The sequence below is a fragment of the Bufo gargarizans genome, chromosome 2, assembly GCF_014858855.1.
Source record: "Bufo gargarizans isolate SCDJY-AF-19 chromosome 2, ASM1485885v1, whole genome shotgun sequence".
NCBI classification, from domain to species: domain Eukaryota; kingdom Metazoa; phylum Chordata; class Amphibia; order Anura; family Bufonidae; genus Bufo; species Bufo gargarizans.
In genome coordinates this window covers 371,464,153-371,745,804 of record NC_058081.1, presented here as the reverse complement: position 1 = coordinate 371,745,804, position 281,652 = coordinate 371,464,153, and the positions used below count along the sequence as shown (strand labels likewise).

At 42.3% G+C, this 281,652-nt stretch overlaps 2 protein-coding genes and 1 pseudogene across 4 annotated transcripts; 1 reads left to right on the top strand and 2 right to left on the bottom strand.

Annotated features, from left to right (window-relative positions):
- Positions 1-3,637: 3,637 nt before the first annotated feature.
- GRXCR2 (glutaredoxin and cysteine rich domain containing 2) lies at positions 3,638-20,279 on the bottom strand. Its single transcript, XM_044277572.1, has 3 exons — positions 19,950-20,279; positions 11,241-11,438; positions 3,638-3,851 (listed from the first exon to the last, which is right to left on the bottom strand). The coding sequence occupies exons 1-3, from the start codon at positions 20,277-20,279 to the stop codon at positions 3,657-3,659; spliced, it is 723 nt and encodes a 240-aa protein (XP_044133507.1). The 3' UTR covers positions 3,638-3,656.
- A 111,573-nt stretch (positions 20,280-131,852) lies between these two features.
- SH3RF2 (SH3 domain containing ring finger 2) lies at positions 131,853-264,346 on the top strand. 3 transcript variants are annotated; one of them, XM_044280751.1, is made up of 10 exons: positions 131,853-131,924; positions 142,421-142,855; positions 212,919-213,188; positions 217,551-217,646; positions 219,491-219,811; positions 241,115-241,212; positions 242,060-242,230; positions 256,213-256,439; positions 262,395-262,738; positions 263,703-264,346. In XM_044280751.1, exons 2-10 carry the CDS (start codon positions 142,475-142,477, stop codon positions 264,021-264,023), a joined length of 2,229 nt encoding a protein of 742 aa, XP_044136686.1. In that variant the 5' UTR covers positions 131,853-131,924; positions 142,421-142,474; the 3' UTR covers positions 264,024-264,346. The 3 variants fall into 3 exon arrangements, with proteins under 3 accessions (XP_044136686.1, XP_044136684.1, XP_044136685.1); XM_044280749.1 differs by having other exon boundaries at positions 263,700-264,346; XM_044280750.1 differs by lacking the exon at positions 131,853-131,924 and adding an exon at positions 142,300-142,338 and having other exon boundaries at positions 263,700-264,346.
- On the bottom strand, positions 218,554-218,677 carry LOC122929920 (annotated as a pseudogene).
- Positions 264,347-281,652: the final 17,306 nt, after the last annotated feature.

Genomic DNA, 281,652 nt, shown 5'->3' with positions numbered 1-281,652 from the left:
TTTTTAATATGAAATTACTGTATACTGTATTTGCCATACGGAAAAACGGAACGGAACAACGGAACGGAAACGGAACCACAACGGAAGCAAAAAACGGAACAACGGATCCGTGAAAAACGGAACGCAAAACACTGAATGCAACATACTGTAGTGTGAAAGAGGCCTTACCCTGTATGTTTTGTAGCTCTGTATGTAATGTTTTCCAAGTAGTGCAGCACCGCCCCGCATCCTCAAATTCACCTCCTTGCTCCCCGACGTCAGAAGGCCAGGGTGCCGTAATCTCGCGATGCGCACTGTCGTCATAGTGTTCCTTTCCTGTGCTGGTATCAACCTCAGGGAAGGAACTGCGCATGCGCTAGCTCACGCATCACGAGATTATGGCGCTCTGGCTTTCTGACGTCGGGGAGCAAGGAGGAGATTCTAAGGATGCGGGGTGGTGCTGGGCTCATTCACGCTGGACTCATCTCAGGGACAGGACTCATCTCAGGTTAATTTGCATATGGATCATATCGTCTTTTTTACACAATAAAAGCACACATAGCTATGAGGACTGGGTATTGCAGATGTGCTAGCGGCCATCTAGCAACCCATATCCTCAGCTCTATACACAAAATCCCGGTGACGGGTTCTCTTTAACAGTAGGGCTGGAGGAAAGGGTTAGGTTAAAAAATTGGCATTGGGGCTGTTGAGGCGCCGTTTTAGTTTTCACTTCAGGCGGCATAAAGGCTAGGTGCACCCCTGTTTAATATATGCAAATGAGCCTCTAGGAGCAATGGGGGCATTGCCATTACACCTAGATATTTCTGCAACTTTCACACCCTTTGCAGTTTGACAGGCCTAGGTGTGATCAGGTTTTCACTGGGGCTGTCAAAGTACAGCGGATGCGGCAGTTGCAGAGAAGGCAGAGGCTCTAGGTGTAAAGGCAACGCCCCCGTTGCTCCTAGAAGTTCATTTGCATATATTAAACTATTATTTTCTCAGTAATGTGGCCACATATGAACATGGGACCAACACAGATGCCTTCAGCTTCCAAGCGCACATGGAACAGGTCAGCCAGTTTCATAGGTTCACTTATTTTTTATTCCATGCTGCATTTCTTTAAAACCATGAGTAGTAAAAAACTGCGGTGTGTAAATTAACAAGCGGTTTCCCCACTGAAACCAATGGAGATGATTTACAAGTGTTGTCAGTGCTGGATTTTCTGTGATTATCCCGTGTCGCACTGACACCGTCATTAGATGCAGTGTTGTGCCACACTTCGTCATGTAGCCCCAGCATGAGGGCACATTTACTAACAGACTTGCGACTAAATACCATAAAAACCAAATTTATGACGATCCAATGCCTCTTGTCATGCAAAAAGTAAGCCATCATATGGCTATGTGAACGGAAAAAATAAAAAAGTTATGGCTATTAGAATGTGGGGAGGAAAAATAAAAAAATTAAAATAGATCCGGTCTTTAAGGGGTTAAGCATCCATTAATGCTCAGTTATGCACATTTTGCATTTGTTTTTACCTTTTCTGCCTGAGATCCAATACTTTGTATAGGAATATTTTTTCTGTGTAAAACAACGGATCTCAGATGGAAATTGCTAAGACGAATGCAAAATGTGCAAAAGGGCTCATGTACACAAAAGTGTGCCGGTCGTGCCCATATTGCAGCCCGCAAACAGTGGGTCTGCAATATACGGTTTCTGGCCGCGTGAGCTTCGTATGATGGATGCGGACCCATTTACTTCAGTCCGGAATATACGAAGTGGAAGGCCATGGAAGCGCTCCATTTCGGTCCCTGCCTATGTACCAGAAAAAAATAATACATGCTCTATTATTATTATTTTTTGGGTGTGGACGGATCATGGACCCATTCAAGTTGAATGGGTCTTCATCCGCCAGCGTAGTCTATACGGACGGTGCCCGTGCATTGGGTACCGCAATTTGCAGTCCCCAGTGCACGGCATGCACATGTTCATATGCATGAGCCCTAACTGAGCATAACGGGTGTTTAAAATACGGGATCAGAAGAGCGGAAAACTAAAGGGTGATGTGAAATGGGCCATAACAGGGTGGTTGCCCTGTTGCATTATATGGCCATGTGCATGAGGCCTCAGATTGTTAGCTTTGTAACCAGTTCATTACATTGACTGGATAACTTTTGGGCCATGTAGAATATATAGAATATTTAATATTAAAGGGGTTCTGACGTTTTTTTAAACTGATGATCTATCCTCTGGATAAATCATCAGCATCTAATCAGCGGGGGTCCGACACCCGGGACCCCGCCGATCAGCTGTTTGAGAAGGCAGCAGTGCTCCAGTAGTGGCCTTCTCCCTATTTACCGCCAGCCCAGTGACACCACGACTAGTATCAACTTGCCAGGGCGCGGCTAAGCTCTGTTCACTTAAATGGAGCTTAGCCGCGCCCAGGCCAGTGATACTAGTCGTGACGTCACTGGGCCAGCGGTAAACAGCCAGAAGGCCGCGGCCCTGCTAGAGCGCCGCTGCCTTCTCAAACAGATGCAGACCCCCTTAAATGATCGGGCAGGCTTTACCAATCTCCTCCTTGGTTAGGAACAATCATTTTTCAGAGGAGTTTTTTGCTATAATAGCAAATGCCACTATAGGCAAGCTGCCATTCTCGGGAAAATCTCATTTTTGCCTCTGACCAGTTTGAAGTTTGAGTTGGTATATTACCACAAATCACCCTAATTGCCCATGGGAACCAATGAAGGCAGAAAATCTGCCATAGAAAGATTTAAAGGGGTTGTCCAATATCTTTCAGAACATTGCCCTTGGGAGGATCATCTGATTGTCCAGGCCGTCTTCCTATTCCTGCCAGCCATGCGTTTCCCCTGAATGGCCACCCCTGTTACACCAGGATGGTAGAAGCTCTCTGTTCTGGCTCATGAGGGTGGTCCTGAGCTGGGAGCTCCCATCTACAACAGGGGTTACCTCTAAAATGTAGGTCTCCAAATGAGGTGTTTATTCTGCATCTAGACAGCCTTAGGCCTCATGCACACGACCGTTGTTGTGTTCCGTGTCCGTTGTTCCGTTTTCTGTGATTTTCTGCGGACCCATTGACTTTCAATGGGTCCGTTGAAAACTCGGCTAATGCACCGTTTGTCATCCGCGTCCGTGATCCGTGTTTCCAGTCCGTCAAAAAAATATGACCTGTCCTATTTTTTTCACGGACAGCGGATCGCGGACCCATTCAAGTCAATGGGTCCGTGAAAAAACACGGAGGCACACAAGATTGTCATCCGCGTCCGTGCATCCGTGTCCGTTTTTTTTCTATCATTTGCAAGGCAAACTTGACTTTGATTTTTTTTTTCACTTTCCTTCATGTCTGGTGATCCTCCAAAAATCAAGGAAGACACACGGAAACAAAAACGGAAACGGATCACAGAACAACGGAACCCCGTTTTGCGGACCGTGAAAAAATACTGTTGTGTGCATGAGGCCAAACACATGGCAGCGAAACATCTCTGTGCCCATTAAACACCTCAGAATGAGCACTTCTTCCATTTCATTTCCATGCACTATAATAGTCAGTAATTATACAAAAGCCATTCAGATGCAGACACATTTCTTTTTTACTGCCAATGCTTTTACTCCTCTAGGAACACATTCAAGGGTTTTTATGAATGAGGAGATAATGGTCATCCAAATTCTTCTGTCTCATCGGTGCACATCTGGCAGGGCTGCAATCCTTTCTCGTCACAAGCAGGACAGCGAAGAGCGCGGTAAGACTCTTTAAAGCGGTTGGCTAACATGGAGAACTTGCTCCCATGACACAGAGAACAAGGGGCACAACCAGAGCCCTTGCACTGAGAGCACTCCGGGGCCTCTTCTTCCTGAAATACAGATAAGGACATCATGAATGCCAATATTCTTCAGCTCTCTTGGACTACAATTATTATTTTTGTACAGAGAAGCTGCTACAAAATCCATGAGTTACACGCAGGTTTTGCTGAAGATTTCACCCTTTTTATTGCAATGGGTGAAATCTATAGTATAAATTGGCATGCTGTGGATATAGAATCTCCACTGCAAGTCACTTAGGCCTCTTTCACACGGCCGTTGCGGAAACGTGAGCGTTGCGGGAACACCCGCGATTTTTCCGCACGAGTGCAAAACATTGTCATGCGTTTTGCACTTGCGTGAGAAAAGTCGCGCATGTTTGGTACCCAAACCCGAACTTCTTCACAGAAGTTCGGGTCTGGGATCTGTGTTCTGTAGATTGTATTATTTTCCCTTATAACATGGTTATAAGGGAAAATAATAGCATTCTGAATACAGAATGCATAGTAAAATAGCGCTGGAGGGGTTAAAAAAATAATAATAATAATTGAACTCACCTTAATCCACTTGCTCGCGTAGCCCGGCATCTCCTTCTGTCTTCATCTTAGCTCTGTGTAGCAACAGGACCTGTGGTGACGTCACTCCGGTCATCACATGATCCATCACCATGGTAAAAGATCATGTGATGACTGTGACGTCACCAAAGGTCCTTGTTGCTACACAGAGCTAAGATCAAGACAGAAGGAGATGCCGGGCTGCGCGAGCAAGTGGATTAAGGTGAGTTATTTATTTTTTTAACCCCTCCAGCGCTATTGTACTATGCATTCTGTATTCAGAATGCTATTATTCCCTTATAACCATGTTATAGGGGAAAATAATAATGATCGGGTCTCCATCCTGATAGTCTCCTAGCAACCGTGCGTGAAAATCGTGGAAGTGCGGATGCTTGCAATTTTTCACGCAACCCTATTCACTTCTATGGGGCCTGCGTTACGTGAAAAACGCAGAATATAGAGCATGCTGCGATTTTCACGCATCGCTCAAGTGATGCGTGAAAATCACCGCTCATGTGAACAGCCCCATAGAAATGAATGGGTCGGTATTCAGTGTGGGTGCAATGCGTTCAACTTGCGCATCGCATCCGTGCGGAATACTCGCCCGTGTGAAAGGGGCCTTAGGGCACTTTCACACTAGCGTTTTTCTTTTCCGGCATAGAGTTCCGGCAGTTTTCCGGCAGTTTTCCCTATAGGAATGTATTAGTGTCGGATCTGGCATTCAAAATACCGTAATGCCGGATCCGTCTTTCCGGCCTGCGCATACGCAGACCAGTAACATTTTTAAAAAGGATGCAAAACGAATCCATCTGTCTGCATGACAAACAGAGAGACGGATCCGTTCTCGCAATGTATTTGTGAGATGGACCGCATCCGGATGCGTCTCACACATGCTTTCAGTCACACCCAGATCAGCGGATCCGGCGGGCAGTTCCAACGATGGAACTGCTTGCAGGATCACACTGCCGCAAGTGTGAAAATAGCCTTAGGGTACTTTCACACTTGTGTTGTTTGATTCCGGCAGGCATTTCCGTTGCCCAAACTGTTTGCAAACCCATGTCATTTTTTCTGACTGATCAGGCATTTTTCAGACTGATCAGGATCCTGATCAGTCTGAAAAAAGCCTGATCAGTCAGAAAAATGCATTGCAATACCGGATCCGTTTTTCCGGTGTCATCAGGCAAAACAGATCCGGTATTTTTATTTTACATTTTTAAAGGTCTGCACATGCGCAGACCGGAATACCGGATCCGTCAATGCGGCAATTTGAATGCCGGATCCGGCACTAATACATTCCTATGGAAAAAAATGCCGTATCCGGCATTCAGGCAAGTGTTCAGTTTTTTGGGCCGGAGATAAAACCGTAGCATGCTGAAGTATTATCTCCATCTTGAACAGTCAAAAAGACTGAACTGAAGACATCCTGATGCATCCTGAACGGATTACTCTCCATTCAGCAGAATGCATTAGGATAAGGCCCCATGCACACGGCCGTGGAACCGCGGCCTGGATCCCTCCTGAGAGCAGGAGCGCACGGCGTCACTGGTTGCTATGACGCCGTGCGCTCCCTGCTGCCGCCGCAATACAGTAATACACTGGTATGATCTATACCAGTGTATTACTGTACTGTGTCGGCAGCAGGGAGCGCACGGCGTCATAGCAACCAGTGACGCCGTGCGCTCCTGCTCTCAGGAGGGATCCAGGCCGCGGTTCCACGGCCCGCACACGGCCGTGTGCATGGGGCCTTAAACTGATCAGTTCTTTTCTGGTATTGAGCCCCTATGACGGAACTCTATGCCGGAAAAGAAAAACGCTAGTGTGAAAGTACTCTAAGGCCTCATGCACACGACCGTTGTGTGCATCCATGGCCGTTGTGCCGTTTTCCATTTTTTTTAACTGACCCATTGACTTTCAATGGGTCAGTGGAAAAATCGGAAAATGCACCGTTTGGCAGCCGCATCCGTGATCCGTGTTTCCTGGCCGTGAAAAAACTATGACCTGTCCTATTTTTTTCACGGCCAACAGTTCATGGATGCACACATGAAAAATCCCGGATGCACACAAGATTGTCATCCGTGTCCGTGATCCATGTCCGTTTTTTCCTATCAATGGCAAACTTGACTTAGATGTCTGTGGATCCTACAAAAAACAAGGAAGACCCACGGACGAAAAAACGGTCACGGATCACGGACCTACGGACCCCTTTTTGTGGACCTTAAAAAAAAACGGTCGTGTGCATGAGGCCTAACACTGTCTTTTTTCAGCAGTGTGTGGAAGAGATTTGCTGTGGATTTACCGCATGTAAATCCACCATGACGTTCCACAATGTATCCATCCAGTGTGGACATATTTTAAAAGGGTATTTCCTTTTCAACCATTTGTCAGATTGGAATACCCATCGTATGCAGCTATCGGTAGTGGGTGGAGGTTACGGAAACAGCCGACAACCCTGTACAAAATGGTTTAGCTTTCCATCGTGGCCAGCGGTCAATGAATTCACTATAATCTTTGCATGTCATGATACAACAGCATTTCCCTTTCAGTTGGAGAGATGCTGGCTCAGCCTGCTTCTGGATTAGGCTACACACGACATTTAGGGCTCATTCACACGACTGCACCGCACGCAAATTGCGGATCCACAAACCACGGATGCTGCCCGTGTGTTCTGCAATTTGTGGAACAGAACAGACGGCCCATTATAGAAATGCCTCTTCTTGTCTGCAAAACGGACAAGAATAGGACATGCTCTGTTTTGCGGGGACACGGAATGGAGACAGCATACGGTGTGCTGTCCACATCTTTTGCAGCCCTATTGAAATGAATGGGTCTGCACCTGTTTTGCAAAATTGCAGAACAAATGCAGACCCATTAATACGGTCGTGTGAATGAGCCCTCATTGTATTGAGGGTCTATGGTGTCACACTACGACAAGCTGCAACACGACAGTCGCAAAAAATCCATCCAAGTTGGATTTTTGTGCAACTGTCGCATCGCATCTGTCTATTTTGTATTCAGTAAAATATATAACACAAATAATTTTCTGGGCATTTAGAATATTTTTGAATAAACTTGTGTAAACGGCTAGTTACCCTTTAAATATCCCTTTCTCTATCATGCACACCTGTCCCTTTCCTCTGAGCCTCCTTTAGCAGCTGCTAAACTTTCTGCATAACTACCAGGAGGTAGTTATTCCCATGATAATAGGAAAGGGCATTATGGCGGTTTCATTTCTTACAGCTGGAACAGTTTTATCAGTTGAGCAATATCTTACAAATTGAGCTGTACTTGACCACCTGTCATTTCCCTCCTCTCATCTTCATACAGCATTTATGTAGCTTAGTAACCTTTTTCATGGGCTGGTGTCACACAGTCATTTTTTGGGGGCGTTATTTAGGCATTTCTGGGGGGGTTTGGTGCATTTTTAACTGGTGTTTTTGCTGCGTTTTATGAGCAATGATCATCAACTTCATATGTTACATGGAAGTCTTTGGGAAACATTAAAGGCAGCACAAATATTTTTTTTCTTTTTAATTGCATGCCTTTTTTCCTTAGTTTTTTATTTTATTTGCAGCATTCTCTGGGTTTTTCTTTTGCTTTCCCCCCCTCTTTTGTCTAGCATTTTTTCCTCCTATACAGCCATTGTTTTTTATTTTTTAACTTTTTAACTTTTTTTTTTTTTTATTGCACCATTTCGAAAAATACAAGTGCCAGTGTCGCACACCAAAAAAAACTGTGTGTGGCAGCACCCTAAGGCCTCTTTCACACGAGCAAGAATTCCACGCGGGTGCAATGCGTGATGCAAACACATTGCCCCTGCATGGAATCCGGACCCATTCATTTAAATGGGTCTGTGTACATGAGCATTGGTTTCCACGCATCACTTTTGCGTTGTGTGAAAATCGCTGAATGTTCTATAGTCTACCATTTTCACACAACGCAGGCCCCATATAAGTTAGTGTGGCTGTGTGAAAATCGCATCGCATCCGCAAGCAAGTGTGGATGCGATGCGATTTTCATGGATGGTTGCCAAGAGATGTTGTTTGTAAACATTCTGTTTTTTATCACCTGCGTGCAAAATGCAGTAAATCGCATTGCACCCGCACGATAAAAACTGAACAACTGAACGCAATCGCAAACAAAACTGAATGGCTTTGTTTGCGAAATCGCACAGTTTTCATTGAACGCATCTGCAACGCATCCGGACATAATCCGGACACGCTCATCTGCAAGAGGCCTAAAGTAGATATTTTATAAAATACTTGTAATGTTCATGATAAAATACATAGCAAACAAGTGCAAACATCTACAACCCATATTGTCCTCTTATTGCACAATTTAATATTTTTGCCATGTTTCCAGTTCAGGAATGAAAATTCACATCAAGGCTGAGTTCACATCACCATTTAGCTTTCAGTTCTTCTGATCCATTAGGCCCCTTTCACACGGGCGTCATTTTTTTTGCCCGGATAAGAGCCGGGTGCGTTGCGGGAAAATGCGCGATTTTTTCTGCGCAAGTGCAAAACATTGTCATGCGTTGCACTCGCGTGAGAAAAATCGCGCATGTTTGGTACCCAAACCCGAACTTCTTCATAGAAGTTCGGGCTTGGGATTGATGTTCTGAAGATTGTATTATTTTCCCTTATAACATGGTTATAAGCGAAAATAATAGCATTCTGAATACAGAATGCATAGTAAACCAGCGCTAGAGGGGTTAAAAAAAAATTAAAAAAATAATTTAACTCACCTTAGTCCACTTGCTCGCGAAGCCGGCATCTCCTTCTGTCTCCGCTGCTGATGAACAGGACCTGGGGTGAGCTGCTCCATTAAATACAGGTTAAGGACCTTCGATGACGTCACTCCGGTCATCACATGGTATGTCACATGATCTTTTACCATGGTGATTCACCATGGTAAAAGATCATGTGATGACCGGAGTGACGTCATCGAAGGTCCTTAAGCTCTATTTAATGGAGTAGCTCACCCCAGGTCCTGTTCATCAGCAGCGGAGACACAAGGAGATGCCGGCTTCGCGAGCAAGTGGACTAAGGTGAGTTAAATTTTTTTTTTATTTTTTTTTAACCCCTCTAGCGCTGGTTTACTATGCATTCTGTATTCAGAATGCTATTATTTTCCCTTATAACCATGTTATAAGGGAAAATAATAATGATCGGGTCTCCATCCCGATGGTCTCCTAGCAACCATGCGTGCAAATCGCACGGCATCCGTACTTGCTTGCGGATGCCATCCGATTTTCACACACCCCATTCATTTCTATGGGGCCTGCGTCACGTTGAAATCGGACAATATAGAGCATGCTGCGATTTCAACTGAACGCACAAGTGATGCGTTAAAAACATCGCTCATGTGCACAGCCCCATAGAAATGAATGGGTCAGGATTTTGTGCGGGTGCCATACGTTCGCCGCACGGATCGCACCCGCACGGAAAACTCGCCCGTGTGAAAGGGGCCTTAGAAGAACAGAAAAAAAAACTGATCTGTTAGGCTACTTTCAAATCTGCGTTTTTCTTTCCGGTTTTGAGATCCGTCATAGAGGCTCAATACCGGAAGAAAACGCTTCAGTTTTGTCCCCATTCATTGTCATTGGGGACAAAACTGAATGGAATGGAGTGCACCAGAATGCATTCCTTTTCGTTGCTTTCCCATGACGCACACAAAAGCACTGCAAGCAGCGTTTTTGAGTGCGTCATGGGATACGGAGCAAGACAGATCCGGCATGAAACACAATGTAAATCAACTATCTGTTTTCCCGGACACAAAAGAAAATGGATCTGTCCCCCATTGACTTACAATGGTTTTAATGCTGGATCCACCATGGCTGTTCTAGAGATAATACAATCGGATCTGTTCAGAACGGATGCAGACGGTTGTATTATCATGGCGGAAGCGTTTTTGATGATCCACGATGGATACAGCAAAAACGCAGATGTGAAAGTAACCTTATCCGTTAGGCCGAATGCACACGGCCATGTTTCACGGCCATGAGCTGTCCGTGGAACCACGGGCTGGATTCCTGCTGAGAGCAGGAGCGCGCGGCGTCATTGGTTTCTATGACGCCGTGCGCTCCCTGCTGCCGCCGCAGTACAGTATTACACTGGTATGATCTATACCAGTGTATTACTGTACTGTGGCGGCAGCAGGGAGCGCACGGCGTCCTAGCAACCAATGACGCCGCGCGCTCCTGCTCTCAGCAGGAATCCAGGCCGCGGTTCCACGGACCGCTCACGGCCGTGAACAACGGCTGTGTGCATTCGGCCTTATTTTGAGCATCAATTATGATCAGTTTGTGTCACTTCCCTCAGAGTTCAGTTATTTTTGACGGGAGAAAAAGTACTGCATGCAGGACTTTTTCTGTTGTCAAAAATAACTGATCTCTGACGGAAGTGACACAAACTGATGCTAAAGCTGCATTCACATCTCCATTTAGGAGATCTGGCTGCCTGATTCGTTGCAAATGCCGACTGCCCGCCGGACAAAAACCCTGCGGATTCCACGCATGGCATCCGCTCGTGTGAAAGAGCCCTAAGGTGAACTCAGGGGTGTGGACTAAACTTACAAGGTGTCCTCCTGTTCCTCTTTTCAGCTAGGGATCAAGCTCTGCCCTCACTTGTGCAGTGGTGGCCTATCTGGGGACAGCAGGAAGTATCTTGGACTATCAAGTGGCAACAGGTAGCCCGAGAAGAGGGTATACAAATCTCAGAAGTGGTTCTTAGATGACAGGACAGGAGACCAGGCATTGGCACCAAGATGAAAGTGGAGGGCACCAGGTAAGTGTCCTGTTCACTCCACACTTACTGTGAATTTTTGTTCTTGAACATCGGCAGTTTCTACGTGGTGTGAAGAGAGCCTTAGGTGTTCCATATTTTTCACCTGGGTGTGCTGTTGGACCAGACTGTTCTCATAGCTGTTATTAGCTGTAGGACATAAATCTCTCTGGCCCGCTCGCCGTCTTCTTCCTGGTGACCATTTTGTATTTTCTGACTCTTCTGTGTTGATAACAGGGGTTTTTATAATCTTCAAATTACTAGTATAAATTATGATTTTGCCAAAGTCTATTACATCGGAATCCTATAAAATAATAATGGTAAAGTAATTATAGTACATAACTGGTAGTCTGGGTCCTTACATGCATGGATTTTGTACTGTCATTTTTTTCTCAGTAAAAAATTACAATCTACATATTTTAGGTCCTGTGTATTATTTGTTGCAGTTTTTGTGGCCTTTTTTAGTGGTGTTTTTTTGGCTGTGTAAACAGTTTATTTGTTATGGCTTTCCCCCCCCCTTATAGTGAAAGAGATGTAATAATAACATCACAACTACAGCATGCTGTATAGCAAAAAACACCACCTAACTAGCAAATACACCAGTGGAGAAAAATGGTTGTGTGACATATTCCCCATACACTTTCTTCTAGCTGGTGTTTTTACCTTTAAAAAAATGCAGAAGTCCAGAAAACACCACTAGAAACCTATGTGTGAAAACACCCTAAGGCCTCATGCACATGACCGTTGGCTGTTTTGCCAAATCGCGGATCCGCAGAACACGGATGGCGTCCGTGTGCGTTCCGCAATTTGTGGAGCGGCACTGACAGCCTTTAATATAACTGCCTATTTTTGTTTGCAAAGTGCGGACAAGAATAGGACATGTCCGCATCTTTTACGGCCCGGATGCGGACCAAAACCACAGCTGTGTGCATGAGGCCTACGGCCTCGTTCACAATTCTGTATTTCACTGACGTGTGCTGTCAGTATTTTCCACAGACAGCACACGTACCCATTGATTTGAATCTGTCCGTTCACACATCAGCATTTATTTACTGACCATGGGTCATTAAAAAATTCACGGAGACATGCACTACCGTGATGCGGACCAAACACGCCCATTGAAGCCTGTGGGTCTGTGAAAATAACAGACACAACAAGAATGGCATCCGTGTTGCGTCCATGGTGCATCCGTTTTTCACTGAAGACTGGTAGGAGATGCTCTGGAAATTAATTTTCAGCTGAGCAGCGTCCGTGGATTACTGATGACACACGGATAGTAAAAATGGAGAAATGGACCAAACACGGATCCTTCAAGGACATCTTCACAGATGAAACACAGTGTACATCCATATTCCCTCTCCCCTTGTTTAGATAATTTGTTGTTCTAGCATCTGCTCTTCTGGAAGTGTTGTATCTGCACAAACACACACAAAAAACTTTGCACACCAATTTGCCACAAAAAAACCCATGTAAGGCCACTTTCACACTCGCATTTTGTGCGGATCCGTCTTGTATCTGCACAGGCGGATCCGCACCAATAATGCAAACGCTTGTGTCCGTTAATAACGGATTCGTTTGCATTATTCATAAAAAAAAAGTGTAAGTCAAAACGGATCCATCTTGACTTACATTGAAAGTCAATGGGGGATGGATATGTTTTCAATTGCACCATATTGTGTCAGTGAAAAACGGATCTGTCCCCATTGACTTACATTGTAAGTCTAGACAGCTCTGCATAGTCAGACGGTCACCAAAACGCTGCAAGCTGCGTTTTAGTGATTACCTAATAAATGCAACGGAGACCAAACGCAGCCAAATTGATGCATTCTGAGCGGATCCTTATCCATTCAGAATGCATTGGGGCTGAACTGATCCGTTTTGGCCGCTTGTGAAAGCCCTGAAACGGATCTCACAAGAGGACCCAGAATCGCCAGTGTGAAAGTACCCTAAAATGTTTGAGGTTTATTCCACGTTCATTTGTTATTTTCATTTTTGTCTTTTTTCATGCCCCTTATTCCTGTAGAAAAGAACATGGAAAAAATGTCCAAAAAAATCCACCATTGCTTCAGCTGCGGTTAAAAAAATAATTAAATACACCAGAGACACAAAAAAAAGTGTGTATGTCTTGCATTTTCATACTTTCAACTAATATATGGAACTGGCATATTTGAGCAAAAAATACCTTAAAAGATGTAAAAATGCTGAAAAAGGCCACTAAAAACCTATATGCAACTACATTTTAAAGGGAACCTGTCACCGCCAACAAACATCCCAAGCCGGCAGCAGTACCTGAGAGTAGCCAGCAGCGTGTTTCCGACGATCGTTTTCTTCCTGCAGGCAGATGAAGCAAAAGCTGTAAAAGCGTTCTTCAATCCCCTGCTATAACCACAGTCAGGCCTCTTGCACACGACCGTATGGCTATTTGCGGGCAATAAGTTCTATCCTTCAGCGGAATGGAAATACGGAAACGAAATGCATACGGAGTACATTACGTTTTTTTGGGCGGAATCATTGAAATGAATGGTTCCGCATACGGACCGCAAACGGAATCCGCAAAAACGGAACGGAAGCGGATAAATAAAGTTTGTGTGCAAGAGGCCTCACTGTGATATAATTTTCTTTTTTAACACATGTGCCGCTTCAGCCAATGAGTGGCTTCATTGGTGACGTGTCTCTAAACAGTATGTCACTGCTAGGCCTTGTGCCACTTGGGGAAGCATCGCGCGTGTGATGCTGTACTTTCTGGAAGTTTGCATGCAGGGAACGTAGTGCAGCGATGTAAGATGGTTACCCATGGTGCCAGAACCGAGCATCATGGAGTAGGTAAATAATACATTTCTTTCCACAGGTCCAGCAAGGAGAGAGTGGTATTTAAAATGCATGTTAATCCTGGACAACCACTTTAGGCTGGCCATGCAGTTAGAAAGCTATTGGCAGGACTGCCATGAAGGTGGTACTGCAGTCAGGGACCCAGTGGAGTAGGAGCCCACCATTGTCAACCGTATTAGTATTCACTGCAGAGCAGTGTATACTAATGAATCCTCAGTTCCGTGTGGGTTGGAGGGGGCCTCTCCAGCACATAGAGCTTTTATAAATAAACTATTGTCTCTGGTTGGAATTGAACCTACTAAATGGCAGGCAGAAAGTTTACCACTACATTATAGACCTGAATTACTGTAAGGCTGAAGGCACGCGGCCGTTTTTTACGGCCGTGAGCGGTCCGTGGAACCACGGGCTGGATTCCTGCTGAGAGCAGGAGCGCACAGAGTCATTGGTTGCTAGGACGCCGTGCGCTCCCTGCTGCCGCCGCAATACAGTAATACACTGGTGTGATCTATACCAGTGTATTACTGTACTGCGGCGGCAGCAGGGAGCGCACGGCGTCATAGCAATGCGCTCCTGCTCTCAGCAGGAATCCAGCCCGTGCTTCCACGGACCGCTCACGGCCATGAAAAACGGCTGTGTGCATTCGGCCTAAGGGTAGGGTTCTCTATGCCTACAAAGCTACTAACAATATTACAATTTTTCTCACAGGTATAATATTAAATCAATGGTATTAATGTTTAGTAGCTCTCTAGGCACTTTGAATTTCCCCATTGGAAATTGAACCCTAAACTTGATACTCACCATTTAGAAGTCCTGGAGTTCAATTCCTAACAAAGATCTGTAGATTTTTTTTTTTTTGTAAAGGTTATAGCAGAAACATGGAAAGTCCACTTTTCAGCTTTTACAGTAAAAGAAAATCTGGAAAGTAAAAGCCACTTTTTTCTGCAAAGTGATGGCTTGTTCAAGTCTGCATTGGAAGCTCCATTCAGCTTCTGGACAGAAAGCCCCTACATGCAGAACTTCTTTGTGTGGTAAAAACGGAGTCATGTTTTGTTCCCTTCATGTCATTTATGTGCTTAATCTGGCACTTCCATTATTTATGTTGTTCTCCTCTTCTAATGGACCAGAAGAGTGGAAATATATAGCAGTGGTGTGAACCCTTAATGCTACTAAAGAAATAGAGTGAAAACCATTACAATAAATGTGTTTTGTAGCATAGATACTGTTACATCTCACAGAGCAGTATTTGGTATCTCTGTAATCATAATAACTGGGTTTGAGCAAATGGAGCTTTGGATCATAGATCTGAAGTTGATTCCTTCAAAAACTTTGTTGGTAATGATGTTTCCGTACAGCAAATGTATTGGCTCCATGGAGCAAAAATTTGTCTCGCCCGAAGTTGCGCAATATTTCAGTGAATGACTTCGGTATTCCTATCTGCTTATTTTACAACATTTTCAAATAGGAATCTGAATTCACGCTTGGTACTGGCAGGTACCTCGGTACCAAAGCCCACTTCAGATCCGATTTTAAAATGCTTTTAAATATGCAGATAGGAATACCGAAGTCTTGCGCAACCTTTGGCGATACAAAGTTTTCCTCCACGGAGCACATCCATTTTAATGCTGTACGGAGCATTACAAACTTTGAATTTTTAATCTGAAGCTCGATTCGCTGAAGCCTAATAATAACCCATACAATAACACATTATTTATGCCGATCTGTAAACAGCGCAAACAAAAATAGCGCAATTGTTTTTTTTTTCTTTCCTATAACCATTATTAAAAGCTGACGGAAATTAAAATCTTAGTAATGTATATGACAAAATGGCTTGACACAAAAAGTTATGGCTGTGAATGTGAGAAGGGCTGGTGGGGGGAGCATATGGTTGGCCTGTACTTGGCACTGATGGCAGCCTTGGCTGTTGAAACAACTCTAAGCGCTTACTACCAGGTGGCAGAGCAACAGGGGAGCAGGCCGCTGCCCTGCTGTTTAAATAGCTGCCATTGCAGTTAGGGAAACAGATTACCTTGCTGTACTCTGCTGTTACTATAACTCCTATGCACTGCAATGGGAGCTACTGAAACAGCGGAACGCTGGCCTGCCCCCGTTTCCCATCCACATGGTGATCAGTGCTTAGTCCTATCTCGCATTTGTAATGACTAAATGGGACAACCCATTTAAAAAAAAAATCACATGCTTTATTCTGGCTTTTGTTGATGGCAGCTGGGTGCACACACACACCTGCACAAACTACATAAAAAGCACACTGCTATTCAACCTCGTCCCACCGCTCTACATAGATTAACATGCAATTGTCCACGATTGAAAGACTAATCAGTTGATGGAGCTGTGCACTCCTGCATGTAGAGCAATCTTCAGGCTAGGACTACTCGGCTGCATTTCTTGCGACTGCCGCGGCCATCCAATTCATTTCTATGGGATCACCGCTGCTCAGCGATCCTGGCCGCAACAGGTGTCGCCGTGTAGCCCTAGCCTCAGGATCCAGCTCTTACATGTACAGCCTGATCCTGTACTACTGTAACCTTCAGTAATATGCCTTCCTCTTCCCTGATGGGAGATGTTTGGTACTTTTACCCACAGCATCTTTGTAAGTCCTACAGTAAAACCAGGGTCCTTTAAGTAGCTCTCAGAAGTGGAAATTGACTGCTGAGCACCACTTCCAGCTATCTCAAGACAGGCTGTGACCTGAACGACAAGCTTTTCCCAAATTTCACAGGCACTGACATGGCTATTCAGCCAGTGTCCAACTCCTTATATAGATTGGGCCACAGATTCTATGTGAGAAACGTGTCACACTTGTGCTCCCCATACATTATGGTACCCAGGGCTGAACCTCCCCAGCAATGACTTTACGCACTAAAGAACCACTATCCTCTCCCATAAAGTATCATAATCCAAGCATGCATCCAGCAATGGGTCCCAATTTAAAGGATATATACAGCAGCTACACTAATAAAAGAGACATGCTCAGGGGTAGATTGGGAACTCAAAGTGTCCCTTGGAAAAAGGTAGAAGTGGCCCCATGTTTTAGGTGAAGCCAAAATGGTCAAACCAAGTAGGCAGGATTTTTTGCAGGGCAATCTGTAGCTTTTATTGAAACCATTTTGGAATGTATATGCCTTTTTGTGGAGATGAAATGATAAAAAAGCGGCAAATCCACAGCTTTGATATGTTTTCCATTACAGCATTCACTGCAACAACAATGACAATGATCTTTATTGTTTATTTATCACACACTTAATGCATCCTACATTGCCATCCTGCGGACAAGAGGGCACGTCGCCAGCTTGCACTGTGACAGGTAACTCAAATAATGCAGTCCCTTATACGGAGTGCTGTGTTAGGCTTATTGCACATCAACGTGTGCGCCCCGTGATGTATTGCAAACTGCATTTGTGGATCCGCAATACAACCGTTCCATGTGCATTATGCATCACGGATGCGGACCTATTCACTTTAATGGGTCCGCAAATCTGGAGATGCAGAATGGTGCAGAACGGAAGCACAGAACGGAACCTTATGGAAGCACTACGGAGTGCTTCCGTGGGGTTTCGTTCCGTACTTCCATTCCACAAAAAGATAGAACATGTCCTATCTTTTTGCGGAAAGGCCGGATCGCGGACCCATTAAAGTGAATGGGTCCACGATCCACTGCGGCTGCCCCACGGTGGGTGTTCGTGCATTGCGGGCCGCAGCACGGCCACGGGGCACACACGCAAGAGGCCTTACCAAACACAGAAACACTGCTTTTGCATTCTGGCAGCTGCAGGAAAACCCTGTTCATCAATAATGATGTTCCAGGGATTCCCTGCACTGTAAAGTCTTGGAGTCATTCAGAGAAGGCGTGATCTACATCTTCTCTGCATGTCTGTCTATACAGATAATGAGCAATTACCATTGGTTGATCGCTGTTATCAGTGGGGGCAGGAAACAGATAATTCCCTGCCAACCCATAGTAAAAAATAATAATAATAAATATCATACAATGTCATCAATTCCAGATCGGTGATGTCCGACACCCGGGACCCCTACCGATCAGCTGTTTTAAAAGAAAGCAGCTCACTGCTACAATTGCTGCGGCAAGCAGGTATACAGAGTGCTGCATTCTCTTCAAACAGCTGATTGGCGGGGTGCCGAGTGTAGGACCCCTACAATTTGATATTGATGTCCTACACTAAGGATAGCAGTAATAAATAGTTTAGATCAGCACCAATGTACCTTGTATGACTCCCTCAGAATGCAACAGCTTGTCTAAACCACCGATCCTCAATGGTCAACAGATCAGCTGTTCTATTTTTACGCTATTCTAAGGATAGGTCATCAGTAGTAAAAAGTGGACAAACCCTTTAATGACCAGGTGATATTTTTCATTTTCATTTTTCAGAGCTAGTTATAGCTTTTTTAATTTTAATCTATGTAGCCATATGAGGACTTGTGTTTTGCAGGACAAGTTGTAGTTTTTAATGGCACCATTTTGGGATACACATAACTTATTGATTAACTTTTACTAACTCTTTTTGGGAGGGAGATGGGAAAAAACCTACAATGCTGCCACCGAGTTTATACATTAGAACAAGCCACCATAAAAAGGTGATCCAGCCTAAGGCGTGAAAAATAAATGAAAAAAAACTCCCCATGCGAAATGTACATGAATCAATTTTAGACATTCAGCCTGACACTAATGTGTTTTCCATGGGTGTCAAGTACTCAGGCATTACTATGTTCCTGTAACGCAAAAAATAATTACACCGCCATCTGTTTTAGCTTGTTCTACCAAGAATTTATCTACTTTTGTGAATTTTTCAGAAAAACATCTCTACTTGGATGAATAGCACCCATGTACAGAGGCTACTTCAAACGCTAAAGATGGGAGATCTGCAGTGACCCAGTGGTTCACTTCTAGAGAGGGTAATGTGTCTATTATGTACTTTAGATCCAGTTGCTGCATGTGGGCTGCTCCCATCCCTTTAGGTAGGAACTGTGGCCATGTAGTGTGTGAGTTGTTGAGAGGAGAAGAAGCCAGAGAATGTAGAAAGCAGCAGACAGGAATACATGAGTCCTATGAAAAGTCACAGCCCTGAGGGAGAGCAGAATTGAGCCTAACAGAAGGTTTAGCAGCCATAAAAACTAAACCCAGTGAAGGTAACACAACTACAAATGACTACACTCTACAGCTGGGTATTGTACAAATACTGACTGAACTAGAGGAGATAAATATATATATATATATGAGAGAGAGATAAATTGCACCCCTTGGTCAAATTGAGAAGATTACTCAGAGTAATTGAAAAGAGAATCATATGTACAGTCCCATGGAATGAATGGTGCTTTAGTAATGAGTAATCATAATAACCACCTCATTGCCTATTCTCCCCTACACGCAGACTTGGGAAAACTGAGGTATGCAACTTGTAAAGACTGTGCCTACCCCTGTAAGTGCCTGTGTGTACCGACTGCTGAATTGCTTCACTAAAGTGCAATTAACTTGTTCCACTAAAAGCGGCCTCATCATTTCACGGCCTTGTCGCTCACGTTACCACAACACTGCATTATGTTGCTTCCAGGGAACCATGCCTTGCACTCCAAGGTCTAGTGTCTGACCTTTTAGATTATAGAATTCCACAAAGTAAAAATTTGCTTTGATCATGATGACCTAAACACTTGTGGTCATAATTGGGCAACTGAATGTCAGATCACTGGTAAAATCCACCATTAAAACCACACATTATTCAAATACTGATGTTGAACTTATTGTTTGTATAAATCTAGTCGACAAATTAGTCTGTATTCACACATTGCGGTTATATTGCGGGTTTGGGGGAAATGCCTGGAAATCAAATGAAAACCTGCTATAAGACTGCAATGTCAATAGAGGCGTCAACTGTTATGTATGAATTATCATCTACAGCTCAAGATGATGTGGAAAAGGCACCAATATAAAGACAAAAACAGCTTGAGTACTTACACTCTTGCCCATTCCATGACATCCAGAAAACTTGGGGTCTCCAGCTAATCTGTAAGAGGTGCCATCTCTGAAAACACTTATTCTCTGAGCTGTCAGACGAGCTGTTGGATAGAACTGAGGATGTGTTTCTCCAGGGTTGTAATAATGTTCAGAGGACTCAAAGCTATCATGCAGAAAACTGTGAGGATACTCTTCATCTGGGGACTCCAGTTCCTGCCCATCTTCATAGACCTGTTTTAGGACCCTACCACTATATGCTGATGAGATCTTAAATCTCACTTTCCGAGGTCTGTCTTCATACCTTTGGCTTAACTTTCTCTGTTCCTCCATAGGCTGGTGCAGTTGCTATATTCCTTTAATTCTGCTAAAAACTGATCATTCCTCTGTGTGCCAGTGTAGCTTTCTGTGCACTTCATCTGTTCCTGCAAGTGCTAAATAATTCACAAAGGGCTTAAGATCGTCTCATGTAACTTCAACCAACACCACCTTATTAAGTATTGATGAAAGAAGTAATCATATATGTGGGGTGACAAGTACTTCACCTTAGCTTCCACATCCTTTATGTGACTCAGTTTACACACACTAAAGTCAGCAGGCCAGATAGGAAATTAAGCCTTTATTTACATGCTCCTCGGTTAGGTGCTGGCCATGAATACAACACTATAATCTACAAATCAATATCTGCAGAATCCTTGGGGGTGAATCTGCTGCCATATAAATAAGTCAGGTTAAATTGAAGGAAAAATGAATGGACCGGTATTTATAGTGGACCTCTTCCTTTGTAGGACTGTAGAAAACTTTAGAGCAGGTAGTTTGCCGTTTTCCATTTTGAAGACAGAATAGAGAACACTTATTACTGTATTAGCTTAAAGAGACTATTTGACTGTGCTCCTGTGTAGTGGCCACTGCTGGGATCACGTGTCATACGTTTGGCATGTGATCTTAACCTACAGTAAGGCTCCTTTCACACCTGCGTTCAGGTGTCCGCTCGTGAGCTCCGTTTGAAGGGGCTCACAAGCGGCCCTGAACGCAGCCGTCTGGCCCTAATGCATTCTCAGTGGAGGCGGATCCACTGAGAATGCATCCGCCTGCCAGCGCTCAGCCTCCGCTCCGCTCAGTGAGCGGACACCTGAACGCTGCAAGCAGCGTTCGGGTGTCCGCCTGGCCGTGCGGAGGCGAGCGGATCCGTTCCGACTTATAATGGAAGTCAATGGGGACGGATCCGCTTGAAGATGACACCATATGGCTCAATCTTCAAGCGGATCCGTCCCCCATTGACTTTCAATGTAAAGTCTGAACGGATCCGCTCAGGCTACTTTCACACTTAGAAAATGTTTCTAAGTTGAAATGCAGACGGATCCGTTCTGAACGGAGCCACCGTCTGCATTAATATGAGCGGATCCGTTCAGAACAGATCCGATCGAACGCTAGTGTGAAAGTAGCCTTAGAAACCACAGCATCTGCATGAGAATGTGAGAATGTGCCAAATGTACAGCGTGTGATCCTGGAAGTGCCCACCGCACCGGAGCGCAAGTCTCCAAACCCTTAAATGATGATGTATGTTCAGTCCTGATCAAAAGTTTAAGACCACTTGAAAAATTGCAAAAAATCATATTTTACATTGTTGGATCTTAACAAGGTTCCAAGTAGAGCTTCAACATGCAACAAGAAGAAATGAGAGTGAGACAAAACATTTTTTGAGCATTCAATTAATTGAAAATAACGATTTAACTGAAACAGGCTGTTTTTCAGCTGATCCAAATTTTAGGACCACATGCCTTTAAAGGCCAAATCTGTGCAAAGATGTGGATTCATTGTCATTTTCTGTCAGGTAGTCACACGTTGTGATGGCAAAGGCAAAAAAACTCTCCCTTTTTTAACGTGGTCGGGTTGTTGAACTGCATAAGCAGGGTCTCTCACAGCGCGCCATCGCTGCTGAGGTGGGACGCAGTAAGACAGTCATTTGGAATTTCTTAAATGATCCCGAGGGTTATGGAACAAAAAAGTCAAGTGGAAGACCCCAAAAAATTTCACCAGCACTGAGCCAAAGGATCCAATTGGCTTTTGTTTTTGAAGCCATTCATCAGATGCCGTCTGATGGTTATGGGGCTGCAGTCAGTGCTCGTTTGGACTTTGCAAGGGAGCACCAAACATGGGACATTCAAAGGTGGAAGAAAGTTTTATTCTCTGATGAGAAAAAATTTAACCTTGATGGTCCTGATGGTTTCCAACGTTACTGGCATGACAAGCAGATCCCATCTGATATGTTTTCTACACGCCACAGTGGAGGGGGTGCCATAATGGTCTGGGGTGCTTTTTCCTTCAGTGGAACAATGGAGCTTTAGGAAGGGCAGGGGCATCAAACGGCTGCTGGCTATGTCCAGATGTTGCAAGACAAGGGACTTCTTCCAGGAGAATAACATCACTCTTTTGGCCCATCCTGCGTGTTCCCCTGATCTAAATCCAATTGAGAACCTTTGGGTATGGATGGCAAGGGAAGTTTACAAAAATAGACAACAGTTCCAGACAGTAGATGGCCTTTGTGCAGCCGTCTTCACTACTTGGAGAAATGTTCCCACTCACCTCATGGAAACGCTTGCATCAAGCATGCCGAAACAAATTTTTGAAGTGATCAACAATAACGGCGGAGCTACTCATTACTGAGTTCATGTTTGGAAGTTGTATTTCTGTTTTGGGGGGATTTTTTATTTTTTTTTGGGAGGTGTGGTCCTAAAGTTTTGATCAGCTGAAAAACAGCCTGTTTCAGTGTATTCGTTGTTTTCATTAAATTGAATGCTCAAAAAATGTTTTGCCTCACTCCAATTTCTTCTTGTTGCATGTTGAAGCTCTGCTTGGAACCTTGTTAAGATCCAGCCATGCTAAATATGATTTTTTTTGCCATCTTTCAAGTGGTCTTAAACTTTTGATCAGGACTGTATATATGTGTATTATAGCATTGTGTCTATTTGGCAGTGAAGCTGACGACAAATGGCATGTCTCACCTAGAGAAGACGGGGGGCAAAAGGGGTCTGGTAAAGCTGGGTCTTGGTGGTTAATGAGGCTCATTTAGAGTCAGCTGGAGAGTTAACTTAAATTATGGCTGAGCTCTTCCAACAGGCCCCAAGTCTGGAGAGAAGACATGCAGTGAAGAGGTCTGTTGGAGCAGCAGCACCAAACCTACAGTATGGTATGAATGTGACTCGATGTGTGAGGAAATGGATGGTAGAGCCAGGTCCTCATAGTGAAGGAACCTACGGAGTAGTTAGTGGCTCTGAATAATTTGTGTATCCTGAGAATGATATAACCCTATTTTTTGGAGTGTACACGGTGATGTGACCATCTGGTTGCTGGGTGGATGAAGAATAATGAAGCTACTAGTGACTAGGTTGTACTCCTTGAGGTGTGTCAACATTCTTGTTCAGGAGGTAGCTATTTAAAAGAGTTAAGTGACCCCTAAAGGTGCCCTTTTTATGCCCTCAACCTCTACAATATGTGATGGCTTCCACAGGTCTTCTCATTGCATTTCTTTTTCCTAGACCTGGAGCCCTGTTGGAAGAGCTGAGTTATTATTTAAAAGAGATCTCCAGCTGACTCCTAAAGAGCCTTACTAACTGTCCGAGGAAAGACCTAGCTTTCCCAGAATTTTCTATTCCACCCAGATTTCCCTGGGTGACACACCATTATATTGGCCCGATTCGGCCATTCCGGAAACCCAGATCTTTTGTCCAGAAATAGAGTCAGGTCCATAAATATTGGGACATTGACACAATTCTAACATTTTTGGCTCTATACACCACCACAATGGATTTGAAATGAAACAAACAAGATGTGCTTTAACTGCAGACTGTCAGCTTTAATTTGAGGGTATTTACATCCAAATCAGGTGAACAGTGTAGGAATTACAACAGTTTGCATATGTGCCTCCCACTTGCTAAGGATCCCAAAATAATGGGACAATTGGCTTCCCAGCTGTCCCATGGCCAGGTGTGTTATTTCCTCATTATCTCAATTACAAGCAGATAAAAGGTCCAGATTTCATTTCAAGTGTGCTATTTAAATTTGGAATCTGTTGCTGTCAACTCTCAAGATGAGATCCAAAGAGCTGTCACCATCAGTGAACCAAGCCATCATTAGGATGAAAAAAACAAAAATAACCCATCAGAGAGATAGCAAAAGCATTAGGTGTGGCCAAAATAACTGTTTGGAATATTCTTAAGAAGGAACGCACCGGTGAGCTCAGCAACACCAAAAGACCCGGAAGTCCAAGGAAAACAACTGTGGTGGATGACCGAATAATTATTTACCTGGTGAAGAAAACACCCTTCACAACAGTTGGCCAGATCAAGGACACTCTCTAGGAGGTAGGTGTATGTGTGTCAAAGTCAAGAATCAAGAGAAGACTTCACCAGAGTGGATACCGAGGGTTCACCACAAGATGTAAACCATTGGTGAGCCTCAAAAACAGGAAGGCCAGATTAGAGTTTGCCAAACAACATCTAAAAAAGCCTTCACAGTTCTGGAATAACATCCTATGGACAGATGAGACCAAAATCAACTTGTACCAGAGTGATGGGAAGAGAAGAGTATGGAGAAGGAAAAGAACTGCTCATGATCCTAAACATACCACCTTATCAGTGAAGCATGGTGGTGGTATTGTCATGGCGTGGGCATGTATGGCTGCCAATAGAACTAGTTCTCTTGTATTTATTGATGATGTGACTGCTGACAAAAGCAGCAGGATGAATTCTGAAGTGTTTCAGGCAATATTATTTGCTCATATTCAGCCAAATGCTTCAGCACTCATTGGATGGAGCTTCACAGTGCAGATGGACAATGACCCAAAGCATACTGCAAAAGCAACCAAAGAGTTTTTTAAGGGAAGGAAGTGGAATGTTATGCAATGGCCAAGTCAATTACCTGACCTGAATCCGATTGAGCATGCAATTCTCTTGCTGAAGACAAAACTGAAGGGAAAATGCCCCAAGAACAAGCAGGAACTGAAGACAGTTGCAGTTGAGGCCTGGCAGAGCATCACCAGGGATGAAACCCAGCGTCTGCTGATGTCTATGCATTCCAGACTTCAGGCTGTAATTGACTGCAAAGGATTTGCAACCAAGTATTAAAAAGTGAAAGTTTGATTTATGAGTATTATTGTGTCCCATTACTTTTGGTCCCTTAACAAGTGGGAGGCACATATGCAAACTGTTGTAATTCCTACACCATTACCCTGATTTGGATGTAAATACCCTCAAATTAAAGCTGACTGTCTGCAGTTAAAGCACATCTAGTTAGTTTCATTTCAAATTCATTGTAGTGGTGTATAGAGCTAAAAAAATTAGAATTGTGTCAATGTCCCAATATTTATGGACCTGATTGTATGTCTTTGAAAGAACAGTCACAGAAAGTTTGTGCTTCTCTGAGTTTTCTCAGTGGGGACAACTGTAATAGCCAATGTCTGTCATTTATCCAGGTCATGGTATATCTGTAAAGAATAAATCAAGGCAACTGGACGTACTGTAGATTTCTTGAAAACGTTTAACTCGTTCTTCCAACGAACTTTCTCAATTCTGAGTGACTGTACAATCCATTCAATATGCATTAGGATGTCTTCCTTTCTGTCCCTTGTACAGTATTTAACCGGACGAAATACTGCAGCTTGCTGCGGTATTTTCCTGGCCAAAATCCCAGAACACTACCACACTTGCCAGATCCAGCAATCCAGCATTAATTTCCATAGAGATATATTAATACCGGTTTTCCAGTCTGCGCATACAGGACATAGGATGAGCTATTTTTGCTTTTGATCTTTGAAAAAAATTAAATACCGGATCTGTTATTCCGGATGATAAAAGTTAACAGTTAGAAAAACAGTTAACCATTTGTGACAGAACAGCTCAATATTTTTAATAAAGGTCAAAAATGAGTAACATGCAATAATAAAAAAAATTGCCTTTAACCTCTTACGAACACAGGGCGTAAATATATCACATGATCCACCCCGTCCGATAGACACCATAAAAATAAATTAAAAAACTGTGTAAATCACTAAAAGTGCAACACTAAGCGATCAAAAAGGTGTATCCCCCCCAAAATAGTACCAATCTAACAGTTAATTCATCCCGCAAAAAATAAGCCACTACATAGGACAATCGCCCAAAAAATAAAAAAAAATATGGCTCTCAAACTATTGGGACACTAAATCATTATTATTTTTTGTTTCAAAAATTATATTAGTGTAAATAAAGAAAAATAGACATATTAGGTATCGCTGCATCCGTAAAAACATTCTCTATAAAAATATCACATGACCTAACCTCTGTAGTGAACGACGTAAAAAAATTTAACTGTGTCAAAAAAGCCATTTTTTTTGTCACCTTACATCACAAAAAGTGTAAGCGATCAAAAAGTCATATGCACCCTAAAATAGTACCAATCAAACCGTCATCTTATACTGAAAAAAATGATCCCTTACATAAGACAGTCGCCCCAAAAATTTAAAAACTATGGCTCTCAGACTATTGAGACACTAAAACATGATTTTTTTTGTTTCAAAAATGATATTAGTGTAAATAAAACAAAATTGAACACATTAGGTATCGCCGCGTTATTAAAAACCTTCTCTATAAAAATATCACATGACCTAACCCCTCAGATGAACACCGTAAAAAATAAAAATAAAACGCTATAAAAAAAGCTATTTTTTGTCACTTTACATCACAAACAGTGTAATACCAAGCGATCAAAAAGTCATATGCACCCTAAAATAGTACCAATCAAACCGTCATCTCACACCGAAAAAAATTAGCCCCTACAAAAGACAGTCACCCAAAAAATAAAAATAAACTTGGCTTTCAGAATATGGAGACACTAAAAAATATTTTTTCCAAAAATGCTTTATTATATAAAACTGAAAAAATAACAAAAATAACAACCTGCTCTATAAAAATAGCTCATGATCTAACCTGTCAGATGAACGTTGTAAATAACAAAATATAAAAACAGTGCCAAAACATCTATTTTTTTGTTGCCTCACAAAAAGTGTAATATAGAGCTGCTGCCTCACAAAAAGTGTAATATAGAGCAACCAAAAATTTGTACTCTAAAATAGTACCAACAGAACTGAAACCTTATCCCATAGTTTCCAAAATGGGGTCACTTTTTTGGAGTTTCTACTCTAGGGGGGCATCAGGGGGTCTTCAAATGTGGCATGGCAAGTTAAAATTATCCCAGTGAAATCTGCCTTCCAAACACCATATGGTGTTCATTTCCTTTTGCGCCCTGCTGTGTGCCTGTAAAACAGTTTACAACCACATATGGAGTGTTTCTCTAAACTACAGAATCAGGGCAATAAATATTGAGTTTAGTTTGGCTGTTAATCCTTGATTTGTTAGCGGAAACAAATAAAAATAAAATGGAAAATCTAACAAAAAAGGGAAATTCTGAAATTTCATCTCCATTTTCCATTAATTCTTGTGGAACACCTAAAGGGTTAACTGTAAAATCAATTTTTAATACCTTGAGGGGTGTAGTTTCTAAAATAGGGTCATTTTTGGGTGGTTTCTATTATGTAAGCCTCACAAAGTAACTACAGACCTGAACTGGTCCTTTTTAAAAAGTGGGTTTTGGAAATTTTCGTAAAAATTTCAAGATTTGCTTCTAAACTTTTAAGCCTTGTAACATCCACAAAAAATAAAATGGCATTTCCAAAATGATCCAAACATGAAGTAGACATATGGGGAATGTAAATGAATAACTATTTTTGGAGGTATTACTATTTATTATGCAAGTATAGAAATTGAAATTTGGAAATCTTTCCAAATTTTGGGTAAATTTAGTATTTTTTTTATAAATAAAAATGATATTTTTTACTTCATTTTACCAGTGTCATGAAGTACAATATGTGACGAAAAAACCATCTCAGAATTGCCTGGATAAGTAAAAGCGTTTTAAAGTTATTAAAAAAATTAGCAAAAAATTGCCTGGTCCGTAAGGTAAAAATGAGCCCTGTCCTTAAGGGGTTAAAGTGGTTCTCCAGGAAGGTAAAAAAAATGAAAATACTGAAAAACATGTTATTATAAATGAACTGTTAAATGACTAATTATTTATAATGACTCATTTTGTCTAAGGGGCAATCAGTGGAGGAGTTAAAATAGCCACAGTCAGATTCCTGGATATGGAATCTGTCCTCCTAATGACACTGCAGGGCCTGTGTGAGAATGCAGCATAGAGCAGGATCCCTTTGCAGGTTCCTTCTCTTCCTGTATGAGCACTGTGAAGCACTAAGGCAGGGATGGCCAACCTGAGGCTCTCCAGCTCCCAGGCTACCTACAGCTATCAGCCTACAGCAGGGCATGGTGGGAGTTGTAGTTTTACAACAGCTGGAGAGCCTCAGGTTGGCCATGCCTGCACTCAGGTATGTGAGATACGCTGCCTCAGGAGAGAGCTGAAGTCACCTCACCTCGAACACACAAGTTGAAGTGTTTTTTAATGATACTCCATCCCAACAGCAGTGTGTGTCTGGTCTTCATTCCTACGCTTCAGCTTGCGAGTACCAGGTGAGGTGAGCTCTATTCCGAAGCACACGGACACAGGTGAAGCTGAGCACTTATCTCAGCTGTAATCTAGACATAATCTCATGCTTCAGAGTGTTCATACATGCAGTGACGGAGTTTACATAGGGCTCCTGCTCTGCATTCTCATACAGGCCGTCCTGCAGTGTCAATAGGAGAACAGATTCCATGTCCAGGAATCTGACAGCGGACATTTTAACTCCTCTGGAAAAGAATTGTGATGGCACACTCGCATTTGGATAGAATGGAAGGATTTTTATTGTTCTATAAAATACTTAGTAATATTATTTGAATTTCATAAAAGTTATAAAAATATAAGAGATCCTATATGTATATAAAGTATATTATATATTCTGATCAAAGTAACTGTTCTTGGTATTATTCAGTACGAAATATATATTTCATTGAGTATTGTTAAACAGGGATTCCCTAGAATTGAAAAATAATGTCCATAGATGTTTAAAAGAGTTCTTCAAGGAGGTCCTGAAATCAGCGAATTTACAATCCACAAGAAGGCTAAATAGTAATTGATGACTGTCTTTAGTTAAATAGTGATATTCTTAAAGAATGTGCAAGCTCGCATATAAGGTCCAATATATTATGAAAAAATATGAAAAAATATATTTTAAGAAAAAAGTGCCGTGCAAAAAGTTGAAAAAGTTGAAAAATGTGCTCAATGAGTAAAATACGTTGTGCACAACAAAGGTAATTTATAACATGCAGTTATTCTTAAAAAATGTGTTGATAAAGACGTACACCATATAGATAATGTTCATATGTTATGATGATGAGGAGTCGATGTTATTATGAATACACCAGTATTTGGTCCTGTATTCACCGGGTTTTCAAGTGTTGGTGTCCGCTCAATATAAAACTATCGCTAAAATCATCAATAGACACTGGCATCACTTACTCAGAGACAAAATAATAGGCCCCTTACTAAACACTACACCATCTATAGTATACACGAAAGCTCCAAATTTAGGATTAAAAGTAGCTCCAACAATAAAACAAAAAAGAACAAACACACAACACAACTGGCTCTCCCTAAAGGGTTTCTTTCGATGTGGGCGATGCAGCAATTGCAGAGTGACAAAATTTCCTAAAAAAACTATACAAGTCTGCTCCACACAAAATTCATTCAAAGTCCAAATAGAAGAGTGCCTAACATGTAACACAACAGACGTCATATACATACTGGAATGCCCTTGTCACAAACAATACATTGGGAGAACAAAAAGACAACTGAAGAAAAGAATATCAGAACACATAGCAAACATCAAAAAAGGATACGAACAACACACACTATCCAAACATTACAAAATTCACCACAATTGTGACCCATCATCCCTTAAATTCATAGCCTTTGAAAAAATCAACAAATCCTGGAGAGGGGGAAATCACATCAACAACATGTCAAGAACCGAATCCAAGAGAATTTATGAATTTGACACCCTAATGCCTGCAGGATTAAACGCCGAATTAGAAATTTTTGGCTTCATATAAATGGGGATGTGCCTCTTTGGGAAAGAGAAATAGAGGTCAGGCTGTTCTACCAGCACCTCTATCTCCTCTCCTATTTAGGCCCCTCCCCCCTATACACACTTCCCATCTACATCAAGAAAATCAGAAATAATCTCACATAGTGAAAGACTTTACCAGCACCTCTATCTCCTTTCCTATTTAGGCGCCTCCCCTACATACACTTCCCATCTACATCAAGATAATCAGTAATAATCCCATATAGTGAAAGACTATCTAAAACACAAGTTATACACACTATCAAAAAAACTTAGATCATACCTAAATAAGAGATTCATAGAAAAATAATAAAATATGAAATATATAATTTTTATTATCAATTTTAATTTTTATTATCAATTCCATTATAAATGTTTGCTAGCGTTCAGTGGTATGGACTAACATGATAGAAGCATATCTATAAAGGATCCTATCTCAAAATTAAAACTTTTATAAAAAACGCATTGAAACCGCACTTTTTAAAAAAACCGCACTAAAACCGCACACAAAAAAACCGCAAGTAGCACACAATGCGTTCTAGTGGAACTGAATGATTACTATTAAGTTCTTATAGAAATAGACCTCTTTTACAGAAACATAATTTATACACTTTTACCAAAAAAGCATCCATATTGTAACAGCATATCAAAATATCCCAAAAATAAACTATGCCGACACAAACTTAGTTAGCCACGGGAAAAGAATCCAGTCCAGGATTTACAATTAACCCAATGGAATTAAGGCAACACCCCTTAAAGAAGACCGCACATAAAAACCCTCACTTGCTCCGGACTCATCACTACGTGACCACTGAAGAAGGGACCAGAAAGTGTCCCGAAACGCGTCTGGTCAGAGGAAGCAGTGAGGACCATAAGGAAATTAACAATACTAAACTGAAAATCATCGGAAGAAAATACTCGCCACGGCGATATTCTTTCAAATTTCCCGCAGCGAGGAAGATTGGCCAATCAGGAACAACCACCGCGTGACGTCAGGCTACATCATCATCACGTGCAGCATCACGTGGTAAGGCAAGTGATCACGTGGGACGCCACGAAGGTCCTTGCAGGACGGAAGACGCTGTAACGAACTGAATAGGGGTAAAGTAAACTACATCTTCTTGTATTATTTCTCCATAAATACAACATATGTACTCTGCCCACAACAACGGCAAATCACTGAAATATATCGGGATAATTATCATCCAATTTCAAGTGAATTGGAAAATTGCCAGGAGAGTCGCTCTCTCTTTAAAAGGCGGACACCAACACTTGAAAACCCGGTGAATACAGGACCAAATACTGGTGTATTCATAATAACATCGACTCCTCATCATCATAACATATGAACATTATCTATATGGTGTACGTCTTTATCAACACATTTTTTAAGAATAACTGCATGTTATAAATTACCTTTCTCGTGCTTTTTTCCATTGGGGGACACAGACCATGGGTATAGCTTAGAGGTATTAGTAGGAGGGACACTATGCAAATGAAAGAGCTCCTCCTCCTCGGGCTATACCCCCAGACTCCACCAGGAGGAACTCAGTCTTTGCTTAGTGTCTGGTGAAGGAGGTTGACACTCTCTGATTCTACTCCTTTTTGTTATTTTTATTCTAGATGGGGACACAGGTCGGCATGGCGCCTTCCTGGTCCCCCGTGGAGTGCCCGCCACCGTCTTTGGGACGTTGCCTGGCTGCCTCCATTTCCCCCCAAGAAGATAAGTGGATCCGGGCTCGACCTGTTAGCTCCGGCATCCCACCAGCTGCTGGGACGCCTGCTGCCTACCCTCCTCCAGAGCACTGTTCTCCTGGATTGGAGTCAGAAGTCTGAAGAGGCGCATCCCTGCTGGTCTGGACATCGAGGGAGCATGCTGAGCAGATAAGTGTTGCACAATCCCTCCCCCTCCCTCTGTGTCTATTTGTCTGTGGCTGCCTGGGTGAGCTTGAAGAAGGATCCTGATGGGGCACTTTCTTCATTTTGGCACTGGAGTACTGGCATCTCTTCCCCTTAAACTGTGGGCTTCAGCGCTTCTCTCGTCGGGCCTTGGCTGCTGCGCTCCCTCAGCGCCCGCCGGCAGGCCGCTCCTCCACGTGGTGCGCTTATTTTCGCGCGTGCGCATATTTTCGCGCGCGCGCTTATTTTTCGTGCGCGCGCTTATTTTCGCGCGCTTTTTTTGCGCCATAATGACGCGTTAGGGGAGGCGGAGCCTCGGCATGCCGCTCTGACTCTCCTTACACCGGAGACTCTGTTTGCTCATGGCCGTGCAGCTCCTCATCACTCTACTCCGTTTTGTGCCAGGCAAGCTGGTAGCTCAGTGGTACTGCTGCTGTTGCCCCATGTCCAGGCTTTCTAGTTCAAAGCCCCTTTCAGCCTTCAAAAATTGTTTATATTATTCTAGATGGGGACACAGGTCGGCATGGCGCCTTCCTGGTCCCCCGTGGAATGCCCGCTGCCGTCCTTGGACGCTGCCTGGCTGCCTCCATTGCCCCCCAAAGAAGACAAGTGGATCCGGGCTCGACCTGCAGCTCCGGTATCCCACCAGCTACTGGGTCTCCTGCTGCCACCCTCCACCAGAACACTGCACTCCTGGACAAGGAGTCAGAAGCCTGATGAGGTGCATCCCTGCTGGTCCTGGAGTCGAGGGAGAAGTTCTGCAGGAGCAGATAAGTATTGCCTGCATCCCTGCCTTACCCCCCTCCTCCACCCCTCCTCCACGTCCCTGGGGGCCTGCGGTCCCCGCTTGGGCATCTGCCATGTCCAGCGCGGCCGCTAAATTGGTCTTAGTCACCAAGGCAACCATGTCCTTTAATCCTGTGGCGCTAACGACTCCATCTCTCTCAGTGGTCCCCACAGTGGGTGACTGACTACGAAGAGGCAGCGTGAGCGGCAGCATCCCACCTCGGATGTCTCTGTCTCTCCACCCCCCTCACCTCGCCGGTGGCGCTTGCGGACTGCTCTTCCCCCTCCCTAGGGAGAGTACTCCGAAGGAGAATTATCCGGCTCGGACGAGCCACGTCCTTTTTGGACTATAGGGCATTTTCAAATCCTGTGACGCCAACCACCTCTCTAAGTGGTTTTCCACAGAAGACGCCCGAATACTAACAGGGAGCGTGAGCAGCAGCATCCCTCCTCGGATGGCTCTGGCTCTCCCCCCCCCCCCCCTCGTCTAGAGGCGCGTTCGGGCGACTCTGCCCTCCCTTAGGGAGCGCAAGTCTGAAGGAGAATTTCCGGCTCTGATTAGGTCATGGAGCGGGACCCCTCGCCTAAGCTCTCCACCAGGGTGGCTGACTTAGTGGTGACTGTCCGAGACACCTTTATTCTCCAAGGGGATTCTCCTCCTTCCACTGGTCAGGAGTTCCCCCTTTTTCCGTCCAGGCAGTCGGAGACTACCATGTTCCCGGTCCATGAGGGATTTTTCCGCGGTCATCTCCAGGGCCTGGGGTGGTCTTAATAAGGTTCTCGACCACCCAGCGCATGAATATACTTTCCTTTCCCTGCTGACGGCGAGGAGAGGTGTCTCCTCCCCCTAAGGTGGATCCTCCGGTGGCCGGATTAGCCAATTATGTGGCCCTTCCTGTCTTAGTCAGTTCCTCTTTCCAGGATGCTGTAGACAGACGCATAGACTCTCTTCCAGGTCCTTTTTTCGCTGGCAGCGCGTCCCTGTGACCTACCTTTCACTCAGCAGGGGTAGCCAGTGCTCTCTCGGTGTGGTTACAACACCACCACCAGGAACTGGCGGTACGAGATGCGGCTACTAACACACTGGAGTTGGTTCTCCAGATGTCTCAGGCTTCTAACATTCTTTGCGAAGCTTCTAGGGACATTGTTTCCCTCTTTGCCCGCAGGTTGGCCATCTCTGTCACTCAGCGCGAAGAGATCTGATTGAAGGTGTGGGACGCTGACGCCTCCACCAAGCGTTCCCTTGCTAATCTCCCCTTTGGGGTTTCCAGGCCTTGTGGGGATCAGCTGGACGAGTTCGTCTCTGCATGCCTTTTGCCGTTTCTCATCTGGTAGGCCGTCGCCTGCTTCCTCCGCCGGGGGTCTCAGGTCGCCCGCAAAGAGGCCTTCCTTTGCACCAGCCTTCCCGGCACTAGAGGGCCCAGTCAGCCCGCCCTGCTGCTCCTAGGCCTATCACATGTCCCGATTGCGGAATCCCACCATCGATTCCTGCGCTTCGCCATTATGGGTCGACACTGTCAGTTTGTCGCCCTTCCTTCGGGTTGGCGACCACCCCGCGGGTCCTTGCCACGGTCCTGGACCGCTCATGGCGCTTCTTCGTACCAGGGGCATTCCTTTGCTGCCCTGTCGGGACGATATCCGGATAGAGGCCCCCCTCTCTACCGCAGACCACGGACAGCGTCCGGATCACTGTTCAGACCCTGGAACGGTTCGGCTGCCTGGTAACTTTCCCAAACTCCTGCCTCTTCCCGTCCCAGAGGCTCTCCTTCCGGAGGGTGATTTTGGACACCTCGGCTGCCAAAGTATTCTACCAGCCTTCAAGTCCTCCCAGGTCCAGGGGGCAGTGTCGCATCTGCTGCGCTCCCCGTGCCTCTCCATTCGGGAATACTTGCAGGTCCTGGGTCTTATGGTAGCCTCTTTCGAGGCCTTTCCATATGCCCAGTTTCACACTCGCCTGGCGCAACAGGAGATCCTTTACCTTTCAGCGGGTTCGGGCAGTTCTCCCTTGGTGGCTGTTCCCAAAGAACCTGAGGTCGGGGAGTTCCTTTCTCGCATTCTCCTGGACGATCGCCGCCACCGATGCCAGCATCCTGGGTTGGGGGGGCGTTTTCCAGTCTCGCACGGTTCAAGGAATTTGGCCGGCGGCAGAGTCTCGCCTTCCAATCAACTTTCTGGAATTGAGGGCGATTTTTTCCGCTCTCTCTCTCCTATTGGACCTCTCTCCTTGCGGGCCTCCCAGTGCGGGTTCAAACGGGCAATGCCGCGGCCGTGGCCTATATCGACCATCAGGACGGGACCCGCAGCCGGATGGTGATGCAGGAGGTGAAGTGAATTCTGACGTGGGCGGAGACTCACGTTCCGGTGTTGTCAGCAGTTTGCATTCCAGGAATGGACAACTGGACAGCGGACTTTCTAAGCCACAACACGGTGGATCCAAGCGAGTGGTCTCTGCATCCAGAAGGGTTCGAAGAAATCTGCCACAGATGGGACCGTCCGGATGTGGACTTAATGGCGTCCGGGTTCAACAACAAGATCCCAGTGGTCCTGGCTCGCGCCCGTGATCCGGAGGCGTACGGATGGATGCGCAGGTGTCTCCGTGGCAGGACTTCAGCCTCCTCTGTTTTCCTCTCCTGCCAAAGGGTCTACGCCAGTTCGAGGCGGAAGGGACTCCGACCGTTCTCATCACCCCAGAGTGGCCTCGCCGCGCGTGGTTTTTCGGACGTGGCTCGGTTGCTGGCGGACGCCCCATGGCCTCTTCCCGACGGACAGGACTTACTGTCTCAGGGCCCGTTCTTCCGCCGGAATTTGCGGTCTCTTCGTTTACCGGCGTGACTGTTGAAACCGCCATCCTGATAAAGATGGGGTTCTCGGATTCAGTGGTTAGGACCATGATCAGTCCGGGGAAGTCTTCTTCCTCCCGGATTTACTATCGTACCTGGATGGCCTTCCTATCCTTTTTTGAGGGTTCGGGGTTCCCCCCCCTTCGGTTTTCCATCTTGATGGTACTGTCTTTTCTTCAGTCTGGGCTTGTGCAGGGACTGTCGCTTAGTTCCCTGTAAGGTCAGGTTTCGGCGCGGGCCGTCAGAGGTCCCTTGCTCTTAAGGGTCCGGTGGTGACCTTTCTTCGGGGGTGGCGCATTCGGTTCCCCGTATGTTCCCCCTTTGTCTCCTTGGGATCTCAATTTGGTTCTGCGCGCTCTGCAGTCGGCTCCCTTCGAGCCTTTGAGGAGGGTCTCTCTGACTGTTCTCATCTGGACTTCCTTGTGACCATAGCTTCTGATACAGCTACATAGCGTAGTGATTAAAGTTCTGGGCTATTATGCAGTGGCTGTGAGTTCACGTCCCATCACGAGCTTTTAGGTCAGACTGGTGTCGAAGCTGGCCGCTCTTTCCTGTCAGGAGCCTTAATGGTTTTCCTCCAGGATTAAGTTGTGCTCCGTCCAGTCCCCTTCTTTTTGCCCAGGGTGGTCTCTCCCTTCCGCCTTGATGAGGATCTTGTCCTGCCTTCCTTTTGTCCTTCTCCGGCTAACCCCAAGGAACGCACTCTGCATTCCCTGGATGTTGTACGGGTCCTGAAGGTGTGTCTTGCGGCTACTGCTTCCGTCCGCCGTTCTTGGCGCTCTGGATCTGCTTGGCTATTTCCGCGGCTTGTCACGCTTGTGGTGGAGTTCCCCCGGCTAGAATTGCCGCTCACTCCATTGGGGCGGAGGGGGCTTCCTGGGCAAGACGCAGTCGTGCCTCTGCGTCTCAGCTGTGTACGGCGGCCACCTGGTCGTCCTTGCATACCTTTGCAAATTTTTGTCAGTTGCATTCACTGGCTTCGGCTGATGCGGCTTTGGCCGCAGGGTTTTGCAGGCTGTGGTTCCTGTTTGGCCGTTGGGGCGTTCCTCCTGGCGGTGCTGATATTTTTTCCCACCCCATGGACTGCTTTTGGACGTCCCATGGTCTGTGTCCCCCAATGGAAAAAAGCACGAGAAAAGGAGATTTTTGTGAAACTCGCCTGTAAAATCTTTTTCTCGTCTTTTCCATTGGGGGACACAGCTCCCACCCATTATTCCTGTTGCAGGAGGGGTCTTTAGTTCAGTTTTTCTGTTTCTGGTTGGACCTTATGGCTTGGTCCGATGGTTTCCATGATTTTTTCTTGCTCCTTCTCCTACTGCTTGTGCAACGCCTGAGTTCCTCCTGGTGGAGTCTGGGGGTATAGCCCGAGGAGGAGGAGCTCTTTCATTTGCATAGTGTCCCTCCTACTAATACCTCTAAGCTATACCCATGGTCTGTGTCCCCCAATGGAAAAGACGAGAAAAAGATTTTACAGGTGAGTTTCACAAAAATCTCCTTTTGTTGTGCACAACGTATTTTACTCATTGAGCACATTTTTCAACTTTTTCAACTTTTTGCACGGCACTTTTTTCTTAAAATATATTTTTTCATATTTTTTCATAATATATTGGACCTTATATGCGAGCTTGCACATTCTTTAAGAATATCACTATTTAACTAAAGACAGTCATCAATTACTATTTAGCCTTCTTGTGGATTGTAAATTCGCTGATTTCAGGACCTCCTTGAAGAACTCTTTTAAACATCTATGGACATTATTTTTCAATTCTAGGGAATCCCTGTTTAACAATACTCAATGAAATATATATTTCGTACTGAATAATACCAAGAACAGTTACTTTGATCAGAATATATAATATACTTTATATACATATAGGATCTCTTATATTTTTATAACTTTTATGAAATTCAAATAATATTACTAAGTATTTTATAGAACAATAAAAATCCTTCCATTCTATCCAAATGCGAGTGTGCCATCACAATTCTTTTCCATTTTAACACATCCTCACGGTTTTAGGTGTACCGGTGATTGAGCACCTCTATCCATACTGACCGTCTGGTGAGCCACAGAACCCCCTCTATTTTAACTCCTCTACTCATTATCCCCTAGAGTCCAGTGATAGGCAAACTGCGGCTCTCCAGCTGTTGCAAAACTACAACTCCCACCATGCCCTGCTGTAGGCTGAAAGCTGTAGGCAGTCTTTGCATGCTGGGAGTTGTAGTTCTGCAACAGCCTATCACTGCCCTAGACCAATGTTCCTCAATTCCAGTCCTCTGGGCTCACCTGCCCATCATGTTTTCAGGATTTCCTTAGTATCGAGCAGGTGATATAATTAGTGTGAATGCATCAGGGCTCACCACAGGTAATCATTGTGGAGGACAGACGTGGAGAAACACTGCCCTAGACAAAATGAGCCATTATAAATAATTAAAGGCATTCAGGAGTACATTTATAATGCAATGTTTTCTTTGTATTTTCATTTTTATCTTTCCTGGAGAACTCCTTTAAGCAGCTACAACACTACACAATTTTCAGGCCAATTATTGGCGGCTAGTGTTCATAGAAATTCTCATTCCTGATAAATGGCCTGTATAATTGTGCCACAGATCAGCCAATAAATGAGTATGCGCTCATTTGTTGATTAATTGACATCTTTCATCAGGAGGAAAGATGTATGATTATCATCAACACATCTCTCTGTGTAATCAAGATGTACTGCCAATAATAAGTGGAACTGAATGGGGGAGGAACAACTGCAGAAGTGGTAGTTTATTCCACATTCACTTTGCATTAGTCTGTGTACTTGGCTGATACAAATGAGCGCCGATTTCAATTCTGGAACATTTATTCTTATGGCTCTGTGTTCTGCCATTCCTTTATTATTTCTACTAGAAGTTATGAATTAATTGCTAGCAGTCTGCAGTAAGGGTACAGAGGGGAGGTAACCAGTTGGGGGGGGGGGGGGGGGGTGGACCTGCACAGACTCACTCTATCCAATCAGACTGTGCAGGTACACCCCCCCCCCAAACTGGTTACCTCCCCTCTGTACCCTTACTGCAGACTGCTAGAAGTTCATTCATAAATTCTAGGTGAAATAATAATGGAAAGCACAACATACAGTGGTGAAATGTCCTCTTTAACTCGAACGCAGATCCATTTTTGGGAATATTATTTATTTTTATGCTGGTGTGGACCGCGCTTGAAGTGCACATGTGAAAGCATCTGCAGTACCTTGTCCCAGCTGTTCATCATGCTGTTGAATTTCAAGTAAAGTAAAATGTTCAACCACAGATCCACCTAGTCACTGATGCATGATCATAGTCATTACTTTATTATTCAGTTATGAAAACAATTCATCATGCTTCATTCAGCAGGAAGTCACCTTATTAAGATCGCTTCAGTGGGACCTGGATTAAACATGCAAGCCAAGAAATCCTAATTAAAGCTTGCATCTCCAAGCTGTATTAAATTACACAAACATGTCTATATAGTTGTTAGGAGTAAATGAAATGCAAAGCCTGGTTAGTGAAACTTGTAATATCTGGAAAATGACGAAAGTTGCCCCTTTATAAATCCTTTGTAATGATTCTATCGCAGCATGAATCGTCATATTAGAAATAACACTTCTAATGTACCCAGTGTACTTATGATTATTGCACAATTAAAATGCGCTTTATTGTAATGACTTTACTTTGGAGCAACTATGCAGCAGAAAATCTTTAATTGGAAAATGGCATTTCAGTAGTCACAAACCCGCTGCAGGTATGAATCTTAGTCCTGGATGTCCTGCTTTTCTTAGCCAGCACACTTGTTTTGGCATCCAGGCTCAGACTGGCCCACAGGTGTACAAGGGCATCCCCCGGTGGGCCCCTGAGCAAGTTGGGCCCCTAGTCTCCCACCCTTCCCCCCTCCCCCCGCACAAGTGGCACATAACACATTAGACTTACTGCACTACATACATATATCCAATGTACAGCACCTCCACCAGCCTATGTTCATATAAAAAACGTATTAGATTATTTATTATATTTGAATGTATCCGTATGGTGGGCCCCCAAAATAAATTTTACTGGTGGGCCCTAGGTACCCCAGTCAGACACTGTTGGCATCCCCATATAATCTTACAGGCTACTAAGACAGCTAAGCACATTTTATTGTGGAGTTGAATGGGAGAGAAACAGTCAAAGTAGTATAAAAGGTATTTTTCCCGGTGCCATATATAAAGTCTCTCAGAGGTTACTTTTGGGTAGTGTACTTCTTGGTGAGAGATTATTGACTGCTAGACAGGCTGTTCTGGCCTAGCAGTTAGGAGACATTGGAAGCAGCGGCCACGTGAGGGTACACACACATGGCAAACAGGCTCCTGATAGACTACTAGAAGAGTGGATTGTTTGATCCACCAATAAGCACTAGCAGCTCCCACAGTTTCATTGTCCACTATCCAGACACAGGTGACACTTCATTAAACACCCCTGGGCATTTTCAGGCACTTAGCAAAAGGAAATTTGGCTTTGCAACACCCATTGAGTGTCCTGCCATTGACAGCCAACCACTGTTGCTTTTGTTTGCAGTGGTGTCATGAATGAGAAACCTGTACTGCTACGGACTTCACTACAACCATATCATCTTTAGCAACTGATCCAGGTTCTGTTTGGGATCCCCAAACAGTCAGGTTCAAGTATGGAGGCCTTCTGGTGAGTAAAGAGAGAATCACAGCCAGTTCCCATACAGAGGTCCAGGGCATGAAAAAGCGTGGCACTCCAACAAATGCAGACTGAAGAAAAAAGTTAATTCTAGCCTCCGGATAAAACCAATGGAATCTTTTATTGAAGAATAGTCATGAAATCCAGATATGTCAAACACATAGTGCACAAAAAACTCTCATTTTTATTATAAAGAATAATGAATAATGACAATCATAAAATACATCAAGTAATTGGGTATAAGTGTGCAATGATAACCATTACAATCAATTACAAACAATAGCTCTTACATTGTAATCACAAAATAAGCTTGGGTTACTTCACCCTACTTATCACGAAGTGAAGAGCTATTATGGAAAAGAGAGAGGCACCAGCTGGTGTAACACAAGAATAAACAGTTGTGACCCAGTAATAACAGACCTTAGCACATCAGAAGGTTGACAAATGGATAGGGGGAGAAAGGGGTGGTACCTCATCACTGGTAGCAATGACAGATTACTGAAGTGTTTGAAAATTCAAAGTTACTCAGTAATATATTGGGTAAACATCATCTCAGTGTACGTGGGTCTTGGCTAGAAAAACACTATTATCATGGCTATCAGGAGGTATATATTGCTTAAGAAACAGAGCCAGTCTCTTCTCGGTTGTGAATAAACGCCACTTTCTTACTTACATGTGTTAACCATGGCTAATTCCTCCATACGACACAGATTCTGCATCTTAGTATACCACATAGCAATAGAGGGAGGTTCTACATTTCTCCACCTCAGGGATATAAGAAGCTTTGAAGCAGTAATCATGTGGGTGGCTAAATTGGTTTTAGATGGTGTAAAAATCTGGCAGCCATAGAAGAACTAGAGGAGCTGAAAGCTTTAGTTGGAGGGAGGAGACCTTATTTATAGTGTCTTCCAACAGTTTCCAAAGGTGCCTAAAGCTGGACAAAACCACGAAATATGAGAAATGGTTCCCTTATTATTATTGCATCTCCAACAGTGGTCTGAAGGGAGATTTATATGGTAGATGAACTCTGAGGTCCTATACCCTCTAGACAGTATCTTAAAGGAGTTTTCTCACACATCTACAAAACCCATTCAAATGGGATAGTACAAATTTCTGGTCAGAAGTGGCTAAAGTAATATCCAGTTCTTTCTCCCAGGCCTCAAAATAGGGCTTTTTTTAATTTTCCAAACTTTGCTCATCTCTAGTCGTGATATCTGGTAGCAGGGGCGTTGCGTGGGGGGGGCCAGGGGGGCCGTTGCCCCGGGCGCCAAATTGTAGGGGGCGCCAGGCAGAAGGCAGTAAAATGAGGGTGATGGAAGCCTATGGCTCCCATCCCCTCCGTTCCGCCTGGCATGAAGCTTTAATATGCAGTAGAGCGGCGCAGGAGTCCAGGAGATCGCGATTATATGACCGTGACCTCCTGCGCCGGGTCTCGCGAGATGACGCGATGACGTGATGACGCGGCACAGGAGGGCATGGTGATGTGTTCCTGACCGCCTGCGCCCAAGCAAAGACTGCAAGAGGTGATGAAAAGAGGTGAGTACTTTTTATTTTTTTTATGTAAGTACTGGGGGCCATACTGGGGGCACTATGGAGGTGGCCAGTATATTTAAAGAATGGGTACCGTTTTATATTATACAGAGGGGCCATGATACATTATACAGAAGGCCATTATATATTATAATTATACAAGGGGCCATTATATATTATAGTTATACAGAGGGGCCATTATATATTATACAGAGGGGCCATTATATATTAGAATTATACAAGGGGGCCATAATATATAATAATTATACAGAGGGCCCATTATTAATAGCCTCTCTGCATAACTATAATATATAATGGCCCCTTGTATAATTATTATTTATTATGGCCCCTCTGTATATTATATATAGTGACCCCTCTGTAATATGAGGATATATAATGGCCCCTCTGTATAATATATAATGGCCCCTCTGTATTATTATAATATATAATGGCCCCTCTGTATAATTATTATATATAATGACCCCTCTGTAATATTAGGATATATAATGGCCCCTCTGTATAATATATAATGGCCCCTCTGTATTATTATAATATATAATGGCCCCTCTGTATTATTATAATATATAATGGCCCCTCTGTATAATATATAATGGCTCCTTTGTATAATTATTATTTATTATGGCCCCCTCTGTATAACTATAATATATAATGGCCTCTCTGTATATTATATATAGTGACCCCTCTGTAATATTAGGATATATAATGGCCCCCTCTGTATTAATATTATATATATATAATGCCCCTCTGTATAAATATTATATATAATGACCCCTCTGTAATATTAGGATATATAATGGACCCTCTGGATAATTACTATATATAATGGCCCCCTTTGTATTATTAGGATATATAATGGCCCATTATATATCCTAATATTACAGAGGGGTCATTATACAGAGTGGGGCATTATATATAATAATAATAACTAATATTAATAAAACTCTGCAGAGATGAGACACGGCTGAAAGAAGGTGTCATGGCGGTCTAATCTCTGAATGAAGACGCTGAGGAAAGTCTACATCACAGGAGACGTCACTGGATGGATGAGGTATGTGGTGCTGTATTATACTGTATATTTTGTAGTGATGTATGCAATGTCCAAACACATATTTGTTATACGGTAGGGTTGGGGGGGTGGATTGAGAATTTGGCGCACCCTGCTGCATCCTGGCCCCAGACTTCAGGTCACACTGTGTGTGTTCTGAATTCTGGGGCCTTATACCCATCTACTACATCATCTGTACTTAGAGCGTTGTCACCATGTTTTCTGTGGTGTTACATAGGACTGCTACATTAGCTGTAAAAGGGGCGTGTCCACAGGTTGGGAGGGGGGGGGGGCGCAATACATGGCTCGCCCCGGGTGCTGGCAACCCACGCTACGCCACTGTCTGGTAGCAAAATACCACCCTGACTTCTTGTGCAAATAAGCAATGAATAAGACAACCTGGACTTTTTTTTGGCCCATAAAAAACAAATAAATAATTACTTTCATTTGTTTAAGTATATTCTAGGCAAAGAGAAGGGAAGAGAACAAAGTGTATATAGCAATTGTGGTAAAACATAAGTAGATAATAGATTTTTCCTGCCCAGCCACAACAACATGGGGACAAACAACCCTGACAAAAAGAATTGAATTTTAGATAACAAAGGGGCATAATACAGCAGAAACTATAATTTTGGCTTGGCTGAGATCATGATACCGAAATATGAGCTGAGCAGCGGGCACGAACACCCTCAGGGATTCTGACTTTTCAAAGTTTATCTTGAAGGTGGAAATTCGGCCATGAGCCCCAAAGGTGTCCAACACCCATGGCAAGCCCTTCGACGGGTTAGATATCATCAGTAATACATCATCTGCGAAGGCAGCCATTTTGTGAGTATAACCTACCACATGAAGACCTCTTATGTCAGGGGATTGTGTGAATTTAAGGAGTAAGGTCTCTAGAGTTAGCACAAAAAGCATAGGAGAAAAAGGCCATCCCTGTTGAGTCCCATTTCTGATGATAAAGGAGTCGGACAATGTTCCATTAACCCGTATTCAGGCAGATGGCCAGGAATAGAGAGAAAATATGGCCAAGACGAATTGATCAGGGAATCCAAAGGTCTCCATGGATTTACGCATGTATCGCCAGCTCACGCTATCAAATGCGTTCTCAGCATCAGTACTAAGGAGGACCAAAGGGCTATGGACAAGGTGGTAGTTAATCTAGTTCCACCTCCAGACTTTATCGCTTGGAGCCTCTATCTCCATGAGCATAATATTTAAAGTGCACTGATTGTATTATTGCATTATCTTGGCTGATTTTAATATTTAACAAAACTTTCAATTGAGAGCACAAAGAGGTGAGAGTATTTTGCGTCTCTATAGAATGAGATGTCTTATGTAGGCATTCCAGTATGGAGATTTAAAGCAAGAGAGAATTAATCTGTTGAGTGTCAGCTGCTGGATCTTGAAAGAGCAGGAATGGCTTAGGAAAACAACATTAAAAAAAAGTCACTTTGAAGGGGCTTGTAACGTTTTAGGGCTGAACAACAGCTTTCTGGTAGTATGGTGCCATAGAACTAGCAATAGAAAAATAGGCTGCCAAAATGCGCTCAAGTCTTTTGAAGTCTTGCGGCGGGCCGAGCCAGTAGATAAATTACATAAATAGCGTCTATTTTCAGTGTACAAGCATATGATAATAGTTTTAGAAATGTTTTCTCTTGCAACCTTTTGTAAAAGTTAGAAAAAAGTTGTTAAGAAAGGAAAATTAGGTTTTACTTAAATATTTTAAAAAATAATATTATATACACCATCTAATGGCACAAAAGAAAGGTCTAAGGTTTTCTGTGAAAAATAATATCACATACATGTAGGTTGGTTAAGAAATTCAGTTATTTGCAGTTAGGCCCATTGCTACAACTGAAAAATTGGCCAAAGACTATAGACGGCAGTAGCGGTCAGGAAGAAAGAGAACGCAGACGCACGTGCACACTGTGCGCCGTCTCCTCAGCTGATCGGCGGGGGTGCCGGGTGTTAGACTCCTGCCGATCTGACATTGATGACCTATCCTGTGGTTAGGTCATCAATATGAAAAAGCCTGGAGAATCCCTTTAATGTAGCTCAGGTTTCTTTCAAATAGCTAGAGTCCAGACAACCCCCAGACAATAATTATCATGTTTTGGTAATAAAGCTTGCTATGCGAGTACAGAAATATGCATTTTAATCCGCTTGTAACAGTAAATAACCCTACTAATTTTGCTCATATTGCCATTAATAACATGCATTGTTCTGCAAGAAAGAGCAGCATTGAGACCTAAAAAATGTACGAGGTGGATATCAAATCCTAATGCCTAAGGCTCAGACAAAGTGCTTCTATCACACTAAGTGAATTCCCTTTACTAATTAAGAAAATAATGCTTACCTTACAGTGAGGCCATTAGCTTGAATTAGACACACAATCTTTAAAATATGTTTCGCTTTAGTTAATCCTTATGGATGTTCCTAGAGATGCCAGTTTAATTTTCAGAAAATGGACACTGGGAATTAAAATTTATACCTTGTGAATCCAAATAGCCCTTAAGCAATTCTGCATACTGCGTAAACTGGTTTCTTTTAGAGACTGGGCAAGTATCAGCTTGGGACTCAGAAGTACAGATGGATGAAATCCAAGTGGAATATGCGTAGGAATGTGCAGATAGAAGAAGAATTTAATAAAGATGATTTTCACCCTAGAGGGATCTCCCAGGTCTGTTTTTGTAGTGTTAAAAAGGTGTGCAATTTTAAAAGGTATAAATCTAGTCACAACTGGCGTTTTTACACTGCCCTCGCCAGTTTCCAAAAAGGGAGCATGGTGAGGGTGGTGCATCCTCAATCTTTCCCCCACTGGCGTCAGATGTGCCACAATTAAGAGGCACATGCCTCCTAATTGTGTTGCTTATGCGTAGGCTTTGCACCACCTGCTCCACTAGCTCATGCCACTAACTTTTTGGAAAAGGGGCAAGCGGACATAAAACCCGTATAAGTTGCAAAACATGCCAATCTTTTTGAACTTTTGATGCCAGAGTTCTACAGGGGGTGATAAAAGTTCCTTTTTGTTTTAACCCTTTCATGACCAAGGGTCATTGATGCCCCAGTGTCCAGGTCAAATTTTATAAATCTGACATGCGTCACTTTATGTGGTAATAACTTTGGAACACTTTTTACTTATCCATGCCATTCTGAGATTGGTTTCTCGTGACACATTGTACTTCATGATAGTCATAAATTTGAGTCAATATATTTCACCTTTATTTATGAAAAAATCAAGAATTTACCAAAAAGTTAGAAAAATTAGCAATTTTCAAAATTTCAATTTCTCTGCTTTTGATTCCTTATAAAACATTTAGTACTTAACATTTTCCATATGTATACTTTATGTTGGCATCATTTTGGAAATGTTTTTTAGGACGTTAGAAGGCTTAGAAGTTTAGAAGCAATTCTTAAAATTTTTAAGAAAATTTCCCAAACCCACTTTTTAAGGACCAGTTCAGATCTGAAGTCACTTTGTCGGGCTTACATAGTGGATACCCCATAAACGACCCCATTGTAGAAACTACACCCCTCAAGTTACTCAAAACTGATTTTACAAACTTTGTTAACCCTTAAGGTGTTCCACAAGAATTAAAGGAAAATGGAGACTACATTTCTAAATTTCACTTTTTGGCAGATTTTGCATTTTATTACATTTTTTTCTTTAACACATTGAGGGTTAACAGCCAAACAAAACTCAATATTTATTACCCTGATTCTGCAGTTTACAGAAACACCCCGCATGTGGTCGTAAACTAATGTACGGGCGCACAGTAGGGCGCAGAAGAAAAGGAGTGCCGTATGGTTTTTGGAAGGCAGATTTTGCTGGACTGGTTTTTAGGTGCCATGTCCCATTTAAAGCCCCCTGATGCACCCCTAGAGTAGAAACTCCCAAAAAGTGACCCTATTTTGGAAACTGGGGGATAAGGTGCTAGATTTATTGGTACTATTTTTGGGGGCATATGCCTTTTTGATCGCTTGGTGTTGTACTTTTTGTCATGTAAGGTGAAAAAAATAGCTTTTTGGCACTGTTTTTATATTTAATTTTTTACGGTGTTCACCTGAGAGGTTAGATCATGTGATATTTTTATCGAGCATGTTGTTACGGACGCGCCAATACCTAATATGTACATTTTTATTTATTTATTTCACTTTAACACAATAATGGCATATTTGAAATAAAAAAAATGATGTTTTAGTGTCTCCGTGTTCTGAGAGCTATAGTTTTTTTGCATTGTACAATACTATCAAATGTCATGTAGATGGCAACACCGGGCGCTTTTGCAAAGTGTCCAGTTGCCATGGCAACTAGGGTTGCACGATATGGGAATTTTGTGCGATTGCGATTAGGGCCCTAAAAATTGCGATAACGATATGCGATGCAATATTTTAAGGGAATTGTACTAGAGGTCTATTTGCTTGGATTTTCAAGGCAAAAGCACACACAAATTACTGATAATGCTGAAATGTAGTTATGCTTAACTCAAGAACTGAAATGCACAGTGTTTTTCAAAATAAAACATCTTTTACTAAATTAAATAACATATTTGCATTACCGCAAAACTACAAAATACAAAACTTGCCATTTTCTTAATAGCACTGCACAGAACAGATAAATAAAAGAACATTTGTTCATTAAAATAACGACTTGCCTCCAGCCCCTCCTCCCTCCCCATACTGTAACTGATGTATTGCCGGCCGCGCTGTACAGCATAGCGGCCGGCGATACATCCGTGTCAACCACCTAAAAAGTCAACCATCGCTTTATAAGGTGCACTGCCATTTTCCCCCCACTTTTTTTTTGGGGGGGGGGGGGGAGTTTGTCTTACAAAGCGAAAAATATGGTAATATAATTGCAACATTTTTGGGTCAGCCAATTGGCAATGGCGATTAATTGCGATTGCTTTGGCGATATATTGTGCAGGCCTAATGGCAACCATCGGGCACTGCCATCACAGCGCGGCATCCCTCTATTAACCCCATGGATGCCGCTACCACGGCATCTAAGGGGTTACAGCAGAGTGTCGGCATACAGCTGACACTTGCTGCTGATGTTGGCGGCTTAGGAATGGAGCCGCCGACATCAAATAAAGCAGGGGGACCGCATCGGGAGCACAGATGGGGCAGCGCTGTAAAGGGGGGCACGGCAAGCAGGAGGGGGCACATTTGGAGGCAGGATGCATGCCTGGGGGGGGACCGCATCAGGGGTACGATATATGGATGGGGGGTGGGGATCGCATCGGAGGCAGGGCTCACAGGAGAGGTGGGAGGGTTGGAGGCGCACAGGAAGGGGGCAAAGATCGGAGAGCTTCATTGCACATTTCCTGATTTCAGGCTCTGATCTGCAGAGTGCAGATCACAGCCTGAAACCGGCATTTTAACACTGCCGCTATCCGATTGGTTAGGAACGAGCCGGAGGTGGCGCTTTTCTATTTGTACAGGTTGTTGTGGCTAAAGTAATCTAATCTAGGCGGCTCATACTTGCAGCCGCCTAGATTAGATTACTTTAGCCACAACAACCTGTACAAATAGAAAAGCGCCACCTCCGGCTCGTTCCTGAGTGGAACGCAAACCGGAAGTGACGCCCAGGACTCTGCCCAGACTATAGGACAATTCTAATCATGTTAAAACTATAATAAATCTTGACCACTAAGCCTTATGCTGCAATAATAGAATTGTATTTTATGACTTTTATAGAACATTATCTGCATGTAAGAGGAGACGTCACTTCCGGTGCGTTCCAGGCTGGAACGCAAACCGGAAGTGACGTTTTCCATCGTTTTTGGCGCCCTTTCTGCAAACAGTTTGTGTATTTATACCCCTCAAAAGATGTATGATGTCATATGCTCCTGATGAAGGGATCTCTTATACCCCGAAACGCGTAGCGCAAGATACCTTCACCCCACCCTGTGGTTTAAATAAAGACGATTGACAAGAGGCTCGACTGGACTGCTGTCATTCCGTGGGATCTTATAGGCGACCCAGGCGCAGGAGGTGATCTGGTGGGTGTTTTGAGTTTATCCCATCCGGTACCTCCTGGGTGAAGTAAGTTAATATTGTTTTTATTGCATTTATAATATGAAATCATAGCCGCTATTTGAGCCTGTGAATATATATGCTAGTAATTTGAATTTTAAACGCACTAAACTTGAATTTTAATAACTTATCAAAAAGCTAAAATGTTATTATATGTTTCTTATTCACGGGATGGTGGCGCCGTGTAAAGGGGTGAAAAACATTTGTTTGTTCTACCTTTTGTGCCTATATCTTATCCATTAGGGGACCCCCCTGATGTTTTTTTTTCCCCCTGGCAGCCTAATATCCCTCTAATACCAAAAATACGAAAAATACATAACACTTTTTTGCTTTGGCTAATACATTTTTAGGTCCCTCCTCTGGCGCCCTGCTGGATACTCTCGAACTTCCTTTGGGAAGAATAGAGTTTACCCCCCCCCCCCTTCCTTTTTTATCTCCTTTACCCCATATGTCACAATAGACTGACTACACTACATATGGTTAGGCAATGTACAGCATCTCAGCCAGCCTATTCTGAGTAGATTATTTAAAGTGCATCTGTCAGCAGACTTGTACCTATGAAACTGGCTGACCTGTTACATGTGCACTTGGCAGCTGAAGGCATCTGTGTTGTTCATATGTGGTCACATTACTGTGAAGAATATTTTAATATAATATTATATAATTTTTAATTTAATATATAATATCTCTAGGAGCAAATGGGGCACAGCCTGCTCTCTTGGCAACTGCCGTGTCCCCTGCAGAGGGAGCAGCAATTGCAGAGAGAGCTGAGCCTCTAGGTCAGGCATCCTCAAACTGCGGCCCTCCAGCTGTTGCAAAACTACAACTCCCAGCATGCCCGAACAGCCTACAGGTATCAACCTACAGCAGGGCATTGTGGGAGTTGTAGTTTTACAACAGCTGGAGGGCCGCAGTTTGAGGATGCCTGCTCTAGGTGTAAAGGCAACTCAACCTTTTTCTCAGTAATGTGGTCACATATAAACACAGATGTCTTCTGCTGCCAAGTGGACATGGAACAGGTCAGCCAGTTTCATGGGAACAAACCTGCTGACAGATGCCCTTTAACAAACTATCCAGCTTATTATTATAGATGCATTTAGGTGGCTGAGATGACTTCTAAGCACAGATGCCAGTTAGCCAGTATACGGGGACCCCCTTTCTCCAAGTCGCTGACGGAAACGCCATAATCAATCATCTTGTAGTTTGTTTCCTGATGCTGTGCTGAGGAAGTGTTCTAGGCTCTCATAATTCAGAGGGCTGTAGTCCAAGACAAGAGCCAGTCAGCACAATACTGACCAGTTTGAGGCACAGCCTAGACAGGAGGCTACTACTGAAAGAAATGTTTGGTGCAATTTTAGGTATTTGTGCATTAGAATTGGGTAATAACTGAATGGAGCTGTGCAGGGGGCCTCCAGAATGTATTTTACGGTGGGCCTAAGCACCCTAGTCCAACGCTGTCTGTAGGAAGCCAACATATTGTCTTTATATCTGTCTGTGCAGAGGATTTGGATATCTTTGTCAGTAAAACAGAGCTGAACCATAATATATTTTAAAGGGGTTAGCCATTATGAAATGTATCACCAATTCACTAGATGGTCATGCATCTAGTGAATCCAGTGATCACACCCTGAATGATATATTTATCACCTATTGTGTGGTAAATGTTGATAATGGGAAAACCCCTTTAAGCAATTAATCAGCTCAGAATTTGGGCCTAAAAAGGCTTAATGATAAAAGGCTGAAATTCATTTAAGGGCTTAGAACTGAAAAGCGCAGGTAATATGGCAGAGGCTATATAATAAAATGCATGTGTTTGTTTACTTAAAATGGGTGCCCAACATGTTTTATTTAACCCTTTTACTACCGGAGTTTTTTTTTCCCGTTTTTGCCTTTTCATTTCTCTTCCCTATCTTCCTTGAGCCATAACTTTTTTATATTTCCGTTCACATAGCTGTATGAGGGCTTATTTTTTGAGGGACAAGTTGTGCTTTCTAATGCCCCAATTATTTATGGCATAAAATGTAGTGGGGAGTGGTAAAAAAATTCCAAATGGGGTGGAATTGGAAAAAAAAAAACACAATTCCTCCACCGTTTTATAGGTTTTGTTCCCATGGCGTTTTGTTTCTGGTAAAACTGACCCATGCCCTTTATTCTTTGTGTCAGTCCGATTACAACGATACCCCATATGTATAGGTTTTGTATGTCAAAATAGTGTAAAAATAAATGTAAAATTTGAAAAAATAAATGTTTTCTTTTACATCACCATATTCTGACCCCCCATAACTTTTTTATACTTATGTTTACTGAGCTCATTTTTTGCGGGAGAATCTGTAGTTTTTACTGTTACACATCTTATTACATTTTTTGGGTAAGAGAAGCAATGAAAAATGGCAAATTGGCCATTCTGACCCTTTTATCTGTTACGCCATTCACTGTATTTTTTTATATTATAATAGTAATGTCATTTTTGGTCGCGGTGATATCCATGTTGTTTTTAATTTATTATTATTTAGGTTTTTATTAGACGGAAAGAAGGGTGATTTTAAACTTTTATATTTTTTCAATATATATTTTTTCAAATTTTTTAAAAATTTTGTAATGCTTTTGAAGCTCATATATGATCATATAAATTCAGGTTTTTTTTTTTCATTTTGTACAATAAATGACTGTTTTAAACAGCAGAGACTTGCTGGCCATAACGCCCGCTGCATGTTCGAGCGGGTGCCATGTTCGTACATCGCTTCAGCGCCGTACATGTATGGCGCTGGTAGCGAAAGGGTTAAGCCCTTAAAGGGGTTGTGCTGAGGTGTTATATTGATTACCTGTCCTCCAGGATAGGTTATCAATATCAGATCAGCGGGGGTCCAACACCGAGCACCCCATGTTTGAAGAGGAGGCAGAGTTCCTTTCAAGCACTACTTCCTCTTCATTACACTTTCCCATCACCACAGAAATGAGTGTAATTACTCTCTTTAACTCGCAGTTCTGCTGGTTGCTATTGGAAACCATTGACCTACTTTTTTGCTATTCACATTATTAACAGCTTCTATAAATCAGAAGAACAACTTGACTATTAAATATTTTTTGGGCGGTTTCTAATTTTTTATTTACTGTATTTTTTGCCCCATAAGACGCACCCCCAAAGTGGGGGAAAATGGCCCTGTGTCTTATGGGGTAAATACTTCCATTATGGAAGCACTCATTAGTACCGGAGGACCGGGAAGCGGTGAAGGCTCTGTATTCACAGCTTCCTGGTCCTCGGCTGTGCAGTGGCTGCGCACAGTGTGAGGGCGCTCTGTGACCTCACGCTGTGCGCGCCAGTTCACAGCACAGCCGGAGGAAGAAGATTGCGGGCGGTGAGGAGCAGCGGCATCCAGGAGCAGGAGAGGTAAGTGGTTTATTTATTTTGTGATTTGAGGCTGGGGCTGCTGAATTATGGCTGGGGGATGATTATATCACTGGGGGGCTGATTACATATGGCTGGGGGCTGCTGAATTATGGCTGGGGGCTGTTCACATATGACTGGGGGCTGATAACATATGGCTGGGGGATGCTGAATTATGGCTGGGGGCTGATCACATATGGCTGGGGGCTATTATGAGGCATGGAGGACTGATTATGAGGCATGGGGGTCTCATCTGAGGTCTGTTTGGAAATCTCTATCAAATGTTTAGGTATCAACCTCCCAAAATACCACAAACACCACAAAATTATATGACCTGATCTATGTTCTCCTCCTCACGGACATCTAGAATCAATTATGCTTCTTGAAAATCTGCCTTTTAATAAATCTGCTTCTCAATAAATTAGAATATCATCTAAAAGTTAATTTATTTCAGTAAGGGCCCATTCAGACTGCCGTATGTGTTTTGCTGTCCGCAAATTGCGTATCCGCAAATGGCCAGTCCTATGTTAGTAATATCTATTCCTATCTGCAGCTACAGACAAGAATAGAATATGATAAGAAGAAAAAATCCGGCACTGTAGATGCTTCCATTTATTACAGCAACATAAATCCATGTACAGACAACGCAGACACAAGTGGTACTCTGTTGCTGTAATAAATGGAAGATTTATACTGCAAAGCATCTACAGTGCTGGATTTTTTCTTCTTCTTATCACATTTTAGATCCCCTGGTCCTTCCGTGCACACAGAGTGTTTATGGACAGGTGAGCTGGAATTGTAACTTATCACAAGAATAGCATATGCTCGATCTTTTTTGCAAAGCTGTGGAACAAAAGTAAGACTTTGTAAAGTGATAATATTACATCCCTGTCCCACGAGTCCATGCTTTGTTTAATACATCACAATATCCTGGTAGCCTTAGAAGCAGCTGACATTGTGTCCTGTTATTTAATCTACCATCTACAACTAGTACACCAAAATTCTGCTCTACAAGTGACTCTCCCAGTGTTTTTTGCCCTATGACTTATGATGCACATAAATTATTACCCAGGTGCATAAACTTTGTAATCATTTATCCACATTGAACTTCATTTTCCAAGTTTATGCTCAAACACTCAAGAATGTCCAAGTCAGCTTGTAGTTTTTGGGCATCTTCCATAAATTGCACAGTACTATATAGATTGGTGTCATCTGCAAAAATAGAAACAGTTCTATTAATCCCATCCTTGATATCATTACAAAAAAAAATAATAATAGGGAACCCAGCACTGAAACATCTTGAATGGCCTATTCTTGAAAATCCTTTCAATGCTGCGGTTATCCCTGCTGCTTGTGCACCTTTTTCTACCACACTTTTTCCATCCAAAAAGCTTTCCATTAAAATGCTTGCATACAGCATTCTGTGAACAGCCAGCTTCTTTAGCAATGACCTTTTGTGGCTTACCCTCCTTGTGGACAACTGTCAAGTCAGCAGTCTTCCTCATGATTGTGTAGCCTACTGAACCAGACTGAGGGACCATTTCATGGCTTAGGAAACCTTTACAAGTGCTTTATGTTGATTGTCTGATTAGAGTGTGACATCATGAGTCCACAATATTGAACTTTTTCACAATATTCTAATTTTCTGAGATACTGACTTTTCGGCTTTTGTTAGGGTACTTTCACACTAGCGTTCGATCGGATCCGTTCTGAACGGATCCGCTCATATTAATGCAGACGTTTGCATCCGTTCAGAACGGATCCGTCTGCATTATAACTTAGAAAAATTTTCTAAGTGTGAAAGTAGCCTGAGCGGATCCGTTCAGACTTTACATTGAAAGTCAATGGGGGACGGATCCGCTTGAAGATTGAGCCATATGGTGTCATCTTCAAGCGGATCCGTCCCCATTGACTTACATTGTAAGTCGGAACGGATCCGCTCGCCTCCGCACGGCCAGGCGGACACCCGAACGCTGCTTGCAGCGTTCAGGTGTCCGCTCACTGAGCGGAGCGGAGGCTGAGCGCTGGCAGGCGGATGCATTCTCAGTGGATCCGCCTCCACTGAGAATGCATTAGGGCCAGACGGCTGCGTTCAGGGCCGCTTGTGAGCCCCTTCAAACGGAGCTCACGAGCAGACACCTGAACGCAGGTGTGAAAGAAGCCTTAGCTGTAAGCCATAATCATCAAGTCATCATGAGTTTCACTTTTTGAGTTTAATTCCTGAAATAAATTAACTTGTCGATGATATTCTAATTTATTGAGATGTACCTGCATATGTCGTTGATGGGTCACAAGAATTTGCTGAAAGCTTTTATAGTACCAAAAATACTATACTTCATAAAAATTTCAAATGGCTCCCTAAATCCTTTTAACCTGTCAGAAGATTGTTCTCTTCTTTTCTTTGGGATAGATGACATCGAAGTCTGTGCTGTAAGTCACACCTTGGAGGCTCTAGCCTGCCCAATATCTATTCCTACTACAACGCCAATGATTTGTGTCGATAGGTTTCAGTAGTTACATACCCAGACGCCAATCTAATTATGACACTAGAGAATCACCTTCCATCCCCAATTGTGAGATGAAATTGTGGGGTTTATTCAATCACTCTCCCTCAACAAAATATTCACATTCTTTTATGAGGGGTACCATTTCAGTTTGGAATGAATTTAAAGAACTTGTGCCATAAACTAGTTCTCACTCTAATGCTTATCTTCATCAAGTAGCTTCCATTCCTGTCTGCATTGTTTTTCAGATGTACCTCCTTTGCCATTTTCTCTCGTCCCCCATGCTTGAATCCTACTTCCAGCTTTAAAAACACCTGAAATACTAGTCCGAATTCCATGTCAGGGCATATCCACACAGTTCTTTTTTTTTTCATACATGTGTCTTACAGTAAGCAGGATAGTGGACGATAATATTAGGGATCGACCGATATTGATTTTTTAGGGCCGATAATTTGTGAACTTTCAGGCCGATAGCCGATAATTTATACCGATATTCTGGGAATTTTCATTATTGAAAAAAAATAATAATTCCTACACAAATCTGCTGAAAATTAATGTTTATTGTTAATGTGTATTTTTTTTTTTTGTAAATCTTTCTTTTTCATTTATACTTAATATATTGGTGTTTTATTTTTATTTTTGTAACTTTTTTTTTTTTTTTTTTACTAACTTTTAGCCCCCTTAGGGACTAGAACCCTTGTCCTATTCACCCTGATAGAGATCTATCAGGGTGAATAGGAGCTCACACTGTCCCTGCTGCTCTATGCTTTGTGCACACAGCAGCATGGAGCTTACTATGACAGCCAGGTCTTCAATAGCGTCCTGGCTGCCATGGTAACCGATCGGAGGAGCAGGGGAGAGGGGATCCTGTGGGAGGGCGCACTGCGCCACCAATGTTTTTAATACTGGGGTGGGGGTGGGGGGCGCACTGCGCCACCAATGCTTAATACTGGGGGGGCTTGGGGGGAGCGCACTGCGCCACCAATGTCTAATACTGGGGTGGGGGGGAACTGCACCACCAATGTCTAATACTGGGCTAGAGGGGGTGCACTGCCCCACCAATGAAGCTTAATCTCTAATTTATTCATATACAGGAGGCGGGAGCTGGCTGCAGAATCACATAGCCTGCTCTCGACCTCTATGAGCAGTAGCTGCGATCCGCGGCACCTCAGGGGTTAACTACCGCAGACCGGCTATGTGATTCTGCAGCCAGCTCCCGCCTCCTGTATATGAATAAATGAGAGATTAAGCTTCATTGGTGGCGCAGTGGCCACAGACCCTCCCCTTCTCTTGTCCCCTGTCCTTCCATTGGCGGCAGCGGCAGCAGCAGCACAGGGGGAGGAGACACTGCTTCCTTCTCCCCTGTGCTGCTAAGGGGAACACGGAGAGCGCTGACAGCAGCGCGATCTGTGTTCCCCATACGCTATCGGAATATCGGCAAAATAGATGCCGATACTGATAGCGGTCAAAATCCTCAATATCGGCCGATAATATCGGTAAAACCAATAATCGGTCGATCCCTAGATAATATCTGTGAGTGATAACATGACATAGTAGGCCTAAATCCGTGTGTGTGCATCTACACACAGTTAAGGTTTAAGTTTAGGAAAACAGCATATACGTGTCTTACAATACGCAGGGTAGCGGATTTTTGCCTACTGTGTTACTCAGAGATATAATTGTCCGCTACCCTGCGTATTGTAGGACACATTAAAAAGCAAAACAAACTGTGTGGAGATGCCCTGACATGGAGTTCACACTAGTAGTTCAGGTGTTTTCAGATGTTGCACCTCCCTTAAGACAGCAGGGACAACTGCAGCCTACTACTACTGCTTCTGGCCAGATAGCTGGTCCTGCTACTCCCCATATTCTGGCTCTGGATCTTTCGTTTGGAACCCTTCCGTATCCCTGACATTTTTGGGCCTAAATGTACACAGTCACACAAAGTATGGAACTGTTTGCATTTGGTTTTTGGAACATAAAGACAGGGAGATACAATAAGATGTCCATCCCTTTCCACAAGCACACTGAAGACACTACTACTGACAGTTGACTTTGGAAATACTGCTGTATCAGTGCCACTAACAGATTTGTGCCTAATGTCTTTTTCTCGTTAAAATATGCAGATTCAGAAAAAAAAATCTCTGGTTTGCAAATCTGGTTTCTGGAACTTAAAACCTATGTACACCTTCAGAAACAATTTTTTTATGATTGTATTTTACTCATTTTGGGCTTATTAAAAATATTGAGCCGTTCTGTCACAAAGAGTTAACTGATTTTCTAGCTGTATGAATGGTATTTTCACTTACTCTAAATTACTAAAAGGTCATAAACACTTATTTAAGCCACATTCTTATCAGTAAGATAGAATTGAACTTTAATGAGTGTTTATAAGGTCAGCTTCCTGCCTGACTGAGCAGAGAGAAAATACAGATCCTGTTAGTAGATAAACTCAAATCTGTGCATTCTAGGGGCTCTCTATAATGAGGAAGAGTACCCCTTATACAACACATATATATTGTTGAGAAACACCCATTTGTGTGCTAGTTCTCTCAGCATATGAGGCAGCGTCACCGGATCCTTCTTCTGCTCCTCTTTGTGACAGCCAACCCGCATCCCCAAGCAATACAGTGTCCTTGTCATTATCATCATCACCTTCCTGTTCTCTTGCTAAGACTCCTCCTTGTCCTCTGCTCCATCGTGAGACATCTATAACAGAATGTTTGGCCACAAAAAAAATATTTTCCATTAGCAATTAGCTTGTCTACAGGCTGAGCCCCCAACTGGCCACAGTACTGGTGGTGCAGTTGCTGCCGTACCAATCTAGTAGTGCCTTGTACTCTCACATGGCGGAGAATGTGGGCTATTCCTTGTGATTCTCGTTGTGCGACAAGCTGCACTACATAGTGGACAGCGGTTATGAGCAAGGACAGTATATGTCTTTCACGGCCCACTGGGTGAATGTTTTTTTTGTACCAAAATTATACCGCCACTTAGAGTACATATGTGGTGGTATCTATTTACACCCTATTTACATTTTGTAAACTGGGATTCATTAAAGCATCCGGGACATGATGGTGCATAGCCACTACACACCAGTACCCCAGAAAAAAACATGGCTTGAGAGAGGTATTAGTGGCAATTTTAAATGCGGAAGGTGTGTGGCGTGTCCCTTTATGACCAAAGCAAGGTCATTTAGAAGTAATAATACCGGCAAAATATATACAATCAAGGATATCATTAATTGTAGAAGTACAGGACTGGTCTATAAAATCACATGCGAATATGGAAAAGAATACGTGGGGAAGACAGGTAGAGAACTGAGGAGAAGAATTGGAGAGCATTTGAGTGATGTAAGGAACGGCAGAGATACATCGGTGGCACGACACGTGAACACCGAACATGATGGAAGACTTGATTGCCTTTCCTTTATGGGAATTGAACAATTTAAACTAGGAATGAGACGGGGTGACTTCGATAGGAGGATCCTACAATGCGAAGCGAAATGGATCTTCTATCTTAGAACAGTTCACCCGTCTGGTTTAAATGAACAACAGAATTTTTGCTGTTTTTTATGAGTTAAGTCGCAAGAAAAGGATGTAGTCTGGCTGGGTCCCCCTTGGACGTCATACGCTCCCGTATACAAATGTGAGCGTATGTGATCTGATGGTGGACCTAGACAGAACTGAAACAGTGATGTTGCAGCCTGGCGGGTCCCCCCTTGGATCTTGCGTGCTCTTAAACATGAGCGCGCAGGATCTGACGGTGAACCCTGCTAGAACAATAACGGGGCTAACTGTATTTAATATGCTAGAGCCCTGACTCGAGTAAATATACATCAAGTAAAGATATATCAATGTCCATGACCTCAATGTCCATATATCAATGTCCATGACATGAACTGACGTCAGGTATTCTGAGTAATGCGGCGTGTGTTGGGCGGTCCTGCCAATTTTAAATCCGGAATGCGATTGTGCATATTTAAAGAGAAGGCAAGCTATCAATTGCCTTGCGATTGGGCCGGGCGCTCTGAGCCTAGAGGTTGCTATGCAACGAGCAACGCTCAGGCGCAGGCTCTTACCTCACTTCCGGTTAGCCCGCACCATGTGATTTGAACTTCCGGTCCGGTGGAACGCACGCGAGCAGCGTGCGTTCCACGTGGAGCAACATGCTTTCCAATGGACCCGGACAGGTGAGACAAATAATCAAGGGGGGCGTACACTCACCGGGAGGAGAGGTATAAGAGGAGGCAAGTAACAACTACCCATTGCTCACCCAAATCATTGCTATTTGGGGTGAGACATGGACTGACATGGGACACTTCCCATGTTCCAAAGAGGATAAGATTCACCCACTATCCTGTTGATTGGAGGCTAAAACCACCCTGATCTTGAATAAGTGCACTGAGCTGACCTATAAGTGATTGTATATGCATTACTCAAAAGTATATGTGACCCATACTGAGTGTATGTCTGTAATTTTATTTATAGTTGCCCTTGAATACATGTGAAGTCCCCTGATGATGTCTGTAATGAAAGACAGAAACATGGCATGTAGGGCATTGTAATAGGGCTTTATAGAATACTAGACCCATACCGAGGGAAAGGTTCGGTGTGGGGTCGCCCCTGTCGGGGCGGGTGCTCCATGTGTGGTAGGCAGGCGATAAGATCAGCCCCCTACCCCTAGGAAGGCAGGAAAGCCATAATAGGGTAAAGTAGGAGTGGACATACTGCCATCACGACATCAGCACCCTGGTCACACCGGTCACAGGCACCACCAACTGCCAGGACCCCCCTCCACGACTGTGGATCCTGCTCGGATGAGGTGAGATCCACCCATTTTTTCACGTATTCACTGGTATTTATGTGATATAGTGGAGGTTATCTGTTGTTGTTATTGTCGCCTCTCACCCAGTGTGAAACATATTTTAAATGACCAAGTAAAGGTTATGTTTTAATGAATCCCAGTTTACAAAATTTATCCGTGAATGTTTTTTTTGCAGCAGAAAGGCAGCACCCAAGCAACATAGCTAGGACCGGTCCTTTTGACCCCCCTTATTCATGATGAGGACGGTGATACAGATGAATGGTGCAGCCGGGCAGGTGAGAGGTGTCTTTCTTCCCCCTTCCTCTGATAGTCTATGGCAGTGCAACACGCCAGACCTGCAGGGTATAGCGAAGTGAGGTCACGGTTATGGGCAATCAAGGGTTGCTCACTGTATTGGAGAACCCTGGGCAGGCATGTGGCAGTGAAGGAGAGGTGGACACGGTTCCTCTGGGGCACACTCTGTATGTAGGGACCAGGCCTGATGGTGGATGAGGTGCCCTGTATGTTACGGGTATTTTGAGTGCCTGGGGCAAAGTCCCTTTAAGGTTCGTGACGCCAGTGCCTGTGACGGTGGCACACCGGTTGATAGTTGGAATAAGTGAGGTACACAGGTGGTATAGTGAACCAAATGTTGCTTTACTTAACAGTCCAACTTTGTACACACAGATGGTAACACAGTCCTTTAGATCACCAGCTTCACAAGCAGGCTTATTTCACAAGATGGCAGGTATTGATTATGCAAGATACTCAGAGGGTAAAGCCACAATGCTCTCAGAATCAGGTTGTACCTTTCCTCAGAAATAGCGTACACTGTTCTTTTAGAACTCCTGTCTGGCTTTCTATCCCAAGGCCCGGATGCCTAAATGGTGGCTTAAATCATTGGTATATCTATATATCTTCCTCTCGTATTAAATCCTTGCTTTGCTTTACTAAGGCCTCTGCCCATCAGTGTTACTTATCTTTGTTGGAAATATCCTTACTTGAATGGTGCAGGACGGTGGGTTCCTCCCAGGAGGCTCTGTCCTTCTACTGGGGTATCTCAACTGAGCTAAGCTTAGCCTCAGGAGCTTCAGGCTGACGAGGTAACTCCTCTAGTCCCCTGGAATACACTCGGTCTCCAATCAGGCTGTACTTCATCTAGCCCCTTGGTGCAGCTAGAAACCAGGACTGTCCAGCTGCATGTCAGGAGGAGGCCCTCAGCATATCCTGGGCTGGTGCCTTCTCACTTCTGTCTCCACAGACTCCTGACTATGACCTAACCACTCCCTGTCTGGGCCTGGACATTTATATTAGGGGTTCCCTATCTCCCTCTAGTGTCTGGGAGGCTAAATTACACCCCACTAGGCCTGCAAAGCAATATGACAGGAGAAACATTGCATGCAAAAACACACAGTAAATTACATTAAATGCATAGATCAATACAATAGCACTGTCCCTTGTGAGTAGGAGTAACGCGCACACCAATTGACCCTTGTGCAGTGCCCACCCCTACCTAGTGGGACACTACAGCAGCATCTAGGGGCACTTCTTATTGGCACATTATAAGGGGCACTATGGGGGCATCTACTGATGGCAGACATAAGGGGTATTTTAAATGGGGAAGGGGGAGAAGAGCACTTTGGGGGCATCTATTGGGGACACTAAGAGGGTATTTTATACTGGCACATTATGGGGGCACTAAGAAGGGATATTTTATACCGGCAAATTGTAGAGACACTGAGGGCATCTACTTGGACACTATATAGGGGCATTTTATACTGGCACATTCTGGGGGGCGCTATGGGGAAGGGGGGAGAGGATCACTATAGGGGCATTTACTGGGGGCACTTTATAGGGGTATTTTATACTGGCACATTATGGGGGCCCTATGGGGAAGGGGGGAGAGGAGCACTATGGGGGAATTGACTTGGGTGCATTATATAGGGGTATTTTATACTGGCACACATTATGGGGGCATTAGCTGAACTGGGGGCACTAAAAGGTGGTATTTCTTGTACTGGCACACAGAACAGGGGCATTTCTGTACTAGTGCACATTATTAGAGGACTTTTTTTTCACTGGCACACATAAGGGGGCATTTTTTGTACTTTTGCTCATTTTCAGGGGGCATTTTTGTACTGTCCCATTATAAGGTGAATTATTACTACAAGGGGGACTATATGGAACATGATTACTAGTATGGGCACAATGGAAGCATTTTTTCTTCTGGGGCACAGTGATGACATTAGTACTGTTGGGGGCACTATTACTACCAAGTGCGCTCTGGCAGAGAATTATTAGTTGTGACTTTGGGGGCACCTTGGAACAGTATCAGCACAGTTATTTTTTGGGGACATTATGTTTACACTATTGGTGTCAGGCACACTATTTTCTGGGTGCAGTTATTTTAGGACACTGCGTTCCAATAATTATTGAAATGCACTATCTGCATGGTACTAGTATTATCAGGGGGACTGTTTCTGCAGTATAGAATTGGGAAGCACGGCAGGCACAGTATTGGAGGTGGTAGGATGTTTTGTCCAGAGGGTGGGAGGATGATGGAAAAGTAGGAAACTAATATATTTTTTTTGTCAAGCTGCAGAGACAAGAGATAGCTGAAAAATCATCATGGTAATAATGTTAATGTTAGAAGGGAAGGGTTTAGGTTGTCCTCTGCCAGTGTCCAAAACATCACGTTTGTCAAAAATTACAAATCCTGGATTCTGGAGGATTTTCACATTCTTCCGGCTTCTTTCACATTCTTCTAATTAATAGATCTGACCTTGCTGACGGGGCTCCGTCTTGCCACTGTTGCTATCTGGCTGCCGTCCTACCATTATGTTGCCTGCCTACCATCATGTTCCGTAAGGCTTCTGCTGCCACACCGCCTCAGCTGCCGCTCCTCGCTGCTAATCCCCTACTGACACACTATTAATGCTACTCTTCTGCTACTACTACCAATACCACCACTACTACTACTACCCATAGACAGCCAACCTGCTGCCTTATATGTTCCATGATGTACTGCTTCTGCTGCCACTACTATTGTGGCCATGTGCCTCTTATTACCCTACCCTTTCTACCTACTCACAGTTAAAAGGGAGAATTTTTATAGGCTCGTTCACAACCAGCCACTTTTTCTTCTGACAATTAAGACTCATGCATGTCATTCTGACCCTGTCAAGGCATAATTTTTGGACGCTTGGTTCCCCAACAAGCCACTTTTTTTAATCCTATAACATTGTGTGTATATACCATCTGTACCCAAGAAGGGACAATTTTTGGATTCTTTGGAATATGAAAAAGCCTAACACATGTGACAGCGTGATGTGTTTTTAAACATGCTGTTTATTAGCGCCAAACATGCATTTACCCGTAGCTAGGTATGTCATTGTCACTCACACATGATGTACTATTGCTGTCATTGCGTTCAAGAGCTTGAGGAGGCAAAAATCAAAAGTTCATACAAAATGAATGAAAAGAGATATTGTTTTCCCAAAAATTCTGATTCCTAGGAGACTAGAAGTTGTCATAGGCCAATTTCCAGAACAACTGGAGCTAATTTGTTTCACCCCTAATCGATTTGGGTGCGAACCGAACCTCGAATAGTTTGTTCATCTTTAGTGCTAATGTCCATTATTTGTTAGAGCAAAATTCATCATTATGTTTATCTATCTGTCTGTCTATCTATCCATCCGTAACTGACACTGCACATAGAGGAGTGGTTATTTAAGTGAAGGAAAATAAGCGCTATGAGCATGTGTGTCCAGTTTTACAAGGCCCCACTATAGGGCCGCAATGATTACTCGATGTAATCCATGTATTCGAAGCAAAAAAATCCTCAATGCAGTTTCCCTGCATGGAGGATTCATTTAAATAACGTGACCACGGAGCGTGAGTGAAGTGAAGCCTCTCACTCACCACTCTGTGGCCTCCAGTCGGCACCACGCTGCACTGACCAGGGTGTTGCATGCACACATCATCAGCGCACTGGCTGACTCTGTGTGTGACATCAGGTCCCTCCCAGTGCATGCTGGGAAGAAGACGCGGTCTGTCTCCTGCGGACTCCATGTCAGCGCACTGCCAGGAAGGGTAAGTATAAAGTTAGCGGGGGGCATCTGTGATGAAGGGGGTACCTGTGATTTGAAGGGGCTGATGGCGCTGGGGGACATGGATGGCAATGGCATGGAGGGGCTGATGGCAGTGGGGGATGGGACATGGATGGCATAGAAGGGCTGATGGCTCTGAGCGACGTGGCATGGAGGGGCTGATTTGATGGGAGTGGGGGACATGGCAATAGATGGCATGGAGGCACTGGGGGAGGGGGACATGGCAATGGATGGCATGGAGGCACTGGGGGAGGGGGACATGGAAATGGAGGGGCAGATGGCACTGGGAGAGTGGGGGACTTGGCATGGAGGGGCTGATCTGATGACACAGGGGGAGTGGGGGACATGGCATGGAGGGGCTGATCTGATGTCAGTGGGGGACATCACATGGCAATGGATGGCATGGAGGCACTGGGTGAGTGGGGAACATGGCAATGCATGGCATGGAGGGGCTGATGGCACTGGAGGAGTGGGGACATAACATGGGGGGGCTGATCTGATGGCACTGGGGGAGTGGGGGACATGGCATGGAGGGGCTGATCTGATGGCAGTGGGGGACATCACATGGCAATGGATATCTTGGAGGCACTGGGGGAGTGGGGCACATGGCAATGGATGGAATGGAGGGGATGATGGCACTAGGGGAGTGGAGCTGAAGGCACTGGGGTGGGGGAGAGCTAAATGCACTGGGGGAATGGAGCTGACGGCACTGGGGGGAACGGAGCTGATGGCACTTGGGGGAACTGATGCACTTGGGCACAGGGGGAGCAAAAGGTGTTGGGGACTGATGGCAGGCGGATTGATTAATTTTTATAAAGGAAAACAGTCAATTAATTTTTTCTTATTAGAGTACTCAATTATTCGTAAGAATAATCGGTAGAATACTCGATTGCTAAAATAATCGTTTGCTGCAGCCCTAATTCAGTACAACACATAACCAACAGCAACTGAAAATCAACACTGATTTACCACAGGGTGCAATGGTAGGCTAGTACATTTAGAATAAGGCAGTTTTGATAAATGGTTGTATTTGGGAAAAGTGATAACAATATCTGTTGGATGGGATACATTTATATTAGTGGCACAACCCCTTTAATAAGGATCACAACCCACTCTCCACACCTCCACCTACTCTCCTCTTGGGACTGCTCCCTCACTGGACTGACCTAAATCCCCCCCCCCTTCTTCTGTAAGTTACTGTAGAACCTCTTTATTTTCATATTCTTGGCAGATATCAAACAGGAGTTATGTTGAAAGATTTCATTCAGCGAAAATACACCATATGCCGAAAATACACGGATAAAAGACACACCACCCTAACGCACACATGGCTGAAGTCCCTCCTTAAACGGTCGCCCACTATGGTAAAGTCGCTCTCAGTTATGTATGATCATATTCTTTATTTATGTACCCCAGTTAAGCAATTGCAGGTCAACCTGAAAGGGGTTGTCAGGGTTCAGAGCTGAAGCCAGACATACCCTTATTTTCACCTAGGCAGCCCCCCTGAGGCTAGCATTGGAGCATCTCATTTTCCGATGCGCTCCCTTGCCCTGCGCTAAATTGCGCAGGGCAAGGTCTCTTTGTTTTCAATCACACACTGCCGGGCGGAAACCAAATAAAGTACAATTCTGAAGAAGCTGAGCGAAACCCGCGTCAGGGGTGCGCTCACCAAGGTCCCAAGGTTGGTTCCCCTTTACTTTTTCTTATATGTGTTTTCCATGCTGGTTGTGATTTTTTTTTGTGTTGGATGCATGTTGCATGCTATTTAGCCACTGTTGGGGATAATTATCCACACACTGCATCCATCCACACTCATAATACAGCTACTGTAGCATGGTGACAATTGTATTATCACTGAAAGCCCACGTTTCCATCTGGCCTGTGTATGAGATAACCTCTCTCGCTTCAGCCATGTGGCTCACTCAGACTAGTAGGTGATGTGCGCTTCGGGGATAGATCCATATTGTGTAACCTTGGTGGGGGCTGATTCGCAGTGCTGCCACATTACTGCTGCTATTCATATACTTATTTATGTCTATGGTTTTGTCTTTTATGTGATGAATTAATAAAATATTTTGTGATTTACGTACATGTGTGTTGTTGTTTATCGGATCTAAAAAGTACAATAATGCCATAGTCACAAGAAATATTATATTGCATTGTCTTTTTTTTCTAGAGGTAAAGTCTTACACATTTGCAACCCTTGGAAAGACCTGGAAAAATCTGGTCACACCCCTGAGGCTCCTTCCTAATACTGCCAAATAAAGGACCTTCACGAGGCCCACTCTAAAATGACCTATTGAACTGCATGCATACATCTGTCTTGCAGATTTTAAAATAGATTATACTGGACATACAGACCGAATTCACACTTAAATATGCATTCCGTTATCAAGTTCACCTTCCACCTCCTATCAGTGGGCCTTACATGACATTGGCTGATGTTCTTTAGGCTTTGTCTTGTTTCCTTTATACATGACTTGTCTATAATCAAGACAAACGTTTTCATCTTGGATTTACTTGCTCATTGTAAACCTTGACTGTTTCTTCAATAAAAAGAGATTGAACAACAAAAATTTAAAATAAAATATGATACTGTACTAATTACTCTGGAGCCTCTTTAGCAAAAATACGCCTTTTGTTTCCTTTACGTTGAAATGTACAGAATATTGGCCAGTTACACTTGTCTTCTGTGTATAGCCCACTCAGTTGGAGCAGGTGTTACTCTGTGTTTTCATGATGCAGATGTAGTCTTTGAGCATTTGAACAGAGGAGCATAAACAGACTGAATCCTCTTCAAAGGGCATACCAGCCAACACTGAATGAAAGCTTCATCAAGTGCCTTCTTATAGCATTGGCAATCACTACGCATTTTGAGTTCTAGTTTTGTCTATTCAATCCAGATTTCTTTGTATACAAGCAATGCTGAATACTGCTGTTTGACTGAATTTTGGGAGTATTCTTTATTCTTTCATTTTTATTTGACTTTCCAGATAAAAAACACAAATTCTGGAATGTTGCAGTTTTCACGCTGGAACAGTGACCATAAACTTACATTTCCTGCTGTCTATAGCTCACTTGTCAGTTTTGCTGTATATACAGGCACAGGATGAGGAGAATCATTGTTCATTGGAGCAATCGTTCCCAATAATCGGTCTGTATAATAGTGCCCCCATCAGCCAGTAGACAAGCAAATGCTCATTTGTTGGTTGATTTGAATCTTTCTTCTGAAAGAAAGATGTATGATTATTGGCAGCACATCTCCCTTTGCTATCATTTCTTCCACATTGATTTGCATTTGCCTGTGCAGTAGACCAATGCAAACTAGCATCGATGGATGTGTTTATCTTCTATCAGCATTCGCAATCTGAATATTGGGCAGTCTAATAGGGCTCTTAATAAATAACTCTATACTTCTGGAAGTCTAGATGAGGCAGGGTACACTACAGATAAGTCTCTGTATATGTAATGTCAAAGCAACAGGGTACATAGGTGTTGCTGAAAGTAAGGGGTCTAGCGGTGACTGTCCTGCAAGAGGATATATAGGAAGTGTGAAGCAATAGTTCAACTTCAATCACTTTGTACAAGCATATAATTATAGCAGTTATGGTAGATCTGACACTCTTAACAGATTCGCTGCATCCGATATCGGATAGATATTGGAATACGTCTATATGAAATGAAAAATTTAACAAACGCTGAATGCAATACTTGCTATGACCAGCGCCCAACGTTGATTGCTATAACCTCCTTCCTGCTATACCCTAGTAAGAACAAGCTGGAAACACTGGTTTATACACTGAAAAACACAATGTTCCATACATCTCCAGTCATATATCCTAATTGGGAGGAGAATTGAGTCATAATAGGTCACTAGGGCACACATTCCGAAATGCCGGGGTGGAGCATCGGGGAATAAACTATTCTGACGATGGATGTGTTGTCAGAGGCAGGGTTCCCCATTCAGATGACTGCCTATGGAAGGCTGGACTATATGACTGAGACTCGCCCCACAGGGCACATACTGTCACTGTGGGTTGAGCTATTTTGAGTATTATGGGTATGGGTTCATATTGCCACTGAGATCATACTGCTGGAGTATAATTTTATTTGTACCATCTGAGGGTAATTACTTTCCTTGCCACCAGGTTTGTATCTGATGAGCTGGTTGTTGTGATTTAACTCCCCTGATAATTTGCACATCATACTGATAGGAAATGAGTTTGGTGGACAGATCCACAAAAGTGGCATACTAGAGACTGGTCCCCGTGTATGGTTGGCCTACGTGTGATTGCCCTATAGCAGTGATGGCAAACCTTTTAGAGATTGAGTGCCCAAACACAGCAATTTACCCTGAATACTACAGTCCAATATAGTATACCTTACATGTACTTTACCATTAAGCTATAATAACCTGCCTACACTCAAAGCGCTGCCTGTGACGTTCATACTGTGCCCTGCGGCAGAAAAAGTCTAAGGAATATTGGTACACAATAGAGTTTTTCCAGGCTGCGGGTGCCCACAGAGAGGGCTTTGAGTGCTGCCTCTGGCACCCTTACCATAGGTTCGCCACCACTGCCTTATAGTGTTTAACAGGGTAGAAATAGTTGGCATATTAGAAATCTAATACACTGGGCCATAATTATTATTGTCTGTAATATATATATGTATATATATATATATATATATATATATATACAGTGACAAACAGAAGTATTTGAACACCCTGCGATTTTGCAAGTTCTCCCACTTCGAAATCATGGAGGGGTCTCAAATTCACATTGTAGGTGCATTCTCACTCTGAGAGACAGAATAGATAAAAATTTAAAAAAAGAGAATTTATTTGTCTTGCACTGCTGAACATAAGTATTTGAACAGCTGAGAAACAGCAAGAATTCTGGCTCTCAAAGACCTGTTAATGTGCCTTTAAAAAGTTCACCTCTACTCCACTCATTAATCTAACTTAGTAGCACCTGTCTGAGCTCTTTAAAGACCCTTGTCACCCCACAGTCAGATGCCAACTACTACCATGGGCAAGACCAAAGAGCTGTGAAAAGACACCAGAGACAAAATTGTGGACCTCCACAAGGCTGGAAAGAGCTATGGGGCAATTGCCAAGCAGCTTGGTGGAAATAGATCAACTGTTGGAGCAATTGTTAGAAAATGGAAGAGGCTAAAGACAACTGTCAGTCTCCCTTGGACTGGGGCTCCATGTAAGATCTCACCTCGTGGGTTATCACTGATGATAAGAAAGGTGAGGAATCAGCCCAGAACTGCAAGAGAGGAGCTGGTCAATGACATGAAGAAAGCTGAGACCACAGTTTTAAAGGTCACTGTCGGTAGAACACTATGGTTTCAAATCATGCATTGCACGGAAGGTTCCCCTGCTGAAGTCATCACATGTCCAGGCCCGTCTGAAGTTTGCCAATGACCATCTGGATGATCCAGAGGAGGCATGGGAGAAAGTCATGTGGTCAGATGAGACAAAAGTATAACTTTTTGGTCTAAACTTCACTCATCGTGTTTGGAGGAAAAAGAAGGATGAGTTGTATCCCAAGAACACCATCCCAACTGTGAAGCATGGGGGTGGTAACATCATGCTTTGGGGATGCTTTTCTGCGAAGGTGACAGGACGACTGCACTGTATTAAGGAGAGGATGAATGGGGCCATTTATTGTGAGATTTTGAGCAACAACCTCCTTCCCTCAGTCAGAGCATTGAAGATGGGTCGTGGCTGGGTCTTCCAACATGACAACGACCCGAAGGACACAGCCAGGATAACCGAGGAGTGTCTCCGTAAGAAGCATATCAAGGTTCTGGAGTGGCCTAGCCAGTCTCAAGACCTAAATCCAATAGAACATCTTTGGAGGGAGCTGAAACTCTGTGTTGCTCAGCGACAGCCCCAAAACCTGACAGATCTAGAGGAGATCTGTGTGGAGGAGTGGGCTAAAATCCCTGTTGCAGTGTGTGTAAACCTGGTCAAGAACTACAGGAAACGTTTGACCTCTGTAATTTCAAACAAAGGCTTCTTTACCAAGTATTAACACAGATTTTCTCAGGTGTTTAAATACTTATGTTCAGCAGTGCAAGACAAATACATTCTTTAAAAATCATACAATGTGATTTCCTAATTTTTTTAATTTTTTTATTCTGTCTCTCAGAGTGGGAATGCACCTACAATGTGAATTTCAGACCCGTCCATGATTTCTAAGTGGGAGAACTCGCAGGGTGTTCAAATTCTTCTGTTCTTAACTGTATATATATATATATGTGTATATATATATATATATATATATATATATATACTCACCTAAAGAATTATTAGGAACACCATACTAATACGGTGTTGGAACCCCTTATGCCTTCAGAACTGCCTTAATTCTACATGGCATTGATTCAACAAGGTGCTGATAGCATTCTTTAGAAATGTTGGCCCATATTAATTGAATAGCATCTTGCAGTTGATCGAGATTTGAGGGATGCACATCCAGGGCACAAAGCTCCCATTCCACCACATTCCAAAGATGCTCTATTTGGTTGAGATCTGGTGACTGTGGGGGCCATTTTAGTACAGTGAACTCATTGTCATGTTCAAGAAACCAATTTGAAATGATTCGAGCTTTGTGACATGATGCATTATCCTGCTGGAAGTAGCCATCAGACGATGGGTACATGGTGGTCATGAAGGGATGGACATGGTCAGAAACAATGCTCAGGTAGCTTGTGGCATTTAAACAATGGCCAATTGGCACTAAGGGGCCTAAAGTGTGCCCAGAAAATATCCCCCACACCATTAAACCACCACCACCAGCCTGCACAGTGGTAACAAGGCATGATGGATACATGTTCTCCTTCTGTTTACGCCAAATTCAGACTCTACCATTTGAATTTCTCAACAGAAATCGAGACTCATCAGACCAGGCAACATTTTTCCAGTCTTTAACAGTCCAATTTTGGTGAGCTTGTGCAAATTGTAGCCTCTTTTTCCTATTTGTAGTGGAGATGAGTGGTACCCGGTGGGGTCTTCTGCTGTTGTAGCCCATCCGCCTCAAGGTTCTGTATGTTGTGGCTTCACAAATGCTTTGCTGCATACCTCAGTTGTAACGAGTGGTTATTTCAGTCAACGTTGCTCTTCTATCAGCTTGAATCAGTCGGCCCATTCTCCTCTGACCTCTAGCATCAACAAGGCATTTTCGCCCACAGGACTGCCGCATACTGGATGTTTTTCCCTTTTCACACCATTCTTTGTAAACCCTAGAAATGGTTGTGCGTGAAAATCCCAGTAACTGAGCAGATTGTGAAATACTCAGACCGGCCCGTCTGGCACCAACAACCATGCCACGCTCAAAATTGCTTAAATCACCTTTCTTTCCCATTTTGACATTCAGTTTGGAGTTCAGAAGATTGTCTTGACCAGGACCACAACCCTACATGCATTGAAGCAACTACCATATGATTGGTTGACTAGATACGGTAATCGCATTAATGAGAAATAGAACAGGTGTTCCTAATAATTCTTTAGGTGAGTGTATACATATATATATATATATATATATATATATATATATATATATATATATATATATATACACACACACATATACATATATATTATATATATATACTAGCTGATGACCCGGCGTTGCTCGGGTATTTATTTTTTGCAATTTTATATTAAATAACAGTGACTTTCATAATGGCCGCCCCTTTAACGGTGACCGCCCCTTTAACCACCTCCCGACCGCCGTACGCGTATATGCGTCCGGGAGGTGGTTGCTTTATTCCTCCTGGACGCATATACGCGTCTTCTCGCGAGACGCGAGATTTCCTGTGAACGCGCGCGCACAGGCGCGCGCGCTCACAGGAACAGAAGGTAAGCGAGTGGATCTCCAGCCTGCCAGCGGCGATCGCTCGCTGGCAGGCTGGAGATCCGAATTTTTTAACCCCTAACAGGTATATTAGACGCTGTTTTCATAACAGCGTCTAATATACCTCCTACCTGGTCCTCTGGTGGTCCCTTTTGTTAGGATCGACCACCAGAGGACTCAGGTAGGTCAGTACAGTCCCACCAAACACCACACTACACTACACTACACCCCCCACCCCCCCCCCGTCACTTATTAACCCCTTATAAACTCCCTGATCACCCCCCTGTCATTGATCACCGCCCTGTCATTGATCAGCCCCCTGTCAGGCTCCGTTCAGACGTCCGCATGATTTTTCCGGATCCGATCCATGTATCCATGGATCCGTAAAAATCATGCGGACGTCTGAATGGAGCCTTACAGAGGGGTGATCAATGACAGGCGGGTGATCACCCATATACACTCCCTGATCACCCCCTGTCATTGATCACCGCCCTGTCAGGCTCCATTCAGACGTCCGCATGATTTTTACGGATCCGATCCATGTATCCATGGATCCGTAAAAATCATGCGGACGTCTGAATGGAGCCTTACAGGGGGGTGATCAATGACAGGCGGGTGATCACCCATATACACTCCCTGATCACCCCCTGTCATTGATCACCGCCCTGTCAGGCTCCATTCAGACGTCCGCATGATTTTTACGGATCCGATCCATGTATCCATGGATCCGTAAAAATCATGCGGACGTCTGAATGGAGCCTTACAGGGGGGTGATCAATGACAGGCGGGTGATCACCCATATACACTCCCTGATCACCCCCTGTCATTGATCACCGCCCTGTCAGGCTCCATTCAGACGTCCGCATGATTTTTACGGATCCGATCCATGTATCCATGGATCCGTAAAAATCATGCGGACGTCTGAATGGAGCCTTACAGGGGGGTGATCAATGACAGGCGGGTGATCACCCATATACACTCCCTGATCACCCCCTGTCATTGATCACCCCCCTGTCATTGATCACCCCCCTGTCATTGATCACCCCCCTGTAAGGCTCCATTCAGACGTCCGCATGATTTTTACGGATCCGATCCATGTATCCATGGATCCGTAAAAATCATGCGGACGTCTGAATGGAGCCTTACAGGGGGGTGATCAATGACAGGCGGGTGATCACCCATATACACTCCCTGATCACCCCCTGTCATTGATCACCCCCCTGTCATTGATCACCCCCCTGTCAGGCTCCATTCAGACGTCCGCATGATTTTTACGGATCCGATCCATGTATCCATGGATCCGTAAAAATCATGCGGACGTCTGAATGGAGCCTTACAGGGGGGGTGATCAGTGACAGGGGGGTGATCACCCTGATTACCCTGATCACCCCCTGTCATTGATAACCCCCCTGTAAGGCTCCATTCAGACGTCCGCATGCGTTCTGTGGATCCGATCCATGTATCCATGGATCCGTAAAAAATCATGCGGATGTCTGAATGGAGCCTTACAGGGGGGGTGATCAGTGACAGGGGGGTGATCACCCTGATTACCCTGATCACCCCCTGTCATTGATAACCCCCCTGTAAGGCTCCATTCAGACGTCCGCATGCGTTCTGTGGATCCGATCCATGTATCCATGGATCCGTAAAAAATCATGCGGATGTCTGAATGGAGCCTTACAGGGGGGGGTGATCAGTGACAGGGGGGTGATCACCCTGATTACCCTGATCACCCCCTGTCATTGATAACCCCCCTGTAAGGCTCCATTCAGACGTCCGCATGCGTTTTGTGGATCCGATCCATGGATCCGTAAAAAATCATGCGGATGTCTGAATGGAGCCTTACAGGGGGGGTGATCAGTGACAGGGGGGTGATCACCCTGATTACCCTGATCACCCCCTGTCATTGATAACCCCCCTGTAAGGCTCCATTCAGACGTCCGCATGCGTTTTGTGGATCCGATCCATGTATCCATGGATCCGTAAAAATCATGCGGACGTCTGAATGGAGCCTTACAGGGGGGGTGATCAGTGACAGGGGGGTGATCACCCTGATTACCCTGATCACCCCCTGTCATTGATAACCCCCCTGTAAGGCTCCATTCAGACGTCCGCATGCGTTCTGTGGATCCGATCCATGTATCCATGGATCCGTAAAAATCATGCGGATGTCTGAATGGAGCCTTACAGGGGGGGTGATCAATGACAGGGGGGTGATCAGGGAGTCTATATGGGTGATCACCCCCCTGTCATTGATCACCCCCCTGTCATTGATCACTCCCCCCCTGGTAAGGCTCCATTCAGCCATTTTTTTTGGCACAAGTTAGCGGACATTTTTTGTTTGTTTTTGTTTTTTCTTACAAAGTCTCATATTCCACTAACTTGTGTCAAAAAATAAAATCTCACATGGACTCACCATACCCCTCACGGAATCCAAATGCGTAAACATTTTTAGACATTTATATTCCAGACTTCTCACGCTTTAGGGCCCCTAAAAAGCCAGGGCAGTATAAATACCCCACATGTGACCCCATTTCGGAAAGAAGACACCCCAAGGTATTCCGTGAGGGGCATATTGAGTCCATGAAAGATTGAAATTTTTGTCCTAAGTTAGCGGAAAGTGAGACTTTGTGAGAAAAAAAACAAAAAAAATCAATATCCGCTAACTTATGCAAAAAAAATAAAAATTCTAGGTACTCGCCATGCCCCTCATTGAATACCTCGGGGTGTCTTCTTTCCAAAGTGGGGTCACATGTGGGGTATTTATACTGCCCTGGCTTTTTAGGGGCCCGAAAGTGTGAGAAGAAGTCTGGGATCCAAATGTCTAAAAATGCCCTCCTAAAAGGAATTTGGGCCCCTTTGCGCATCTAGGCTGCAAAAAAGTGTCACACATGTGGTATCGCCGTACTCAGGAGAAGTTGGGGAATGTGTTTTGGGGTGTCATTTTACATATACCCATGCTGGGTGAGAAAAATATCTTGGTCAAATGCCAACTTTGTATAAAAAAATGGGAAAAGTTGTCTTTTGCCAAGATATTTCTCTCACCCAGCATGGGTATATGTAAAATGACCCCCCAAAACACATTGCCCAACTTCTCCTGAGTACGGCGATACCAGATGTGTGACACTTTTTTGCAGCCAAGGTGGGCAAAGGGGCATCTTTCGGATTTCGCAGGCCATTTTTTACACATTTTGATTTCAAGGTACTTCTTACACATTTGGGCCCCTAAATTGCCAGGGCAGTATAACTACGCCACAAGTGACCCCATTTTGGAAAGAAGACACCCCAAGGTATTCCGTGGGGGGCACGGCGAGTTCCTAGAATTTTTTATTTTTTGTCACAATTTAGCGGAAAATGATGATTTTTCTTTTTTTTTTCTTTTTTCCTTACAAAGTCTCATATTCCACTAACTTGCGACAAAAAAAAAAAAATTCTAGGAACTCGCCATGCCCCTCACGGAATACCTTGGGGTGTCTTCTTTCCAAAATGGGGTCACTTGTGGGGTAGTTATACTGCCCTGGCAATTTAGGGGCCCAAATGTGTGAGAAGAACTTTGCAATCAAAATGTGTAAAAAATGCCCTGCAAAATCCGAAAGGTGCACTTTGGAATGTGTGCCCCTTTGCCCACCTTGGCAGCAAAAAAGTGTGACACATCTGGTATCGCAGTACTCAGGAGAAGTTGGGGAATGTGTTTTGGGGTGTCATTTTACATATACCCATGCTGGGTGAGAAAAATATCTTGGTCAAATGCCAACTTTGTATAAAAAAATGGGAAAAGTTGTCTTTTGCCAAGATATTTCTCTCACCCAGCATGGGTATATGTAAAATGACAGCCCAAAACACATTCCCCAACTTCTCCTGAGTACGGCGATACCAGATGTGTGACACTTTTTTGATGCCAAGGTGGGCAAAGGGGCACATATTCCAAAGTGCACCTTTCGGATTTCACCGGTCATTTTTTACAGATTTTGATTGCAAAATACTTCTCACACATTTGGGCCCCTAAATTGCCAGGGCAGTATAACTACGCCACAAGTGACCCCATTTTGGAAAGAAGACACCCCAAGGTATTCCGTGAGGGGCATGGCAAGTTCCTAGAATTTTTTATTTTTTGTCGCAAGTTAGTGGAATATGAGACTTTGTAAGGAAAAAAGAGAAAAAAAAAAAAATCATCATTTTCCGCTAACTTGTGACAAAAAATAAAAAATTCTAGGAACTCGCAGTGCCCCTCACGGAATACCTTAGGGTGTCTTCTTTCCAAAATGGGGTCACTTGTGGGGTAGTTATACTGCCCTGGCAATTTAGGGGCCCAAATGTGTGAGAAGAACTTTGCAATCAAAATGTGTAAAAAATGCCCTGCAAAATCCGAAAGGTGCACTTTGGAATGTGTGCCCCTTTGCCCACCTTGGCAGCAAAAAAGTGTGACACATCTGGTATCGCAGTACTCAGGAGAAGTTGGGGAATGTGTTTTGGGGTGTCATTTTACATATACCCATGCTGGGTGAGAAAAATATCTTGGTCAAATGCCAACTTTGTATAAAAAAATGGGAAAAGTTGTCTTTTGCCAAGATATTTCTCTCACCCAGCATGGGTATATGTAAAATGACACCCCAAAACACATTCCCCAACTTCTCCTGAGTACGGCGATACCAAATGTGTGACACTTTTTTGCTGCCAAGGTGGGCAAAGGGGCGCATATTCCAAAGTGCACCTTTCGGATTTCACCGGTCATTTCTTACACATTTTGATTGCAAAGTTCTTCTCACACATTTGGGCCCCTAAATTGCCAGGGCAGTATAACTACCCCACAAGTGACCCCATTTTGGAAAGAAGACACCCCAAGGTATTCTGTGAGGGGCATGGTGAGTTCCTGGAATTTTTTATTTTTTGTCGCAAGTTAGTGGAATATGAGACTTTGTAAGAAAAAAAAAAAAAAAAATCATCATTTTCCGCTAACTTGTGACAAAAAATAAAAAGTTCTATGAACTCACTATGCCCATCAGCGAATACCTTAGGGTGTCTACTTTCCTAAATGGGGTCATTTGTGGGGTTTTTCTACTGTCTGGGCATTGTAGAACCTCAGGAAACATGACAGGTGCTCAGAAAATCAGAGCCGTTTCAAAAAGCGGAAATTCACATTTTTGTACCATAGTTTGTAAATGCTATAACTTTTACCCAAACCATTTTTTTTTTGCCCAAACATTTTTTTTTTATCAAAGACATGTAGAACTATAAATTTAGCGAAAAATTTATATATGGATGTCGTTTTTTTTTTGCAAAATTTCACAGCTGAAAGTGAAAAATGTCATTTTTTTGCAAAAAAATCGTTACATTTTGATTAATAACAAAAAAAGTAAAAATGTCAGCAGCAATAAAATACCACCAAATGAAAGCTCCATTAGTGAGAAGAAAAGGAGGTAAAATTCATTTGGGTGGTAAGTTGCATGACCGAGCGATAAACGGTGAAAGTAGTGTAGTGCCGAAGTGTAAAAAGTGGCCTGGTCATGAAGGGGGTTTCACCTAGCGGGGCTGAAGTGGTTAACAGCGACTTTCACAGTGACCGCCCCTTTAACAGTGATTTTCACAGTGGTCGCCCTTTAACAGTGATTTTCACAGTGGCCGCCCCTTTGACAGTGACTTTCACAGTGGCCACCCCCATAACAGTGACTTTTACAGTGACCGCCCCTTTAACAGTGACTTTCACAGTGACCGCCCGTTTAACAGTGACTTTCACAATGGCCTCCCCTTTAACAGTGACTTTCACAGTGTCCGCCCATTTAACAGTGACTTTCACAGTGGCCGCCCATTTAACAGTGACCACCCCTTTAACAGTGGTTTTCACAGTGGCCGCCCCTGTAACAGTGACCTCCACGGTGACCGCCCCTTTAACAGTGACTTTCACAGTGACTACCCCTTTAACAGTGACTTTCACAGTGATCGCACCTTTAACAGTGACTTTTACAGTGACGACCCCTTTAACAGTAACTTTCACAGCGATCGCCCCTTTAACAGTGACTTTCACAGTAACCGCCCCTTGAATTGTGACTTTCACAGTCACCGCCGCTTTAACAGTGACTTTCACAGTGACCGCCTCTTTAACAGTGACTTTCACAGTGACCGCCCATTTAAAGGGGTTGTCTGAGTTATGAAAAAATATATATTGCACTGAAAATCTGATGGGCAGCAATATATAACTAAGCTTAAGCAAGTTTCAGGCAAAAAAAAAAATATATATTTCCTAATTTCCCTGGTTCTCTTCTGGCCCTTGTTTACATGCAATAACAGCAATCTCTGCCCCTCCCCCTGCACTGCTAATGGAGTGGATACAAGAGCTGCCCTCAGTGCTGGGAGAATCAACAACTTATATGTAGATCTACAAGTCCCAGCTGTATAATGACACTGCTAAGGGAGTGGATGCAAGATCTGCCCTGAGTGACATGTCTGCTTGCTGGGAGAATCAGCAGCATATTGTATCTGTAGGACTACAAGTCCCAGCAGATAAAGTAAGCTAATTGGAAAACTGTTACATTTGCTTAGTTAGGAACATATAAAGAACAAAAAAATAACTCGGACAACCCCTTTAACAGTGACTTTCACAGTGACTGCCCCTTTAACAGTGACCTCCACGGTGCCCGCCCCTTTAACAGTGAACGCCACAGTGCCCGTCCGTTTAATAGTGGCCCCTGCTCCCCATGCATGTAGCAGTGTAGTTGTGCCATCATACATCATATGACTGAATATTTCATGACTTGCGAACTGCTAAAACCTGTGATCAGTTGTTATGGCAACCTGGAGTAGGACCTGCAAGCTGATATTGGCTGATAAGGGACATGTGACCGTATTAATGGCAGTTAGGATTTAAGTGAAAGGCTAGCAGGCTTGTATTGGATAATGCAGGTAATTTTTTGGGAATATCTCGGGAACGGTACGTCCTAGAGAGCTGAGACCCCCCGCAAGATTTATTTCCAGGTAGCAAGGGATGTGTATGCCTAGTTTCATTGAAATGAATGGTTGCGTTTTTGAGTTTTCACGGACCATACGTACACACATACTGCCTTTTTTTTAATATACAGTTGCAAGAAAAAGTATGTGAACACTTTGGAATTATATGGATTTCTGCACAAATTAGTCATAAAATATGATCTGATCTTCATGTAAGTCACAGCAATAGACAATCACAGTCTGCTTAAACTAATAGCACACAAATAATTAAATGTTACAATGTTTTTATTGAACACACCATATAAACATTCACAGTGCAGGTGGAAAAAGTATGTGAACCCTTTGGAATTATATGGATTTCTGCACAAATTTGTCATAAAATGTGATCTGATCTTCATCTAAGTCACAACAATAGACAATCACAGTCTGCTTAAACTAATAACACACAAATAATTAAATGTTACAATGTTTTTATTGAACACACCATGTAAACATTCACAGTGCAGGTGGAAAAAGTATGTGAACCCCTAGACTAATGACATCTCCAAGAGCTAATTTGAGTGAGGTGTCAGCCAACTGGAATCCAATTAATGAGATGAGAACCAAAACACGATCAACCGGGTTAAAGATACGGACCCGGGCCTGCCAATTATAGATCCGACTTTGTGCTTGCTGAGCTGCCTCCATAATTTTCTTAAAGAGGTAACACTGTCTCTATCCTTTCTTGCATCTGGGTAACGTACTCAAGGACACTTTTGTGCTGGGTAGGTTGCTATTCCCATGCCTCTTTGACTACATCCAAAAAACCACGAGGATGTCTGCCATATAGCAGTTCGAAAGGGCGAGAACCCAGTAGAGGCCTGGCTTACCTCTCGCACAGCGAAAATGAGATAGGGCAGAAGAAGGTCCCAGTCCTTTCCATCTTTAGACACCACCCTTTTTAACATGTTTTTTAATGTTTTGTTAAACCTCTGTACCAGACCATCCCTTTGTGGACTCCCATAACTGTTTGATATGCAGTAACTTACAGAGTTCCCTCATGACTTTGGATATAAAAGGAGTCCCTTGGTCAGTCAGAACCTCTTTAGGTAGCCCCACTCGGGAGACCATCTCCATTAGCTCCTTAGCTATAAGTTTAGCCGATGTATGTCGCAGTGGCACCGCCTCCGGGTACTGAGTGGGTTTTATCGGCTCAAACCTTCAAGCCTGGGGTGGAAATTTCCGGGGTTTGACTGGCCCCCTCCCGAAAGAACCCCCCTTTTAGATTCCTGGTAGCCTCATAGCGTTCTACCAGGTCCACCATATCAAGGGCATTGCTACGAGACACCTTGCCGATCCAGTGCTGGAGAGGGGGTGGCAAAGCCCTCCAGAACATATCAGCTAACAGGCGATCCAGCACTTACTTACAGGTGAAGTAAGTTATAATACTGGGGTCTCACAGGCTCAGCCGGGTTGAACCCCTACTGATGCAGCCGCTGGGCCAGGACCAACACATTCACCCCCAGTCTTGCCAGAATCTCACCCTTGACTTTCTGGTAGTCGGCTGCTTGATCGTCCAGCAAATCGAAATACACGTGCTGGGAATCTGATGCCAGGAACAGAGCAACGAATTCAGCCCACTGATATCGGGGTATATTCTCCCTTGTTGCCATCTTCTCGTACATCGCCAGGTAGGTTTCGATGTCATCTGAGGGTGTCATCTTGGGGATCGCCGCACAGACCGCTTTCCGGACATCATGGACACTCTAGGACATTTCTGCCGTCTGTAAAGCCATCACGTGTTGTAACAGCAGCTGGTTTGTTTCTTGCTGGTGTTGGTTAGACTCCACGAGAGCTTTCATTACAGCCTTTGACACAGATTTGAATTTAGCTGGTTTAATCCAGGATATCTAGCCCTGCACGATAACAAAAATATTTCGGCGTTTACGCCAGCCTCTCTGCGAATGCTCACATCCGCCACTAATTTTGGAGATTCGCTCTGGTAGACAGGGTATGCGGACGCAGTACAGAGGCAAATTACCAGTTCTTAAATCAAACGTCCGTTTTTATTCACACATAAGGAAAAAACAAAACGCCACTTTGCAGTCTTGGTGTTAGTTCACACACAATGGAAAGTCCACATAGCAAAAATCACCTTGTTGACTGTTCTATGTCCAGCAATCCATAGCAGGCTTTTAGGGGGCCTGTTTCCCCTAAACACAGGTCTCAGCCCTCCAGCACGGCACAAGCCTCAGATCCCAGCACACACACACTTTGCTGCTGCGCCCAGCTGTCTTTTAAGGACAGCTAGGTGCTGTCAAAACCTGGACCGGCAACTAAAATCCAGGCCAGTCTTTGACCCCTAGTGGCTGCAAATCAGCCCAGCAGCACACAAAACACCTGTTTTCCCAGACCATACCCTTCACTATGTCACTATATATATATAAATTATATATACTCTCTCTCTCTCTCTCTCTATATATATATATATATATATATATATATATACACATATACACACATAAATATTGTACACACAAATTTTATACACATTTAGTATGGTAACTACTGGAATCAGGGTTATGATGTATTTGTTTTAATGACTGCAGTAAAAGCTGATGAGTATTGATTTTAGCAGGGCTAAACTCCATGCTACTCACTATACTTTATATACACAGACACACAACCAATAACCTTGTGCTGGCACCTAGGCAGCACTAATATATCCCAGCACTTCTTCCAATCATGAGCTGTGTAGTACTATGCTACCCACATGTCACATAAAACAGATAACATATGGGGTAATTTATTAAGACTTAATATCCCTTGCGCTAGCAGTGGATGCAGCGAACTTATGTTCACCCCCCTGTCAAATGATAAATGAGACAGGCCTGCTGGTACACCCCCTTCCCCACCCACGCCATGTCCCTTTTTTTTTTAGACCTGGCTTGAGGGGGAAAAATTGCAGATTTGTCCGCAAATCCCCTTTGCAGCTGAATTTGCAACAGATATACGCCAAAAATTGGTGTATATCTGATAATAAATGACCCCCATAGTTTTTTAATTATATACTGCACAGTCATTTAAAGGGGGGTTCTGGCACACCTCACATATGTATATCATTCAATTCTTGAGTTGTCATTGGACTTTTGTACAACCTGCTCATATTGTAGGGACACCTGCATACAGTGCGGATGTGTATGCAAAACATTTGCATGAAAAATGCTATAAAAACCACATGTAAATCCACAAAATGTATTGCAATTTTATGCAGTTTTTTGTGCAGATTTTCTGTGTATTTGAACAACTCCATTACATCAGCTGTGGAAGTGCACAAGCAACATGCTACAGATCTTGAAAGCCACACCACAGGTCAATTTCCGCATGTACAGAATATGCACCCTATGCACCAGATGCTGCAGATTTTCTGTACAAAAATCAGAGTGAAAAATCGTGTGTAATCTGCACCGCGTGCAGGTACCCTTACCCTTCACTTATGTGAAAAGACAAGCTGCATGCTTCTCTGGAGCCAAGTAATGACTGCAAAACCACTGCTGTCCATGTTTGCTACTTAACATTTTTTTTAAAGAAATTTTAAAGGGAACCTGTCATGTTAAACATGATGTGTTATAGAGCAGGAGGCGCTGAGCACATTGATATATAGTTTTGTGGAAAAAGATTCATGCTGATTCTGGACTTTGAAGTCAAGGAGTCCTATCAGTGACTGACAACCGTCTCTCTATAACCCCTTTCACACGGGCAAGAATTCCGTGCGGGTGCAATGCGTGAGGTGAACGCATTGCACCCACAATGAATCCAGACCCATTCACTTCAATGGGGCTGTTCAGATGAGTGGTAATTGTCACGCATCACTTGTGCGTTGCGTGAAAATCGCAGCATGTTCTATATTCTTCATTTTTCGCGCAACGCAGGCCCCATTGAAATGAATAGTTCTGCGTGAAAATCGCAAGCAAGTGCGGATGCGGTATGATTTTCACGCATGGTTGCTAGGAGATGATGTTAGTAAATGAAATGCGGCTTGAGGGGTTAAAAAATGTAAAAGAAAAGTAACTCACCTCATCCTGTTGTTCACGCAGCTGGCATCTTCTTCTTTCAGGACCTGCAAAAGGACCTTTGATGACGTAATCGCGCTCACCATGTGGTGAGCACGGTGACGTCAGCGCAGGTCCTGCTAAATGAAGATAGATTACATCATCAAAGGTCCTTTTGCAGGTCCTGAAAGAAGAAGATGCCGGCTGCGCGAACAGGATGAGGTGAGTACATTATTATTTTTTTAACCCCTAAAGCCACAATTTAGTAAGCATTCTGTATTAAGAATGCTATTATTTTCCCTTATAACCATGTTATAAGGGAAAATAATAAAATCTACACAACACCTAACCCAAATCTGAACTTCAGTGAAGAAGTCTGGGTTCGGGTCTGGGTACCACAGTCAGTTTTTTATCACGCGCGTACAAAACGCATTGCACTCGCGCGATAACAACTGAACATCGGAACGCAATCGCAGTCAAAACTGACTGCAATTGCGTACCTACTCGTGCGGTTTTCCTGCAATGCACATGAGACACATCCAGAGCAAATCTGGGATGCCCGTGTGAAAGAGGCCTATGACTGTGTATACAGAGATAGCTGTCAGTCACTGATAGGACCGCCTTCTCGACTTCAAACATTTCCCATAGAACTATATATCAATCTGCTCAGCTCCTCCTGCAGACTGCACTGCAAAGAAAATGGATTTTCTTTACATATTGCTGTTTTGCTTTTTTTTTTTCTACTCTTTATTCTAAATGAAATTGAACCTAAATTCTCACTGAATGCATTTGCCTATTTAATTACCCCTTATTATCATAATGACTGCGCTGTTCAACCCACCATAAGTTACTTATCTCAGGTGAAGTGAAATTACATCTGTGGGCTCATACATACAATTAGCACATTCATCATGGTACTGTCTTCTTCCAATTCATGGATTATGTAACATATAATCTAAACAGGAGAAGCACCAGACAGAGCTTGGATCAAATGCAGCACCCAGCTTACTTCTATGTTCTCAGGTACATACAGTGGATATAAAAAGTCTACACATCCCTGTTAAAATGTCAGGTTTCTGTGATGTAAAAAAAATGAGACAAAGATAAATCATTTCAGAACTTTTTCCAGCTTTAATGCGACCTATAAACTGTACCACTCAAACTGAAATATTTTAGATAGAGGGAAGAAAACAAAAAAAAACTAAAATAATATGGTTGCATAAGTGTGCACACCCTCTTATATATGTATATGTCACTTCATATTAGGTGTAACCATATCAGTTACATCTAATACGTTTTTTATTGAAGTATAATTCTATTTTACAATACATTTTGTATTGATTCTTTTATAGATGTATAGTGTATGAAAATATTATAAACTTTATAGTATATCTTCTTAAATTAAAATTCTCTTTTTTCCCATTGATCAGTTGCCAAACACAATGGCTTATTCCCCCCAAAAAGGATCCCCAAAATACAGATACCTTCCATGTGCATCCTGTATTTTTCTCACTCCCATCAATAGAAAGTGCCATTATCGTGTTCAATATAGACAAGAATAGGACCCACTGCAAAGAGAAAAAGGGGGTCAGTCAGCACATCCCAATGCGCAGGTGCACGTTGTTGTGACTGAAAACACAAAGTAAAAAATTCAATGCAACAGCTCTCTGCAAACCAAATAAAGTACAAAAAAAAGTATTCTACTGCTATGCTTATTATGTAAATTAGAGATGCTTGGCAAATGCATTTAGTACAAAATTATTTGGACCCGTCTGCCACATGTCAAGAATAGAACCCACTCTATAATATTTGGAAATGAATGGGTCAGTGTGCTATCCACAGAAAATGCTGATAGCACATGGATTAAAAACACGGTCCTAATACTGTTTCCATCTGCTTTAAGAGCAGAAAAACTGAATTGAAGTTGTAACTAATGACAGACACCAATGGTGCATTGACTTCCATCATCGTGTCGATCATTTCCTCAGGAAAAAAATAGCACTGTATACGTCAGACAGGATCTGAAATGCATTTAGTGTACACAAGCTCTGAGACATCCATTAAGAGTGAAGAGGTGAAATGGTGGGGCAAGCTATCCAAAAACACCATTGGGGACATGATAACCAGAACTGTGAGGTATTCGGAGTAGTTGGGGGGCCATTATGGTGGTGATAGTTTTCCTTCAAACTATATCCAAATCTGTTTCTGACATTAAACATAAGGCTATCAAGCAACATACTATAATATTTTTTCATTAGTTCTTTTGTTAGTAAAAATGATACAAACGTGTTGACCCTCTAGAATTACAGCACAGCACTGCCTCGTTCAAAAACCATTAACCAGAATCTTCATGACTGAAATCCGGACTTCAATCTTCTTATAGCTCTGTGAACAAATGCCATGCCTCAGTCTTAGGAGATATCTGTGAACATCAGAAAAACAATTTCAATGTTCTTCTGGCTGGAAAAGGTTGTACAGCAGTTGGCATATAGTGTAGAAATAATTTATTCTTTCCAAGAGAGTTCCTTTAACAGAAATCATAAGAGAAAGGTATATAATATTCCAAGAGATCAAAAAGAACCTCAGAATACTGCCTAAGGGCTAGTAGACGTTTCTTGTAAACACTGTTCAAGAATAGTGTGGATAGATGGTAGGAAGGACAAAGCTACCGATCCAGGGATCATCAACCTCCGGCACGCCAGCTGTCTTGAAACTACAACTCCCATTACCCTCCTTTTCTCTTCTATGGGAGTAAAGAACAGCCAAGTACCGTATATGTGCCTGCTGGGAGTTGTAGTTTCCCAACAGCTGGAGTGCTGTAGGTTGCTGGTCCCTGCTCTAATCTATAAAAATATGGCTGCTACGTATAGCCTTAAAAAACAAAACAGAATGAGTGAAAAAACTAAAACCGCGTTCCTTAGACAAATGAGTTACATGGCTCGAGTAACTACTGTGGTTGCAGACATCTGTCTTCCAACATAAGAACCTCATCCCAGCTGGAACAGGGCAACTTGCTGGAACCAGGGCACTCTCTATTTTACATTACGAACTATGTAGAAAGTCTTATGACTGAACAGTTAGGTAAAGCTAATCCACAGCACTTGAAATGAAGTCCCAAGGGTGCAAATAGTAAGTGTTCGATCAAGTGTTTTATCTTTGCCATCTTCTCTGTGGGATATCCAGTAAATTAGATAAGTGAATAGGGAAGATTTTAGACCCAAGATGTGGCAGTACATCAATTCATATGATTATGTAGCCAGTAATGGGTATAGCATTTGAGAAGTACATATTCGTTCATCAACCCAGCAAAACCCAGAAATGTAGTGGCGCAGCGAGATTGAGATGTCCAGCCCTGTCAATCAAGTAGGAGGGGAGCCTCTTGATCACCGGGGACAGTCAATTTGCTAATCTCTTTAGTAAGTCTTTCCACTCATTTGCTATGGCTTACAGAGCCTGATGAAAAACAAAAACACTGGCCAAATTATTGCAGTGTGAAAGTGGGCTAAGGCTTAAATGGGTTTTCTTCAATGGCGATGTGTCACCAGGAGGCATGTCACTGCTGGATAAGATACTATTTGGGGACAATCATTGGCTGCATGGTGCACGTGAACCCCTTTCATACCCTGGCCACATGTAAACAAGTTGGGGACCAGAACAGAGCCAGGGAAATGGAACAGCTTAGTAAAGAGCATATAAGTATGATTTTTTTTATTAGGTACCACGTGCTTCCCTTTTGAAGAGGACCTGTCACCTGTCCTGACGTGTCTGTTTTAGAAACTATTTACTTTTCCCATGTATTAACCCCTTAAGGACCGGGCCATTTTTCACCTTAATGACAGACAGATTTTTGCAAATCTGACATTTAAGTTTTATACACTAATATAAAATATATATATATATATATATATATATATATATATTTTTTATATTAGTGTATAAAACTTAAATGTCAGATATATATATATATCTATCATGTTTTAATGTCACCTTAGTCTGAGTGCCATAGTTTTTTTATTTTTTGGGTGTTTCTCTTAGGTAGGGTATCATTTTTGCGGAACGAGGTGACGGTTTGATTGATACAATTTTGGGGCGCATATGACTTTTTGATCTCTTGCTATTACACTTTTTGTGATGTAAGGTGACAAACAAATTGCTTTTTTGACACAGTTTTTGTTGGTTTTTTCAGTGTTCACCTGATGGGTTAGGTTATGTGGTATTTTTATAGAGCAGGTTGTTACGGATGCGGCGATACCTAATATGCATACTTTTTAGAAAATGTTTACATTTAACACAATAAAAGTATTTTTGAAACAAAAAAAAAAGAATGTTTCAGAGTCTCCATAGTCAGAGCTGTAGTTTTTTTATTTTTCGGCGCCTTTCATATGTTGGGGCTCATTTTTTGTGGGATGAGGTGATGGTTAGCTTGGTACTATTTTTGGTGGCATACGCTTTTTTTGATCGCTTGGTGTTGAACATTTAGTGATGTAAGGTGACAAAAATTGCTTTTTTTGACACTGTTTTTATTTTTTATGGAGAATTACTGGATGTAAGAGGTATGGGGTGCTGTATTAGCCTGTATGTTCTGTAGTGATGGGAGGGTGGATATAGAATTTGGCCCACATTGTAGCAGTCCGGCCCCAGACTCCAGGTCACACTGTGCGTGTTCTGAATTCTGGGGGCTAACAAGATCGAACAGTTGAAATCCAGTATGCCCAGTACTTATCTTCCTGACATCAGCTGCTGGAGAGGAGACATGAGGTTCCATACACATTAGAAGGTTGGTTGAACTCGCTGAAATTGATGGGTTCATCTAATGTGTATGGACAGCTTCATGCTTGTCAATTATCAGCATAATGTCTGATCAGTCAAATGATAACTCCCAGTGTGAAGCTAAACTATATAACTATGGTGAAAGCTATAATGTCTAGTGTTGAGGGAACTTGTTATTTTCAAGTTCGGCGTACAAGGTTCGGGTTTCGGTTATCTAAGAATTTCATTATGGATTCTGCTACCACAGACCATAAGTTATGGTCCGTGGTAGCGGAATCCATAGCGGAATTTTTAGATAAGCCGAACCCAAACCTTGTACGCCGAACTTGAAACACAAGTTCGCTCATCCCTAATAGTGATCAATCATACCAGCATAAACATCATCATTATTGACCACGTGATATGGAAATTTCTGTGTTGTATCAACATTTACATTTTTAGCAACTTGTGCTTTATAACACATGCCAAACGCAAGATCCCTCATATCTAAAGCAACCGTTTTACGGTCCACCAGTCGCCAGTGGTTTGAAAAATCATCACGTGTGTGTATGAGCCTTTAGGCTGGTTAGCTTTCCTGTCCTAATCGTATAGGTGAGGGCAGGACCGGAGAGAGAACGGTGCAGCCATACGGTTCTTCTGTGATCAGGCAGAGTGCTCAGCTTTAGGCATCAAGGTTGCCATTTGTCTTTCAAAGAGAACATTGGTAACAACATCACGAACTGCTGGCTCATGCTAGCTTTTTTGATTTTCACAGGGATTAGTGGAGCATGGAAGATGGATGGAGTAATTAATCCACCTAGTACATCAATCCTAGCAGTGAAATGCTGAATGATATCTTGATATTATAATCATATTTTAAAGCAGATTGCTCATCATGCAATGCGTCCTCGTTAAAAGAGGTTTTCCAGTAAGATTTCTTTTTTTAAGCATAGTGGTCAGAGGAGTACTCCCCCTCGCCCCGCCGCTTCCCACCCCTCACTTTCTACTGGCAGATGTCATGGGGGAGCAGTTTACACATTATTCTCCTTTATAAAAGCACCTGGGTGATGTAGTAGGAGTTGCTGAGCGCAGACTAAGAAATAAAATGACAGGATTCTGTGAAATACACCTACTTTCAGAGCAGTAGAAGAGAAAGAAAAAGTTGGTGCTTTATTCTAATGTGTGTGTGTTGGCAAGGTTGACAGACTCTGAATGCACTTGTCATTTACTTGTATACCTAAATCATTGCTTGGCTATTAAGTAGGCTTGACAGGATAGCAACGAATCACATTGTACTGCTTACCATCAGGGGGCAGTGCAGCTTCACAGCATTGTTTCCTGATGAATATACAGTATGCTGTAGTGCATACCACAATTTATTGGCAGTATTAATTAAACTGCCTCATTCACACCCTATGGTCCCATATGATACTGCTGTAGGTGCTCTGCATGCCACCGTATGATAACTCCATTAGGCACTGTATTCTCCACTAGAAGGAATACCCACCACCTAGTACAATATCCAGTCGAGCCTGTCATGATTTTTTTTTTCTTGCAGGTTAAATATAAATCAGTTAAGAAAAACCTCTGTAGGAACTGCTGGAAATTTCTGGGGATTACTTTTAGAAAAAAAATATATATTTAATTTTTAGCACAAGTGGTGGAAAAGGGAGACATTTTCCCTCTATCTTTAATTGTACAAAGAGGGAATATGGAGAGTTTAAGTTGGTTTAGGTATTTTCAATTAAGATCAGCACTGTCAAATGTTGATGCTGGGTTCAGACCTGAGCGTTCGCGATGGAGCGCTCTGTATGCGCGATTGTACGGGCATTTGCAATCGCGCATACAGAGACAAGTGAACGCCCATTGTCGCACGTTCCCGCTAAAGTCTATGTACGGGAACGCGCGACAAGATACCCCAAAGAAGCTCATGTACTTCTTGGGGCATCGGGCGTTTTACAGCGCGATTGTACGCGCTGTAAAACGCTCAGGTGAGAACCATTCCCATAGGGAATCATTGATTCTTGCCTGTTGAGCGTTTTACAGCGCGTAGGAACGCGCTGTAAAACGCTCAGGTCTGAACCCAGCCTTAGGATAAATTAAGATTGATAATTGATTCATGTACACTGATTGAAGATATAGTTGCAAGAAAAAGTATGTGAACCCTTTGGAATGATATGGATTTCTGCACAAATTGGTCATAAAATGTGATCTGATTTTCATCTAAGTCACGACAATAGACAATCACAGTCTGCTTAACCCCTTCAACCCCGGGCTTGTTTTCACCTTCCTGCCCAGTGACCTGTGTCACTTTATGTGGTGATAACTTTAAAACGCTTTTACTTATACAGGCCATTCTGAGATTGTTTTCTCGTCACATATTGTACTTCATGACAGTGGTAAAAATCAGTAAAAAAAACTAACATTTTTATTAATAAAAAATACCAAATTTACCCAAAATTTTGAAAAATTAGCAAATTTCCAAATTTCAATTTCTCTACTTTTATAATAGATAGTAATACCTTCAAAAATAGTAATTACTTTACATTCGCCATATGTCTACTTCATGTTTGGATCATTTTGAAAATGACACTTAATTTTTGGGGGACGTTAGAAGGCTTAGGAGTATGGAAGCAAATGTTGAAATTTTTAGGAAAATTTCCAAAACCCACTTTTTAAGGACCAGGTCAGGTCTGAAGTCACTTTGTTAGGCTTACATAATAGAAACCACTCTAAAATGACCCCATTTTATAAACTACACCCCTCAAGGTATACAAAACTGATTTTACAAACTTTCTTAACCCTTTAGGTGTTCCACAAGAATTGATGGAAAATGGAGATTACATTTCTGAATTTCACTTTTTTGGCAGATTTTACATTTTAATCCATTTTTTTCCAGTAGCAAAGCAAGGGTTAACAGCCAAATAAAACTCAATATTTATTACCCTGATTCTGCGGTTACAGAAACACCCCACATGTGATCGTAAACTGCTGTACGGGCACACGGCAGGGTGCAGAAGGAAAGGAACGCCATATGGTTTTTGGAAGGCAAATTTAGCTGAACTGGTTTTTAGATGCCATGTCCCATTTGAAGCCCCCCTGATGCACCCCTACAGTAGAAACTCAATAAAGTGACCACATTTTGGAAACTAGTTTTGTTGGTACTATTTTGGGCTACATATGATTTTTTATTGCTCTATATTAAGTTTTTTGTGAGGCAAGGTAACAAAAAATAAATTTTTTATTTTTACAGCGTTTAATCGAGGGATTAGGTCATGTGACTTTTTTATAGAGCAGATCGTTACGCCAAAGGTCAGGAAGGGGTTAAACTAATAACACACAAAGAATTAAATGTTACCTTGTTTTTATTGAACACCCCATGTAATCATTCACAGTGAAGGTGTAAAAAGTATGTGAACCCTTGGATTTAATAACTGGTTGAACCTCCTTTGTTCAGCTGGCGGACAGATGGCCTTAAGTTCTCCTGCAAAATGTCTTGATAAACTTGGGAATTCATTTTTCCTTCGATGATAGCAATCCGTCCAGGCCCTGACGCAGCAAAGCAGCCCCAAACCATGATGCCCCCACCACCATACTTTACAGTTGGGAGGAGTTTTTTTTATTTTTATTTATATACTTTTTATTGAGATTTTGTAAGCATTTACAATCATAAGACAGTATACAGTCATCAGATTATCACATAGGTATAGCAAACATCAGACAAGTTATACATGTCCAGATTTTGATCAAGTACACTTTCCAACTTATCGCCCAGTAGAACATCCCCTAAACTCCCTCCCTCCCCAATGACCCTGCTCCCCTCCCCCCACCCCAGGTACACTTCTTGCACACCCTCCCTCCATTATATCTTCAATCTATCAGAAGCCTACCTAACCTCTTGGCTAGTTTTTCCTTGAGGTACCACTCTGACTGTATAAAGGGGCTCATGACATCTTTAATTTCTTCATCCGAGAAGACCGTGCTTATAAACACTTCCCATTTATGGAAAAATGCGTTTATTTGTTTTCCCTTTAGTTGCTCTGCCTGTAGTTTCTCCATCTCAAAGCACATTTTTGTGTGCTTAAATATCTCAGCAGCCGTAGGCACGCTCTTGTTTAGCCACTCTCTAAAAAGACATCTTTTTGCTGCCAGTATCAGGATATGTATTAACGGGGTTACTGTCACCCTATCCGGAGGCACATGAAATAGGAACAGCTCAGGTACTAGTGGGAGTTGTACCTTAAGATGTTGTTTAACCTGCGAGCTGACCATTTTCCAGTACCTTTCTGATTCTGGGCATGCCCATACACCATGAAATAGGTCCGAGTTTTTCAGCTTGCATTTGGGGCAGCTATCTAACCTTTCTGGAGTAGCAGTGCGTAAGGTACAGTGAAATCCATATATAGCTTTATGGATCATTCAAAAGTGCGTCTCCCTCCAGATCTCGTTAGGTGTGATAGTTCTAATTGTATTCCAGCCTCTTACAATGATATCCCTATGATCCATTGAAGGGAATTCCTTGTTCCAATGGGAGAACATCCGTTCCGCCACTGAGGATAACTTCTTGTCCCTAATACCTTGATATAATTCTGATAGGGATTTTTTCTCTTTTCCCGTGCCTATGAGGGAATCAAAATCATTGCCAGACATTTCTTTCGATAGGTTTATTACCCTCTTTTTAAGGAAACCCTGAACATGCCAATAAGCCAGCGTTTGTTTTGTTCTATCTAAGTGGTATTTCTCTGTGAGGTCAGTGAATGAGTGATAGTTCCCCTCCCTGACGTTCCACATGTCTTTCACTGTGACTATGTTTGATTGCCTCCAAGCTCCAAAATGTTTCGCCTCTAGGCCTGTTGGAAATTCTGGGTGTCCCCATATGCTCATATATTTAGACAGTAGGAAGGGTAACGCAAATAACTTCTGCGTTGCTTTCCAAGCTGCTATTGTGTCTCTGATCATTAGACTATTTTTAGTAGGAAGGGGAATTGCACTTAGTTTAGTGTGTAATAAAGAGGCTAAATTCCACGGTTGCACTAATTGAGCCTCTAGCGCGTAATTAGAATAAAAATTTGTTTTGAATATCCAGTCAGAACAATGTCTTATAAAACTGGCTACTGGGAAATTTGCTCCTCCCAAATGTTTAGGGATCTGTAGTTTGGCCATCGAGATCCTGGATTTCCTCCCCCTCCATAGGAAGGATCGGAAGGCCGCTTCCAGTATTTTAATGTCCGCATGTTTTATTAAGTAAATATAAAGACTCCGGAGTTCTGCCAATATGTATCCCTAAATACTTTATAGATTTCTTTGCCACCTGAATGGCCCAGCCGGGAGCCTGGTCAGGACAGCTCTGGGACTTACTACCTAAAGATAAGATTTCAGATTTGTCCTCATTTACCCTGTATCCTGACACTCTGCCGAAGTCCTTCAGCACCTGAAATAGCCTCGGTACATCTCTGGAGGGTTTTTCAAGGAACACCAGCAGGTCATCTGCAAATAGGGCATGTTTCACACGGATGTTACCCACTTTAATCCCTTGTAATCTATTATCTCGCTCTATCTTTCAGGAGAGTGGCTCAATTGCAAGATTAAATAAAAGCGGGGAAAGTGGGCATCCCTGCCTGGTTCCCTTCTCTAAGTGAATGTTGTCTGACAAGAATCCTGGTGTATGTATCCTTGCCAGGGGATTTGAATACAAAGTAGTGATGTATTGTCTGAAAGGACCAGTAAAACCCATGGCATCTAATACTGTGCCCATCCATCCCCAGTCAATGTTATCAAATGCTTTTTCAGCATCTATCGTGATGATGGCTGAGGATGGATGTGCACTGGGTCTCAACCTTACCTCGTCCAGTACCAACAGCACTTTGCGAATGTTGGTGACCCTCGCTCTCCCCTGTACAAATCCCACCTGATTGGGGGTAATCAGTCGCGGTAAGATGCCCGCCAACCTATCTGCGAGTATTTTAGACACTATTTTAAGATCCACATTAATCAGTGAAATAGGTCGGTAAGAGGCTGCGTTAACCGGATCCCTACCTGGCTTGGGCAACACCTTGATAAATGCTGTGTTAGTGAGGGCGGGCATTTGAGAACCCTGCATATAGCCCGTGTATAGCTGGGACAGTAAAGGGGTCACTTAAATAAAATTCCCCGCTAAACCCATCAGGCCCCGGGGCCTTGTCCAGTGACAGTGCCTTAATGGTAGTTATGATTTTCCCCGCTGTAATGGGAGCATTTAAAATAGCCCTCTCCTCCTCGGTCAATATTGGAAGGGGCACCGACTGTAGCCAATCTTGCTTCTCCGAGTTAGGCAGGGAAGTAGAGCTATACAGCTTACTATAGTAGCCTCTCAGTATGTCGTTTATTTCTCCTGGGTGAGTTCTCAGTTCCCCTTTGTCATTTTTCAGGGCCAGAATGTTAGTCAATGGTTTACGTCCCCTGGCCAATCTGGCTAGTAACTTTCCTGCTTTATTTCCATGTTTATATAGCTGCGACTCCCACTTTGATTGGGCCAGGTTTTCCCATTTCTGTACCCATGCTTCATAGTCCCGTTTGGCCTGTATCCAATATTTACGCGTCAAGGTGTTAGGCTTATCTTTAAACATCGTATAGGCTGTCCTTAGACTATTGCTTAGGATCTCTATTTTCTGCTTAATGGCTTTCTTCTTACTGAACATGTACGCCATTATTCTCCCTCTCAGAACTGTTTTGCCCGCATCCCAAAGTATCTGGAGGGTCTACCGTTCCTTCATTATCTTGTTTATACTCTAACCATTATCCCTTTAACATATCTCTGAACTCCTCGTCTCGGATGAGGGTGGAAGGGAATCTCCATATAAAATCTTTCCCTCTGGGGAGATGATTCCTAAATAGTACCGAGATCGGTGCATGATCTGAAATGATCATGTCTTCGATCTTAGGCTCCGCAAGCCTACCTCCTCCCTCCCTGTTAGAGAGAATGTAGTCTATACGTGACCAAGTTTGGTGGGCCTACGAGAAAAAAGTAAAGTCCCTACCTTCCGGGTGGAAAGCTCGCCAGATATCTATAAGACCAGATTCACTCACAAATTTTGCAAAGCGAGCATTCTGTGGCATTACTTTAGTTTGGATACACAAAGGTGGGCCCTAGTAAGACCCTCGGGATTTAACCCTGAAATACAACATATATGGCCCTAATGAGACTAATGGGGAGTTTTTTCAGAAACTACAGGATAGGATCTCTAAGGATGACATAGGGATCAAACTAGTAATGGGAGATATAAATGCAGTGAAGGATCAGGAAGAGGACAGAAGTAGGGAAACGCTGAAACAAACTAAAGTAATGAAATACACCACTGGTCAAAAGACCAAAGAAAGTCCCTGTAGGGGCCTACTAATTTGGAAAATAAAAGCCAAATACTTTATTTTGTTCATTTAAAAAGGGGAGTTCTTTACCCCACAAAAACCACACATTTTAAAACTAACAGGTGGCAATGCAAATTTATGTAAGGATTTGCTTCTCTCTCAAATTAAATGAGAGAGAAGCAAATCCTTACATAAATTTGCATTGCCACCTGTTAGTTTTAAAATGTGTGGTTTTTGTGGGGTAAAGAACTCCCCTTTTTAAATGAACAAAATAAAGTATTTGGCTTTTATTTTCCAAATTAGTAGACCCCTACAGGGACTTTCTTTGGTCTTTTGACCAGTGGTGTATTTCATTACTTTAGTTTGTTTCAGCGTTTCCCTACTTCTGTCCTCTTCCTGATCCTTCACTGCATTTATATCTCCCATTACTAGTTTGATCCCTATGTCATCCTTAGAGATCCTATCCTGTAGTTTCTGAAAAAACTCCCCATTAGTCTCATTAGGGCCATATATGTTGTAAATACTTACTTCCCCTCCCATTGAGGACAATCGCACCAGGGATATTCTACCTGCATCATCGTGAACGTGTTCAATCACCTTATAGGGTAGTCCCCTTTTAATCAGAGTTAATACCCCTGCTTTCCTGGCCACCGCTTCCGAGCCATAAATGTCTCCTACCCAATCTTTCTTCATCCTAAAAAAATCTGTTTGTTGCAGATGAGTCTCTTGTAGAAGGGCTAAATCTGCCTTGAGTCTCTTCAGGTGTCGCAAGACCAACCTGCGTTTATTAGGAGACCGCAGGTCTTTCACGTTCCAAGAGATAACTTTAATGGAACTATCCATATTGAAGTGTTCTGATAGATTTACTAATATTCCTCTTTTTGCAAAAAGTGTACCTATCCCTTAACCCCCCCAAAACATCCCCCCATCCCACCCCCAACTAGCCACTGAAACAAATCAGTGAGATGTTCGATGCATCCCCTGATTTTTAGCAGTGTCCTAACTCCCTCATAACCAAAGCTTTGAACGTCACTTTTTTCCAGCAGGGAGAAGCACATAAATTGCCAACCTTACTACTTCTCCTACCGCCGTTCCCCCCAAGCACTTTTGTGTATTCATATCACATAAAACTTAACTTATCTTATGACACAATAATGATGGAAGGGCTCCACCAGGAGACACTTCCACAAGGCAACAATACACCAAGAACATACAGAACATACTGCACATAATGCACATAATGCAGCCCTATGTAAGACCAAATGATAGCCCCCCCCTTTTTTTTTTTTTGGGGGGGGGGGCCTTTGTAGCTTATCCCCTCCCCCAGTTTCTAAATTAACGTCCCTTATCTTATGTCCATAAGAGAAAATAACCGGAATAAATGCTATCGCAGCATAACAAGATACTCAACGTCCTCTCATCTGGAACAACATCTCTTCATCCGGCATCTTGCGGAGCTGGCGATGTCAGATCACGATCTTGGGCTGGAGCCGACCTCATGGAGCGGGTTTCTCTCTGGTCTCGTCGCGATGTATCTTGGCCTTCCGAATAAGTGAGGGCGGGTAAGTTCTTGGAACGGTGAGATGGCTCCAACAACATCCGAGCCGCTTCATCTGGATCCACGTAGGATGCCGTGTTCCCATTAGGGTAGAAGACCCTTAATATAGCCGGGTATATCAGCGCGAATCGGCGTTGTTGTTTGAAGAGTTGGGAGCAAATGGGCGCGAAAGCTCTCCTTCTGCGTGTCTCCTCTGCCGAGAAATCTCCAAACAGTAAGATCGAATGTCCCCTCAATCTCAATGCCGCTCCACCTTTCTTGTACGCTCTCAGGATTGCCGTTTTGTCGGAATAGTCAAGGTATTTTACTATGACTTGCCGTGGCTTATTATTTCTGCTTGGCGCCTCTGGGTTCAGTACCCGCCTCGTGGCATTAAACGATCCTTGCGGGGGACCAACTCTGTGTGCTCTTTCCGCCTTGCAGCTTGCGTTTATCCCAAGAGCCCTTGGAATTTCGTGTTCGCATATATCTATCAGCTCACCAGGTGAGACGCTTTCTGGCAGGCTTACTATCCGTAGGTTACTACGGCGCGATCTATTTTCCAGATCGTCAATTTTTTCCCATAGTCTGGTGTTCTCTTCCAACGTTTCTTTAAGTCGCATATGTACGGCTTCTTGGTCTGATTCCACCGCCACCAACCTCTGTTCAAGATCATTCAGTCGCGTCCCATGTTGCACCAATTCAGCTTGCATGGCTGCAAATGTGTGATCGTGGAAGACATAGCCTCCTGAAGGTCTGGGAGAATGCGGGTGGCTACCTCCAAAGCCAGGTGCTTGTAATCAATTTCCATCCTCCCGACTTCTGTAGCTTCGTTGCAGGCCTCTAAATCTACCAGCGGCGCCGTTTGTGTCACTTCATCCAGTTCTTGGCTGTCTGCCATGTCTTTCAGCGCTGGTGTCTTTCCCGCCTTCATCGGAGCCTCTTTTGTTTTTTTCCCCATCTGAATAAGGTAACGGTCCATATATCGGGTAGGTCACCAGTAGGTAGCTAACTTTACCGAGAGCAGTGTAACTTCAGTCCGGTAGTCTGGGGATTAGCCGAGTTTTGTGCTGTGGGGTACGGACCCTCTAACTCACGCTCCTCACCATGCTGGCGCCGGAACCGGAACGGGAGGAGGATTTGATGTAGGTGTGCTGTGCCTCTTTTTCTCCACACATAGTGTTGTGTGTTTCTTCCAAACAACTCAACTTTGGTTTAATCTGTCTACAGCAAATTTTGTCAGTACTGCTCTGGAAAATCCAGGTGCTCTTGTGCAAACTGTAAACGTGCAGCAATGATTTTTTTGGACAGCAGTGGCTTCCTCTGTGGTATTCTCCTATGAAATCCATTCTTGTTTAGTGTTTTATGTATCGTAGATTCGCTAACAGGGATGTTAACATATGCCAGAGACTTTTGTTGAGCAGTCTGCGCTGTGTCTTGCAGTCATCTTTACAGGACGGCCACTCCTAGGGAGAGTAGCAGCAGTGCTGAACTTTCTCCATTTATAGACAATTTGTCTTACAGTGGACTGATGAACAGCAAGGCTTTTGGAGATACTTTTATAACCCTTTCCAGCTTTATGCAAGTCAACAATTCTTAATCGTAGGTCTTCTGAGAGCTCTTTTGTACGAGGCATCATTCATGCAATGCTTCTTGTGAAAAGCAAGCCTAGAACTGGTGTGTGTTTTTTATAGGGCAGGGCAGCTGTAACGAACACCTCCAATCTCATCTCATTGATTGGACTCAAGTTGTCTGACACCACACTCCAATTTGCTCTTGGAGATGTCATTAGTCTAGGGGTTCACATACTTTTTTCACCTGCACTGTGAATGTTTACATGGTGTGTTCAATAAAAACAAGGTAACATTTAATTCTTTGTGTGTTATTAGTTTAAGCAGACTGTGATTGTCTATTGTGACTCAGATCACATTTTATGACCAATTTGTGCAGAAATCCATATCATTCCAAAGGGTTCACATACTTTTTCTTGCAACTGTATGATGAGTAGTTCACGTGGTAATATGAAGATTTCTTACTTTTATGAATTATTAAGTAAGTTGCTGTTTGAGAGCTTAGTCTCTCCTGGCCAAAAAGCCAAGAGGCTGACTTCCTTAACCACTTACCGCTACGCTAACGCCGAAAGGCGTCATCTCTGCGGCGCTCCCAGGCTACGCTAACGCCGATTGGCGTCATCTCGCGTGAGCCGAGATTTCCTGTGAACGCGCACACACAGGAGCGCGCGTTCACAGGAACGCATAGTGCACAAGTTCATCTGCAGCCTGCCGGCCGCGATCATTGGCTGGCAGGCTGTAGATTTTTGAATCGTCCAATGAAATGGTTATGTCAGACGCTATTTTGAAAATAGCGTCTGATATAACTGCTGCCTGGTCCTCTGGTGGTCCCTTTCGCTTGAATCGACCACCAGAGGACACAGGCAGCTCAGTAAGTAGCACCAAACACCACACTACACATTAGATATTACCCTGTCATTTATTAACCCCTTATTTAGCACCTGATCACCCATATTAGACTCCCTGATCACCCTGATCACCCCCTTGTCCACCCCCCTGTCATTGATCACCCCCCCTGTAAGGGTCCCTCATCCCTGCCAGGTGGTTAGCTACTTGCTAGGTAGTTTAGCGTCCACCGCACCGCAACGCAGTCACCGATTAGTCGCTGATTAGCGTCATCGCTGTCGCTAATCAGCACTAGTACTATATAGTATCTGTAAGTGATCAATACTGATCGCAATCAGATCTATATAAGTACATTAGGGTCACCTTAGGTTCTACAAAAAACGCAGTGTTCGCCCAATCAGGCCTGATCTTGTGCGCACACTTGCGTTCAGTCCGCCCCGCCGCAGTGACAGAATTTTTTTTTTCTGATCACTGCAAAAACACCGTAAAATCGCTGCGGCGCTATAAAGATCACTTTTGAGCTTTTTGGATCTTTATTAGCGATCGCAGCTTTACTTCGCAAGCACTCCCTTTTACTAAGCAGGTTTGTTCTTTTTCCCGGGTAGTCTCAGAGGAATGCCCCCTAAATTTAGTGAACCCAAAATGTCAAACAAGGGGTATTCCGCTGAAGAGGCCTACAGGATTCTGGCCGTGATGGATGAAAGCGATGGGGACGCCTCATCCGCTGAATCCAGTGGTTCAGAATATGAACCTGTAGACAGCAGTGGCACTCTAACGGCTAGTGAGGATGACGAGGTAGAGGTCCCTGCTACGGCCAGACGTACCCGATCCCATGTAAGAGTTCTGCCTACCCTGCATGATGATCCTCATTTGCAGCAGAGTGGTGCTAGCTCTGATCTTGTTTATGGTGCGGCATAGACCAGCAGCGCAGCACAGCCTGGACCTTCTACCAGCACTGCCGTATTCCCTGGTGAAGTGGCGAGCACCAGAAGGGCAGTTCCAGCTGGTACGGTGGCACGTGCAATAACTCCCCTGTCGCAGCCACCGCGTTCACAGGCCCGTAGAACCCTTAGTCTCCCAGAGGTGCTGGCAAATCCTAATTGGCAATCCCCTGATTCCGCCGCACCAGTATTGCCCCCTTTCACCGCCCAGTCTGGAGTTCGCGTGGAGACGGCTCATTTAGGATCGGCCCTTCAGTTTTTTGAGCTGTTCTTCACCGCGGATCTCTATGACCTAGTTGTGGCAGAAACCAACCGCTACGCCACACAGTTTATTACCGCCAATCCGGAAAGCTTCTATGCCCAGCCTTTCCGGTGGAAACCAGTCACCGTTTCCGAGTTTAAATTTTTTTTGGGCCTTCTCCTCAGCATGGGTCTAACTAAAAAAAATGTATTGCGGTCATATTGGTCTAAAGACCCAATACATTTCATGCCCATGTTCTCTGCTGCAATGTCTAGGGCACGTTTTGAGGCCATCATGTGCTTTATGCATTTTAAGGACAATAGCACCTGTCATCCAAGAGGCCACCCTGCTTATGACCGGCTCCATAAAATTCGGCCCCTCATAGACCATTTGTCATCCAGATTTGCAGATGCGTATACCCCTAATCAAAACATCTGCATAGACGAGTCCCTAGTACATTTTACCGGGCGCCTTGGCATAAAACAGTACATCCCCAGCAAGCGCGCCCGGTATGGGGTCAAACTGTATAAGCTCTGTGAAAGGGCCACAGGCTATACATATCGTTTTAGGGTCTATGAGGGAAAAGACTCAAAACTGGAGCCGGTCGGATGTCCTGACTACCTGGGGAGCAGTGGCAAGATTGTCTGGGACTTGGTGTCACCCTTACTCCACAAGGGGTACCACTTATACGTGGACAATTTTTACTCAAGCGTGGCCCTCTTTCGGCACTTACATCTAGTCGGAATTCAATGCTGTGGCACCGCGCGACCTAGTCGCCGGGGCTTCCCCCAACGGCTCGTTAGTACCCGACTTGCACGGGGGGAGAGGGCTGCCTTGTGTGACCAAGAACTGCTCGCGGTGAAGTGGAGGGACAAGAGGGACGTTTACCTTCTGTCCACCATTCACGCAGACACGACTGTCCAAATTGAACGGGCAACTGGAGTCATTGTGAAACCCCTCTCTGTCCACGACTATAACCTTCACATGGGAGGGGTGGACTTCAATGACCAGATGTTGGCTCCCTATTTAGTTTCCCGCAGAACCAGACGCTGGTATAAGAAGGTGTCTGTTTATTTGATCCAATTGGCGATGTACAATAGTTTTGTTCTCTACAGTAAGGCTGGGAGAACAGGATCCTTCCTAAAATTCCAGGAAGAGATCATTTCGGAAATCCTGTATCCAGGAGGGTCCGTGCCCCAAGGCCCTGATGTAGTGAGCCGGCTACATGGCAGACACTTCCCGTCTGTCTATCCTGGTACCCCAACTCAACGTTCCACAAGAAAAAGATGTCGTGTCTGTAGCAGGGGTGGAATAAGGCGTGACACCACCTTTTTTTGTCCTGACTGTCCTGACCAGCCTGCCCTATGCATAGGGGAGTGTTTCCGCAAGTTCCACACTCAGGTACACTATTAGCATAGGGATTGCGTACACAGGACAGGCACACAGGGGTCTTAGGGCCCTTTCACACAGAGCTGCCACAAACCTCTCCTTTCACCTGGGACAAAGTGCATAATGTACTTCGCCACATCTCTGGGCGATTTGCGCTTTGCACATTGTCCCATGGGGAAGGAGAGGTTTGTTCAATAAAGGTAAAAAACAAAAAACAAAAAAAAAAATCACCGGTAAGCAAAAAAGTTATTGTTCTGTTTCAAAAGTTTATAAAAGTTAATGTTAATAAATTTATTGCGTTGCGGCCTGTTTTTTTTTTTTGTTTTTTTTACCTTCTAGGTGGACCAAGCGATCAAGCAGCTGCAGCACTGATGTGCATTCTGACAGAAGCATTGCGCTGCTGTCAGATTACACAAAAGTCAGTGTATGCGGCGCTGCAAGACGAGATTTCTCCTCTGCAGTAATAGATACGTTTGCCAAGGCATACGAGCTGAGGAGGAGGCGGCGTTCCTATGCTTTGGCAAACACTTTGTATATATAAAAAAATATTAAAAATCCCGGCAATGATTTATTCATCCACATCGATTGATGTGAATGGAGAAATCGGGTTTGCCAGGGCATACGAGCTAAGTGGGTATGGATGTTGGGCGGAGCTCCTATGTCCTGGCAGACGCCTTTCCCCTCCTTTTTTTTTTGGGCAGAGATTTTTTCATCCACATTGATCGATGCGAATGAAGAAATCTGTGCCGCTCATTTTTTTCTTTCAGCCCAGAGGCTGAACGGGAAAAAAAATCTCATTACCTGTATGCTCAATATAAGGAGAATAGCAGAAACTCCTAATGCTGGCCATACATGTAATGATTGCGGAGACCCTCAAATGCCAGGGCAGTACAAACACCCCACAACTGACTCCATTTTGGAAAGAAGACACCCCAAGGTATTCGCTGAGGGGCATATTGAGTCCATGAAAGTTTTAAATTTTTGACCCAAGTTAGCGGAAATTGAGACTTTGTGAGAAAAAACTAAAAAAAAATCAATTTCCGCTAACTTATGCCAAAAATGTTTTTTTTCTATGAACTCGCCATGCCCCTCATTGAATACCTTGGGGTGTCTTCTTTCCAAAATGGGGTCACATGTGGGGTATTTATACTGCCCTGGCTTTTTAGGGGCCCTAAAGCGTGAGAAGAAGTCTGGGACCGAAATGTCTAAAAATGCCCTCCTAAAAGAAATTTGGGCACCTTTGCGCATCTAGGCTGCAAAAAAGTGTCACACATGTGGTATCGCCGTACTCAGGAGAAGTTGGGGAATGTGTTTTGGGGTGTCATTTTACATATACCCATGCTGGGTGAGATAAATATCTTGGTCAAATGCCAACTTTGTATAAAAAAATGGGAAATGTTGTCTTTTGCCAAGATATTTCTCTCACCCAGCATGGGTAGATGTAAAATGACACCCCAAAACACATTCCCCAACTTCTCCTGAGTACGGCGATACCAGATGTGTGACACTTTTTTGCAGCCTAGGTGGGCAAAGGGGCACACATTCCAAAGAGCACCTTTAGGATTTCACCAGCAATTTTTTACAGATTTTGATTTCAAACTACTTCTCACGCATATGGTCCCCTAAATTGCCAGGGCAGTATAACTACCCCACAAGTGACCCCATTTTGGAAAGAAGACACCCCAAGGTATTCCGTGAGGGGCATGGCGAGTTCCTAGAATTTTTTATTTTTTGTCACAAGTTAGCGGAAAATGATGATTTTTTTTATTTTGATTTTTTTCCTTACAAAGTCTCATATTCCACTAACTTGCGACAAAAAATAAAAAATTCTAGGAACTCGCCATGCCCCTCATGGAATACCTTGGGGTGTCTTCTTTCCAAAATGGGGTCACTTGTGGGGTAGTTATACTGCCCTGGCAATTTAGGGGCCCATATGCGTGAGAAGTAGTTTGAAATCAAAATCTGTAAAAAATGGCTGGTGAAATCCTAAAGGTGCTCTTTGGAATGTGTGCCCCTTTGCCCACCTAGGCTGCCAAAAAGTGTCACACATCTGGTATCGCCGTACTCAGGAAAAGTTGGGGAATGTGTTTTGGCATGTCATTTTACATATACCCATGCTGGGTGAGAGAAATATCTTGGCAAAAGACAACATTTCCCATTTTTTTATACAAAGTTGGCATTTGACCAAGATATTTATCTCACCCAGCATGGGTATATGTAAAATGACACCCCAAAACACATTCCCCAACTTCTCCCGAGTACGGCGATACCAGATGTGTGACACTTTTTTGCAGCCTAGGTGGGCAAAGGGGCACACATTCCAAAGAGCACCTTTCGGATTTCGCAGGCCATTTTTTACAGATTTTGATTTCACACTACTTCTCACACATATGGGCCCCTAAATTGCCAGGGCAGTATAACTACCCCACAAGTGACCCCATTTTGGAAAGAAGACACCCCAAGGTATTCCGTGAGGGGCATGGCGAGTTCCTAGAATTTTTTATTTTTTGTCACAAGTTAGCGGAAAATGATGATTTTTTATTTTTATTTTTTTCCTTACAAAGTCTCATATTCCACTAACTTGCGACAAAAAATAAAAAATTCGAGGAACTCGCCATGCCCCTCATGGAATACCTTGGGGTGTCTTCTTTCCAAAATGGGGTCACTTGTGGGGTAGTTATACTGCCCTGGCAATTTAGGGGACCATATGCGTGAGAAGTAGTGTGAAATCAAAATCTGTAAAAAATGGCCTGCGAAATCCGAAAGGTGCTCTTTGGAATGTGTGCCCCTTTGCCCACCTAGGCTGCAAAAAAGTGTCACACATCTGGTATCGCCGTACTCGGGAGAAGTTGGGGAATGTGTTTTGGGGTGTAATTTTACATATACCCATGCTGGGTGACATAAATATCTTGGTCAAATGCCAACTTTGTATAAAAAAAATGGGAAATGTTGTCTTTTGCCAAGATATTTCTCTCACCCAGCATGGGTATATGTAAAATGACATGCCAAAACACATTCCCCAACTTTTCCTGAGTACGGCGATACCAGATGTGTGACACTTTTTGGCAGCCTAGGTGGGCAAAGGGGCACACATTCCAAAGAGCACCTTTAGGATTTCACCAGCCATTTTTTACAGATTTTGATTTCAAACTACTTCTCACACATTTGGGCCCCTAAATTGCCAGGGCAGTATAACTACCCCACAAGTGACCCCATTTTGGAAAGAAGACACCCCAAGGTATTCCATGAGGGGCATGGCGAGTTCCTAGAATTTTTTATTTTTTGTCGCAAGTTAGTGGAATATGAGACTTTGTAAGGAAAAAAATAAAAATAAAAAATCATCATTTTCCGCTAACTTGTGGCAAAAAATAAAAACTTCTATGAGCTCACTATGCCCATCAGCGAATACCTTAGGGTGTCTACTTTCCGAATGTGGTCATTTGTGGGGTTTTTCTATTGTCTGGGCATTGTAGAACCTCAGGAAACATGACAGGTGCTCAGAAAGTCAGAGCTGTTTCAAAAAGCGGAAATTCACATTTTTGTACCATAGTTTGTAAACGCTATAACTTTTACCCAAACCAATTTTTTTTTTACCCAAACCTTTTTTTTTTTATCAAAGACATGTAGAACAATAAATTTAGCTAAAAATTTATATATGGATGTCGTTTTTTTTTGCTAAATTTTACAACTGAAAGTGAAAAATGTCATTTTTTTGCAAAAAAATCGTTACATTTCAATTAATAACAAAAAAAGTAAAAATGTCAGCATCAATGAAATACCACCAAATTAAAGCTCTATTAGTGAGAAGAAAAGGAGGTAAAATTCATTTGGGTGGTAAGTTGCATGACTGAGCAATAAACTGCTAAAGTTGTGGAGTGCCGATTTGTAAAAAAGGGCCTGGTCACTAGGGGGGTATAAACCTGTGGTCCTTAAGTGGTTAACAGCGCTACACTAGACTGGGAAAATATATTTGGTAACGTAAGGTTTGCATCTCATAACTTTAATCACGTAGTACTGCAATTTATTATTATACACAGAACATATATCACGCCGATTTGGTTGAATAAATGTGGGTTGAAGGAAAATTCTAATTGTCCAAGATGTAACTTACCTGAAGCATATATTTTGGTCTTGTTCAGAGATAGGTGTTTATTGGAATTTAATTTCTGAATACAGATCCCAATGTCTCCACAACTTTGCATATTAAATGATACCTCTATAATGAACTGCACTAAGGATACTAGGGTACTTCTTACCAGAATATTGTTTTTGGCTCGTTTCCTGATTGAAAGAGTATGGTTGGTTCTCGCGAAACTCCCCAAACTTAAATGCGTGGATGAGCTTGGTGAAAAAAGTTAAGGGGTATGAAAAAACCCTATACAAACAAAGAGCTATTCGGAAAAATGGAAGAGGATATGGTCAACCTGGAAGAACTAGGAACCATAGGTGCACTTGAGGACTCCTTGAACTCTGCTCCTCTCCAAGCCAAGTCCCGTACCCCAAGAGACACATCGCGAATAGGGTGGGTTAAGGGTGGTCTAGGGATTTGAATTAATTGAAATATTTTTGATTCTCCTGTTTGAGAACTTTGTTTTCTGTGGAAATTTTGCTTATAAAGATTATTTTAAAAAAAGGCTGTGGTTAGGGGGCTATTTCTTAGTACTATCTTTCATCTAAGAAGGAGGTACGGGGGGAAGGAGAGGGCCTTAAAGGCATCAGAATTATACGGGATGGAGCAATTTTCCAGGGAAATAGAGAAAAACAGAAGAGTAAGGGTACTTTCACACTTACGTTTTTCTTTTCCGGAACTGAGTAATTCCGGCAAATGGAGTACACGACTGATCCGGACAATGCAAGTGTGAAAGAGCCCTTAGGTGGGCAGCTGCTGTTATTTTGTCATTGGGAGAAACGTGCCCTGTGGAAGACCTTGGTGAACCAATCTCCCATTGACAATATGTTTACATTACTAGAATCGGGGCGTCTGATTAATGTCAAAAAAGAGTACAGAGTAACTGAACGTGGACTACTATTAGAAGATGGATGGGGATAAAGGGTTCTCTTCAGTGCACTCCTCTTTGGCATAATTTTTTCCTTCAGAAGGTTGATAAACTATTTGGTGATAGATTTTGGCAAAAAAGTAATATTACAATTCTTTCACAGATGGTGAAGCATGGAGAGGTATCACTTTTGGGAAATTTAGGTAACCTGAGTTGGTTTCGGTACTTTCAGTTACGTTCAGCTTTGTTAAGAGTTAAACAGGTTTCACTTTAGAATGTTGTGTTGGAAACCACTGCTTATAAGGGTAAGATGTCCCAATTATATAAATTATTAATTAATTCATATTTTTCTAAAGTTATTTCACCGGGTCATAGGGCCTGGGAAAACGACTGTCCGATGGTTTCATCACAGGGGTGGGGAAATGTATTCACTTATTTTAAATTAGGTTTGGCCAATTTGAATCACATAATGATTCAATTTGATATTATACACAGACTATATATCACGCCGATTTGGCTTAACAAATGGTCTACGAAAATCCTCGAATTGCCCTCTGTGTAGGTCACATGGCGCAGATGTTCTACACATCCTTTGGTTGTGTCCTGCTTTAAAACACTATTGGGACTCAAGTTGTAATTTTATTACTCAGAAACTAAAGATAGTAATCCCGCTGACCCCCGAGTGTTAGATATTGAATGATTTTTATGACTTAATTTGCCATAGGTATCGAAAGATCCTTTTGGCTAAAATCATCTTCTTTGCCAGGTTCTTAATTATCCGAGTCTGGTTTTCTCAAAACACTCCAAGACTTAATGAATGGATATATTTAGTAAGCACAGTCAAGAGATATGAGAATATTTTGTACACCCAGATGAACTCTAAAGAAAAATGGTCCAAGATATGGGGAGAATGGAAGTGGTAGGTTTCCTTTTGTGATCTACTCCCCTTTTACCTCCCGCTCTCTACCTATGTATTTTTTTAAATATTAATTTTATTATTTGATAAAGAGAATGAGACGCATCGCAGGGATGGGGAGGTTCGGGTTTGGGTGATTTGGGTGGGTGGGGGAGAAAAGTATAATTTATGCTCTGCTTAATCATGTAATTGTTCTATATGTTTCAAATAAAAACTATTTATAAGAAAAAAAAGGGGACATAACTACTATGTGAGGGTACTAAGGGAACATTACTGTGGGGCACTAAGGGAGCATTCCATTATGTGGGGGCACTAAGGGGCATAACTACTATGTGAGGGGCACTGAGGGAACATAACTACTGTGTGAGGGTACTAAGGGAACATTACTGTGGGGCACTAAGGGAGCATTCCATTATGTGGGGGCACTAAGGGGCATAACTACTATGTGACCTCTCACCACAGTGGCCTCTCATCCCACAGCCTCGGGAGTGGATTACCCCCCCCCCCCCCCCCCACACACACACACACTTTTACCTTACAATGTCGCAGAAAACGCCATATACCTACAGTTGTGTTCAAAATTTTTCAACCCCCACTGAAATTGAGTGTTTTGGCCAGTTTGACATTGATTTTGATCATTTCAGTCATCTTGTTTACAATTTCAGTGGTCCATATTATACATTGCTTGTATCCATGGGTTATGACCACCCTGCAATCCAGCAGTGGTGGCCATGCTTGCACGCTATGGGAAAAGGCCCTGGCCACTCTGGTGGCTGGGATAGCGGGGGGGGGGGGGGGTAAGTAGGCTGGCACATTTTCCTATGGCGTACAAGCACGGCCACAGCTGCTGAACTGCAGTGTGCTTATAACTCCTGGATATGGGCAGTGTATAATGTAATGGAAAAATGAATCAAACCAGCAAAGGAGGCAATATGGACAATCACAATACAAATTTGTTTACATGATGAATACCATTTGCTGAACCCCTTTAATGGAAACCTAATTTACAGTAGAGTGCTCTGGACTTCAAACTGGGCTTAAGGATAACTCTATGAATTTCATTGAGTAACCCAGCCAGAGCCCTGACTTGAACCCAGTCAATCTCTGGAGAGGCTTTAAAATAACTGTCCACCGACAGTCCCCATTCAATCTGATAGAGCTTGAGAGGATTGACAGAGAAAAATGGCAGAAAATCACCAAATTCAGGTGTGCAAACCTTGTAGCATCATACCCAAGACGACTGGCTGTAATTATTGCCAAAAGTTCTGAGTAAACGGTCTGAATATTTACATCAATGCAAGATTTGGATTATTCAGTTTTCAATAAATTAGCAAAGATTTCAAACATTCTGTTTTCACATTCTCATTATGGGGTATTGAGTGCAGGATGATGGGGGGGGGGGGGCACTTGATTTTCTTTAATTTTATTTTAGCACAAGGCTGTAACAAAACAAAATGTGAAAGGGTCTGAAGACTTTCCAAATACAGTGCCACTTTAAGAGAAACTGTAATCTCTTCTGATGTCTGATTTAGGAAATACCGTATTTTCCAGTTTATAAGGCGACTGGGCGTATAAGACGACCCCCAACTTTTCCAGTCAAAATATAGGGTTTAGGGCATACTCGCCGTATAAGACTACCCCTCCAATGCTATTTACTTCAAGATCTGTTGGTAATTGTTGTGCAATTTTCGGCTTTTGCCTCAGTACCATATTATGCCTTTCCAAGAATCTAGTACACTAGGATACAGTGGCTTTAAATCTGTTGCTGTAATCTGGGTTAGATTTGGCCCATTGAAGTGCAAACAAACGTATTTTATTTCCTGTCCCTACATAACCATTTTGTCGAGGTTCATTAACCATGTCTGCTACATGTTTTTCGAGTTCTGGCCAATGTGGGGTGCCTTTTCTTAATGCACACTTACCCCTTGGCATACTCTTTAATGCTTTTTCATTTGCTTTCCAGTCCCGAACCATCTTTTCTGTTACTCCATATTGTCTTGCAGCAGCGCAGTTATTATGTTCCATGGCAAAGTTTACAACTTTAAGTTTGAAACTGGCTTCATATTTTTTTCTTCTTGCTGGTAGAGCCATGATGGGGTCTTGACTGTTAGCCATTTGTATACTGTACTGTATGTACTGGTGCTGTACTGTATGAACCGGAACAGATACTGGTGCTGTACTGTATGTACAGATACTGGTGCTTTACTGTATTCACCACCACATGTATCTGCTCCCCAGATAGACTCTGTTTTTTCACCACAGATAAGATGCACACAAAACTTAGAGATCCGCCGTTCCAACATTAGAATTGGCTGAAGTGCAGATGCTCCTGCTTCCCCCTGCCTTCCTTCAGACTCGCCAATCCAACCCAGTATACAATAACCAGTCAATCACAGCAAGAGATCTACCGGTATTTTATGTGCACACTGCATACAAAGCCTGCTTGGATTGGGTGGGTCAGCTCTCCCTGCCTGCCCAGCCCTCCCTGTCTTCAAGACGATCTGAGCGGTAGTACGCAATGTGATTCTGCCGGCATGGGAAAACCACTCAGAGCAGGATGAGGGGGCTGCTTCAGGAGTGGCTGGCCGGGATGCAGCACACGGTGGCTCAGCTAGAGGGCGCCCCTGAGGCTGGAGAAGAACAGCTTCTCCAGTCCGGCTAGGAAGTAAGTTTCAGCAACGCCTGTGAGGTCAAAGTGGTCAGTTATCCCCTCAATGAGTTGTTTGAGGGGTGTAGTTTCCCAAATTGGGTCACTTTTTGGGGGTTTCTGCTGTAGGGGTGCCCTAGCGTGCCTTCAAATATGACACGACACCCAAAAGCCATTCCAGCAAAATTAGCTCTCCAAAAACCATATGTTGCTTCTTTCCTTCTGAACCCTGCCGTGTGCCCATACAGCTGTTTACAAACATAATTGGGGTGTTTTTGTAAACTGCAGAATCAGGGTAATAAATATTGAGGTTCATTTTGCTGTTAACCCTTGCTGTGTTATAGGAAAAATTGGATTAAAATGTAAAATCTGCACAAAAACTGAAAATTGAAATTTTCACCAAAATTTTCCTTTAATTTTTGTTGATCATCTAATAAAGGGTTAACATAGTTTGTAAAACCAGTTTTGAAAAATTTCAGGGGTGTAGTTTCTAAAATTGGGTCACTTTTGAGTGGTTTCTATTATATAAGGACCTCAAAGTGACTTCAGAACTGAATTAGTCCTTGAAAAAGTCGGTTTTGAAAATTGTCTAGAAAATGTGAAAATTGCTTCTTAAATTCTAAGCCTTCTAACGTCCTAAAAAAAAAAAAAAAAAATATCTTCCCCATCTTGGAAAGAAGACACCCCAAGGTATTCCGTGAGGTGCGTGGCGATTTCCTAGAATTTTTATTTTTTTTCGCAAGTTAGTGGAATATGAGACTTTGTAAGGAAAAAATAAAATAAAAAAAAATATCATCATTTTCCGCTAACTTGTGACAAAAAATAAAAAAACTCTAGGAACTCGCCATGCCCCTCACGGAATACCTTGGGGTGTCTTCTTTCCAAAATGGGGTCACTTGTGGCGTAGTTATACTGCCCTGGCAATTTAGGGGCCCAAATGTGTGAGAAGTACTTTGCAATCAAAATGTGTAAAAAATGGCCTGCGAAATCCGAAAGGTGCACTTTGGAATATGTGCCCCTTTGCCCACCTTGGCTGCAAAAAAGTGTCACACATCTGGTATCACCGTACTCAGGAGAAGTTGGGGAATGTGTTTTGGGGTGTCATTTTACATATACCCATGCTGGGTGAGATAAATATCTTGGTCAAATGCCAACTTTGTATAAAAAAATTGGAAAAGTTGTCTTTTGCCAAGAAATTTCTCTCAACCAGCATGGGTATATGTAAAATGACACCGCAAAACACATTCCCCAACTTCTCCTGAGTACGGGGATACCAGATGTGTGACACTTTTTTGCAGTCTAGGTGGGCAAAGGGACCCACATTCCAAAGTGCACCTTTCGGATTTCACCGGTCATTTTTTACAGATTTTGATTGCAAACTACTTCTCACACATATGGGCCCCTAAATTGCCAGGGCAGTATAACTACGCCACAAGTGACCCCATTTTGGAAAGAAAACACCCCAAGGTATTCCGTGAGGGTCATGGCGAGTTCCTAGAATTTTTTATTTTTTGTCGCAAGTTAGTGGAATATGAGACTTTGTAAGAAAAAAAATCGTCATTTTCCGCTAACTTGTGACAAAAAATAAAAAAGTTCTATGAACTCACTATGCCCATCAGCGAATACCTTAGGGTGTCTACTTTCCGAAATGGGGTCATTTGTGGGGGGTTTCTACTGTCTGGGCATTGTAGAACCTCAGGAAACATGACAGGTGCTCAGAAAGTCAGAGCTGCTTCAAAAAGCGGAAATTCACATTTTTGTACCATAGTTTGTAAATGCTATAACTTTTACCCAAACCATTTTTTTTGCCCAAACATTTTTTTTTATCAAAGACATGTAGAACAATAAATTTAGCGAAAAGTTTATATATGGATGTAGTTTTTTTGGCAAAATTTTACAGCTGAAAGTGAAAAATGTAATTTTTTTGCAAAAAAATCGTTAAATTTTGATTAATAACAAAAAAAGTAAAAATGTCAGCAGCAATGATATACCACCAAATGAAAGCTCTATTAGTGAGAAGAAAAGGAGGTAAAATTAATTTGGGTGGTAAGTTGCATGACCGAGCAATAAGCGGTGAAAATATTGTAGTGCAGAAGTGTAAAAAGTGGCCTGGTCATTAAGGGGGTTTCAGCTAGCGGGGTTGAAGTGGTTAATAAGCACCAATTAGGCAGATTTAAAAGGAGTGTGTTACTGAGCTCCTAGACATTTACTGGTGTGTTTACAAACATGGTGAAGTCAAGAGAGTGGTCCAGGAAGACAAGAGAAGAGGTGATTTCTCATAACAGGAAGGGCAATGGCTATAAGAAGATTGCAAAGATGTTAAACATACCAAGAGACACCATAGGAAGCATCATTCACAAATTCAAGGCAAAGGGCACTGTTGAAACGCTACCTGGTCGTGGCAGAAAGAAGATGCTGACTTCGACTGCTGTGCGCTACCTGAAGCGCAAAGTGGAGAAAAGTCCCCGTGTGACTGCTGAGGAACTGAAAAAAGATTTGTCAGATGTGGGTACTGAAGTTTCAGCTCAGACAATAAGGCGCACACTGTGTAATGAAGGCCTCCATGCCAGAACTCCCAGGCGCACCCCGTTGCTGTCTCCAAAGAATAAGAAGAGTCGACTGCAGTATGCCAAAAGTCATGGGGATAAACCACAAAAGTTTTGGGATAGTGTTCTGTGGACTGATGAAACAAAATTAGAACTGTTTGGGCCCATGGATCAACGCTATGTTTGCAGGAGGAAGAACAAGGCCTATGAAGAAAAGAACACCTTGCCTACTGTGAAGCATGGCGGGGGGTCAATCATGCTTTGGGGCTGTTTTGCTTCTACAGGTACAGGGAAGCTTCAGCGTGTGCAAGGTACCATGAATTATCTTCAGTACCAGGAGATATTGGATGAAAATGTGATGCAGTCCATCACAAACCTGAGGCATGGGAGACGTTGGACCTTTCAACAGCACAATGATCTCAAGCATACCTCCAAGTCCACTAGAGCATGGTTGCAGATTAAAGGCTGGAACATTTTGAAGTGGCCATCGCAGTCACCAGACTTAAATCCGATTGAGAACCTCTGGTGGGACTTAAAGAAAGCAGTTGCAGCGCGCAAGCCTAAGAATGTGACTGAACTGGAGCCTTTTGCCCATGAAGAATGGGCGAAGATACCCGTAGATCGCTGCAAGACACTTGTGTAAAGCTATGCTTCACGTTTTAAAGCTGTTATAACTAGAAAAGGATGTTGTACTAAGTACTAAGATTGAATGTCACTTGGGGGTTGAATAAAACTGATAATGATGTGAGCACAGAAAAGACATTTGTGGTTATTTCATTATAAATGTTATGTTATATTTGTCTGACTAATTGTAAACAAGATGACTGAAATTATCAAAAATCAATGTCAAACTGGCCAAAACACTCAATTTCAGTGGGGGTTGAATAATTTTGAACACAACTGTAGGTATATGGCGTTTTCTGCCACATTGTAAGGTAAAAGTGTGTGTGTGTGTGTGTGTGTGTGTGTGTGTGTGTGTGTGGGGGGGGGTAATCCACTCCCGAGGCTGTGGGATGAGAGGCCACTGTGGTGCGAGGTCCTTCACCACTCTGATGGAGGTTGGAAAGATGGAATCTACTCCTCGCACGTACTTGAGTGGTGCAAAGTGCTCTCTTCTGTTTCTCTTCTCCTCAAGGTTGTCCTCCGTTCTTCACTAAAAAAAAAAAAACAGAACATGGAAATTAAAAGATTAAAAACTTTTTTTTACAAAAATAGTTAAGTCATACAGGGAGTGCAGAATTATTAGGCAAGTTGTATTTTTGAGGATTAATTTTATTATTGAACAACAACCATGTTCTCAATGAACCCAAAAAACTTATTAATATCAAAGCTGAATATTTTTGGAAGTAGTTTTTAGTTTGTTTTTAGTTTTAGCTATTTTAGGGGGATATCTGTGTGTAAGATCAAAAGGTGCGGGAGCCGCGCTCTAGATAAAAAATAACAATAAATGTCAGTGACTAACTCCTGCAAATACGAAAAAATTGGGAAACTCGTCCAGTTATCAAAGATGGAAATCACTGAACCAGGATGTCCTATGTAGATGACAAAGTTTCTCCTGCTACTGATCCATAAGTAGCATACTAAATCTCACACAACTATGACCAGGTCCGGACCCAAATGAAAGAACCAAATGCTGCTGGAACGTGTTGGTTATACGAAGGACCGATCACAGGCACCTCCTGCTGGTCCACAGATCTTGTGCTGAGTATCCGACCTCTCGATCCAAACACCGGACCTTCAAAAGGAATGAGACAAATGGTGCAATACCCTCTGTATTTTCAAAGGTAGGAAATTTATTGTACTTACAATCAGTAAGTTACAAACTTGCGCATAAAAAAGCCCGACCCGGGTTTCGCTGTTCGCTTCTTCAGGGGCTGCGGTATATACGCCGCTGCAAACCGCGAGTAGAAGTACCCTTCCACCCCGGAACTAGAACGGACTTCCGTAATCAATTACATGTCAATCACAATATCAAATGTCCAAAATATAAAATATGCATTCAAAATCACATAACACAATCACATATAAATATAAATACACATGTATAAAATGTTTAAGAACATATATGTATATAAAAAAATATATAAAATTCCCATTAAAACAAATATATATAAAAACGGAGAACAGGTATCATGCGGATCAAGCCATACAGACTGCTTTAATATCCCACTCAATGTTCAATCCTTGTGGCTGTAAGGTGCCCATCTCGAAAATCCATTCTTTTAAAAATGAATGGGGTTTTTATGGGAATGAGATCTCCAATAATGCGGTCATTCTTCAGGACATTCCAATTCTGGTATATGATCTTTCTAATCTGGGGACAAATGACAGAATAAGAAGTGGAAAAAGCAAATTGATATTTATCCCTCATATTTTCTTCCTTCGTATCATTCTTTTTCTTTTTATTTATTAGTTCATCATTATCTAATTTTATTTCTTCCCTTTGCTCATATAATATTATCATATTATCATTATCGATAGGAGGAAAAGGAAACTTACCTCGCTATGTAATAAGATTGATGAGATAAAAACAAAATTAGCTCCATTCAAGAACTACCTGAATACCACGAATTATCATTAAAATGCCAGAAGGAGGTAGTAAAAGCTGAGCAGGAAGTAAAAAAGAAAAAACAGAAGAAGTATTTAAAGGTAGTTGATGATTATAAGAACAACACAGTGTACAAATGGAAACAAAAAAAGGATGAAAAAGCAGTGGTTGTCAGTGAACCTGTGAACAATGGCTACTCCGCACCTAATTATGAGAGAAACACCACACATGATCACCATGTGCAATCCAACACCGGGTGGGGTCAATCAAATTTCTGTGGTTACAGACCAAGGTGGAATGGTTACCGTAGGAATTACGGCCATTATAACCATGGAGGGAATAATCAGTCCCAGTATAACAGCTACCAATATCGAGGTAATAATAATCGATACCACCATGGCCCCCGAGAATATCAGAATTCAGGGAATTCTAGACAACAATACCGCCCGTATTTTGACAATAGAGGTATGGAAAGTTATGCACCTGAATATAACGGAAGGTAACAGACTGAGACAAATTATAGGTATCAGAATGAAAAATATCCTAATGAGACAAATTATGGGAAAAAAACAGCATATGGACCAAGGGGGAATGATTCTCCTAAGGTCAATAATCAACATGAAAACCAAATTGATAAGAATAATATAAAAGATGTACGATCTTATCCCAATGAGAGAACTGATAATAGCGTTCAGGAAGAAAATTTTCCACACAAGTCAATAAAGGGAAAAACACCGCAAACACCACAAAAGAAGGAAGAAACACCCAGAAAGAAAAAAAGGGAGGTAGAGTTAATAGGGGAGGAAAGAGACACAATAAGCCCCGATGCAAAGAAGGGCAGAGGGAATCCATAGGTATTTATAATTTAAGTTCCTATGTTCTATCGTCTGATGAGCTGTCGGTCCTTAATAAGGGTCTCAAGTTTGCCCCCACTTATTGGGGTAACAAGTTTGAGACCTATTTGGATCTACATCGATTCATCAGAAAATTGAACATCCAAAAATATCTCATAAATAATCCCATCCAGAACCCTCAAACAGATGGAACAGGGATATATACAGACCTAAGGAATAAATCTACATTTTACCCAGATAACAAAGAAAATGAATGCATTGAGGCTTTTAAACGAGGTGTTTTGAAGGGACTTGACCAAATAGATACAAGGGGCATGAAACATAATAATTTGAGTAAAAAAGAAAAACAATCTTTAAAAAATTTAGAACAAAATGACCAAATAATAATTAAGCCGGCTGACAAAGCGGGAGGGATAGTGGTACTAAATATAGTAGATTACAATGCTGAAATGCAAAGAATCTTGGGTGATGCAAACACATATAAGAGATTAAAAAATGACCCGGTCAGTGATTACAAGAAGGAATTAAAAACACTTCTTGATAGAGGGTTAGCTCAAGGTGTCCTTAATAAAAAGAATATCAATATTTGAACAACCTATATCCTAAAACTCCAACTATTTACTACCTACCAAAGGTGCACAAGGATGCGGAGCGCCCCCCAGGTAGACCGATAGTCTCTGGCATTGATTCAATCACCAGCCGTGTATCTGAATATATAGATATTTTTTTGCAGCGATATGTTACCACCACTCCCTATTATTTGAGAGATACAGGGCATATATTGGAATTGTTGAAGGCATTTGATAATGTCCCAGAAAATATCCATCTAATGACACTTGATGTCACATCATTATACACTATAATACCTAATAATATTGGTATAGATGCGGTTAGGTTTTATTTGGATAGCGATGAACGAATGAGTGAGGATCATAAATTATTTATTTTGGATTGTATACGGTTTTGCTTAGGACACAATTACTTTTGGTATGACGATCATTATTTCTTACAAGTCTCTGGTGTGGCGATGGGTGCGAAATTCGCAACCAGTTTCGCCAACCTCTTTATGTCATATTGGGAGCATTTCACCATCTCCCCTGCCCTTAGAAGGGACACTGAGGGTGGCAGTCTTCGGTTCTGGAAGAGATATATCGATGACTGCATTGGCATTTGGTACGGTACTGAAGAAGGATTATTGAATTTTATTTCATGTTTAAACTCTAATGAATAGAATATAAAATTCACGGAAGATATTAGTAAAACTGTTATCCATTTTCTTGATCTTGAAATTAGACTGGAGCAAAATAAAATTGTAACCAAAACATATTTTAAACCAACTGACCGCAATGGGTACATAGAAAGTAGCAGCTGCCATTACAAGCCTTGGTTATGTAATGTACGTATTAGAAGAAACTGTACCAATATTAAAGACTATGAGAATCAAAGTAGTATTATCGTAGATCGGTTTATTGAAAAGGGATATGAAAAAGAAACATTATATGAGGAAAGGGAAGAAATAAAATTAGATAATGATGAACTAATAAATAAAAAGAAAAAGAATGATACGAAGGAAGAAAATATGAGGGATAAATATCAATTTGCTTTTTCCACTTCTTATTCTGTCATTTGTCCCCAGATTAGAAAGATCGTATACCAGAATTGGAATGTCCTGAAGAATGACCGCATTATTGGAGATCTCATTCCCAAAAAAAACCCATTCATTTTTAAAAGAGCCCCCACTATTAGGAATCGCATTGTACATAGCTTTGTGAAGGATGTCCCTAGTACAATTAAATCTTGCAGTGTGTTCACATGGTGCGACTTTTGCCCTTGTTGCAGAAATCGCTCCAGGGATGAGAAGAAAAAATCAAAAATAAAAGAGATTGTGTCTACCTCCAAAGCAACTGTTTTAAAGATTAAGGGAAATATTTCTTGTGAAACTAAGGGAGTCATCTATATGTTGGAGTGCCCTTGTGGGCTCCAATATATAGGTAGGACTCTAAGGAAGCTCAAAGTTAGGGTGGCAGAGCACATTAGAAATATTAAAAAGGGTTTGGAGACGCATAGTGTATCTGCCCATTTTAAGAAAGTGCATCAGAAAGACCCTAGTGGTTTGAAATTTTGCGGTATATAATTGGTTAAACAATATTGGCGAGGAGGCAATCCTGTAACACAAATTAATAAGATAGAAGTTAAATGGATTTTCGAGATGGGCACCTTACAGCCACAAGGATTGAACATTGAGTGGGATATTAAAGCAGTCTGTATGGCTTGATCCGCATGATACCTGTTCTCCGTTTTTATATATATTTGTTTTAATGGGAATTTTATATATATTTTTTATATACATATATGTTCTTAAACATTTTATACATGTGTATTTATATTTATATGTGATTGTGTTATGTGATTTTGAATGCATATTTTATATTTTGGACATTTGATATTGTGATTGACATGTAATTGATTACGGAAGTCCGTTCTAGTTCCGGGGTGGAAGGGTACTTCTACTCGCGGTTTGCAGCGGCGTATATACCGCAGCCCCTGAAGAAGCGAACAGCGAAACCCGGGTCGGGCTTTTTTATGCGCAAGTTTGTAACTTACTGATTGTAAGTACAATAAATTTCCTACCTTTGAAAATACCGAGGGTATTGCACTATTTGTCTCATTCCTTTTGAAGGTCCGGTGTTTGGATCGAGAGGTCGGATACTCAGCACAAGATCTGTGGACCAGCAGGAGGTGCCTGTGATCGGTCCTTCGTATAACCAACACGTTCCAGCAGCATTTGGTTCTTTCATTTGGGTCCGGACCTGGTCATAGTTGTGTGAGATTTAGTATGCTACTTATGGATCAGTAGCAGGAGAAACTTTGTCATCTACATAGGACATCCTGGTTCAGTGATTTCCATCTTTGATAACTGGACGAGTTTCCCAACTTTTTCGTATTTGCAGGAGTCAGTCACTGACATTTATTGTTATTTTTATCTAGAGCGCGGCTCCCGCACCTTTTAATCTTATAAACTTAGGAGGCTGAACCTACTCCCTTAAGCGCGCTGCTGCTGTTGTCCAGTATTTCCATACCAAATAACACTATATATCTTTATCCTAGGATATCTGTGTGTGCAGGTGACTATTACTGTGCATAATTATTAGGCAGTGTTTTGTTCACCATCAACATTGCGTGCAGCAGCAACCACAGCCTCCCAGACACTGTTCAGAGAGGTGTACTGTTTTCCCTCCTTGTAAATCTCACATTTGATGATGGACCACAGGTTCTCTATGGGGTTTAGATCAGGTGAACAAGGAGGCCATGTCATTAGATTTTCTTCTTTTATACCCTTTCTTGCCAGCCACGCTGTGGAGTACTTAGACACGTGTGATGGAGCATTGTCCTGCATGAAAATCATGTTTTTCTTGAAGGATGCAGACTTCTTCCTGTACCACTGCTTGAAGAAGGTGTCTTCCAGAAACTGGCAGTAGGACTGGGAGTTCAGCTTGACTCCATCCTCAACCCGAAAAGGCCCCACAAGCTCATCTTTGATGATACCAGCCCAAACCAGTACTCCATCTCCACCTTGCTGGCATCTGAGTCGGACTGGAGCTCTCTGCCCTTTACCAATCCAGCCACGGGCCCATCCATCTGGCCAATCAAGACTCACTCTCATTTTATCAGTCCATAAAACCTTAGAAAAATCAGTCTTGAGATATTTCTTGGCCCAGTCTTGACGTTTCAGCTTGTGTGTCTTGTTCAGTGGTGGTCGTCTTTCAGCCTTTCTTACCTTGGCCATGTCTCTGAGTATTGCACACCTTGTGCTTTTGGGCACTCCAGTGATGTTGCAGCTCTGAAATAGTGGTGGCAAGTGGCATCTTGGCAGCTGCACGCTTGACTTTTCTCAGTTCATGGGCAGTTATTTTGCACCTTGGTTTTTCCACACGCTTCTTGCGACCCTGTTGACTATTTTGAATGATACGCTTGATTGTTCGATGATCACGCTTCAGAAGCTTTGCAATTTTAAGAGTACTGCATCCCTCTGCAAGATATCTCACTATTTTTGACTTTTCTGAGCCTGTCAAGTCCTTCTTTTGACCCATTTTGCCAAAGGAAAGGAAGTTGCCTAATAATTATGCACACCTGATATAGGGTGTTGATGTCATTAGACCACACCCCTTCTCATTACAGAGATGCACATCACCTAATATGCTTAATTGGTAGTAGGCTTTCGAGCCTATACAGCTTGGAGTAAGACAACATGCATAAAGAGGATGATGTGGTCAAAATACTCATTTGCCTAATAATTCTGCACTCCCTGTATATTACTATCATCAACAAACAACATTAGCACATTCACTAACCAACATATTACATATGTGGTCCTGTAGCAACATTGGGGAAATTAGAAGTGTCTTAGCTGGCCATAGCAAATAATCAAATTCCACTTGTAATGTTGGTCGCCTACTTTTGCAAATGAAAGGAGGAATCTGCTTGGTTGCTATTGGCAACTATGACATGTATAATTTACAAACCATTGTTTATTAACCCCTTCAACCAGGGGCATTTTTTACAAATCTGACATGTGTCACTTTATGTGGTGTTAACTATAAAACGCTTTTACATATACAGGCCATTCTGAGATTGTTTTCTTGTCACATATCGTACTTCATGACAGTGGTAAAAATGAGTAAAAAAAATATCTTTTTTTATTTATAAGAAAATACCAAATTTACAAAAAATTGGGAAAAATGTGCAAATTTCAACATTTCTATTTCTCAACTTTTATAATAGATAGTAATATCTCCAAAAATAGTAATTACTTTACATTCCCCAAATGTCTACTTCATGTTTGGATCATTTTGAAAATGACATTTTTTTTGGGGGGGCGGGGGGGGGGGGGGGGGGGGGACGTTAGAAGGCTTAGAAGTTTGGAAGCAAATCTATAAATTTTCGGAAAATTTCCAAAACCCACTTTTTAAGGACCAGTTCAGGTTTGAAGTCACTTTGTGAGACTTACATAATAGAAACCACCCAAAAATGACCCCATTTTATAAACTACACCCCTCAAGGTATACAAAACAGATTTTACAAACTTTCTTAACCCTTTAGGTGTTCTACAAGAATTAATGGAAAATGGAGATGAAATTTCACTTTTTTTGCAGATTTTATATTTTAATCAATTTTTTCCAGTAGCAAAGCAAGGGTTAACAGCCAAAAAAAAATCAATATTTATTACCCTGATTCTGCAGTTTTCAGAAACACCCCACATGTGACCGTAAACTACTGTACGGGCACACGACAGGGCGCAGAAGGAAAGGAACGCCATATGGTTTTTAGATCCCATGTCCCATTTAAAGCCCCCCTGATGCACCCCTACAGTAGAAACTCAAAAAAGTGACCTCATTTTGGAAACTACGGGATAAGGTGCCATTTGTATTGGTATTATTTTGGGGTACATATGATTTTTAATTGCTCTATATTAAGTTTTTTGTGAGGCAAGGTAACCCAAAAATTTATGTTTTGACAGTTTTTATTTATTTATTTTTACAGCATTTAACTGAGGGATTAGGTTATGTGACTTTTTATAGAGCAGATCGTTACACACGTGGCAATAGCTAATATGTCTACTTTTTCTTATTTAAGTTTTACACAATAATAGCATTTTTGAAATCGAAATAATGATATTTTAGTGTCGCCATAGTCTGAGAACCATAGCTTTTTTTATTTTTTGACCGATTCTGTTAGGTAGGGTCTCATGTTTTGTGGGATGAGGTGACGGTCTGATTGGTACTATTCTGGGGGGCATACGCCTTTTTGATCACTTGCTGTTGCAATTTTTGTGATATAATGTGACAAAAATGTATTTTTTTTTACACATTTTTTTTTACAGTGTTCACCTGAGTGGTTAGGTCATGTAATATTTTTATAGAGCTGGTTGTTACGGATGTGGCGATACCTGATGTGTATACTTTTTTTATTTTATTCACCTTAGCACAATAATAGTACTTTTGAAGCAAAAAATTATTATATTTTAGTGACTCCATTGTCTGCTACTTTCACACTAGCGTTCGGGGCTCCGCTTGTGAGTTCCGTTTGAAGGCTCTCACAAGCGGCCCCGAACGGATCCGTACAGCCCCAATGCATTCTGAGTGGATGCGGATCCGCTCAGAATGCATCAGTTTGGCACCGTTTGGCCTCCGCTCCGCTCAGCAGGCGGACACCTGAACGCAGCTTGCAGCGTTTTCGTGTCCGCCTGGCCGTGCGGAGCCAAACGGATCCGTCCAGACTTACAATGCAAGTCAATGGGGACGGATCCGTTTGACGTTGACACAATATGGTGCAATTTCAAACGGATCCGTCCCCCATTGACTTTCAATGCAAAGTCAGGAGTCCCCATCAGATCGGAGTTTTCTCCGATCCGATGGTATATTTTAACTTCAAGCGTCCCCATCACCATGGGTACGCCTCTATGTTAGAATATACCATCGGATTTGAGTTACATCGTAAACCTCAGATCCGACAGTATATTCTAACACAGAGGCGTTCCCATGGTGATGGGGACGCTTCATGTTAGAATATACTGAGAACTGTGTACAGACCCCCCCTCCTCCTGTAATTAACTTATTGGTGGCCAGTGCGGGCCCCCCTCCCTCCCCAGTATTAAATATTACCAGTGCGGCGGCCTCCCCCTCCCTCCCTCCCCAGTATTAAATATGACCAGTGCGGCCTCCCCCTCCCTCCCCAGTATTAAATATTACCAGTGCGGCGGCCTCCCCCTCCCTCCCTCCCCAGTATTAAATATGACCAGTGCGGCCTCCCCCTCCCTCCCTCCCCAGTATTAAATATTACCAGTGCGGCCCCCTCCCTCTATATTTATTGGTGGCCGGGCCAGTGCGGATTCCAAGTATTGTGAGCAGTGCGGCCTCCCCTCTCCCCCCCTAATTAAAATCACCCCCCCCCCCATCATTGGTGGCAGCGGAGAGTACCGATCGGAGTCCCAGTTTAAATCGCTGGGGCTCCGATCGGTTACCATGGCAACCAAGACGCTATTGCAGTCTTGGCTGCCATGGTTACTTAGCAATAAATACAAGCATTATACTTACCTGAAGAGCTGCGATGTCTGACCGGCCGGGCGCTCCTCCTACTGGTAAGTGACAGGTCTGTGCTATAGGCAATGCGCCGCACAGACCTTTCACTTACCAGTAGGAGGAGCTCCCGGCCGGTCAGACATCGCAGCTCTTCAGGTAAGTATAATGCTTGTATTTATTGCCAAGTAACCATGGCAGCCAAGACTGCAATAGCGTCTTGGTTGCCATGGTAACCGATCGGAGCCCCAGCGATTTAAACTGGGACTCCGATCGGTACTCTCCGCTGCCACCAATGATGGGGGGGGGGGGTGATTTTAATTAGGGGGGGAGAGGGGAGGCCGCACTGCTCACAATACTTGGAATCCGCACTGGCCACCAATAAATATAGAGGGAGGGGGCCGCACTGGTCATATTTAATACTGGGGAGGGAGGGAGGGGGAGGCCGCACTGGTTATATTTAATACTGGGGAGGGAGGGGGGGCCGCACTGGCCACCAATAAGTTAAATACAGGAGGGGGGGGGGGTCTGCCCCCTGCTGCCTGGCAGCATCTGCCAGGCAGCAGGGGGCAGTCGTGTACACAGTTCTCAGTATATTCTAACATGAAGCGTCCCCATCACCATGGGAACGCTTCTGTGTTTAGAATATACTGTCGGATCTGAGTTTTCCGAAGTGAAAAATCAGATCTGAAATAAACAGTTATGCAAACGGATCCGTTCTGAACGGATGCAAGCGTTTGCATTATAGGAGCGGATCCGTCTGTGCAGACACCAGACGGATCCGCTCCTAACGCAAGTGTGAAAGTAGTGATAGCTTTTTTGACCAATTCTCTTGGTTTAATTTTTAGTGGGATGAAGTGACGGTCTGATTGGTACTATTTTGGGGGGGGGGGGCATACGCCTTTTTGATCACTTGCTGTTGCAATTTTTGTGATGTAATGTGACAAAAATAGCTTTTTTTTGTACCTTTTTTTGTAACTTTTTTTTTGTAACTTTTTTTGTAACTTTTTTTTTTTTTTAGTGTTCGCCTGAGGGGTTATGTGATATTTTTATAGAGCTGGTTGTTAGGGACGTCGCGATACCTAATATGTATATTTTTTTAATGTATTTCACTTTAGCACAATAATAGCAGTTTTGAAACAAAAAAAAAAAGGTTTTAGTGTTCAGTGAGCTATATTTTTTTTTTATTTGTTTGGCGATTGTCTTAGGTAGGGGCTCATTTTTTGCAGAATGAGGTGACGGTTGTATTGATACCATTTTGTGGGATGCCTTTATGATCGCTTGGTGTTGCACTTTTTGTGATGTAAGTTAACAAAAATGTCTTTTTTTTGCACCATTTTTATTTTATTTATTTTTTGGTGTTTATTGGACATGGTGGATCATGTGATATATTTATAGAGCCGGTCATTACGGACGCGGCTATACCTGATATGTGGGGGGGGGGGGGGGTTCTGTTTTTTATTATAAGGGGAAAGGGGCGTTTTCTTTTTCTTTTTTACTTTATTAATTTTATTACTCTATTAATTTTATTAAAAACACTTTTTTTTTTACTTAACTTTTTTTCTTTGCTTTATTTATGATGTTCACTTTTGGGGGGTCTGATGCCCTGTGCAATGCATTATAATACATCTGAGTCATACACTAACAGGTTGCCTAGGAGACCCAGCCTGAGGCTGGATCTCCTCGGCACCCGTAGAAGGCAGGTTGTGTCGCATCGGGTCCCTGCCACAGCAGCGCGGGTACTCAATGCGATCTCTCACCCTACACAAACCCCTTTTATGTTGCTGTCAGCGCGGACCGCGGCATAGAAGGGGTTAGTCCGCCGGCATCGGCTTTTACAGCGATGCCGGCGGATACAGCATGGGCCCAGCTACCATGGACTGCCAGGCCCCTGCAATGATCGCGCGCGCACCGGTCCGGTCGTACTATTACGTCAAATTATGGGAACGCAGTGGTTCCCATGACCTAGTAGTACGTCATAGGTCGGGAAGGGGTTAAATTACCAACATAGTCGGTAAACATGTAGTGTAGTGGTCATTGTTTAGAAATAACTCACGGACGCAGTTCTATGACATCACACAAGAACATAAGATGTTCCCAAAACATGTAGGGCCTTTTCTTTGGTGGGCCGGACCCACTGAGGCCTTGGTGATGCATTTCTTTGCGGAACTGGTCCCTGCAGCTCCGCCAACGATTCTTGACTTCATCAACTTTAAAAAAAAATACAACAAAGGAAAATGTACCCCAAAAAAGTGCTACGTATGACATGTGCTATGCTAGGTAGGACAACATATGACATGTGCTATGCTAGGGAGGACAACGTATGATGTGTGCTATGCTAGGGAGGACAGCGTATGACATGTGCTATGCTAGGGAGGACAGTGTATGACATGTGCTATGCTAGGGAGGACAACGTATGACGTGCTATGCTACGGAGGACAATGTATGACATGTGCTATAGGTAGTAGCTCAAAATTAGGCAGTCACAGCTGAAACGTCGATAAAAGGCGTCTCATGACGAACCAGCTTTAGAATAGAAACAAAGAAAACAGACATAGAAGTGCCAGCGTCACTCTTTACGCAATCAGGGTGGAAAAAATTATGGTGGCCCAAGAGTCCCGGACAACAAGCCTCCGGGTGGAAAAGTGAGATATCCAAACAGTACAAAGAAAATATCATGGTGGTAATGGTGATATAATTAAAATACTTTAGATATACCAAATGAATAAATAAGAAATGTATAAAAGTAATTAAATAAATAATTCGATAATTACACAATCATTGATATTAAATTAAAACCATGTAACACGTACTTTAAAATGATACTTAAAAACAATCCAGAGTAAAACCCTGGTTGACTCACATGGGGTTTTGCCACCAGAATAAAGCTCAAGACACCTGGGGCAAGACCCCCCAGCCGGGATCACCTGTAGTGTATTGAAGATTGACGTCAGCGCTCCAGTTGTACCATGAAGATGATAAACGGCACGTTGGTCAGCACCTCTTCATCAATCGTTTTATTGCAATAGTAAGCAATAGTAAGCGGCTTATTATTGCAATAAAACGATTGATGAAGAGGTGCTGACCAACGTGCCGTTTATCATCTTCATGGTACGACTGGAGCGCTGACGTCAATCTTCAATACACTACAGGTGATCCCGGCTGGGGGGTCTTGCCCCAGGTGTCTTGAGCTTTATCCTGGTGGCAAACCCCCCTGTGAGTCAACCAGGGTTTTACTCTGGATTGTTTTTAAGTATCATTTTAAAGTACGTGTTACATGGTTTTAATTTAATATCAATGATTGTGTAATTATCTAATTATTTATTTAATTGCTTTTATACATTTCTTTCTTTTCATCTTTGGCGCCTCTGGTTTAACACTAACTTTGGGTTACATCCTACCCTAGGTAGTTTTTGTTAACCTCATCCTTCTTTTTTTCTTCTCCTTTTTTTATACATATCCACTGACATGTGCTATTCCAGGTAGGACAACAAATGACTTGTGCTATGTTAGGGAGGACAGCAGGGATCACACATGTATAGATTGGCCACTTACCTAAACTCTGTCGACTCTGGTCTTTAGTTTTGGCCCATACACTTGCAAACAGCTCCTGGCTAATTTCCAACCATGCAGCATATTTTTTATAACGGTCGTCATATTCCCTAGACCTTGTGTCCCAAATGCAGTGTCTCTCCTGGACTAGGACAATCATCTTCTCCACATCCATGGATTTTGGGGCCTTCAGCATTCAGAAATTTACTCTACTAGGGCAGGAACCTCTCCAAACAGACTTTTCTCACTCCACTACCTGAAGCCACATACAGAGAAACACTACTTCCTGTTGAAAATCCCTTCACTGTTGCGAAGTTACTTGCATTTAAAATGCAACACATTGCTTCCGGATGCAATGTGTTTTTCAAGCAGCCCCATTTACTTCTTTGTGGCCAGGGCTGCGTGAAAAATGCAGCATATAGAACATGCTGAGTATTTCACGCAACGCAGAACTGATGCGTGAAAAAAACGCTCATGTACACAGACCCATTGAAATGAATAGGTCAAGATTCAGTCTGGGTGCTAAGCGTTCACGTCACGCATTGCACCTGTGCGGAAAACCCGCTCTTGTGAAAGAGGCCTTAGTGTTAGTCATCATTGCTATTACTGCAGCATGTAACGGGTATCACTAGAGAAGCAGTCCACATGTTTTACCCTAAGGGCCTGTTCACATGGCACACCAAAATTCTACAGAAAACCTGGCCACAGACATATCCTTTCTGCCTCCCATGCATCTCAATGGTAGGCAGCGCTGAGGATCACAGAGCGCCAGCTTTTTGCATGTCTGCTCTTAGTACGACCACGATTTTAAGCTGCTGCTCCGCAATCCTCAATTTCCCATTAAAATGAATGGGAGGTAGAAAGGACGCAGTTGCTAATGTTTTTTTGTGAAAATTTCGATATGGCTGTCCGCTCCAAAATTGTGCTGTAAAACCAGCATGTGAACAGGCCCTTAGAGTAAAACATGTGGACTGCTTCTGTAGTGATACCTGTTACATGCCGTAATGATCCAGTATGGACAGGAGGAACAATGTAACTTTATATAAACTTTAATGATGTTTGTGTGTTTGGCGCAATTAATCTGATGTAGTCTGGGTCAAGGCATCAATAAATTGGCCTAATCAGGTGCAGAGGGGATTAGATGAGCATATACTTCTTTTTTCAATCCCGTTTTGGAAAAATAAAGACATCACATATGTGACAATCAGAAAGCAAGTACATTATGATCTGATTGACAGGGATTGCAATGCTTACATGTACAGAAGTCTATGTTAGGTTTTGCCCACATCTGTAATGGAGAATCTATCAGAATCCGTAACAAATGCAGGACAGAATAGTACAGCATGCTGCTCTTTCTTTTACAGTAAAATGCAGTTGGATAGCCACAAGTTGGAGATCACTGGTCTAGAGTATCGCATAGTATCAAACATTTTGGGACTAATTATAACTGCACCTCATAAGCAGGGCTGCCATCAGGGCGATCCATACAGTGTAGGCACTCTATGGATCGGTAGAAGCATACGAAGGAATAATTGAGGCCTCTCCAGCATGAGCTACAAGGACTTCAAATTCAAATACATAGCTAGATGTGCTTCAGAATTGGGAAGTGTCAGGCAGCCAAGAAGACAGACGCAGTCTCACTGGAAGCATGTCACCACGCGAAAACGTGTCTCTCATTTTCCCAGGTGGTCTCTAGCAGGACATCCGTCACCCCTCACTGGCCACAATGGGCGGGTTGTCGCCCCGGAGAGGGCGGAGCTAGTAAAGGTTTGTCACTCTGTGAGATCCACTCGGGATCTGGGTACTGCTGGGAGACAGGACGCGTCATTCCCAGCGCTGACGCTGATCAAGGGTCCTGGGACGCATGAACCACTAGTGTCATCTGGTGCCATGGAACTTCTGTTGGCATGTCTCCTGATATGTGGTGGGAGGTTCATTCCTTTGCACACTCTCAGCCCTCACCTGTGCTTCCCCGGTCTGAGGGTAGAGATTGGGTGTGACCTCAGCAGTGTCAGGTTATCTGTGGAGGGATATTGAAACCTGGTCTTTTCCCCCACTCACTGCTGATTATTTAGTTGCTTCCCTGGTTCTTGATCTAAAGCTATCTGGTGAGTGGTTTCTCTAGTTATTGACTCTGGCTTTGGTCGTGGTTATCTTCTGATTCTTGTGCCCTGGCTTGTGTTTACTGGCCATTCTCCTGTTTCCCTATTAACCATTGCATAGTGTCACTATATTTACTTTGGGGTTTTTGCCCAACTGCGACTGGTGTGCCCAGCCACCCTGCTACTGACACCTGGGAAGTTCTCTGTGAAAGTCCCACTTCCTGCTGGAGGCGGATGAAGAGTACCCTGGCCCTCAAGGGTGTTCAGAGTGTGACGGCTTGTGCAAAGTGTCTGGTACACCGCGTTTGCTGGCCATCAGAGGTTTAAATTAATTTTAGCACTTGGTCTTGGGTCTACAAAGATGATGGGGGTGCTGCATGTGAGGAGGAGCTTCATCTAACCTACTGTCTCAACCCAGGCCCTCAATAGAACTCTGCCAGTTTGCATCTCAACATTGCCCTTCCCGCTTCCTTTCTATTGCCAAGCCCTCTTTCCTATTAAAGGGGTGGTACAGAGACTCATAAATTCCTTATGGAGGCTCGGCTCATAGGAAACAACACTTATTTGCAAAGGACACATCAAACAGATGAAAATGTCCACCTTTACCTGCAGATTTTGACTTTCCCCAGGAATGTTGACCACCGTGGATCCTACTTTGCAACATCCTCATTCTTCCATGGGCAACGCAGCCCGGCAGAGTCACTTCAGACTCTATCCTCAAACCTTCTCCAATTCCCCTTAAAGCAGAAAGTAAATTATTCAAGGGGGAGATAAACTGTCAGAGGTGGGATACATCTGTTGAGTTTAAGGCTACTTTCAAACTGGCGTTTTGGTTTCTGTTTGTAAGATCCAGCCATTTTTCTTCACTGCTGTAGGTCAGCTTTAAAGGGGCATGACACTGTTAAGGGAGCGGAGTGCTGTGGAGGTCACAGTTCAGGGGCAGGTAGGGCAGCCATTCAGGCCACCCTCAAAACATGGACTGAAAAACTCTGCCCCCAGATCCGCTAAGCCATGCCCCCTCCCACTCCACAGCCAACAGGGATTGAAAAAAATGAAGGTAAAAATCAACTTCTGTCAGCTGCAGGGGTTGAAGGGAGGGTAACTTTCTCCCTGCAGCTCACGCTCAAACAGCACAGTGCTACTGTCTGAGAGTGAGCTGTTCAAAAGAACATCCCTGTGTTCGTGTGTTCGTCCAGGCCCTGCGCTGGACAGAGGACAGGAAGTCTGAAAGATGGACTATCCGGCCTAAAACCGGACCTCTGGCCACCCTAGGGGCAGGCTGCGGTGGAGGACACAGTTAAGGGGACAGTCTGCTATGGAGGTCAGTGTTAAGGGGCAGATTGCTGTAGAGGCCACTGTTAGGGGAAGAGGGTTTTGTAGTGACACAATAAATTTTACATGATAGCTCACCATCCACCTTGCCTTCTGCTAGTCACACTTTCATATTAGAGATTTAACTTTTTAACAGCTGGTCATGGCAGTAGCAGCAGTGTCACTGGTTGTAGGCTTGTCTGAACATGTGGGTTTTTAGGTTTCTTTTGAAGGATTCTACTGTAGGTGAGAGTCTGATATGTTGTGGTAGAGAATTCCAGAGTATGGGGGTTGTATGGGAGAAATCTTGGAGACAATTTTGGGAAGCGGTTATAAGAAGTGAGGAGAAAAGGAAGTCTTGTAAGAATCGGAGATTACATGTGGGGATGTATCAGGAAAGTAGCTCAAAGATGTATGGAGTGGACAGGTTGTGGACGGCCTTATATAGCAATGGGGGGCCAATGAATGGATTAGCAGAGGGGGAGGCAGAGGAGTAATGGGGTGAGAGGTGGATTAGTCAGGCAGCAAAGTTTAGGATAGATTGGAGGGGTGTGAGAGTGCGAGATGGAAGGTCACATATGAGGGTTCTACATTTTCTTAAATTTTACTAATTTTAAATCTGAAAATGTAAAGCCAAGTTACCACTAAAAAAAAGTTTGTTGGACTTTTAATATAATGTGGTTATTTTACAGGGTAACTTGAGTAAAAAAACACATGAAGCCATCAATTAAATTCCCACAGGCATTTCAAATCTATGTATAATATAAAAAGGGAACACAAACATGTGGCGACCAAGCACTGTCAGTCGGTCTAGTATAGAATGGCTGATGGTGGGTATAGATGTTCCCAACCTTTGCAGGGTAAAGACGTCCTCATGTCATATGGATCTTATGTAGCAGCTTTTCACGTCCCTACAAATCTAAATTAGTGTATATTTGTGTGTGGCAGATTTGTTTCTGAAATTTCTGAGTTATGTCCAATTTCTTTCAAAGAGCTGATTTTCAGTTGCTAAAATTTTTTGCAGTAAATCTAGTGCATGAGAATATACACTTAGGAGCTGTTGGCACTTCGTATGATGCCTCTGTGAAGCACTTAGTAAGCATGTGTTGTTGGGTGCTACAATTTTTGGGGGGAATCTGTGTGGAAGACAACAATATTATCTCTGTGTAAAGTTGGAAGAGGTACACTATGGTTCCACAAGCAGGCTATGGCCACCTTACTACAGATCCACAGTATTGTCATGTTCATGAGACCAAAGGGTTGGATTTGTGGAGAAACTCGAGGAGTGACCAGCAGGAGAAACTTGCAGTATCCCCTTGCTAAATGGCTTTTTGAGGCCACAGGCTGATACTCCATACACATTTTCTTCAGATTCAAAATACAGTATATTCACATATTGAATGAAAGGTTGTGTGGTTATGAAGGTGTTTCATAGCCTTTCAGCAGTGTCAGCTGGATCAATCAAAGGTTAAACACTGCTGCACTGTCTGACATTGGAAGCAGCATTCATGCATTGTCCATCTGTTACACAATACAACACAGTTAAAAATCGAGTGAATAGATGTGGGTGGACAGTTATTTTTGTCTTTTTTAGCCTTATAGTAAACTTCCACATTTGGGTACATTGGAAAATTGAAATTCTATATCCAACAAAAATACCTCACATTTTCTATTAACCTTCATTTTTGTCTGACTGCCCACATTAATATGTTGAGCTTTGTAGTACCACGCTACTAGTGTTGGTAAGGAGCACACTTGAATGTTCTGACTTAGGATAGGTTGAACTTGAATGTTAAATCCTACAAAATTAAGTCCACAGCCTTTTTTATTTAGGTAAGAGGGTTAATGAAGTAGGTATGCGCCGTGTTCTTCTTGTAAGCTATATTAATCATAAACCAGGAATTGTGATGGGATTTCTGGGCTGCAGAGCACTACATTGCTAGGATATGTTTTATTGTGAATATAACAAAAAGAATTTAAGAAATCCTCATATCTATAACTTGTAGGTGACTATGCTCATACTAATAGGGACTTGTGTAAGTTTCTTAACTTACTCTGGGAGTCACGCCAATTATGAATAAAGGCAATGCAAGAGTTAAAAGGGCTGTGCATGTGCATAGTTTCAAAGTAAGTTTCATTGCAGCCGCAGCTCCAGGAGCGAAACTGGTTTCTCCCTTGAGAGCTTTCCCATCGAAGAAGGAAGGTCAGTCACTACAAAGACTCTAGTTGGGGGATCTGCTTAAGATGTTCTTATTGAGTATTTGATCTGTATTTTCATTTTCATCCTTTGTACATGGTAAACCTGGGTAGGATGTATGTTTCAAGTAGTGGGATTTTTTAGCTTTGAATGTAGATGTCATGGTACAAAACGATGTGCATTATTAATTATTGAAATTCTAGTACGATTACGGCAATCTTGCATAGTGTGAAGCTCTACATTCACTTTGTTAGCAATATTTACATAGATAAAGAGCTTAATTTTTTCTAGGTAATCTTTTTCTACTATGAACCTCATGAGTGGTCTCATGAAGCCCATGAGTCATGTTTTGTAGTAGTTTTAAGCACTGTTGAGTGTAAATTACTTTTGGCAATCTTTTCAACAAACAGCATTTGATATCAATGCCCATGCGGAGACCCCATTAGGGGCCCTGGTTAAGAAACCCTTCTTCCAACTCAGTGGCCTATTTATCTCACATCTATCTCATATCTATCTACCTGTCTATGTATTTATCTCCTATCTATCTATCTATCTATCTATCTATCTATCTATCTCCTATCTATCTATCTATCTCCTATCTATCTATATATCTATCTATCTATCTATTATCTATCTATCTATCTATCTCCTATCTATCTATCTATCTATCTATCTATCTATCTATCTATCTCCTATCTATCTATGTATCTCCTATATATCTATCTTCTATCTATCTCATATCTATCTATCTATCTCCTATCTATCTATCTCCTATCTATCTCCTATCTATCTATCTATCTATCTGTCTATCTATCTATCTATCTATCTATCTCCTATCTATCTATCCTCTATCTATCTATCTATCTATCTATCTCCTATCTATCTATCTATCTCCTATATATCTATCGTCTATCTATCTCATATCTATCTATCTATCTATCTATCTATCTATCTATCTATCTCTCTCATATCTATCTATCTATTTATCTCCTATCTATCTATTTATCTATCAAATCAAATCAAATAAGCTTTATTAGCAGGACTAAATACATTTTTGCATTGCCAAAGCAAGTGGGAAATAATTGGGTAGGGTTGGGGGATAGGCACATACACAGGGTGGGGGTATAGGAGTCCATGGTATATCAGGCTCCTCTCAGTCTATGGCAGGCAGTAATATATTGTGCTGCTGTGGCCGCTGTGTTCTTCACTTCCCCCAGCAGTATGGAGAGTCTCTCTTTCTCCTACATGGAGATGAAGTCTGGGCAGAGATCAGACAGTCTCCTGAAGTGAGTCTCCCTCACTGCTGAGTATTTGGGGCTCCGCAGCAGGAAATAAGCCTCATCCTCCACGGCCTCCTGGTCACACTGCTGGCACATCTATCTATCTATCTATCTCATATCTATCGATCTCCTATTTATCTATCTATCTATCTATCTATCATCTATCTATATATCTATCTATCTCCTATTTATCTATCTATCTATCTATCTCATATCTATCTATATCCTATCTATCTCCTATTTATCTAGCTCCTATTTATCTATCTTATATCTATCTATCTATCTATCTATCTATCTATCTATCTCATATCTATCTATCTATCTCATATCTATCTATCTCTGTCTTCTATCTAATGTATTTTTCGCTTTATAAGACGCACCTGATGATAAGACGCACCTAGGTTTTTGAGGAGGAAAATAAGAAAAAAATATTTTGAACCAAAAGGTGTGCTTTTGGTAGGTTTTGAACTAATGGTGGTCTGTGGGTGACGCACTGTTATGGGGATCTGTGGATGACGCACTGTTATGGGAGATCTGTGAATGACACTGAGTGGGGATCTGTGGATGACACTTATGGGGCTCTGTGGATGACACTGAGTGGGGCTCTGTGGATGACACTCATGGGGGATCTGTGCATTACACTGATGGGGGATCTGTGGATGACACTTATGGGGATCTGTGGATGACACTTATGTCATCCACAGATCCCCATAAGTGTCATCTACAGATCCCCCATCAGATGGATCAGTGTGGAGGGAGGAGGCGGGGACACTCATGGCGGGGCCCGGTTCAGTGACTCTACTCTAATACACCGGGCCCCGCAACTGTTAAACATTCAATCTGATCTCTATATCTAATTGTATACGCGCTGTATGGTACTTACTGTAGTACCGGAAGTATAACATTAAGACGGCGCAGACCGGCAGCTCCCTCAGCGATGTGCCGCCTGTCGCAGCTCTCTCCTGATGCGCCGCCTGCCCCAGCTCCCTCGGTCATGCGCCGCCTGCCTGCTTATCTCACTTAATGAATGAACAGAGAGGCGCCGCATGACAGAGTGAGCTGGGGCAGGCGCCGCATGACAGAGTGAGCTGGGGCAGGCGGCGCATGAGGAGGGAGCTGCGGCAGGCGCTGCGCCGTCTTAATGTTATACCTCTGGTACTACAGTAAGTACCGTACAGCGCGTCTACAATTAGATGTAGAGATCAAATTGAATGTTTAACAGTTGCGGGGCCCGGTGTATTAGAGTAGAGTCACTGCACCGGGCCCCGCCTCCTCCCTTCACACTGATACTTCGCTGGCCGCGCTGTGCAGCATAGCGGCCAGCGAAGTATTCGCTTTATAAGACGCACGGCCATTTTCTCCCCACTTTTGGGGAAAAAAATGTGTTTTATAAAGCGAAAAATACGGTATATATCTATCTATCTCCTATCTATATATTATCTATCTATCTATCTATCTATTTCATATCTATCTATCTCATATCTATCTTCTATCTATCTATCTATCTACCAACTATTTATTTTTCGACTGTTGTTCATTGCTGTTTTTTTCCAAGAACCTGTCATTTCAGTTATTCCCTGAATGGGGTCACAGTAATTAACAAATGAGTCACGGATAGTCAGCCAGTGTGCTTTTGGGTCGCTGAATACCAGCCTTCCTGGTTCTAACAATCTAAAAGTAAAAGATGATTATTATAGGGACATGATAGAGATGGTACCCATTCCAGATCCCACTCTGTGAGCCAGTTGGTTACAATGCCTTTGTAAGAGTAGCCTCCACTGGGTTGGACCTGGTGCACCCATGCATTACATGGTCAGCCATTCATTTGGATTGCTGGCATGCAGTACTGCATTTCCATTGCAGCGACCATATGTGACATTGCCCAGCAATAACAGCTGATCTTGCTCAGTCCTGTTTATTGCTGATTACATGCTGTATGTCTGTCTGCCGACCCAATTTTCAGATTGGAGGCAAATAGACACATTAATAGCCAGCTTAGACAATGGCAACATAAAGAATTCAAATTATTTGGGTGTGACATCTTCTTGATCAACTAGGTCAAAAATGAAGGAAATGTAGTTTAATCCCTTACATTATTGAAGTACACGTTGTGCAGAGATCTTTAGACTGAACTCATAAAACTGCACAGTGTAGGTACTGTAACAACATTGTCTTCACGTCACATTAAAGCAGAAAGACTCCAGATATTCTATGTGACGGGCACCAATGTTTACAATGCCTGTAAAGTGCTGACACTTCATACCCCAAGAGACCGAAATGCCTGTGGTTCTATTACCAGTGAACAGACCTCTACACTCAACATCTAGAATATTATTTAATGTTTTACTTCTTACCAGAGTTGCCAACCAGAATTTTTCTTTTTTATGTACAACTTATCCCAAAATCACAGCCAGCCAACATTTATTGGAAAACAGAATAATGAATGATAAAGATTATACGTGATATAGATCTATAGCTCAATATAATGATAATAACTCATTATCAGCATTTATTGTGAGCTGTAGAATAATGATAATTACCACCAAAATAGTCTAAAAAAATAAGTAACACCAGCCTCCAATAATATATATCTATCTATAGATATATCTATTTTTTTTCACGTACACAGGAAAAAAGTCACCTATTTTCACGGACTGTCCAGAAATTTCTGGACGGTTGACAGCCCTGCTTCTGACTACCACTCTACTGTATATGTCTCATTCTAAACAGACACGCTGTGCCATGCAATAACTAGCTATAGTCACCATTTAAAAGCCCTTTGTCTTAAAGTGGTTTTCTGGGAGCTCAGTATTAAAGACCTATTCTCAGGTCTGACTCCAGGCACCCCAACTGATTGGCTGTTTGAAGGGGCCTTGGCACTCTGTAACTCTTTAGGCTAGTGACGTCACATTCATCAGTTACTTGGCCTATGTGCAGCTTAGTCCAATTCAAGAGAATAGGCCTGGGCTGCAGTGCCAAGCAGAGCCGCCATACAATGAACTGCTGTGGCGCTGTGCTTGGTTCGCTGTGAGGAGGCCAAAGCGCTCATCAGAATACTGCAGCCTCTTCAGACAGCTGATCGGAGGGGGTGTTGGGTGTTCAACCCCAACTGATCAGATAGTGATGATCTATCCTGAGGATAGGTCATCAATATTGAACTTCTGGAAAAAAAACTTTAAGACAGTGTGTAAGAGCCCAGCTGGAAACTCCACCTTTCCTTGTCAGGGAAAAGATGGGTCAAGGTTGGATTTCCATTGTACAGAGTACGTATTGTCTCTGACTATGTTCCGTTCTTATTGTGTCCCTTTATTATTCTGTCTGGCATCAGTATGTCATACATTTTTGCACCACCAATTTCATAGTATGTGTGCATCAAGCTTTCCCTGGTAAAGTGGAATCTTTACAATTTAGAAGAAAATTGAATAAAAAAATGCAATAGAAAAAAGTTGGCATTGGTCTCACCCACTTTACCTGACTTCTGTGCCAGAAAAAGTGGACCTGGTGATTCATAAATACTGTGCTTATTCTGGACACCATATTTTGCAAAGTATTTACACTAGGCAAATGGCGTAAAGACACTGATAAATCTCCTGTTGCCCTTCACGTATTGCAAAGCTGTCTGTCTGCAGCTACCAGTAGGGGAGTTCCATGCATAGGAGTTTATACAGTTACCATTATCTGCAATGGAAGCTGTAATCATCTCTTATGTGAAAATGCAGTGTTTTAACTTGGGAACAAAAAAAGGAGTTTAGTACCAGGCCCTTCCTCCCATTGGGTGTTGTAGCAGTCATGTAGTCTGCCTCCCTTGAAGGTACACCACCGCGCATGCGGATAACAAAGGGTGGAACCCATTGTGGAAATCCTCAGCATAATTTACCATACAGTGTATTTAAAATCTGCACCACAGGCGCTGACTTTTTTTTTGCATCATGTTGATGAGATTTCTTAAAATCTCATCCACATTGCTGGTACTGTAAAAGGCTATGAATTTTCCCCATGCAAATCCGCAACAGCAAATCCACCGTTTATCAGTCCTACATGGATGTACCCTAAAAAAGGTTGTCCCATGAAAAATATTCTATCGTTTTCAAACCAGCACCTGGATCTGAATACTTTTGTTATTGCATGTAATTAGACATGTAGTCTACCTACTGAGTTGTTCAATAAAATGCATTCTTTTTTCTTTGTCCGGGTGACTGAGAAGGCCGCACATGCTCCGTTTCATCTTTTATTTGCATCCTGAGCTGTGATATGGAAAGAGCTGTAGCAGAATGGACACGCCCCCTGAGCTGTGATAGGGAGAGCAAGGACACACACCCTTAGCTGTAGCAGAATGGACACGCCCCCTGATCTGCAGGAGAAAAGACACTCCCCTTGAGCTGACAGCCTGATACAAATCTAGCAGAGCAATTGGAGCAGTGAATGTGGAGATTTCTGGATCCGTGTGAGGTACAGGGCTGGTTCTAGCTTTGTTAGAAAGAGGTTGCCATGTACTATCTGGTGTCTGATTTTCATTTTTTACATAAGTCATGAGATAACCCCTTTAATCTTTGTCCCTATGGAAATAAAACTTGTCAAAGATTGGTTGCAAAGTAAAGCTGACAGAGGGGAACCTGCATACAGGCATCCAGCCCTGGCGTGCTTTCTGTCAGAGAACCAGTAATATTAGCGCATGTAGGTTAATATTGATAACATGACGTTAGCCTGTGTAATAAACTCACTCCAAGAAAAGTCTGAAACATGTAAAGACATTGCACATGGTGACTGCACTAAAAAATTCAGGATTGAAGATTTATTGATTTATTTGGAGATACATTTAAAGCAATCCTTCTAATAAAAGTTATAGGTCCAGTTTGGAAAACCTATTAGGCTACCTGCACACGTTGCGGATCATGCAGGTTTTTTTCTTTGTGCAAAGTAAAAACCACAGCATAATACAGCACCAGCAAAGTAAATGAGATTTCATGTACATTATGCTTTTTTTCTTTCATGTGGAAACTGACCTGATATGCTGATTTTAAAATGTGCAGCATGTCAATTTTTTGTGCGATTCCACCCCTTATGAAGAGTCACTTTCCTATAGACTTCAATAGGGTTGTTAAAATCTGTACCAAAAACTGCATAAAAACCACAACCACATGAGCAACACACCAAAACTGCAATAAATAGTGCGGATTTATGTGCAGTTTTGGTGCAGATTTTTTTTTTCAAATTTTCTGCAGATAAATCTGCATTGTGTGCAGATACCCTAAATGTGATCTCAAAAGCCTATTATTTTCTTGCTGCATGTTGTTTTAATTACGTACGGGCCTGTGGTACATGTAAACATTCATGTTAGGTGTGGTATGTAATTAGTTCATACAGTTCCTGTTTGGATCTTTCTCGACGCAGGAAAATAAGGTAAAACCTCTTTGATCTCTCAGTCTATTGATTTAGGCCCCTTTCACACGGGCGAGTTTTCCGTGCGGGTGCGATCCGTGCGGCGAACGTATGGCACCCGCACTAAATCCTGACCCATTCATTTCTATGGGGCTGTGCACATGAGCGATGTTTTTAACGCATCACTTGTGCGTTCAGTTGAAATCGCAGCATGCTCTATATTGTCCGATTTCAACGTGACGCAGGCCCCATAGAAATGAATGGGGTGTGTGAAAATCGGATGGCATCCGCAAGCAAGTACGGATGCCGTGCGATTTGCACGCATGGTTGCTAGGAGACCATCGGGATGGAGACCCGATCATTATTATTTTCCCTTATAACATGGTTATAAGGGAAAATAATAGCATTCTGAATACAGAATGCATAGTAAACCAGCGCTAGAGGGGTTAAAAAAAAATAAAAAAAAAATTTAACTCACCTTAGTCCACTTGCTCGCGAAGCCGGCATCTCCTTGTGTCTCCGCTGCTGATGAACAAGACCTGGGGTGAGCTACTCCATTAAATAGAGCTTAAGGACCTTCGATGACGTCACTCCGGTCATCACATGATCTTTTACCATGGTGAATCACCATGGTAAAAGATCATGTGACGTACCATGTGATGACCGGAGTGACATCATCGAAGGTCCTTAACTTGTATTTAATGGAGCAGCTAACCCCAGGTCCTGTTCAGCCGCTCAGCGCAGAGGAGACACAAGGAGATGCCAGCTTCGCGATCAAGTGGACTAAGGTGAGTTAAATTATTTTTTATTTTTTTTAACCCCTCTAGCGCTGGTTTACTATGCATTCTGTATTCAGAATGCTATTATTTTCGCTTATAACCATGTTATAAGGGAAAATAATACAATCTTCAGAACATCAATCCCAAGCCCGAACTTCTATGAAGAAGTTCGGGTTTGGGTACCAAACATGCGCGATTTTTCTCACGCGAGTGCAACGCATGACAATGTTTTGCACTTGCGCAGAAAAAATCGCGCATTTTCCCGCAACGCACCCGGCTCTTATCCGGGCAAAAAAAATGACGCCCGTGTGAAAGAGGCCTTAATGCATCGCTGCAGTTTTTTTCCATTTTCTTTCACATGAAATTTTTTTTTTTATAGTTTGCATTCAAGTTCCTTGTTTATTTCCACTGCCATTAAAGGGGTTCTGCAGCTTTTTCTTACTCCTCTGGATAGATCATCAGAATCTGATCAGTGGGGGTCTGACACCCACAAACCCCACAGATCAGCTGTTTGAGACGGTATGGCTAAGGCCCATTGAAGTGAACGGGGTTTAGCCTCGCCCAGGCCAGTGATACTAGTAGTGACGTCACTGGGCCTGCATAAAACAACAAGAAAGCCGCTGCTCTACTGCCAGCAGTGCGACGATCAGATGCTAATGATATATCCGGAGGATAGATCATCCAGAAGAAAAAGCTGCAAAACCCCTTTAAAGGGAACCTGTCACCTGGAAAACATATTAAACCAACCACAGTACCTCAAAGTATCCCCCAGTGTGTTGGTAATCATGATTTTCTTTCCCCATTCTGTCTCCTCATATTTGTTAAAATCTCAGTTTTAATGTCTGTTGGCGCCTTCTCAAAATCAGGCTTGAAGTCAAGGAGGCAGCGGCCTCCTTGCTTCAAGGCACGATAAGCCTGCCCCTTACCCCTCCTCTCTACATTGTGATGGACATCTTGCCGTGATGCACATGCGCTCTCTCACTCACCGCCTTCATTTTGCAGACTGCGCATGCGCCGATCAGTTCCACCACTCTCGCACCCAGCCGTCGCTTCTCGTGATCATTGGCTTCAGGCGCTGGAGAACACAAGCCAGTGATCACTCTTACGCTAAAGACGAGAAGTGACGGCCGGGCACAAGCGCGATGGAACTGAACGGTGCATGCGCAGTCTGCAAAATGAAGGTGGTGAGTGAGGAAGCCGGAGCAGGGATCGCGCTGTAACAGGCAGCACATGGCGCATGCGCGAGAAGAGCGAGGTCTCAGCATCACAGCAAGATGTGCATCACAATGTAGAGAGGAGGGGTAAGGGGCAGGCTTATCGTGCTGTGAAGCAAAGAGGCCGCTGCCCCCTTGACTTCAAGCTTGATTTGGAGAAGGAGCCAACAGACATTAAAACTGCCATTTTAACAAATATGAGGAGACAGAATGAGGAAAAAAAATCATGATTAGCAACACACTGGGGAATACTTTAAGGTACTGTGGTTGGTTTAATATGTGTTTTCCAGGTGACAGGTTCCCTTTAAGTAAAACACTCAGTGGATTGAATGTGCAAGGCTGGAGTATAGAATTATTATATGGGTCAAGAGTGTTGTGAAATCTGGGACATCTACCATGTATATGCAGTGACTGTTTCCAAGGAAACATTTGACCTACTTTACCTGGTTTATTTAATTGGTTTTGAATAGATTCTTCCTCACATTATCTCATAGATAGATATGGTGTCAAAATGTTACTGTGTCCTTTAGCCCAAAGTGTTTTTTCCAATATCTGATGTTAGGCCAGTTTTATACAGCTGCTTTTCCTCGATCAACTGCCCCCCAGCTGACTCAAACTCAGGGCTCATGCACAAGAATGTATTTTCTTTCCATGTCCGTTCTGTTTTTTTGCGCATCGTATGCAGAACCATTCATTTCAATGGGTCAGAAAAAAAAAAAAACGGAAGTGTGCATTTCATTTCCATATTTCCGTTCTGCAAAAAATAGAACATGTCCTGTTATTGTCCTCATTACGGACAAAGATAATACTGTTCTTTTAGGGGCCAGCTGTTCCGTTCCGCAAAATACGGAATGCGCATGGACGTCATCCATATTTTTTGCGGACCGCAACATTCATATGGTCAGGCTGGTACTTTCAGCAGCATAGGACAGTAAGAGGCAGCGAGTTTGGTTCAGCTGAGCTACGGTTGGTCCAGAAAATGCAGCTGCCATATGGCATGTTACTAGACATGCTTGTGCAAAACTTGAGTGTAGCATACCATTTAGGGTAAGAATAAGGGCAGAAATGCCTGGACATGAGCATATGACGCACATTTTTGTTTTCTCATATACCTGTTTTAACAAATTTTTGGTAAACTTTCTTGGTCTCATAGTTATCTTTGTCTCTCCACCACTTAGATCATTTAGAGTCCAGGCATCCTCAAACTGCGGCCCTCCAGCTGTTGCAAATCTAGTACTCCCAGCATGCCTGGATAGCTTACAGGTAACAACCTACAGCAGGGCATTGTGGGAGTTGTAGTTTTACAACAGCTGGAGGGCCGCAGTTTGAGGATGCCTGATTTAGACTATTTCTATGTACATACACATTCAAGTCTGGCTTATAATTATTTTGCTGTATAAACTTTATTACTTCAGAGTGAAGAGGTAGGAATGAAACGACATGACATAGTCTTTGCAGTGGGATCTGTCCACACACAATCATGTCTGCTTGCACAGAGATTATAGCCATAAATGCTGTTTACCATAAGCAGTGGCTAGGGTGAGGGTCAGTGTTTCGGAATCACCGTCTATACACCAACAACCTGTTATAGCAAAGCAACTTAGATCCTGACAGGAGGATGATGAGAAGCATTTTATAGCTTCCATTGTATTTGTGAATCATAAATGACTCACTTGGAACTGAGCTGTAAAACTAAGGTGCACATCTTGTGAGGCATTGCTCAGTAACATCTGTGGGGAAGATTTCTCCTCCAAGAAAATGCTGTGAGGTTTGAAAATCCAACGTCTGGTCTGCTGTGAACAGTGCACCTGCACATTTTATATCTTGTTAATTTTTTCATTTTTTTTCAGTGGGATGATCATGTAGATTTTATCTTCTGGTTCGTAATAAAATCCTTGGCGAAGATGGATGAATTAGTTGTCCTTGACCTGCTGAACTGCCCGGTCTGTTTAGGAAAATTGGATGCCACTGCCAAGGTGTTGCCATGCCAGCATACCTTCTGTCAGCCTTGCTTACAGAGGATATTGAAAGCCCGAAAAGAGCTCAAATGTCCAGAATGCAGGACCTTGGTAAATGGCACTATAGAGGAGCTACCGGCAAACTTGCTCTTGGTCCGTCTTCTGGAAGGCCTAAAGAATGGGCAAAGCCTGGTGAGAAAGAACTCCTTTCAAAGGGTGGGAGGACTATCTTCTACCTCTGATTCTTTTCGGAAGGGTCCAGAACAGAAGACAAATCATGAATCACAAAACAGACTGTTTCCAAAGACAAGAATGCCTATAGAAGGGGTAAGACTAAGAATTTATTATATATATTATATACGGTATAGTGTGTGTGTGCTTCTCTATTATTAGTATTATAATACATCACATATTATAATAATATCTGTGTTCCATTCTATTTGCAGTTTTTCTCTTTCTCTTCAGTTTTTATTTTTTAATTTCCAGTATTGGCAATGGTTGGTGTGAAAATGTGCCAGGGTATGTTTGATTTGGCCTGTGTTTCAGAGAATCCTTTGTTTTAGATTATGTTATGCTTTGTACATGTCTGCACTTGGAAGGTGAATTCCAGTTTTTGTTGCAAAACAATCTTCACTTTATTGCCATCAACAAAGTAAAGGCAGATGTGATGCGTTTTGGCAGATGTGATGAGTCTTGTTTGAAGAATTTAGCCAAAATGCGTCACATCTGCTTTTATTTTGTTTATGACAATAAAGTGAAAATTGCTTTGCATCAAAAGGGAGTGCAGTTCCGCTTCTTCTACTTGGATACATGTTCCAGCAACCCACCTTCTTCCAGAGTACCCACTGATCATCTCTACTTAATATGAAAAGGACAGGATGTAATGTTGGTGAATCACAGTCTTCATTAGATAAACCTGAAGGGGTTACTGCACATGATCTCTACACAGTGCTAAGTAGCAGCATTTTGCATTTTCTAGGTCTACCCCACACTAAGGCTCTTTTCACATCTTTTTGAGTGTTCGTTGACTGTATGCACCAGAAAAGCATATAGTACATCTGGATACCAATGAGTAGATCCCAGTGGATGGAACTTACCCATTGCAGATGGTACACTAACACTCAAGTATGAAAATAGCCTGAAATGTCTTCTGCCTGTACAAGTTGGGCTTACAAGGTGCAGTTTACTGTAAGAGACCTGGCTCTACTTGTCATGTGCAGTGTCATGCTATAATACAAGAAGATCCAGTACTCCTCACTTCTCCTTGCATTGTGGCAGGCTGTGTCCATAACTAATAAAACAGAAAGAGTAACCACTGTGTCCTGTCCCCCAACTATAGAGATAAAATGGTGACGCTCTCTCTTGAACATTAGCATGCGTATTTAATGGAAATCTATTATCATACAGTTGTTTAATTTTAACTGATTCAGTGCATGCTATTGCATCTTCAAAACTGCACCATACAGAGGAGCATGATGTGCCCTTCAAAACTATGAGCTGTATAGTAATTTCAGTGCTTCCCTCTCTGATTAGCCGTAAGAAAAGATACGTTGCTTCCTAGCCAATCCAGCTGGCAGGAAGCGTAATTAGTATTTGGTGCTTGCTTTTAAATGGCTCACGAAACTTCCACTCGGGAGTAGTACAGCAGGTGCATGGGGTTAGTATTTGAAGGCAACCAGTAGACCAAGGCCACCTGGTAGATCTCTGAGAGTAGATTACCAATGGATTAGTTTAATATAAAGGACTCATTAGTTAGTTGTCTTAAAAAGATCATTACATTAGACTGGGGACTTAAAGTGTCCCTGAAGGTATAATAAAAAAAAATTGTTGCATAGCCACATATCAAAGATTCTGATAGGTGGCGTCTGAGTGCTGAGTCCTTCAGCAATTGCTAGAACGAGGACTGACATAGAGTACTTATCTCGCTGCTGAAGATGGGCTCTTTAGAAAGTCATGAGCCCATCACTAGTCACTGTTCTGCAGCAAGGAGAGAGAGTGTTCTATGTGGGCGTTTCTCTCTCCTCGTTCTAGCGATCGGTGGGACACTCGGATACCAACTGACCAAAATGTTTAACATGTTGCAATGATATATTAAAAATATTTTTTTTAAGTACAGGTGCACTTTAGTACTAGCTTATTGTTACCATGCTGACTGGTACATCTCTATAGAATCTATAAATCTATAGAAATAGCGTCTGGAAATGTATTAAAAAAGTTACTTTAAAATGGTGATCACCCTGTAGAAGTACTTTATGGGGTTCAAACAGGGTCATTGTGGGAAACCAATGAATTTTATTGCAGGAGTTAGATACTTTATGTGATTTTACAACAGATATCCACCTCTCCATGGTGACCTATATCTAAGTTAACGAAAACATGGTAATGTACTGTCATTTGCAGGTTTTTCTGAATTTTGTAGAAACTGACCTAAAACCAGGGTTAGAGAATTTCGGAGAGCTTCTAAGCTTTTTCTTCCTATCTGTTTATTATTGAAGCATTTCATCACCTTCAGCACTAAGTATATGAAATTCTACCTTTTGTATGTGGATAGAATAAAATTCAGTGTAAAGAGATGATGTTTCCTCCTTTAGCCTCACCTTTTAACCTGACGTTGTAGTTACTTGTGATGTACCTAAAATTCCAAAGCTGTCAGCAGCTAATTATTATTGATGTATTGTATTTTTGAGGGCCTATGATTTCTTTAACTCCTACTTCCTAGCATTATTTTGTATTATCCTGGGGAACATTTTGCATATCTGCTTATCACTGGTAATCACTTTAAATCATACATTGAAGTACGTTGAGCTGTCAAGATATTTGTGATAAGGACAAGTTATGTTTCTTTTTGCGGTGCAGAGGTGTGGACCCAAAAGCCCATAGAAGTGCTTTGTAGTGCTTCCGTGGGCTTGCAATCCGTGCCTTCTCTCAGCAAAAGATGGGTGAAGTCCTATCTTCAGCCGTATCTTGCAGATTGCGGACCCATTCAAATCAATGGGGCCGTATCCGCACCAAGGAGTGCACACAGCCAGTATAATATATGGGGTTCGGACCGCGCTTCTGGTCCAGGTCAGTATGTAAGTTCTTAATCCTTCTTACTTCCTCGTTTACAGAGAGAGCCGAGGGCTGCAAATATCCCTCAAATAGATATCCTGCAACCAATGGAATTATAATAGTGTGAGTCCGTATGTAAGAGTAACCTGCATTGCACTGATTATACTCACACAATGCGAAAAAGACAGGGCGTGAATGCAATCCCTCCGTGGTAGGTTGTTCTTGTTCTGTCGGAACAGCCACGTTTCTATGCAATCTGGTTAGATCCCCAAACGGACTCAAATGGTGTATACCTCGGACAAATCTGTATTCCTTTTCTTCAGATTCCTGCCCAGGGCAGAAGCAGCAGACGCTGGGAATTTTATGCGTTTTAAAAATTGTCTTTTAAGAGAGTTGTCTTGTAAGTACGGACAAATAAAAAGTTTTAACAAATATATGCGGAGCTTCACTATTGTAGAAGCCATTTTTGTCCACAGAAAAATTTGCAGGAATCTGAAGAAAAGGAATACAGATTTGTCCGAGGTATACACCATTTGAGTCCGTTTGGGGATCTAACCAGATTGCATAGAAACGTGCCTGTTCCGACAGAACAAGAACAACCTACCACGGAGGGATTGCATTCACGCCCTGTCTTTTTCACATTGTGTGAGTATAATCAGTGCAATGCAGGTTACTCTTACATACGGACTCTCACTATTATAATTCCATTGGTTGCAGGATATCTATTTGAGGGATATTTGCAGCCCTCGGCTCTCTCTGCAAACGAGGAAGTAAGAAGGATTAAGAACTTACATACTGACCTGGACCAGAAGCGCGGTCCGAACCCCATATATTGTACCTGTCTATAACGTGATTAAACCCACATCACTTTTCGGACCTGCTGCATAGCATTGTTGCGGACTGGTGATATATTTATTTTTGTATCACACAGCCAGTATATTGCAGATCGTCAGTTTACAGGCACTGAGCAAGTATGGCCCTCACAGACAGCTAAAGGACTCCATGTCTGTCTAGCTGTGTTGCCTGTTGATTCTTACATCAGCTCCTTGGGTACTTTTTAGTACACAGGCTAATTTATGACATGCACCAGTATATTATAGTTAAAATATAAATATATCAATTATAGAACAAAGGACATAGATTGCACATTCATATGCTATGCATTCATCAAAAGCACAATTTATAAAACATGAACATAAGGTCTATTGTATATGTTTTGATCATAAGGGCCCATTCACACGGCCGTATGAAGGGGTCCGCACCCGTTCCACAATTGCGGATAAGAATAGGCATTTTCTATGATAGTGCCGACCATGTGCAGTCCACACACGGGCTGGTATCCGTGTTTTGAGGATCTGCAATTTGTGGATCTGCAAAACACTACGGTTGTGTGAATGCGCCCTAATGCATAGGCCCACTCATTACGTCAGTGCAACCTCTTTTACGTGGGTCCCTAAACTAATTTGGTGCAGCATTGCATGTGACTGCTGCAACACAGCACCTACAGGAGGGAGCAACCCAGCAGTCTCGCGGCACCCCTGCTGCCCTCCTGGTTTTGGGCTGCCCCACCCGACAGGCTCAGTACCACAGCAACATCAGCTGCCATGCAGCACTGCAGCTTGTAAACAGATCACAAAAGCTCATCTTTCTATGTGGTCTCAAAAAACCGACTGAGACCAAATGGGTGTTAACCCTTATGCAGTTTCCTACTAATTAACATCACCCAGGTCAAATAAGTTAGTACTAATATCATTAAAAAGAAATGGGCCTTGTTTACAGATTCAATAACTGTATGAAAAAGACTTAGATCACACATCCACATGCTATGTATTGATCTATTGTTTACAAGCAAAGTTAATAAACAAGAACATAGTCCACGTCACAGCAACCTCTTTCAAGTGGGTACCTACACTAATTTGGCGCAGCACCTTATGATGACTGCCACCACCACAATGCAGCACCTGTGGGGGGGTTGGTTGTTTGCCAGCCCAAAAGCACCCCTGTTGCCAGGGTAAGCCCCCTTGGTTCTAAATATCATAGTGAATAAGGAAAAGATAAATTATTTTGACAGTAAATAATTGATATGAATAAAAATACTATATCAGGATGACATTTTATGACCATATTACTGAATGCATGTCTGCGATCACTTGGTACCATCTTTAAAGAGACAGCATCATCCGCTTTACATGTACGGCAAATGTCGTCAAGGGGTTAAAAAAAAAGGATAAACAGCCTGAAAATGGATGCAAACAATGATGCAAAATGGCTGTGAAAAGCTGACAGTGCATCCATTTTTAACAGCTGTTCCTTTTCACTGTCATGTGAATGTAGCCTTATAGTGATCCCACAATATCCCATTATAGAAACCCTAGGTCTGTGGTCTGGGCTGGAGACAGGCTCGTACAGTGAATGCTGCTGCTATGTAATGAGAACTCAAGTTGAAGAATTGGTTGAAGTATTAAGAAGAAACGTAAGAGAAACTTCTCTGTAACTGAACAACGCTTTTAATACATGTCATGGGGACAGAAAACCACATTTATTTTCTCTGAAGAACCTGCAAGTGCTTGTAAAATATATAGAGAAAGCTCTTTTTTTCCGATCATACAGGCATGTAGTCCAATTATTAGTTTTACTGATACTGTAGAGTGACAGGTAATGAAGTCAGACAGGCAGCAGACATGCCGCTACGAGGAAGCATCAGTCTGAATTCCAAAGCAGGTAAAATTATTCATATGTATGATTCCCATCGTGCAGATCTTACTAGTGCTTTTAAGCATAAAATTAATTTCATTGAATGACTAGTTTTAAAATACAGCCTTTCAATATAATGTTGGCTGCTCAATTTCCACTCTGAGAATGTATTAAATAAGCTGTGGAAGATTTCTTTCAGAGTGGCCTGTCTCTCAGGAGCAATAATAAGGGATACATTTTTAGCAGAACACTTCTCCAGAGATATTTCAAGAAAAAAAAAAATCCAAGGTTTGTCAGGCAGTAAATTAACATGAAGTGTTGCGGCTTACACAGTGAAGAATGAAGTGCATTTAGGTCAAAGTCTATACCTCTTTAACTTCATGATTGTAAGAACATAAGCAAAAAATAGCATAAATAAAAACAATCAGACCCATCACCTGGAAAGTGCTGTTCTCCCTTAGGTCTGTTTTAATCAAAGGTCTCCATAAATCGTGTCTCCACACAAGAGAAACATTCTCTAAGGCCAGTTTCATAGGAGCATATTACACCAGTGAAGGTCTAGTGACTCAAACTCATAGCATCATTGATCCTTATGATGCTATCAGTTTGAGTCAGTAGTCCCATGGTTGGGCACAAAAATATATTTGTAATACGCTTGGGTGAAACTGGCCTAATGACAGAATGTTTTCCATCTCCCCTGTGCCATAATCCAGTCTTCCTTTTAATTAACCCATTGAAGACATATGACGAGTATGCTGGTTAGTGGTAAGCATTGTGATGAACATACTCTTTTTGGCATGCACTGGATCATTGGAAAACCCCAAGGCTGTTTCAGTCTGTTTTTAGGACATACCTGAATAGGATTAAGAGAAAAAGAACAAATCAGCGTGTTATGATTACTCAAAGTAAAAAAAATGTTAAATAAAAATGTACATGTCCTCAAGGCCAAAATTGGCCTTGGTTAAAAGAGACATAAAGGCCAAAATTGGCCTTGTGGGTTAAAATAGACATCAAGAAACTGCCAAATGTGATGTAGAAAAAGCTGTTTTGAATTGCTTTAACCGCTTAGTGACCAGCCTGTTTTGGGCCTTACTGGCCTAGCGTTTGTTTTTTATCTTTTCATCTTCGCCTTTTTTTATTTTTCTGTCTATGTAGCCATATGGGGGCTTGTTTTTTGCTGGACAATTTGTCGTTTTTAATGGTGTAAACACAACTTACTGATTAACTTTTATTAACTCTTTCTGAGAGGGGGATAGGAAAAAACAGCAATACTTTACGTTAAAAATTTAGCAGTGTTCATTTTTTGGCATAAATAACATGATGACCTTATTCTCTGGCTCAGTATACAAAGCAGGAGGACGACTCACATATGAGTGGGATACCCATGCAGCACTTAGACTGGGCATCTGTGAAAAGGTGGCGGCCCAGCCTTAGGCCCCTTAGTGACCTCCATAAAAAGGTGTATTGATGGTCACGAAGGGGTTAACCATTTTATAGAGGATTTCATGGAAATCAATGGAGGTCGAGAACACACATTTTATCAATCTAATCTTCTTACATGGGTCTATTACATATCAGAAGATTATTTTGAGTTACTGTACTTCTGTACATGAAAAGACCATTCATTTATTTCTTCTCGGTCAGGGAGGAACTAACTCTCCTTAGGGAGTGAGCTCATTTGCATGCCCTCCCTCCCTTTATTTCTTCTAGAGCGACTCCTGTAAACGTCAGCACTGTATAGCTTGCTTTTCAGTAGGTAAACCAGTTTGAACTGGGCTGGTGCCAAATAATGGAACCAGTATAGCAACTAGGGCCCAGACGCCTTGGTTTAGATACCAACATAATGGTATTATTCGGAGCAGCACTTAATTATTACATATATGTTAAATAACTATGCTTAGCACTTTTATTAGCTAGGTTAAAAAAAAGTTATTTTATCGCCAGCTTCATCAGCATTTTTTATATATTATTAAAGGGGACCGGCCTTCTTTAGATAGCTATTAATAAAGTCAAGGTTGCAGCTACGGAGACCTATTATGTGGTAACACAAATTACCCTGTAATTTCAGTCTTCCTGTAAACGCATCGAAACTGATGATATCATAAATCGAATGATCAATTTTCTTGGTATAAACATTAAAGGGGTTGACTCATCCCATATGAACCCTATCAGCTAGAGCTGGTGGACATAGGTCTTCCATGTTTTAAATAGATGGCTGTTCATCTGAATAGTAACTATTTAATGCTACTGTATATTTCATGATTTTAATTCCACCATTAGAATCAAATGTTCACCAGGAGATTCAGGACATGATAGTCGTAATGGTGGGGTTGTTTGTGGTGAGTCAGCTCCTTTAAAGGAGCTCCATATAAGAGCTTCACCTTTTAGAATATGGAACTGGATGTAAGACTATGATTTAATATATCCAAAGGACACCGATATTGTATCAAAGAAAAACTTTTTCCGTATTTTCTTTTTAGGTAGAAGGTCTTCAATGAGTTACAGAATGAAATGTGGTTGTTGTGCTAACTGTAATAAAGAGTGAAACAACTGCCGAAAGTGAAAATGCACCAAGCAAAAATTAGTGTAGAAATGAGAATCTTTCCTGCTGTTCAGTTAATCAAATTCTAAAACAGACATTGTAAAGTAGAAAATTCAGCTTTTTCTGCTTTTTCTAATATTTTGCTCAATGCCTTAGAGGGGTTCTCAGCATTGGATAATCCCTACTTGCTAGAAGAGTCTGTTAACAGTAAACTAATCACAAAGTGTCCCCTAGATGGGACTATGTGGGGGGAATCTGTGGGGAATCTGACAGTAGGGCTCCTTTCACATATGCGGCACAGCAATCTGACAGGCTGTTCTGACAGAGAATAGCCATGCCGGATTCCAAGAACTTTGGCAGGCGGTTCTCTGTCAGAAGGATAGTGTTACGGTCCCTCCAGTGACAGAGGTTAGAAGATCTGAGAGACTGGCTGCACTTTAGGTTATCTGACAGCCTATCTGTTTTCACTTGTTGCAGTGTTGTTGTTGGTAATGACCACACATCTTGTCTCAGGTGTAGCTTGTGGTCATTACTGCTCCTCTTTTTACCTGGACTCATACTTCATACCATGTGGTTGATATTCTCTGCCTGGAGTTGGAAGAGCTGGTGTGTGGTCCTCATCGGAGTTCCTGCTCATCCATTTTCTATTGAAGATAAGTGTACTTCTCTTTGTATTTTGTTGCTCCCATTTGCTTGTTGTTTACTAGGCCTCAGGGAGATGCTGGTTGTTTCATCTGGGAAGGAACCAGTAGTCTCGGACCCTGTCACTAATCCTAGGGCTTTTCAGGGTTACTAGGGCGTAGGTTTCCGGTGTATGAATATTCCGACCTTCATGGTCTATTCATGCTGACAGGAGTCAGGGCTAGGTTTAGGGTTTCCTTTGGTGGTCACCATTTCCCTTTCCCTAGCCTTGAGGCCTAGTTCCCTTACACTATGACAGATAGGCCATCAATATATTATCGGCAGTATGCCTGACACTCTACACCCCCTACTGATCAGCTATTTCAGAGTGTTTGTAGCATACAGTTCTATGCATGCACTTGCTCTCTGACATCAGACAGTCTATGAATGGCCAACTTTAATCTACGTGCGCTGTAGGTCCTAATATGGACTTCACATTACTGTAGTAAGTGGACCATACCACTACCATAATAATTATCATCTCTACCGCAGAGCAGTCTCTTCTATGTATATATGTGCTATGAGAACACTGTAACCTTTGCAGCTAGCTGCCTGTCTGCATTCTTCTCCACAGCCTTCCTTCCTTGACTATATGATGCAGTGTTTGCCATTAAAAGGTTAATGATCTCCTTTGTGACAGTGGAGGATGTCTGGCAGACTGTACATCAATAAATCTTCCACAGCTCCTTAAGTCCAACATCTTAGTGCTCAGGAGAGCAAAGAAGTACACTCAGCCTTCACACAACCTTATATTTGTGTCCGTATCCGTTCTGCAATTTCGCAGAACGGATGCAGACCCATTCCTTTCAGTGGGCGGCAAAAGATGCAGACAGCACACCGTATACTTTCGTTCCTCGCCCCTGCACAAAAAAAAGAACATGTCCTGTTGTGGACAAAAATAGAGTTTTCTATCATAGGGCTGGGCGTTCTGTTCTGCAAAATGCAGAACTCACAAGGCCATTATCTGCGTTTTGCGGTTCTGCAATTTGCGGACCGCAAATACATACGGTCAGCTGAATGAGCTCTTTGTGTGGTGAGGGGGAACCTGTAGGTGCCCATGACCTTTGGGCCTAGTTGCAACTGATGTAATCCCTATAGTTAAGCCACTGCCTCCAGATCTGCATCAAAAGCATCTCATCCAGCCACCCAGTACCCTACACTGTACTGACAAGCAGCAAGAACCCTGAAACAGCGGTCTACAAATGGAGGATTCTCTGGTTGACATATTAGGATCATAATAAGGAGTGCTGTAGATAAGCTTTTGTTCCATTCTTTATAAAGGCTGAAATATCCATTGCTTTGGTAAAAGACAAAGAATACCCGGGGGACCTGGTGTCTGTGTGTTACAGCTCTAGATTTACATTGCTTAATGTGCTAGAAGATTTCATGTTGAGTATTCCAGGTTTGTTCTTACTATGATTCAATGGTCTACATTTGAAGATTTATTTTTTTCTTGTAACACTGACCTTTTTGTACTAATGTTAAACAATTTGAAAGTGCAAATTCCAAATATCAAGTCAGAAATTATGTGTCAGAGCCAAATATTTTGCAACTAAGAAATGTTTTCTACATATTGTCTAGATTAATATGAAGTAATACGGAACTTTGTGAAGAACATATTAAGACATAATATTGTTGTCGTGTCGTACAAAAGATTCGTTTTTAAATGAACCAAAAGATCAACAGTTCTGTAAATAACTATTTGGCACAATTTTTTTCTTTTTGGATTTTCTTGAAGAGCTATGAACAGGATTGTCACATGGCAAACACCAATAGTAGTCTGGCATCAGGTTTTTGTTCCACCTGCCTTGTTATCAGTTTTCCATGGTCTTGATGCCCTTATTAGGGATGAGCGAACTTCAAGCGAGTCTGTCACCTCCATATGGCCATATACAGCGCTTACATGGCTCTGTAGCACACCTATACAGGATTGTAACAGTACCTTTGTCTTTGTCTTTAGACTTGCACCAGCAGGAAAAACGAAGTTTAATTCATATGCAAATGAGCACTCACAAGTGCCCAGGGGCGGCGTTCAGTGTGTAAGTGCCCAGGCTGCTCTGCCTTCTTTTCACTTTACTCCTCCCCAGTCTCTGCCTTTGCCCGCCCTCCAAGTCTCTTGCCTCATCGATAGGTCCAGACTTGGAGGGCGGGCAAAGGCAGAGACTGGGGAGGAGTAAAGTGAAAAGAAGGCAGAGCAGCCTGGGCACCTACACACTGAACGCTGCCCCTGGGCACTTGCGAGTTTCCATTTGCATATGAATTAAACTTAGTTTTTCCTGCTGGTGCAAGTCTAAAGACAAAGACAAAGGTACCATTACAATCCTGTATAGGTGTGCTACAGAGCCATGTAAGCGCTGTATATGGCCTTCCATATTTTTAAGTTTATGTTCGGGTTGGGGTATATGCTGAATTGCATTATGGAATCAGTTACCACGGACCATAGCCCAATTCCATAACGGAATGCCTTTAGAGGTATTCCGTTATTCTAGCATAAGTAACACAAAGGGTTAAAACTGGTACCCGCTCTGGTAGTGGCACACTATTGAAAGTCTTGATTGATACTAATTCTAAAAAAGTATACTTGTCGTGAAGGACATATACAGGGAGTGCAGAATTATTAGGCAAGTTGTATTTTTGAGGATTAATTTTATTATTGAACAACAACCATGTTCTCAATGAACCCAAAAAACTCATTAATATCAAAGCTGAATATTTTTGGAAGTAGTTTTTAGTTTGTTTTTAGTTTTAGCTATTTTAGGGGGATATCTGTGTGTGCAGGTGACTATTACTGTGCATAAATATTAGGCAACTTAACAAAAAACTAATTTATACCCATTTCAATTATTTATTTTTACCAGTGAAACCAATATAACATCTCAACATTCACAAATATACATTTCTGACATTCAAAAACAAAACAAAAACAAATCAGTGACCAATATAGCCACCTTTCTTTGCAAGGACACTTAAAAGCCTGCCATCCATGGATTCTGTCAGTGTTTTGATCTGTTCACCATCAACATTGCGTGCAGCAGCAACCACAGCCTCCCAGACACTGTTCAGAGAGGTGTACTGTTTTCCCTCCTTGTAAATCTCACATTTGATGATGGACCACAGGTTCTCAATGGGGTTCAGATCAGGTGAACAAGGAGGCCATGTCATTAGATTTTCTTCTTTTATACCCTTTCTTGCCAGCCACGCTGTGGAGTACTTGGACGCGTGTGATGGAGCATTGTCCTGCAAAATAAAAGCTTTATACTGAAACTCAAAGTGGAGAACAGGAGTCCTTCTATATTGTATATATCTGGTTTGGGAACCATCTCCTAACACCCACGCTATCCAATTAGAGAACTATCCAACCCTATAACGCCTCCTTGTGGTTAGGTAGGCGTCCGGTTCCCATGGTAACTACCTGCCCCGTTTACATGTAGCCCAATGTCTTACTTTTCTCACGGGTTTGCATTGGATGTTTACTCGGACCAGTGGATATCTTTATGTGCAATATGCATCTATTCTTATTGATATTTAGCCAATTTAGCCATAATATTTAGATATGTTGTGATTAATAATATTGTAATTGTTTTTAATAGTGATCTTTCCTGATGTGTTTCCATGTGTATCTGCTAAAAGGCAAACAACTCTATTTCTTGATTTAATCCATTCGGTGCCAAACTATTCAGTTTGTAGATCCATCTACTTTTCACATCTTGACATTTGTTTTATCTGACCCCCCCCCCCCCATGTCAAATTTCACCTGTTCTATACCTCCAATGGAGGATCTCTGAAATTTTCCTCCATGATTTTTCCTCAAATCATTTCGCAATATTATTAATATGTTCTCATGAGGGCTCGTTTCGTTCTCCCTATATATAGTTTACCACACTAGTTTATTACATGTCAGATGGTTCTGAATATTAAATTCATTTTGCCCATTTGTTGTTCTTAAAATGGGTTATTTCTATTTTGCTAACCGACAATTGTTACACAACTTACATGTAAAAAACCTTTCTTTCTGATGTTGTCTCCACTTTTACTAGTAAATAGTTGATTTGAATGTATAGATGGAGCCACCAAATTCCCTAAATTCCGTGCTTTTTTAAACGTAAATATTGGGTGTTCTGATATCTTTTCCCCTATTAATTTATCCCGCTTCAGTATATCCCAATGGTGTTTAATAATTCTTTTGAAAATCCACTCCCCCTCACTGTACTGTGTGATTATTGGAATCTTAATTGTATCTGTGTTAAGCATGCATTCCTCCTTTTTTATAGTTTTTGGTGTTTTATTTTGCAGTAGAATGTTGCGGTCCATTTTTATCACCTCCTTGTTTGATCGGTTCTAATTGATTTATTTTATAGCCTTTTTCTTCAAACGTATTGTGTAGTTATTGTGTAGAGGACTCCAGCATAACGAAAACCGGACGGATCCGTTATGCTGGCCATATACTCCTATTATGACGGAATGAATAACGGAATGTCTCTAAAGGCATTCCGTTATGCATTCCGTTATGGAAATGCTTTATGGTCTATGGTAACGGAATCCATAACGCAATTAAGCATATTCCCGAACCCAAACTCGAGCTTCAAAATTTGAAGTTCACTCATCCCTAATCCTTATCCCTGGTTTATGTTGGCACAATGACTATAGGTTTCTACCTGGTAGGCCTGTTTATGTTGTTTGGTTTATATGTAGTCTTACCTCTTAGCTTCTTCTACAAGATTAACTACCTATTAAAGTAATCATACTGCACTAGGATTGATACAGTATATTAACTCCTTTTTTCATCAGTTGGACTCAACTAAGAGTTCAATATTTATTAGTGCCAACTCTTTGGCCATTTAATCTCATTTGGAAGCACCATTCATGGCTATCTGTCACTCAGCCTTTAGATTTTAGCTTTTTTGTCTTATACGTCATTCATACTGACATGTCAAACATGGCAAATGTACATGTATGTATGATGAACTGTCCAGTTATCAAAAAAAGAAAAAACATCAATATGTCAAAACATGGACCTCACTAGAATAAACAAATGTGATATCTGAATTTGGCACATAATAATTCAGAGATCAGATTTTATCATCCAGTCAGCAAAAGTGATGTAGACCCATGACAAGCTCCACATCTATTTTCCAACGCCAAAAAATCCAATTGTGGCATTGTCTTATATATGACCAAGGCTGATGTTAAGAAGGACCTTCCACAAGAGATGTATTCTTTTTGTACATGAACAACGTGAATAAAATACAAAGATGCCTTAATAAATGCAGTAGGTTGTATGAGATTTAAAAAAGGGTCTCTTGGGTCTGTTAGTGAGGTAGAGCTGCAAAACCAGGCACAAACTGCTACTCTTGTATATGAGTGAGGCCGAGCTGCAATACAATGGAGTCATAAGTAGATGAGTAGTGCATTTTTGAACAGAAAGGAAACCCCTTAATAAATGTGTACAACCTTTTTTGTGTCTGTTCCCTCAATGCAGCAGCCCAAGTTTACACACATACTTTTTGTAGGTGAACATCTATGGTAAGCGATGCATCTGTTGTGCAACATTTACTAGAATACATGTACTGTACATGTGACTGTCAATAAAAGTTAATAATAGTAATAATAAAAATTATCAAAAAGAAAGAAACAGTGACACACAAGCACACACACAACCACTTTTTGCAGTTGCTTCTGAATATGTTGTGCAACAAGACTATGTTTTGCCCTCAGTATGGGCAGAAATTAAAGCAACTGACTATGAAATGCAGGTCAGCATATTTCTCCCATTTCAAAGCACCACTAGAGGTTGCTGCATAGGTTAAGAAAATATGTAAAAATCTATTTATATGTGTCACTGACGTGCCCGAGACAGGTGGCAGGAGATCAGTGAGACTGGCAACACGTGGTTTGATCTGACATGTTTTCCGTTTGGATCAAATGATGTCTGTGTTGTTTCTGGTGCTTGCCACACCTTCTTTCCCCAGGTGTGGCTATTAGGGTCAATCAAACTTCTCTATTTATAGTTGCTTCTCCCACAATACTGTACGGTTTATAGCTTCTGTTTGGACCTTTGGATATATTGTGGTTGGATCTCGGCTGAGTTCCTGGTGCTTCCATTGCTCCTTTTGAAGTTAAGTCTTTCCTTTCCCATTTGTATTTTGTTTGGGTTCTGTGTGTTGCATTTCCCTATTGTTTGTATTAGGCCTGAGCGAGACTTCTGTTCATCCTTCCTTTTGGAGGAAGAGGTAGTCTTGTCCCTGCCATTGGTACCAGGGTCCTATAGGGCTTGATAGGACTCTAGGTATTCCTGCGTATGAACTCACCTACCTTTGGTGTCTGTTCATACTGGTAGTCAGGATTTTGGTTTGGGTTTTCAATCGGAGGTGTCCATTTTTCTTCCCTAGTTCTCAGTCCTTATTCCCTGTTCCCCCCTTCCCTCTTATGCTCGGTGAGGTGTTTCCCTCCCACACTGAAGCGTGACAATATGTATATATGATTAGTGGAAAAAAGCATTTGTTGACCATATTCCCGCTATACAAAATATACCTAATGTAATAGTGATTCCAAAAATCTACAGCTCCTTAGAGATTGTGACTATATTAAAAGGGTTTTCCAGAACTGTAATATTAATAACCTATCCTTGAAGGGGTTGTGCATCTTTTTACAACTTTTTATGTCCTCCTTTTCCCTAGGGATGGAAGGATACTTATTTGCCTCCATGTTGTTCAGATCTGGTTCCTTTTGTCTACTTTCATTCACTCTAGTCTCAGCTTGTAAACTTCTGGCCTGGAAAAGATCGCATGTTCAGCTGCAGCTAATGACTGTCTGCATTGGTAACATGTCCCCCAAGTGGCACTTGATCCAGTGATAGCCCCTTTAAGGCACCGTTACATGGGTCAGCACTCTGTGTAAAGGTGCCACTAATCAGAAAGCATCATCGACAAGAATACTCCTTTCTGAGGAGTAAACAGGAATCTTCTTCCCCAAAAAAGGGTGTTTTGAGGGAGCAAGCAATGGCAGTAGTGATTGCTCATCCCCATATAGTGGAGGGGATTGTTACATGTAAAAGCAACTCCCCTCATCGCTCACGATCAGGTAATTATCGAATAGTTCATTCCTGAACTATGTAAAGAAGCTTTTACCCAACAACTCCACCAATCTGCTGTTTGAAGGAGCAGGCACCAGAACTGCACAACTGCAATTGCAGCAGAACTACTGTAAAATTCAGAATTACTACCCGGTGTATAGAACCGTGCTATTCCAGACAGCAGCAGACTGTTCAAACAACTCATTGGGATTTGGTGTCAGGAATTTGACCCCCATTGATAGGTCAAGGATCGGCTAAGGATAGGTCACCAGTGTTACAGTTCTGGAAAACGTCTTGAAATTAACATACACTTGGATGTAAAAATGTAACAAACTGGATTAACTTGAAGGATATTTTACCTTCTTATAATTATATATGAAATAGCTGACCTAGAAACTTTCCAGCTTCAAGTCTTCTTGACAGATTTCTAATGATATATCCTCCCAAACTAGCAATTATGAAGCGCACTTATTTGACGAAAACAAGGTGTACCATTCATTATGAGCATGAGTCACTTCTTCAGTCATTCACTAGCATGGACCATGGACACCACCTCCATTGTAGTGTTTCAATAGATGTATTTATCAGCAGAGTTAAAGTATTATGGGTGGATTGAGACAGCTCACGTTTTTATTCGTCAGCAACAAAGAACCCTATTTGTGGCGTCATTTACTAAGCCTCGGAGACAAATTGGTAACTTTAACCATTAAATAACAATTTAGGGAGGGCAGAGTTAACAAACAATTGTCTACATAGTTGTGTTCACTCTGTAGTAGGCCTCTTGTGCCATAGAAATTGCTTCGGGAGCTACGTATTTTGCAAGATTATTCTTATATGTTAACATATTCCTTTTACAATCCTCTAAAGCTGAAAAAGTTAGTAACGTGCACTTTTTTTTTAATAGGTCTATACAGTTATATACAGAAAGTGTTATACTTGGAAGCCATCTATCCTTATAGGGTGTGTCTCAAGAAGACAATCCCTTTCCGTATGCCAGGGATCCCGCTCTGTTAGCCAGAGCAGGAGATATGTTCACTCTCAGAAGCATACATCCATGTGTTATGTAGTCGGCCTTGCATTTGATAATGTAACGCTGCATATAATCCCCAGCTGCAATATCTTTTAAAGGGTTATAATTCCCATCTCGATATTTATGGCCTATCTGTGTCCAATAAAGTACAAGTCCTAGAGGATGTTGAGAAGGATGGGAATACCCTTTTCATGGGAAGCAGGATCCAGTGATGAAATATATTGTGAATTAAACACCTACAGTCATGTGAAAAAATTAGGACACCCTTTGAAAGCATGTGGTTTTTTGTAACATTTTTAATAAAAGGTTATTTCATCTCCGTTTCAACAATACAGAGAGATTAAAGTAATCCAACTAAACAAAGAAAACTGAAGAAAAGTCTTTTCAAGATCTTCTGTAAATGTCATTCTACAAAAATGCCTATTCTAACTGAGGAAAAAGATAGGACACCCTCACATGTATTCCCTCTTAAATTGGCTCAGATCTCACACAGGTATATCACACCAGGTGCACATAATTAGTAGATCGTTACTCTGCATGTTGAATGAGGCTTGCCCTATTTAAACCTCAGACATTTAGTTTGGTGTGCTCCTGACTGTTGAAGTGAGAGTGAGCACCATGGTGAGAGCAAAAGAGCTGTCAGAGGACTTCAGAAAAAAGATTGTAGCAGCCTATGAGTCTGGGAAGGGATTTAAAAAGATCTCAAAAGATTTTGAAATCAGCCATTCCACTGTCCGGAAGATAGTCTACAAGTGGAGGGCTTTCAAAACAACTGCCAACATGCCCAGGACTGGTCGCCCCAGCAAGTTCACCCCAAGAGCAGACCGCAAGATGCTAAAAGAGGTCTCCAAAAACCCTAAAGTGTCATCTCGAGAACTACAGCAGGCTCTGGCTACTGTTGATGTAGAAGTACATGCCTCTACAATCAGAAAGAGACTGTACAAGTTTAACTTGCATGGGAGGTGTGCAAGGAGGAAACCTTTGCTTTCCAAGAGAAACATCGAGGCCAGACTGACATTTGCCAGAGATAAAGTTGACAAAGACCAGGACTTCTGGAATAATGTTCTTTGGACAGATGAGTCCAAAATTGAATTATTTGGACACAACAGCAGAGGACATGTTTGGCGTAAACCAAACACAGCATTCCAAGAAAAGAACCTCATACCAACTGTGAAGCATGGAGGTGGAAGTGTCATGGTTTGGGGCTGCTTTGCTGCAGCAGGACCTGGTCAGCTCACCATCATAGAATCCACGATGAATTCTACTGTGTATCAGAAGGTGCTTGAAGAACATGTGAGACCATCAGTTAGAAAATTAAAGCTGAAGCGGAACTGGACCATGCAACATGACAATGACCCAAAACATACTAGTAAATCAACCAAAGATTGGCTGAAAAAGAAGAAATGGAGAGTCCTGGAATGGCCAAGTCAAAGTCCAGATTTGAATCCCATTGAGATGCTGTGGGGTGACTTGAAAAGGGCTGTACGTGCAAGAAACCCCTCAAACATCTCACAGCTGAAAAAGTTCTGCATTGAGGAGTGGGGTAAAATTTCCTCAGACCGATGTCGAAGACTGGTAGATGGCTACAAGAACCGTCTCACTGCAGTTATTTCAGCCAAAGGAGGTAACACTCGCTATTAGGGGCAAGGGTGTCCTATCTTTTTCCTCAGTTAGAATAGGCATTTTTGTAGAATGACATTTACAGAAGATCTTGAAAAGACTTTTCTTCAGTTTTCTTTGTTTAGTTGGATTACTTTAATCTCTCTGTATTGTTGAAACGGAGATGAAATAACCTTTTATTAAAAATGTTACAAAAAACCACATGCTTTCAAAGGGTGTCCTAATTTTTTCACATGACTGTATGTGATTGGTGCCTATTTAATTTTAAACATAAGCTGCAGATCCCTCCAATAAATTGAGCTCACAGTGTAAGAGATTTTCATACTAAACTTTCGGACGTCAGTCCACAAAGACCAGATCTTGAGTGATGCGCCTTAAGATATGCCTGTATATAACTGTCCAGCTACAGAAATTGATCTCTGTAAAGATTGCCTAGAAAGGGCACAGACACATGCACTATATGCACTCATCATCTGTTTGTGAGATCTGCACTGGGTGCAGAAGGTTTAATGGAAAACTGTGAGCACTTAAAGTGGTGGTATCACAAAACACATTCTACAGTTTTCAAAAAAAATTTAAAATCAGCACCTGGATCTGAATACTTTTTTAATTGCTTGTAACTAATAATTTAGTATAGCCACTGATCTATTCAATAAAATGTATCTGTCTAGCGCCACCTGCTGTTTAAACTTTTCCTTATTTTTTGTTCGTCTCACTGAGGTGTTCGAACATGCTCAGTTTAAAGGTACATTCATGACTGTATGTATTTTGCGATCTGCAAAAGCTGATCCGCAAAAATTATGAATGATGTCCATGTTGCATCCGTTTTTGTGTGGACCCATTGTAACAATGTGTATTCGTGTCTGCAAAACGGACAAGAATAGGACCTGCTCTTTTGCGGGACTGCGGAATGGACATACGGAAGCATACAGCACACTATTTTTTGCCACATTGAAATAATTGGGTCCACATCAAATCTTTAAAAAAATGATGATCGGATGTGGACCAAAATTACAGTTGTGTGAATGGCGACTAAATTTTAAACTGCCACCTAGGGTTGTTGCGGGTATCGAAATTTCGATACCCAATCGATACACAAAAGTATCGATTGGGTATCGAAATTTTTTCTATACTGGGTATCCATTTTTTCTATACTGGGCTGCGCTTCTGCGCAGTTTAGTATCTCTGAACATGAGCCCGCTGCTCTCGTTCCCTCAGCAGCACAGGGAAGAAGGAAGCTGTCCTCCCTCCCCCCTGTGCTGCCGCTAATGAGAAGAGAGGGGCGGCCGCACTGCGCCACCAATGATAGGACTTTTCCTACATAGAGCGGTGCCCAGCGATGTCCCAGCACTTACCATTATTCCTGGACGCCGCTTCGTTCACCCGCTGTGCCCCATTACTGTCTCCTCTCCTGCTCCATATGCTAATTATTATCAGAGCAATGGGGAGGTGATATCAGCTTCTCTACTGGGCGTTCCTTCTCCCTGGCTGTAGCGCTGTCCAATCACAGCGCAGGGAGAAGGAACACCCACTAGAGAAGCTGATGTCTCCTCCCTCATTGCTCTGATAATAATTAGCATATGGAGTAGGAGAGGAGACAGTAATTGGGCACAGCAGGTGAACGGAGCAGCGCCCAGGAATAATAGTAAGTGCTGGGATATCGCTGGACGCCACTCTGTGTAGCCTAATACTTAAAGTCCGGACCCACGTCTTTAACACATAATAATACAGGAGGTGGGTGCAGGCAGCAGAATCGCATTGCCAGCACCCTGCCCCTGACAGGGAGCTGCGATCAGCGGCAGTTAACCCCTCAGGTGCGGCAACTGAAGGGTTAACTGCCGCTGATCTGCCAGTACCCGCCTCCTGTATTAAGGGCTAATTATCATTGGTGGCGCAGTGCGCCCTCCCCCCTCAACCCCCCACCCCATTAAAATCATTGGTGGCACAGTGCGACGGCTCCTCTCAACCCCCCCAGTATTAAAATCATTGGTGGCAGTGGCCACAGGGTCCTCTCCCCTCCCCCTCATTGGTGGCAGTGGCAGCTTCTGATCGGAGCCCCAGCAGTGTAATCCTGGGGCTCCGATCGGTTACCATGGCAGCCAGGACGCTACTAAAGCCCTGGCTGCAATGTTAACATCCCTGATGCTGTGTGCACAGCACAGGGCAGCAGGGAGAGTGTGAAGTCCTATTCACCCTGATAGAGATCTATCAGGGTGAATAGGACAAGGGATGAAAGATCCTAGGTTCTAGCCCCATAGGGGGTAAATAGTTATTAAATAAAAAGTGTAAAAAATAAAAGTAAAAAAGAAAACAGAGTATGAATCACCCTCTTTCCCAATTTCACATATAAAAGGTATAAATAATAAATATATTACATATCATGGCACTGTTTATTATTGCATATGATGTAGTGGGAAGCTGGAAAAAATTCCAGATGGATGGAGTTGGAAAAAAAAAACACAATTCAGTTTTGTTCTTAAGGCATTGTCTATGCAGTAAAAGTGACCTGTGACCTTCATTCTCGCAGTCAATATAAATACAGCGATACCACATTTATTAGGTTTTTCTTGTGTTTTAAACTTAAAAATGATATTTTTTTTTTTCTTTGCATCCCCATATTCTGACTCCCAACTTTTTTTTTATATTTACGTCTACGTAGCTGTGTGAGGGCTCATTTTTTTGAGGCAGAGTTTTTTTAAATCATTATTTTACCATTTTGCAGTGTGTATGACTTGATCACTTTTTGTTCCATTTTTTGGGGAGGTGAAGTTATGGAAAAAAAGCGAATTGGCTGTTACGGGATGAGTATGTTTATATTTTAATAGTATGGGACATTTGGCCCCAAGAGTGCAGCGCTCCCAGGGAAAAGCTACTGAGGTGCCTTGGTCACAATTTACCATGGCATCTGAGGGGTAAAATATACAGTGGATATAAAAAGTCTACACACCCCTGTTAAAATGTCAGGTTTCTGTGCTGTAAGAAAATGAGACAAAGATAAATCATTACAGAACTGTTTCCACCTTTTAATGTGATCTATAAACTGTACCACTCAATTGAAAAACAATCTGAAATATTTTAGGTGGAGGGAATAAAACAAAAAAATTTAAATAATGTGGTTGCATAAGTGTGCACACCCTCTTATAACTGGGGATGTAGCCGTGTTCAGAATAAAGCAATAACATTCAAAATCATGTTGAATAGCAGTCAGCATACACCTGCCATCATTTAAAGTGCCTCTGATTAACCCCAAATAAAGTTCAGCTGCTCTAGTTGGTCTTTCCTGAACTTTTCTTAGTCGCATCCCACAGCTTCCAAAGCATCAGCGGGATCTCATTGTTAAAAGGTATCAGTCAAGAGAAGGGTACAAAAGAATTTCCAAGGCATTAGATATACGATGGAACACAGTGAAGACAGTCATCATCAAGTGGAGAAAATATGGCACAACAGTGACATTACCAAGAACTGGACGTCCCTCCAAAATTGATGAAAAGACGAGAAGAAAACTGGTCTGGAAGGCTACCAAGAGGCCTACAGCAACATTAAAGGAGCTGCAAGAATATCTGGCAAGTACTGGCTGTGTGGTACATGTGACAACAATCTCCCGTATTCTTCATATGTCTATGGGGTAGAGTGGCAAGATGAAAGCTTTTCTTACGAAGAAAAACATCCAAGCCAGGCTACATTTTACAAAAACACATATGAAGTCTCCCAAAAGCATGTGGGAAAAGGTGTTATGGTCTGATGAAACCAAGGTTGAACTTTTTGGCCATAATTCCAAAAGATATGTTTGGCACAAAAACAATACTGCACATCAACAAAAGAACACCATACCCACAGTGAAGCATGGTGGTGGCAGCATCATGCTTTGAGGCTGTTTTACTTCAGCTAGTTAAGCTAGAGGGAATTATGAACAGTTCCAAATACCAGTCAATATTGGCACAAAACCTTCAGGCTTCTGCTAGAAAGCTGAACATGAAAGGGAACTTCATTTTTCAGCATGACAACGACCCAAAGCATACATCCAAATCAACAAATGAATGGCTTCACCAGAAGAAGATTAACGTTTTGGAATGGCCCAGCCAGAGCACAGACCTGAATCCGATTGAAAATCTGTGGGATGATCTGAAGAGGGCTGTGCACAGGAGATGCCCTCACATTCTGACAGATTTGGAGTGTTTTCGCAAAGAAGAGTGGGCAAATATTGCCAAGTCAAAATGTGCCATACCCAAAAGGCTGAGTGCTGTAATAAAATCAAAAGGTGCTTCAACAAAGTATTAGTTTAAGGGTGTGCACACTTATGCAACCATATTATTTTTATATTTTTCTAAAAGCTTTCAGTTTGTTTTTCAATTGAGTTGTACAGTTTATAGTTCACATTAAAGGTGGAAAAAGTACTGAAATTATTTATCTTTATCTCATTTTTTTTACATCAGAGAAACCTGACATTTTAACAAGGGTGTGTAAACTCTTTATATCCACTGTATGTGATCTACATTATCACCAATCACAGACATTAGCTCTGAGTGTCTGCAGTGTAAAACAGCAAGCACCCGGCAACTATGGCGCATGCTCAGCTTCTGAGCAGGTGCCATGTTTAAACACTGGACTACTGCCATACATGTATGGTGGAGGTCTGAAAGACATTAATGGGATGGAATTGGAAAATAATGCAATTGTGCCATTATTTCAGGGTTTTGTTATTTCACCCCTTAGTGTCCACTCATATGCCTTTTTACAGCAGCCACTAAGCATTCTTAGGCTGAGCCATCACCTTTTCACAGTGGCCAAGTCTAACCACTGCACGGGTCCCCCATGCAGCACACTCCTGCTCTAACAGCCCGAACCAGCAGGAGTGCCGATCCAATCTGTGTAACCACTTACTTGACGTGGGCAATGGCGCCCGCCGCATGTATGTGGTGACAAAGGAATCGGGGGGGCGATGTGTGTATAGGCTGGCTGGGACTTGATGTAGGCCCCAAGCCTGCCTTGAGCAAGGCACAGCCTACTGGTCAATGTCAGTATAGCACTGACATCAAAATGCAATGCACTATAGGAATAGTGCATTGTATTTTAAAAGCAATCAAAAGATTGCCTGTTAGAGTCCACTTGTGGGACTATTAAGTGGTTAAAGAAAGTAAAGGAACAAAAACAAAATGTATTAAATGAAAAAAATTACGCTTTTTAATTTAAAAAAATGCAAATAAAATCTCCTCCATATGTTTAATTTCACAACATCTGTATCGACCCACACTAGACAAATAAAGTTATCCCATATGGTGAATGCCTTTAAAAAAAAAACAGAATTGCTAATTTATTGTTAGCCACCAACAAAAAAAAAACGTAATAACAAGCAATCAAAAAGTGTTATCTACCCCAAAATAATGCCAATCCAAACAAGTCATCTCACAAAAATCAAGTCCTCACACAACTAAATCTATTTTAGCATATGTTACTGCTGCAGCAGCATTATGCATAAAGCAATCTTTAGTTTCTTCACATACAACAGTTTTCCTTGCGTTTTTCCCTTAGTTATGGCTGTTTAACATTTGCAATATGAGGACCTTCTTAAGATGGCTCCTTTGCAAGTTCTCTGAGGCCAAAACTGCTTTCCCTCACTTCCCATACACACTTTCTGTAGCCAGCAGCTCCCTGTCAGCTAATCAGATTGGAGTACTGAGAGACACGCCTCCTCACTCTCAAGCCTAATGCAGGCATGGAGTGTGAACGACTGCCCCTCCGTCTTCCTGTCTTCTTAGCCAGAGACAGACAAGCCATACCACCTGTCTTTTAAGGGAGCAGTGGGAAGGGACAGAGGACATTAATAAAAGCTGTTTCTATAATGTAATTACAGATCTTTTGACAATCATTGACAGACTAACTCAGGTATACATGCCTAGCTCTAAGAAACTAGCAAATAAAACAAAATATGACAGTTATACTTTAATCAAAAAGTTATGTGTCCCAAAATGGCACCATTAAATACTAAAGTCTCTCCCACAAATAAAAAAAGCCCTCATACAGCTTCATAGATCGAAAAATAAAAAAGTTATAGCTCTTGGAAGGGGACGAGCAAAAACTGGCATAACCTTTATTCTGCAGATCAGTATAAATACGACATTTATGTGGTATTTATTCTTTTTAGATATTAAAACTTAAAACATGTTTTCTTTGAATAATCATATTCTGAATTCTATAATCCCATAACTATATTTGTTTCCATCTGCAGATCTGTGTAAAGGCTATTTTTTACAGAGCAATCTGTAGTTTTTATTGAAGTATGTATGATCACTTTTTATTACATTTTTAGGGCATGTGAAGCAACCAAAAACTGTCAATTTGGCAAATTTTTTTTTTACAGTTGGGTGAGCATCATACACATTTTCACCACATATTTTAATACATTGGAAATTTTTAGATCTGGTGATATGTGGAAAAGGGGTTATTTGAATTTTTAATTTTTTTTTTTTTTTTTTAGAAATGTTTAATTATTTTTTAATAAATTTATTTTTGTCCCCAAGGGGACTTGGACTACAGGCTGTGGTAGACTATTAAGCCCCAACTGAGGCAAAGCTTAATAGGAACTTCACTATGTCAGACATAGGAACCTTCACAAAGTGCCATTTAGTTACCAAAAGCAGCCCATTCCTCAAAACTTGTGTCCGCAGTTGACCATGGCTTTTAACAGGTTATATGTCCACGACTGGAGTTGCCGCTGATCAAGGACACTGCTGGCTCTAGCACTGTACATGTAAGGCTCCTTTCACACTTGCGCTCGTCGGTCCGCTCGTGAGCTCCGTTTGAAGGAGCTCACGAGCGGACCCGAACGCCTCCGTCCAGCCCTGATGCAGTCTGAATGGAGCGGATCCGCTCAGACTGCATCAGTCTGGCGGCGTTCAGCCTCCGCTCCGCTCGCCTCCGCACGGACAGACGGACAGCTGAACGCTGCTTGCAGCGTTCAGCTGTCCGCCTGGCCGTGCGGAGGCGAGCGGATCCGTTCAGACTTGCAATGTAAGTCAATGGGAACGGATCCGCTTGAAGATGTCACCATATGGCTAAATCTTCAAGCGGATCCGTCCCCCATTGACTTTACATTGAAAGTCTGAACGGATCCGCTCAGGCTGCTTTCACACTTAGATTTTTTTCGAAGTTATTAATGCAGACGGATCCGTACTGAACGGAGCATCCGTCTGCATTAATATGATCGGATCCGTTCAGAACGGATCTGATCGAACGCTAGTGTGAAAGTAGCCTAAGGCGAGATGCTGGGAAGGTTTAAAAGTAAACCCTTTGGAGTAAACACTAAGAAACATTATTAGTGGGACATCCTAAAACATTTAATGTGAAAATGGCTCAATGTAGCTTAATCTACCATAATGTGCCTAAACCTCGATCAATTTCCTTGAAACTTTGCACAACCTAAGATCTCAGATTCACACAAGGCAAATGAGTGACATTAAGCTTGTTTTTTGGGAGCTTAATGTGGATTAACGTACAAAAAACAACTTAGATGTTAACCAATTTCCCCCAAACTTTCCATCCTACTAGACTCTCTCTATGCCAACATATTCTGAAGATTTGGGGTCATTTGATAAAACATACCCAAAACTATTCACATTTAAACTATTTTATTCCAATCCTAAAACATTTAAAGTGAACAGCTTAATGTAAAAAGAGCTTAATGTACCATAATGTACCTAAACCTCAATCAATTGCCTTGAAGCTTTGCAAAACTTAAGTTCCCAGCTTACCAAACATATCCTGAAAGTTTCATGGCTTTTGGCTACCCACATGGCAAATGAGTGACATTAAGCTTGTTTTTTGGGGAGCTTAATGTGGCTTAACGTACAAAAAACAACTCGGATGTTAACCAATTTTCCCCAAACTTCCCATCCTACTAGACTCTCTCTATGCCAACATATTCTGAAGATTTTGGGTCATTTGATAAAACATATCAAAAGTTATTCACATTAAGCTATTTTATTCCTTCTTGAAAACATTTATCTTAATGTAAAAATAGCTTAATGTACCATAATGTACCTAAACCTCAATCAATTGCCTTGAAGCTTTGCAAAACCTAAGTTCCCCGCTTCCCAAACCTATCCTGGAAGTTTCATGGATTTTGGCTACCCACAATGCAAATGAGTGACATTAAGCTTGTTTTTTGGGGAGCTTAATGTGGCTTAACTTACAAAAAACAACTCCGATGATAACCAATTTCCCCCAAACCTCCCATCCTACTAGACGCTATGCCAACATATTCTGAAGATTTAGGGTAATTTGATAAACAATACCAAAAGTTATTCACTTTAAACAATTTTATTCCTTTTTTAAATAATTTAGCTTAATGTAAAAAAGAACTTACAGGGGTTGTCTGGCTTCAGAGCTGAACCTGGACATACCTATATTTTCGCCAAGGCAGCCCCCCTGACTTGAGCATCGGAGCAGTTCATGCTCAGATGCTCTCCTTTGCCCTGCACTACATCGTGCAGGGCAAGGGCTCTTTTGTTTACAATAACACATTGCCGGGCTGAGACTTCCGCCCGGCAGTGTGTTCGGTGACGTCACCGGCTCTGATAGGCATGCTTTAGTGCTGCCCTAGCCATTTTACTGGCTAGGGCAGCGCTAAAGCCCGCCCCTCAGTGCCGGTGACATCACCGGGCTTCCTGGCAGCCCCATAAAGAGCCCGGTTCATCACTGGAACTCTTGAAAATGCCTTTACCCTATGCGATTTAGCACAGGGCAAATGAGAGCATTGGAGCATGAACTGCTCCGATGCTCAAGTCAGGGCGGCTGCCTGGGTGAAAATGGAGGCATGTCCGGGTTCAGCCCTGAACCCGGACAACCCCTTTAGGAAGGGTGCGCATTGGAAGGCTTACAACAATAGAAAACAAAAAAAAATTTCCCTGTCTAACAGTATACATTAAAAGCTGAGGTTTAAGTTGCACAAACCTTTGGACAAAAATATGTAGAAGCCACACTGCCACCGTCAAGGTGTGGTCCTAGCTCTATTTATACAAGTTTCCAAATGGGAGTATATTGATTCAGTCGATAAATTAAATGCAGATGTACCTGGAGGTAGCCTACTCCTCCTCACAAGGTGCATGGACTCATTGGAGGCCCAGCAACCACAGATGCATGTTGGGATCCCAAATGTGTCACCGCATCAAAGATAGACTAAGACCTGAGCTGGAGCTATGGCTGATCCTACGGCTAGCTTTGTGAATAATCATTTACATTTCTAATAGCCGCTGCACAAAAGGTAGTAGGGGCTATGCGTGCCTAAAGTCACTCAATAAGATAACTTAGGTTGTGCAACTTTTGAAGGCAATTAATTGAGGTTTATGTACATTATGGTACATTAAGCTCTTTTTACATTATGCTGTTCACATTAAAGGGAGTCTTTCACCTAATCTGAGCGTTTTAGACCGCTCAGATCAGGTTATAGACTCTTTGTGCATGCGCTGGCCGGCTGTCTTTAGTTGGCCGGCGCATGCACAATATGAAAAGCTGTTCCTCTGCCCATAATGGGCAGAGCAGTGCGCCGGTGCGGGCCAGTTCCCAGCCCGCCGTCCTCTGGTGCCATTCGTGACGTCTGCCGGCGTGTTTTTCTGGGCACATCGCCCAGTAACGCCGCCCCCGGGCACCTTCAGAAGATCATTTGCATATGTTTAAAAAGTGTTATTTTCATGATCTGGACGAGGGACACAGAAGAGAAAGGTACGATTGTAATGAGGGTCAAAGAGTCTATAACCTGATCTGAGCGGTCTAAAACGCTCAGATTAGGTGAAAGACTCCCTTTAAATGTTTTAGGATTGGAATAAAATTGTTTAATGTGAAAAACTATTGGTATGTTTTCTCAAATGACCCAAAATCTTCAGAATATGTTGGCATGGAGAGAGTCTTGTAGTATAGGAAGTTTGGGGAAAAATCGGTTAACATCTAAGTTGTTTTTTGTACGTTAAGCCACATTAAGCTCCCCAAAAAACAAGCTTAATGTCACTCATTTGCCTTGTGGGTAACCAAAATCCATGAAACTTCCAGGATAGATTTGGGAAGCTGAGATCTTAAGTTGTGCAAAGTTTCAAGGCAATTGATTGAAGTTTAGGCACATTATGGTACATTAAGCTACAGTAAGCCATTTTCCCATTAAATGTTTTAGGATGTCCCTTATTAATGATGGGCGAAGTTATCAAAAATTTAATTTGGCTGTTTTGGCTCTCCGTCATTGAACCCCTCAGATGCCGCATTCATCACTGGTCACCTGATTCCTTTCATGTTTCACAATATAACTTATTTGCAAGTCTGTTAAATAAAATTAAAAAATTAACAGTGATGACAGGATCACTTTTTAGGGAAGACATAATTATAAGTATTGGATTCTTGAAAAAAAACTTTCAAGTACACAATTACCAATAGTTATGGGAGTTGTCCTCAGCGATCACCTTGTCCTGGATATATGTGTTTGGATTCATGCTTGTTCTTGCCAAAAGGAGGTTCCGGGAGTCTTGCCAGTCAATATCAGCAAGGAACGACATTAATCTTTGAGAATGAGTCACTACGAGGAAGATGTATTCTGGCCATTTTGTTTATTGCATCATTTTCTTTTTAATTGATATTTAGTTTTTTTTTTCAATTCTAGGTATAATGGTGCCCTTGCACCTTCAATAGTTGTCTGTTAAATGATTCTTCCATCTATTCCTTCCAACTCCACCATACATGTGCATGCTTACTTTGGTCCAACATACATGTGTTTTCAATGGCAGAAGAGGAGAAAGCCACAGTCAGACACTTCGTGGGGCAGTTTATCTCCTACTAGAACAAAAAGATCAGGCCTAAATCTTCTTTCCTCTGACATCATCTTTAAGAGGCCCTATATTACATACATATATGGCCATCAGTACCGCCATACAGTTAGCATATAACTGCCATAAAAATGTTACAATTTATTGTCCAAGCTTGAAGCTAAGCTCCTAAATATTAACCAACATAGAGTCATGACCCAAGCTAAGGCCACGGTTAATTCCAGTGCAGGATGGTGGAGGCCTCAAAAACAAGCTGACCACCACAGCCTTTTTTTCATTCTTGGCACAGTGAAGTTCTATGAACCAAGAAAAGTCACATGAATACTAGTCCAGGGTTCTTTCAGAATCCGGTACTGTGGGCATCTGGTACTTTGCTATTTGAGCCATTAAGTGTAACCATTATTTAATGCCTATTAAATTACTGTGTAGTATCTGTTAAACTGTACTACTCACAAATCTGCTATCCTATCCATACAGTGATTCTATAATGCATTAATAAATATGGGACTAGAAACATTTAGCTTTCATACACAGGAGATATAAATACACCTGTCATAAAATGCCATTCATTTCAAGAATTGCAATAGATTTTGCTGTGAATCCAATTATCCTGCCGAGGTCCTGTATGCTAGTAAATGTGTCATTTAAGAGTTTAGCACTGGCTTGAGGCCCTTGTGCTCCATAAATTAGTATTTTTCTACAATGTGTCCATTGTCTGATGGTATAACTAGCTACTAGTTATTCCAGCTACTCCATGTAACTCTTTTCTTTCCTCATTTGTAGTCACAGCACAAAGCAATAGAACATTTTACATGCCCCTTGGCGGCAATCTTTTTACATAATTTAGAGGATGCTAATTAGTAATTCTGTATAGAAACAATTGAATTACTTTTGCAATAAAGTAGTTGTGAAATTTTCAAAATGAAAACCAATTATATAGGAGACTTATTAATAATTGAGGAGTTTTCACTCCTGCCTCCAAAAGAACAATTTCAGGGCTCTAGTTTGTTCTGTTTTGGACCCACTCTTACAAAAAAAAAAAATTTGGTTTAAAGTCTATACACAGCATATAAATGTTAAAAAAAGAGAATAGTGCCAAACTATGCTTAATATAACTGTACAATGCCTTAATGAACCACCATATAGTGCAACATTATAGTGCCATAGAGCAGTGGGTGTGGAACCAACCAATTTGGCTCAGTGCTGGTCCTTAGGGGTGCTATCCTAGCAGTCCCCTGGTTTTCAACCTTTAACCCCTACATACAGGGAACTAGGCTTCGCTGCAGAAGAGCTACAGGCCATCACCTTTTGGAGTGACCCTGTGTGGTTGGCTGCTGACCCACTGGGGTCAGAGACACAAATGCAAAGCACTGAGGGGTCAGGTAATACTAATAGTCAGGAACCAGCATAGGTCAGGGCAGGCATAGTATGTTAGAATCCATGAAACTAATCCAAGGTCGGGGCAGTTAATAGAGGGTCAATACAGTAAACAGGCAAAAGTCAGAGAGAAGAGTGTCAGAATCGGTGCGGTGAACAGGCAGAGGTCGGTTCACAGGCATACAAACAGAACAGCACAGCTTTGCAGGGAACTAGCAAGCTAGACAACCTAAAACTCAGACACATTCCCCTAGGGGAAAGTGTCTTAAAAAGGTTTTCTGGTAATAATGATCTTTTAACAAGTGCCTGCAGCCTGTCCCCTAAAACAAAAGTTTCATATATACCTGTTCCCACCACTTCAGTCCTCTGCTCTGCCTCCACTGTCTCCATCTTCTAGTCCCCCCACTGTTTACGTCTGGCAGTGCATAGGCATGGTCACATGCACCACTGCAGCCAATGACTGGCTTCAGTGTGATGTAACCACAAGCAGCACGTCACTGCTGTAGCCAGGCATTGGCTGAAGGGGTACAGGTGACCATGCCCATTACTCACTGGAAGTAAACAGAACGGGACCAGAAAATGGACACAACAGAGGCAGCTAGGAAGACCAGAGCAGTGTGGAGCAGACAAGTATGAATCTTCTGTTTCAGAGCCAGGCTGAGGGTACTGTCATGCTTCAGTGTGGGAGGGAAACACTACACCGAGCATAAGAGGGAAGGGGGGAACAGGGAATCAGGCCTGAGAACTAAGGAAGGAAGATGGACACCTCATAGTAGAACCCTAACCTAAATCCTGACTGACTACCAGTATGAACAGACCCCAGAGGTAGGTGTGTTGATACGCAGGAATACCTAGAGTCCTATCTAGCTCTATATGACCCTGGTACTAATGGCAGGCACAAGACTACCTGTTCCTGACTACTTAAACTGAATCTATAAGCCGCATAGCATTGTGGTAGAAGCAACAATAAATACGGAAGGTTAAATGACCACATAAGTAACACCTGAAGCAAGGGGTGTGGCCAATACCATAAACAACACAGGCGCCTATTTATCCATTAGGAAAACCTGTCAGATTAAACCACGTGTGGCCAGTCTCACCGATCTCCTGCCACCGAAGTGAGGTTGTCTCATTTCAGCAAATGGCATTTAGCATGTAGTTAATACAAGGTACGCATGTATTGTGACTCTCTGTATTGCCTCCTTTGAATAATTCTTCAATCACATTATCCACTGCTCATTTCCAGGGGTTACGGCCGCTACTGCAATCCAGCAGCAGCGGCTGTGCTTTATCACTATAGGAAAAAGCGCTGCTCTCTCTCTTGGCTGGGACGGTTGGAATGTGCACAGGCATGCATATGCAGCAGCTCCCATCTCAGCTACCTCATATCTGTGTTGCAGCTATGGTCATAACCCCTGGAAATAAGCAATGAATTATGTGATGGAAAAAGGAATTAAGCCAGCAAAGGAAGCAATATGGACAATCACAATACATTACTAAGTGCCTTATATTAACTTTTTCTACATTTGATGAAGTGAGACAACCACTTTGAGTACACAGAAGGTGGCCAGCCATTAAGTGGAGAAGATTATGGCAGACATGTGTTGGCCCTTTAACAGCTTAAGAGTGTGCATGCCCTAGAGATAGATCTGAGAGACCTGGCAAGGAAGTGCAAGCCGTGGCCTGCAACGGAAAAAGACACATGAGAAACTGGAGGTTTGAAATGCTGCTGGTAAGTACAGGGTAAGTATGCCTGAACCTCTGGGACAGAAGTGAAGCCAGCTGGGTGAGTAACATGAAACACTTGCCCACCAGCACAACAGCTTCCTAAACTGTAAGCGCCCCCCACTCCCCTCAAGGTACTGTCGAGGCACTTGGTGAGGATGTGCAGACCACGGCCTTCAGTAGTAGAAGATACATAAGACACCAGCATTTGGCCCCACTACTGGTGCGTGGAAAAAGATTGGACCTATGATGACAGAGACTTTAGCACCAAGTTGCCATACAGTAAACATGCATCTGGTCACGCAGGTTGCAAAGTAACAGTACAAGTATTGTCCATACAAATATTAGAAAATAATCACTTGATTACTTGGTTGATTTCTTCCTAGTGTATACTATGAAGTAAGTGTTTATGAAAGTTCTCAATTTATTGTATTGGAAACTGCCTTCTACACTCTGCATTTTATTTTAGCTGAGGAGATCAATAAAGCGGTGTGTAAAATATTGAGAGAATACTAAGGTTTTGTTAGTTAGCTGTGCTGACCCAGCTGTTCATCAATTGATCCTTGACAAAAGATTTAATGAAAACCTAAGATAATCTTTCAGAATAAAATGCTGTATTCACTGAACTGAGGTATTTGCAGTGTCACATTCAATAAATGTATACATATGTTATATGTGCAGGAACTTTACATCTACAGGAACTTTCATGACAACCAATTCAAAATCCATAGACATAAATATAGAGTTGAGCAGCCCCCCACCTTGCTTCTAGAAGAGCTTCTTCAGCTTCCTCTCTTCTGGGAAGGCATTCTACAAGATTTTGGAGTCTGTCTGTGAGAAGTTTTGCTCATTCATCCAGGGGAGCATTTGTGAGATCAGTCACTAATATTAGACAAGAGAGCCTGACTTGCCACCTCTTTTTTGGTTCATCCCAAAGGTGTTCCAAGGGGTTGAGATCAGAGCCCCCATCAGAGAGATAGCAAAGTTCTTCTACACCAAGGTCAGCTGTGTTTTTATGGATCTTGCTTTATGTACTGAGGTACAGTCATGCTGGAACAGGAAATTGCCTTCCCCAAAATGTTACCACAAAGTTAGAAGCATGCAATTATCCAAAATGTTGTGGCATGCTGAAGCATTATGATTTCACTTCACTGTAACTAATAGGCCTTGTTCAATTCCTGAAAAACAGGCCCATAGCATTAGAACTGTAGCAATGGGAGTGAATGAAACACCTGAATTCACTTATTAGGAGGTATGTCCTAATACTTATGGCTATATACGGTAATGTAGATTTATAAAAAAAAAAGAAATTCTCTTCCAGTGGCCTCCTACAGCATATTGACCTGTGATGTATAACGTAAAGCAATATACTTTGCAGTGCTGCATTGTTTCTCTTGACATTTTGGCCTATGTGCCAACTTTTTTTGCTGTGCTTTTCTGTCCCCAACCAAAACGTTTTACGTTTTTGACTAGAGGTCATCTGTGGCATTTAAAGAGGACCTGTCACCACTCCTGACATGCCTGTTTTAATACCTTCAGTGTAGTAACAATTCTGAAGCATTTATTCTTATGACTCTATGTTGTGCCATTCCTTTATTATTTCTACTAGAAGTTATGAATGAATTGCTAGCCGTCTGCAGTAAGGGTACAGAGGGGAGGTAACAAGTTGGGGGTATGTACATGCACAGATTCACTCTATCCAATCAGTGCTGCCATTTTCAGACTGTGCAGACAGTGCAGGTACACCCCCCCCCCCCCCTTAAAGTATAACTGTCATACTTATTTATTTTTTGGAGTATTGGATTGTGGTGATTAATATCTTCTTGGCCCTATTTCAACTTTTCACTGTGTATCCAATTACCCCTTAATTCCACATTCTTGTTCCCTGTACTGCCTACTTTTACCTGTGCTTAATATAGGGTTGCTAGGCATGGTCGTCTATCTGTTGAAGGACGGAGGACACAGCGTGCAGGCTCACATTACTGACAGCCAGGGACTGTAAGTAAATGATTAAAGCCAGGTCCTCCCCAGCAGATGATAACAGTGCCTGGGCTGTGTGCACTTCTCCCTGTCCCTGCGCTTGGCAGACGCTCCCTCATTCAGCAGACTGGGACAATGCAGAGCTGAATCAGCGCAGACCAGGGAAGGGAGATCTGCCGTCTGCTCAGTGTATAAATGAAAGCAACAGAGGACCCCTTTTTGCTGCAGGAGATTAACCCTTTAGCTGGAGGGCTCTGGTTACTGGTTACTGACACTTTTGGGGGGCTATTGTTACTGGCTAGTGAGGGCAGGCGGGATTAGCCTCAGGGTGAGGGCAGTGGCGGCCATCTTAACTGAATAGTGAAATTGCGGTTTTATGCAGACTGGTTGCTAAGGGCTGAATCTTATTAAATATGGGGTAAGTCAGTCTAATGGTAACTGATTCTGGAATATCATGTTATTAGTAACTACATATATGAAAATTGAAATTAGGGTCTAAATGTGACAGTTATCCTTTAACTTGTTACCTCCCCTCTGTACCCTTACTGAAGGCTAATAGCAATTCATTCATAACTTCTATAAGGAATAATAAAGGAATGGCACAACACAGAGCTATAGGACTAGATGCTCCAGAATTGTTATTACATGGGGAATGCATGATGCTATTAATACAGACTTGTCAAGAGCGGTGAAAGGTCCTCTTTAAAACCTAATTTCATTGGAAATAATTCCCTGCTTACTACATTTGCACCATGATACCTTAGGTTTCATGAATAGAGCTGCAGGTGATATGAACAGTATAATGAGGTCATGTTATGCCATACTAAAAAAAGCTTGCAATTTAACCTGTTTTTCAGCTTTGTTGGAGAGGGTGTGATCGCAGACAAGTAAAATTGACTTGCGATGACTTTTAAAAAAAGGGAGCGAACAATGCGAGTATTGTCATGAAATAATAATGCAGTAGAATGAGAATCTTGTAGGAGTTTCTGATGACTACCACAACCATGCCACTTGGGAGTACATCTTTATAAAAGTAGATACAGTCCTCTAGTTGGAAATATCAGTGAACTATGAAATATCAGTCGGCTCATTATCTGAAATATAAAATCATGATATAATCTCCACCATCTACACTGACACACAGTTGTCTTTGTAACCTTCCATCTGGAACACAGGATGTATCAGGTTATGCTAAAAAAATCTCCAGTCCTATCCCAGGCATTACCATGTACATCCGTCTGTCTGGGAACTCCCCAATCCTGTTTTGCAGACCAATTTATTTTTCATTAGTCATAAGAAACTGTTTTTTTAATGATAAATTTTAATTCTGAAACTTTTTGTATTCAAGTTTGTATTTTGGGTCCACACCAACAATACCAATTTCCATCAATGAAGATAACGAAAGTGACAGATTCGACACATAACTGAACCATATAGACTATAATGGGGTCCATTCCTTTATCAGAAAAATGTCCTGGATGCAGGGCTTTTCTGTCCGCTGGTTTTGACGAAATCTGCAATGGAACTGAGCCTCCTTACGCATATGTGAATTTAGCCAAAGATTATTAATATTATTTATTATTAAAGTGCCATTCATTCCATAGCGCTGTACATATGATAAGAGGTATACATACATAATACAGACAATTGCACTAAGAATGAACAAGACGAGTTACAAACTGGAACAGAAGGAGAGAGGTCTCTGCCCGTGAGGGCGTACAATCTACATGGTATGGGAGAAGGACACAGTAGGAGAGGGTAAAGTTGGTCATGGTGGTATAGAGGCAGCAGGGTCACTTGTTGTAGGCTTTTCTGAAGAGGTGGGTTTTTAGGTTTCTTTTGAAGGATTCCACTGTAGGTGAGAGTCTATGTTAGGGTAGCGAGTTCCAGAGTGTGGGGGATGCACGGGAGAGATCTTGGAGGCGATTGTGGAAAGAGATGATAAGAGGAGAGGAGAGAAGAAGGTCTTGTGAGGATCGGAGATTGCGTGTGGAGATGTATTCGGGAAGTATCTCAGAGATGTAGGGAGGGGACAGGTTGTGGACATCCTTGTATGTATTTGTTAGTATTTTGAACTGAATTCGCTGTGCAATGGGGAGCCAGGGAAAGGATTAGCAGAGGGGAGAGGTAGAGGAGTAACAGAGTGAGAGGTGGATTAGGCTACTTTCACACCTGCGTTAGGTGCGGATCCGTCTTGTATCTGCACAGACGGATCCGCACCGATAATGCAAACGCTTGTATCCATTCAGAACGGATCCGTTTGCATTACCATGATCAAAAAAATGATAATGCAAACGGATCCGTTTTGACTTACACTGAAAGTCAATGGGAGGCGGATCCGCTTTCAGTTGCACCATATTGTGTCAGTGAAAACGGATCCGTCCCCATTGACTAACATTGTAAGTCAGGACGGATCCATTTAGCTCCGCATCGTCAGGCGGACATCAAAATGCTGCAAGCAGCTTTTTGGTGTCCGCCTCCAGAGCGGAATGGAGGCTGAACAGAGGCAAACCGATGCATTCTGAGTGGATCCTTATCCATTCAGAATGCATTGGGGCTAAACTGATGCGTTTTGGGCTGCTTGTGAGAGCCCTGAAACGGATCTCACAAGCGGATCCTCAACTCTGCTGCCCAACTAAGGCCAGTGTGAAAGTAGCCTTAGTTGGGCAGCAGAGTTGAGGATAGATTAGAGGGGTGCAAGAGTGCTAGATGGAAGGCCACAGAGGAGGATGTTGCAGTACACTAGGTGGGAGATGATGAGGGCATGTGCAAGCATTTTCCCAGACTCAAAGTTGAGGAAAGTGTGGATGCGGGAGATGTTTTTGAGTTGGAGGCAGCAGGTGGCGGAAAGGGCTTGAATGTGCAGTCAGTAGGAGAGGACAGAATCCAAGGTTACTCCAAGGCAGCGGACTTGCTTGACCGGAGAAAGTGTGCAGCCATTGATCGTGATAGATAGGTCTGTTGGGGGGGTTGAGCAAGATGGGGGAAAGATGATGAATTCTGTTTTATCAATGATAAGTTTTAGAAAGCGAGAGGAGAAGGAGGATATGGAAGATAGGCATTGTGGGATTCTGGATAGTAAGGTGATGATGTCTTGACCAGAGAGGTTGATTTGTGTGTCATCAGCATAAAAGTGATACTGAAAGCCATGGGAATCTATGAGCTGTCCAAGGCCGAATGTGTAGATAGAGAAGAGCAGGGGTCCTAAAACAGAGTCTTGCAGGACACCAACAGAGAGGGAATGAGACAAGGAGGTGGTGTGAGAGTGGGAGACGCTAAATGTCTGCTATGTGAGGTATGATGTGGTCCAGGAGAGGGCCAGGTCAGTGATGCCAAGAGATGAGAGTTTTTAACAGAAGGGAGTCGTCGACAGTGTCAAAGGGAGAGGACAGGTCAAGGAGAAGGAGGCCAGAGTAATGTTTTTTTGGTTTTGGCTGTTAGTAGGTCATTGGTGACTTTGGTGAGGACAGTCTCAGTGGAGTGGTGGGGTCAGAAGCCATATTGTAGCCGGTCAAAGAGGGAGCAGGAGGAGAGATGAGAGGACAGTTCAAAATAGACATGTTGCTCAAGTAGCTTTGAGGCATATGGAAGAAGTGATATGGGGCGATAACTGGACAAAGAAGATGGGTCAAGTGAAGGATTTTTGAGGATGGGTGTAATGGTAGCATTTTTAAAACCAGAGGGAAAGACACCAGAGTTTAGTCATAGGTTGAAAAGATGAGTTAGGGCTGGGATAAACAATGTGGTGAGGTTAGGGATGAGGTGGGATGGGATTGGGTCAAGTGCACAGGTGGTGAGATGTTATCTGGAGAGTAGAGTGAGAGTTTTTCTTCTGTAATGGTGGAGCAGCGGGTTTTGGGAGAACTGGATTGAGCAGTTGTGTAGAGGGTCTATGGGGACTGTGCACTGAAGCTTTCTCTGATGTTGACTATCTTTTGTTTGAGGTATGAGGCAAAGTCCTCAGCTGAGATGAGTGGGTGGGGATGCTGGGGGATGGAGAAGGGAGTTAAAAAGTTGTTTAGGGCTGTGGGACAGGGAAGATATGAGAGATGAGAAGTAGGCCTGTTTTGCTTCAGCGAGTGAGAATTTGAAAATGACAAGGGATTGCTTGTGGTGAAGTGATCCTTAGAGTGGGATTTCTTCCATCGCCGCTCAGCAGCCCTGGAAGCTTGTCTGAGTTTTTGGTTAGGTTGCTGTGCCAGGGTTGTCTGTTCATTTTTTGTGTTTTCTTGTGTGTGAGGGGGGGAAACAATGTCCACAGCTTTACTATTGTGGTGTTATATAGGGTGGTGGCAGTATCTGGGTCTTGGAGGGAACAAATGGTAGAGAGTGCCAGAAGAGAGTCAGAAAGCAAGCAAGAGTCGAGATGTTTAAGATTCCTGCAGGGGGGGTTAGTGAGTGAACCGGGGGAGCATCAGAAGAGACCAGTGAAGAGAAGGTGAGTAGGTTGTGGTCAGATAGGGGGAGAGGTGAATTTAAAAGTTTAGACAGGGAGCAGAGGTGGGTAAAGACAAGATCCAGAATGTGACCATCTCTGTGGGTGGGAGCGGAAGACCACTGTGAGATGCCGAAGAAGGAAGAGAGTGATAGGAGTTTAGAGGCAGGTGTCAAAAGGGATGTTGAAGTCACCCATGATGATTGTAGGGATGTTGGCAGAAATAAAGTGTAGGAGCCAGATGTTAAAGTGGTCAAGAAAGATGGTGGCTGGCCCTGGTGGGGGGCAGTAAATGACAGCTACTTGGAGGTTGGAGGAAGAGTAGATGCGAACAGAGTGTGCTTCAAATGAAGTGAGTGTAATGGAGGGTGGCAGTGGAGTTGGGCTGTAGGAGCAGGTGTCTGATAGGAGAAGACCAACTCCTCCACCATGTTTGCTGCCGGGGCGGGGGTGTGAGTGAAATGAAATCCGCTATAAGAGAGCGAAGCAGGGGAGGAGGTGTCAGAGGGTGTCAGCCATGTCTCTGTGAGACCCAGAAAGGAAAGTTTTCGAGAGATGAAGAGGTCATGAATGTAGGACAGTTTGTGGCAGACAGAGCGTGCAATCCATAATGCTCCTGCAAGAAGAACCAAAGAAGCAGGGGTCAGAGGAATGGTTATTACGTTTAAGGGGTTGCAGAAATCTGAAGAAGGATATTTTTACTAGGTGGTAGAGGTGATAGTGGGGATTTGCTGAGGGGGGCCTGGATTTGGAGACATATCACCAGCAATAAGGAGAAGCAGAGAAAGTGTTAGAAGGTGAGAATAAGAGAGGGCATGAGGTATCTATATGTGTTTGGGAAGGAAGTGTTTTACGTTGCCAAACAGGTTTGTGCAAGCGGTTAGATGAGAAGGTAAGATGGAGGGAGAGATGAATAGTTCCTTGCTGGGTGAATGGATGTGGGGGTATTTCAGTATGTTTTGGAAAAGTGGGAAGAGTAAGATCAAAGATTAAAACATTGTCTGCATTAACTATTTCTGTAATTAACTTTTGTCCCCTTTTGGTTTCATTCTGGTATAATTCGGTATGTGCACTAAAAAGTTGCACTTGAAAGTTGTTGCATTGAAAAGACTAAGGTCTGAAAGACCTAAGGACTTAGATTTATACCACTCAATGTTCAATCAGGTTCTGAACAAGAGGGGAGGGGGCTACATATGGCCTAATCAAGGGAGGACCAAATACAGGGGTGAAATAGTCAATGTAAAAAAATACTTAATAAATCCAGCAGGGAAAGCGACATTAAAAGATCAATGCAGACATACCAGGGGATAAGAAGGAAAGATGAGGGGTGTGGTCAATATCAGACTCTGGAAAAGTTGGGTGCAGCCGTTAGGATCAATACAGACATACCTGGAGAGGAGAGAATTGGGTGATGGTCAGTAGACAGAAATTTGTGAAATGAGTGGTCAAATTTAAAACTTAGCATTTAATGAACGTAAATTAGAAAATAGGTCCCATGATATTAGATAACATATAAATAAATAAATATGGAGCAGCGCGGCAGTTGATGGTCAGTAGACAGTAATGACAAAGTGGATTCCATATCCATAATATTACATTCTGGTGTAATTCGATATGTGCACTTAAAGAGTTGCACTTGAAAGATGTTGCATTGAAAAGACCAAGATGCAAATATGTAATGTTCTGTGATACTATGAGACACGTAATACTGTAGATATAGGCGAATTACTGTGATTCAATGTCATTTTTTAATTTTAAATGCAATATGAGGGACTACATATATAAGGAAATAATTAAAGTAGTTTATCAGAATGAGAAACTTAAAAGAAGGCCGCAGGGTCACACAGAGAGCAGCAATACATCACTGATACTACATCCTAAACTTATATAATTAGCTTTTCTTCTCACATTGTTGCCTATTTGCTTCTCCTCGATGCAAGGGTGGGCTTGTCTTCAGCAGCAGTCCATGTGGGTAGCAGACTACATGATGTATTGCTGTCGTATATTCCTGGCTCCTTCCCCATATTCACCTGGCTGCCGAAGAGCTAGTCTCCCCCCTTTTTATGCACGTCATATTGTGCTCCTTCACTCTTGAACTTCTCCGTTAGTTCCCAGTTACAGCCTCTTATAATTCCAAGAGAGGAGTATGCTGCTGCCATGCACTTCTGGCGGGTTTTCTTCCTGAGAAATAAAGGATCAACATATTAAAATCCAACTGTCCAATCCTTATCTCCCCTGACATCTTCCATCGAGGGAGAGACAGGAGCCCCCACCATACACAATAAATGGACAGTCAGTTCCACCAAAATCAATGGTTTGGCTGACATTTATCTAATGTGTATGGCCAGTTTATACATCACAGTTTGCGCGAGTAAATAATGAGTGATGATATAGGAACCTACTGAAAAGATTTTATTACTACTTACGGAAGATTTTTGCTTTGTACTATATACTTTACATAAGAGTCAAGTTATAAAAGAATTCACCTTTAAATTTTTCTTATCATCTTTTTCCTCATTATATACAGACGTGGACAAAATTGTTGGTACCCTTTGGTCAATGAAAGAAAAAGTCACAATGGTCACAGAAATAACTTTAATCTGACAAAAGTAATAATAAATTAAAATTCTATAAATGTTAACCAATGAAAGTCAGACATTGTTTTTCAACCATGCTTCAACAGAATTATGTAAAAAAATAAACTCATGAAACAGGCATGGACAAAAATGATGGTACCCCTAACTTAATATTTTGTTGCGCAACCTTTTGAGGCAATCACTGCAATCAAACGCTTCCTGTAACTGTCAATGAGACATCTGCACCTCTCAGCAGGTATTTTGGCCCACTCCTCATGAGCAAACTGCTCCAGTTGTGTCCGGTTTGAAGGGTGCCTTTTCCAGACTGCATGTTTCAGCTCCTTCCAAAGATGCTCAATAGGATTGAGGTCAGGGCTCATAGAAGGCCACTTTAGAATAGTCCAATTTTTTCCTCTTAGCCATTCTTGGGTGTTTTTAGCGGTGTGTTTTGGGTCATTGTCCTGTTGCAAGACCCATGACCTGCGACTGAGACCAAGCTTTCTGACACTGGCTAGTACATTTCTCTCTAGAATTCCTTGATAGTCTTGAGATTTCATTGTACCCTGCACAGATTCAAGACACCCTGTGCCAGACGCAGCAAAGCAGCCCCAGAACATAACAGAGCCTCCTCCATGTTTCACAGTAGGGACAGTGTTCTTTTCTTGATATGCTTCATTTTTTCGTCTGTGAACATACAGCTGATGTGCCTTGGCAAAAACTTCGATTTTTGTCTCATCTGTCCACAGGACATTCTCCCAGAAGCTTTGTGGCTTGTCAACATGTAGTTTGGCATATTCCAGTCTTGCTTTTTTATGATTCGTTTTCAACAATGGTGTCCTCCTTGGTCGTCTCCCATGTAGTCCACTTTGGCTCAAACAACGACGGATGGTGCGATCTGACACTGATGTTCCTTGAGCATGAAGTTCACCTTGAATCTCTTTAGAAGTCTTTCTAGGCTCTTTTGTTACCATTCGGATTATCCGTCTCTTAGATTTGTCATCAATTTTCCTCCTGCGGCCACGTCCAGGGAGGTTGGCTACAGTCCCATGGATCTTAAACTTATGAATAATATGTGCAACTGTACTCACAGGAACATCTAGTTGCTTGGAGATGGTCTTATAGCCTTTACCTTTAACATGCTTGTCTATAATTTTCTTTCTGATCTCTTGAGACAGCTCTTTCCTTTGCTTCCTCTGGTCCATGTCGAGTGTGGTACACACCATATCACCAAACAACACAGTGATTACCTGGAGCCATATATATAGGCCCAATGGCTGATTACAAGGTTGTAGACATCTGTGATGCTAATTAGTGGACACACCTTGAATTAACATGTCCCTTTGGTCACATTATGTTCTGTGTTTTCTAGGGGTACCATCATTTTTGTCCATGCCTGTTTCATGAGTTTATTTTTTTACATAATTCTGTTGAAGCATGGTTGAAAAACAATGTCTGACTTTCATTGGTTAACATTTATAGAATTTTAATTTATTATTACTTTTGTCAGATTAAAGTTATTTCTGTGACCATTGTGACTTTTTCTTTCATTGACCAAAGGGTACCAACAATTTTGTCCACGTCTGTATATAGAATGTCCCTCACAAGGTCAGAATGAACGTTTGAATGGGAATATAATTGCATATAATTTAGTTTTTCTCTGTGCCGGGAGTTCTAGCAGCCCAATTTACAGATGAAAACTGTTGTGAAATTGAAGTTAGGTAACAACTTCTTTTGTCACTGATCTGTATGTGTAACAGTCAATGTGGGTTAAATATGTCTGTTTTAATCTTTTTTTATTATACATTATTTTATGGTGAAAGGAGTTTTTTTGTTTTGCTTTTTACTTAAACTTTATTTTTTTATTTTATTAAAAAACACTTTTTTATTTTTGTCCCAGTGTGGGATTTCAACTTTTCAGGGTTTCATCCCTGTTTTAATGAAGTACAATACATGCTGTATTGTGCTGCATAGAACTGTCGGTGTCTTTCCTGGGCTTCTGTAAACCCTGCATGTGCTGCAGGTCAGTGCTGACCTAGGCAAGTGAAGGGTTAATCCACCGGTATCGGCAGATACAGAGATGCCAGCAGGTACAGCAGGGGCCCAGCCGTCGGTAACAGCTGGGCCCATGCTGCTGATTGGGCGGGCGCAGCTCCTGAACCCGACCGATCAGAACACGTACATGTTCATGGGGATGCGTCAAGAGACCGCATTCCCTCACGTACATGTACATGACAATACAGGAAGGGGTAAAAATGCTTGTGTGATCCATCTACCTAGCTGCCTCAGTAAAGTGCAAAGAACTGTTCTCACTAAAGCCTGCATTATCATTACGTACACCAACACCTGCATCATTACAGTATTGCATTGTATCCCACCATAAGGGACCCCCGGCATGGCACCTCATGATACTTCACTAATACCAAGGGCACCCCGAACTACCACCAGGCCGAAGCCCCAAGAAAGGGTGCGCCTTTTCCATCACTGCACAGCCCAGCGAGCGGCAGAATTAGGATTGCCACCGTGGGTGCTACAACCAGCATCATTGCCACTACCCCCACTCCTGTCCTCCACCCTACTCTATTCATGGGCCCCTTGCACATGCAGGGATAAACTGGTCCCCAGGAGAATCTTTCAGATTAGACATGTTGATGTGGCCTGTCCAGGGCAGAGCCTTGAGGTTCCAGCAGTAAACACCCCTTTATGAAGCCAAAAGGAGAGTGGATCACTTGCAGTTGTGATGAATCCCTTTAATGGAGGTTTGTTCCACAGATTACACCCTTTACCCTTAGGTTGAGACCAGACAGTACGGTTGGTTACATGCAGCCATGCCATAGTGAATGAGTGCACAATTTTTAGTGCTAAATCAGGTGGCTACTGGCTCCCGTGGGTATGTTTGACCTTAATATGTGCAGCTATTGTTTGATCTTATGCTCACTGATGACATGGTCTGTGTGTGCAACCATAACTGGACAGTTTACAATGACAATAAAAGGGAGACATTAAACTGGAATTGGCAAGTACCCTATGCAGTGGCACATGAAGTCCATCTGGGCACGACTATCCCTGTAAGGGAACCATAATCTCCCAGCGCAAGCTATGCTTCTTTAGCATCAACAAGCATGGCAAGTTTCTTCTCTGTGAACAAAAATTTTCACGGTGTGCCTCTGGTCTTCTAAGAAGGTTTCATTGTACAACAGAGATGCATAGTAAAGTGGTGCGCTGGAGCCAGAATCATATGTAAAGGTACCAAAATTCTGAATTGTCTACATAACTATTGAGACAGTTTGTCCATAAATAAGACATTTTATAGACAGAAGTTTGTGTACATTTCCAAAGTTTGCCTACAACACTGAATATTACGCTGAAATATAGTAACTGTGCCGTAGTTTTATCCACTCCCAACTGATATGCAAAATATTAGGAAATGCTCCCCTAAAACCTATTTTACAATTGCAAACAGAAAGTGCTTGGTTAATTTATTTATACATTTTGCCTTGGATGGGCAATGTAAATTTTATTCCTAATACATTCAGGAAGAGGCCCAGTTTTTAACCTTGTCAGCGTCTAGACATTCATTTTTAATGCAGGTGAGGCATATACCTTGTCTTTGAATGAACAGGGATTGGCCGTGGTTTTGTAATAAACCGATTGATGTTGTTTTCTTGCTCTCCTGCAGTTATTCCATAAAAACTGGAAAATATCTTGTTTAATAAATGATGTAGACATTTTACATTAATAATATTGAGCGCATCTACAATACAGTCAACAAATGTCTGATTATGCAGAATGTAAGGGAAGGAATGTCCCTTAGGCAGCTGAATAATGTATATGAAATAAGTATCTGTGCTGCTGGGATGCAGCTTTTGTTCCATGGAGCACTTTCTTAGGATATTTTACTAGTTAAGCCAGAGGTCTACTTCATTATAGTCTTCTGATTAGAACCGTGGTTGCCATTTTCATTTACAACATTGAAGAATAGTAAACTTTTTATTATCTGCCACTATTGAGCAAGATTATGGCCACATTGAGGCATGATACGATGCAACTGCATGACGGGGTTTTAGAAAATCCCATTGAGACAGATTACAGATTCTGTAGCTGCTGAATAAGCAGGGGATATTGGGAGATTTTAAGTCAGAAGCCTGCAGAACTGTGAATGTTGCTTTGTATTTTAAAAGGTTAAAAAAGCAAACATTTTGTATCATAAATCAATATGATCTGTGAGTTAGGAGCAGAAAAGCAGTGTTCGGTCTAGGAAATGAAGCCATTACTGAACACACTCATGTAAAATTATCCTCAAGGTAGGTTCACACTGGATTTGCTACAGAAACTTTTTACAGTAAATCCAGAAAAAGCTGCAGGGAAGTCTATAGCAGCAAATTCTTATCAAATCATGTAGATTTGGTTCAGATATCTTCTCTCTTGCCAATGCCCCTAAAACCTCGGAGCATCTAAAATAAAATAAAAAAACAAAAACAAAACACTATACTTTGTTCCCTTTGCACTCCCATGAAAAGTTTACCGGGTCTCTGCACATTTGAGCAAAGAAATATCACTTGTGACTTCACCAACCTGTGATTGGCTCTAGCTTTCACGTGTCAACTCAATACTTCATCACTGATAGCCAAATGTACAGAGATTGACTGGGGTCCAAGAAAGTGTTGCCATAAAAGCCAGAGAAAGTGGGTACAGTGTTGTGGCTTTTTGTTGTTGTTTTAAAAGTATATAGACATGGTAAGTACATAATTGGCAGCAAAATCCATTATAATAATATTTGTTTCTTCTTCCCCATTGCAATCCGTGGTGAAAATCTACATCATATCTGTACACTTTGCACAGCTTAAATTAACACAGAAATTCTGCTGCATTGTGATGCATTGTTCAATTCTCATCCATATGGATAGTACTGTATTGAGCAAATTCGCATTGGAAAATCAGAAAACAATTCTGGTACGTACTCTAAGGCTAATTCCACTTAGGCGATCATTCTGTCTGGGTGCTAAGATGGACAGAGCCACACTGAAAACTGACCCATTCAGCTGAAAATGTATCTTCACATGGGCGATTTTCTGCACAGACAATTGGTCCAAGCTCAGAAAATTGCAGCATGTTCTATAGTTGTCCATTTTTCCCACAAGACTCGGTCTGTAGGGAAAACAGACAGCACGTGGACCTCATGTGTGTGGTACATTTTTAAATCTGGTCTGTGTGCACTGGAACACAGACAGGTTTCATATCAGCAGTCTGATGGAGGCCTAACAGCTTCAAAGCTTCCAGCCCCAAGGAGGTTGTTGCTCAAAATCTCACAATAAATGACCCCATTCATCCTTTCCTTAATACAGTGCAGTCGCCCTGTCCCCTTTGCACAAAAGCATCCCCAAAGCATGATGTTACCACCCCCATGCTTCACAGTAGGGATGGTGTTCTTGGGATGCAACTCATCCTTCTTTTTCCTCCAAACACGACGAGTGAAGTTTAGACCAAAAAGTTCTACTTTGGTCTCATCTGACTACATGACTTTCTCCCATGCCTCCTCTAGATCATCCAGATAGTCATTGGCAAACTTTAGACGGGCCTGGAAATGTGATTACTTGAGCAGGGGAACCTTCCGTGCAATGCATGATTTGAAACCATGACGGCGTAGTGTTCTACCGACAGCGACCTTTGAAACTGTGGTCCCAGCTTTCTTTATGTCACTGACCAGCTCCTCCCTTGTAGTTCTGGGCTGATTCCTCACCTTTTTTTTTATCATCAGTGATACCTCAGGAGATGAGATCTTGCATGGAGCCCCAGTCCGAGGGAGACGGACAGTCGTCTTTAGCCTCTTCCATTTTCTAACAATTGCTCCAACAGTTCATCTATTTTCACCAAGCTGCTTGGCAATTGCCCCAAGGCCCTTTCCAGCCTTGTGGAGGGCCACAATTTTGTCTCTTGTGTCTTTTGACAGCTCTTTGATCTTGCCCATGGTAGTAGTTGGCGTCTGACTGACTGTGGGGTGTACAGGTGTCTTTAAAGAGCTCAGACAGGTGCTACTAAGTTAGATTAATGAGTGGAGTAGAGGTGGACTTTTTAAAAGCAGTGCAAGACAAATAGATTCTTTAAAAATCATACAATGTGATTTCCTGAATTTATTTATTTTTTCAGAGTAGGAATGTACCTACAATATGAATTTCAGACCCCTCCATGATTTCTAAGTGAGATAACTTATCAGATATCAGAGATAACAGGGTGTTCAAATACTTCTGTTCCCCACTGCACATTTCAGTCACTGGAAGAGTATTGTGCTGAGTCAGCTAGGAAACCATTATTGATTGTGTGTGTTTTTGTTACGAGCAACAGAGATTTCCTTATTGCCTAATGATCATTTAGTTACTAAATCAGTTGGGGCAGTTGCTATGCAACTGCCTTGCTTTTGAATATGGGTTATGTTATTGCTTAACTTGGCCTGCTTAATTAGGGAAGAGCTTTTAATTGCTGGGACTTGATATGTCATTCTGGTTTCTGGGGATGACGTATGGTACGTGCATATCTTTCCCCATTCTTAGTATATTTTTCTAGTAGTGAATTATATGTGTATTTTGGAATCTGTAGTCCTAGAGCATTGCTGTGCTTTGAAACTTGTCTGTTACTGAGCTGTTGATTTGTCATGGCAGTCTTGATGGGTTCTATTTCAGAGCAGGGTCAGTTTAGTATCTTGTAATACCTGTGATATCTGTAAAGAATAAATCAAGGCAACTGGACTTACTGTCCAGTTGACCAGTACCAGCTGAAGATGGTGGGTGAAAAAAGGAGCACTTGGCATCAGATGTGTGGCATCAGGCGGATGGCAGCATCAGAATAGTAACTGAGGCAGGTAGCCAGAAGAAACCGGTCTCTTTTGTCAAAGTGTTGGTGTGGCACCATGGATGATCTAGTCTGATGCATCAGGCATTGGTGGGTGGAAATCTTGCTGATCCATGCCTGATTCATCTTGACAAAGGTCAGTCTCTCCACATTTTGGGTGGACAGGTGAGTTCTTCTTGGGGTAACTATGGCCCCCGCCGCACTAAACATCTGCTATGATGCCACACTACTGGCCAGGCAGGACAGCTTTTCAAGGGCAAACTCTGACAGATGCGGCCACAAATCCAGTTTGGCTGCCCAGTAGTCCAGCAGATCTTCAATGTGGGGTGGCAGGGTGCTGTCCAAGTATGCCACCACCTGCTGGTTCAGGTCCTGATCCAGGTCTAGCTGCTGCTACTGCTGCTGTTGAGTAGATTCTTCACTAGGTGGGTGAAGAAAGCTTTTTTTTTCAGTGACTCGAGACTCAAATTTCTGTTGATGGAGCTGAACGGCTTTTTTTTCAGTTGCAGAGGAAGTTGTGCCCAGAACTTTGCATGTAATTGTCAGCGCAAGTGCATGACACTTCTGGACATTTTGTACCGAATAAATGTCATTTTTCCACTTCACTTAACGGCACTTTCTTTCTCGTATGTGACATGTAAAAGGGCAGATTGGAAATGCAAGTATAAATCAAGTCCTTGATAGCAATTTTATGGAGACACCTGTTATTTAGGCCAGGTGATGGATCAGATATAGTTTGCTTCCCTTTGGGAAATGTCTGCATTTCATGGCAAAGTTATTTCTAGTGCTATGTAATTTTCTAAGCATGTGCTGTCTAAGCTTGTGATCGCCATCTAAATTTATACGCATTAATTTACATGCAAAATTGTTTATTCTACAGTAATGTTCTGGAAATAGAGTGGATATCTGGCAAAAATAAACGGCTGCTTCATTTCATTAGGTGAGAAGCATGAAGCGTCTCGCTGGAGGGCTTTGTTTCCTTATACCACAATGCCATCATATTAGATACAATTTGAGGCACACTAGTACAGAGGCGCATGGCCTCCATATGGCACCATATGTACAGAGATATTCTCCTCTACAATTGGAGGCATACAGATGCACAGTAAAGGCCCCACACACTTATATGGCAACCCTAATATGTCTTTGAGCAAAGTGAAGCTGTAATGGCAAGTGCAAGATGATTTTAATAAAATATTTATAACTTCATTTGACTCCAGTATATCAACTTCTGCTTGTTTCCTGGATCCTGACCCCGTGCTGCCTGAGCTAAACTGTGCCTGTTCAGTGTATTGACTATAAGCCACCTGCCTTGACCTCTGGACTGTTTCACGGATTTGCTTGTACCTTCCCTGCTCTAACCTCTACCTGTTTCCTGACTATGTTTATTGCCTGTTCCCCCAACAGCCAACCAAGAGGTAGTTGCCTGGTAGCTCACCTGCAGCGAAAGTCAGATCACTGTATAGGGGTTAAAGGGTGAAAGCGGACCGGCAGGATAATAGCCTCAGGACTAGCCCATAATCAAACCAGTTGATTGGCACAGTGGGTCCACACTCGCTACCCATTACATGTAGTCTGTTGTAGTTATTTAACAGTCCACCAGACTACGTGGTTGCCTAGGATTAAAGGGCTTATTCCACAAAGTCAGGATAGATTATAAATAATGGATTGTAGGGGTCTGACTACTATGATTTTGACAATGAAGGGTCGCTGAATTCACTCTCTGAATAGAGCATGTCTACATCAGCCCCATAAAAGTGCATGGAGTAGCAGATCAATATGCACATTACTGCTCCATTTAGAAAGGGGCTTGAAGACCCTTTGTCATTGGGATTGCGGGAAGGAGGGGGGTTCCAGCGGTTGGACCCACATGATCCTTTATTTATCATCTGTCCTGATGTTAGATGAGTAATTTTTGTGGACTAACACCTTTAACCCCATAATGCAAAATAACATACAATTACATTCAACATTAAGAGTATGTATGGAGTGAGCTCACATACTGAGCTTCTCCACAGCTGACACCTGGCCACAGTGACTGGGATTAGCGATGATGCCAATCGTGGTCATTTAACCACTCAGATGCTGCTATCAATCGTGACCACAGCATCTGTGGGTTTAGGCTGTGGGAGGGGAATTCCTCTGCCTTCTGATCGGAGCCCCTACAGCAAAATCATGGGATTCCAATCAGTTGCCATGACAGCTTGGAACCTTGTGGAGGTTCCCAGGCCTGTCATGGCTAATTGCCTGAAAACCTCTGTCTGAGGCATGTCTTGGCAGGCAGTGTCTCAGAATCCCATATACTGCAGTAGTATTCTATTGCAGTCCATGGGACAAGTGATCAGAAGATTGCATGTTCAAGTGCCCTAAGAGAACTAAAAGCTAGTGTGTAAAAAAAATACAAAAATGTCAAATCTCCCCCTTTTCTCCAATTTTACATATGAAAAAAATAAACAATAAATGAACTATGAAAATATATAAACATATTTTTCCTGCACAGTGAATTCTATAACAAGAAAATAAATAATAATTCACAATTCTCCATTTTAGTCAGGAGATGAGCAAAGTTTTGAAAAATTGGATTCGGTAACTTTGCCGAAGTACGGCAAGAAACTTGATTTGTTACGAATTAATTAGTCATGAATCAGTATAAATCAGGTCTACTCAGGCCACTCTGCCTTAGGGTATGGCCACTCTGAGTGGCTGTGCTGCAGGCGGGTTGCAGCCATGCTGTGGTGAAGAAATATTCAGCCAGCTGCCTTTTATTTAATAATTAAGTCATTCTTCATTGTTAATTGCTGCGTGTGACCTTTAAACAGGGGCTGTTTCTGGTATGGGGTTTGGCTGGTAAGGAGAGGGCATAATATGCAAGTTATTGCTGTGCTTGCCTGCAATCTCCTGCAGGTTATTTGACAGTAAACACAGAATATTAATAAGTTCTGGCATACCCACAACCCGGGCACTCTCCTGCCCTATAGGTGGGAGCCCTTCTTCTGCCATCTGCATTTCCTCCTTTTCCACATCATGTAATATTGATGAGAATGTCATCAGGAACATCCAGCTCCTCCTCTCTCTGTATCTTGCTGACTTTTCTAGGACATGGAGACTGAAGAATGATTTGGAAGAAGTAAAGCCAGGAAAAGATGAGGATGGTCATCATTAAGACCTAGCCCCCCTAAGTGGTGCAAACTGGATGATATTGGTTGGCATACTGGCAGTGAAATAATAAAGGCTTCCATGTTATTGGTATTGAATTACATATATTAGTTTGTGCCTGATGTAGGAATAAGTTAATGTAAATAAATGTAAATAAATAAATAAACCTGACACAGAATAAGTTTCCCTGCACTCTCCTTGCACTCTTCCTCTCCAATATTATTCTATTAATGGCTTTCAGCAACACTGTCCCTGGCGCATGAGCACTTGTCACATCTCTCCCTATACTCGGCTCACAGGACAGTGGCAGAGCCCACGCGGGATGAGGGTTTTAAAGAGCTGTGACATCACAGGGGATGGCTGGCTACACTGCATTATGGGTAATCTTGCGTTCCTGTTCTTGTCTCCTTTACATTTACTTTAGCTTTGTAACACATGCAGCCGCCATTTTAGGAAAACCTGATTCATTACCACGAAGCGCGAGAAACATCGGATTAGTTGCGAATCAAAGTTTTCCTAAACTTTTGGACCGAATTCCACTTTGAATGCTTCGCTTCGCTCAACACTAGTCACCATATCTTTAAGTGATTAACCTCTTCAGGACATATGGCATACAGGTAGGCACTTATGTCCTGGTACTTAAGGACACAGGGCGTACCTGTACGCCCTTTGTATTTCTGATCACCACCGCTGAGCAGGCACTTCGACTAAATGCCCGGGGGGATCCTGTGACCCCCCCATGTCGGCGATCGTCGCAAACCGCAGGTCAATTCAGACCTGCGGTTTGTGGCTTTTATCTATTGCGGTGGTGGTGTGTGGCGGTGCCATCGGGCCCCCATGCAGCACGATGTCTAAGGAAGGCATCACGCTGCCTTCCGGTGATGAGCCTGTGAGATCCAGCCCCCTGGATCTCACAGGCCCCGGAATCTGTATCACAGTATTGGAATGCATTGCAAAGGATCAGACCCCCAAAAGTTCAAGTCCCAAAGTGGGACAAAAAATAAAGTGAAAAAAAAAGTTGAAAAAATAAAAGTTTTCCCGCCCAAAAATTAAAAGTTTCAAGTAAAAATAAACAAAAACATAATTTTCCCCAAATAAAGTAAAAAAAAAATTGGTAAAAAATAGGGGGGTGTGGGGAAGTATACATATTAGGTATCACTGCATTCGTATCGACCGGCTCTATAAAAAAACATTTTTTTGTCACCTTACATCACAAAAAGTACAACAGCAAGCGATCAAAAAGGAGTTTGGCCACCGAAATAGTGTCAATCTAACCGTCACCTCATCCCACAAAAAATGAGCCCCTACCTCAGACAATCGCCCAAAAAATAAAAAAACTATGGCTCAGAATATGCAGGCACTAAAACATCATTTTTTTTGTTTCAAAAATGATATTATTGTGTAAAACTTACATAAATAAAAAAAGTATACATATTAGGTATCACCGCATCCGTATCGACCGGCTCTATAAAAATATCTCATGACCTAACCCCTCAGATGAACATAATAAAAAATAAAAACTGTGCTAAATAAACCATTGTTTGTCACCTTACATCACAAAAAGTGTATTAGCAAGCGATCAAAAAGTCATATGCACCCCAAAATAGTGCCAATCAAACCGTCATCTCATCCCGCAAAAAAATGAGACCCTACCTAAGATAATCGCCCAAAAACTGAAAAAACTATGGCTCTCAGACTATGGAGACACTAAAACATGATTTTGTTTTTGTTTCAAAAATGATATTATTGTGTAAAACTTACATAAATAAAAAAAGTATACATATTAGGTATCGCCGCATCCGTATCGACTGGCTCTATAAAAATATCACATTACCTAACCCCTCAGATAAACACCGTAAAAAATAAAAAATAAAAACTGTTCTAAATAAACCATTTTTTGTCACCTTACATCACAAAAAGTGTAATAACAAGCGATCAAAAAGTCATATGCACCCCAAAATAGTGCCAATAAAACCGTCATCTCATTCCGCAAAAATCCTACCCTACCCAAGGTAATCGCCCAAAAACTGAAAAAATTATGGCTCTCAGACTATGGAAACACTAAAGCATGATTTTGTTTCAAAAATGATATCATTGTGTAAAACTTACATAAGTAAAAAAAAGTATACATATTAGGTATCGGCGCGTCCGTGAGAACCTGGTCTATAAAAATACCACATGATCTAACCTGTCAGATGAATGTTGTAAATAACAAAAATTAAAAACGGTGCCAAAACAGCTATTTCTTGTTATCTTGCCTTACAAAAAGTGTAATATAGAGCAACCAAAAATGATTGTACCCTAAACTAGTACCAAAAAAACTTCCGCCCTATCCCGTAGTTTCTAAAATGGGGTAACTTTTTGGGGGTTTCTACACTAGGGGTGCATCAGGGGGGCTTCAACTGGGACATGGTGTAAAATAAAAACAGTCCAGCAAAATCTGCCTTCCAAAAACCGTATGGCATTCCTTTCCTTCTGCGCCCTGCCGTGTACCCGTACAGCAGTTTACGACCACATATGAGGTGTTTCTGTAAACTACAGAATCTGGGCAATAAATATTGAGTTTTGTTTGGCTGTTAACCCTTGCTTTGTTACTGGAAAAAATGGATTAAAATGGAAAATCTGCCAAAAAAGTGACATTTTGAAATTGTATCTCTCTTTTCTATTAATTCTTGTGGAACACCTAAAGGGTTAACGACATTTGTAAAATCGGTTTTGAATACCTTGAGGGGTGTAGTTTCTTAGATGGGGTCACTTCTATGGAGTTTCTACTCTAGGGGTGCATCAGGGGGGCTTCAAATGGGACATGGTGTCAAAAAAAAAACAGTCCATCAAAACCTGCCTTAGGCCTCATGCACACGACCGTTGTGTGCATCCGTGGCCGTTGTGCCGTTTTCCGTTTTTTTTCACGGACCCATTGACTTTCAATGGGTCCGTGGAAAAATCGGAAAATGCACCGTTTGGCAGCCGCATCCGTGAGCCGTGTTTCCTGGCCGTGAAAAAAATATGACCTGTCCTATTTTTTTCACGGCCAACGGTTCACGGGCCCATTCAAGTCAATGGGTCCGTGAAAGAACACGGATGCACACAAGATTGGCATCCGTGTCCGTGATCCGTGGCCGTAGGTTTTAGTTTCATACAGACGGATCCGAAGATCCGTCTGCATAAAAGCTTTTTCAGAGCTGAGTTTTCACTTCGTGAAAACTCAGATCCGACAGTATATTCTAACACAGAGGCGTTCCCATGGTGATGGGACGCTTCTAGTTAGAATACACTACAAACTGTGTACAAGACTGCCCCCTGCTGCCTGGCAGCACCCGATCTCTTACAGGGGGATATGATAGTACAATTAACCCCATCAGGTGCGGCACCTGAAGGGGTTAATTGTACTATCATATCCCCCTGTAAGAGATCAGGGCTGCCAGGCAGCAGGGGGCAGACCCCCCCCCTCCCCAGTTTGAATATCATTGTGCGGCCCCCCCCTCCCCTGTTGTTAACTCGTTGGTGGCCAGTGTGCGCACCCCCCTCCCTCCCTCCCTCTATTGTTTTAATACATTGGGGCCAGTGTGCGCACCCCCCCAACCCCCCCCCCCTCCCTCCCTCCCTCTATTGTAATAATAGCATTGGGGCCAGTGTGCGCACACCCCCCCCCCCCGATCATCGGTGGCAGCGGAGTAGAAGATTTTCATACTTACCTGGCTGCTGGCTGCTGCGATGTCTGCGTCCGGCCGGGAGCTCCTCCTACTGGTAAGTGACAGCAATGCGCCGCACAGACCTGTCACTTACCAGTAGGAGGAGCTCCCGGCCGGACACAGAGATCGCAGCAGCCAGCAGCCAGGTAAGTATGAATCTTCTACTCCGCTGGCACCGATGATCGGGGGGGGGCACACTGGCCCCAATGCTATTATTACAATAGAGGGAGGGAGGGGGGGGGGGGGTTGGGGGGGCGCGCACACTGGCCCCAATGCTATTATTACAATAGAGGGAGGGAGGGGGGGGGGTTGGGGGGGCGCGCACACCGGCCCCAATGCTATTATTACAATAGAGGGAGGGAGGGAGGGGGGTGCGCACACTGGCCACCAACGAGTTAACAACAGGGGAGGGGGGGCCCACTGGCCACCAATGAGTTAAAAACAGGGGGGGGGGTCTGCCCCCTGCTGCCTGGCAGCACCTGCCAGGCAGCAGGGGACAGTCATGTACACAGTTTTTTTGTATATTCTAACCTGAAGCGTCTCCATCACCATGGGAACGCCTCTGTGTTAGAATATACTGTCGGAAATGAGTTTCACGATGTAGCTCATATCCGACAGTATATTCTAACATAGAGGCGTTCCCATGGTGATGGGGACGCTACAAGTTAAAATATACCATCGGATTGGAGAAAACTCCAATCCGATGGTATAACAGAACTCCAGACTTTACATTGAAAGTCAATGGGGACGGATCCGTTTGAAATGGCACCATATTGTGTCAACATCAAACGGATCCGTCCCCATTGACTTGCATTGTAATTCAGGACGGATCCGTTTGGCTCCGCACGGCCAGGCGGACACCAAAATGACTTTTTTTTCATGTCCGTGGATCCTCCAAAAATCAAGGAAGACCCACGGACGGAAAAACGGTCACGGATCACGGACCCACGGACCCCGTTTTTGCGGGCCGTGAAAAAAAACTGTCGTGTGCATGAGGCCTTACAGAAACCGTATGTCATTGCTTTCCTTCTGCGCCCTGCCGTGTGCCCGTACAGCGGTTTACCACCACATACGGAGTGTTTCTGTAAACTACAGAATCAGGGCCATAAATATTGAGTTTTGTTTGGCTGTTAAACCTTGCTTTGTAGCTGGAAAAAATTATTAAAATGGAAAATCTGCCAAAAAAGTGAAATGTTGAAATTATATCTCTATTTTCCATTAATTCTTGTGGAACACCTAAAGGGTTAACAAAGTTTGTAAAATGAGTTTTGAATACCTTGAGGGGTGTAGTTTCTAGAATGGGCAAATTTTTGGGTGGTTTCTATTATATAAGCCTCACAAAGTGGCTTCAGACGTGAACTGGTCCCTAAAAATTGGGTTTTTGAAAATTTCTGGAAAATTTCAAGATTTGCTTCCAAACTTCCCCAAAATATAAAATATCATTCCCAAAATGATCCAAACATGAAGTAGACATATGGCGAATGTAAAGTAATAACTATGTTTGGAGGTATTACTATGCATTAGAAGTAGAGAAATTGAAACTTGGAAATTAGCAATTTCTTTTCAAATTTTTGGTAAAATTTGTATTTTTTATAGATAAAAAAAAAAAACATTTTGACTTCATTTTACCAGTGTCATGAAGTACAATATGTGACGAAAAAACTTTCTCAGAACGACCTGGATAAGTCAAAGCGTTTTAAAGTTATCAGCACTTAAAGTGACACTGATCAGATTTGCAAAAAATGTCCAAGTCCAAGGTGAAATAAGGCTGTGTCCCTAAGGGGTTAAAGTGAAAAAGTCATATGTACCCTAAAAATTGTACCAATAAAAACTACAGTTTTCCCCGCATAAAAAATCACTCAGAGAAAAATCTTCTGTAGACAGAAAAATAAAAAATTTAAGAAACTAAAAAAAAACATGTTAGAATTCTTTTTTTTTTGTTTCACCTTACAAAGAGGTTTTTTTCCCATTTTCCAATACACTGGCCACTGTGCCATTAAAAAAATACAATTTGTCCCTTGAAATGGCCATTTGAAAATAAAATGTAAAAAGTTATTGCTCTTAGCATGTGTGGAGCAAAAATATTAAATTGAAAATGGACACTTCTACAAGCACTACTGTGCTCCATGAGACGTGTCTGATATTGCAGCAAAGCCACAGTGATTTCAGTGGGAATGAGATGTAATAGCAGACTCTATGGACAAGTTCTGGACGATCCCTTTAAAATTATTTTTGAATTGTAGGCCACAAACCTCATATATCCAGGATACTGGTGAATATTATGCATGTTTGAAACATTTGGGGTTGTTTATTTGAAAACGGCTGTTCTCAGTTTCCTTTAAAAAGCAGTACACATGCCTTTTGGCAATTATTTTTTTGCCACTTGACTGTTCACAAGAACGGGGGCCACGTAGCCCTGCAGCCGCATGTTGGCTGCTCCATTCATTTTTATGGGAGCACTGAGCATTGTATTTGGCTATCTCCGGAACTCCCATAGAAATGAATGGAGCAGCCACGCGCATGCCCAACAGGCAGCTCTGTTTATTTCAGGGGGCTGCAGGAGGTAGTACCTCCACCAATCTAACTGGTATTCCCTATCCCGTGGATAGCGTTTTTGCACCAAATTTGTGTATGAAGGAAGCCTTGTATACGATATCATTATATCATTTTTCATGCATACATTCTTCATTATCTACACTGAAATGTGTACATCCAGGTGATCATCTAACCAAGCCAAGTCACATGAATTAACAAGTGCATTCTTGTCTGTCTGAGCTAAGCCAAATGAAAATAAAGTGATGAGCTTGCAAAGCTAAAAGCATTAATCACTGGATATTAATTAACCTGATGCAACAGTAAATACCTTACCTAGTGAATACCTTTTTCTAAATGCCATCACTGGAATCTGCTGTATTGAGTAAATAGTGCCTTATTGTTGGGCAACCTCTTTAACAACACACAGTGCAACCATTTCTTTAGATGAAGACTGGACTAATAGAAATGCTTACACTGTACATCTTTCCATGCTAGACACAATCTTTTCTTAAAGGGGTTATTCCAAATGGACAGCTCCTTCTCAAGAGCAGACCTCCCCAGCAATCAAATGACTGATGCAAGTCTGGCTTCTCAAATCCTTTGTGATTACCACAGGCTTAAAGGTTTTTTTCCAGGATTTACATATTGATGGACTATCATACTGGGACCCTGATTAGCTTTATGGAGAGGCCGCGGCACTCTGTGAGTGCTTAGTCCTATTCCTAGTCCATGTGATGTCACGTTTATCGTCACATGGTGTAGGCGCAACTCGGCCTTATTCAAGTGAATGGGACTGAGCTACAATGCCAAGCACAGCTGCTATCAAATGGATGGTGTTGGGATTTTTAAGCTGGAAGAAGGCCGCTGCTCTCATCAGAGCTCCAGTGAACACCAAGTCTTGCTAAAACAGCTCATCGGTGGAGGTGCCAGAAAGCAAAAACCATAGGTCATCAGTATGTAAATCCCAGAAGTTTTCCTGGGGGTAAATATTGATGGCTTATCCCCAATATAGGTCATCAATATCTGATCTGTAGGGTTTGACTCTTGATACCTCTGCTGATCAGCTTTTTAAAGGGCTCTTGATGCTCCGATGAGTGCTGCGGCCTCTTCATGCTATACCAAACATGGTATTGTATAGCGACTGTGCTTAGTCTTGCATCTCAATCTCATTCACTTGTATGGGATCGATTGGCCATGTGAATGATGGTTGTGACATTACAGGCCTAGGAAGAAGCAACGATGCTCACCAGGGTGCCGCAGCTCTTCAAATATGTCATGTGCAAAGGTGTCTAGAGTAGGACCCCCAATGATCCTGAAGATATTTACTTACAGGGGTTGTCCAATGAAAAATATTCTACACTTTTCAAACCAGCACCTGGATCTGAATACTTTTGTAATTGCATGTAAAAATGTATCTGTATAGTGCCACTTAATTTCTTATTTCTTTGACCTGCTCTATGAGATGGCCGCACATGCTCAGTTTTATCATTCAACTGCTTCCTGAGCAGTGATAGGGAGAGCTGAGACACGCCCCCTGAGCTGCAGTAGAATAGACACCCCCCTTGAGCTTTCAGCTTGATATAAATCTAGCAGAGCAATGAATAGGGAGATCTCTGGATCCATGTGAGGTACAGGGCTGGTTCTAGCTTTGTTAGAAAGAGGTTGTCATGTATTATATATTGTCTGATTTTAATTTTATACATTAGTCATGGGATAACCCCTTTAATTGAACCCCATTTAGCAGAGGAAAACCATTTGATGGGGGAATTATAGTATTAGCCTATGAGAATGAGCAGATGAATGCATTATCATAGTACAGGACATGGACATGCTGAGTCCTCCAGAATATAATTTGCTCTTTGTAGTGACCTGCACAAGAGAATGACAACCAGAGGACTGCCTCCAAGATAGTTAATATACCATGATAAGGCATATGCACAGGGGTTGTCCAGTTAAGGCAGTCTCTTTAAGACAAAGATTAGACTAATCTTTTTTAGAAGATCAGATAAACTATTCCGAAAATCAGTGATAATAGCGTGATTGCTGGTTGTGTTGGTAGCTGGATGTCTTAGGCAGATAACAGAAAATTTGGCACTGAACCCAGGCATTGGGGGGTGTCTAGAAAGGTAGGAGACATCCTATTATTGGCAGTGGGCAGATATTATATTAAAGTTATTTACCAGACTGGTTCATTATCAGTTTACATGGAGCCCAGATCAAGAGATATTAGAGTACACAGAACTCCCTCTCCCTGAAATTGCTGGATTATCTTTATAGACTCTGTGCTGAAGAAACATAAAAAAAACTAACAAAAAAACTCTGGATCAGAAAAAATATAACCTATACTGTTTATTACACTGCCGAAGGACATTTTTGAAACACAGTTTTTTATCAATCAATGTGATAAGGTATAAGAGAAAATAACTAGTATTAAACAAGGCCTTGCAGACAGCACCGTGTAATGGAAAAGTGCAGTGGAAAATTGGATGATTGGTGCGGGGCAGCCTCCTGTAATCTTTGCCATCAATGGATCACTTTGAGGATGCTTCTCTCACATCTTAGCAATAACTGCCTCCCACTTTCTATTTTCTGATTACATGGACGTCTGGAAGGTATGATTGCACTCTTGCCATGAAGCATTATTAGGGGACAGCATTTCTTAAAATGTCATTCAGCAGATCCCTTTATCGAAAGAAGTCTATGAGACAATTACTAACAAAAATTCTAATATATCCTAGACAACATATAATGTTACTCTTTTCTTCTGTTGATTATAAAAGCCATTCATGGGCTGAGGAAAGCAACGTTTCACGTGTAAGCAGCTGCCATGACACTGATCTGCCATTCCTCCACATACTTAAAATCCACTGCCACCATCACGAGTTTTATCCGTGTACATTTGTACAAGGGGGAGTTCACATCACTGTTTAATTTTCTTTTCTTCTGATCCGTCAGAACAAAATAAAAAAAAGCAGGATCCTGTAAAAAAAAAAAACAGATCCTGATGCATCAGTTGGCATCCATTTGCCATTTCCATCTGAGATCCATTTTTTTTAGATGGGAAGAAAAAGTCCTGCATGCAGCACTTTTTTTCCGTCTAAAAAAACAATTTCAGATGGTAATGTATCAAATGGATGCCAACTTATGCATCAAAATCCTTTTCTTTATTTTTTTTACAGGATCCTGTTTTGTGTTTTTTCTCGTCTTCTGACAGATCAGAAGAACAGAAGATGAAAAGGAGATGTGAGCATTTCCTGTTCACTTCAATAGGTGCTATGTATGGGAAGCAGAGCACCAACCTTTCATTAAGGAGAACCTGCCATCAACTCTATGTTGAATTCACGGAGGGCAGCATACAGCAGTGGTAGAAATATTGATTTCAGCTGTCACTCATGAGTCAATCTTAAAGGGTATCTGTCAGCAGTTTTATACTAGTACAGATCCCCTTAGCGAAATGCTAGAGAGAACTGTCAATTATCAGTGGGAAAGAGAGGAAACCAGCTCATGAATAGTAGGGACTTTTCTCAGGCAGCCGTGACTCTTCTCCAGCAGGGGCTGCAAATATTATACAGCAATTTCACTCCAACCACTTAATTTTAACTCATGAGTGGCAGACCACTGGAACTCAATGCTGCCCTAACCTAAAGCTGTAATGTGTCCGATATCCACACGTTACAGGATCCATGCCTCAAGAACAACCAGGAAGTTTTTGGGGGGATAAGAGAATTCTTCCCAGTGAGGAACAGCTGCTATCCCATGAACATTCCACAGATTTAGCCGTTCACTATCACTATTAACTCACAAGATAAAAGCTTGTAAAACTGCACATAAAATATCATTGTGGACTTTACAGGAAAGTGTAGGAATTACAACAGTTTGCATATGTGCCTTTCACTTGTTAAGGAACCAAAAGTAATGGGACATAATAATAATAATAATCATAAATCAAACTTTCACTTTTTAATACTTGGTTGCAAATCCCTCACAGTTAATTACAGCCTGAAGTCTGGAACGCATAGACATCACCAGACGCTGGGTATCATCCCTGGTGATGCTCTGCCAGGCCTCTATTGCAACTGTCTTCAGTTCCTGCTTGTTCTTGGGGCATTTTCCCTTCAGTTTTGTCTTCAGCAAGTGAAATGCATGCTCAATCGGATTCAGGTCAGGTGATTGACTTAGCCATTGCATAACATTCCACTTCTTTCCCTAAAAAAACTCTTTGGTTGCTTTTGCAGTATGCTTTGCGTTATTGTCCATCTGCACTGTGAAGCGCCGTCCAATGAGTTCTGAAGCATTTGGCTGCATATGAGCAGATAATATTCCCCGAAATACTTCAGAATTCATCCTGCTGCTTTTGTCAGCAGTCACATCATCAATGAATACAAGAGAACCAGTTCCATTGGCAGCCATACATGCCCACGCCATGACACTACCACCACCATGCTTCACTGATGAGGTGGTATACTTAGGATCTTGAGCAGTTCCTTTCCTTCTCCATACTCTTCTCTTCCCATCACTCTGGTACAAGTTGATCTTGGTCTCATCTGTCCATAGGATGTTGTTTCAGAACTGTGAAGGCTTTTTTAGATGTCGTTTGGCAAACTCTAATCTGGCCTTCCTGTTTTTGAGGCTCACCAATGGTTTACATCTTGGGGTGAACCCTCTGTATTCACTCTGGTGAAGTCTTCTCTTGATTGTTGACTTTGACATACATACACTTACCTCCTGGAGAGTGTTCTTGATCTGGCCAACTGTTGTGAAGGGTGTTTTCTTCACCAGGGAGATAATTCTTCGGTCATCCACCACGGTCGTTTTCCGTGGTCTTTTGGTGTTGCTGAGCTCAGCGGTGCATTCCTTCTTTTTAAGAATATTCCAAACAGTTGTTTTGGCCACACCTAATGTTTTTGCTATCTCTCTGATGGGTTTGCTTTGTTTTTCCAGCCTAATGATGGCTTGCTTCACTGATAGTGACAGCTCTTTGGATCTCATTTTGAGAGTTGACAGCAACAGATTGCAAATGCAAATGGCACACTTGAAATGAACTCTGGACCTTTTATCTGCTCATTGTAATTGGGATAATGAGGGAATAACACACACCTGGCCATGGAACAGCTGAGAAGACAATTACTTTTGGTCCCTTAACAAGTGGGAGGCACATATGCAAACTGTTGTAATTCCTACACCGTTGACCTGATTTGGATGTAAATACCCTCAAATTAAAGCTGACAGTCTGCAGTTAAAGCACATCTTGTCTGTTTCATTTCAAATCCATTGTGGTGATGTATAGAGCCAAAAATTTTAGAATTGTGTCGATGTCCCAATATTTATGGACCTGGCTATATATCCTTTAACCTACACCTGTAGCTTCAGGCTATCCTTTTGATAATTTGAACTTATTGTCCTTATGATATCTTCTAGGGTTGTATACAGGTATACATTGCAATCATCCCATTTTCTTTATAGGGCATACTCATTTGCCTACTTTTACCAGTATTACTGTACTTATACTGTTGTATTTTCTGACCAACACAGCCACCAAATGATGCTCGACTGTGAGGGTCAAAGTGCTGATGAAGTGTGTGGTGTTACATTGTTTCCTGATATAAATGTATGGAGGTTGTTTGTCTTGAGCTCAAAATCCCCTGCCTCCCTTCATACAGAAATACAGTTAAATAATACAATTGCACTTGCCTGGTTCCACCACTAGGTGGAGCTCATGAGCTTCCCGAAGACTGATTTATTATGGAAACACATTGGAATTACTTATATCCATATGCCATAAGCCCCCACTAGTGGTGGCCATGGGCAGCCAGATTGTAGATTGTAAAATTCAACATATTTGGACCTATTATGATTAAAAAATAATAATAATATGTGGACCTTAAATTGTATAAATGCATATACTTTTCATGAAAAGCAAGACACTTATGTATTTGTCTGAGGATGAATTTACAGTTATACAGGTTATCCCATGTTTAATGTAAAAAATGAAAATCAGACATCATATTCTGTAGTACATGACAGTAGTACATGACAGCCTTGTTTCTCTTATGGATCCAGAGATCTCCCCATTCATTGTTCCGATTACTCTGCTAGATTTATATCAAGCTGGCAGCTCAGGAGGCATGTCCTTTCTTTGCTCGGCTGCTGCCAGGCAGGCCTGCCGGGGAGGCCTGTGACGTAATCAGTGAGGAAGCTGGCAGCAGCCGAGCGTCCTTCACTCACTGCGCCTGCGCCGAATACTAAACGGGATGGCGCAGGCGTGGGATTATGAGGACGATGCGGAGAAGAAGGACGTCAATCAAGTGGACGTGGGCGTGCCAAAAGGCGAGTAGACCGAGCCTCTAGGTGTTACAAGAAAATTTTGACTGGCACATTCTTATTCATAGTCATAGATGCATATCCATAAAGCAAACATCATTAATAAAATAAATGATGGCTGCAGACACATATAAGCAGTAAAGCTGAGAAATGGGGATCATTCTAAATTCAAGTAGTACTATACCTACTATAAATGGATCAATGGAAACTCTTAGCGCACATTTTGATCAAACTTGTGTCGGGCCCATCTACCAAGCGTCACGGTGGCTTCTGCAGATGGATCCCTGTCACTAATATACCGCCTCTCTTGGACTTATCCAAGTCCACATTATCAGGGCAGTGAAGGAACCAGCTACATTTGTACTTTGCTCAGAGGCCCCAGTCAGATAGGCCGTTGCTCAGTCTAAAAGAGGCGCTACCCTCAAATAAATATTACAAGAAAATTTAGACTGGCACATTCTTATTCATAGTCATAGGTGCATATCCATAAAGCAAACATAATTAATGAAAAAATAATGGCTGCACTCACATATAAGCAGTAAAGCTGAGAAATGGGGATCATTCTAAATTCAAGTGGTACTATACCTGCAGCAACGCCCTCATAGCAACTAGAGGCTTCATTCGCATATGATAAAAGTCTGTTTTTTAAGAGAATGGCGGCAGGCAGGGAGTTAACAAACATACTGTTATGTTCTGCAGACATTAGCACATCGCTAATGTCAGTCAGCTAGATAACGATTTTTCCCATGACAGAAACCCTTTAACACTTCTCTAATCATGTACTTGTCCCATTTATTGTTGAACTGCAGTGTCTGTCGTCATGTTCTCTTATACATAGCATGCAAAAAATGTAATACTAGCACCAGCAGATGACTCAGGGTGCTTTTCGACTGCACTTCTTTGCATATCCTACACTGTGATCATTATGAGATGTTTTAGTCATCTACATGCAAAATTCTTCATGATCAAACAGATGATACTTGTACAGGACATGTGCAGTATCATTTTACGGGCGTTGGCGACAACCAGCTTAATTGTCATTGGTGTGTGTGCGTTTGGATAGAATTCAGTGTTTATTTAAAGTGAAGACAAAGTTGCACTGTGTGAACACGTAAAACGTGTACTGAAAGGTAATCTGTCAGAACATGCCACAGAATACAATTCCAAGAAAATAGTACTCTTGGCCAGCTCTGCCTAAATCTTTCCTTGACACTCCCATTACTTATTTCTTCATAAAATTCATAAATGCTGGTTCTTAAAAATATATAATTCTAATTATTTCCACTTCATATAAAATTTTACCATTGTCATGCCTTTACCGCTCTTTATGTGCTTATCAATCTCTTCTAGCCCCTGAAAAATAAATATGCAAATAAGTTGACAAGAGCCTAAGGGGCTGTACTTATCTGTGTTGGAGCCCCGCTTCTCCCTCCCTCTTGTTCTCTCCACCTCCCTGCGTTGGTGATGTTATCATGAAGCCAACTCTCAGACAGGCGCACATCTCCTTTTTGTGTCCGCCTGCGCCATCTGTTACTTGTTGTTGGCAGTGAATTCATAAATTAAGATAAAGATTTCCAGTGGCCATTTGATGACGTCGCTGAGGCAGCGAGGTGAAAATAACAAGAGAATTAGAGGAGGGGGCTGTGTTTGGATTGGCATGGCTGGGCTCCAGCCCAGCTAAGTACAGCCCCTTGGGCTCTTTTCAACTCATTTCCATAATTATAAAAAGGTGTTTTTGGTGGGCTAGATAAGATTGATAAGCACATAAAGGCATACCCGTAAATAACATTATTAGGAGAACTATACAGACATCCTGGTTAGTGACAGACTCCCTTTAAAGGGCAGAATGGCCAGAAAACACAGAGAAATGTTAAAAAAGGAGAAGGCAGGCTGAGCATACATATGGCTGTGAGCAAGTGTCCTGGAACCCCCTTTAATTGGAGGTCCCACAGATCACCATTAAATTTTTATTACTTTATAGGGGTTGTGTCATCTGTGACATTGGTTGCTTTTCGCTAGGATATGCCACCAATCTCAAATAGGTGAGGTTCCCACCTCTGGCCCAATAACTGAGTGACAGCGCACCGCTTACGGTATATGTGGGGTGCTCTCCATTCACTTCTATGGGACTTCCAAAAATAGCCAAGCGAGTGTGCTTTGCAATTTTCGTAGGTCCCATAGAAGTGCTTGGCTATTTTCTGGACTCCCATAAAAGTGAATGGATGGTGGCTCTTGTGTGGTGTGCCCATTTTAGAGATAGGTACATGTCCCATTTCTGGGACAAGCATCTATCTGATATTGGTGGTATATCCTACAATTTAGTGGGAAGCCAGAATCAAATTCCAAATTGTGTGAAATTGGAAAAGAAAAATGCAAATCGACAACAGTTTTACAGGGTTTGCTTTTATGGCATTACATACGTGGTAAAACTGACCTGTTCCCTTCATTCTCCAGATCCGTACGATTACAGTGATACCAATTTATATCGTTTTTCTTGTGTTTTAATATTAAAAAAATAAAAACTTTGAAAAAAAAAGTTTTTGGGCCCCATGTTCTGACCCCCAATATCTTTTTAGATCTGTGGAGCTGTATGAAGATTTCTGTTAGATGATCTGAATCTGTAGCTTATACCCTTTTGCCAAATGTATGAAGCTTTTTATTTTTAGGGGAGGTGAAGCAATGAAAAAATTGTGAATCAGCCATTTAATTTTATTTATTTTCTGTTATGCTGTTCGCCATATGCGATAAATATTTTTTTAAGTGACCCTAGGTAAGTATAACAAGCAATCATTAGATGGCCATTTCTATTTAGTAATGGTAATTGATACATTACTCAATATAAAATAAAGTATATTACAATGCAGTGCTGCCTCCTACAGGCCTGTATTGGAGTATACCTATGATAGGCATTGGAGCCTCCAGCAAGCTCCGGCCTATCAATACCAGGCAACAGCTTCCCCAATCTCAGGCAGGGAAAGCTGTTACTGGTGCGGGAGTGCTTCACTCCCAGATTTCAGCACTCAGACACCATGGACATTGCTTGCTGTATGACACTTCCACATTTAAAGTGATGACTTCCGCCATACATATATGGTGGTGATCGTCTAAGTTTTAGGCCTCCTGTATACGAACGTGTGCACCCCATGGCTGTATTTCGGACCGCATTTGTGGATCCGCAATACACGGGTGCCATTCCGTGGGCATTCCGCATCACGGATACAGACCCATTCACTTCAGTGGGTCCGCAAATCCGGAGATGCGGAATGGTACGGAACAGAAGCACGTACCTCCGTTCTGCTTAAAGATAGAACATGTCCGAAGTGAATGGTTCCGCGATCCATTTTCCCACGACCGGTGTTCGTGCGTTGCGGCTCGCAATTTGCGGGCCGCAGCACGGCAACGGGCGCACATGTTCTTGTGCAGGAGGCCTTAAAAGGAATGAGTCGACAGTGACCTCACTATCAAAGAGTTTGCATAGAAACATAGCTGTGGTTCCCCTAATTAAAATGCTGTTTTTCTTTTGTTGATCCCTTGATCTTATTGTACCGAAAATTCACTCCTTTCTGTTTCCAGCCTTTCTCTGGCTGCTTTACCACTGCCTGATCCAGTCAATCAAAGCAGCCAGGAAGGGTCTGGTCACAGAAAACAGTGGAGCTTGTGTGCAACAGGAGCAATGGTGACACCGTTATTGCAGAAAAGGCCTAATTTGCATCATAAGGCCTCATGCACACAACCGTTGCTTTGGTCCGCATCCGAGCCGCAGTTTTTGCGGCTCGGATGCGGACCCAATTACTTTAATGGGGTCGCAAAAGATGCAAACAGTACTCCGTGTGCTGTCCGCATCCGTTGCTCCGTTCCATGGCCCCACAAACAAAAATATAACCTGTCCTATTCTTGTCCGTTTTGCAGACAAGAATAGGCGGTTTTATCAATGGCTGTCCCTGCCGTTCCACAAATTGCGGACCGCAAAACACACTGGTCGTGTGCATGAGGCCTAAGTCTGGAACGGAGCATCAGATCAACAAAAGAAAAACTGTGTTTTAATCAGGTGAACCACAGCTATGCAAACAGCTTGATAGTAATGTTGCTGGTGACAGATTTCCTTTAAGCTGAGGGTGCAGCATTTTTAAGGGATTTCCACTATATCTTTTAACATATAGTTGTGTCAGATACGTGAGAATGCAGCCATAAAAAACAAAAAAAAAAAACTAGAATTAATATAGCAGCTGAATTTATTATTAAATGAGATGGAGCCAGCGAGGTACAAAATGGAGCAATTAGGATATAGGATTGTAGTAAGGGCATGATGAAGTGTCCGCTGAGCTTTATAATTCATATCTAAACATGCATTTTATTGCAGCAGTAAGCCATGGAGCTTTCCTTTATCCCAGAAGACTTAAATAGAGCACAATATATTTCTCGTTCCAGACAAGAGGAAGAGTTGTTACAACCTGTCTAGCCTTCACCACCAAGCACTTACTGTGCCAGCAGTTGGTTGTCTTTTTCCCCTACTTAGAAGCTAAAAGCTTAACAGTGTTATTCTTGCTATTAGCATTATTGTATCGTTGGGGGTGAGCGCCATGGGAATATTCTTGACTGCTGCTTATTATATCGTATGTTTGTTGTGTAATTTCTGGAACATGTTTAGTGTGTTGCGACACACTGCAGTCTTTTCCATATAGTGATGTCAATGATGATGGTAAAGCTAAAGGCAAATAACATAGTTGATGTGTTGTGTCTGACACAGAAAGGTTTACATAATCGAATCTGATATGTGCGGCATGGTGCCAAGTGGATACTCCCTATACAAGAGAGATATATGGCATATATGGCTCTGTCAATCTAAAAGGAGATGCAAAATAATCGTGGAGCCCCAGTTATGGGTCTTCAATACAGTGAGGTGTGTGCAAAGGGGTGTGCCCATTTTTGAGATCACCAGATCCACCATATTTAGTGGCCCCTGTGTCAAGATCTAGCTCTGTTACCAGCCTTAAGGATGTGACAGGGTAAAAACCTAAGCCAGTTATCCATCCACAGACATTCTGTCTAACCGAGAGCAATGCCTAGGTGACTACTCAAACAAAATAATAGCTCCTCTTGGGGAGACCAGCTATAAGTAGCTGGTCTCCCCAAGATCATTGTTTTGTTTACTCTAGAAGGAGAGGGAGGGGCTGGCAGAGGAAGCAAGAAGGGCAAGGGTGCACAGACTGGCTTGGGCCCACCCTCTGTGCACTAAACAGCTAATTTGCATATGTATTAAGGGTATTTTTTCTCCAGAATGAAGCAACAGATAACTGAGTGAAAGATTGCTGATAGGTAAAGTCTACTGTGCATTAAATACACAGTTACAAACCCCACTTTTAACACAAGAAAATCCATTGAAAAAGTCTAGTTAAAATTTGCTTCAAATGTTTATTTAACACCATAAAGAATACCAACACTTTCATATTTTATTCATTTACTTACTTATATATAGCACCATAATAAGCTGTTGTGTGTGTCATATGAGGAATACCATATATATTGTGCCATTATATGATTTGTACTCTGCATTTATCACCCGCTTTCCCCTCTGCAAGCTCTATCTCTAATTCTCTGTTGAGCTGGTAGGTGGAGACTAGTTGCTATGATGTCTCCCATACACTACACATGGGGCAAACAGGAACATCTGTGCCTCTGTCACTATTTTTAATATGCAGAGAGTAAGCGGTCACCTCTTAAATAGACAGTACTATCGTTACACCTGTGCCCTCAATAAGAATTGTAACCATAATGTTGTTGCCCCATGTGAGACTTTTTTTAACCACTGAGACAGTTACTTTTGTAACCACCATGCTTGTTGTCTTAAGTGAGACCAGTAAAAGCCATTGTTCCTGTTACATCTGTGCCCACTCGTTTCCTTCCGCCACCCTAAAGTGGTGTATTACCTCTCAGAGGACAAAAATCAGGCATGAGATTTAGCCTGTTCCCTCCAGTTCTCCAGATCCGGTTGTTAAAATTACAACTGGATCGGGGAACCATGTTACTGGCTGAATCCCAATTTGGTGCAATGGCAGCGGCAGGGCATTTGGAGATGTTTGCTTCCATTGCTTTGCACACCACTGATAGTTTAGCTCTTTACTTGGGTGGTATGTTTGTGTAGTGTATATATGGTGAATTTATGTATGTGTACCATGTATATGGTGTATTTATGTGTATCTGTGTTGCATATATATGGTGTATCCTTCCTGTTTAACCTGATTGTTTTCCCTTTTATAGGTATCATGTGCTAAAGCAGTGTCAAGCTACAGAGGGCAAAACCGCAGTAACCTTTCCTTTAACAAAGGAGACATAATAATCCTGCATCGGCAGCTGGATGATCATTGGTATCATGGAGAAGTTAATGGGGAAACCGGTATCGTTCCAGCAAGATCAGTGAAAATCCTACAAAAAATAGATCAACCTCCCGCTCTTTGCAAAGCTTTGTACAATTTCGAATCAAAAGACAATGGCAAAGGAGAAAACAAAAATTGTTTAAAATTTGCAAAGGTATGCTATGGAAGAAGCACATATATTATGAAGTATACTGTAAGGGCCCCTGCACATGACTGTATCCGTTTTGTGGTCTGCAAATCACAGATCCACAAAATATGTCTGTGTGTATCCTGCAATGACATCCATGTGCTGTCTCTTTTATTTTGTTGCAAACTCATATAAATGAATGGGTCCATTTGCAATCTGCAGAAAATGTGGATTGGACAAGGACAAAAAATACAATCATGTGCATGAGGCTTAAGGCTGGGTTCACACCAACACTTTGATTTCCATTGTTAGGAGCAAATAACAAAAGCAGCAGAGGTGTCAAATAACAGAAATTTACTACAATAGGATGTATCAGGTTTCTGTTATAAAACCCATTTGGCCAGATAAAACAGTATTTTGTCCCCATTTTTTACTAAATCTAAAAAAGCCTACAGCCATATAATGCCCCGCAATAGCAGTACAGTTATATTTGATTTCCTGACATAGAAAAGTAAGTGCTACCCACCTAACCTACTTTTTCTGACAATTTTTTTTTTAATCCAATTTCTTCAGCTTAAAGGGGTTCTCTGGGAATTAAGAAAATTAAAATACTTATGAATTAGTTTATTATAAATATAATCCTAAATCCCTTTCATTAGTTATAATGGCTTGTTTTGTCTAGAAAAAAATAACAGCTGCTGTCCTATTAGTACACACAAAATATGTCCTAATCACACAGCAGGACAAGTTACTCGACAACACTGAGCTAAAGAGCTGCTTCATCCTCCTCTCTGCTCTACTTGTCAGGGATTATGATCCTGAATACAGATGATAAAATCTCTGTAGGAATGGCGTTCATGAGCAGATGGACAGGACAGACTGTGGTAATGTGTGGCTGTGGTAATGGAGACTGCATACAAGTGCTGCTGCTCATTAGCCACATCCCTACCCTCCTCTCTGTACTTCATGTCTCCTCATGAACTCCATTCCTACATTCAGCTGAAGATAATATTAAACTGTATTCATTATCATAATATCTGACAAGTAGAAGAGGAGGATTAGGCAGTTCTTTAGCTCAGTGTTGTGAAGTAACTTGTTCTCCTGTGTGATTAGGACAGGTTTTGTGTGTACTAATAGGAAGGCAGCCATTTTATTTCTCCTAATGATTGCTCCATAGACAAGCCATTATAACTAATGAAAGGTATTTGGAAATATATTTATAAGTAATATTTAAGTATTTTTAGTAATTTTATTTTCTTAATTCCCAGACAACCCCTTTAAAAATGGTCAGAAATCTAGGGAGTTGCCTTTGTATTCTCTTTGCCTGGGAATGTTTGATGCATGCATGGTGTGAAATGAAACTAGTTGCCCCATAAGATCTGTGTATGCCCCTGCATGTAGCTGCAATGTAACTGCACTGCACTGTACTTTAAAGTCATGCCAACTTAGCTACATAACTGTGCTATTTAGTTAAATCAGCATGTCACAGAAACTGCAGCAACGAATATGCTGCATGTGAATTTACTCCAATACCTTAATCAACATGAAGCCCTAGGGATGGAAATCTGTTAGGCCTTATTCAGACCGGTGTCCCGGATTTGTTCCGGATGCGTCCCGGGTGCATTGCGGGAAGCCCGTGCGAGTGCACACACAATTTCAGTAAATTTTGACTGTGTTTGCGTTGCGTTGTTCAGTTTTTATTGCGCGGGTGCAATGCATTTGCACGCACGTGATAAAAAACTGAATGTAGTACCCAGACCCGAACCTCTTCACTGAAGTTCGGGTTTGGGTTCGGTGTTGTGTAGATGTTATTATTTTTTCTTATAACATGGTTATAAGGGAAAATAATAGCATTCTTAATACAGAATGCTTAGTAAAATGTTGCTTGAGGGGTTAAAAAAAAAAATAATTAGCTCACCTCATCCACTTGATCCCGTAGCCAGCATCATCTTCTTTCTTCTTCTTTGAGGACCTGCAAAAGTACCTTTGACATAATCGTGCTCACAACCAAATTTACTAACATCATCTCCTAGCAACCATGCGTCAAAATCGCATTGCATCCGCACTTATTGCGGATGCTTTGCGACTTTCACGCAGCCCCATTAATTTCTATGGGGTCTGCATTGCGTGAAAACGCAGAATAAAGAACACACAAGTGATGCGGGAAATCACCGCTCATATCCCCATTTAAGTGAATGGGTCCGGATTCAGTGCGGGTGCAATGCGTTCACCTCACGCATTGCACCCGCACGGAATTCTTGGCCGTGTGAAAGGGGCCTAAATCTTTGACTTATGATACAATGTACTCAGAAGTTATGGTTTTTCTAAATAACTTGGCACTTAATGTACAATATGTAGTTATGCTGTGCAGAACATGAAAATGTTAGGATCTCCATACAGTTTTGGAAGCCAAAGCTAGGAATGATTAAATTATTAATTAAATTCATGTACCTGTCACAATGATGACTTTCATAAAAGAGCTGAAAATACTCCGCCCAAGAGCTCATGCACACGGCCGTTCCGTACATTGGGGACAGCAATTTGCGGTCCCCAATACACGGGCAACATCCGTGCGGTGTCCAGGACGGATCGAGACCCATTCAACTTGAACATGTTCTATTTTTTTGCGTTGCGGAGGCACAGACAAACACCACAGAAGCACTCTGTAGTGCTTCCATGGGCTCTGCACCACATCTCGCAGATTGCGGACCCATTCAAGTGTCGCTGTTGTACTTCTTCTGTCGCTCTCTGCGACTCCCCCCTCATTACTTTTTAAAGGGCCGACACCTTCAGATTTATATTTTTTAACATTTATATAATTGAAGAACATTTTAGGGTTAGTTTTACTCTCTTTGGCAATTAATCTCTCGGCCTCTAGTTTGGCCGCTTTTATTTGTTTTTTACATGTTCTATTTTTTTCCTTTTGTGGCTGTATTTTTATTTGTGAGGACTTTATCCCATAAAGGCCTATGGCCTTTCTTAGTTGGCTAAATTTAGCTTTTTTGAAGTTTGGTATTTTTGTTTCTCCCTGTAGAAACGCTCTTTTGAATGATAATTGGAAATCGTGTTTATCATATCACAAATGGTTTCAAATTCTGGAGCACGCAATTAATATATTTGGCACAACAAGCTTGTACCATAAATTGTAGTGAAAGTAAAGAAAGATTCTAGGCACACAAACATTAATACATTTCCCCCTTTCTTCAGATTTTTGTGGATTTTTTAAGGGGTGAGCTATGGTCCAAGTGTGTCCATATTGTTCATGTCTGAAATAGAATATTATCAGTGAATTCCAACAGAACAGAGCACTTGTCTGAGGAGTCCTAGAATGAACCAGAGGTGAACAACTTCACTGCTCAATTGAAAACCTGATTGCCAAAAATGTCATTTAGACATGATAACTGTTGTGATGCAATGCCAAAACATCATACCTACACTAAATAGCTACCCATAGGTATATGAGAAACATCTGCAGCCCAAACCAGAGCAGCGTTACAGCCTATTATTCAATGGGTCAATGCCTCTAAAAACATGGCAGATTAAAGACCAGGAAATGAATTGTCATATACTGTAGTAAATGATATAGGTTACACAACCTACCAGCTGGGTTGTATACACATACTGTATTTGCAGTCCTGCTTCTAGAAAAAACTGTGTGCATTTTGATGTTGGGTCTAAGAAACGTGGATGAAGCTTCAAATTAGGCCTCTTTCACACAAACGTATGTCCCCCATGCTGCAAACCACAAATTGCGGTCCACAATGCACGGGCACCGACCGTGGGCCAGCTGCATGATGATCTCTACCCCTTTCACTTGAATGGTTTCTGCAAGTTATATCTTTTTGCGCAACGGAAGAACGGAACCCCATGGAAGCATTCCGTAGTGCTTCCGTAGGGTTCCGTTCCATGCTTCCATTCCGCACCGCATCTCCGGATTTGCGGACCCATTCAAGCGAATGGGTCCGCATCCTTGATGAGGAATGCACACGGCTGATACCCCTTGTATTGCGGACCCGCCGTATGCGGGCTGCAATACAGCCACAGGGGACACACGGCCGTGTGAAAGAGGCCTTAGAAGAACGACCTGTCTGAACAAAGACGATCTCCAGATGAATCTGAGATCTAGCATGACTAGTACATCAGTATCATTGCCCGGATTTTTCTACCGGATATGTCTACAGTATGCTCACCTTTATAACAATATCAAATGTTAGCCATATATAACTTATTACCTATTTGAAATTTTAAAGGATCAACATATGTAATTCTTCTGGCTTTCAAAATGTACACATTTATACTCACTTAAATGGGTTTGTGTCTTTTCTATGGCACTTACGCCATGAAATGTATTCCAATTTCTGATCAACAATTCCATATCTGTTATTACAGGATGATATAATCAGTGTAATCAGACGAGTAGATGACAACTGGGCTGAAGGCAAGATGGGTGATCAAGTAGGAGTTTTTCCTCTTCTCTTCGTAGAGGTATGAAACAAAAACACATATGAAATGTCTTTGGGAAGCAATTTTCCAACCATGTGGCAAATGTTAATCAGCAATGAGTGTCCCAGTTCACGTATGTCAAGTGCGGCCATATGCAAAAGGAAAATGTTGCCTTTACATCCAAGCAACTTGTTTTTTATTTTTATTTATTTTTGCGAAAGCCCAAAGTCGTGCTCTCATCTCGTGCAACAAAATCGTGCAGCGTGCCACACAAAAACGTGCACTAGGTCGCGGTCTATCTCAGGCCCTCTCCAAAGAGAAGAGCCCCCCACAAACCATTCCCAATCCCTCCGGGGCCGAAGCTCCTGCAAGGGACTGGGACAAGTGGCAACCCTCAGCCGAAGCCAAGGGTATGCCCATCTATGCTCCCGGCTTTCGCCTAGGCTGCCACCCAAGGCGTCAGCCAGGAGCTTCAACAAGGTCTGGACTCTCCCCGAAAGGAGAGCCCAAGGGGTCTGGCATGGGGATGAGGAACCAATATGGCCACACACACACCCCTTAGGGCGCCGCAACCCTTGGAAATCCTAGTGAACACACAACGTGTAAAAGTGCTCACGGTGACATAAAAAATAAATAAGTGAATGTGCGCCATTGCGGCCCGGACATTCGACCGGGATTATAAAAATTCCTTGTATCGTCAAGGCCGAAGCCGAGCAAATAGAGGTGTGTGCTAAAATTGTGAGAAAGAAAGTGCTGTGCTAATGTTCCATCTCTCAGTGGGTATCCACACCCCAGTGAGTTCCGGCACCCCAGGGTCACCAGTCCTGGGGCACTTGCACTTTGGGCTTTCAACACAACCCGACCTCATGGCTTCGATCCAGCAGAGCTCAAAGGTAATATCGCATGGGCATTCAGTACACCCCCCATGCTCCGCTACCCAGGGTTGCTGTGTGGTTCTCCGTTCCGCTCAACAACCTTGGCAAGCCATGGCTGGAGTACAGCCTGGAGCGTAGCTCTACAGGACTGAAGAACAGATGCTACACTTGATCTTAGCCAAAAGGCCGAGAAGCGACATCCAAGCAACTTATAGTCATTCTGAGTTTGTAGGATTGGTACTCAGGCAGTATTGACTAAAGGTTTATTCACTTTTCTGTATTGTTATTTTGGAGCTGATTCACCTTGTAGAGATGACATTGAGTAAAAGGTAGGAAGAATTTAAAGCAATGGTCTCTGAGAAAAATATGCAACATAGATTTGACTCCAGAAGATAAAGGTGGGCAAGCGCATTAGTCTGAAGCTGATCAAAATTAATGATTTCACTATCATTCATTATTTTAATGTTACTATGACTGATAGATTTAGCTGACTGATGATGACTAACCCTGTCTGGAAAAAGTTGAATGTGTTTAAGATTTGCATCTGACACTTGCTAGTCCTTGACTATATGTGTTGCAACCACTGAAAGGAAGTACCCAGTGAAATATTGTTTCATATTCACCCATATTATTGAACATGTATGGCCAGTTTACTACTGTAATGGCCAATACGAAAAAAAATGTACCGTTATATGGTTATGTTGCGATCATTCATCAGAAGATTGCTCGTTCAACAGCTTACTTCTGTCTAATGTGCATGGCCACCTTAAAGAAACGTTCTATCATGGGTGTATCTGCTCTTTAATGGGCTGCACACCATCTATAGGAGTGTCTTGCTTCTGTAAAAGAGCTAATTTGTGCCATAAATATATAATAAGATACATAAAACAGCATTCCACTAAAACTAAGCAATACGTTTTTTTAACAATGTGGAAAGATAATGAATAATTATAGTAGATATACTTTTTGTAAAATAAAAGAGCAAATTACCAATGACATATTTACTTGCAGCTAAATAGCACAGCCAAGCAACTGCTGGAGTCAAATAAATCTAGAAAAAAAGATGTGAAGAATTTGCCTTTTACTTCTCCATTGAGGAAATCCCCCTCAAATGTTAAGTCTTCTGAACCAGAAACAATGCAACGAATACCAGACAGAAGAAGAAAGACCCCAAGGCAGTTCCTAATTACCAATGCTCTAAATACATTAAACAGAATTGTGCATTTTCCATCGGGTAGACAGACTCCAGAAATTAGCACGCCTATATTGATCAGTTCAAGTAACACAGCCATAATTGAGAAGGCCAGATATTTACCAAGCTCACCAAATCAGGTAAGAAAGCATATTCATGTTTTTGTCACATAATTGCAAGCAATTATTGATTAAATGTTTGACTGATCCCCTATTCATTTATTTTTTAAGAATATGAACCTTAGGCCTCCTGCACACGACCGTTTCCCCCCCCCCCCCGTTTACTGCCCGTTTTTTGCGTTCCGTATACGGTCCATATACGGAACCATTCATTTCAATGGTTCTGCAAGAAAAACGGAATGTACTCCGTATGCATTCAGTTTCCGTATTTCCGTTTTTCTGTTCCGTTTAAAGATAGTACATGTCCTATTATTGCCCGCAAATCACGTTCCGTGGCTCAATTCAAATCAATGGGTCCGCAAAAAAATGGAACACATACGGAAATGCATCCATGTGTCTTCCGTTTCCGTTCCGGTTTTTTTGCGGCACCATCTATTGAAAATGTTATGCCCAGCCCAATTTTATCTATGTAATTGCTGTATACTGTATATGCCATACGGAAAAACGGAACAGAAATGGAAACACAATGGAAACAAAAAACGGAACAACGGATCCATGAAAAACGGACTGCAAAACACTTAAAAAGCCATACGGTCGTGTGCAGGAGGCCTTAATTGTAGGCTAGTATCTTCTAAAGTTCTTTTTTCTTTAGATATAAATTCTTGTCAAAGTTGGAATTTTTCTGTGCAAACGGCAGGAAGGATGTCAAACTAATAAAATAACTTAAAGGGGTTGTCCAGGATTAGGAAAACATGATTGCTTTCTTCCATAAACAGTACCACCACTGTCCACAGGTTGTGTGCAGTATCGCGGCTCTGTTCCTACTGACTCCAATAGAGCTGAGCTGCAACACCAGACACAGCCCATGGACAGTGGTGGTGCTGTTTTTGGAAGAAAGCAGTCCTGTTTTTCTAATTTTGGACAACCCCTTTAACGCTGGGTTCACACCTGAGCGTTATACAGCTCGTTCAAACGCGCTGTAAAACGCTCAACACATGAAAAGCAATGATTCCCTATGGCCCTGGTTCACACTTGAGCGTTTTACAGCGCGTTTGAACGTGCTGAAAAACGCCCTACGCTCAAAAAAGTTCTTGAGCTTCTTTGGGGCGTTTTGTCGCGCGTTCCCGTACATAGACTTCCAGGAACGCGCGACAATGGGCGTTCGCTTGTCTCTGTATGCGCGATTGTAAACGCCGGTACAATCGCGCATACAGTGCGCTCCTTTCAGAACCCAGGGTAAAGGGAACTCATCAGCATGTTATGAAGCAGGAGGAGCTGAGCAGATAATAAATAGTTTTATGTGGCAAGATTCAGTATAACTTGCATTTTATTAATTTACACTTCTTCTCTTTCTATGTTTAGGAGTCATGTGGGCCTACCTGTCAGTGCATGACCAAGCATACAGGGAGTAGGACCACTCTTATGACTCCTAAGCATAGAAGGTCTAGACGTTTAAGCAATCTATTCCCATAAAATACTGCAGCTATGATGTCACTTTTTTTGTCTGCAACAGTGATGTCCTGAATTCCATTGCAGCCATCACTGTGTCACTGGTGACGGCATGAGACGGCTGCAGCGGTATACAGGATATCACATCAGCCAAAACATTTGATCATGGCTGCAGCCTGGCGCAGAGCACATAGCCGCAGGAGGCTTGTGAAGTTGAGTTTAAGTTTTTTTTATTTTATTATTTCAACAGCCTTCATGTAGTTTGCCACAGAAAAGCTTTAATTTGGACAACCCCTTTAAGTTCTGTAGAGCTTTGTTGTTACTATGAAGTAACTTCCGGCCATGCAGGTATATATAGGAGGGTTTTGGAGAGATAACTATGAAACTATTTTCTGATGACACATTCCCCTTAAAACCACAAGGAGCTATCTAGCTAATGAACCTATTTTTTCCTGGCTAGCCGATATATAAGCTGTCCTTTTCTAAATATGAAAGCCAGAGGTGTGACTTGAAAGGAAGTTTCTATTTGCTTCCTATGGTTACTCATCCTGAGCTACAATTTTTATTATTCTATGGTATAAAATATTATTTGCCTGTAACAAATATAACTTTTTCGGATCAGCCACATTCCAACCTTCTGAAAGATATTATAAGGCATGATAGGATGTTTAGCATTGTATACCAATGTATGCAAGGCTATGTTCCCACCTTGCTTCTGTGATACTTTGCCCTGTTTGCTGGCACATAAACCAGATGTATTTCATTTTTCTTCAGAGAAGAAAGCAATGCATATGGCATGGTATACAATTTTAGCATGAAAGATTATGGGCAACCATCTTCAAACTATGAGACTGTCCTGTGGGCACATCATGTTGGTACAAGGGAGTATATCAGATACTGCAGTATCCCACAAACTTGTTCAAGTTTGTGGGACACAGCCAAGTCTGGTATACTCCCTAGCTGATATGATATGCCTACAGAACAGTCTGATGGTCTAATAAAGGTAGTAGGACCAAAAATGTTCATCTTAAAGAAGCACTCCCACAAAAATGATAATTATCTGACCTGTTAGAAAGGTACCTGATGTAATCTGTAGTGAAGGTAATCTTCTTACCAGTGACTGTATTTCGTGAGCTATAACCTCCCTTCTGATCCTCAGCTGTGACATGTTACCAACACTGATCTCCAATTGACACATGACAGGAAGTCAGTTACTTTTCTATGCATTCCTATGAGATTGACATTGAGGCTCCCATAGGAATACATTATTAGGCTCCATTCACACGTCCGTAGTGAGTTTTTCAGAGCCATGGATCCGCGGATCCGCAAAACACGGACACGCTGGCAATGTGCGTTCCGCATTTTGCGGACCGCACATTGCCGGCACTAATAGGATATGCCTATTCTTGTCCGCAATTGTAGACAAGAATAGGACATATTTAATTTTTTTCGGGAACGGAATTACAGACCCGGAAGTGCAGGTCCGCATCTGGGCAGCACATCGTGCAGCCCCATAGAAATGAATGGGTCCGCAATAAATGCGGAACGAAATTGCGGACGTGAGAATGGGGCCCTAAACTGGCTTCCTGTCCACACATAATATGCTGTGTTATTTGGAGTATACGTTTGTCATTACTACTGTAAAAGTGACAGATCTTGTTGCTACTGTCTTTTAGGAAACCTCCAGTTGCTAGAATGATGGCATGATACTGCCATTTAAATGTTACAATAATATTACTTTGCAAATCAGTATGTATTAGGCTATTTTCACACTTGTGGCAGTTTGATCCGGCGGGCAGTTTTGTCGTTGGAACTGCCTGCCAGATCCGCCGATCTGGATGTGACTGAAAGCATTTGTGAGATGCATCCGGATGCTGATCCGTCTCACAAATGCATTTCAAGAATGAATCCGTCTCTCCGCTTGTCATGCGGACAGACAGATCCGTCTTGTATCTTTTTTCACATTTTTACCGCTCTGCGCATGCACAGACCGGAAGGAGGGATCTGGCATTCCGGTATTTTGAATGCAGGATCCGGCACTAATACATTACTATGGGAAAAAATGCCAAATCTGGCATCCAGACAAGTCTTCAGTTTTTTTTGGCCAAACTGAACTGAAGACATCCTGATGTATCCTGAACAGATTACTCTCCATTCAGAATGTATGGGGATAAAACTGATCAGTTCTTTTCCGGTATAGAGCCCCTGTGACGGAACTCTATGCCGGAAAAGAAAAACACTAGTGTGAAGGTACCCTTAGTAATGCTTGTCAGGGTACTTTCACACTTGCGTTGTTTGATTCCGGCAGGAAGTTCCGTTGCCTGAACTGTATGCAAATGCATGTCATTTTTTCTGACTGATCAGGCGTTTTTCAGACTGATCAGGATCCTGATCAGTCTTAAAAATGCCTGATCGGTCAGAAAAATGCATTGCAATAACGGATCCGTGTTTCCGGTGTAATCAGGCAAAACAGATCTGGTATATATATTTTTTTACATTTTTAAAGGTCTGCACATGCGCAGGCCGTGATACCGGACCCGTCAATGCGGCAATTCAGGCAAGTGTAACATTTTTTCCTCCGGAGATAAAGATGCGGTATTATCTCTGTCCTGAAAAGTCAAAAAGACTGAACTGAAGACATCCTGATGCATCCTGAACGGATTGCTCTCCATTCAGAATGCATTAGGATGAAACTGATCAGTTCCTTTCCGGTATAGAACCCCTAGGACGTAACTCTATGCCGGAAAAGAAAAATGCTAGTGTGAAAGTACTCTCACTACCCTCTGTTGTTTAAGTATACCTTCATTAAAAAAATCACATTGCGCCAGAATCCAAATATGTAGAAGGTGTTCTAAAGTCCAGCTATTGGTCCCCCAGTTCTGTCCATGTCATTTTTAGTGTGTAATCAAGTGGGGCTATAGTGCTGGTATCTTTCTCAGCTAACAATCTTACATCCTCCTCCCTCTCTGTACCTTATTTCCCTGTTTGTAAATGTGAGTGCTCGCCCTTTCTGCTTCGTATAGAGTGCAACAAAACATGTACAGATAGTGATAGGCAGTGGCCCTATTCTGCATAACTAGTCAAAGCCCCGCACCAAAAAAACAAGGACAGGTAGCTCTGTGCTGATGTCATTGGGAATGAAGGTCCTAATAAAAGCTTCATCCCGCCCGTTCTCTGCCATTTTACTGTGAGCTGAACATAGGGACAGACATATCAAAAGCTAGGGACAGTGGTTAACAAAGATTTTAATTGTAGAATATTGGATAGGATCAGTGCAGGGACAGTGTAGGGAGATCATAGGAAGAGTTTATACACAATTTAGTGAGAGCATACGTAGACTACAGGGACAGTGCAGGCTCAGTGTAATCACCCTGTGCATCTTGTTCATCTGCTCGGCCATTCATTCTTAATCTGTTCTGTTATACATAGACTTACTGTGCATCAGACTTAGTCTTAACAGGTGGTACAATATATAGACATGTTTACCTGGGTGATCTGCTGCGCCATTTATACTTAATCTGTTCTGTTATACATTGACTTAGTGTGCATCAGAGTTATTGTCAAAAGGCGGTCTAATATATAAGCATGTTTACCTAGTTCATCTGCTGTGCCATTTATACTTAATATGTTCTGTTACACATAGACTTACTGTGCATCAGACTCATTGTCAACAGGCGGTCTAATATATAGGTGTGTTTTTCTAGTTCATCTGCTTTGCCGTTCATCTGCTACATTATTGATTCAGTTACTGTACACTATGGCCAACAGACAGCATGTTGCTGTGGTAGCAGCAGCCACAGCAACAGACCGGAGATTCCACTGTCATCCAGCGGTCGTGTATTGACCAACAATCCAGCTATACTGGAATGGTTGACTCGCTCTTCTACATTGTCTCAGGTGACAACAGAAACAAACAGCCAGGAATTGGTGGGTTCCTCTGACACCACACGTAGTTGGCATGGCCCAGGAACAACCTCTGTGCCCTCTGTCTTGCAACTGCCTCTTTCTTTTGCTGCTTCTTCTGCTTGGGAAGAATGCTGCCGGCTCTTCTCCACTTTTCAGCGTGGGCGAGCTTATTGAAGACAGTCAGTAGCTACAGGCCAGCAAAGATTTGGAGGAGAGATCTGCTGTATCCTCCCTTATGCGCAACCGGCAATGATGACGGGTGGAAGCACGTCTTGCGAGCGGTCAGGGACATGGCCATGAGACTGGTGAGGGTGACATAAGTAATGACTCAACAGTAGTGGATGATGATGTAGCTGGGTGAAGAGGGGGCATCACCATCAGTGGGTTAGGGTGGCAGCAGACGCATGAGACAGCAGGAGGGTGGCAGCATGCCAATAAGCCAGCAGGGTGGAAGCAGTGGGAGATCTGGAGCCAAACTTGCTTGGATAGACCGTTTGCTACTCAGGAGCCTACCTGTCAGGAAACAACCAGCAGTGCATGGGTTCATAAAGTCAGTGGCAGGCAGTCAGCATGAATTTGTGGGGGTAAAATGCCATACTCAGCAGTGTGGGAATTTTTTATCAAATCGCTGGAGGACATTAGTGTGGTGATATGCAGGATATGTGGGCAGAAGCTGAAGCATGGTCAGGGTGCTAATGTTGACACCACATTGCCTGCGTAAACATATGGAATGTCACCAAAATTGGCCTGGGAAAACCGGGCCACTAATGTAATGGTACAGCCTGATGCAGCAACTGCTAAATCTCCCAGCGGTCCACACACCTTCGACAGGAGTCAGGGCTCCTCAACCTCAGCAGAAGGAAGATGTTGTTCCTTCCCTTCTTCTATTGCTCCTGATGCTCCTCCTACTACTACTCCTCATAATCGCTGGAGGACATTAGTGTGGTGATATGCAGGATATGTGGGCAGAAGCTGAAGCATGGTCAGGGTGCTAATGTTGACACCACATTGCCTGCGTAAACATATGGAATGTCACCAAAATTGGCCTGGGAAAACCGGGCCACTAATGTAATGGTACAGCCTGATGCAGCAACTGCTAAATCTCCCAGCGGTCCACACACCTTCGACAGGAGTCAGGGCTCCTCAACCTCAGCAGAAGGAAGATGTTGTTCCTTCCGTTCTTCTATTGCTCCTGATGCTCCTCCTACTACTACTCCTTATAATCGCTGGAGGACATTAGTGTGGTGATATGCAGGATATGTGGGCAGAAGCTGAAGCATGGTCAGGGTGCTAATGTTGACACCACATTGCCTGCGTAAACATATGGAATGTCACCAAAATTGGCCTGGGAAAACCGGGCCACTAATGTAATGGTACAGCCTGATGCAGCAACTGCTAAATCTTCCAGCGGTCCACACACCTTCGACAGGAGTCAGGGCTCCTCAACCTCAGCAGAAGGAAGATGTTGTTCCTTCCCTTCTTCTATTGCTCCTGATGCTCCTCCTACTACTACTCCTCATAACATGTTTCGCCAGCAATCGATCACCGAGGCAATTGCAAAGAGACAATATTATGTGTGCACCTCAATGGCGCAAAAGTTGAACATGCACCTGGCGAAGTTGGTGCTACTACAGTCCCTCCCTTTCCATATTGTGGACTCTGAAGATTTCAGAGAACTGATGGCTTGTGCCGAGCCAAGGTGGAGAATCCCAAGCCGTCATTACTTCTTTAAAAAAGCTGTACCAGCCCTGCACACGTATGGTAAGGTGATGGCAATTCTGTCTCTGCATTGTAATCGTGGGATTTCTGTGGCAATGTCCTCTTCTCCCTACTCATCCTCCACCTTGTCCTCACCCTCCACTGTAGGCACAGTTCAGAGTGGTCTTCCAGTATACCACCTATTAAAAATGTGAAGGAAACTGTGCATGCACTTCAGCCACTCTTACTGTGAAAAAAACAAGCCCTCCTTGAGCTGCAAAGGCAGAATGGTGTTCCCCTACATCGCATCATTTGCAACATTTCTACATGTTGGAACTCCATGCTCCACATGTTGGACAGACTGTATGAGCAGAGGAAACCTGTAAACGATTTCTTGATGATACAGACGAACTGGACTACTCCCCAATGTAACTTAGACGTTAGACAGTGGCAGCTCATGCGTGACACCTGATATTTTCTCAGGCCCTTTGAGGAGTCCACTTTATTTGTCACTTGCCAGGATTATGGGATGAATTATGTCATTCCACTCCTTCACGTCCTGGAGGGGATTCTGATAAACCTGACTGGCGAGGGTGGTGGCATACTTGGACTGCACCCTGTCACTCCAGATCCAAGATTCCCTGGACTATTAGGCAACCAAACTTGAATTTTCCCTGCAACTGGCCCAATTTGCCCTGGGCAAGCTGTCCTGCCTGGCCAGTAGTGTGGCATCAGAGCGAGTGTTTAGTGCGACGGATCTGACTGTAGTGTACTGCCACACTGGAACATTTTGACAAATAGAATGTTACGTCTGGCTACGTGCTGCTGCCACTATTCTGATGCTGTCACCCGCCTGATACCACGTCCATGCTGCTTCTACTACCATCTGCTCCTACTGTGATCTGCCACCACCTTATGCTGCTACTGCAACTGCTGTTTCCCCCCCCCCCACTCTGTTTCGGGGCCAGTATTGTGACTCTTCATGCTGTTGCTACCCTCACCACTCTGTTACGGGGACAGTATTGTGACTTTTCATGCTGTTGCCACCCCCACCAGTCTTTTCCAGAGCCACTATTCTGTTCCCTCTTTGGCCGTGTTGACATAATCGTTTATTTTTCCGTTCTTCTGATTCGGACGAAGAAAAAAATAAGCAAAAAAGAAAAAAACAGCCCCCCTTTTGTTTGAGTTTCCATAAGGCCTGTATCACACAGTTAGTATTTTGCATCAGGATTTGATCGTAATTTGGAAGCCAAAAGCAGGAGTAGGTCTAAAACACAGAAGATATGCAAATATTTCTAACACATGCTCAAACTACAGGATATGCTTTTTTTGGGATGTTCTTTTGACGGACCAGGAGAACAGAAAATAAACAGTGATGTGAACACAGCCTTAGTTCACATCACCGTTCGGCATTTACGCTGTCTTGCTCCGTTTAGGAGTAGGAGAACAGAAAGGATGGAGAAGGCACATAACTGAGTTGAACGGAGCCTAAGGACCCCATAGACTATAATGGGGTCGGTTGTGTTTCTGCTCGGAAGATGATTTTGGAGCGGAGACAAAAGTTGTGCATGCACGACTTTTGTCTCCGCTTCAAAATCATCTTCTGAGCGGAAACATAACGGACCCCATTATAGTCTATGGGGTGCTAAGGGCTCCGTTTGGCTCAGTTATGTGCCTTCTCCGTTCTTTCCGTTCTCCTGCTCCTAAACAGAGCAGAAGAATGGAAAGCTTGAATGGTGATGTGAACGAAGCCTTACTGCTGACACCTTCTCCACTGTCATTGGGCAACTACTTGAATCTTGGGCCACTCTATAGTTAAGTCCATGCAGATAAATTAGAGCTGACGCTAACATTGACCAGTAATTTGGTCAGTTATTTCCATCACTTATTGGGAGGCAAATTCAGGAGCCAAGCCTATTCTCAGATTAGGTATCATGAATAGATCTGCACCTATTCTGTGGTTTTGACCCGTACCTGCTTTGAGCTGATGATAACTGATGAGAATAATTGACAAAATAAGTCAAGTGTAAACTAAGCCTAATAGTGAGGTCATTCTACAGCAAACACAATATGGATTAAAAGAACCACTTTATTGGTGCTGCCTCCATGTCCTTATTTTGTTCCATTAAAGAGTCATTGGGACACCTGCAGGGGCGTGCCACATTTATTTATTTATTTTTACTTTACTGAAGGATGCTGTATGCTTTTTTTTTATTATTATTTAGCTAAGGGTTAGCTAGGAATGTTGGTGGCCTGTACAATGATGTGCACATCCATATATGTGACCTCCCTGTTATTCTGATGCACAGTAACTATTTCTCTACCAGAAAGGACTAGCTATTCATGATACTGCACTGCATAGTGTTGTACACCAGGATACATTCTCCCTAAAGTTTAACTGCAGGCCGGGATAGACCTGATTGAATGCACATCGTGACTAATTTATTCATAACAAAGTAAATTTTTTCCTGTTCTAACCACACAGGTTATGATCCTGTCCTTGGGTCTATATGTATGTTTCAAGCATTGATCCATAATATGGCCATGTACAGAGAACCTTACAAACATATATTTCTTTGGAAAGTGTCTACAATAGCTGGTAATGCAGGGTTACATTGCATTGTAAACAGTAATTTACTCTATATTTTGTACCAAAAGTTAAGCTTCACATTTGATTGTGTGTTCAAGTCCCCTAAGGGACCAAAGATTACAGTAAAATAAAATAAAAATTAATTTTTTTATTTAAGGGTTGCAAAAAAGGGTGATGCAAATAATTTTTATTTTTAAAAGGTTTTTATATTTTTAAAAGAAGTAAAACATTATAAAAATCTATACACATTTGCTAGTGCCGTAATTATACTGACCAGCAGAATAAGGTTGTCATGTCAATTTTAGTGCCCATTCAATGCCATAATATTAAAACCCAAAAAGGTTTTAATTATGATTTTATTTTCTATTTCACCCCAAATTTGTTTCCCTGTTTTCCATTATACAACTTGTCCAACAAAAAGTAAGCCCTTATATGGATATGTGAACAAAATGTAACAGTTGCGGCTTTTGGTAGAAAGAAATAAAAAAAAAGATTTGCCCGGTCTTTAAAGGGATAAACAAAGCATAGCAATCCACAGCCCAATTGTTCTTGTTTGTAATCTTCCCTGTTGTTGTAGCTACCAGTCTAAATGGAGCATGCATGCAGCACGTGGAGGGTTAAAGGCGAGCCGCACTGTCTGGTCTGTTGGCTCACTTCCTTCTTCTGAGCCCAGCTAATAGGTGTTTCTGCAAACCTCAGTTACGCTGTAAGAGTTCCAATTTCACGCTGGCAGCTTCCAAGGCAGGGTGGGACAGCTCATCATTTCTATCTACCCCAAACAGCTTGGGATGAGTTATAAGGCAGCACACCATAGACAAGACGAGTGCATTTACAATGAATAATGCACATACAATTATGACATAGATTAACCATATTTCCGATGTTTTGGTAAGCAGCCATAAAGAATAGTCTACTTTTTATACACACGTGGTGGGATCCCACTGGAGCTTGGCTTCATTTTAGATGAGGATAACCTTTATGAATCAATGTTGATCAGTGAAGATCAATTTTTGACCATTGATAATGGCAGCTCACCAAAGTATTTGAGCCATTACCGTCCAGTAATGATCATTCATTTAAATAGCCATTAACAAGCAGCACAGGCTAATGTGTTTTTCTGGTCCTTTAACTATATAAGGAGTTTGTGACGATGACGAGGAATAGGAAGAAACAAAGATGAATTTACCAAATAGGCAGAAGATACGTTTTGCTTTAATCTAACCTTCTGGAGAATGCAGTCTATCTATTTACTTTGCGAAGTCAAATGTATTGTCTAAGAGCAGAAAACATGACTACTTCCTTCTAAAAACAGTGCCCCTTTTGTCTATGGTCAAAGTCTTTTATTGTAACTCATCCCCAAACAACAGATACTGTTATAACATAAGAAAATAACTATGCTGCAAATGCATAGTAGAAAAAGTAAAAGGCAAAAGGCAGGCACAACCACCTTCTGGGGAATATAACAGCAATTTAATTCAATCATAAAATATCATATCAGCAATTACATTCAATAATAAAGTATCCCCCCAAAAATAATAGCAGCAATATATTCAATGATAAAATAGGTGGAACATCCAGTAATCAAAACTAGCAGCAATTTGATCCAATGGTGAAATACGGGTATAAACTCAATACTCAGTCCATATAGAGATGATATAGACACGCTGACTTCACGTGGTCGGAGCGCTCCGCTGTGTAGCTTGGTGGGTGTGTCTCGTGACTCTGCAGGTCAGGTGTTCCTGATGGACAGATTAGATGGTCAGGTCAGCTGGTTCAATGCTGTGATCAGGTGATCCACAGGTCCTGTACATCACAGGTCCTATAAGTAGTTGAAAGCTGTATTAAAAACGTCTTTTGTGCGCACAATTTTACTACAAAACGCCTTGAATAAAGTAAAAGAGATGGATAAAGCCTCTTTTTTTATAGTGGGAGCTATTTTGACTGCTAAAGAGGGAACTTTTGTATACGTAATCTCAGGGTAAATGGGTAAAAAAGGGCCAATTGTTTTATCTTCACGTAAGAGGTGCCAGTGGGTTTTGATCAAATTCTCAATCTTCTTATATTTGGAGTTAAAAGGGAGGATGGGTCAAATTTTCTCCTGTCCACCTTCCTTCTGCTCTGTACTAGTTTTTTTCTTTGAAAAAAAAGAGGCTCTATCCATCGCTTTTACTTTATTCAAGGCGTTTTGAAGTAAAATTGTGCGCATAAAAGAAGTTTTTAATACAGCTTTCAACTACGAATAGGACCTGTGATGTACAGGACCTGTGGATCACCTGATCACAGCATTGAACCAGCTGACCTGACCACCTGATCTGTCCATCAGGAACACCTGACCTGCAGAGTCACGAGACACACCCACCAAGCTACACAGCAGAGCGCTCTGACCACGTGAAGTCAGCGTCCCGGTGAATGGCTTTCACTCTCCGCTTTCTGGATTGTGCCCGATCACACACATGAGTAGGCAGTATCTGCCGAGACACTTAATGGACACTCCAGCAGCCATCAAGCCTTAAGAGTCTCATTGAGACGTTCCAAAAAACACTAAACAAATTATAGTTATCTACATTATGTGATTCCACACACTGGGCTGTCTATTAGACAACGGGCGGTGATCTCCTTATAAGTGGGAATTCCTTTACATCTTCATCACTTGTTCCTATAAGGAGACTTTTTACTCAAGACGAGAAATACGGGCCTTTGATATACTTATACTCAGAGACATTGTCTCTTTATGTGATCTTCATCTGTGTCTATATCATCTCTATATGGACTGAGTATTGAGTTTATACACGTATTTCACCATTGGATCAAATTGCTGCTAGTTTTCATTAGTGGATGTTCCACCTATTTTATCATTGAATATATTGCTATTATTTTTTTGGGGGATATTTTATTATTGAATGTAATTGCTGATATGATATTTTATGATTGAATTAAATTGCTGTTATATTCTCCAGAAGGTGGTTGTGCCTGCCTTTTGCCTTTTATTAATTCCATTTGTCTTACTGGGTAGGTGACCCAGTGAGCAGTGCACCCACCTTTATCCATCCGTCTAGGTGTTGAGCCTCCCATCCATTTATTTCGTAATAGAAAAAGTGTCAACATGTGTATGATAATCTAATCTATTCTTATTCAGCTCATTTAAGGAACACCCCAGGCAAAACTGATGTTGGACCTGAACACATGGTGAGCATTTTAAAAACACCAAAGTGAGAATGTAAGTGTCTCACACTCAACCATCAGGCACTGCATGTTTTGCCCAGAATGTTCTTTTAAATACCACCAGCAATATTGTAATCTAAGCAGAGATTGATCTGGACAATGCAGGTCCACCAGATATGCTTCAAGGAGTCTCAGGGAAAATGTGTGTTTTGCGGGCTAAATTTTATTCTTATTCCAGTACCCCAGTCTTAATGCAGTATCCCAGATCAATGGGGTATCTGCAAATTGTTCATTTCTTTATGTTATGTAATGTTATTTTACGTCATGGCTCCACCCCTAGTTGTAGTGATAGGAAGAGTTTGGAAGAGAGAGGAAGATGTGACTCGTGCTCTCTTCTTAAGCACAAAAAGCTATAGTGACTCAGAGACTCACCAATCCTCACATGATCTATAGAATGAAAGAAGGAGTAAGACAAAGGAAGGAGAGAACTAGAGAACCTAAAGTCTGAATGACCGTGCATTGGAGTCAGTAAAATAATCTGCTACCAAAAGCTATTAAGACTTTACTGCAGTGAAGGACACTGTTAACATACCATTCACACCTGGATACAACCTGGCCTTTTGTATCTCTAAAACCCTGTAACCTTCAGTTGACATTTCAGCCACCACTGCAAGTATGATTGCCCAGCATTAATTCTGCAGGAAGAGACTTGAGACAAAGAGGGTCATAACTCCCATCCTTGTCTAAATCCATAATTCGTTATTTATGAGAATCGCACTGTGTACAGTTGGAACAGTGTTTTACTGCTGCCGCATGTACTACAACTACTATTTTTCACTTCAGTAAATAAAGTCATTTGTTCTGCAGCATCTAGCCTGGGTGAGGAAAGCCACTGTGATTGACTGTAACAGCTAAGCCACTCCCACCCTCCGCCCCGGCTCCTTCTGGGGCGCTGCATTATGATAAAGACAAGTCTGAATGGATGAGCATGTGCTACAAGAAAAGTTTGTATCCACCATAATGAGAGACACTCTTTTTGTCCAAATTGGGGATATGGACAGGGGGTTACATTTTAAGGTGTGATATACTGTAAACCTGCCCCACCCCATTCATAAACAGAAAGAAAGGATAAAGTGTGTAAAACTCTCAATACATGGTCTTGTCATAATAGCATTTTTTTATTCTTAAGCAGGTCTAGGAAATTTTGATATGCGGTTGCCCATTTGTGTATACTGCACCAACATCAAGGATAGGACATGCTAAGGTTTGAAAAATAAATGTCCAGGATAATTATTTTTGTTTTGTACAGAGACATAACAGGGCTGTAATGTCATGAGGCCTCTACTGTACAGAGGCACACCTAGATTTTTCTGTCATGGTTCATCAAATGTGGCATGTACAGAGGTATACTCAGAATCTGGTGAAGCCGGTATGGGTTCTAGGAGGCTCCATGCCCTGCAGTTGGGCTCCATGCTCTGTTGTTTTTGCAGAGGACCTTCTGCAGCAGACGTAAGGCAAGAAAAACTCAAATTGACAAATAACTGTACTACAAGGTCTTTAGTAGTGTTGGGCGAGCATGCTCGGCCGAACATCATTTTGACTCGAGCATCGCGATGCTCGGCACATCGTGGTGTTTGGCCGAACACCACATGTGCTCGAGCTTGATGCTCGAGTCTCCTGCCCGCACGTTCGTTGGCTGCTACGCTGCCAATAAACATGCAGGGAAGTGCTGGCACTCACTGTAATGCCGTAGCCATGTTGGTTACTGGCATTACAGTGATTGACTGGCCCGGAATGCGTCATTGGGTGCTATATAGACACGTGGTTCGGCTCAGTCTTAGGCCTCATGCACACGGACGTTTTTCTTTGCGGTCCGCAAAAACGGGTCCCGTAGTTCCGTGATCCGTGTCCATTTTTCCTTCCGTGGGTCTTCCTTGATTTTTGGAGGATCCATGGACATGAAGGAAAAAGTCGTTTTGGTGTCCGCCTGGCCGTGCGGAGCCAAACGGATCCGTCCTGACTTACAATGCAAGTCAATTGGGACGGATCCGTTTGACGTTGACACAATATGGTGCAATTGCAAACGGATCCGTCCCCCATTGACTTTCAATGTAAAGTCAGGAGTCCCTATTATACCATCGGATCGGAGTTTTCTCCAATCCGATGGTATATTTTAACTTGAAGCGTCCCCATCACCATGGGAACGCCTCTATGTTAGAATATACCATCGGATTTGAGTTACATCGTGAAAACTCATATCCGACAGTATATTCTAACACAGAGGCGTTCCCATGGTGATGGGGACGCTTCAAGTTAGAATATACTATGAACTGTGTACATGACTGCCCCCTGCTGCCTGGCAGCACCCAATCTCTTACAGGGGGCTGTGATCTGCGCAATTAACCCCTCAGGTGCCGCACCTGAAGGGGTTAATTGTGCGTATCATAGCCCCCTGTAAGAGATCAGGGGATGCCAGGCAGCAGGGGGCAGACCCCCCTCCCTCCCCAGTTTAAATATCATTGGTGGCCAGTGTGCGGCCCCCCTGGCCCCCCCTCCCTCCCTATATTGTATTATCATTGGTGGCCAGTGTGCGGCCCCCCGGTCCCCCTCCCTCTATTGTATTATCATTGGGGCCAGTGTGCGGTCCCCCCTCCCTCTATTGTATTATCATTGGTGGCCAGTGTGCAGCCCCCCCTCTCTCCCTCTATTGTATTATCATTGGTGGCCAGTGTGCGGCCCCCCCGGCCCCCCCTCCCTCCCTATATTGTATTATCATTGGTGGCCAGTGTGCGGGCCCCCCCGGTCCCCCTCCCTCCCTCTATTGTATTATCATTGGTGGCCAGTGTGCGGTCCCCCATCCCTCCCTCTATTGTATTATCATTGGTGGCCAGTGTGCGGCCTCCCCTCTCCCCCCGATCATTGGTGGCAGCAGAGAATTCCGATCAATGTCCCAGTTTAATTGCTGGGGCTCCGATCGGTAACCATGGCAAGCAGGACGCTACTGCAGTTCTGGTTGCCATGGTTACTTAGCAATATTAGAAGCATCATACATACCTGCCGCGCTGTCTGTGACCAGCCGGGAGCTCCTCCTACTGGTAAGTGACAGGTCTGTGCGGCGCATTGCTTAACGATCTGTCACTTACCAGTAGGAAGAGCTCCCGGCCGGTCACAGACAGCGCAGTAGGTAAGTATGATGCTTCTAATATTGCTAAGTAACCATGGCAACCAGGACTACAGTAGCGTCCTGGTTGCCATGGTTACCGATCGGAGCCCCAGCGATTAAACTGGGACTCCGATCGGAACTCTCCGCTGCCACCAATGATCGGGGGGGGGGGGGGGAGGCCGCACACTGACTACCAATAATATTAATACATTATAGGGAGGGGGGGCCGCACTGGCAACCAATGAAATTAAAACTGGGGAGGGAGGGGGGTCTACTGCCTGGCAGCCCCTGATCTCTTACAGGGGGCTATGATACGCACAATTAACCCCTTCAGGTGCGGCACCTGAGGGGTTAATTGTGCAGATCACAGCCCCCTGTAAGAGATCGGGTGCTGCCAGGCAGTAGGGAGCAGTCATGTACACAGTTCGTAGTATATTCTAACTTGAAGCGTCCCCATCACTATGGGAATGCCTCTATGTTAGAATATACCATCGGATTTGAGTTGCATCGTGAAAACTCATATCCGACAGTATATTCTAACACAGAGGCGTTCCCATGGTGATGGGGACGCTTCAAGTTAGAATATACTACGAACTGTGTACATGACTGCCCCCTGCTGCCTGGCAGCACCCGATCTCTTACAGGGGGCTGTGATCTGCGCAATTAACCCCTCAGGTGCCGCACCTGAAGGGGTTAATTGTGCGTATCATAGCCCCCTGTAAGAGATCAGGGGATGCCAGGCAGCAGGCGGCAGACCCCCTCCCTATATTGTATTATCAATGGTGGCCAGTGTGCGGCCCCCTCCGGCCCCCCTCCCTCCCTCTATTGTATTATCATTGGTGGCAGCGGAGAGTTCCGATTGAAGTCCCAGTTTAATTGCTGGGGCTCCGATCAGTAACCATGGCAACCAGGATGCTACTGCAGTCCTGGTTGCCACGGTTACTTAGCAATATTAGAAGCATCATACATAACTGCCGCGCTGTCTGTGACCGGCCGGGAGCTCCTCCTACTGGTAAGTGACAGGTCTGTGCGGCGCATTGCTTAACGATCTGTCACTTACCAGTAGGAAGAGCTCTCAGCCGGTCACAGACAGCGCAGTAGGTAAGTATGATGCTTCTAATATTGCTAAGTAACCATGGCAACCAGGACTGCAGTAGCGTCCTGGTTGCCATGGTTACCGATCGGAGCCCCAGCGATTAAACTGGGACTCTGATCGGAACTCTCCGCTGCCACCAATGATCGGGGAGGAGAGGGGAGGCCGCACACTGACTACCAATAATATTAATACAATAGAGGGAGGGGGGGGCGGGGGGGGTCCGCACACTGGCCACCAATGATAATACAATAGAGGGAGGGAGGGGGCCGCACACTGGCCACAAATGATAATACAATAGAGGGAGGGAGGTGGGCCGCACACTGGCCACCAATGATAATACAACAGAGGGAGGGAAGGGGGGCCCGGGGGGCCGCACTGGCCACCAATGATATTAATACAATAGAGGGGGGCCGGGGGGGCCGCACACTGGCCACCAATGATATTAATACAATGGGGGGGGGCCGCACTGGCAACCAATGAAATTAAAACTGGGGAGGGAGGGGGGTCTACTGCCTGGCAGCCCCTGATCTCTTACAGAGGGCTATGATACGCACAATTAACCTCTTCAGGTGCAGCACCTGAGGGGTTAATTGTGCAGATCACAGCCCCCTGCAAGAGATCGGGTGCTGCCAGGCAGTAGGGAGCAGTCATGTACACAGTTCGTAGTATATTCTAACTTGAAGCGTCCCCATCACTATGGGAATGCCTCTGTGTTAGAATATACTGTGGGAACTGAGTTTTCACAAAGTGAAAACTCGGCTCTGAAAAAGCTTTTATGCAAACAGACAGGATACACGGATCACGGAGGCGGATGACAAACGGTGCATTTTCCGAGTTTTTAAAGTCAATGGGTCCGCAGAAAATCACGGAAAACAGAACAACGGCCACGGGTGCACACAACGGTCGTGTGCATGAGGCCTTAGTCACAGAGAGCTGCACCAGAAGGGACAGATAGTTTAGGGACATGAATATATACATATATATATATATATATTTTTTATTTTTTTTTCAGGCAGGGTTTACTGTTGAAAGGTGTTAGAGACCCAAAAGTCATTTTAAGGACTATTGTTTTATCTGGATGCAATACAGTTGCAAGAAAAAATAGGTGAACCCTTTGGAATGATATGGATTTCTGCACAAATTGGTCATAAAATGTGATCTGATCTTCATCTAAGTCACAACAATAGACAATCACAGTCTGCTTAAACTAATAACACACAAAGAATTAAATGTTACCATGCCTTTATTGAACACACCATGTAAACATTCACAGTGCAGGTGGAAAATGTATGTGAACCCATGGATTTAATAACTGGTTGAATCTCCTTTGGCAGTAAAACCTTCAACCAAACGTTTCCTGTAGTTGCAGATCAGACGTGCACAATGGTCAGGAGTAATTCTTGACCATTCCTCTTTACAGAACTGTTTCAGTTCAGCAATATTCTTGGGATGTCTGGTGTGAATCGCTTTCTTGAGGTCATGACACAGCATCTCAATCGGGTTGAGGTCAGGACTCTGACTGGGCCACTCCAGAAGGCGTATTTTCTTCTGTTTAAGCCATTCTGTTGTTGATTTTCTTCTATGCTTTGGGTCGTTGTCCTGTTGCAACACCCATCTTCTGTTGAGCTTCAGCTGGTGGACAGATGGCCTTAAGTTCTCCTGCAAAATGTCTTGATAAATTTGGGAATTCATTTTTCCTTTGATGATAGCAATCCATCCAGGCCCTGACGCAGAAAAGCAGCCCCAAACCATGATGCCCCCACCACCATACTTCACAGTTGGGATGATGTTTAGATGTTGGTGTGCTGGAACTCTTTTTCTCCACACATGGTGTTGTGTGGTTCTTCTAAACAAATCAACTTTGGTTTCATATGTCCACAGAATATTTTGCCAGTACTGCTGTGGAACATCCAGGTGCTCTTGTGCAAACTGCAAACATGCAGCAATATTTATTTTGGGCAGCAGTGGCTTCCTCTGTGGTATCCTCCCATGAAATCTATTCTTGTTTAGTGTTTTACGTATCGTAGATTCGCTAACAGGGATGCTAGCATATGCCAGAGACTTTTGTAAGTCTTTAGTTGACACTCTAGGATTCTTCTTCACCTCATTGAGCAGTTTGTGCTGTGCTCTTGCAGTCATCTTTACAGGACGGCCACTCCTAGGGAGAGTAGCAGCAGAGCTTAACTTTCTCCATTCATAGACAATTTGTCTTACCGTGGACTGATGAACACCAACACCTCCAATCTCATCTCATTGATTGAACTCCAGTTGTTTGACACCTCACTCCAATTAGCTCTTGGAGATGTCATTAGTCTAGGGGTTTACATACTTTTTCCACCTGCACTGTGAATGTTTACATGGTGTGTTCAATAAAAACATAGTAACATTTAATTATTTGTGTTTTATTAGTTTAAGCAGACTGTGATTGTCTATTGTTGTGACTTACATGAAGATCAGATCACATTTTATGACCAATTTGTGCAGAAATCCATATCATTCCAAAGGGTTCACATACTTTTTCTTGCAACTGTACATTATTAGCGCAACCTGCACTAAATTGAGTGCAATTGTTCGGCCGCTGCTGACAGTGACACAACCTCTGCTACATCTGTTGTGTTACCTTTGCGCATCCTAAATATCTGTGGCATTCAGGGCAATTGTTTGGCCCCTGCTGACAGCGACATTACCTGCGCTACATGAATGAATGAATGTTTTCGAACATCCTCCCTATGCTGTTTCCGAACCATTTCAGTGCAGGGGGTGCCTGGTTTAATGCTCTGGTTCTCCCATTGACTTCCTTTGAGAGCACCCGAGCATCCCAAAGTGTTCTACTCGAGCACCAGAGCACTTTGGTGCTCGATCAACACTAGTCTTTAGAATTTATAAGATCAGGCACATAGAGCATATAATAAAATATGCTTTATTTAGCAATTTACCTTCTTTCATGCATTATAACGTCACCTTTAAGAGACAGGCTGTTATTTTCAGGCCTTTATTTTTTGTGGTGAAGAAATGTCTTATCACACACATTAGTATTTATGGTAACATAACTTTCATTTGTTTGGTACACTGTTTCAGAAGATACAGTATCTCTCTTTCCATTGATTCGGCACAGCTTTGGTGTTATTTTTAACATGCTTGACCCTGTGAAGTGGTGATTTAAAATGTCTGTGTGATAACGTTGAAATCTGTGCAGAGTAAACAGACATTTCCTAGTTATCAACTGGCACAGACTGTGTTGCCGGAGGCTTTGTACCTTATCAGTAGCACTTAGGGTCCAAGAATACAAATAAGCCTGTTGACAAACATGCTCTGCTAGCCCTAGAAACTTTCATTGTGCAATCCACTCTGCAGCACAATAGCATTTTTCTATAATTTTACACATTTGTGTTTTCTATTTCGTTTTAGCTTTTAGAAAATATACCAATTATTTGCTACAATGCAGATAGTAGTTGAATGTGTAGTGTGCAGACTGGATTGAGAAAGAAACTGATTTGCGAACTTGTGTACATAATGGGAATTTAGGTTGAAAAAAGGTACCATGGAGTTGGAGTTTTGAGAATGGAGTTTTTGTTTTCCTTCTTTATCCAGTAAAGCTTGCATTGGCACTCGGTGGTGCTGAACATGGGCTAACTGCACACCATTTTCATGGTTGACCACTCAAAGCTCTTGGCAATCTTGCCAATTTTGTTCTGTAAATGCATCACAGAGGGATACAGCAACAAAGCATTAGGAGCAAACGTGGAAAACCATACTTCTGGTCAACCGACGGCATAACATAGAGTTTTCTGAAAAGATGCTGTTTCATGTAGAATACAAGTATCAGGAGAGCAGACAGATATTCTTTTACAGACCAATAGAGTATTTGCCTACTTAGGATTGATACATCTGTAGGTTACAGGTCTTTTATTGTAGGATTTCACTACATTACCCCACACGACTAAGACACCATACAATTGTAGAGCAAATTATCAAATAATACATAAGATAGCTGTAGGTAAAATAAACAGACCTGGAAAATATTATTCAATTAATCATAGTGAATGGCTCCAAAACTTTACCTAATCTCTAATTTTCCTTAATCTCTTCAGGGAAGAGGTCATCAATTGTTAAATCCTTGCAAACCCTATTGAGAATAAATACAGCTTTATGTGTATTCCAAAAGAATGTGCATCTTCTGTTGTATATATGTATATGTTGATTAATCATGGGCTCGATGTGGAAAACAATATTTACATTTAAATGCTTAAATTTCCTTAGATCAATGGTTCATTTTTTTATGCCACACTTGGACCACAGGGGACGGGGCCCTCTCTAGTGGCATTCCCAAGTTCTCATCAGAATATTCTGGCTAATATGTAAGTAAAAGAGGAAACTGATGATTTTCTTTATTGTGTCATTTACTGTACTGTGATTTAAATGATAGTACTTCCATTGATTTGTTTATAATACTGCTATACTGACCATTGATTTGAAGAGGAAGAACTGTGTAAAGGGTAGATCAGTAACTCATTGCAGATCTATTCGCTGTTAGCACACATTAACTTAACAACAGTAAATTACATTAAAAAAATTAAAGGGGTTGTAAGGTGGAAATTCTGAAAGAAGGGCATGGGTTAAAAAATAAGACCAGCAATTCTGACCTCACCAATCCCACACCGCGAGCAGTCCAAATCTTACCAGAGCCCCTGCTGGTGTCTGCTTCAGGGTGTCTCTCAGCATGCAACAAATGTGGCTTTTGAGCGGACATTTGCTGGATGATGAGAAACGCCAGGAAGCATAGACAGGCCAGCAGGGGATTGGGTAAGCGCCATGGAATTGACAGCGGAATGTGAGGTGAGTATTGATTATTTAATCTTTTTAAAACCTATTCTATCCCTTTTCTCATACTTTCTTAAGCCACGAACGACCCCTTTAATGACCCATGCGTTATATAAATCAAACATTTAGTGAACTTTTATTCTGCATTTATATTTTTCTTAGGCTAGTCAAGACTAATGTTAGACTAGCAATGTCTTTTTTTATTCAGATGTAATTAAATTTACAAATTAATTTAAAATAAAAGTTAATTTAAGTTTTATATCAACTTTTATATCAAATTGAGCTCTTTGAGTTGCCTTAAAAGGACATTTCTATCAGTACCATGATTTTGACATTATGTGTTAGAACATTTCTTAGATTTCCTCCGTTTTGGCTTTTTGACAGGTGTGTAGCAGTTTATCCATACACAGCTCAGGGTCCAGAAGAGATTGACCTTCAAAAGGGAGAAGGTGTCCGTGTCTTAGGGAAAATCCAGGAAGGCTGGCTCCGTGGGGTTTCACTGGTTACTGGAAAAAGTGGCTTCTTTCCAAGTCATTGTGTTAATCCTGTCTATAGGTTAGTGTAACCAGACTGCATTTTCCTTTTCAAGAGAATGATACTTTCAATAAATACTATTAAAGGAGTCTTGTCCGTCTATGCATTACCTGCAGAATGAGGTTCATACTAATTCCTAGATCCTGTTTCTGGGCTATCTGATCCTAATATTGAAGCAGCACAAGTGTCCCTTGAATTCCAGAATGTACTAGTCCAGGGCTGGCCAACCTGCGGCTCTCCAGCTGTTGCAAAACTACAACTCCCAGCATGCTCAGACAGCCTACAACTATCAGCCTACAGCAGAGCATCGTGGGAATTGTAGTTTTACAACAGCTGGAGAGCCGCAGGTTGGCCAGCCCTGTACTAGTCCATCCTAGATAGAGCAGTCCTTGTCCACCCATCTATTGTGCCTGTCCAAGGCTGTTAGCACACATTAACTTAACAACAGTAAATTACATAAAAAAAAATTAAAGGGGTTGTAAGGTGGAAATTCTGAAAGAAGGGCATGGGTTCAAAAATAAGATCACCAATCCCCCACCGCAAGCATTCCAAATCTTACCAGAGCCCCTGCTGATGCCAATCCAGGACATCAACTTATCTACAGGATAGAGAAAAGTGGTCTGACCGTTGGTGCCCCCACGATCATTAGAACAGGGGTCATATTCCTATGGAACGGCAGACACGCATGTATGTCTGCTGCTTCATTCTACTCTATGGGGCTGCATAGGGGGGCAGCAGACCCATTGAGTTGAATGAAGCGGCAGACATGTATGCAAGTCTGCTGCTCCATTCAAAGGAGAAATATGGGCCATGTTCTAGTAATGATCCCCTCACAGACCCCCACACATCAGACACTTAACCCCTACTGTGTGCATAGAGGATAAGTTGTAGTCATGGGGGCAAACCCTATAAGGGAGAAGATCAGGTGTTTTCATACCCTACACCCGAGTCTAGCCAGCGCCAAACTGATCACAGCTTAGAGAATTCACATCTCCAGAGGTGAATTTTATCCATGAGACATGACTGTCTGCTGTGTAACTCAAAGAGGAAGCAACTACCTAGGATGAAGAATAACATACGGAAGAACTGGGCAGTTTTCTTCCTTCCAGTCTGCCTTTGTTTGCGTCCTTGTTAAGGATTCCCTTGCATACCAATTTCTAATTTCTTATATAAGATATTGCAACTGCCCACACATGCCAGTGGTGGACATAGCTGGTGCCATCATAAACATAAAGCAGATCTAGCAGGTTTCACTTATACTCCAGTTCCAAAGAAATACAAATACCCTTTTGCTACATATGACGACCTATAAATAGTATGTGACTACTCAGGAACATTGGTACAGATGTTGTTTCAGAGTCCATGATCTTTATGCAATGCCTCTGGTTATGCTATGTGCACAACCTAATCAGGTACGCAGTCTTGCAGATAGATTAATCTGATTGTAGATTGCTGATTAGGCCCAAGCTCAATATTGTCCCATGAGGCACATCTCAGTTTTATTTTTCACTTGGCTCAAGACGCTATGTGATCTAGGCCTAGAACAAAATGGAGTATTTATTTTGAACTGTTTTTCAGTTTTTTCTTCAAAGTTTAGTGACATTTCAGAAATAAACTTTGGTAAACATCGATTCACTTTTCAGACTCACTGCTATTCCTACATTTGCATTTTATCTATAAACTCATATATATGTTTTTGAAAAGCTCCTATGGCTTTTAAAATGTCTTTCAGCTGCTATAAATGCTAGCACATTGAATTGCTTTCATGCTACATGCTAAAAGGCCTAGAAATTACATACCCGGATTGTGTAATTACACAGTCTGGTTGGCCCACTGCCTTCTAGAACAACCTTGATTCTTTTGCACTCAGCTGGAAATGTAAGTTTATGGGAAGAATTGAGCTCTATCTTGTGAAAATGCTTAAGGAATTATATGTGAAACATGAAATTGACAGGAAAGAAATGCATTAGTTGGATTTAAGTGGTTTCATTACTAGGTGGAGCACTGGGTGTTGGTAATATAGTGCCGCTGTTATAATGGCAAACAGCTAATGTTAGGGAAGGTAAGGAGAAACTCCTTGACGATAAGATAAGATATTAGCATGAATATATTGAAATATTGTTCTTAGGATTGGAGCATATTTTCCTTTTGTTCTAATCATGATAACTTCATATTTATGCTTGAATTAGTGTTATTAAATGGGCACTGTGCGCCAGAGGTCGCAGCGTAGCTGTAGAAACTAATTACCATGGATAGAAAGTGGCTCATTTACAAATTACAGCTCTGCTGTACAGTTATTCGCCCTCAGTTTTCTCTATTCAATGTGTATTTTGTGGTACATATTCTGTTAACCATTTTGACTTCTACTGTATATGTGGTGGCTAGTATAATTGAATCTACTAGGGTTAATGCACTTCAACCTTTCTTGCTTCAGTCAAATGTAATCTATATTGTATAAATTGTACCTGGACATCATTAGCTAGTCTAATGAAACGTTTTGGGCAAGCTGTCAGTCAGAACAAAGCAGGAAGATGAATGCCATTTACCGTATACAGATGTTATTCCTTATGTTTCATCTTGCTTGGACATATCCTGAAATGTGTGTCAAGAGACAACCATCTTTTCAGAGCAACTTTAATTTGTGATATTGTGTCACAAGATATTTATCCTACGTATGTCTATGGTCCTACATGTGTCTATGTGGTTGGGAGCCTGTCAGAGACACTTCTCATTATTGGTTATAATTGGTTTAATGAGAAACTGGAGTCCTTAACCAAATTAGAGCTAAGGTAAGGGTGGACACATCTGTCTCTTGTACATTATCAATTATCATATAATAGTAACATAGTTTGTAAGGCTAAAAAATCTGTCCATCCCGTTCAGCCTGTTATCCTGCAAGTTGATCCAGAGGAAGGCAAAAAATAATAATCAAGGACCCATCTCTAGTAGCTATAACCTGTAATATTATTACACTCCAGAAATACATCCAGGCCCCTCTTGAATTCCATTATTGTACTCACCATCACCACCTCCTCAGGCAGAGAGTTCCATAGTCTCACTGCTCTTACCGTAAAGAATCCTTTTCTATGTTTGTGTACAAACCTTCTTTCCTCCAGACGCAGGGGGTGTCCCCTCGTCACAGTCACAGTCCTGGGGATAAATAGATGATGGGATACATCTCTGTACTGACCCCTGATATATTTATACATAGTAATTAGATCTCCTCTCAGTCGTCTTTTTTCTAAAGTGAATAACCCTAATGTTGATAATCTTTCAGGGTACTGTAGTTGCCCCATTCCAGTTACTACTTTAGTTGCCCTCCTCTGAACCCTCTCCAGCTCTGCTATGTCTGCCTTGTTCAGGACTATGTTCTCATCACGGGCATCTATGCCCCTTTTGATGCAATTATCCCATTATCTTATTGGCCTTGGCAGCAGCTGCCTGATACTGTTTTTTACTGCTTAGTTTGCTGTTTATTAAAATTACTAGGTCGTTTTCCATGTCAGTGTTTCCCAGTGTTTTACCATTTAGTATGTACAGGTGACTTGCATTATTCCTTTCCATGTGCATAACCTCACATTTGTCAGTGTTAAGCCTCATCTACCACGTATCTGCCCAAGCCTCTAATCTATCCAGATCTCTCTGTAGCAGTATACTGTCCTCTTCAGTGTTAATGAAATCATCTTTACTTTTTTATTTCAGATAAGCACGTTTTTTACCATATATAAAATATTTTTCCAGTTTCCATTTGGGAGCCCGGAAAGCATTACTATACAATACATTTGTTATAACCAGATCACACAGAAACCCAGCACAGACGTAGGAGACCACTATAGATGTATGCGTTGGTAAATTCTCTGCCATCTAAACTATTATAGCTCTGTCACTCAAGGCTTTGACAGGGAATGCAAAATCTTGATCAAAAATAGAATTCTCCCTTCAATTATTGTAAAATGATCGCTTTGCTGTAGTTTACAAGACTTCCGATAGTAAATCTTATGTACATTGTACACAATTACCTTCTTTTAAATCAGCAGAACACTTCTTCCTCTTCTCATATTCATGTGGCTATGCGCTATGAATTCTCATTGACTAGTGTACTTGAAATATTCCAGTAAGGGAATGGAAATTGTGGTTTGTGTTCTTAGTGCTCGTTTTGCAGTCTCTTCATTGTTCTCCCCCAAACCATAACAATAAAACGTAACTACTAGAGAAGACGTAAATAGCACTATAATAAGGAGTACGATGCAGACGCCGAGCAGGCAGATCTACATTACAGAGCCTATTCCGTACTTTCCGAAATGTCTCTACTAATGAAATGAATTGGTGTGTTGGGTGCTTTGCCACAGACTAGCTATATTATTAAACTATAAATCAGGCTCACTAGGCAGCAGCATATAACACAAGCCAAGAAAGTTTGAATTGTTCCGTATGGCATAGTTTCAGTTGAATTATGACAAGTTGGATTTTAACTGCATCCTTCAGGGACAGACGCATGTTTGTGCATCCTTACTACTAATGCATACAGATGTCTCCTCGTTCAATTAAAGCACTGATGGAAGGAAGGTACAGTATAGTTTCATTTTATTACCCAGAGCTTAAAGCAAATATATATTTGCAGGCTAGGTTCACATCACATTTGGGCATTATGCTTTTCCCTACCATCTGCAGTGTCCCGCTGAACATATGGCCCAGACATTTACATCTGTAGGCTGTACAGTTGCACCTGTCTGCAGTACAGTACATGTAACTGTGTTTTTTTCCCTTATAGTTATATTGCAATGTGTACTTGACTATGCTTTTTACTGCAGTTGAGACATAGGTGTGCTGACCAAACATATTCCCTGGATAATGATAGCCTCTGAGTACATTAGGGTGGAATTTATCAATGCTATTGTTACAGCAGCGTCTTATGGCCACTGCAGATCACTCAGTCCGGTCTCCGGCAGTGCGGACCCCTGTCATCTCTCCCTTTCCTCCTGGCCTAAATAACTCAGTCCCTCCATGCAGCCAGCGGCCTGCTTCTTGGGGGAAGGCCTCTGTAAATCTGTTGATAGGCCGCGAATGCTTCCTCCAGTTCTTGAAGGGCCAGTGCTCTTGCACCATAATGTTTACCAGCCAATGGCTGGCCACCTTGGGGTACATTTGTTAAGGTACCGAAGCAATAAGTTGTACTCTGCTAGTGTCCTGCAAAGGTGTGCTGTTCTACACTTGTCTTCCTATTTTCTGACTTCTACCTGTTCCCGGATTTGACCCTTCGCTGCTAGACCTGACCTCTGTCTGGTCTCCATACTAACCCTGTTGTCTCACTTCATAAAATGGCATTTACCATTGAAATATAAATATAAATAGTTGTAATCCGCTCTCCAAAATCTTTGTGTAAGGAAAGCTAAAAATCTGAACCGCAGTCAGCCAAAGGTGTTCTCTTGTTAAGTTCTGCTGAGCATCTGCCCCGCCCTGCTCAGTCTGTTCTCTTTTATTTACTAACAAAAAGGTGTAAAAGGGGCTGGCCCAAAACAAGGGAACAGGAAGTGATGACATACAGGAAGTGATGACATAGGAAGACAAGACACCATCATTTAGAATACCCTAGCCAACAAACACATGTATGCAATAATCTACCATTACCACTGGAGCGAACTTTATCCAGCCTTGCTCAGTGATCAATGCCAGATAAAGTTACTATGATCCTCATGCATGTTTATTTACAGTACAGCGTCATTATCTCCAGTGGCTGATCAGGCGCACTAGGGACCATTCACCGACGGAGACCTCTGCGTCCAGCAGCTATGACAGGACATACACGGGAAGATATCCACTCCAATGGTTTACCCTGACACTGAGAGACATGATGACAATACACAATATATTAAATACACATCCTAATAAAATTTCCACAACACCATGTAGGTATAGTTAATACAAGCCTCTTACTAATGTATTGTGATTGTCCATATTGCTTCCTTTGCTGGCTGGATTCATTTTTCCATTACATTATACACTGCTCGTTTCCGTGGTTATGACCACCCTGCAATCCATCAGTTGTGGCCGTGCTTGTACACTATAGGAAAAAGCGACGGCCTCACTGGTGGCCGGAAACATGGCAATACACATAGGCCATTTTCCTATAGTGTGCAAGCACGGCCACCACTGCTGGATTGCAGGGTGGTCTTAACCCCTGGATACAAGCAGTGTATAATGTGATGGAAAAATGAATCCAGCCAGAAAAGGAGGCAATATGGACAATAACAATACATTAGTAGGTTCCTTGTTGTTCCATTTTTTTCATGAATCCTAAAGATGTGCTTATTTGTATGGCTTTGAATGACACTGGTGACTGTACTTTTTTTTTATTGGTGGGTCACTTTTACAAGAAATACATTTGTACACTACATTGCAGTTCCATCCCCAACAGTAGCACAACATTTGGTATTACCAGATCTTCCACATTCTTGTAGTAGCTGATGGCTGATGCTGCCAGCCTGCCTGTTTTTTTTTTCAAATATCGCTCCTATGCCCTGCTGTGCCCTCCTGCAGTTTTCCCGCTCAGTATCTTAATACTGAGCATCGGTACAGGGAGGAGATGACAGGGTTTCTCAATGGACGTCTCCTTCTCCCTGGCTGTGACGCTCTCTGATGTGATTGGATCACGGCACAGCCAGGGAGAAGGAGATGCCCAATGAGAAACCTTGGCATCTCCTCCCTGATGCTCAGTATTAAGATACTGAGTGGGAAAACTGCAGGGGGCACAGCAGGGCATAGGAGCAAGGTTTGAAAAAAAAAAAACAGGCAGGGTGGCAGCATCAGCAAGTACCTGGCAAGTAAATGTATTTATCTAAACTAAAAAAAAACATGAAAGGTCCTCATGTTTCATGTGAATTGCATATTAGATTATATAAATACTGTTACATAATCCTCCTGTAGTTTTATCTATAACAGGCATCCTCAAACTGCAGCCCTCCAGCTGTTGCAAAACTATAACTCCCAGCATGCCCGAACAGCCTACAGGTATCAGCCTACAGCAGGGCATTGTGGGAGTTGTAGTTTTACAACAGCTGGAGGGCCGCAGTTTGAGGATGCCTGCTCTATAACATAGGAAACATGGGTTTAAGTGACAGCTTAGGGTGGGTTCTGTTATGGAAACAAAATCCATAAGACGGAAGGACGGATCCGTTTTGCTGCCCATAGACTTGCATTATGAAGGAATGCAAAACCGACGCCTTTAAAAGGCATTCCGTTTGCTCTCCGTCCTAATAGAAGTCTATGGGAATCAAAACGGATCCGTCTGGTTCCGGTTATGCAAGATGGAAAACAAAAGTCCTGTTGACAGGACTTTGTTTTCCATGTTGCATAACGAGACCCAGACGGATCCGTTATGTTGTCCCATAGACTTCTATTAGGATGGACAAAAACGGAATGCCTCTTAAAGGCCTCCATTTTGCATTCCATTCTACGGATTCCATTATGTTCCGTTATAACCCTGTTATAATGGAAAGCCATAATGGACTCCATAACGTAGATGTGAACCCACCCTTACATATATTCCACACAGAATAACCAAGTCTGCTAACCTCAGGGATAAACCTCTATTTGGATCAAGATATGGGGCAACCTTTAAATTATAGATATGAAATCAAAATAAATGACTCATTCCTGAAGAGAATCTAAAAGGTATAGAAGATAAAGAATGCATAGAATAAAGCAACGCTAATGAGTAATTTATCAAACTATTAATAATGTATGATGACATGTCATTCCTCATATTAAAGCTATACCATCAATGTAGCCAAAGTTGCATAATTCCATATTTCATACTATTTCTCATCTCGGTAAACTTCCTTCTTTGTTCCTTGTGGGAAAATCCCATGATTTTTTAACATGTATAGCTTGGAAGAAAGACGAGACAGAGGGGATATGATAGAAACTTTTAAATACATAAAGGGAATCAACTCGGTAAAGGAGGAGAGCATATTTAAAAGAAGAAAAACTACCACAAGAGGACACAGTTTTAAATTAGAGGGGCAAAGGTTTAAAAGTAATATCAGGAAGTATTACTTTACTGAGAGAGTAGTGGATGCATGGAATAGGCTTCCTGCAGAAGTGGTAGCTGCAAATACAGTGGAGGAGTTTAAGCATGCATGGGATAGGCATAAGGCCATCCTTCATATAAGATAGGGCCAGGGGCTATCCATAGTATTCAGTATATTGGGCAGACTAGATGGGCCAAATGGTTCTTATCTGCCGACACATTCTATGTTTCTATGATATAATAATGGATGGATAGACACGGAGAGATGTAGCCGAATATAGATGCAAGATAGTCAGATGTAGATAATACAATATGGATGATAGATAGATAGATAGATAGATAGATATGAGATAGATATCGTGTTTCTCTGAAAATAAGACAGGGTCTTATAAAAGGATTAGGGCTTATTATTGGGGTAGGGCTTATTTTGGCGCCATGAACATATTTTATATAGGCACATGCCAATTACAGAACAGTCCCTGGACAGTGTTTATATTAAATATGACTATAACCCCCCTCATCCATAGGAATGCACCCATATACTGCAGTACATGGGTGCATTCCTATGGATGAGGGGGGTTATAGTCATATTTGCCACACATTTTTCATTCTGGTAACGTATATTGCCCCTGAACTGTCCTTACCCAAGGAACCTAGGCAGCAATCTACTGTACCAGGGAGAGCAGATACGGCACGGGAGAGATGTAGGGAGCTCTTCCTGGCAGCAGAGAGGAGGAGATCCTCCTGCTGCCTCCTTCATGTAAGTAAGAACGTGCGGGCTGGCGGCAGTACAGGGCATACAGAAAAGCCACCAGCCCGCCCAACGTGAAAGTGAAGGGAAGCGTGGGCTGCCGGCATAATTTAGCATTTAGTGAAGCCCGTCAGGTGCTGCTTAGTGCCACAATGTATGCACGGACTGGCAGCTTCACTGAAGGCTAATTCACTAAAGCCTGAAGCCTGCGCTGCCCGCCTGCCCGCCCCACAGTTTCATGGCAGCTCAGGAGCCATTACTGAGCGCTCCTGAGCTGCTGCAGCCCGCACATTTCCCCCACCTTCCCTATATATAAAATAAAATACGTCTGTATCTAGGGCTTATTTTATATTTTAAGCCTACTCCAAAAACCCTGCAAAATAGCACTAGGGCTTATTATCGGGGTAGGGCTTATTTTCGGGGAAAACATATGAGATAGATAGAAGATAGATATATGATAGCTAGATAGATAGATATGAGATAGATAGATAGATAGATATGACATATGTCCAACGATCCGGGTTCAGTTGCCCTCCGGTGTGAAGCAGAAAATGCTAGAGGGGTATTGAAGCAAGAACTAACCCATAGTTTTCTAAGGGATAGTTCTCATACATCCAGCATATCAGTTGTGATGCCAGATACCATATCTCTAAACTACTAAAAGGTCATAAACACTTATTTAACCACTTCCAGACCAGGCCATTTACCCCCTTCACAACCAGGCTTAATTTTGCAAATCTAACATGTCACTTTATGTGGTAATAACTTTGGAACGCCTTTACTTATCCAAGCCATTCAGAGATTGTTTTCTCGTGACAAATTGTACTTCATGTTAATGGTAAATTTGAGTCCATATGTTTTACCTTTATTTATAAAAAAAAATCCAAAAGTTAACGAAAACTTTAAAAAATTCACTGTTTTCAAAATTTGAATCGCTCTGCTTTTAAGGACTCATACACATGACCGTATGTATTTTGCGGTCCGCAAAAAACGTATCTGAAAATAATATCGATAACATCCGTGTACATTCCGTATTTTGCGGAACGGAACAGCTGCCCCTTCATAGAACTGTACTATCCTCACCCGTAATGCGGACAATAATAGGACATGTTCTATTTTTTTGCAGTATGGAAATACGGACATACGGAAACGGAATCCACACGGAGTAACTTCCGTTTTTTTTGCGGATCCATTGAAGGGAACGGTTCTGCATACGGTCCGCAAAAAGAACCGGAACGGACACGGAAATAAAATACGTTCGTGTGCATAAGCCCTAAGACAGCTTAATTAACATTCCCCATATGTCTACTTTTTTGGCATCATTTTGGTAATGTAATTTTATTATTTTAGGACATTAGAAGGTTTAGAATTTTAGAAGCAATTTTTGAAATGTTAAGGATAATTTCCAAAGTCAACTTTTTTAAGGACCAGTTCAGTTCTGAAGTCACTTTGTGGGGCTTACATAATAGAACCAACCCATAAATGACCCCTTTTTAGAAACGCCACCCCTCAAACTATTCAATACTGGTTTTAGAAATGTTGTTAACCCTTTAGGTATTCCATAGGAATTAAAGCAAAATAGAGGTAAAATTTCAAAATTAAAATATTTTTATTTTTATTTTCTATTTTAATAAATTTTTTCCTGGAACACATCAAGGGTTAACAACAAAACAAACCTCAATATTTATTACCCTGATTCTGCAGTTAGCAGAAACACCCCATATGTGGTCGTATACTGCTGTTTGGGCACACGACAGGGCACAGAAGGCAAGAAGATCCACATAGTTTTGGGGAGATTTTGTTGGAATGGTCTTTGGGCACCATGTTGCATTTGAAGAGACCCTGAGGTTCCCCCACAGTCAAAACTCCCAAAACGCACTTCACTCAATAGGTGTTTCATAGAATTTTTTATACTTGGGTGTGAAAATGAAAAATATTTTTTTTTTATTTTACAAGAAAATGGTGCTTTAGGCCCAAACTTTCTTTTTCACAAAAGATAACAGGAGAATATCCCCCACAATTTGCTACCCACTTTCTCCTGAACACAATAACACCCCCAACTGTGGTCGTAAACTGTTATTTGGGGATACGCCAGGGCTCAGAAGGGAGGGAGCGGCATCTGGATTTTCTAACATATAATTTTTTGTCAGGATTTTTAAGGCCCCTTTCTCACAAGCGAGTTTTCCGCACGGGTGCAATGCGTGACGTGAATGCATAGCACCCGACACTGAATCCTGACCCATTCTATTCAATGTGTCTGTGTACATGAGCGTTTTTTTTTCACGCATCAGTTCTGCGTTGTGTAAAAAACGCAGCATTTTCAATATTTTGCGTTTTTCACTCAGCCCTGGCCCCATAGAAGTGAATGGGGCTTCAGTGAAAAACGCATTTCATCCGGAATCAAGTGCGGATGCAATGCGTTTTTCAGTGATGATTGCTAAGAGATGTTGTTTGTAAACCTTCAGTTTTTTATCACCCACATTGCACTCGCGTGGAAAAACCTGAACAACTGAACGCAAACGCAGACAAAACTAAATGAACTTGCTTGCAAAATGGTGCGAGATTCACTGAATCCGTCACGCTCATCTAAAAGAGGTCTAAGGCCTCGTGCACACGACCATTGTTTTGGTCCACATTCGAGCCGTAGTTTTTGTGGCTTGGATGCGGACCCATTCACTTCAATAGGGCCGCAAAAGATGAGGACAGCACTCTGTGTGCTGTTCGCATCCGTTGCTCCATTCCGTGGTCCCAAAATTCCGTGGTCCCAAAAAAAAAAAAATAACCTGTCCTATTCTTGTCCTATTCTTGTCCCTGCTGTCACTGTTTGAAGAGGAGGCGTGCTCCGTGCCAACGCTGCCTCCTCTTCACTGTTTACCTTCTTGCCATCGCCTCTGCATACTGTATAGTATTTCTTTTTTATTCTTGTTTTCCTTGTCCATAAGAGACTTTTCAATATGTGGCTTGATGCTTTCAGCCTTATATCTGCCATTTTTGCTTTCTCATAATCAGAAGCCATTTTTTTATCTACTAAAATGTAAATTGGTAAATCAGTTATGAGATTATTAAATATATTGTCTATTTAAAAGATAGTTATCTTAATAATAATTGAAAGGCATTTACATGTTACCCGGCATTATAGAGAGGAGCATAATTACACATTCACACTTGTTTATTACAATGATATAGAGATATGTAGATAATTAGCTGCTGCACCTCATTAACGAAGCTAGTTGTTATCATCATTTTATCACATCAAATGTAATGAGCTTCCTAGTTAATTCTCGGATCCGTGGCCATGTGCACACTGTTTAGAATAAGCCTGTTCAATAAATGTACTCACTATATTATGCTGCCCCTAGGTCTTAATGAGTTATAGATATCTTGGGTATAAGTTACAAAAACCACTAGGCTTCTACACTAGGACAAAACAAGAAACTGACAAAAGTTTAAACATTCGTAAGATGACATTTCCATTCTGGGAAAGGTGGATAGGATTCTTCCTTGTTTAATACTGTGTGGCAGAATGAATGCTGGAATTGCTAGTTGTCCAGATACGTCTGTAAATAACGCCCCTGGCTTGTCAGACGTAGGCTTAAGTTAGAGCAGTTGATTATGGTTCTGTGCTATGTTTCATGTGGTTTTGAACTATCAAAACAGCACCGAAAACCCAATTTAGCATTTACGGTACATCTGATTTGCACTTGAGAACTTCTTTTCCTCTCATTCTTCATCCATGCTGAGTGATACACAGTTGATGAATCATAATATGTATTTTAACTGTTCTCTATATGAACAATTGATGTATTTTAATACTTTAGTACATTAAAGAAAACCCGTCACCTCCTTCATGCTGCCCGCACTGGGTTTACAGCTTAATGCTGGTAGAGCACGCTGGAGCCTCACGACTTACTCATGATTTCCTCCTCTTTCCACCCACCCGCTGATGAATATTGATGGTTATGAGCATTAAAATGTAAGTTCTCAGAAGCACTTTTACTTTATAGCTGGCTGTGCCTGGCACTGACATTGAGATTAAATAAAGCAGCATGGTACATGCTTAACCTGCTGCTCCAATGAGGATGGGTGAATGGGACCAGCATTTTCAGGAGCAGTTGGACCTTCAACGATCCACGGGAGAGGGGATAACTTTAAAGCTTGGCACATCATCTTTAAGGTCCAAATAAGGATTAATGGCACCATTTTGGGACTATTTTTTTAAGGGGGGTTGGCCCCACCATGCCCACAACATAACTGTACATTAGGGCGTGCAAACTTGCATCAAACCGGGTTAATCTATACCCTGTTTTATGTATTAATTTGTACATTTCTTAATCTGAATGTAAAGATTGCCACAATTTACCATCATTTCATACAATACTAAATAGCAAAACACTGGGTTAAACTGACATGGAAAAGGATATGGTTAAATTACTGCAGAGGATACAGAATTTTAGCAACAAATAATATGGATTAGAAGATGCATATGATGAGAATACACTGTAGTTTTACTGTTTTACACATCACTAGTCAGAACACATTGGAATCTGGGAGATATATTCTGGATGCCGATTCAGAGTAGGGAATGATTGTGTTTTTACTCGAAGATCAGTAGATGGCGTTGAATCCATCTAAACTCATTGAAAACAAAATAGTGTACCTCTTGGCGAGAGATTGTTGACTGCTAGACATGCCTTTACAATGAGCTGGAAGACATTTTACCCAGTTGACAGACTCAGAGGGGGCACATCACTGGACAGAGAAGCAGTATGTTCATGTCAACAAGTTACCCGCCATCAATGAAGTTCTGACCTAGCTGTTAGGAGGTATTGGGAGCAATGGTTACATGAGGGCACATGCACAGAGTTAACAGGCACCAGATGGCCCAGATTGGCCACCAGTAGAGAGGATTGTTTGATCCGTTGACAAGCATGAGCAGCTCCCATGGTTTCTTCTAGCGAGTGGTCAGGCTCGCTATTCATTTCTGTGCGACTGACATTGACGCTCTCATAGGAATGAATAGTCAGAATAGGGGTCACATGGTCAGTGGGGGCCGGGAGCTAAGCTTATAATTCTAAGGTGCAGCAGCCAGTAAGCTCAATCATTGCACTACCCCATCCATGTCTTATGTAGTGTTCAAATGGAGGCAGAAAAACAAAAACAAAAATGAATGCCTTTTTTAGACAGGAATGTTATATAACATAGAATGTTTCCATTTCGTTGCAGAAAATACTCAAAATATCCTGAACCAAGACTCCCTTCTCATCAGAGCAACTGGATTTCAAGCAATGCCTCAGTCTCCTCACAGAGCAGTGTGTCTGAAACGGGTATAAGTAAGCCTGTTAGGTCATTTTTTGTGCCAACTGCTGTGGTGGAACCATTGAAAAAGAATTCACCGTCTTCTTCAGCAGTTGTACCCACTCTCCGTCGAAGGAATGACAGCTTCAAAAAAAGTATGTCCTAACCTCTGACACTCAGGTTCTATGTATTGGATGGGTCTATAGCTGAGATTTTATCATTCCTGTTTTATGTTTTGTATCGAGATTTGTATCTGGTATGATGGCATTCATGTTCTAACCAGACACTGAGTATTTTTTCTAGCTGCGATACTTTTAGCATTTGCTTTTGGTCTTGTACCTACAGTATTTCAACTCCCATAGCTCACATAGTAGCAATACATTTTTTTAACTTTTGCCACTGATAAATGGGCATAAAAGTAACTTAACAGCTTTAGGGTACTTTCACACTAGTGTTGCGTGATTCCGTCAGGCAGTTCTGTCGCCGGCAATCTGTATGCAAACGGATATCATTTGTAGTCTCACAAATGCATTGCAATAACAGATCCGTCTCTCCGGTTGTCATCCGCAAAAACGGATCCGGAATGCGCAGACCACAAAACCGGATCTATTTTTCCGGAGCACTTGGGGCCGGATCCAGCATTAATGCATTTCAATGGAAAATAATGCCGGATCCAGCATTCAGCCAAAAACCGTACAGTGACTGAACTGAAGACATCCTGATGCATCCTGAACGGATTTCTCTCCATTCAGAATGCATTAGGATAAAACTGATCATTTTTTTCCAGTATTGAGCCCCTAGGAGGGAACTCAATATCGGAAAAGTTTAACGCAAGTGAGAAAGTGCCCTAAACTGCCCAGGGACACTTTTCAAACCCGTTTGCCTTTTAAGAAAGTTGCTACAAGTTTAGTGCAAAAATTCTTTGGGCTGCAAAACAGATCCGTCCCGTTTCCGTTAGGCAGGGAAGTCCTCTAGACTTCTATTATGACGGAATGAATTAGCGAATGCCTCTAAAGGCATTCCGTTGTGCATTCAGTCTTAGAATTGCGTTATGGTCCGTGGTAATGGAATTCATAACGGAATTTTGCTTTTACCACCAAATGAAGAGTGAACGAATTTCATAACATGAAATTCGCTCATCTCTAATCACAATTTACTGATCTGTAAAACAGGCTGTGACAATAGCCTAGCCCAGTGATGGCTAACCTTGGCACTCCAGCTGTGGTAAAACTACAACTCCCAAGATGCCCCCCTTGCTTGGCTGCTCCCAGAACTCTATAGAAATAAATGGAGCATGCTGGGAGTCGTAGTTTCACCACAGCTGGAGTGCCAAGGTTAGCCATCTCTGGCCTAGCCTATAAATATCTTAGTAAATGCCTGATGTTGAGAAATATGTTTAATGCTGTGATCACACTTTGTGACGGATGTGTGCCTGCAACAAGGCTAAAACCACACTACATGCAGGTCGGCAGAATTTTCAACTTGAGTGCTGCTAGCAAGATAGTAAATAGCCATACAGTACTGCAGGTATAAGTGATGATATACACAGAAATGGATACACCAAGCCAAACTTATACAAAAGAGTTTCCTGTCTCAAAGGGTTAACTGTCTAGCTGTGTGAATCGTACTTTCACTTTAACTTTGTGCCGATCATCTAATAACCCTTATCTTTAAATTAAAAAAGCCTGTATTACACTGGCAGATTTTCTGCCAGATGATCTCTAACAAGCATTCGTAGTAACCCTCGTTAGCGATGATCTGGCAGTGTAATAATGCCGACGATTACCCGATGAACAAGCAAACGTTCATCAGGCAATTGTGATCTTTTCGGCATGCATGTAATAGCACAGGTCTCCTCGGCTAGCAAGCAGGCGATTGCCAGGAAGCAATGCTTCCTTCTTGACAATTGGATGCAGGATCGGGTGTGTCATACAGCCTTAAAAGGTCCCACTTATTTAAGCCACATTCTTATCAGTAAGATAAGAGTTGAGCTATAACAAGTGTTTAGGAGGTCAGAGATCAGCGATAAAGAGCCATCAGCTGAGCTGTCCGGAAAGAGTAAAAATACAGACCCTGCTTCTAGAGAATCTTGAGGCTGTACAGAGAAAAGGGCCCCAAAGTTTTAATTAAGACCAACTGAAAAAGTGATTTTTACCTCAAAATGATTCAAATGTAACAATAAAAATAATTGCACCCAATGGTTTAAATAGCTTTTAATATCAGAATACTACTTCCTGACCATAATGAAAAACGCAGTCTATTACGGTGAACTCCAGTAGGCTATTCCTCTGCCAGAAAAGCCTGCTGGATACCTTCAACACAGGTATGGAACTAGCCTAAGGCTGCAACATGGCTCCTATAATAACAGATGGATATAATTTTTTACATACTATTCTGACCATGGAAAAGCTAACACCTGATGAATCAAAGTCAGACCCAAACAATATGACAAATGTATCAGATTTTATTACGGCACAGATTCTGCAACAAAATCTGCATCAAATCCAAGGACAATCCGTATTCCATGCATTCACATGCATCAGAAAAAATCTGGGTGGATTTTTGGTGTTTCTACAGCTAGCTGCTTTTTTTCTGCAGGTTCAGCATTGAAGACTGACCCTAACCTCCATGAATCACAAAGAGGCTAACCCTCATGCCGATCTGCTGTACAGCCAGCAGCACATCCGCAGCAAATCTGGATCAGGAATCTGAGTGTCAACAACAGAGTATATCTTTAGCATAAATATAGGTTGACATGTGAACATACCCTAACATAACCTATGTTTAGCATGTACACATGACGTATAGCTTAAACGGATTTCTCAGATAGTTGCCATAAAATGCCATTTGACGCCATAGGGTTCCATTATAAAAAACTTACTTTGCATTCTATATGTTAAACTTGACAAACCTGATATGAATAGCCTCTTAAATACACATTGGTTAAACTACATTTTCACATCCTGCAGAATCAGGCAAAAAACATCAAATTTTTTGGGGGACAATGGTACCCTATGGTGATGGATGCCACTGTATGGTATCCATTGCAGGCTTCAATTTAACATATACAGGGAGTGCAGAATTATTAGGCAAGTTGTATTTTTGAGGATTAATTTTATTATTGAACAACAACCATGTTCTCAATGAACCCAAAAAACTCATTAATATCAAAGCTGAATATTTTTGGAAGTAGTTTTTAGTTTGTTTTTAGTTTTAGCTATTTTAGGGGGATATCTGTGTGTGCAGGTGACTATTACTGTGCATAATTATTAGGCAACTTAACAAAAAACAAATATATACCTATTTCAATTATTTATTTTTACCAGTGAAACCAATATAACATCTCAACATTCACAAATATACATTTCTGACATTTAAAAACAAAACAAAAACAAATCAGTGACCAATATAGCCACCTTTCTTTGCAAGGACACTCAAAAGCCTGCCATCCATGGATTCTGTCAGTGTTTTAATCTGTTCACCATCAACATTGCGTGCAGCAGCAACCACAGCCTCCCAGACACTGTTCAGAGAGGTGTACTGTTTTCCCTCCTTGTAAATCTCACATTTGATGATGGACCACAGGTTCTCAATGGGGTTCAGATCAGGTGAACAAGGAGGCCATGTCATTATATTTTCTTCTTTTATACCCTTTCTTGCCAGCCACGCTGTGGAGTACTTAGACGCGTGTGATGGAGCATTGTCCTGCATGAAAATCATGTTTTTCTTGAAGGATGCAGACTTCTTCCTGTACCACTGCTTGAAGAAGGTGTCTTCCAGAAACTGGCAGTAGGACTGGGAGTTGAGCTTGACTCCATCCTCAACCCGAAAAGGCCCCACAAGCTCATCTTTGATGATACCAGCCCAAACCAGTACTCCACCTCCACCTTGCTGGCGTCTGAGTTGGACTGGAGCTCTCTGCCCTTTACCAATCCAGCCACGGGCCCATCCATCTGGCCCATCAAGACTCACTCTCATTTCATCAGTCCATAAAACCTTAGAAAAATCAGTCTTGAGATATTTCTTGGCCCAGTCTTGACGTTTCAGCTTGTGTGTCTTGTTCAGAGGTGGTCAACTTTCAGCCTTTCTTACCTTGGCCATGTCTCTGAGTATTGCACACCTTGTGCTTTTGGGCACTCCAGTGATGTTGCAGCTCTGAAATATGGCCAAACTGGTGGCAAGTGGCATCTTGGCAGCTGCACGCTTGACTTTTCTCAGTTCATGGGCAGTTATTTTGCGCCTTGGTTTTTCCACACGCTTTTTGCGACCCTGTTGACTATTTTGAATGAAACTCTTGATTGTTCGATGATCACGCTTCAGAAGCTTTGCAATTTTTAGAGTGCTGCATCCCTCTGCAAGATATCTCACTATTTTAGACTTTTCTGAGCCTGTCAAGTCCTTCTTTTGATCCATTTTGCCAAAGGAAAGGAAGTTGCCTAATAATTATGCACACCTGATATAGGGTGTTGATGTCATTAGACCACACCCCTTCTCATTACAGAGATGCACATCACCTAATATGCTTAATTGGTAGTAGGCTTTCGAGCCTATACAGCTTGGAGTAAGACAACATGCATAAAGAGGATGATGTGGTCAAAATACTCATTTGCCTAATAATTCTGCACTCCCTGTATGTCACGTGTATATGGTTAAATGTGGGACAAAACCGTGATGTTATTTATTTTGTAGCATTCGAGCATATATCACGGCACTCACCTCATGTGAAGAGTAAAATGTAAACTGTAGCACAAGCAGCCAGCCAACGGCCGTTTCTCATCATGTGACGTTTTCTCAGGCCTTGAGAAAGCGTCACACGAAGTGAAATGGCCGTTGGCTGGGTGCTTGTGCTACATTTTACTCCCTGTATTGTGCACTTTATAATAAATAAAATGGACATCTTCAGATGGGGTGAGTGCTGTGGATACATTCTTGAATGCTGCATTTGATCGACATGTTTTTCTAACACCGAGCACTGCCCTCCTATGGTCTGGATTAAAGTGGTCTGTGTGAGTGGTGCCGACCATCTATTTTTCTTTTGGAGTTTTGTAATTTATTTTGTGCCATTACATTGTTTGAAATTACAAAAAAAAAAAGATAAAATTATACTTTTGCTTTTTATAGTCAGATATAATCTTCTTGAAAACAGTGGGCACTATGGCTCCCTGCTTAGATCACCTGCCTCCCATACAGAAGAGTCTGAGTTCAAGACCCAGCAGCAACAAGTTAAAAGTAGAGATCAAAGTTAAATATACTGGAGTACCTCCAAGCACTGTTAGAAAGAATACTTCTTTGTCTTACTACTGAGTCAGAGGTGCGTGCCTACGGCATTTGGCACCCGGGGGGTCCTTTCTCTGCCCCCCCCCCCCCCCCCCACCCATACTTTAAAACATTCTGCCTCCTCACAGTAGTTATGATCACATTGTGCCCCCCTCACAGTAGTTATGCCCTCATTGTGTTCCCCCTAACAGTAATAATGCCTTCTTTGGGCTCCCTTCAGAGTAGTTATGCCCTCATTGTGCCCCCACTCACAGTAGATATGCCCTCTCTGTGCCCACATAACAAATATTATGCCCCTTCACAGTAGATATGCACTATCTGTGCCCAATGAAAGTTGGTATTCCCCCATTCCCCCTTTACAGTAGTAATGAAAAGGAAAAAAGAAGGGAAATGCAGGATCCAAACTAACGCAGTGCTTGTCATTGAAGTATAACAAATTTGAATAATTTCTGCTTCCCCCTATGCTGTCCCCATGCTGCTATACTGCATGTGCTTGTGTGCTGCTCTCACTATGCCGACTCATACTTTAAGTATCTGGAGTTAGGCTGCCCTATATTGCCGTTCACACTATGAAGCTCCTGGCTTCCATCTGCTCCACTTGTCTCATGGTAGAAGTGGCCATGAGTAGAGAGACCTGGACAATTATCCATTTTTCCCCCTAAGGCCAGTCCTGGGCAAGGAACAGGAGACTGTAGACTACTGAAGCTTGGGAAAGATGGCACTTTCCATACAGTATTGCAACATTTTACATATTCACATGTACTACTGATTTAAGAAAAAAATGTATAACAATGAATAGAAACATTTTGACATCTGAACATTTTGTTTTACAGGTATGCCTCCCCAGAAGAATGTACAAAATAACACTACAACACAGGCTGTGACAACCTTCAGTAGACCATCATCAGGCATTGTTCAACCACAACAACTTTTCATCAATGCCGCTTATTCTCAAGTAGGAGCCAGTGCTGATATCCGACTGAGGCCCAGCTCTTTGTGTGATGTTTTGCCTATCTCTGGTAGACCAGTGGATTATAGGAGATACTCTGCAGCTAGTTCTATTTCTTTTGAGCCCAAAGAGTTCCCAATGAAAATTGATTCACCAGCAAAACCACTATCCACTGCTCCTCCATCTATACTGGTGAAGCCAGACACACCTAAAAATAGTTCTGACAAGGTAACTGTTGCTATAGATCATATAAACCAGTAAATATGCAGTTTTATATACTTTTCCCTATTAAGAAATGGTATTCTTCACCCTTCTTTCTCTTTGGAGGGCTTATCATGTTTGTACATTACACAGACACCTATGGACATTACTAGGTGCTGTGAAATGGTTCATTTAAGTTTTAACTCCTACTTAATATCTGAGATTGTGCCCACTCAAGAGCTGTTATTACATTTAAAGTAGTAAAGAACCAAACACCCAATAATCAGGTTCTGTAGAAGATGTAAGTAAGCAAAAAATGTTTGTGCCACTCTATGTTACTATAAAGACACATATGAGGAATGAAGCATTCCCAGAATGCACTTCAGTGAATAGGCCGCTAACTTTAGCTGCAATTTTATGAGGGGGAGCATTCAGTTACTGGAAGCAGTCCGTTACTGGTAAATGACCCACAAAGATACAACAGAGCAGGAGAGCAGTTATGTATGCTTACTTTATAGGTCCAGCAAGGAGTGAGTGGAATTTTTTTTAAAAACTCAATCATAGACAACTCCTTTAGGGACAAATGTGGATATGTATTTTTCTAGTTAGTGAACATCATTTATGCTGTGAGGTTGGCACAGTAGATGCAAAGTTTTATTGTCTTTAGACCCATGATTTGGTAAAAATAGCCCAATTTCACCTTCAGGTTAAACAATCTTGTGATCATATTGGGATAGATATCAAAATCCTCCAATGGTCAGAATGGCATAATATCACATTGTATTTCTGACATGAAAATGTTCTATTTGACAAAACCGGGTGTTTTCTCCAGACTCATTAAGATGGCTCCAGGTTAGGAACATTTGTCATTCAACATTGTTGTCATTCAGACATGTTCTTGTCCATGGGTAGTCTCACCTTAAATAAGTTTAGTGCAATAGGCTAGATCTTATTTCAGTATAAAAGTGAATCATTTTCTCTTTTTCAGCAGGTGAAGACTGTAAGGTTCATGACTTTTAGTCCACCTACGTTGAAACGTCAAAGTGTTTATCTTGATGACAAATTGGAACAGTTATCCAGTCAGCCACCCACACCAACCACGCCAGAGAACTCTTCCACATCAGACGCTTTGGTAACTGTATCGTTAAGACCCAACCCTAGCTTGGCTCAGCTGGCAGAAGGTCGTAAAGTACAGAAGCTCAGGAATATAACTCCACAATCAACTTTGTCCTTTCCCAACAAAAAAGCCATAAGCGATAACTCAAATAGGTTGACAGCAATCCATCAAACCCAAGATATGCTTTCAACTTAGTGTCTCTGCCTTGATTTAACTTGTACTCAGCTTTTTCCTTCCTTGGCACATTAAATTAGATTTTGTGTCTCAGAGTTTCTCTATAATTTTCTCATCAATCCATTTTGTCATATGGGACAGAGTTACCATGACAAACAAAGGATCACTGGCACCTTCATTTATGAATGGTTCTCTTACCGATCCTTCTTATTATCCAGACAGGTTTGTATCAGACATCCTGTCATACTCTTTGCGACATGAAGATATATTGTGGATATTTTTGACATATTGACTGGTTTGTTTTTCTCTTTAAGAAATAAAGTCACTTACTCAACAAGGTGAAAGACAGCAACTTGTTTGATATTGACATCGCCAATTGGAAGCAGGACATTTAAAGCTTTCACCTTTTTTTGTTTGGCATTTGTATATATTATATTTTTGTTTTCCAATGAAATGTAAAACGAACTCATATCCAACATACTGACTATGTTGACTTGAGTTTCGGTTGTGAAGTCTCAAAGTCCACTGACCAACTATAACAATTTTTTTTCTTTTAGACTAATTTTTTATATCAGCCCTTATGTTTATATGGTCAATAACGTTTTTACAGATTCTTTCAGGAGTACTGTTTCTCCTCATGGATACTGTCATTATGCTTCCTGGGAAAAGGTATGAAAATGAGGTAGCTACGCTGTGACCCATTAATGATTCTTGAAACATAAATAGGAGCATCTGGTGTGGATAAAATCCCTAATCATGTTTCAAAGGTTTTTAAAGGGACTGTCCGACCCCAAATGCAAACTTGGTAGGGATGGGAAAATGTTTAAAATAAAGAATAAAAGACAATCACTTGGTTATTAATGTTCTATTCCAGCAGCATGGGTCTCATCCCCCCTCCTTCTGTCTCTTGTGGACTGAAAGTGTGGCGTCCTATCCATGGTCATGTGCACCACTACAGCCAATCATTGGCCTCAGAGTTGACGACTGACCTTCTGTTAAACTGTTACAAATTTTCTAGCTATTATATTTATGAATTTGCTGTAGACTTATAAATTATATAGAAGGTATGTTATCTGTACATAACTGTACATCTCAGTATTGGCTTGTAAGTAAAATAAATCTTAACATTTTGGATATCAACTTCATGACTGATATTATTTTAATGGAAAAATTATTTGTACGTCAGTATATGTCAAAATATATAATAACCAAAATAATCCCATCTGTCCTGGTTCACTGTGCTTTAGGCCTCATCTAGACTGCTGTAATGCAGCCACATTCTTAGTGTCTATATTACAAGGAAGATACCTGGAAGCCCTGCCCCCTCCCACTAAGCCCTACTACTTTTCATGCTAAATTAGAAAAGTGGCGAGAAGATCAAAAAGTGGCAGATTATGGTGCAAATAAGCAGTGCCCCACAATTTATAGTCATAGCCAAACACTTATACTCTGCCATCTCCAGCAATGCCGCAGAATTGAATGGACAGGGAGCACACTCCTGTGATTGGCGGGGGCAACCCGACACTGTGGAAAGGGAATAAGTTGTCTTAATGGGACAATCCTTCTAAATGATATCTAACACCTGTCACTTAGAATTTGGTGCGCGTGACACCTACTGTAGTTTATGTTTGAAGCTAAGGTTGTTTGCACATCGTGCTTTCTGTTGCAGTAACTTCCCTCATAGTTTTCATAGGTAAAACGTTAAATATCTGTTTCGCCTATATAAGCTACATGGGCAATACCAGCTATTTTTATGATGCATTTTTTGTTGCCTTTTTTATCACATTAACAGCATTAAAGGCATTAATGAAATTGCATTTACTCTAACCTAATCCTGAATACAGAATTTTTGGACAAATAAAAAAATGAATTGAATCACTCTTCCTTATACCACCTCATTCTAGACCAAATAAAATTGTGCTAGTCTATGTTAACTGTGGCACATAGTAACATAGTATATAAGGCCAAAAAAAGACATTTGTCCATCCAGTTCGGTCTGTTATCCTGCAAGTTGATCCAGAGGAAGGCAAAAAAAAAAAAACTGTGAGGTAGAAGCCAATTTTCCCCACTTAACCCCTTAAGGACTCAGCCCTATTTCACCATAAGGACTTGGCCATTTTTTGCAAATCTGACATGTGTCAATTTAAGTGCTGATAACTTTAAAATGCTTTGACTTACCCAGGCCGTTCTGAGATACCATATTTACCCAAAATTTTGAAAAACTTGCAAATTTCAAAGTTTCAGTTTCTATACTTCTGTAATACATAGTAATACCCCCAAATAATTGTGATGACTTTACATTCCCCATATGTCTACTTCATGTTTGTAGCATTTGGGGAATGATATTTTATTTTTTGGGGATGTTACAAGGCTTAGAGGTTTAGAAGCAAATTTGGAAAATTTTCAGAAATCTTCAAAATCCCACTTTTTATGGACCAGTTCAGGTTTGAAGTCACTTGAGGCTTAGATAATAGAAACCTCCCAAAAATGACCTCATTGTAGAAACTACACCCCTCAAGGTATTCAAAACTGTTTTTACAAACTTTGTTAACCCTTTAGGTCTTCCACAAGACTTCATGGCAAATGGACATAAAATTTAAGAATTTCGATTTTTTTTTGAAATTTTCCAATATAATACATTTTTTCCAGGAAAAAAACAAGGGTTAACTGCCAAACAAAACTCAATATGCGTTGCCCTGATTCTGTAGTTTGCAGAAACACCGTAAACTACTATTTGGATAAACGGCAGGACATAGAAGAAGGGAAACGCCATATGGTTTTTGGAAGGCAGATTTTGCTGGACTGGTTTATTTACACCATGTACTCTTTCAAGCCCCCTGATGCACCCCTAGAGTAGAAACTCCATAAAAGTGACCCCATCTAGGAAACTACGGGATAACGTGGTTGTTGTTTTGGGACTATTTTAGGGGTAAATATGATTTTTGGTTGCTCTATATTACACTTTTTTGAGGCAAGGTAACAAAAAATTAAAATTCTAAAATTGTTTCTACATTCGCTATTTAGTTTTGTGGAACACCTAAAGGGTTAACATAGTTTGTAAAGTAACTTTTGAATACCTTGAGGGGTGTAGTTTCTTAGATGGGGTCACTTTTTTGGAGTTTCTAGTCTAGGCTACATCAGGGAGGGCTTCTAATGGGACATGGTGTCAAAAAAAACCAGTCCATCAAAATCTGCCTTCCAGAAACCATATCGAGTTCCCTTCGTTCTATGCCCTGCCGTGCGGCTATATAGCCATTTACGACCGCATATGGGGTGTTTCTGCAAACTACAGAATCAGGCTAATAAATATTTAGCTTTGTTTGGCTGTTAACCCTTGCTTTATTACGGGAAAAAAGGATTCAAATGGAAATTTTGCCCAAAAATGGGTGTTTTGGCACCGTTTTTATTTTATATTTTTAACGCTGTTCATCCGAGGGGTTCGGTAAAATGTTATTTTTATAGTGCAGATTCTTACGGACGCGACGATACTGGAGGGCCGCAGTTTGAGGATGCCTGCACTAAAACTAATATTTTTTGGGGAAAAATAATTGTTTCCGTGTCTCCAAAGTCTGAGAGCCATAGTCTTTTATGTTCTCTAGTGGACTGTTGGGGATTATAAAAATGTAGTACTCCATGGAAGTGCGATACTCCCTTAAGCAATCGATAACGCAGAGGCCCGGATGATCGGGGCAAGTGTCACACTGAGTGGTGGTGTCCTTTCGTATCCCCCTCTTGTGACACACTCTGCATCTTTTTTGGGTTCGTCCCTTCTTTCCAGTATGGGGGACCACACCTGGAGAGTGTTGGCCAGGGACGATCCGGGCGCCTCCAGTTCCCGAGGTACTCCGGCCTGCTCTTTCCCGGTCCAAAAAGATCAGGTCTTTGAGGACTGCCTCATAGAATTGGAGGAATGTCCCTGTGCTGCCAGCGCTTCGGGATAGTACAAAAGAGTTGTACAAGGCAACCTGTACCAAGTAGACCGCAACTTTTTTGTACCATGCCCTGGTTTTGCGCATGGCATTATATGGCTTGAGGACTTGATCAGAGAGATCAACTCCTCCCATATACCGATTGTAGTCGACGATACAATCAGGCTTGAGGACCGGTACCTCGCACAGAGACGAGGGTGGTGCTGTTACCGTGGATTGTGGACAGCATAAGGACATCCCTCTTGTCCTTATACCTGACCAGCAACAGGTTTCCACTGGTAAGTGCACAGATCTCACCCTTCGGGATAGGTACCTGGAGGGGGTGGGCAGGGAGGCCGGCGTTGATTTTTCCGCACTGTCCCACAAGCAAACGTGGATCTGGCGGCAAGGGACCTGAACAAGGGAATGCTGGTATAAAAGTTATCCACGTACAAGTGGTAACCCTTATCCAGCAGTGGGTACATAAGGTCCTACACGAGTTTCCCACTAACACCCAGAGTGGGGGGACATTCTGGGGGTTGAATATGGGAATCTCGCCCCTCGTACACACGAAATTTGTAAGTGTACCCTGAGGTACTCTCACAAATTTTGTATAGCTTCACGCCATACCTCGCCCGCTTTGTGGGAATGTATTGGCGGAAACTGAGTCTCCCCTTGAACGCAACGAGAGACTCATCAACCGCGACCTCCCTTCCAGGTACGTAGGCCTGCTCAAATTTGTCCCCAAAGTGATCGATGACCGGCCGTATCTTATACAGACGGTCATGGGCAGGGGCACCTCGGGGGGGTTTCGGTGGGGGGGGGGGGGCTGGGGTCTGAAAGCTGAAACAAAAAGTTTTGAATAAAAGTGTTTTTTTTTTCCTAACTAACTTTTCTCTTCTTTCCCTGCCTAATGGTGCCTCTACCTCACTGACCCTAACCTACCTGGATGGTGATGGGTGCAGGAGGGTGATGGATGGTGATTAGGGGGAAGCAGGAGCTGGTGCTGGACGGTGCTGCAGGGTGCTCGTGCAGAACAGGAAGAGGAGGGGAGAGAGTAGCGCAGGAAGTTTGAATCTCGCGCCTCTCTCCCCTGCACCAATCAGCACCCTGGACAGCAGGCATTAGCACCACGGCCAGCACCGCCTCTCCAAATGCACGGACTGTAATTGGTGGTGTGTAATGACACAACCGATCACAGTCTTTTTCCGGTTCCGAATGGACCGGAAACGCAGAAAACCGCAGGTCTGGATTGACCTGCGGTTTTCTGCGATCGCTGATACGGGGGGTCAAATGACCCCCCCTGCGTTAATACAGGATGGCGGCTGAATTATTTCAGCCGGCATCCTGTTCCGATTAACCCCCGCGGCGCCGGAATCGCGATTTAAAGCCATGACGTACCGGTATGTCATGGGTCCTTAAGGACTCGGGAAACATGCCGTACCGGTACGTCATGCGTCTCTAAGGGGTAAAGAGGAAAAAAATCCTTCCAGAAGGCAATCAGATAACTCCTTGGAGCAACAACCCATCTCTAGTAGCTATAACATGTAATATTGTTACACTCCATAAATACATCCAGGCCCTTCTTGAACTCTTTTAGTGAACTCGCCATCACCACCTTCTCAGGCAGCGAGTCCTATTGTCTCACTGCTCTTACCGTAAAGAATCCTCTTCTATGTTTGTGTACAAACCTTCTTTCCTCCAGACGCAGAGGATGTCCCCTTGTCACAGTTACAGTCCTGGGTATAAATAGATGATGGGAGAGATCTCTGTACTGACCCCTGATATTTTTATACATAGTAATTAGATCTCCCCTCAGTCGTCTTTTTTCTGAAGTGAATAACCCTAATGTTGATAATCTTTCCGGGTACTGAAATTACCCAATTCCAGTTTTTACTTTAGTTGCCCTCCTCTGTACCCTCTCCAGCTCTGCTATGTCTGCCTTGTTCACAGGAGCCCAGAACTGTACAGTCGTGGCCAAAAGTTTTGAGAATGACACAAATATTAGTTTTCACAAAGTTTGCTGCTAAACTGCTTTTAGATCTTTGTTTCAGTTGTTTCTGTGATGTAGTGAAATATAATTACACGCACTTCATACGTTTCAAAGGCTTTTATCGACAATTACATTACATTTATGCAAAGAGTCAGCATTTGTGTTGGCCCTTCTTTTTCAGGACCTCTGCAATTCGACTGGGCATGCTCTCAATCAACTTCTGGGCCAATTCCTGACTGATAGCAACCCATTCTTTCATAATCACTTCTCGGAGTTTGTCAGAATTAGTGGGTTTTCGTTTGTCCACCCGCCTCTTGAGGATTGACCACAAGTTCTCAAAGGGATTAAGATCTGGGGAGTTTCCAGACCGTGGACCCAAAATGTCAAAGTTTTCGTCCCCGAGCCACTTAGTTATCACTTTTGCCTTATGGCACGTTGCTCCATCGTGCTGGAAAATGCATTGTTCTTCACCAAACTGTTGTTAACAAGACGATTACTGAAATTATCTCAGCAGGTCCTTTAATGACAGCAATGAAATGCAGTGGAAAGGTTTTTTGGGGATTAAGTTAATTTTCATGGCAAAGACTATGCAATTCATCTGATCACTCTTCATAACATTGTGGAGTATATGCAAATTGCTATTATAAAAACTTAAGCAGCAACTTTTCCGATACACAATACACAATACTCCATGTGTGGTCTGACTAGTGATTTGTAAAGTGGTAGGACTATGTTCTCATCACGGGCATCTATGTCCCTTTTGATGCAACCCATTATCTTATTGGCCTTGGCAGCAGCTGCCTGACACTGTTTTTTACAGCTTAGTTTGCTGTTCACTAAAATTCCTAGGTCCTTTTCCATGTCCAGTGTTTTACCATTTAGTATGTACGGGTGACTTGCATTATTCCTTCACATGTGCATAACCTTACATTTGTCAGTGTTAAACCTCATCTGCCACTTAGCTGGCCACGCCTCCAATCTATCTAGATCCCTCTGTAACAGTATACTGTCCTCTTCTGTGTCAATTACAGCCTGAAGTCTGGGGAACGCATAGACATCACCAGATGCTGGGTTTCATCCCTGGTGATGCTTTGCCAGGCCTCTACTGCAACTGTCTTAAGTTCCTGCTTGTTCTTGGGGCATTTTCCCTTCAGTTTTGTCTTCAGCAAGTGAAATGCATGCTCAATCGGATTCAGGTCAGGGGATTGACTTGGCCATTACATAACATTCCACTTCTTTCCCTTAAAAACTCTTTGGTTGCTTTTGCAGTATGCTTTGGTTCATTGTCCATCTGCACTGTGAAGTGCCGTCCAATAGTTCTGAAGCATTTGGCTGAATATGAGCAGATAATATTGCCCAAAACACTTCAGAATTCATCCTGCTGCTTTTGTCAGCAGTCACATCATCAATAAATACAAGAGAACCAGTTCCATTGGCAGCCATGCATGCCCACGCCATGACACTACCACCACCATGCTTCACTGATGAGGTGGTATGCTTAGGATCTTGAGCAGTTCCTTTCCTTCTCCATACTCTTCTCTTCCCATCACTCTGGTACAAGTTGATCTTGGTCTCATCTGTCCATAGGATGTTGTTCCAGAACTGTGAAGGCATTTTTAGATGTCGGTTGGCAAACTTTAATCTGGCCTTCCTGTTTTTGAGGCTCACCAATGGTTTACTTCTTGTGGTGAACCATCTGTATTCACTCTGGTGAAGTATTCTCTTGATTGTTGACTTTGACACACAAACACCTACAGTCAGGTCCATAAATATTGGGACATCGACACAATTCTAAATTTTTTGGCTCTATACACCACCACAATGGATTTGAAATTAAATGATTGACCATGCATTTCACTTGCTGAAGACAAAACTGAAGGGAAAATGCCACAAGAAATAGCAGTAACTGAAGACAGTTGCAGTAGAGGCCTGGCAGAGCATCACCAGGGATGAAACCCAGCGTCTAGTGATGCGTTCCAGTCTTCAGGCTGTAATTGACTGCAAAGGATTTGCAACCAAGTATTAAAAAGTGAAAGGTTGATTTATGATTATTATTATGTCCCATTACTTTTGGTCCGTAAACAAGTGGGAGGCACATATGCAAACTCAACAATTCCTACACTGTTCACCTGATTTGGATTTAAATAATCCCAAATTAAAGCTGACAGTCTCCAGTTAAAGCACATCTTGTTTGTTTCATTTCAAATCCATTGTAGTGGTGTATAGAGCCAAAAATGTTAGAATTGTGTCGATGTCCCAATATTTATGGACCTGACTCTCACAATTAGAATTTAGGATGCTTTTAAATATATCCCATTTTGTGGCTGTATTTTTATTTTTGAAAACTTTGTCCCAGTTTGTTAGGCCTATGGCCTCTCTTAGTTGGCTAAATTTTGCATTTTTGAAGTTTGTTATTTTTGTTCCCGCCTGAAGAAACACTCTTTTGAATGATAATTGGAAAGTTATTACTTTATGGTCACTATTTCCCAGGTGTCCCCGACCTGCACATCTGTTGTTCGGTCAGGCCTATTGGTTAATACTTAGTCCAGTATGGCCATCCCTCTAGTCAGGTCCTGAACTAGTTGGGAAACGTAATTGTCTTTGGTTATTATCAAGAACCTGTTTCCTGTATGAGAGATACAAGTTTCAATGATCCCAGAGTGTGGGCTTTAGACATGACTTTACATAAAGGCAGACCCCTCCCCCTCTCCGGTTTTGGCGATCCTTTCTAAACAGATTGTAACCCTGTACTTTAACCATTGTGAGTTGTTTGTTAGGCCTCATGGATAAAGTTTTTTTTTTTAAACCTGTTGTACATGTCATGGAACAATAATAAGAATGTTTTTTATTTTTTTATTTTGACCCTTCCGCTCTTTTTGTTGATGTACATTTCTGCATTCACATTCCTTGCCAGCATAGTATAAGTAAATTCTGTTACGATTAAGGCCCAGAAACTGCGCATGATATAGGCGGTTTACAATACATGTTGGCACTGTGGATTTCTGCTGAGGATTTGTAGTTTGTCATGCCACAGATCAGACAACACTGTAAGCTGATCTGTGTCTGTTTACGAATTTGACATGTGTGGCTACCCTGCCACTGTTTCCAGATTCTACATTGATAACCATGTGTGGCAATCCAGTTGTGGCTTCTGAATTCTACATTGAGAATCATGTGTGGCTACACAGTCACGGTTTCCAGATTCTAAATTGAGAATCATGTGTGGCTACCCAGTCTCAGTTTTCAAATTCTACACTGAGAATCATGTGTGGCTACCCAGTCTCAGTTTCCAAATTCTACACTGAGAATCATGTGTGGCTACCCAGCTGCGGTTTCCCGAATAAACATTGAGAATCATATGTGGCTACCCTGTCGCAGTTTACGGATTCTACATTGAGAATCATGTGGGGCTACCCTGCCACGGTTTTCGGATTCTACATTGAAAACCATATGTGGCTACCCAGCCATGGTTTCCAGGTTCTACATTGAGAATCATGTGTGGCTACCCAGCTGCGGATTCCGGATTTTACATTGAGAATCATGTGTGGCTACCCAGCCACGGTTTCCAGGTTCTACATTGAGAATCATGTGTGGCTACCCAGCTGCGGAATCCGGATTTTACATTGAGAATCATGTGTGGGTACCCAGTCGCAGTTTCCAGATTCTACATTGAGAATTATGTGTGGCTACCCAGTTACTGTTTGCAGAACATACTGTATCCCTTATTGATATGTATTTCAAATCCACAAAGAAAATTACACATGGCCTTAAGAATAGCAATGAAGATTCCCATTGGAAACGATGGGATGTGGAATTACCAACTACTTTGGCTTAAGGTGTGGCATCTACTTAGTACTTAGCTTGTAGTTTCAGTCACAGGTGAACAACTTTGAGGTCTGCACCACCCAATATGTTATCTGAGAGGTCTAATGAATCCTTCCTTTCGACTTTAGCTACTAAATATTGCCAAAAACATTCCCGAGTCATCCAGTGACTAATGCTCTCTGGCAGCATTTCCCACAGAACGGTAGAGTAAGGAATTATAAATACTTAATTGAGTGTTTTATTATGCATACATTATGGGCATAGAGAGATTTATTTACCACACCCTTATTTTACAATTCTGTTTGTGTGCTAGAATTTCGTTCAGCCCATTATGTTTCTGTCTAATAGTTCCCCTATGTGCCATTATTCAGTGGTCACATTCCACTGAGACTTAATGAAATTGTGGAAAAGTAAGAGCTTCATGCTTGCTTGAAGAATTGTATTAGCAGAAACATAAAGAAGATATATGTGTGTGTGTTCCTGAAGCCAAATAGAGGCAAATATACAGAGACATTTCTTGTCATGTTGTCACTGATTCTCCAGGTTTTATTTCTCTTAGCACCTCATTTCATTTCCCTAAATTTATGGCATTGTTTGCGCACAACGGTCTCCTCTCTGTGATATCATTATTGCTATGACAGATTGATATTGCACTTTACAGGGTGAATTTCTCACTTTCCACTCAACTGTTCTTTTCTGTAGTTTTTTTTATTTTATTTTGCGGGAAGCAACAAGCATTTAGCTTTATGATGAGAAATATTTCAGTCCAATGAAATTGTTTTAGAAAATACCTGACACACTGTTGTGTAGGGGCCTTATGTGGCCACCAATATTTTTTATACATAAAGGGTCAAGACTGGTTTTAATTATTTATATTATTAGGATATTAGGTCTATTGTCTGTGTTTTAAAGGGACTTCAGCAAAATGAGAAATATTTTATCCACAGTGCACAGTGGAGCAATAGTCGAAAGCAACCAGATTGCCTCTTTCATTTTTTAAAAGAACTTGATAGTATGAGAACTGGAATGCTGTTTAGAGAAACTGCTTAAAGGGGTTATCCAGGACTTATCTATTGATAACCTATCCTAAGGATAGATCATCGATATCAGATTGGCCGGGGGATGACACCTGTCACTCCGTCCAACCAACACCGCTCCATGCACGGTGTAGCGACTGTGCCTGGTTACTGCGGCACAGCTCTCGCTCAAGTAAGGGAGAGTTTACATCTCCATTTCATTTTCCATTCTTCTGATCCGTGAGAAGAGCAGAAAAAAAAACAGGATCTTGTTGCACATTTGGCTTCCGTTTGAGCCATTTCCGTCTGAGATCCTTTTTTTTAGATGGAAAAAAAGTCCTGCATGCAGGATTTTTTTTCCCATCTAAAATAACAGATCTCTGATGGAAATGGCTCAAATGAAGGCGAAATGTGCATAACTGACGCACATGATCCTGTTATTTTTTCTCTGTTTTTCTGACAGATCAGAAGAACAGAAAATAAAATAGAGATGTGAACTTTACCTAAATGGCAGCAACAATTTAGTAACTAGTCATGGCTCCTGCTCCTGCTCTATAACATGCCTGTTCACAGTTTGGATGGCATGTTCAATGTGATAGGTTTCCTTTAAAATCTACTATCAGCATAACTATTTTAACATTTTATGAATGAGATGTAAAAAGCCATAAAGATTTCTTCTTTATAACTTACACTTTTATTGCACCAACTAAAGAGCTTTAACCGCCTCCGGACCGCCTAACGCAGATGTGCGGTCCGGAGGTGGCAGCGCTGCGCACAGTCACGCATATACGCGTCATCTCGCGAGACGCGAGATGACGCGAATATGCGCGCGCGCATGCGCAGTTCGCGCCGGCATTTCGTAGAGGGGGGTCGGGTCACCAGCCTGTCAGCCAATGATCGCGGCTGGCAGGCTGGCGATTTTTAAAAAAACCAATCAAAGGCCAGATATCAGATCATATTAGTAAATATGATCTGATATATGGCTGCCTGCTCCTCTGCTGGTTCTTTTCGTCGGTTGGATCCAGCAGAGGAGCAGGCTTCACAGTGAGTACACCAAACAGCACACTTTAGCCCCAGATCACCCCCCTGAACCCCAATTAACCCTTTGATCACCCCTTTGTCAATCACTAGTGAAAGGAAGAAAGTGATCAGTGTAAACTGTCACTTTTTTCTTTCACTGTTATTGACCGTTAGGTTTTAGGTATAGTTTAGGCCCCTTGGTTAGGTAGTTAGCGATCAGTTAGCGCCCAGCCCACCGCACCGCAGTCCGTTATTCGCTGATTAGCGTATCGCTAATCAGCATTTGTACTTTTATAGTATCTGGAAGTGATCAAAACTGATCACGGTCAGATCTATAATAGTACTAGTGTCACTTTAGTTCGCCCTCCACCCAAAACGCAGTGTTTGCCCGATCAGGCCTGATCGGTCGCCCACACGTGCGTTCGCCCACACCCGCCCCACCGCAGTGACAAAAAAAAATTTTTTTTTGGTTCACTGCACAATCACTTTACACGCACTGCGGCGATAAAAAATCAGTTTTGATATTTTTTATCAACTGCAGCGGCCTCCGGTACTTCGCTAGCCTCCCCTTTGTAAGACAGGCTTGCTTTTTTTTTCTTGGGTAGTCTCAGGGAATACCCCTAAATTTAGTTGCCCACATGTCTAACAGGGGGTATTCTTCTGAAGAGGCCTACAGGCTTCTGACCCAGTCGGATGAGGAGTGGGAACCCTCATCTGATGAATCCAGCGGGTCAGAATACGAACCTGTAGAAAGCAGTGGCTCTCTGACCCAAAGTTCGGACGAGGAGACTGAGGTCCCTGATACCACCAGGCGTACCCGGCCCCGTGTCGCTAGACCACAGGTTGCGCAGGATCCGCTTCAAGAGCAGCAGAGTGGGGCTGGTGCTGTCGGATTACGTGGTGAGGCATACACCAGCAGCCCAGCCCTCCCTGGACCTAGTACCAGCACTGCCGTACAACTTGGTGAAGTAGCGAGCACCAGAAGGGCAGTTGAAGCTGGTACGGTGGCACGTGCAGTAGTGACCCCGTCGCAGCCACCGCAAAGACGTGCCCGTAGAGCCCCTAGAATCCCAGAGGTGCTGGCAAACCCTGATTGGCAGTCCCCAACTTCAGCCGCACCCGTAGTTTTCCCTTTCACTGCCCAGTCCGGAGTTCGGGTTGAGACAGCTCAGATCGGTTCGGCCCTGGGATTTTTTGAGCTGTTCTTGACTGCGGAGCTTTTAGACATAGTTGTGGCCGAAACAAACAGATATACCACACAATTTATCACCGCTAACCCGGGAAGCTTTTATGCCCAGCCTTTCCGGTGGAAACCAGTCCAAGTTTCCAAAATTAAAACTTTTCTGGGCCTCCTCCTCAACATGGGCCTGACAAAAAAGCATGAATTGCGGTCATATTGGTCCACGAACCCGATTCATCACATGCCCATGTTCTCTGCTGCTATGTCCAGGGCACGTTTTGAGGCCATCCTGCGTTTCCTGCACTTTAGTGACAACACCGCCTCCCATCCCAGGGGCCACCCTGCTTTTGACCGGCTCCACAAAATTCGGCCCCTCATAGACCATTTCAACCAGAAATTTGCAGATATTTATACCCCAGAGCAAAACATCTGCGTAGACGAGTCCCTGATACATTTTACCGGGCGCCTTGGCTTCAAACAATACATCCCAAGCAAGCACGCCCGGTATGGGGTCAAATTGTATAAGCTCTGTGAAAGGGCCACAGGCTATACCCACAAATTTCGGATCTATGAAGGAAAAGATCAGACCCTGGAGCCGGTCGGTTGCCCTGACTACCTGGGGAGCAGTGGGAAGACAGTTTGGGACTTGGTGTCACCCTTATTCGGCAAGGGGTACCATCTTTATGTGGACAATTTTTACACAAGTGTGGCCCTCTTTAGGCATTTGTTTCTAGAACGGATTGGCGCCTGTGGTACCGCGCGAACTAGTCGCGCGGGCTTCCCCCAACGGCTCGTTACCACCCGTCTTGCAAGGGGGCAGAGGGCCGCACTGTGTAACGAAGAACTGCTCGCGGTGAAATGAAGAGACAAGCGTGACGTTTACATGCTCTCCTCCATTCACGCAGACACGACAATACAAATTGAGCGAGCAACCCGTGTCATTGAAAAGCCCCTCTCAGTCCACGACTATAACCTCCACATGGGAGGGGTGGACTTCAATGACCAGATGTTGTCTCCGTATTTAGTTTCCCGCAGAACCAGACGCTGGTATAAGAAGGTGTCTGTATATTTAATTCAATTGGCTCTGTACAATAGTTTTGTTCTCTACAGTAAGGCTGGGAGAACTGGATCCTTCCTCAAATTTCAGGAAGAGATCATCGAGAACCTCCTGTACCCAGGAGGTTCCGTGGCCCCATCCACCAGTGTAGTTAGCCGTCTACACGAGCGACATTTCCCCAATGTCGATCCTGGTACCTCAACCCAACCGTCACCCCGAAAAAGATGTCGTGTCTGTAGCAGGAGTGGAATAAGGCGCCCTATGCTTTGGAGAGTGTTTCCGGAAGTACCACTCACAGGTACACTATTAGCATAGGGATCATCTCACCAGGATAGGCACACAGGGCTATTAGGGCCCATTCACTCACTGCTGCTGCAAACGTCTCCTTTCACATGGGACAAAGTGCATAACGCACTTCGCCACATCTTTGAGCGATTTGCGCTTTGCACATTGACCCATGGGGAAGGAGAGGTTTGTTCTATAAAGGTAAAAAAACAAAAAAACAAAAAAACAAAAAACACCAGTAAGCAAAAAGGTTAATGTTCAGTTAAAAAGTTAAAGTTACATGTTCTGTTGCAAAGTTAATAAAATTATTGCGTTGCGGCCTGGTTTTTTCTTTTTTTTTTGTCTTTTTACCTTCCAGGTGGACCAACCGATCGACCAGCTGCAGCACCGATGTGCATTCTGACAGAAGCATTGCGCTGCTGTCAGATTACACGCAAGTCGGTGTATGCGGCGCTGCAAGACGGGATTTTCTCCTCTGCAGTAACAGATATGTTTGCCGAGGCATACGAGCTGAGGAGGAGGCGGCGTTCCTATGCTTTGGCAAACACTTTGTATATATATATATAAAAATAAATAAATAAATCTCGGCAATGATTTATTCATCCACATCGATTGATGTGAATGGAGAAATCTGGTTTGCCAGGGCATACGAGCTTAGTGGGTATGGATGTAGGGCGCAGCTCCTATGTCCTGGCAGACGCCTTTCCCCTCCATTTTTTTTTTTTGGCAGAGATTTTTTCATCCACATTGATCGATGCGAATGAAGAAATCTGTGCCGTTAATTTTTTTCTTTCAGCCCAGAGGCTGAACGGAAAAAAAAATCTCATTACCTGTATGCTCAATATAAGGAGAATAGCAGAAACTCCTAATGCTGGCCATACATGTAATGATTGCGGAGACCCTCAAATGCCAGTGCAGTACAAACACCCCACAACTGACCCCATTTTGGAAAGAAGACACCCCAAGGTATTTGCTGAGGGGCATATTGAGTCCATGAAAGATTTAAATTTTTGTCCTAAGTTAGAGGAAAGTGAGACTTATGCGGAAAAAAAAAATTTCTATGAACTTGCCAGGCCCCTCATTGGATACCTTGGGGTGTCTTCTTTCCAAAGTGGGGTCACATGTGGGGTATTTATACTGCCCTGGCTTTTTAGGGGCCCTAAAGCGTGAGAAGAAGCCTGGGATCCAAATGTCTAAAAATGCCCTCCTAAAAGGAATTTGGGCACCTTTGCGCATCTAGGCTGCAAAAAAGTGTGACACATCTGGTATCGCCGTACTCAGGAGAAGTTGGGGAATGTGTTTTGGGGTGTCATTTTACATATACCCATGCTGGGTGAGAAAAATATCTTGGTCAAATGCCAACTTTGTATAAAAAAAATGGGAAAAGTTGTCTTTTGCCAAGATATTTCTCTCACCCAGCATGGGTATATGTAAAATGACACCCAAAAACACATTCCCCAACTTCTCCTGAGTACGGCGATACCAGATGTGTCACACTTTTTTGCTGCCAAGGTGGGCAAAGGGGTACATATTCCAAAGTGCACCTTTCAGATTTTGCAGGCCATTTTTTACACATTTTGATTGCAAGGTACTTCTCACACATTTGGGCCCCTCAATTGCCAGGGCAGTATAACTACGCCACAAGTGACCCCATTTTGGAAAGAAGACACCCCAAGGTATTCCGTGAGGGGCATGGCGAGTTCCTAGAATTTTATTTTTTTTGTCACAATTTAGGGGCCCAAATGTGTGAGAAGAACTTTGCAATCAAAATGTGTAAAAAATGCCCTGCAAAATCCGAAAGGTGCACTTTGGAATATGTGCCCCTTTGCCCACCTTGGCAGCAAAAAAGTGTGACACATCTGGTATCGCCGTACTCAGGAGAAGTTGGGGAATGTGTTTTGGGGTGTCATTTTACATATACCCATGCTGGGTGAGAAAAATATCTTGGTCAAATGCCAACTTTGTATAAAAAAATGGGAAAAGTTGTCTTTTGCCAAGATATTTTTCTCACCCAGCATGGGTATATGTAAAATGACACCCCAAAACACATTCCCCAACTTCTCCTGAGTACGGCGATACCAGATGTGTGACACTTTTTTGCTGCCAAGGTGGGCAAAGGGGCACATATTCCAAAGTGCACCTTTTGGATTTCACCGGTCATTTTTTACACATTTTGATTGCAAAGTTCTTCTCACACATTTGGGCCCCTAAATTGCCAGGGCAGTATAACTACCCCACAAGTGACCCCATTTTGGAAAGAAAACACCCCAAGGTATTCTGTGAGGGGCATGGTGAGTTCCTAGAATTTTTTATTTTTTGTCGCAAGTTAGTGGAATATGAGACTTTGTAAGAAAAAAAAAAAATCATCATCATTTTCCGCTAACTTGTGACAAAAAATAAAAATTTCTATGAACTCACTATGCCCATCAGCGAATACCTTAGGGTGTCTACTTTCCGAAATGGGGTCATTTGTGGGGGTTTTCTACTGTTTGGGCATTGTAAAACCTCAGGAATCATGACAGGTGCTCAGAAAGTCAGAGCTGTTTCAAAAAGCGGAAATTCACATTTTTGTACCATAGTTTGTAAATGCTATAACTTTTACCCAAACCATTTTTTTTCTGCCCAAACATTTTTTTTTTTTATCAAAGACATGTAGAACAATAAATTTGGCAAAAAATTTATATATGGATGTCGTTTTTTTTGCAAAATTTTACAGCTGAAAGTGAAAAATGTCATTTTTTTGCAAAAAAATCGTTACATTTTGATTAATAACAAAAAAAGTAAAAATGTCAGCAGCAATAAAATACCACCAAATGAAAGCTCCATTAGTGAGAAGAAAAGGAGGTAAAATTCATTTGGGTGGTAAGTTGCATGACCGAGCGATAAACGGTGAAAGGAGTGTAGTGCCGAAGTGTAAAAAGTGCTCTGGTCATGAAGGGGGTTTCACCTAGCGGGGCTGAAGTGGTTAAATGAAGATAAATGACTTCTCTGGAAGTCATAGCTTACGTAATTTTTTTGCCTCTTTTGGCAGAAGTATTGCAACTAAATATGTCTTTCTGCATTAAGTGATTGTTTTTGCACACAATGATTATGTACTGATCTCCTGCTCTTACTGGTTTTGAGAATTTAGGAAACCCGCAGTGTTATTCTTATTAGAGATGAGCAAAGTTTTCAGAAATTCGATTTGGACGCTTCACCAAATTTCACCAAGAAATTTGCTTCGTTATGAATTAATTCATCACAAAGCAATTTAAATCAGGTCAATCCCGGGCCGGAAGTTAAACTTTAGGGAGAATGTAACTTAGTATACATTAGTGTGCATTGCACCAACAAGCATAGCTAATCCTTTCTGGTAGCAAAACAGTA

What these genes read in the sequence shown, in the direction of transcription:
- GRXCR2 (XM_044277572.1), bottom strand. Translation starts at nt 20,279, where the DNA reads ATGGAGGAACAGAGAAAGTTAAGCCAAAGGTATGAAGACAGACCTCGG. An exon ending in GTCATGGAATGGGCAAGAGT is followed by an intron (nt 11,439 to 19,949) that starts GTAAGTACTCAA and finishes ATTATTTTATAG; the next exon opens with GATTCCGATGTAATAGACTT. An exon ending in TGGTCCAACAGCACACCCAG is followed by an intron (nt 3,852 to 11,240) that starts GTGAAAAATATG and finishes TCTGTATTTCAG; the next exon opens with GAAGAAGAGGCCCCGGAGTG.
- SH3RF2 (XM_044280749.1), top strand. Translation starts at nt 142,475, where the DNA reads ATGGATGAATTAGTTGTCCTTGACCTGCTGAACTGCCCGGTCTGTTTA. An exon ending in CAGAATATTCTGGCTAATAT is followed by an intron (nt 241,213 to 242,059) that starts GTAAGTAAAAGA and finishes GCTTTTTGACAG; the next exon opens with GTGTGTAGCAGTTTATCCAT. An exon ending in TGTGTTAATCCTGTCTATAG is followed by an intron (nt 242,231 to 256,212) that starts GTTAGTGTAACC and finishes ATTTCGTTGCAG; the next exon opens with AAAATACTCAAAATATCCTG.